Source organism: Magallana gigas, chromosome 10 (genome assembly GCF_963853765.1).
Source record: "Magallana gigas chromosome 10, xbMagGiga1.1, whole genome shotgun sequence".
Lineage (NCBI taxonomy): Eukaryota > Metazoa > Mollusca > Bivalvia > Ostreida > Ostreidae > Magallana > Magallana gigas.
The window spans coordinates 4,432,328-4,682,142 of NC_088862.1; the positions used below are offsets into that span (position 1 = coordinate 4,432,328).

A 249,815-nucleotide genomic window follows, 5' to 3' on the forward strand; every position below is an offset into this window, starting at 1 on the left:
ACTGTTAAGTAAATCAGTGAGTCTTCAGCTTGCTGTCGAAAGTGTTTGCAGTGATTGGGCAAGACGTACATGTACATGTACATGGCAATTGCTGAATCTAGTTGAACCTAATGTTTGTCATGTATGTCTTCCAAAGCATCGAAATTGGGAGCCTTCGTCCGGGACGAAGGGATGTCAAGGTAAAAACGAGAGGCTCTAAAGGATGCTTCGAAGGAGCTAAACATATTCGGTGGGACCACTGGTGCAATGACGTGCCCAGAGTAGATTATTTTTGTATAGTGGATCCCAAATTTCTTTGTCCGGCAAGTAAGAGAGCCTGTTATGAGTTACAAATGATTGTCAAAGGAGGGCTACCCATGGTTGGGGGTGAAAAGAAAAACTAGTAGACCTTGCAAGGCCATTGAAGTCTTCGAACGATGTTAGCAACTCCCTTTCCTCATCAGTAAAATCTGACGCAGCCTGTTGGATGTCTTCGACAAAAAGATGCTGTTCACCTTTTCATCATGTGTGTTCGTGCGATGCAAAAAACAATTTACAAGATTTACCTAGCGCCATCTGTCGGATTCATCAATTGGACACCTAAAGGATGATTTTCTGCGTCTGTGTGCTTTGTGCTGTGTACATTGCCAAAACGCAAACCAGGTGTAAGTATTTCCTATAAAGATTAACACAGTCTGAGAATATAAAGAAAAGGACAACAATGAATCATAACAGTGTGTGTATCTTACTTTGGTGAATGACTTCAGAGAGTAAAGAATCAGTACCTGCCTGGCACAATAGAACAAAACAAAATAAGCTTGAGGCTAAGTGTACTAAATGTAGTTCTGCAAACTTGCAGGATTTCTTTTCTTTCTGTCTGCTCTTGTGGAATCCAGCTATTCTTGTCCTGAAACGATTTCACCTTCAATAGCACCTTCTGTTGTTTTGTCATTGATTATGCAGAGATCATTTTTGTTCTCGTCTTCATCGTCAGTGGTGTCGTACTCACATTCTGCACAGTCAAATATGTTACCGTCAGATTTCTCACCAGATAGTTTATTTTTTTCGTCAGTTTTATGATGGTCTTCTTCCCGGGAAAAGAGAATTTTTCTAAGCTGCCTAATCAACAATGAAATTTCTTTGTCATTGCACTTTTTTCAATTGTCATAGTGTAGAGTAGATTGTCTCTCTATTTGGTCAACAACAGTGTAGAGAGGCGATGCGCACGAAATGACTAGATATGGAATTCCTCTAGGATGATTGCAACATGCGACTTTGTCCTTTTGTTGTTGCTTAAATTAGCAAATTAACTATGTCGCCTTTCGAATATGTATTCTTATTAAACTTCAAATTATAGAGCTGTTTCTGTATTCACTGTTCACTGTCTAGTTGTTTCCTAGGAATAGAGTAGGCCTTAGCCATGGCGTTATCCAAATGTTTCACACATTCATCTGGCTGGAAAGATACGCGGGTAGGTGCAAGCAACTCTGAGTTAATGATCGTCGATATCATGGTCAATTTAGATATTGTTTATTTTTTATGATAACAGTATTGAAAATTAATATCAAGTAAATGTGTTCACCAAGATATTAGATTTCTAATTCGGAGTCGAGTCAATCTTTGCAGCTGCCGTGCCATGTAATTAAAAATAAGTTAAAAATATGTAATTTTTACCTAAACAAAAAGTCCAAAAAGTGTAACACTACCCCGAAGTTATTTGTAGGAATGATACATCAATTCGATCGGCAATTAGTTTATCTTCATTAGTATTACTGCTAGAATCCTGTCGTTAATCACATAAAATAAATATCGTCATTATTTATCGGAAACCCTCTTAATTTCTTCAATTCTATGGGGGAAAAACTACGTATTTTTCAAGTACAACAACAAGGCAAACGGTTTTAGCAGAACGTATTTAAGGTCATATGCTTTTAATATTTGCCAAATTCATCTTTCATTATATTCGGGGTAGTGTTACATTTTTGCCTTTTTTGTACACACTAACAGAGGAAAGACCATTGTAATGACGAAAAGTGACCCCCATAGAATATTGACCCGGGGGTCAAATTTCTACGGCAAAAAACTGACCCAGGGTCAGTATTCTTTGACAAGTAGGGTCCCTTTTTTACAGTAGATAACCATTCCAGACCATTCCAGACCTGTAGATCTACGACCCCCCCCCCCCCAGTAGATTACCATTCCAGACCATTCCAGACCTGTAGATCTACGACCCCCCCCCCCCCACGTTGAAAACTGACCCCCATAGAATTTTGACCTCACTTATAAACTACATAGAAATTAACGGCGATACGCTTAGCATTCATGTTTGGTGAATGTCCGAAATGGGGGGGGGGGGGGGCAGCGAAAGCATATAAAAGATTAGAAAGAACAAAGTATGCGCTACCCGTTTTACCCTTTCACATATATAAAATCACTTTGAACAAAGCGATGTATGTGTTCATCTTGAAGTACTTGTCACCTTCCCTAGTGTAGCCCCTTCGGTAAGCCTTTTCAGGGTTAGCTCGCTTTGCTAAATATGCCCCATTATAGTAGTAGATAATTTTAAAGACACATCTTAACTTAATGACTAAGTATTGCATATCAAAAAGAAACAAGAGGCCCATGGGGCCACATCGCTCACCGGAGCAACAATGGGCGTTCAAAAGATATTGTGCCATATGGCCCTCGGTAGAATAACCAAAAAAAATATTGTAAAGTATTCGAATTTTACTCTTATTTTTGCATACACGAAATCTTTGATATTCTACCTTCATGAAATACTGTTTTTACACAGAATAAGAAAATCCTACGCAAGTAGAAAAAATAAAATTTTGGGAGGGGTACACTGTTATATAACTTCTAATTCCCTGTATTTTCGTTCTGCCCCCCCCCCCCCCTCCCCCACTTAATAAAGCGATCAAAATATATGAGAGCATATAGGTACATTTTCTTCCTCAAATACTTACTAGTTATTGTATTATTTTTTAAATATAATAGTTATTGTATTTTATCAAAAAAATCCTACATGTATATATGTGAAGAAGAAAACTGCACCTCTATAATAATTAATGCGCTCAATTTCTCAAATTAAAAATATTCAACAATTTAATTTGTCTTCTGCATTATACAAGTAATTAAATTAAAACGAGTTTACCTCGCGTAAACTCGTGACTTTTATAACATTACTCACATTGATTGATGAATACTCTGGAATGAAAAATGTTGTCATGTGACATGTTAAAGAGCTATAAAAATCAATGTTACCGTATTGACAGGCACATCACTCTAATTTACTATGGCCTATCCATCCATTATTTACATGTTTATTAAAAAAAAACAAATGGCTACAAACCAAGATAATTTTCCACTGTAATATTTTCTTAGAAATAGCGATAATTCTTTTATCCCCGCATCAGAAATTTGTCAGAACTGTGGAAACTGTTTTAACGATGTCGTTTTTATTTACTTACATTTCACATTATTCATTGTATAAAGAGGGGGCCCAGAAAGTAGTCATATACAGCATATCATTCTTTATTTTTATTTTTTTTGTGTACAAGTATTCAACATACTCTAATTCATATAGAATTTCTAATGATCAACCAAAAAGGTCAGCGTCAATCGAAGAATTATAAGCAAGATGAGCTCAAAATTTTGCTAGGTTTGAGTCATATTTTGTTCACATGAGTTTATTACATTCAGCTTAAGATTTTTAACTTGGTATTTCCTTTTCGGCCTTTAAAATGGAGAAAAATGAATGGCCTCAGATCTGTGTACAAGCATAGAATTCTGAGCAAATCTCTGTATCTTGCTTTAATTCGAAGCTTAACATTCAAATATGGTAAGTAAATAGAAATTGTAAACAATTAAACACAAGAAACATGCACTATAACAAATAAAGAACACAATTTTTTTTTTAAATGAATCATATACATGTATATACCTACATATTTCCGTCAGCGATATTAAACTCTATTTAAACTGAATAAACTCGAGAAAATGCCGAGCATCTCAATAAAACATATTGCGTTATTCTACCATTACGCAAAGGATGATACCGAATTAGCGATAGCCTGAATGAATTGCATTTTAGTCCTTTTTAATACATCAGATGTTGCTTAATTTGCGCAGGTAAACAGTAAACTGTTTGATTTACCGAAGTCTCTGTTTGATTTGATACGTAAAAATCAGGAAATACAAGCGACAGTTCCCAGGTTAACGCAAAGCATACATGAAAACGAAACGAAAATCACAACAAGCTAATACCACCGTCATATGTGAAAACTGTCAACGCATTGAAATATTTAGCCTCAATTTACTTCACAAAATCGGCACCAATGTATTTTGCATGTTTCAAAGATTCCCTTCGTACACGAACTGTTGCACAACAAACAAATTCATCATTGTCAGATCGACCCGTTTATCATATAGTGTCATGGCTGCTTTAAACAAAGAACCTCGTTTTAGAATTATGGAATACGAGTCTTGGTAAAATGGGTAAGCAAACCCGGGCCGGGGCAAAATAAAAGCCGGGGTAGATCGGCAATCTTCAATTCCAATTACGCATTATTTTGCAGCAATATTGACAGCGAATACAAATATACTGGTCAGTAAATATCTTGAAATTTTAATGAGATTGGCAGATTAATAACTGTCAATCTTTTGTTTTGCCCTTGCCCGGTCATGCCTACCCATTTCACCAAGACTCGTGGATGCTATAAATTGCTTGAAACATGCCTTTTCTTTCTTATTATTTTCGTAATAACTCAGATTTGAAACAGAATTAGCCCATAATTTTTGCAATTTATATTTTCCTTCCCATACGGATCATTCATGCTAAATTACGTTGAATTTGCCTCAGTAGTTCTTGAGAGGAAGATTTTTGAAAATGCACCCCCTTTTATTTTTACAGTTTTGAGGTTTTCTCCACTTTCGATGAACATTTTTCTTTCATTTCTGCAACTTATATTCATCTTTCCATATGAATGCTTTGAACCAAATTTGGTTGAATTTGGTTAAGTGGTTTTAGAGAAGAAGTTCAAAATGTGAAAAGTTTACAGACGGACAGACAGACGGACAGACAGAATGATGGACAGACGGACGACGGACAAAATGTGATCAGAATAGCTCACTTGAGCTTTCAGGTCAGTAGAGCTAAAAACCCAAAAGACAGATGTGAAATTTCGACAAATAAAGCGGATTTTTGTAGTATCTGTTCTATTTAGCTAAACTTAATGTCTGACAACCAAACAAAACATCGTTACACCAATAAATTTATATTATAGGTACAAATAGGACAACAACTCGCGTGTAAATTCGGAATTTTGGATTTATCACGATTGCGCTAATGTAATCGGAGCGTGAGTCGTCGAGACTGAAAATTTTTGTCGAAAGAGACGTCCGTCAAACATTTTCAGTCTCGAGGAATCTCGCTGAGATTAGCGCTAACGTTACATTAAATGTCTGATAGCTTTAACTTCATACTATGCATCGCTGCCATTAAATGCTCAATAAGGTTGTGCAAGTACAGGCGCGTAGCATCAGTTTTTTAAGGTAATAAGACAGATTAATCCGAAATCAGGACAAGCGAAAAAATGAAGAAAAGGAAAACATTTTTCGTCAGTTTATAAAATCTTAATGCTTGGGCGGGGGGGGGGATTCTAAAAAAATTGCCTCCAAAGAGGGGTTGGGCTCCTAATAAATTCGGTTTTTATCTCACCGAGACGAAGTCAGGGGGAGCTTATGCCATACTCCCGGCGTCGGCGTTCGGACCTGGTTAAATGTTTTGTTGCAGGTCCTGTATTTAAGTTACTACTTGTCCTATCTTCATTAAACTTGCATGGATGATGCATCTGGACCTACGTATGGACTTGAAAGACTTGGATACTGAATCTGGTCCTAAATTTCAGATGCTGGAGAAGGTTAAGATATTTGGAGCAGGTTAAAGTTTTTGTTGCAGGTGCCCTTTGATAGCAATATCTAAGTTACTGCTGGTCCTAACTTCACCAAACGTGCATGGATGGTGTGTCTTATGTGCTGCAACAGACAGGCTTAATGCTGAATCTGAGCTAATGGTTTCGGATGCTGGATGAGGTTACGGTTTTTAGAGCTTGTTAAAGTTTTTGGAGCATGTACCCTCTGATGATGATAAAGTTTTTACTTGTCCTAACTTCATTAAACTTGCATGGATGGTACATCTAATGATACTGATGAGCCTGGCAGGCTTAAGGTAACTCCGTACCTATAAAATCATGGGTTCAAAGTTAAAAACTTAACTTTCTTTAACTTATTGGACTTGAATTTCATCACAAAATATATAAAATATATATGTATCCATACCATTTAAGATGTAAGGTAATGAAAACCAAATGCTGAAATTATCATCTGAAAATCACACTTTTTTTGTTTAATTAAATATAAGTGGATGGATACTTGTTTGTCTATTTAAATTTTATTGCTTACTTTGCCAGAAAACTAAAATTAATTAAAAAAAAAAATTGTTTACATAAGAAAAATTATAGCATTTAGATATATCACTTAGAGAAAAGTAGAAAAGAGTTATTTCCCTTTGTCATTATTGAATTATGTCGAATATAAGGATGAAAAATGCTTATTAAATATCTCCAAGTAAACAATGATTTGAGTTTTTGATGTGCACCTATGATAACATAGAAATTACAAATCTACTTGCAAGAATTTTAATGAATTCATGGTTTATGTAAAATGTATGACGTCACAGGAGGGTGGATTTACTTTAAATGCTGAAACTGAGCAATAGGTTTCGGATGCTGGATAAAGTTAAGATTTTGGAACAGATCACATGTTTAAAAGATAATAGTACTATTTCAAACTTGCATAGTTGATTAAACTATAATATAATTGAATCGCAGAGGTAGCTTCAGATGCAGAGCTTGACATCCATTACCAATGATGTTAAAAAATATATTTTAGTTATTACTGGTCCTAACTTCACCAAACTTGAATGGATGGTGTGTCTTATGATACTGATGCACCTGACAGGCATGTATTTTGAATCTGAGCCATAGGTTTCGGATGCTGGAGGAGATAAATGTTTTAATACCTGATTATAGTTTTCGACACAGGTGCCCTCCGATGATGATATCTTAGTTATAAGTGGTCCTAACAAACTTGCATGGAAGATGCGTCTTATGATTCTGATGCATTTGGCAGGCTTGAATGCTGAATCTGAGCCATAAGTTTCGGATGCTGGATGAAGTTTAGTTTTTTGGAACAGGTCACATGTATTATAGATAATAGCTTGCATAGTTCATTTAACAATAATATAAAGGAAACACAGAGGTAGCTTCATATGCAGAGCCTGATCTCCATTATCAAGGATGCTTAAAAAATCTCAAACCTCACTCAAACCTGCTTAATACATAGATGTGTTTGTTGGTAAATAATATAACATGATTCCTATGATATAGTATTTTTTCATATGATACACTGTTGTTTAATATGATACAATGTAATACCAAATGTTATGTTGTAAAAAGTTGTATGATACGATATGATATTGTATCATTTTTTTGATATTTTATGATATGATATTGTATCATGATATTGTTATGTAAAGTATTGTATATTATGATGCAATATTGTATAATATGATATTGTATAATTAATTTATCATTTTATCACATGATTCTGTTTCATATGATATTGCAATATATATTGTTATTTTCAGTAGTATATTCTCACTATATAACTCTATATAGATGAATAGTCAATAATTGTAGTATTAGCTCGTCCGAAAAATATTGACCGGTCAATATTTTTTTATATTGACCGTCAATACAAATATATTGTGTTTGTATTGCAATATTATACAAATATTGACTGGGGTTGAGGGCAACATTGATTATATTAGCCCCCGAGGGACGAAATATTGCCCGACGCGAAGCGGAGGGCAATATTTTCGTCCCAAGGGGGCTAATATAATCAATGTTGCCCGAAAACACAGTCAACATTTGTTTTGTTATATGAAGAAACAAACCAAAATTTAAGAAAGTAATTGAAAACAGATCGCCGTAATTTTCTCAGCTCAGCAAAGAATTCACGAATTCAATTTTGTGCAAAGTTCATTTTCAAAATATCCTCCGCATTAAACGGTGACTGGTGATATTCCGCCGACCGTAAGAATTAACATTCAGATGTTCTACCTGATTTTCCTTAACAGTTATTCGCAAATCCTTATGTCCGTTATGATAGCAAACCGTCGCATTGCGCGTCCGTTGTTTACTTGCCTTGACTGACTGTCTATTATGACGTCACCTTGTTTTGGAATCGCAAAAAGGTTACTTACGTCATCGTTTACAAATCAACAAATCAGAGGCGATTATTTGAAATAGAGGGAATGTTCTCTAGATATTATTCCTAGCCGGTCAATATCAAAAAAATATTGACCGGTCAATATTTTTCGGACGAGCTAATATTACAATTATTGACTATTCGTCTATATAGAGTTATATACGGGGAATATACTACTGAATATAACAAATACTATTGTTATATTCAGTAGTATATTCTCATTATATAACTCTATATAGACGATTGCTCAATAATTGTAATATTTGCTTGTCCGAAAAAATTGACCGGTTAATATTTGTATAATATTGACCTGCTTGGAATAATATCTAGAGAATATTCCCTATATTTCGATCAATCGCTTTTGATTTGTTGATTTGTAAACGATGACGTAAATAACTCTTCGCGACTCCAAAACAAGGTGACGTCATAATATTATAGACAGTCAGTCAAGTTAAGTAAACAACGAACGCGCAATGCGACGGTTTGCTATCATAACGGATATAAGGATTTGCGAATGACTAATATAATCAATGTTGCCCTCAACCCCAGTCAATATTTGTATATTGTATCGTAAAATACGATAATGTATAACATATAACATTGTATCATACGTAATTGTATAAAATGATATTGTTTTCTATGAGATAGTATTATATCAAATGAAATTGTACTATATAATATTGTAGCATTATATAATATCGTATCATACAATATTGTTTAAAATGATATTAGTGTATATGATTTACTATCATATCATATAAGTTTGTTTTATCAGATATTGGAATATATAATATTGTATCATATGATACAATTTGTATTATATGATATTTTATTATAAAAAAAATTACTTTATCACATGATATTGAATCAATATATGATACAATGTTGTATCAAATTATATTGTATTATATGATAATATATCATATTTTGTATTAAAATATGATACTTTATCAAACAATTGAATATCATATCATTTGTTACAATATCATATCATATGTTACAATATTGTGATGTAACATGTGATATGATATTGTTTCATATGATACTATATTGTATCATACATAATATTATTTTGATTTTGTATTATGTGATCAAATATAATGATGTATTACATGATACGAAGTCATATCATATGTTACAATATCATATTGCATTATTACATATTACGGTATTTTATTGCATTATAGGATATATATTGTAAGTATGATAGGATGCAATATTGCATTTTATATTATTGTACTGATAAACATTGTATTTCATAATACCTGTATGAAATGAACATATGTATATCATACAATTTTTCAACAGATGATATACGATATTGTGTCATTACAGTATCCATGAATATCCAAGATCATAAAGTATGATTTCATATAATAAGATAAAGTTGTTCTCATAAAGGTGATGCCTCATAAAGGTGATGCCTCGTCTCGGTGAGCTTTGTTATCTGTGATTACGTATGTTTTTATTTGTAAACTTAAAATGTTACCATGAGAGGAATGGTTTAGAATTTAACTGCGTTGTTTTAACCATAAACGATCGAGTGGCCAGTTCGTTGAATTAAACGCTGGTAAACAAATAAACGAAAACAAAACAAACTTTTGGTCTCAAATTTGGCTTGGTCCCAAATTTTGGCCCGGCATCAAATTTAGCCTGTACAAAAATTGTTGGCCTCTTTTATATTTTTATATTTCATTTACATAGTTGATAATTTCGTTGAATTTTACTAATTTAAGTGCAATATAAATGAATCATCACACTAGATGGCTTTAAGTGTCTTATAGTGATAATTCTATTAAAACATATTTATGACTACAGGTACATGTATGAGCGATTGATTATTAAATTTGGCCGGTACAAAAATTGTTGGCCTCATTTTTTATTTTCATATTTCATTTACATAGTTGATTATTTAATTGAATTTTACTATTTAAATGCAATATACATGAATCATCACATTAGATTGCTTTAAGTGTCTTATAGTGATAATTCTATTGAAACATATTTATGACTACGGGTACATGTATGAGTGATTGATTCTAATAGATTTTGATCAAGTCTGCTTTTAAATTCGAAAGTTATTTAATAATGTAATACTGCCATTGCATTAGCATGGCATGGGTTTTTTTTTTTCAATGTACATTGCAATTTAACTGAGACTGCTCTCAGTATCGACCAATACATATATAAAATACTTGTTTGAGAAAAATAATTGCAGAGACCAATTTGTGTTTATTCAAACCAATAGTCAAGGTCACAAAACGTTTTGCGTTGTTCAATGTTCCGATATTGAAGTTCTTAAATTGTTTCCTAAATATACACATGCATGAAACTCTACTCTAAACAATGGCATCGTTGAATCAAGTTATTGAAATGTGCAATGTTGCAGTCAATCACAAATGACATTTTATTAGACCGAATGCTGTTTACCTGACAGATAGATACATTTTGCCTAAAATAAAATTTATAACTAATCAGATCTATAACGAACAGTCAAGTACATGTACATTGCAATGAATTAAAGGGTCTCCTTCCCAACTTTCTGTATGCAGTATGCAACACGTTGATGATGACTTCGTTTTTTTTACTCTTTTTTCTAATTGAATTTTCCACTTTCACAACATATACATGTACATATGTGACATATCTCGTACATAAGTTGATACAAACATTTTGGAAAATTTTGACTATTTGATATTGTACAGTCATTGTGTAGTAAAAGTAGAGTGTGTGTGTGTGTGTGTGTGTGTGTGTGTGTGTGTGTGTGTGTGTGTGTGTGTGTGTGTGTGTGTGTGTGTGTGTGTGTGTGTGTGTGTGTGTGTGTGTGTGTGTGTGTGTGTGTGTGTGTGTGTGTGTGTGTGTGTGTGTGTGTGTGTGTGTGTGTGTGTGTGTGTGTGTGTGTGTGTGTGTGTGTGTGAGAGAAAGAGAGGGAGGGAAGGGCGATGGAAAGGGGTATGGGCATCGTTTACATATGTAAACCATGTATACCATGTATTATATACATGTATAAACCATATTCACGGGAAAGTACCCTGTTCTACATGGATACTTGAAAAAGGATAAAGAAAAAAACCATTGCATTTCTAAACAAAATAGAAATCAAAGTACTGAGAGTGCTGAAAGACGGGGTCGCGAAAGTTTGAATTTGTAATTGTCCACGTTTTTTCTCGAATGTGCTTCCAAAATTTATGCGTTTGAATACGGTGTTTCAATCTATGTTAAAATTCGGCTTTTTGCGATCGCCTGATACTTTGTCAAAACTTTACTAAATCCCAGCCGGGACTGTCCTTCATAATTTTAGAAAGTTGACACAATGGTATTTTATGTAAAATAACTACCACTATCCGGAAAATCAAAACAAGTGTATGATATCTAATTTGTAAAACCATGCATCTATAAAACATATAATTTCATCCGTATTTACATCGTATTTGATTACCTTATTATTCTCTTACACTTATTCCTACTTCCTTTAATACAAAGTACAATATATTTTTATTGAGAAACTGAGAGTAAAAACTGGTTTTTCATAACTGATAACTGAACTCTCTCTCTCTCTCTCTCTCTCTCTCTCTCTCTCTCTCTCTCTTTCTCTCTCTCTCTCTCTCTCTCTTTGACTTCCATGTTGGAGAAGTGCCTAGTTTCATTTCATTTCCCAAAATAAGATCAGCCTCGATGCGGCAATGGTATCTTTGTTAAATAGGAAAGGACTTAATCAAATTGACACTTGTTTTGACTTTCATCTAATGATGATCTTTTGATTCAGTGGGGACCCAATATTAGAACCATTTTAACAAGAGCTTGGACTTTGGGTAGTTGTGTTAAACAGCAATGTGACGTCTATTTCATTGTCAACTACACAGACATTGCTCTCTGATATCAACAAGATTTGTCTGGCTTTAAGCTAAGACTACGCAATCAGTGCATATTTCGCTTAAAACCGCGTCATTAACTTGTTTTGACACAAGAATTAGATAGCTACGCACATGTACCACTGAAAGTCCAAGGTCTTGTTAAAATGGCTCTATAGTTCAGGAAATGGTCAGCCTCGCTGAAATACTGAATACAGATATTTAATATTCATATCGAGGAAGGACCTAATATTATGGCTCATGATCAAGAAAAGGTCCGCCTGTTGACATACCGAATGCAGAAAATTAATATCAATACATGTACTTGCTTTGATTTACCCTGATGATCTAATATAATGCTCAAGAAAAGGTCCACCCGTTGGAAAAAAAATGGTATAAAAACATGTAGTTAAACAAAGAATCAGGTACAAGTAGTTAATACATATTGGTCATATATTGATGTTCATCGATATCATTTTTTTTTATTCAGAGGGTAGGACACAATATCATAGTACACTTCAAATGTAATTGAAATCCTGAATGCAAAAAATGCACAGAATTGTAACCCGATGACCTTTAATTTCAGAGGTAGACCCCAATACAAAAATATAATAATAGAAAAGAAGGATCGAAAAACTTAACAATTTATAATGATTAGCATAACTTACACATAAACCCTAGTGCATATAAAAAAAATAGCAGCGCTTGCAGGTATCGTTATATTTGAATTGTAAAGAATATTTGATTTTAAAATGGGTAACGTTTTAAACGTGTATCATATTGGATGAATGTGCAAAAAGAGGACATTTGAAATGTCCATTGTTTACATGATAATTTCAAACGTCAAACACCTCAAGGTGTGAGCCCTTCACACCTGCAGGTTGGTGTGTGTATATAGCACCTGGTTCAAGCCATTGTTTAATTAGTGAGACCAATCAGTTTCATTTCCATACATGAAAATCAATGGTACAGGCATGATGAAGGGATAACAGATATAATTTAACCAAGAGAGCTAACTCTCTCAAATATAGTATCTAATAGTTTACAAATATTGGTAAGTTGGTTTATGTTTGTGACATTAAACAGTTTTTCAAATTTTACAACATTTGGATTTGTTATGAAATATTTTGGTAAACATCTAACCCTTGAATTGGATATATATACATCAGTACATTTGAAAAGGTAGTGAAATTCATCCCCAATTTCATTGCAGGTACATAGTTTTAAACCATCTACCTATCTCAATAGGTAATTTAGCATTACCAGTTCTAAAGTTACAATATTTCTTACATAATTGTGTTGGCAAAGTCAATAAATACTTTTTCAAAATCCAGTGACTTTTTAAAAATCCTATAATTTAAACCTTTTGGAGAATTATGTACCTCACTATACCATGATTGCTTAAATTGGTCTAATAAAATATTGTATACTTAAGATTTTAACCAGGGTATGTTTATTGTGTTTTGATACCATATACGAGATATGTCAATCCACATTGATTTAAAGTTTTCCGAAATGGCTTCGCACCATGGGTTATTAAAATTCTTCAATACATTAAAAAGTTTTGCTGACAATTTTGAGTTCTGGAAATTGACTAATTTAAACCAGAAGGAAATCATTCTAACTTTAACATTAATTGTTAAGGGGTATCTTCCAAGTTCCCCATATACCATAAAGTTTGGAGTTGAGGTTCTCAAGTTCAATATATGTTTACAAAATTTTAAATGTAATTTTTCAAGGAGATTAGTGTTATAAAAACCCCAAACTTCGCATCCATATAATAATATTGGTTTGATAAGTTTATCGAACATGTGTACTTTACAATCAATTGTTAGATTATGGGTTCTGCACTTCCCAATAACACCATACATTGCTTTAGTAGCTTTATCAAACAGTTCTTTAACATTAAGATTAAAAGAGTTGCTTTTACAAAAAGTAACACCCAGGTATTTAAAGTTGTTAACAATTTCTAATTGGGAACCTTCAAAAGAAAAACAGTTGGTTTGTTTACCTCTACCAAATATTACAACTTTGGTTTTTTTACTGTTAACCTTAAGACGCCACTCTTTACAATATCTAGAAAAATCATTGAGTGAGTGTTGAAAATCTTCTGGATTTTCTGACAATAAGATGGTATCATCTGCATACAATAAGACAAAAAGGATTATATAAAGATTAAGATCTTTCTTAATGTTATCACACAAGCGTGACAAACCTCTGACATTGTTTGTATAAAGATACTCCTCAAGATCATTTAAATATAGTGAAAATAAAAAAGGCGATAAATTTTCCCCTTGTCGTACTCCAACTGTACATTCAAAAAATTCCGAACTTAATCCATTAACCAGAACTTTTGACTTAATACCTTTGTACATATTAGTAATAATTTTAAAACATTTTCCATCAATATTGTTTGATAATACCTTGTTCCATAAACCAATGTGCCAAACAGAGTCAAATGCTTTCTCAAAATCTATAAACGCACAATATAATTTCATCTTATGCAATTTGAAGAGTTCGATAAGAGAATACAATGAAAAAATATGATCTATTGTACTATGACCCCTACGAAAACCTGCTTGGTTCTCTAAAATGAGTTGAACATTGTCAGCATATTTGTTTAACCTTTCATTAATGCTAGCAGTGAATAATTTTCCAAGAGCTCAAGAGTGTATTTGGTCTATAATTTTGGGGTTCTGTACTATCCCTTTTATTCCCTTTTTATATAGGATCGACCGGCAAAAGTAAAGTAGAAATGAAATCCAGTTTAAAATATAATAATTATTGTAATTTATTTGTGTTCACCAAGCTACATGTATATGTATTTTCATTTTTACTCTGTGGTGGATATTTATCTCACTTTAGGTAGGTACTCCTTTATAAGAATTACAAAAATAATACCACTTATTTTGTAACTTAATACTTAAAATTGAAAAAATGAAAATGAAAAATATAGTAACCCGGACCTTTTATGTTAGACAGACCTTAAATTATACGACACCTGACAACATAAACATTAACATTTAACTTAGTTCTTCAAGTGATAAGATTGTATATATTGTTTGATGTATTGGTCGCCCAATATGTAAAATCTATATAGATTTTGCTTGCAATGCATTGTTCAAAATTTAAATTCAGTTTTATTAACTAAAGAGCCAATGAACGAGGGGGCAAATTCAGACTTGTTTTTATTTTCTATGTACAAAATTCCTTTCGAGATAAACAGCTAGACTGGAAGCCAATAAAATACCTATTTAATATGTAAACATCTGTGTATAACCCGTCCAGATTTTAACCTCGACTCGCGCATGAAGTTCAGTAGTATTCAGGTGATAGATTGTTTAAATAAAATTCACAACTTTTCAAAAATGGCATATTGCGTTTGGAAACTTTACTTTCGATCCAACCTTCAACCTCTTCTATTGTTTATTGAGCTCCACCAACTGAATAATCAACGGCGTTGAACATTCAGTTACGTAATTCATTCTGCATATCGCTACATCTTTTGAATCAGAGCAAGAATATTTTGATCAATAAAACTAGTTTGTTATTTTCTTTATAGAATTTGGTTTATACATAGAGGACTTAAAAAGATTTAATGCGTGTTTTTATAATATATATTTACTGAAATGCATGAAAATTTTCTGAACTATTTTCTTACGCGTAGACGCAATTCATGTGTTCTATGCTTGCCTTCCGGTTTGAGAATTCGGCTGACAGTAAACTAAAAGACGGGGTCACGTGACCCTGTCTAAAACACACAATAAAGAAACAATTTAACCATATAAACTACAGTATTACAGCTTATCAAATATATACATCTATCAACAATATTTTATTAGCGTACATTTTGCGCTAAAAAGACGTTCTATTGTAACAGTTTTTATTCATGTATATTTGGATTTGCGTTACTTTTATATTTACAAGAAAAAAAATATTGCTTCACAATAAAAACTACCAAGCTAAAAAGTTTATAATTTTTTTAGGTTTCAATTTTTTTCTCAAAATTGATTATAAAAAAGATTGTTTATCAAATATTATTAACAAATCAAAATGTCTAAAAATCTATTCTTAAACACCAGTTATTAATTCTTTTACTAAAGTACATTCATAAAATAAACTAGATGATACCCCGCGCAAGCGCGGGAATTAACACTTAACACATTATTATGATATCATGCTTAATATGTTGAACCATATGTTTTGGTTCATTTTGTATATACTTTGTCCTATTTTTTTCCTTTTCTTATTATTGAAATAAAAAACAAACTGCATTGTTAGAGGAGATTTAGAGGAGGGAACAGGGATGAAAAATCTAAACTGAAATGGGTAATTTATACATGAACGTGGCCTAAATCCCGTTTGTTGCAGCTGACTGAAAAAGTAAACTTTTTTGTATATATTTCAAACCGGTGAATGGATATTTAGTGTATTTAGTGTAGATGAACTTTCAATATAATTTCTATTACTGTCGCAAATTAAAATTTCAGATAAAAGACTGTTTTGAAAAACAATCTGTAGGGGGAGGGGCATCCCCATTAAACTCGTACATCATTTATCCTTATAGGCGTAAAATACAATAATGTGTTCATTAGTGTTTACAAAATAATGTCTAAGGTTTACAACCAATCTGTCGTGGTATGAAAATGTATGAAATTAAAACACGCTAGGTTATTCATTATTATCTATTTGCATGCATATTTTTAACCAAAGTTGTCAGATTTTAAGTATCTGCCCGATGTATAGACCTACACTTTCCGCCATGAAGTCAATTACTCAACCCGGACACCCCGTTCTGGAAAGTTCTTTCCATTAATACAGAAATCGCATTAATTGTTCCATTTCATTTATATACTTTTTTGTATTAATCGAAGTTTGATCCAAGGTATCTGCCCGCGATGCATAATGAACTCGTCCACACTTTTCGTTAATTAGTCAATCTGCGTACTTAGTTACGCCATTCTGGAAAGTTTTATCCCATTCTCTCACCAGAGGTCGTGCTTCGCAAGCGACTGAGAATCAAAACTAAAATCGCCCTCTAAAGAAACGAATTGACTCATTTTATGTATTCGACCTTTGTCAAATCTTAACTTCTATGTATTCGTTAAATAGGCTCACGGTAAACATATTCACTCTATACGTAATCATTCAATTTTATTTAATTGCAAGTATGTATTTTGATCGATACTATCCCCGACTTGGATCCGCCAAAGCGTATCCACCACCTTACTCTCATTTTTTGCTATTTCGGGCTTGTTTATCGAAAATGAAAGTAGGTTTTTGATTAATTTCACAATAACTTATTAGTTAAAATTCAATTATATCTTACGGACATCATCTCACACGTGTTGAAATCCGAAAGGTGTAAGCAAGTTCTCTGGTGCAGGTACCTTAAATAACGGAAGGATTTTAATTTTCTACGATACATCCATTCTTTCATTTCAAGTTTTTTTTAAATATGAATTATAATTTCTGTTACATTCTGTAAACTACAGTAAAAATAACAATATATTAAAGAATATTTCTCAAATATTAAAACAATATACTAAAAAAATATAATCTATAAGGGGGTCATTATTCTACAGGGATCACTTTTCTTTTTTATGAAAATGACATTTATTCTTCAGGCAAAAGGGTCATTTTTGACGTAGAATAATGACCGGGGTCATTTTTCTGCGTAGAATAATGACCGGGGGTTATAAATGATTATTCTACGTTGAAAAAATGGCCCCGGTCATTATTCTATTGGGGTCATTATTCTACGTTACATCGGCATTTAGTAGTTTATTTGCCAAATGCCTTTATTTATAAGTATAGATGTTAAATACTCTCTTCATCTCTTTTACAGAAGATAATGCATACAGAAGAAGTGCTTTTTGGTTTTAAAAAAGATATAAAATTTTGTCGGAATTTCTATAAGAAATTTGGAATTGTAATCAATGTTATTTTTAGTCTTGTGTAAATTTAAAATGGAGTTCCAAAATGTTGTTCCATGTTTCTTGTGCATAGTTATGACCCTTCTTTTTCTTTCCATTTTGATTTAGATGTACATGTTTCTTTCTTTTTATCGAATAATATTAAGTTGTACATAAGTTTGCAGCCTTTACAATTACTAGTAGACAGTAGGATATGATTAGGGATAACAGGTCATATCCTTTTATGATTTTTAAGTGTGGTATGCATAAATCTTTGTGTACGCAATCTGGTCCTTACAGCAGTTCTTATACCTCGTTTTTACATATCAACAAATATATCTAAATAGATGTTATACTTTATTGATACTCAGTTAAGAGATCACTTTTTCGAGAAAGGTAACAAAAAGAAGCTGTTGTTTCTACCTTTAGAAACTGCTAAAAATGAGTATGATTGCCTGGGACACTTATATGGGAAATCCTTGTAAAGTTTAAAGTTATGTAAGAATATGCCCGTATTATTTACTAGATTCAAATGTCCTTTTTAAATACCACAGTTATCTTCAAATGTAGTCAATGCCAAAGCCCTTTTTAGTGTCATTGTTTGGGGGTTTTTTTGCAATTTGCTCTAACTGTTATATACCGAAGTTTGCAAGTACATTCTTAATGTCAATTTGATTACAACAGATTTCGATTTTAAATTCATGCAGAATCATTTGTAAAGTATTCTGTTTTTTGTGTTCAATTATAAATTCGAAGTTTTGGGACCGGATTGATGATGTTTATATGGTTTTAAAATCAAGCATTGTATTTTCAAATACAATCTCATTTCAATCTCATTTCAATAAAGAATTGATTGTGAAAAATATCCAAATAAATGATGCATACAATCAATCGCGGGTCTAATGGATGGGATATCAAGGTCACTTATTAAATTTACCGATGATAGGTCTTGACCCCCCTTCCTATAAATATCCACCCAACCCCCAACCCCCCACCAGATAAAATTTTCTAAATTCACGTATGTGATGAGATGATCATGTGCCTATTTCAGATCAATGGTTAATAATCAATTTCTCATTGTGAGAGAGTTCATGATGAATAACTTTCTCTTCCCCAGTAAATTTACTAGTTCCTGTTTACAATTTGTACGAGGTTTTTTTTTTCATGTAGATTGATGTCGTTCCTATTCAGTCATGGTTGAACTATGTACTTTAGTAAAAGAGATATATATCTTTTCTTTTTTATTTGAAAATTAAAAAAACAGAATGAAAAAATGATGATAGGCAATGACAAGTGATCTGAAGCTGTTTATTCGTACAAAGTATACGGGAAAAAATCTAAGTACCAAGCAGGCAGCGTAGTCCCCCATTACTCCAATCCCTGAATCCAGAAAAAGAAATGGACATAAAACAAGTAAACATAGAATATGTAATAAAATAATTTGGTCAATATTCTACGGGGTCATTTTTCTACAACCCACACGGAGAAATATGACCATATAGCTATAATTTCTACGATGTAATCCAAGTATTCCACCACTGAGTGGATCATTTTCCTACGTAGAAAAATGACCCTCAGTCAATATTCTACGGGGTTCACTTTTCGTCGTCACACCTGTCAAGCCATATAAATGTGTATCTACTTACATCGATGGTAAAACAAAATATCCATGCCTGTATAGTCCTGATTATAACCTAACTGACAATCATCTAAATCTTGGGTATCTATATAAAATAAATCTTATTTCGGCATTGTTTACACTGCATACAGATGATTTGTCTCCCTACATTTAACTTTTTTTTTATTAAACATATTCAGTGAGAAGTGTTTCCAGTGACATATTATGCCTGTAGTTTTTATAATTTAAACCAGAGATAGTTAAAATTGACAGATTTCTTGAGTAAAATATGACATCATGCTGCTCATTGTGACGTAATTTTTACTCAATTGATCACTGAGAGTTGCCTTATCATACCTGCGTATTCTGTCGCATGATGAGCTATGACTAATAGCGGTAGGTCAGTATCCCATTGTCGTACCTTTCCCTCAATAGAGCAGCGAATCATCTTGAGGAGCACTCGGTTATAGCGTTCAACTTGCCCATTTGAAGACGGGTGATATGGTGTAGGTCTAATCTTTGATATGTGAAGGGCACTACACAAGGCCTGGAACAAAACTTTATCAAAATTGCGACCTTGGTCGTATGGACAGAAATAGGGCTCAAAATGTCACAATGAAGTGCAGCAAAAATCCTTTGGGTATTCGTTTTGCAGTCTGGTTTGGTAATCCCGCACACTCTATTTACTTCGTTAACTGGTCTATCATGACAAGAACATAACATTTCTACGTTTATTGGGTGTAACGGCCCCAAGATATCATAATGTACAAATTTCATAGAAAAACCTGCATGATGGCGTTTTTGAGAGGCCTTTGGCTTGACAGACAACTTTTTATTCTTGTTACTGAACATGATTGAACATATTGTCAACAATCCTTAAACATTATATGCCACTATTTGTTGGGAATCATTAAGCCATGCATGAAAAAAACTCAACCTTTTAAGATGTTAAACAGCTTTCTGCAAATCCAGTAAGATTGCAAGGCTGCTCTGCTCAGGAGAAGGTCATGCTGATTTGGGTGATTCTCTAATTATAACCATTGGAACAGCACTCACGAATTCCCAACTCCATCTTTATGCTTAAGTCTGGATATTTCCTCCTTAGTTCTTGTTTCCGCTCAATTAATCTTGCTGTTGACATCACTGGCCTTAACAGAAGTTTTGGCATCAACAGCGAGTATGTTTGTAACTTTGTCGAAAAACAGGGTTTCTGTTTTTTAGGACTAGAGGATTTGCGTCGCCAGCATCATCGGAATTGTTTCCCACTGTTGAAGGCTCTGGACCAATAGCTGCATCTTCCACAGGAAGCAACTCTAGCTTGGTTCCTGCCTGATAACAGTTGCATTGTTTCATTTTATCCGGGATACAAGACAGACCGTCAGCATTAGAATGTTTGTTGCCATTAATATGAACGATCTGTATGTCTAACTGTGAAAGTTCCTCGATCCATAAAGTTGTCCCTCGGCATGTCGAAATCTAAACAGCGAGACCAAATTGTTGTGGTCTGTTTGTAAGGTAAAACGTCGTCCCAAAAGGTAATGACGAAAATGGCGGCAAAATTTGAGTAGAAGGCTTACATAGGCATTGCCTGCTACCTAATCCATTTAGTAAATGGGGGGAAACATATGTGCTAGATTAAGACTGATGAATCTCTGGAAACTGGACAAGTGCCATCATTTACTGCAAATCCTTTTCCGGGTTCCCCCGTTCTTGTCTTCGACCCCATGTAGCATGAGTAATACAAAGTGGAAGAGAGCATCAACTTATGTTGATAATTACAGCACTATAGACTCCCACAGCGCTCTAAGTCAACGAAATACCGAGATTGAAGCAGTGCTGGCCTATCAGGTGCAAAAGGATTAAGAGATTTACTCACACAGGCGACAAAAACTAAGGGCAAGTCAAGGAAAACTCCCATATGACCTAACTTGTAAGGCTTGAGAGAATTAAAAAAATGACAATAACAAACCGTGAACCATATCAAAAAATCATAAAACGAAATACAAATCAAAAGCAAAGCAACATGGACCTCTAAATAGATAGAGGTAGGATCAGGTGCCTAGGAGGAATGAGCATCCTCTGCTCACACCCGGTCACACCCGCCGTGTGCTCTTTATAGTATTCGGGGGGAAAACGGAAAAGTCCGCAGACAATTAGGTGATTAATTATGGTATAAAAATTAGTATGAAACACGTCAGTCAGCATGCGGCCCAATGTAAGATTGTGTTTGCTATACGATGGCGTTCGATATACCTGAATGTTGAGTTGAAGGCCATAGTCAACGATTTATTTTTTCACGTATTTTTTGAATAAATTCTGCTTCATAAGCATACAAAATTAGATCTGCTAACAATAGGGCACAATTTGTACCCATAAAAATTACAACAGATTGTTGGAAGACTTGATTTCAAAAAACTACATAGATGTTGTCCATCAGGAACTCAAGCATCTTTTTAATGTCAACTTTAATGTACCTTTTTTTCAGTTTGAGAGAAAAGTACGCATCATGGCTTGAGTGAACAAAAAGCCAAAAGGCGATGGAAATTTACTTGAAAGCCTACAAGACAAAACCCTTGATTTGGCTCGCAAACTTACAAGATGCAGTTACATGTATGCCGATCTGTTGAAATAGAGGATGGCAAGACAATTTAAAACACGAAGGCACCTATTTCTGCCACACGCCAATTACAGTTTGTTTGAGGAGGAAACTTTTGAGAAGTTCTCATTGAGAGTACCATTCGTTGGCGATGGAATGACTTCCAGAAGCCAATGACAGCACTGTCGATCAAAACAGTTGAGGCCTTTCTAAAAGGATGCAAAGAAAAAATGTTGCAAACTTAACCCTCACACTACCCCTGTTCATCAAAAAATCCGCAGATATCCGTTTTATGTTTGAGAAAGAGGAAAAGATGCTAGATGCTAAAGTTATACAGACTTCAACTTCAGAGTTGTCATCTGCAACAGTGATAGTAAGATGAAAAAGATGTATATGTTAGGTGGTGTATTGACTACCGCCATGTAAACCAAAAGATTGTCAAGGACTACTTACATTCGAACATCTACACTATCTGGCTCAATATCTTCAGCACATTAGACATGGAGTCTGGATACTACCATATGGAAATCGACTCAGCAGACAGGAAGGAGACAGCATTAATAACCAGAGTTGACTTGTTTGAGTTGGACAATATTTGAATTGGGTTTGACCTGTGCAACGCACCTGACACTTTTTAGAGGCTCATACAGTTGGTGTGACGAGGGTTGACCTGGAATGACGTTATTGCTTGTCTACAAGATGTTAGCGTTCTAGAGTGCCATTCGAAGATCACTTGAATAACCGGAGTGAAGTTCCAGGACATTTAAAGAAGTACAATCTGAAACTCAAACCTAAGTAATGCTTCTTGTGTCATATAGAATGTGAGTTTCTCGGAAAGAATATTAGTTGCACAGGCGTCAGCATTTCCCCAGCTAATTTAGATGCTGTCCAGACATGGTTTGTCCTTACAGATAAAAAGGAGGTTGAATCTTTTCTCATATATGGCAATTGTCATCGAGTGCATGTCCAAGGTTATGCTGAGCTTTCTTAAATTCTGTACGAGCTAATTGGATAGAAGGCCAAGCTATTTCAGCGGACCACTGAATATCAAACAGCATATGTGCTCCTAAAGAAAGCCTTGTCATCACCACCATGCATAGCGTACCCTACCCGTATGATGAATTTATCTTAAAAATCTCCAATGAAATATCAACAAATGACGATGTTTAAATTGAAGAATGTTTTAAAACATAACAAAATTACAACTTGTTCATTTTATACACTATTTATGGTGTGAAATCAGCTAGTACTTATTCGCGGGTGCACTAAAACATCGATATTTCTGACATACGGGCTCTTCGATCATTAACGGTGGTCCATCAATTTTAGAGAGAATAAGGTGAAACATTTCACATGCAGTACATTTTATATTAAGGTTATTAATACATTCTTTCAGTCTGCATTAGCGTTTATGCACTACACTTGATGTCAAATCGCTCATGCCGTAAATTTTTTTGCCTTATACATGGTATAGGTTTACGATATATTGTTATATATAATATGCTGATTAAAAAAAATGTAAAAATTATATATATATAACGGAGCAGTGTTCACGTGTCCATGTCCAGGACTCTATCTCTTTCAGATGTCTGTAATAACTTTTTCTGAATATAATGGCATCAGGATGTACAAAACATTTCCAAAACTTAACCTTTGCATTTTCTGGCGCTAGTTCCCAAGCAATGCGTCGATGTCTGCAGCCACGTGGTTAGAAATCGATGATGACCACATAATTCTTCATTTGATGTAGATTTGAACACTGTATATACTGGTGTCAAAATAGTTTGAAATTTCTTGAATTGCCTCTTTCATCGAAGTGAGAAATTTGTCCCTCTTTCACTGATATGTAAATAAAGCATGGTCACAATTCTCCCTTTTTGTTGCTGTTTTTCATGTTTTAATTAAACGCTAGATTAAAAGAATGATGAGAGTAAAATCTTATCTTTTATTACATACTTAGTAATAAATACAGGTTTTTTGCATATGCGATACAGATGACATCATAAAACTCGTATCGGCCTCCGGGGCTGATACAGGTTATCAGCCCTCTAAGGCTGATACGGATCCGCATCACACCCCTTGCGGAACTCCTCTGCCTTGTTTAGATACAGCGTTAAATTTTTTGCATGTTGTTACAATCGCCATTTTTAAATGCAGTTGAAAACTTCAAAAGCTAACCATTTCTTTGAGCAGTTAACTTTTAAAACCTGAGAAAATCCGGTTTTGTAGTCACGTGACTGTTTGTTAAAACAATTAGATCTCATATTTTTATTCAAAACATGTACAAAATACTTTCAAATAATATTCAAAATCAATTAGTTCAAGTTGGTGGTTTTTTGTTTAATTTTATTACTTAGTATTTAATAAATATAATGATAAATACCTTTTTCCATACCACAGCCTGTATCCGCCCTTGGCCCTCGAGCTGATATTGGAGTCTCGGGCTGATACTGGCTGTGATATGTAAAAGGGTATGTATTATTCTCTTATCAACATTTACAACGTGTGATTTCTGCGGGATAGTTTTTTTATACAATTAATTTTATGCTTATTTTTTAATGAATTTAAAGTTAATTTGCATGAAGAAATAAGTTTAACTCCCTTAAAAAATATTAATGCACATTTTTGTTTTACTTATAAATGTATAGTATGTCATGGACTGTCGTCAATCGCAACTTCTCGGGCCTTTCCGGCAGGCTCGGAAAAACACCTTGAATGTATTAACATCACCGGATGTTAGAATTTTATAACAAATGGAGTCGCTACCCATTAAAATAAGTATCGGCTAGACAGTCTTGTATGTTGCTTCTGTGTTATATTTTAGTGTATATTGTTTACTTTAATAAAGTATAGCTCACATCTCAACAGATCATGAAATGTGTTGTATTTATATCAAGTTCTATAATAAGGGGGGGTTGTCATGGACGCCTGGGTAATACATTCGATGTGTTTTTCCGAGCCTGCCGGTGTAATGAAGAATAGTGACCCCCGTAGAATAATGACAGGAGGTCATTTTTCGACGTAGAATAATGACCCCCCCTAGCTGAAGAATAATTGGATTTTTCCAGGGGTTATTTTTCTTCATGTTGAACGTGAAGAAAAATGACCCCCATAAAAAAACACCATAGATATATGTAAATGTAATTGTTAAAGGGGAATGGTCACAATTTTGGTCAAAATCTATTTTTCTGTTGTCATTATTTACAATGCTTTAGGAAGGCATTTCTACTGATCAAATAGAATTAAAGGATCAGTTGTAATGTTAGAAGCAAGATACAGGATTCACAGTTCTTTGTCATGTAAACAAGGCTCATGCCCTGTTGTTGTTTACATAGGTTCAATATACCAGTAAAAAGCTTTTTCAAGTTGATTTGTCGATAATCTTATTCATTTGAAGCATAAATAAACAGTTTCTTACGTTTAACACATTCGTTAGGTCTAAAATTGGAATTTTCACTTCAACAATCAAAATGTAAACAAAAGCTTTGTTTACATAGCAAATAATTGCAAGCTCTGTAACTTGCTTATACCTCAACGAATGACACTCAAATTTTGGTTGCCTATTAAAAATGCCTTACTGAAGCATTGTGAACATTAAAATCGGAAAAATAATTTTTGACTAAAATCGTGACCATGCCCCTTTAAGATGACAACCATTCCCCGATGCAATACGTCAATATCTAGTTATAACGGAAGGATTTTTATTTTCTATGATATAACCCTTCTTTCACTTTAAGTTTATTTGAATATGAATTATAATTTCTGTTACTTTCTGTAAACTGCAGCAGTAAAAATTACAATAGTGTAAAGACTATTTCACAAATAATAAAAAAAATTAAACTGAAAGACTTTAATCTACAAGGGGGTCATTATTCTACAGGGGTCACTTTTCTTCATGTGGAGTGTACTCATTATTATGAAAATGACACTTATTCTTCAGGTAAAAGGGTCATTTTTCTTCATGGAATAATGACCGGGGGTCATTTTTCTACGTCGAAAAATGACCCCCGGACATTATTCTACGGGGGTCATTATTCTTCATTACACCGGAAAGGCCCGAGAAGTTGCGATTGAGACTGTCGTGTTTGGTGCGTTAATCTATTCGGAATATTCGGAGTTTTTCATTGCATCAGGATCGGTATACGGGACATACTAAAGACCTGAAATACTAAAGACATTTTATATAAATTATATATATTTGATTCCTGAAATATCAATTATTTACGCAAAAATATGAAAGACCTGAAAATTTGAGCTGACCTGATTTTTAAAAATTATTTTTTACCCTTAAAATTGTGCAGTTTTTACCGGTTGAGCATATGATCTTACACGTACCTTTAAAATATATCATTTCCATTTCATTATGAAATCATATAAACTAATGCATTTAGTTTTAATTCAGTACAATGCAACAAAAAAATAGAAATGATTTGACATCTACAAGAGAATAATGATGAGTTGAACTTTGTTTTAGAATACATACAAATCAATGTGTTCTCCATTACTTCATACTATGGCAATGACCATACAATTACCGTTAGAAATGCTAACGAGCTCGATTCTTAATAATAATAGTAAAATGTTAAACTTCAAAACGTGTTGCTGAATATATGTTAAAATTTACCCTAAAAATTGGTAAACCAACTCGTTATTTTTTTTCTCTTTGGTGTGTTTTATACAGCAATTATATTTTTTGCGGCCCATTTGACGCTTGCATCAATATATTCTTTCTTATGTGACTTGAAAGAAAAAAGTAGCTGATGAGTATGCGTTTCCGAGGAGCGATTATCAGTGTCTAGATTAACAAGACTCTGTTGATGAAACGCAGCTTTGCTTAGGGAGAGTGTGTGTTGTTTGAAAATTATGTGATAGGAAAAAACATAATTCTTGAGTGAAAAAGTTTAATTTGTAAAAAAGTTGGGATTTGCAAACCTAGGATAATTTTTTTAATATTTTGTCTTTAGAACTAGGCTTTTTAAAAATTTTAAAGAATCATATAAAATTCTAGTCATACTGGACAAGTCAACAGCCTGAACCATTTTTCTGGCGACAAGGATATCGAGTATCAGAATATGATTTCTTTCCTAACTCAGATTCTTAGGTTTGTTACGCAATGCAAATTAACCTTTAAAAACCAAGTAAATGTCACAGGATGAAACTCTACCATCCAGGAACTAAATGCTAAAAGATAACATAATGGGGACTGAATGACATATCTCTGTCAATCACTTATCTTTCCAGACCTTACAGCTAACGTTCAGTTGTCTGAACGGCACAAAGTAATATTGTGTGTGATGATAAGCAAGGTGATCGACATTTAAACATACAGTAAATTAAACTTCAAAAGTTTTAACGATAGAGAACAACATTACTTGTAACTTTTGGTCGATAATAATTATTAATTGGTAGCAATGTCTTCCATCCAAAACAATTTTCTAAATGGTTGGACGACATAGTTTACAGTCAAAAATAGATTATATTTGCAGAATTGTCAGATCATACAAGTGCCAATAGGCAGTTACCATGCATTATCTTTCAATTTTTTAACAATATTACATTTGAATTATGAAACTATAACCCTGTTTCGTTTTTAATTTATTCACACAATCCATACATGTTATCTTTAAAACAACATAGGTAAATAAAATATGCTTATTTAGAAAATGTTAATCATTAGACGACTTTTATTTTATTTTTTAAAATTGATGTAATAGCACAACATTTAATTGAACTAAAAAGGACATACGCAAAAAAATAGGAATTAACACAACTCCTTTGTAAATAAATTATTTCTGTTCTTTTATATGAACTTTTCGATTTCAAACTTAAATATTAACACAATAACAAACACGTGAAAAACAAACAAAAAATTATAGAAGGGTGTTTAAAAGGTAAAAAGTAAGTGCAAAAACGTATTAACAAAAATAATTAAGAAGGAATTTATAGAAAAATTCAAAACAAACACGAATAAAAAAATATTCCTTTTTTTTTTTAATTAAACAAGCAATTACTCGGATTTGATATGATTGAGGAAAATGGCCATGACCATCAAAAGAGAAATTTAAAATCGATGTAATATTGCTTTTCTTTTTAAAAAAAAATATCTTATGTTCACGCATTGAACTAAAAAAAGATTAAAATGTTCTATTCATTCTTTTATATTCACTCATTTTAAGTTAGATTTTCTAACGATTGACTAAGGTTTGAGTCTTGCGTTTCGGGTGATTTACAAAGCTCATGGTTCTGTGTTAATGAAATACAACTCTTGCCATTTTAGAATTATTTTTATACATTGTAGAGTTATCCTACATGGGATATACGTTAATATTTCATTGCAACTTCTGTTTATTTGTGGTGGCTTCATGTTCATGAACCTCAATGAAACGACTTATCCACGAGTCGACATTTTTTCTTGCTTTGGCTTTCGTAGGGCAAAATGGAATTTTCTATCTGGAAAAGGGACAATCGACACATAAAAATTACATCTCCAAAAAACTCCATAAACCTTGAAAAGTTCGGTTATAAGATTGTAAACGAACGAATTCATATTGCTTAATCTAGAAATTTGTCTTTCTAATATACTCATGATTATTGTAGAATACCGCGGTACCACATGTGTACATTCATTCAAGAATTTTTACCATCATTTAATTCTTATGTCATGTTCAGATATATATTTTAAAAATAATTAAACATTATGATATGACTGAAAGAACACACAATTAAACTCTCTTAATGAAAAGTTACCCCAGAAGAAAAAAAGGCATATCTATAATATAAGGGGGGACTTTTTATTTGAAATTTTTTATATCAACTACAGGTTTATAACTTGAAAGTACACATATTGTAAAAATGTTACAGTGTTGGCTGCACTTTTGGTTACGATTACTAAAGTACATGACTAGTCTACATCTTAAACTAATTTAAAAGTACATATATTTTTATTCAAATTTTGGGATATTTATCTCACCTTAGCTAAAACGTCAAGTGAGCTTGTCTGATGTCCGGTGTCTGTCAGTGTGTCTTTTCGTCTATTCTTCTGTATGGCTGTTTGTCAATCCGTATATAAACTAACATTATTTTTTACTTCTCCATATTTGGAATATTCTTAACCAAACTTTACACAAAGCATCCTTAGGTATTGAAGACTCAAATGTGTTAAAATAAAAGACAATGCATTATCTAGGGGAAGATGATCAAGATTTTTAAAGAAGAAAACCTTCCCCTTAAACCTCATTTGGCCAGAAAAGCTGAAACTAATAGTGAAGCGTCCCCCGATAGCAAGATTGATGTTTGTTGAAAAAAAACATCCCCGGAGGCAAATATGAGAGGGGGATGAAATCAATAAACAAAAGCTGAAACCTGTATGAAAGCATCCTTAAATGTAGGTAGTGAAAAAATAGAAAAATTTTAAAATTCTTTTCTTAAAATGCTTTAGATGGAAAAGCTTTTTTAAATACGTGGAAGTATCCTCAGGAAGGTTAGATTCAAGTTCGTTAAAAGGTTACCTAGCCTGGGGTAGTGTTACAACAATGTGGTAGAATTTTTATAGAGGAAAATAAATTTTTGGAAAACTGACACAAAAAAGGGTCTTGATGTTTTACATACTTTACTTCATTGTCGATAAAATATTTTTTGTATTCGATACTATAGAGATGATTTTTTTAGTTATGGCTATTGTTGCTCAGTGTGTGATGTGGCTCCTAGGCTTCTTTTGGGCTTTTTGTGCATTCAGTAGGTTTTATTGTAAATATGTGCAAGCAAGTGACTCAAAAAATTAGGACTTTACTTACAAAATACATAAAAATGAACCAATAAAATCATGTACGTGTCATTGCAAAAATTTACTATTGCTGTTGCACGACAAATTTAAACTAATCAAATTTAAAATTCTCAACTTAATACATGAACCTTGACCTGTGATCAGAAGAGAAGGAACAACAACACTTGTATGTGTAAAGCTAACTCAAATCAAAGTACTGAAGTACTCTCGGGAGTTGATTTTATTGATTATTATCAATTTTAAAATCAACGATGTGTTATTTTGCCTGGCAAGTTGTTTCTAATCTGTATTTGAATTACGCACATTTTTATAATATGAATTCTAGAACTTTTCCGACAAGAATTTCGAGAAAACCCCATATGAATCATGTTGTGTAATATTTAAAGATAGAATTAATTCCATCAAACTGAGTATCAGTAATCGAAATGTGTCTAAAAATTGTACACGTCTAGATCCAAGCAATATTGAACTATAATCTCGTTCAACCAGACGCTCGGCTGTCTCCGTTTATCGCCGACTACCAAGATAGACACTCTGCTTGTCGGAGATTTACGGAGACAGCAGAACGTCTGGTTGAACGAGACTATATTGAACTCTGGCGTGGGAATACATACAACTACAAAAACAATTAAATTGTTCGTACTATATAAAATCTGACTATTTTCAAGGTATTTATAAATACGTTTCTTTTGAAAAACAATGGTACAGCATACAGTGCACCGAATTTATCTATTATCTTTAAGATCTTGTCTTGTCAGCGGTGATGATTTGTGCTTAGGTCCAAACACTGTTTCACTTTCGGTTTGCCAGAGACTGCATAGGAGAGTTGATTAAAATCAACTCCCAAAAATGCTTTTGTTATTCAAAACAAGATGGGCGAAATTACTTGTACATCTACAGAATGTCATATGAGTAAGAGCTGTTTCATATATTAATACATTTTGTTGGGGGTAAAAATGATAACTGCTTACATCTTTGTATTGATGAAACAGACGAGGAGGAATTCCGGTTTTCTAAAAATGGACCAATGCTCTTTTCCAATTTTAGTTTGCGAATTCAGCAACTCGAGAGTTGTTAAAAGACATACACAAAGATACTGGCAAGAACAAAAAAAATGTTGTAGTTAATTACAAGTTTATTAGTATGAATTATATGTACTCTACTAAACATACATTATATGTCTACAATGTTTAATATCACTACAAATTAAAATTCTTAAACTTGTGAATTATTAACAAAAATGATGATCACTCATTTTTTACAATATGACATACGAATTAGCAACTAAATAATGCAAAGGGGCTTAATCAGCGTTTATAAGGTCAATGTTAAGACATAAACTAAAGACTGTCGGCCAAAATAATACAAAGCGTATTTTCTAAATAAATTATACACTTGAAATTTGAATGTAATATTGCATTAAAACTCTTTTCTTTCAAACTATCCTTATCTGTACTATAATTTTAAGTATTTTCTTTTTCGTATTAGTTACAACTATCACCTTCTAAAAATATTAATGAGTATTACGTCACGTGGACGTCAATTAAGCATTAAACAGATACGAAATGAGATTTTTCCACAATATAGATATACGAAAGTGGCATCACTACATGTAACATCTCTCAAACAGACATACTAGTGTTTGCATAACCTATTGCACTAATTTATGATGATAGATTATAAGTAAGCACGATAAAGTCCAAAAATATTATCAGGGGGAAAAGCGTCTTCTCTGCTTTTGCGAAAACAGCATGCATGATATGTTGTTGCCTCCTTTCTCATTTGCTGCACTGTTTAACCTTTGGAAAAAAAAAAGATAAAGTAGATTGCAAGCAGCAAATATGAAAACCATTGGAAATCAAAATTCCTACCACAAAAGGGAATTTCTAAAGATTGGTTTTAAACATAACAAATAAATTCATTGAATAAGTTTATCATAAAAAGTCATTCATTAAATAATGAACCAAAATAGTATTTTTTTTTAAAATCTTTTTTATGCAATCTTTTGCTGAATAGAAGAAAAAATATTAAGTAGTCAAACATTTAGAAACTTTGCACTTTCTGCAGTACATGTTGTTTTTCCTCTAAAGTTCTGCAATGATCTATCATTTCATCCAATCATATATAGATATCCAGTTAAATCTAATCGTAAAACTGGAGCTCACTGGTTTCAATAGCTAGTCATATCAATTTAGCCGATTCAAACATAAATACATCCAAACCCTCCACACAAAATGTTGATAACAGTATGTACATCTTTTCAAGAAGATTGGAATAACAATGCCAGTTTGGTTTAGTGGTGTTATCTTACGTAACTTCTTCCTGCATTGATCGTACATGATTTATTATGTATCCAAAATAGCATCTAGGGAATCAAATCCTATATATTGTGTTTGTTCGATACACTTCTGTTGCGCGAATCAAGCTTAGCAAATTATATAACTGCCCCACGTTTACAAACTCCTGGCCCCGATCCAAAATTGCATAATTGGAATTCTTCGGCAAAGAACTTTCTTACGGGGTTAAAGGAACTACTGTTACATATTAAAAAAAATCTAAAAAAGTCATTGAACTAAGTAAGCTTTATGGTAATGTTAAGGTTGATTACATCTGTCCTATAAGAAGCCTAAAAGTGACGCTCCTAGATTAGACATTAATTTTTTCAAAGATGTTAAAATGTAAAAATCTGCTTACTTTATATAAAAAGTCGCAGACGAAAATTAAATATATCAGAATTATGCACAGGATTCCTTGAAAAGAGTTTCAAACTACCTTTGCCTGTTTATAGCAAAACCATACACTTTCTTGGCTTTTACTGCGGCCTATGAAACCATATTCTACTAACCCATACCTAACCGAACCAAACGCTCCCTCTTCCAAACATAAGGTAAAATCATTTTACAAAGATACTAGTAAATAAGAAAGGTTGATATACTGTGAATTTATCAGCAAATAAATTGAAGAAATAAACAAGTCCGATAACAGCAAATAAAGATGGTTTTAGTTCCCTAAATATTAAGTGATGCTGTAATGATATATGATATCGTCTTCAAATGTGACACTGCGACAACACCGTTAAACGTTGAGTGACTTCCGGTCATTTGGGAGGGCTGAATGGTCATGGCCATTTTTAAACTGTATTGATCTCCATTAGCAGGGAAGCTCTTTATAAAAAATATAGGAAAATACCGAAATTCAAAAGGTAATATATCCAATTTTTCTTAACTTAATCATAGTTTATAGCAAAACAACTGCTATCTTTAAAATTTTAGGCAAATTTGATGGTGAATGTGTTGACTATCCAGCCTCCTTAAAGGAAAAATGATAAATCCTTGAATCGATGAAAAGTCTAGCCTGTAATATGGTGGTTGAATTTATCAAAATGATAAATAACTTTCATATAAGTTTTGAAAATTGATTCAAAACTCTTCAGTTGGAAAATGTAAAACAGTAAAACACAACCTGCCATCTTTCGCAGCAAAAAAAGTGTTTGTGCGAAATATACATTGTATTTTCATTTAACCAGTTTTTCTGTAAAACTGTCTACATGCATGTTAAGAATGTATGTTATGAGTCCGTTATTGTTATTTGTACTCTACGTATTGGGCCAAAAAGAAAAAAAACAATGCTATGTTAATGAAACCAACGTGGAGCTACATGTACATGTGTATTTCATATATAAAGTAATCAAAAGAAAACTACAGGTATATGCACTTTCAGGTATGTGTATCAAAAATTATATTAAAGCGAAAACAATAATGTGTGTTTTACGTTTAGAGAAGAAAAACTGTAAGCAGTCACTTTCACAAAACATGAATAAAATCACTCATTAAAAGATTTAAAATAATGAATGCAATTTAATCTTCTCGCTTACCACACGTTTCATCAAAATAATCTTTGGCATATTTCATTAATTGTCATAACATGACTAAATTGTTTTTATAACGGATGAGATCAACCAAAATATCAAGTACATGTACGAACATACAAATTAAAAGAATATTTTAAAGCATTTTTGGGGCGTAAACGATCTGGTTCGTCACTTTGGAGAAAACAATGATTAACATTCTTCAACCTCATTTTCCCTAACTTATTTAATGAGAAAACGTTTATATCATTTATATAAAGGAACGACTCAAAAGTCTTTAAAAAAAGAGGAAAAAATGAAAAGATATAATAATTTACCGTACATCAGGTTATTTTCGATTGTCACAATTTTTTTAAAAAAAGATAAATCTGAAGCTTTTTTTTTATAATTGTGCAATTCAGATTTGCAGTTTTAAATATTTATAGAGATAAACAATAGACTAAGTTTTTTCGTATTTTTTTTTAACATGAAGGCGAAAATAAGATAATTGCAAAAATAACCGTGTGTATGGTAACTGAATGTATTGTTCACTCACTTCTAAAGCAGGGGTAGGGTACATAGCGTGACCCCGATCGTCGGACACAGATCCTAAGATGGCCCCGTTTGTCTGCGGGCCCCGCCTTCTCCTTGCTTTCCCCATTTTCGCCCTGATTGTCCAGAAATCCCTCATTTGCTTCTGAGGTCATGACCTCTGGGTTAACCTTTCCTTCCTCCACCAGCTGAAAAGTGATAAAAGAAGAGAACTCATATTAGTATCACAAGGGAACTTCTGTATCTTTTTGTTTGCATATACTTAATTATTTGATTTCAAAAGAAGAGACCGACCTTAAACGAAAAAAGACTTTCAGAGAAATAATAGAACATCAAGTTCCCTGATGAAGCTATATTATGGAATAGGAGATGCACTTTAAATAGATATAGGTTCCCCAATCCCATTTTGAGAACTAGATTAGTTACATATATAGTAATTAGTGTCAGGATTTTTCATCCCGTTTGGGCTTTTTCCATCTACATGCCTATCCTAGTAGAACGTTTCTCGTTTTGTTTATTCTCCAAATCGTGTGAAGTTGCAAAGTCTCGCGGGATGTCTTGTAGACTTACGAGAAACATGAATGTCTCAATTAGTTAATTAAATTTCTACCACAATCAGTCTAGGTTGAAAGGTGTTCGGGGATGTTCCGGTTTTATATGTTCTCTACTGGCAATATCATATAGCTGTTTCAATCGATTGCGGATGGCAGTTGTCTGTTCAAATATTTAAGAAAGTGACATTTTCATGCAGTTGCGGCTAGAATTTAATTCATCAAATGCAACATTTTTAACCTTGCAAATTAACCCAAATTGAAAACTTAATTTTGCTAAAATATTTATGAGACAGAAGTAAACAGTTTAGCCATCGTTTTATCATTCTGTAACAGAACTTGCGATCGCCTGTAAATTATTGGCATTCCTGCGCAATAGGGTTTTTTCAATGCAAAGTCTTGGGAATCTAATGCATTTGCTTCTTTTGATCACAGAGTCTGATGTTTTAAGCTAAATTGATTTTTATGATATCAATAGCTATTGTATGAAAAACACTTTACTTCTGTTTGCTCTGTTAATAAAACAAAACGCATAAATTCTATATCTGTACGAAGTGAATCCCACCATTATTTTTGTATCTTTGTACGATGTAGTCTCGCAATTGACCAGTAATGAACCAGTTTGCGTGGTGTGTTTCCGAACGTTTATCAAAATACAACTGATTTTTTATAAATCTGTTTCGCGTCGAGAAATATTCATTTTGATTAAAATCAGATCTTGGATCCGCTCCGACAATTTCGATGTCACTACTTAAATCATTACTTATTACGGTGCTTACTCGATCACACAATGCATCAAGCTAATTATATTATCATTATGATTGATTTTATCAACATTTTATTGATATTTTAATATCACTTGCACGTTTCCCTCCATACATGTACGCTAAAAAGATTATTATCTATAAAACTTTGGATGGACAGTTTCCATGTTGGGTTTCATGACTACGTGTAATTTAATATCAATAATGAAATAATCTGGAAAATACACTTTGCATTCATTCACCGTGTTCAATATCCTTGCCGTTGGTGTTTTATGTATATTTACAGAAACCACTGGTGTATTTTTTATAAATATATTTCAGGAAAACTCTTTTATGTATATTTACAGAAACCACTGGTGTACTTTTTTTAAATATATTTCAGGGAAACTCTTTTATGTATATTTACAGAAACCACTGGTGTATTTTTTTAAAATATATTTCAGGAAAACTCTTTTATGTATATTTACAGAAACCACTGGTGTATTTTTTTTTAAATATATTTCAGGGAAACTCTTTTATGTATATTTACAGAAACCACTGGTGTATTTTTTTTAAATATATTTCAGGAAAACTCTTTTATGTTTATTTACAGAAACCACTGGTGTATTTTTTTTTTATATATTTCAGGAAAACTCTTTTATGTATATTTACAGAAACCACTGGTGTATTTTTTTTAAATATATTTCAGGAAAACTCTTTTATGTATATTTACAGAAACCACTGGTGTATTTTTTTTTAAATATTTTTCAGGGAAACTCTATAGCTTTATAATTATGAATATCACACTTATCAATAATTCTACCATCTCCAACTTTTTTCTTTATTTATTCATGTTTAAAACGAAACACTGTAAACCAATAACGGCATTATTTTACATTACAATTACCATTTACAATATACCAAACAAATAATATAAAGATTGTATTGCAATTTGAATCGTTACTATTTTTGAACTGTTTGTTTTAAGATAAAAATTTATAGCACAAAAACACCTACAATTTATTAGAAAATTCACATTGCAATAACCTTGTACCGACGTCAAATGAAGGCCAACATACAACTTAATGAAAAATCTCCAAGGATTATAGCCAATAATCTAAACAATTCACACGGCATCAATAGACATTGGAACGAGAACCTGCCATTATGGAATGACAATAGAAGGTTTAATTATTTGCTATTTTCACCAGATGTGTCCCTTTAAAGTAGAATGGTACATTGGTCCTTACTTAGTGCTTCCATTTATAATGACTGACATTCTGTTTCAAGTAATTCCCCTATCAAACAAAATTGACTTGTTACAGAAGAACTTTCACAGACTACAAAGAGGTATCATGAAATATTTCAAGAATCCAACTGATGCAGTTTCAATTTTTGTTGTTGGTTTCAAAGACTCTTTAATGCAACATGGTGTTTTTTTTTCAATCCATGATATTGCATAAAGATCAAAGCCTGACGTCACAGACCAAGATTTAACATTTGTCTTTTAATTATTTTTAATGTGAGAAAAAAATTGCCAGTGTAAAAGTTATCTTAACAGAAGAGAGATAGAGGTGGGAATTTGGCTCTATTCAAGAAAATAAAAGTCCAATTGAAAACCAATATGACACTAAACTAAATTCGTTCTTTAACGAATACTAAAACGGCATAATGTTTCCCTAAAAGAGATTATTATTGCATAATATCATACTTTGTTACTCATCGTCCTGTTGATATTGACGCAACAATTTTCAGTTATTCATAAATTCGCAATGCTCCGAAAAATACATCAATTCTCTTTTCTTGTTCCGTTCAATCCATGAAGATTTATTATTTTTTTCCATTGTTGAGCAATATTCAACCAAAGCCCATTCTTTAAGTTACTTGCGTAATATTTGAATTCTTGAGTGATAAAACATTCATGTGCCGGTAATGGTTTAAATGTGAGGTTTAAAAACAATAAGGTATTTTTTTTTATAAATATGCTGCATAGATAGTACACAAAGTAATCTCATCCTAACGAGACACTGCCATGTAGTTCAAGAGAGGTCGGTTCATGATATTTACTGAGTTCCTCCCGATTGTCGATAACATCAACGCTCATAGTATGCCCTCCTTAATCGTAAATCAACAATGAAAAAAAAATTAAATGGGTTATATTTAGATAATTATAAAATAGATTGTTTCCATTGTTTTTATGGGTCGCCAATTCAAATAATTATAGGCCTTTCACTGCAACAAAGAATTTACAGAAACTGGATATATATTCCATGGATTTAAAAAATTAGAAAAAGGAAAGACAATTCCGATGATTTTTTTTTTAAATTCATATACTTTACAATTCTTTAAATACAAAATCGTTTTGTTATGTTTATTTGGATGGTTGGTTGCTTTGGCTTTTTTAATTGAGGAGGAAGTTTCTCGATATTTTTCACATATTTGTAATTTTAATTGTTTCCAACAGAAATGTATTCTGCACTTTTCCTTTATTTAAATAATCATAGTGATTCTTTTTGTTGTGACGACAACTACGTTGGTGTTTTTTTCTATTAAAAACATAAAATGTAATATCGATCTTGTGCCAACCTTTGCATTTACGTAAATTACATAACTGCTTGATGTAAAACGATATATAATGAAATATTTACATTTCATAACCAATGCCGTCAGACTATGAACAAAACAAGAAATAAGCTTTGGGGTTTTTTCCGCGCTTACAATTGTTATATTCAACGTCTTTATGTTTTCAATAAAATACGAGTTCACGTTACAGGATGGCAGTTCATTAATGTTGGACGATGTTTTATTAAACTGTTTTGTTGGATAAAAATATGTTTCCTTTTTAAAAATGCCTTATTGATTAAGCGATACTCCTATGTTCCTACAAAACATAATTTTTTACCAACGACTAACCCTTTGCATTTGAATTTTCTACTGATAAGCGCAAGCTATATCTGAAGCGACTCGAAGACAAGAAAGGGGTTACTATTTACCACTACCCTTATCGTTTTACGAAATTTAACTTTCATTGTGATTTATATATTAAAAGAGAACACACGAACAATTAAGAGATCTAAATCTTAATTTTATTATTACTTGTTTTTGCAGTTACATGAACTTTATCAGTATCATATAGTTTTGTCATTATCTTTTTTTTAAGATAAGCAGATTAGCAATGTTTTTGTGAGTCTTAATCAAAGTCTAATACTTTAAAATCGGTCAACGGTTTGCAGTATTTATATTTTAAAACATTTGGTTTGTCACTGTCATTTTAAAATCATTGCAACTAATGCCAACTACACGCCGACGAGAATGAGAAGGTTAATTGTTTGAAACACGACTTAAAAGAATAAAATATCATGTGTTTCGGATATCATTCTGAGCATATTTGTGTTTACATAAAGATTATTTGATTTCCTGTTAACCGTTTTATTTTTTATATATGCGAATTCTCAGCTGTATAATTTTCTCTACAGGAATGGTTTGTATTCGCACGGAAAACATTGGCTTGATGAAATATTCAATTCTGCTATACATTGACTACGGGTATGTTTCATATTGTGGGGATGAAAGTGTCCCTCTGTGACTGTATTTTAGTCAATAATTCACCACAAAAGATGAAGTTTCCATCGTGTGGCTCTAGCGACTGTTTGCAACGCTCATATTTAAATCCCTAGTAAATCTAAGTGACAACAGATGTTTTGTTGTACCTTAATGTTATGTGATATATTGAACTCTCCCTTTCTCTCTCTCTCTCTCATTATTTTTCTAGTATTACCCACCCCTTTAAGAGCTAGGTAAACAAGTTTTTCAAATGCGTCCAAATCCCTCGTGTCCATGTATTTTGGTCTCTTTTCTTCCAAGTGGTGATCAGTCTAAAATAAAAAAAATTAACATTTAACAACTTCTAAAATAATTCTTTTTAATTTTAATTAAACCAATTTAAGGGCTGGTTCATTTTGTGTCCGCATATCACATTAAATGAATATTACACCATCATATAGTTCAGAAATGACACAATTTTGGGGCAGTGATTTTAAATTTCATCACTTCATGAACTACATTTCACACATCAAAATCTGCAACTTGCTCCAAACCATAATACGGCTTGTATGGAACAAAGACTCTTAAACTGTAATTTCGAAAGTAGAAGTGAAAGTACAATCAATGTTGTCTACTTACTCATCGGACACATAGCAGTTTACGTGGCAATGTCTTAGCGCTAATCTATCCTCATATTACAATTGAAAGATCTATCATTACGAAACACATCTGTTATCTTCTATAAGGGTATTTCAAATCGAGTAGTTATCTGTTTATGAAATGGAACTTCTCTGTACAACATCAACTTGTTTTTTCAGCACTTTAAGTACTTTGATTATTTCTTCATTATCTAGCCTCGCCCCCACACGACGTTTTCATTAGCGGTATTGCAATCTGTATCATCAAGTCAATTATGGTGGGGTTTTTTTAATTCATATCAAGGCTGTCTCTGTTTTGTCCTCACTGACATTTTAAACAGTTCAGAGAGTGTAAGTATAAAATTCGTGAGATTAGTAGTTATGTATATCCTGCAGACAGTTAGTCTGTAGATTCACCAAAGAATGTTTTAAAATGTTACTCTATGGTAATAATAGACAAATATATAATATTGGTCCTATCTTTAATACTCATTGTGGTAAAATCGACAGAGAATGCTTCAAAATGTGAAATGTTTTGTTCCCATACAGCTGTCTGTCGAATTTACTGCTGCAATTGTGCACTTTAATTACACTTGAAAATTGTTCTATTTTGTCTGTACATTGCAGGCGTCAACAATTAACTTCACGAAGATGGTTAAAACAGTTGCTTCAAAAAGTTTAATACTTAATTGATTTTTGAAACTACCTTAGTTTGTTATGAATAGCTATTAAGACAAGTTTTCAAGTTTTTTATAATATTGTTTTCAGAAAATCATCAACTTCTACTATTTTTATTCGAAATTATTCGGTTAAAGGAAAATGTAAATTATGGTCATAAAGAGAAGTTTCTAGAATATCGTTTTGAAATAAAATAAAAATACTAAGACTGCTTAGCTGAATTGTCAAAAGATATATTATCTTTTTTAAAGTTGTTTCACTATAAATATAAAGATAAATGAGTGAATGATCACGACCATCTTAGACTATAGTATATGCAATTTATTTGTGATGGGCAGCTCTGTATAAGATATAGGAAACCTTCAAATTTTATTGTTAAGATTTTTGAAGTTTTTCTTCACTAAATTATATTTTATGACCAAACATATCATGCCTAATATCATAAGGCAGATCTGTTTGATAATGTGCTGACCCAAACTCCATTTTAACAGAATCGATCATTCAGTAATACACACAAATAATGATTCCGATGAGTGGTCAAAACAAATGAGATATCAGATATGTGCGTACAAAGGGTAAAACAACGTAATTGCTGGGAGGGTGAATTTTATAAATCTCATGGTGTTTGTTTTGTCTTTCAGATCGCAAAATTCTAATTATAAAATTAAGAATCTCATATAATAGAAATCGATTTTTGGACTTAGTCTCATTATGCATACTAGTCGTTTGATGCTTTCCAAATTTCACCATGAATGATTTCATTAAATTTTTACTAGATCTCTTGACAGTAAACGTTAATCTGCAAAAGACATAAAAGACAAAACATGGACTTGAAAATCGATTTTAGCCTCATACTTTATTACCCTATCTCTATGAATAATGAAGGACTAACTTCTTATACGTTGTGACAATGTGTGTTTCGGAAATGCAGCGAACCAGCGATGATGAGCTTAAGAATTTGCTCTTTTCAAAAAGTTTTTAATATTTCTTGTGATGTTCGCTGTATATTTATTTATTTATTTTACATTATTTATTTATTGGAGTGCAGAAAATGGGGAAAGCTAATAAAAGTACACGTAACAGTTCAAGTAAGGATTTTTTTTTATAACTAATTTGATACATACCTCGGTTTCCCTGGCAACGTCAATAGGTACACTACACACAGATGATATAAGAACCAAAACGAGGCTTGAACATAACAACATAGGCATACTGATCTCCATATTCTGTAAAAAATGAAATTTTAAAAAATGATAGATTAAATAAGATACTTTCAGCGAGTTAGAATTTCAAAGGTTACCCAAATCTACACTAGAAATATAAATCCAATATGTCGTGTTCAACTCTAGGAAATCCCTGTTGTCAACCTACCGTCCATCGACAAGCATGGAAAATTAACCCGTTCTGCCGGCATTGCAGCATAATTCAATGAAATAGTCAATTTCATGACTTATTTAAAATCTTCTTAACACATCATAAGTAATTTGATATGAGAATTTATTAATAATACACCAGTGTTTGATATTTGTTTCCCTGTCCTAAGTATCAAAACATAGTCTAGCACATCTTCGCTAGCCAAGTGTCTGATTTGTTTTTTTTTATCTCTAAGTCTGGCAAAGGTGAGTCTATCAAATCAGTTTTTATAACTTTCTTGACAAACATAAAAAACAATAAAATAAACACACACAGCACGTCATCATTATTAAACTTCCAAACAAAATACAATTGCGCACTTAATTGCTTACTTGAGCAATATATTTCATCTTCTAAGAATCAAGGTTTATATTTTAATTCTGCACAGCCATTTTGTTAAATGACGTACATATGTAGCTATACAAAACACGCATTAAGACGGGTATGGAAAGTGTACATCCTATTTGATAATCGTTAGAACATGTTGTTCATGGCGACATACCAATGGCTTCCTATAAAACCCAATCTAGATATCTCTGCAGTGGTCTTGTTACATTTAATGAATCATTTTCTCAATTTACCCGCCGAGGTGAACGGATACCCAGACCCATCAAATCGTTTACGCTGTCATCAAAAACAAATAACGGATAGTTCTGAGATCCAAATACACGTGTATAATTATGGTAGGGGTTTTCACTTAAACTCATTTTTATGACTATTTCCTTTTCAGTAACCTTACCCGTTTTATGATGATCAACGTTTTACCAATATAACCATTAAGGTGGGCCCCTACTCGAGTGAAGTCATCCCTGATAGTTCTGTTTACACTTTATTGAAATATGTATTTACCATTACTGATTAAGCAAAGAATTATTGCATAGACCTTGAATTAATATTTAATGTGTAATTATCTGCATCTTTAATAAGTTTTGATCTTTGTTTATTGTAGTGTATACGCTTCTAGTTGTGTATATGTACGCGCATTTCTGCATTTTCACACGGTATTTAAAAAAAAAATGTACAAATACAGGTCTTTCGCTTGAAAATGTAAATAAAGTAAACTATAACAGGCAGGCCGATTTAAAGCTTTTTATTTACTTCCACCTGGTAGAAAAAGGATAGATAGATAGATAGATAGATAGATAGATAGATAGATAGATAGATAGATAGATAGATAGATAGATAGATAGATAGATAGATAGATACATTAATTTTGTCCCACAGATACCGACTGCGGTTTCATTGATTCCAATTAAACCTTTCTGTTATCTTTATGCCAATTTTTGCGGGTTTTCAGTTGTCTTTTATGTGTGGCTTGCAATAAAAGTACAGAATGCCACCTGATGTCAAAGCCAATCACTATTGACCAAATGATGACTCTCTCTCTCTCTCTCTCTCTCTCTCTCTCTCTCTCTCTCTCTTTTTCAATTTTGCTAACCCCTTAACGGCCAAGTGCGCCTTTTGACGCATTTTATGCTCGCAAACACTCAAAAAAAATCAAATGTTCTGTCATTGGCCATTTTGTGTTGCCATGATTATTACATTGTGATACAGAGCATAATATGACCTCTGATAATATAGATATGAGTTATCTTTTCTTAAGTCTTTCAGAAAATGTTTTAATTTTCATTTTAAAATTGTTCGCTAACTTTTTGCGACTGTATTTATAAAAAGCACATCGAGAGTATTATACAGACAGAAACGCTTTTTAATTTTTTTTTTCATTTACATGCATTCATTTTTTCGTACAAAGCTGCTTTTTTCTAAAAAAAAAAAAAAAAAATTAAATACATGGATACCTAGAGCATACCTGAATGACTGTAGCTCCACGGAAATGTTTGCTGACGGACCGTAGAGCTGCCATTCTATCCATTCAATGAATTATATATTTATTGCGCATAATTCTAAAACCTTGTGCAACTGTATGGATGAAAATCTAGTTCTACTATCCGTCGTCTCGCATTTCCCGTGGAGCTACAGTTCTGCAGCTACGGGTTCGTGTTCTTGTAGTATGATTTACAAGTTTAAATATGCCTATATCCGTATGTAGCGTTTCTTATATAGAAACTGTTATGTTTACTAATACTTGACTTTTAAATGTTTGCATGCAATTCTTTTCATCGTCATTTACTTTTTCTGAGTTTTTATAGCTACAGGCGAAAATTAAATATTGCACGCGTAAGATATTTTTTTGGCTCACTGTCGTTTCAAGTAAACGTAAGTACATGTTTTTTATGCATGATTTTCACAAATAATTTTAAAGATTCCTATGATGTCTTTGTTTTTTCTTTAGGATTTTTTTTAATGGAAAAAAAAACAAGTTAACAAGTTAAGTCTATTACAAAACAAAAAATGTTTACGAAAATTTATGATTTTTTTCAATCAGTTGAATTAAAATTCCAACAAAGATATACCAGCTAAAAGAACACGTTTTCGAGCTATATTTGTTAATGATTTGTTAATGAAATTTTAATAACAGAGGAAATAAAGACATAAATTGTTCAATGACAAAAATGGTTAACGCGTGAAATGGAAAGGGCAGTTACCGACGTGTGAGAAGCATTGAACAAAAATAAAAGTTAAAGGGTACATACCAATTAACTGTTCTATTATCTGAAGTACGTTGCATTTTTAGTAATTCTGTGCTTTTAAGTGTAACAACAGGACATTTTCGATAGCAATCTATAAAATGCATTAGTTATTCCCTTTGACACCTGTATTTTAAAAGGGGAATCGATCCGCATGCATTGGGATTGGAGGTTAATATTTGATGAAATATTAAAATGTATAGAGTTTTCAGTAAACAATTTAAAACAGGGATCATGACAGGTGTAAATCTATTTTTGGACGCATTGATGATTCTCGTCTTAATTTGAAAATGTAAAAAAAATGTCTGTTTGAGCGTGATGCTTTGAAAAGACTAAAATTCTAGATTTATCTTTTTCCTGTCGGTAATTCTTCTATTTGTGTGGATTATATAACCGGAGCAATTTTGTGATGTATTCCTTTCGTGTTTGTGAACAATAAAAACTGTTCACAAAGGATATGTGAGCTAATTGAAACTCTGTATATGTTGTGTGGTAATTTGCAAGTGATAATAAAATTCGCAAAACACTTGATTAATCTTTAAATTTCATTAAATCTTTAATTAATTAATTTCACATGTTGGTTTAGACAAAATTAATCCCTTTATATCATATACATTATGGGAAGTTGACAAGAGTATTTTACTTACTTTATTTTACAATCGAAACCTCTACAATATAGTTAATTGTATGTATTCTTTATCTTAAGAATTTGTAAAAAGGTTCAAATTTTTGGAGCTTTTTTTGTTGTAATTCAAGCACGGTAGTATGCCGAATACTAGTATTCTGTATTACCTTTGTACTAAATGCAATATCTAAGAACATACAGTATTTATAGAATAACTTGCTTCGAGTTTTAGTAACCTTAAACTTGAAACTGTAACTGTCATTGAATCGACGAAAATTGATATCCTCGAATACTGATGAGACTACAGCATTCAACTGTGTGCTTGTAAGCTATGAATAAAGATAAAATATCATCTTCTCAAATGATGCAATATGCAAACTTGTTTACTCATAAGCTAGACTAACATATCCCATTAATGAAAGAGCATCTCTTTTCCTTTTTTACAGGATGATTCCACAATGTTAATAATTGATGTTGTGCTCACAATCAAATAAATGTCCGACGTGTACCTCTGAATGCTATAGATATATCATGGAGTGTCATTTTAATGCAACTCTATCTAATTCAAGTCCACGGGGAGACGGTAATGTAAAACCATGCACTGGTTCCATTCATAACTATTTATGAGTGAGAAAACCACGATCTTTTTTTTTTACTTTATGGAGTAGCATCATCGTTAAACATCTTCAACAGAATACTAGAACATGTTTTATGAAAGTTGAACTCGTGTCCTTACATATAAGCATGCATGCGAAGTAGTTCTCCATTTCCCCACCTGATCATTTATAAATTTTCTTGTCAATGTATTTGATAACTTACGTTTTACAAGATTGAGAAAAAATTGAAATATTCAAATTAATTGTTGAAATTTATACACATCATGTAAAGTCATGAAAGATACTGTTTTAAAGTGCATAAAATAATGAAGTCAATATAATAAATCACTTACATCTAACAGACATAATTTGATTTCTAGCGTTTGTGTGGATAAGGTCTTTAAACACAATAAAATCATTTTAAATACTATCATGTTCACGATAAATTCACTATAATTTTCTCGATGACTGTTAAGAAAAAGACAACCTTATACAACTAATGCTTAACATTCATTAAACTTGACACATTTCTATAAACTGCTTTTTAATATATATATTTTTTTTCAGGACAGTAATGAACTTTACAAGCATCAACATTACATTCAGATACATGTATTAATGTTCACTTGACTCTCACATTACCTATTTCGAAAAAACTTTGAAGATAATTTGATTGAGCCTTTTCTTAGTTGTAAAATATGAATTTTATTCCACAGAAAAATATCATTCTAAATGATTTTCTAATTTTAGAAAATTCATACACAATCCATGTAAATTTTGTGCTCTTTTTAAGAGTTTCTACTGGTAAAAAATAATGTTGATATTTATTACGATAACTCAGAGTAACATATCGTATCTTTACTAGACAAATGTTGATAGTTGTCTTCAGTTTTCGTAGAAATACATGTATAACTTAATCCCAAATATTATTTGAAATAAAGCTTATAAATCTTTTATTTAAAACAAATTACAGATTTGATTTGTCTTGGCGTTTTTAGATATCATATGAGATATTTGATCGTTAGTGATACTTTTTTCTTGGATACAAATGTTTTTTAAGCGTTTACATATACAATTATGATAAGTTTACGTTTAATTAATCATATTTTATGTATGCATACTCTTTTCGTTGCAAAGAGCAGGATTTCAGAGCTACTTACATTGAATTACTTTTTTTTAATTAATTGATAGATTTAACTTACTTAGTCGAACTATCTAAAACATTATAATCAGTTTTGTTTTACTTTTAATTGTATCAAATTAGAAAGAAATCTCGATCATTGTTGTTATAGTCCAAGTAATTCAAAACTATGATTTTGCAATTGTAACCGACATTGTGATTTTCATATCGAACCTATTACAAAAGGTCTTACCTTTAACCGTCGTTGATGCTGTGTGCTGCGTGGTCCAGGAGTCAATGAAACAGCCAAATGATTCGATTGGCTTTTTGTTGCGTCTCCGAAGCTTTTTAATAAATTATTAACTCGTTCGATGATTGGCTTTTTACGGGACGCCATCAACGCTGGCTTTAATGAATTATTAACCCGTACATGATTGCGTTTCAGAGAATAGATAAGTTGCACTCGTAACTAGGGACCGTTGATAACAAGGCTTCTACATTCAGAGCACAACGATCATTGATAATTCATCAGAAAATTTACGAGATGAGGGGAGAGATTTTTCCTGGGTTATTTTTCCCCCTCATTTAATTATGGGAAGAATTCCAGCAGTGTACATCGTTGCTGAGTGGGCGTAGAACGTTTACATGCAAAAGATGTAACTGTGGGGATTTGTGGTTTGTTGTAAAATGAATTTAGAACAAAGATAATCAGGAGTGTAAATTTTGTAACAAACTATCTGAGTATTTTCTCTACACAACCTGCTTCTTCGATATTTATGTTACACGAACTTTTATGATCAATAAGTCTGTAACAAAGCGTTGAGTTTAATGAAGATTTTTGTACTATCTGATGTTGATTAATTTGACCATGCAATGATTGGCATGACATACTTTGTACATGTATGCTTACATGTGTACTTGTGTATTTCATACACAAATACAATATTTTGAGTTCTTACAGCATAAAAAACAATCCAAATCAATATAAAGTGTTTGACACTTTTTATTAAGCTGCATTGACGTGATATTATAACTTTACGCATGCCATTTAGCCCTTTATCAATATGTTTGATTACCCTAAAAGTAAAGCTTGAAATTTTTATGTCAGAGAAAAGATTTGTGAGCTGTAAATATAAATTTTAAAATGAATACTCAAGAAGAATGAAAACTTAAAATTGTATTTCGTCTACAAAAAGCTAAATATAATAAATCATATTTTTCATTTTAATGATTGTTTTTTTTTAACATTAAACATCTAATCTTTTTCCACTCCATAGTTTTTTCTTATTTCTAAATATAAATGACTTTGAAAGTAATTTTTCAAACGTTGTAGAGTAAAAATGATTTGTTATATAAATATGTAATGTTTCTCTTTTGTTGCTTTTTATTTCCTATCCCCTTAAGGTCTATGTGTTGAAATTAATAAAAACTTGGAAACTTTGGAAGGAAGATTAATATTTCCATTAATGTTTCCATTACATTGGGAATTATCAATGAGAATTCAAGTATAATATCAGAGTCGTTACGGTTAATCTTTACCTAAAGCGAAATTTGTATTTGCAATAGAGTTATTCCTTCTTAAATGCCATGTTTTGAGAAATTTAATTTCTCCTGAGGTTGTGATCATGAGCTTCCAAAAACAAGTCGCATGACGTCTTCCTTTGCAAGTAATTATAAATGCATGTGCAAAATTTCTCTGTCTCTCTTTCCCTTTTTAGATGTTAATGTCCTATGTAAACGCACGGTTTTTGTTTGTCTGCTATTCGAAATACTTTTTAAATATATTTGATAAAAAAAAATAAACTCCAATTTTCCCATAGAATAATTCGGTCAACGTTGCGGTAAGTTTATTGATGATCACCCTTCTAATGGATTTTCTCTACATAACAAAAATCGTTCTACATCGAGAGATCCGATCGCATGATAAAAATTGTCATTTGGGAATGCAGTAATTGCTTATATAGTATTGTAACCTCCTTCTAAATGACAAATATACTTCCTGTGACGTCATATGTCATGTGACTTCACATACATCTGTTCTTTTGTATTCGTTGATGATTCTGTCTGAGTCTTTCTTTAAAACACTTGTGATCTGTTATCAGGAAATTAACTTAAATGAATTATTTATGTTTTAAGTTTTTTATTATTTCCCTTTTCTTCTTCCCGATTAATTATACATAGTCTTGGTTTAAATTCAGCATATTCTAGACTTTGATCTATTCTTAGGAACATTCCAACTATTCTTTTGAGATTGATTCGATATTTGGAAAGATAAACTGTCTGAATTTGAAAATATATTATTCCTCTATTATTTTATTTCTAAGAAACTACAGAAAAGGCTGACATTTTTTTATGCATTGTACAGTTTAATGTCAATATCATGAATACATAAATCTAAAACAACTATAAAGCCATTAAGCGGAACATGATTTCGAAGTATACAAGGACTCGCGCTCAAAAATATGAATATTAATGTAGAGAAATAGAAAGGTAAACAAAATACATCAAATAAATGAAGAGGAAGAATAGCTGTAATAACTGCTTGACTACCTCGTTGAAGTAAATTTGCCTTTGGGTCACTTCTAATTTATTTCAAACATACCTGCAATTGTTTACAACGGGTACTTGAAATAAGGTCAAACTAGGTCTCTATGTATTTTATCTGTGAACAACTTTGATTTTTTATTTTAAAAAATAGATAATTAAAACCTAGAACATTTCAAGTATACAATTTTATGGGGCATTCTGGTAACGACCTTTAAATGGTAGAAGGGGGTTTAAGTTCTCTCTTGGTATGAGTTTGATCACAACTGAATTAAACCAAATTAAAGTTTAATTTTTTGCACTTCACATGTATATCAAGTGGCTATTCACTCTAATTACTCGAAATAACCCCAGAAATGTTGTTAAGTGTACAGAGGTTCTTATTCTGATTAAGAGTTTATTATTATAATAATGGATGATATTCAACAATCTGCTTACCGTAGCCTAATAAATGTGATAATTTTGATAGGTTGTTAAGATAAGTTAATAACTGTATGCCGTTTCTTACCACTAGTTTACTTTTACACAGAAGGCAATATTAATATCAGATAAGAAATTTAACCAGTGGTTAACCTTCAAGGGTGTTTAAAGCAACCATGGATTGGGTTAACATTCTACATGTATCATATTAAAGAATTTCTACTTACTCTCCATATTAAACTCTCTTTGTAGTATGGATGGTCAATACTAATTGCTTTGTTGGGTCCTCTTCAGGTATGAGGGTTTTATCAGTTCTTTTACCCATCACCTATGAATTTCTCATCATTTGTCCTTCTGCCAAATATTTTGATCGCTGTAACTAACCACCGGAGCACAGGAGCTTAAGGATCATATTGTTGGATTGGCCAAGGAAAAGTTCAAGGCCATAAATGCTATAAGTAGCGTAAATTAAGGGTTACAAACTGAACTTTATTTTATCGTCGGAGATAATGGCCTAGTATTAACATTCGGTCATTTTTATATATTAAATAAAACGTTCAAACTTTACATAACCAGTTCGATTTAAACTTAAGAAAAATAATTGTTAAATCGTATCTATTCGATCTCAAAAAAGGAGTTTTCAGGAATTATTTCTTTAGTTGCATAGGACCACTAAATAACACATTTTATCACTGTTGCATTTATTATTCCTATCCCTAACAAAGGCATATGTAATGGCTTTAAAACGACGATACAAAAATATTTCATACAAATAAACATTTAAATAGATATAAATATAAACAAACACTAGGTGCACTGCCCGGTGTGTTATAGAACCGACGATATTCACCAATTAACATTAAATGCTTAGATAATTTTTGTAAAACCGTAGTGATTTTAAACAAAGAAAATATTGCTGTAAACATGGATAGATTTGCCGCGTTTTATTTTCGCCCCTTTCGGCCTCGTTGTCAGCGAGCGAATATAAGACTGGACGAATAATATTGTCTCAAGTAATCTTTATTTAATCCCAACTTTGTCTGGGCAAATTCAAGACGCCGGGGGGGGGGGGGGGGGCGTTTGCAAATGAAGGGCGAAAATAACACGGGGCGAAAATAACCCTGCCTACAACAATAATCAGAATCATCCTTGTATATTACATTTAGTTACAATAATATGTTAACTGAGGACCAATGTGTTCACAATGAAATAACTATGCAATGTTGCAAATGGATTATTCCTACAGGAAAAAAAAATTTCCCACACAAAAGTAATTTTCTTATCAGATGTTCAGAATTTTCTACTGGAATTAAAGAAATTCCTACATAAATTTAATTTCCGATAAGATTTGAACAATTCTTTCCATAGGACTTAATAATCAGATAGGAATTTCCTATAGGAAAATTACCTGTTTGAAGTTGTCCTGTGGGAAATACTTTCCTCCTGTAGAAAATATAATTCCTGTAAGATTTATCAATCCCTGTACAATTTTTTTGCAGGAAAATTATTTCTCCTGTTGGAATAATCATTTTCTCATGGGATTTTTATTTAAAAAAAAAAGGTAAATATCTCACCTATCAAGTGAGATACATTAAATACAAAATTGGTTGAATACTCCTTTGGCAAATGGTCTATCCTTTTTTGTATGGATGTTTTCAACAATGCATTTTAAGCGGGTGCAAAAAATAGCACCTTGGCACAATTATCCGGCACATTTTCGACTGACTCAGTGGTGATAGGAATACCATAGTAAAAATATGAGTGAAATATAGTGTGAAAGATAAAATGAATCGAATTTTTATTGTTTAAGATGGAAAATTCGTTGTAGATTATGATTCATTTTGTATACCTTGTTCAGATATTTTCTATCAAGATCAAAGGGGGTTCTGCATGTGAGAATAACTTATGCAGTGCATATACTTATGTATTTTCTCAATCTCCCTTTTTGAAAAAAAGTGAAAACTCAAGTGTGATCAAATCATGATCCCCTTATGTTACCCTTTTAAACTACTTTGCCACATTTCCTTTGATTTGATTCGATTCCTTAATTCATCACAACAGACATTGCTGAATCTAGAGCTATTATTGTCGAATCGGGATCGCCATTCAAAGAAAGCAAATGTCTGAAGAGGAAATGAGAGAGGACGTCAAATATCTCCTGGGATATGAACTGCTTCGAAACATGACCTGGATTCTTTATAAGGTTGAAAATACCGTGAGAAAATAGCAATAACACTGTCAAGAACTTTTTCTCTTGTTTCACTTACAAAAGGTAAATGTTTTCATACGGCAGTTATATTTATCGCCCTGAAAAAATTATATAACTAATTCTAAATTATAATTTCTATATTTTATGTCTTTTTATAATGATTTTAATGATTCAGAAAAATGTATTAATTTTAAGATTTAAACGACACTTTGAGAAAACATATCATTCCCTTTATGTAAATATCAAGTGATTTGGAAAGACATGTTTGAGTTGCAATGTGATATACTTTGTGAACACATAATTTTGAAAAACTTCAGGGGAAAGAAAACCACTCAACTTGTCACAATACGTTCGGTTGCAGACTTAAGATTAGCAGCTTAATCGAATCCTGTTCTCATGGGTGCTATTCCTTGGCCTTCATCGTCCAATTTCATCTTAGTTGAACTCAATGTCTTCATTCCTGATCCAATTCTCTTGGGCACCGTAACTCAGTTCACGATAGGCTGTGAAATCAAACGCAGAAATGATTCTTGTCTCTTAGTGGGATAAGCCGTGTATATAAAGCCAGTTTCTAATGAAATAGTGGGTGGTTGTCCTAGAGAAGTAAGCTGCAATTTTAATTAGAGATGAAGCGATGCATCTATTTTTGTTGATATGGATTATATATACATGCAGTTTTTAACTATCAAATATTCTATGTCCATTTAATAAAAGAAGAATTTAAATGATCAAAACAAGCACAGAAAAAGAATCTTAAATTACAAATATGATTTAAAAAAATAAAATTAAAAGATGACAATTACATTTGTCACTTTACATAAAGAATTTTAAGTTCGTTTATTTACCATTTTAACACTCCAGAGAATCGTTGTCGTCATAACAATTGATTTTTTGCCAATAAATGCATTTGCTATGCGCACCAACATATATTTTTGTTTTTACATTTTCATATATCTCTCTTCATATATAACGATTTTGATAGGATTCAATGTATGAGTATCAACAATGAACAGGGTGCATTCAGTAATTTTACAGGACTGTAGCAGGTTTTAATGTATTAAGAGTGGTACATGAATTGTAGCACACTCTCAACAATATGCTTAGTACGACATATAAATAGCCACCGGATTACTGATTTGTGGTTTGTATTGGATAATACGTACACTTGTTCCAAGTTTTAAGTTTAATACTGACCCCTATGGCAAGGTTCGTACATCATAGATTTGGCGCTAGGGTCTGGTTTAGATATATATATATACTTAAACAAGAGGCCCATGGGCCACATCGCTCACCTGAGGAACAATAGGTATGATAAAATCAGCTTAATGGATTCATAATACAAACTATCTGGACAATGTACAATAATACATGTAGATCCTGTATAAATAAAATTCGTTTTTCCCCCTGGATATTCTGATGTTTATAATCATTAGTCCCTTTTCTAACAGGATGATTTTATAGTCATATCACATGTTGAGTATTGCAGTTCTCAAAAAGATCCTTAACCATTGTTTATATATGGGATATAAAGCTACATCAAATTCTGAACCTTCTTGTGAGGCCGAAGAATTGTCCTGGAGCCAAAGTCTTAACAATTATAAAGAATCATCTGGCTGATTAGTTTCTGAGAAGAAGATTTTTTAAGATTTACTCTATATATTCCTATGTAAAACTTTAACACCAACACCCCTCCCCCCCCCCCCATGTGGCCCCACCCTACCTCAAGGGATCATGATTTTCACAACTTTGAATCTACACTACCTGAGGATGCTTCCACACAAGTTTCAGCTTTCCTGGTTGATTAATTTCTGTGAAGAAGATTTTTAAAGATTTACTCTATATATTTCTATGTAAATCTTTGACCCCCCATTTTGGCCCCACTCTAACCCCGGGGGTCATGATTTTTACAACTTTGAATCTACACTACCTGAGGGTGCTGCCACACAAGTTTCAGCTTTTCTGTCCTAATGGTTCTTGAGAAGAAGATTTTTGAAAATTTCTCAAAATTTTTCATTAATTTCTAATTATCTCCCCTTGAAAAAGGATGTGGCCCTTAATTTTCACAACTTTGAATCCCCTTTGCCTAAGAATGAGTTGTGCCAAGTTTGGTTGAAATTGGCCCAGTAGTTCTTGAGAAGATGTTGTAAATGTGAAAAGTTTACGGACAGACAGACAGAGGGACGACAGACAAAATGTGATCATAAAAACAGGTGAGCTAAAAACCTAAGCCAAATTAAGGAAATCTGGGATGTTTATTGTATTCAACTCAATTACATGTATCATAAATCTACACCTATTTCTGTTTTGTGTTAGGTACAGGAATATACATCATACATTGTACATCCAAAAACTCTGCAATTACAGGTCGAAAGATTACCAGTAAAGCCCTCAGTTGCAAAAGGAGGCATTCTTTATTGAATTGGGATCGGATCCATTCAACAACTTGTTTCAAAAGATACGATTGGTTATCAATTCAACAGGATGGTTTAACTACTTATTCGCATCGACCATGTGCTCGGTGAATATTGTATTTCTTAGGTAGCTAAATCGTTATATTTACGTTATGCAGTAATGATTGTATAAAATATAATATAAAAACAAGTTGTCAAGTATGTATAGGGCTATCTTCAACATAAATTTAATGGTTCAATTATCGAGTGGGACGTGGTTACTTCCAAAAATATGTAACGTTCTTCTAGACTGGGATAAACAAAAACAATTATTATGCTTGAAGTTTCTATTTATTTACAAATGTAAAGTAACCATTCATCTCTCTCTCTCTCTCTCTCCCTCTCTCTCTCTCTCTCTCTCTCTCTCTCTCTCTCTCTGTGACATCACACATCCACCGACTGATATATCCCGTAGCCGTCATTGTCGTCAGATAGCAGACTTCCGTCCGTATCTGATTTTTTGGACTCCGGTGACGGAGATCTACTGTCTCTGTCGGGAGTCTGACACAGTATGTACGTCTCCTCAGAGTCCTGTTTGCCTATAGACTGTAGTGTTTTATTCTTACTTTTATTCAAGTTCTTTTTCCCTGTGAATATTGATAATGTCGTGGATGGGAGCTGGCTAGGAACATACACGTTCTCAGTTCTTATTAAGTCGTCTGTTATTTCATGGTAAACGTTTTTATCGTTCATATCAGAATAAAGGTTCTCCACCGATTTTCTTTCAGTGGATAAAAGATTGGTACCGGGAAAACCGAACGGAAACCTTTCGGACGTTCTATCGGATGTTGAAGCTACGTCATTTGTTATTAAATTGTCTTCCACTTCCGCATAAGCGGGCGACCTCAGCTCGTCAGAGGGCGCTGTGTAAGGAATCTCGTCTGCTACGATGCTGTATCCATCTTCCAGACGAGCGTGACTATTGGCTGGATAACTATGACGTCGTGAGGCTGTAGTTGATGACGTAAGCGGAAGTGGGCGTAGCGCTGAGACTTCCAGCGACGAAGAACGACCACTCAGTAGCGAAGCGATGTCAATGCTGCCGCCATACTTTAATTGGCGCTGTCTCCTACAAAGGAAATATCCAATTAGCAGGTCTGTTGGGGTTATCTTATACCTTATTATGATAAATATTAAATGCTGTGACAATACAGGTGTTGTTTATTAATAAAGTGAGTCCTCTTTGTAATCCAGATTGCGTATGCTGACAATAATATTATGGTAGCTATGTTTACTTCATTCGTTTCTTTGTGCGTAGTTCTGTAGCTTCAATTCTGTGTATGTTTTTCGAAAATGTGTACAATAAGAAGTATTATGATAAACAGTAAAATCAATCCTACAATAGCGTATAGTCATGAAAGTCCAATACCAATTGGCAAACATTTTCAAAAGTAACGGTCCTTTATAATTGCATGTGCGAAAAAGAATTACAATTGTTAAAGTATGATGATGAACAATAGAAGCAAATCTTGATATGTTCAGCAGTGAAAGCTTCCTGTAAAATTTTATTTTGATATTTTGATGCATTTTGTTAAGATTCAAATTTAATACAGTCACATAATTATTCAGACATGTACTTGCATAAGAATTCTATTCGAGAGTACACAAGTTCCGTCTACTAAAAGTAAAGTTAAGCAATTTCGAAAAACAATCAAACATCACGTTCACGATTTATGATATTTAGAGTGTGTTGTAGTGTTGGTATATATGATGTTGACAGTTGATCAGATATCAAATACTGAAAATAACTATATAAGGAATTAATTCTTTGTTTCTGTACTCTTTACAATCTCAGCCACTATTGTACCACGTGCTCAATTACAGAAATATGTAGGCTCAACGTTCATATACTAGATTTTGACTTTAATTAAGGTGCGAAATGCAGCATTAACTTATACACAGACTAATTATTGCACACAGAGTGTTAATTGTCGCCACAAACCCACTCCGTGGCAGGTGTTTAAATGTCAAATTTTCGTGCTGAACGTCCCCTTCTTTCAAATTTTCATCGCATTTCTGAAATCTTTGCTTACTCCGGAGTCACGTTATCAAGTAATTTATTCGAGTACGTTTAGCAATGCAGAACACAATCAAAGCTGTAAAGGTGCGGTCAGACGATACGATTTTTCATCAGATTTTCTCATCCGATTCGCTTTCGACTAAAATCGTACCGTGTGACCACAGAAGTCGAAAGTCGAAAGCAAAGTCTGAAGTCGATTGAAAATCTGAAGTGCGTCCGATTTTCCATCGCATCTCTGGTGAGAATCGTTACGTAACAATGATTTTTTTTTCCGGAAACAAAAAAATTGAATAGGTTTAATTAATCGAAAATCGATTGTAAAATCGTATGCTGTGACCACCTCAGCAATCGACTCCAATCGACTTACCCGAGCAAGTCGATTGAAAATCTGATGGAAAATTGCATCGTGTGACCGCACCTTAAAGCTATGGAAAATACGTGAAACCATTCGAATACTACAATGTGAGCTGAATGTAAAATATTTTCCTAACGAACACGTACTTAAGTAGGCTGGGAGGTCAACAAATTTCCTATCAGATCTCCCTTAATCTTTTAAAAACGCTGTTTTTGAGCATTGAACAGTATACTTAGTAAAGAAAATCTTCATATATTTGGCTTTAATTTTTGCCTTTTTTATATTTTTATACAAAGTTTTTTGTCCAAAGGAAGTTGATGGAGCCTAAAAATGTCTATGATCATCTAGCCGTCTTAAACGCATTAGAAACACCATGTCATTAAATTTGCCCATTTGTTACAGTAACTTTTCATAGTCGACCCCCCAAAAAAATACTCAACCCACTTGAACAACCAAATCTCAACAGTGTAGTTAGTCCTCTAACCGATTTGTCAGTCATTCTGTCTTGACTTCGTTTTTGTTATAGAGTGGTGAATAGATTTGAAAGTCGCCATGTATAGTTAAAAAAACAAACAACAGTTTTACTAGATTAGAATCTTTCAATAGATGACAAAGAAATCAATGTTTTCGTTTTTGTTATAATTGGGATCGTCCTTCATCACATTTTCTCGAATTTTGTATATAACATAAAATGACAATTGGGGAGCCGATAGTTTGTATTGTTTGATATACACTACTCTCAGAAACCTTGTTTTTAAAAAACAGTTTCAATATCAGTGTATTTTGAACTGTGATTTTGATTGGGAAAAAAATGAAAATTATTTTTAATAATGTCTCGCATAAGTTGGATATCAGTCATTTATAAATTGTAAATTTTATATTTACTTGATGGGTGTCGTTACAAAATTTACGATATTACCCCGACCCAGTATATTTACAATATGACGTATCCTTCATTTATTATGTCTTCTTGAATTGCCTGCTTTTGTTTTATACGTACCTAATACATACTGCAGTGACCACAATGAGGCCTGTCAGACTGAGAGCCGCCACGATGAGCGCCACATAGAATACTGAAATAAAACAAAAAAATCATTGAAAAATCATGCATAAATACCGGGTAATTTGACCAGAAAACTGTTTTCTAGTTTAACAATAACATTCATACTTTTTTTTTACCAAAACAACTGTTATTTTCTACTTTTATCCTAAGCCTTCATACATTTGACCAAAACAACTGTTATTTTCTACTTTTATCCTGAGCCTTCATAAATTTGACCAAAGCATCTGTTATTTTCTTTTTTTATTCTGAGCCTTCATACATTTGACCAAAACAACTGTTCATTTCTACTTTTATCCTGAGCCTTCATACATTTGACCAAAACAAATGTTATTTTCTACTTTTATCCTGAGCCTTCATACATTTGACCAAAACAACTGTTATTTACTACTTTTTTCCTGAGCCTTCATACATTTGAACAAAACAAGTGTTATTTTCTGCAAAAAATGCTGCTATTTTTTACTTGTATTCTGAGACCTTCAGAACTATCAGTTGTTTTACTGTCTATCTTACTTGCTCTATTTATGACAGAACATCACAACACAGAGACTTGAATGTCTTGTGATTCGATGAATATTGTACATGTATATCAATGGTTATTAAAGCGCCTATCAGACTTACAGTCAGTCACAGAGATCCAGGTCGGAAATTTTAAACATAATGGTTGCAATATTTTGAAATTTAAATTTCTAAATCAAGAGTAGAATTATTGAATGTATTTACCACTTTCAAATTATTCACACGCAAGGATTCAAATATTTAAAGAATGCGTAAGCTCGATCTGATTTTTTAAATATTCCAAAAGTATTTTTATACATTTTCGATACATACATCTATACCATGGACGACAACTCAGAATGTGAACAAACATGTTGTTTGCTTCTTCGTCATTCTTTCTATAGAGTAATGGGTTTTTTTCGATATTCATCAGTAATCAAGCGCGTGAAATCTCCTTTTCACAAATTCCTTTCTATCTTATTTTACATTTTAGTCCACCCCTATTCCCTTTGATATGTCTATATGGCAATATTTCAAATAATACAATTTAATAATAATAATAAATTTATCACGTTAACCTTTAAAATTTGGCTATTGTTTTTCTCCGTGAACTACTGTATAACCATTACATGTGTTTTAAGTAAGAATGAAAAAATGACAATAACCAACTGTCAACCAACTCAAAAATCCATAAAACGAAATACAAATTCAAACCAGAGCAACATGGACTTCAAAAAAGATAGAGGTAGGATCAGGTGCCTAGGAGGAGTGAGCATCCTCTGCTGACCGGTCACATCCACTGTGTGCTCTTTGTCGTAATCGGGAAAAACGGAAAAGTCCGTAGACAATTAGCTGATTAATTATGGTCTAACAATTAGTATGAAAAACGAAATTCCCAATATTGTAACTTTTAAATCTTCATGTAATACCCCTTTCTTTATAGAGAACTCTTTTCCTATTGGAAATTAATATACAGTCTGAAATTACCATGACATTCAAACATTCGTAATTACTCTACAATTTTCATCACAATGCTTTTATCAAACGTTCCTAATACAAACAACGAGAATTGTTGTTTGTTGTACAGAATGATAGTGTACCTGCTCTTTCTGTGAAGTCCACGGACGAGGTCGCGTCCCCATTCAGAACAGTCACCAAGGTTTTAGTTTCGTTCATTCTTGGCTCTAAAATAGACAGAAAGCTGTTGGATTTGATTGTTCTTGACAAGTGCGCTAGGTACTTCATTCTACGCCGCCAGAGGCTGAATGAACAATAGAGTGTACGTGGATTTCACAAACATATTTATATATGTATATCGCGAAAAACATGTAGTTCTTAAGAGATGAACAACTTGCCTCTATTGTAATGAAATTATCGCCTCTCGACTCTAAAGTAATGAAATTCCCACCTTATCATGGATAATAACTGGGGGAGGATGTTAACAGCACGGAATGACGTAACGACGGGGATATTTAGGCCAGAGTGATTTGTTATTCATACCAAATTTGATGCTAAACCATGGATGCGGAGTGCTAATTAATGGAGAAACCTCTCTCTCTCTCTCTCTCTCTCTCTCTCTCTCTCTCTCTCTCTCTCTCTCTCTCTCTCTCTCTTCCCTCTCCAAAGTTTCATCTTTGTTTGAATATACATGTAGTTGTAATTGACTAAATAGCTAACTAAAATACTTTTATACAGAGCACCTCTCCTTAAGGATATCAATATCCAGTGGTCTAAAAATGGCCAGGACCTGTTAAGTGCATATATGTATCTATATTTTTCACTCCATCTCGCTCTTTAGTCCCTATCTTAGCAAACATTGTTCAATGCTTACAAATTTCAGAATTATTTCATATTTATAAGAAGAAGAAAACTACGTGCAAAGTAACTCGATCATTAAAATCAGGTTTGTAAGTACTACCGGGCGCTCATCTACAAAATACTTAACGTCGGGCTATTTTTGGACAAGTGTTTACGTAGTTGCACTGTATCACAGACACAGGATCTTTCGGGAATCTTTAACTTAAGGAATGCCAACCCTTTGACAAGAGAGATAACTCTTACATGCACCAAGTATGTACATTATCAAGATAAAAATGTCATCTTTGTTGAGTTGTAATAGTGAAGATAAAGAGTGTGCACTAAAGTAACAAATTTCTGGTATTGTCCCACTCATCCCTTTATGTCCCGAGAGCTCACTTATTTACAACTTCTGGGTTATTTTTGGATAATGGTTACCATTGTGTTTGTCCCTGGCGGACTCCGGATAGGACTCTATAGGGAAAGTCTCCACCTCCTTGTCTATTGAAGCGCCAGGAGGACAATGATTGGAAATCGGGTCCAAGTAGTTGTCACGTGGCATTTCACCTTTTGGTGTCACTAAAAAGAGAAAAAAAATATTTTAAAAAACTATATACATGTACAATGTATATATCCATGTTACCTTTATTTTCTATATTACATTGAAAGGCATAATAACATGAACTTCCTAAACAAAATCTAGAAATTGTAGACTGGAAATTTCGAATCAAATTTTCAAAAATTACGTACGTATGTGGGGGTTTCTTTAAAAAAAATTTAATGTACGGCCTAGTTATTGATTTTTATAGAATGTAATGCTGAAAGACATATGAAAAGAGATATGATATGATTTATAAGATATCGTACTGTGTGTCAGTACTAGTATCAATCATGCCGTTTGATGTTAAATAGAAAGAAAAACCACTGCAATTTTTAGATTTATAACCTATCAAATACACTGAACTGTAGAAGTTTTTTCTTATGAGATTTTTTTTGCACACTTGTTCCTTAAAAAGAACTAAAGTAATGTGAACTGAAAATATATACCTTTACTATCAATTGCGTTTTAATTTTCTAAAAGTGTAAAAATATTTTTTCCCTAATTGTATTTTTCGCAATTCATTTTACAATAACTGTAAAAAGGTCCTCGATATTATTGATATATATATTTTTTAAATAAACAACTGCAAGTCGCAAATAAAAATTCTATTCTAAAGTTCTCAAATGCAAACCATGTCTTAATACATTTGTACCTAAAATATTCTGTCTGCACTTTACCTATATATGAAATGTAAAACCGGAATCCCTCTTTGCTTGGAGTCATGTAGATTTCCACATCACCGCACGCTTGAAAAACCGTCATGTTTCCGCTAAAACTGCAGACAGTTTTCCGCGGGAAAGTTTCATCAAAATTACAAAACAGAGCTGTGCGCAAGCGCAGACCACCATCACACTCTTCACCGGAAGCCATCCGCTCCATGTCGTGAATGATGACGTTGATGTAGGCATCATCTGGGACTTTGACCCTGACTGTGCACTCTGACCTGTCGGTCGAGGGGTAGGCGAGGTTTTTAATCACCCCCTGGGTAGCATTAGTTGTGTGCTCTTCTTCCTCACATGTGATGTTGGAATCTGTAACGAGTATTGTTTTTCATTATGTTCTTAACTGGGCCCCAAGTTTAAAGAAATACAAAGGGGTTTTTCCTATGTCTATACAAGTTGGTATATAACTGCTGAGACTAAATTTCCATCAGGATAGGTACGTAGAATTGCTACAATGTATGAAGAGATACGTGCATTACATTACTGTATTCTATACTCTGTCCCTAGGTTTTCCTTCCATCACTTTTGGATTGATATTTCGTTCGATAACAATAGATAAGTTTGTACTACAACGCCCATCCACTACATGTAGTATGAAAAATGTCCAGATTATTTGTTATGAAACGAAATCTACCGCTTCAGGCTTCTGAACACAATCCAAACAAAAATTCTACGGGGATTTTGCATCGCATCAGCCAATAAATAGCCCGGATGATAACGTTGAAAGATTGTGTGAGGTTTTCCGAGTGGGTTCCGAATGGTAAAAAGATGTAAACATTTCCCATTATAAATCTCTGAAAGAAATGTGTTTTCTTTCCTGTGAACTTTTGTGTGAACAATGATAATGTTTCAATAAGATAATTTGGACAGTTTCCCTTTTATCGATTTCAACTGTATATCTGTCACATGTATGCGTATTTAAAGTGATGGAAGCAATAATTTGGGACAGGCTCCAATAGCTGAAAACTATAAAAGATGCGTAAAATATAATTTTGTTTCTAATGATGCTTCGGCAGTTGATTGATTGGTTGATTGATTTATCTATTGTCTGATTGATTGATTGATTGATTGATTGATTGATTGGTTGGTTGGTTGGTTGATTTATTGATTGATTGATTGATGGATTTATTGATTGATTGATTGATTGATTGATTGATTGATTGATTGATTGATTGATTGATTGATTGGTTGGTTGGTTGGTTGGTTGATTGATTGGTTGGTTGGTTGATTTATTGATTGATTGATTGATGGATTTATTGATTGATTGATTGATTGATTGATTGATTGATTGATTGATGGATTTATTGATAACCTGACGCTATCATGTACGAGTGATGGGTACATTTATCATGCCATACACTCGTCCTCAACATGTCGTGCCATAAATCACGCAATCACTTAAAACGGTGACACAAACCCGGTTCTTAGGTAATATTAGAAGGGAAAGTCCGTACTTTTTTCATGGCTTAAGGTTACTTCGCTCGACAATCTTCCCACAACGTGTCCCCATAAGGATATCCGCGGTGATAGATATTTTGAAAATGACAGAGCAGTTAGGAACATGAGGGTACTTAGACTTTACCTTCTATGCAGTGGTAGACCACGTGCAGACTAACACCACGTTGTCCACAGAACTTGGTCGTGGGACAGTCTGATTTGCCCATGCACATGCGCCGCAGGTTCTGAAACGCAAGAGCGTTTGGTTCATCTGAAACAAAATACGAAAACCACTTTAGAACTAGTGTACTTTTGTAAGTAGTGTTTCAGTAATGAATCGCACATAAATAGCATTTTGTTGATCTATCGTAGTCTTTCCTTATCAAATTTAACACTGATTTTGTATGGATTTTTTTTTTATTTATTTTATTCCTTTGACCTAAAGAAATAGTAACAACAAAGAAGGTACACATATAGTAAATAAGCAATAATCAAAGGCGCAAAAGAAAATAAAACATGACAATAAACATCGTATTTAATGAGTACCTAAATATGTTGGAAAGCGTCTAAAAATTAGTAATACATCTAAATTGAAAAGAAGCCGAGAAACGGTATATTCAATTTATAGACAAATTTAAAGTTTAAAATGGCAGAAATTCAACGAAAAATGATGGAATGGAAATTTCCCGGTAATATGCACATTGTGTCTGAAATGTTAATGCAGCGGTTTAAGAGGAGTTTTGTCTACCAAAAAAACCGGACTAACGGACTGCCTGACAGACGAATCAGTCAGAAACATACAATTTCGCAACTTCGTTGCATGGGGTACAAAAATGTGTATTTGAACACCAAACATGCATATGACCAAAGAAAACGTTTTTAAACAAGTAAACCATAAACATACTCCATTTGTTTACTAGTATAAGAAAAAAAAACATTATCATCTAGTGCAAGAAATATCGGAGATGGCATATGTGTACTTAACAAAGACAGCATCGTTTTAGACCAATTTTACAAAGTTAAAAGAGCTTTAAGCATCTTTCCTTTTCCCCAATATTTCCTTTCCAGGCAATAAACGTATCTCGAATTAAGAAACAATGCAATTCTCTAAAGGATTCACAATCAAATTCTTCTAAGAGCATCTTAAGTAAATTGCCACATAATGCATTCTTCTGATATATGGTGAGGAATTAAACAGGTGCCCGTGTGTTTTGGGGATTCTTTGTGATGTACACAAAATCTAAATGACCTTAGGCTACAGTTTTCAAGTTACTGATTTGACGAAGACAAGACGTCTTTTGCAAAAGGACAACCATTATATATATATAGTTTATGTCTATCTCTATTAAGCAAACAGGATGCATTGGTATTACTTTAACATGTAATACCCGGTGAATATCCTTTTTATCTTCACAATTAGTCTCGATCATCAATAAATCTGTAACAAACATCAATAATTTGTGTCGGCGAACTACGCGTACGGTATTTCTCGATGTTTAATTACAAACAGTTGATAACAAGAAAAAATTGAATTCCAGGATACTAATAATCATTTCATTAGCATTGATTGCTAATTATATAATTATTCCATCTAAGAAGGAAAATCCAGCTAGACACGATATCGTTGCGAGGAACGAGTGGGTCTTCCGTTTGATTATGAATAAATGATAGGATTAAATCAAAATGTTGACATTTGGTACGAGTTACTATATTAACTTCTTTTTAAACTAATTTTTGGACCTACACTGCAATATTGAGATTTCCGGAAAGGGTCATTTTAAAACTGCAATATCTCTGCAATGCGTTATCCGATATTAAAATGGTTTTTACCCGGGCTCTGCTGAAAGCAGGGTCCTGGCTGTAGGTAGACAAATAGCCAATGTTACTATAAATAGCACAATTTCAAAAGTACACAAAAAACCAAACAGCGTCAAAGTAAAAGCTTCCGCTATACCAAATAGTTACAGAAAGAGTCACATTTTGTCAAAAGTGTTGGCATCTTGTTGTTTTTTTTTAATTTCGAGAGAAATGTCTATCTTTTTTTAGTTTTCTTATTAATAACGTGTTTTAAAAACAAGACTATGCATTTTGGACACATACAATGCGCATGGATTTCCATGAACTACTTTGCTGCGCGTTGAAGAAATAGGGATTGTATATATAACGCTTGTTGCAGAAATTTAAGGCAGTCATTACTACACAATATGCTTAAAGACACACCAAAAGAGCCCGGCTTCAGTACTTCATTATTTTGATTAATTTTTTATTCAGAAATGAATAGATTAGAAGAAAACTATGAACAAAATATAGGTCTGATTAATGAAAAAAAAAAAGGAATTGGAAAATTTAAGAAATCATAGGCTTATAGGCAGTATGGTGAGATCTAGAGCTAAATGGGCAGTTGAAGGAGAAAAACCTACAAATTATTTTCTGAATTTAGAAAATCGACATTATACAAATAAAATAATACCAAAACTAATAATAGAGGAAGAGAATTTGAAAGAAATAACAAACCAAAGGGAAATTTTGAATGAAATTGAAAGTTTTTATAAGAATTTATATAATAAAAATGATGAAAACTTTGACTATAATCGAAATGAAATTTTAACAAACATTGAAATAAAAACACTTAATAATAAACAAAGAGACTCCTTAGAAGGTGAAATTTCCTTTAAAGAAGCTACAACAGTTGTGAAAAATATGGCAAATAATAAGAGTCCAGGTAGTGAAGGATTTACAACAGAATTCTATAAAGTTTTTTGGAACAAGATAGGACATTTCGTGGTTCGATCTCTAAATTATGGGTACAAAGTTCGGGAACTCTCAGTCACACAGAAACAAGGAATTATTACCTGTATCCCAAAAGATGGTAAAAGTAATTTTTTTTTAAAAAATTGGAGACCAATAACACTATTAAACGTTGCTTATAAAATAGGTTCTGGACGTATTGCTCAGAGAATTAAAAATATGCTTGATACTATTATTAGTCCCGATCAAACAGGTTTCATACCAGGGAGATATATTGGTGAAAATACTAGACTGATATATGATCTTATGCAATATACAGAGGAAAATGACATCCCTGGTGTATTGTTAATGATTGATTTTGAAAAAGCCTTTGATACTGTTTCCTGGAAATTTATTCACAAATGTTTAGATTTTTTAAACTTTGGAGTATCCATTCAATCTTGGATATCTACTTTTCAATGTAATATAGAATCATCGGTCACACAAGCTGGATATCTTTCAAAATTTTTCAAACCTAGCAGAGGATGTCGCCAAGGCGACCCGATCTCTCCTTATTTATTCCTACTGTGTGCAGAAATTTTGGCCTATAAGATAAAAAGTAATAAGAATATACAAGGAATAGTAATAGATGATACTGAATATCTTATATCTCAATATGCTGACGACACTGTACTAATTTTAAATGGCTCAGAAAAATCCCTCAAAACAACTATTGATGAATTGAATAATTTTAATACAATCTCTGGACTCAAGATTAATTTATCGAAAATACAATTAGTCTGGATAGGCAGCAAAAAATATTCTACTGAAAAATTATGTCATGAAATGAATTTTCATTGGACAACACAATTTAAATTACTAGGCATCCAATTTGACGTAGATCTAGCAAATATTCCAAAACTCAATTATGATAAAAAGTTAGTTAAAATTAAAGAAATCATCAATCAGTGGAACAAAAGACATACAACTCCTATTGGTAGGATTACTTTGATCAAATCTCTTATTATATCACAAATGAATCATTTGTTTATTTCACTTCCAACACCATCAAGTAAATTTATTAAAGACTTAAATGAAATATTGTTTAATTTTCTTTGGAAATCTAAGGTGGACAAAATAAAAAGAAAACAAATTACACAAGAATACTCAGATGGTGGTCTCAAAATGATTGAAATAAATAATTACATCCAAAGTCTAAAGTCATCCTGGATCAGAAGATTGATAAATAGCCCAAATTCAAAATGGAATATATTATTAAATAAATCAATTAATACGGACATAGTGCTGAAGACTGGGCCAGACTTCATATCCTGTATATTAACTAATTTAGTTAGAAACTCCTTTTGGAAGGATACATTTATTGCTTTCAAAAATATACAAGATAGAATGAAATTACTTACATGGCATGAATTTATTACACAACCCATATGGTACAATAAGAATATTACAATGGGGGGGAAATCAATTTTCTTTATTGATTGGTTCAATAAGAATATTGTTTATATCAATGATTTGCTGGATGAAAATGGGTCCTTTTTAAGTTTACAAGACCTTCAAAGTAAGTTTGATGTCAAGTCAAACTTCCTTACTTATCTTGGTTTACAAAAATCTATTTTAACTAGTTTACATTATCATGGAATCTCAAAAGAAGATGATAACCCAAGGCCTTTTATACCTTTCCACATTAAATTATTTTGCTCACCTCGAAAAGGATCTAAGATTATGTATAATATTCTAAACATGGAAAATGTCACATCTTTCAATAAATCAAAATGGGGATTATTTTTTATGTTGTCAGACTTACAGTGGAAAACCATATACCAGTTACCTTTTGTCAACATTAAAAGTACCAAATTACAATGGCTGCAATTTAGAATTAATCACCACATTCTAACAACTAATAAATATCTATTTAAAATAGGAAAGGAATGTAGTAAGTTGTGTAACTTTTGTAAACAACATGATGAGACAATTTTTCATGTACTATGGGAGTGTCCTAATGTTCAAGAACTCTTTCAGCAATTTTTTGAATTCTGTCAATCAAAGAGAATTACAATCCAAAGAGATCCTTCAATTTTTATATTCGGGCTACACTCTGACCCTATTTCTACAGACATTTATTCTATCTTCTTGGTTATGAAATCCTATATCTATAGGAAAAGATGTCTTAATGAAGCACTAACAATTCATGAATTACTTATAGATATTAAAACACATATATCAACTCTAAGATATATAGCTATCCGAAATTGCAGATTAGATGATTTTTATAAGAGATGGGAAACTTGGCTTTTTCTTCTTAATAGACTTCACTAAACAATTATAGCAGACTCTGACTATATAGAGATGATATAAAACTATAAATCAATTACTTACTCATGTTCAACAACCAATTCTCTCTCTCTCTCTCTCTCTCTCTCTCTCTCTCTCTCTCTCTCTCTCTCTCTCTCTCTCTCTTTCTCTCTCTCTCTCTCAAGAAAAAATTTTGTTTTGAAGTGATATTTTCTCAAAGCTGTTATCACTTTATTGTATACAAATGCATTTGATTGTTCAACTTCAAATAAAAAAAAAAAAAAAAAAAAAAAAAAAAAAAAAAAAAAATTTATTCAGTACAAAAATATCTACAAAACGTATATGCTTTAAAAATCAAATATCGAAATTTTGGAATCACCTTCGATGACGACCGGAAGTGACAGACGACCTGCTTTAGTTAGCATATTTGAGATATTTGAGTTTTAAGAAAAATGTTAAGAAAAAATAATAATAATAATTGTGAAAGATATAGAAAAAGAAACCGAAGAAAAACAATAGGGTCTTCCGTTGGAAACGGAAGACCCTAATAAAACTATCAGATATAGAGAGCGATTCTTGAAACATGTACACTCATGTGCCAAAAGTATGTCAATTTTCTTTCCATTTTTCCTTATTCATTTCCTTGAAAACTAGATTTGTTATAAAAAAAAAAAGAAATTCTGGCGTTTTCTTTTTCTCAGATCTAAAAAAGATTTATGATTCAATTTGCAATTTTTGACATAAATTTAAATACCGGTAACTTTTTGACAACGCATTTGTAAACTTTGATACTTTAACCACAACACTAAAATAATTTTTAAAAGTTGTACTATGTATCCTTTGCAATATGCGAGCCGAATCTTACTTTGGACTGTTGATACAAACCTCAGGAACAGGTTTTTTGGAAAATATTTCAAAAAGGAATTAGTTTTCATAGGCGGGGGTCATAACAATTTCTTGAACCTCCATACAATAATGAGGACGCCCACTTTTATACTGACTTCATACATAGTCAGTGCATGTTTGTCTATTGTTCTCCGTTTAACAGTAGTTGTATATTTGTCTAAGTTATGTCAAAGGAAGATTAATGGACAAACATGCGCTCATGATCTAAATGAGAAAAAAACTGCTTCTCCTTACTTTCGCTTTCTCTGTTGTAACCAAAGGTTGATAATATATGTTGAATATTATAATTCGCCGCGTGATTTAACACCTCAACGTCACAAGCACACCTCGGGTTTTGTGAATACCGAATTCTATCACGTGACGTATAAGGTAGCATGTTATGTGCTAACTAGGATAACGTTTTCGTACACGTTAAGTTGTCAAGCATTGATTTAAAGTCTTCTGTATTTACATGGGCGTTGTCTTATTGTTGAAACCATAGTAATAGTATATTTGTACCGTATAGAATAGAAAGGACTCTGGTGAAAGATTGATCACATAATTTTTATACATGGCATTGTTATTCGTGCTAGCCTAATTTTAGTACCATTCTGATAATGTAAGCTCCACCTCTCAATCACCTATCAATCTTATGTTCGGTCAAAGGCAGATAAGCGAAAATTTTCTTTTGTCGACAGTTGTAAGGAGAAAAACATTGAATGAGTTTATTGTGTCAAAGTCTAGAATCTAAATTTATGTTGGAAATTGACTAATAAAAAAACCGTGATATTAGGTTCAGAAATAAACGCAACAGAAGCGACCGAAAAAGATCTAAAACCCGGCGCTATGTGCAGTCATCCTTTACTTGACGTGATAATAAATACTGTATCGGGTTGAAAAATTATTGTACCATTAGTACTTTCATTTTTGAAAAAAAGACAGTCGAATTCAATTCCCTTTTTAAACAACATACTTGTGAATTTAAAAAACATACATCTTTAGAGGAACGATTAAATGAAAACAAAAAATGTCCCTCGCAAAGGTGATTGGAATATTTGAATACTGAAACAAATTCTTATTCGCGTGTGATAAATTTTCGCAGGAGCCTCGTCGGCGCGAATATATTTCTCTGAAATCAGTTATCAATTGGCTCTGGTATTTTGTTCTCAAGATAGTCTTCATAACGAAATCTAGTCGCCACGAACCAGTTAATAGAAAATAAATCGCAAAAACTGCCGTTGCGAAATGAAATTTGATTTACAGTACAATCTTTCTGACAGACTTATACGAACATAGAGAAAATACTGTATACATGGTTATTTTCGCTTCGTGAAATTTACGCCCTTCAACACTTGCGAACAGTTTCGCCCCGTCTTGAATTAGCAAAGACACAGTTGCGTTTTTTCCTGTATATGATAATGACTTCAAGGAACATTATAAAGAAACTGTTGATAGACCTGTAATTATATCTTATTTGTTTAATCATTTATCAACGAAAGTAAAAAAAATCTTTTGATTTACAATGGATGTGTTTTTGTTTTGTTCCCGATTTTTTTTCTTTTAAACTGTGCATAATGGAGAAAAACAGGTATGTATTTTTTCCCGAGAAGATTGATTGAAACATCACCGGCAATAACTCGTGAAATAAAACGAATTAGCGGCAAAGGCTGCTGTGTGGTTTATGCTTATATTCTAAATTCCTGTCGAAACATCTGTGAAAAATTCGGTAAAAGATCAATGGTAAAAATGCATTTACCAGATCACTCTAAAGCACTGAGGCATGTGAAAAGCTTGGAACCCGTGTCAATAAGTACAAATTTCCTCTCTGTACCTGCAGCTTTCATAGTTTGTGAGGCAATGTATAGGCTCTTCTCCGTTTCTCGTCTTTATTCAAAATATTTTCTCATTTCAAAATCATGTAATAATTTTTTTCTCCCATCATCCATTTTTGTTTTTCTCTTTTACTGAGTCAGATTTTTTTTAACCAATTCCAATTAATATTCTCTCTCTCTCTCTCTCTCTCTCAATTTTCTCTCTCTCTCTATCTCTCTCTCTCTCTCTCGCCCTCTCTCTGACCTCTGACCTTTGATGGTGTCCTTGACCTCGGTAATCAGGATTGACCCTGACTGGCAATGTAATGGAGACAGGTCCTCTTTCCCACGGTTACAGATCGTCACAGCACAGCGAGACACACTATCTATAAAGAGAAATACCGGTAATTCTAAAATTGGACAGTTAATACGTGGTTGTGATAGATAGCAAGCTGGATAATAAATATACAAGTCTAATAGACAAAAACAAAAGTATAATTTTTGATGAAAAATTATATTTTCAATTATTTGATTTAGAAATTTAGAAAATACCAGAGATAATTTCGCCCCAGATTTGAACCCAAGTTCGGTATTCACAATTTCTATACTTTCACTACCGAGCAAGCAAATCGGTTGATACAAACACCTTAACAAAACATTCATAAATATTGAGACGTAGTATCTTTAAAAGAATAAGTCGAGGTGTAGTGAGATATCTTGGTAGTCAATAGATCTCTATGGGAGTTGATATACATTTATTGCATGAATGTTCGGGAAATATGAAGATTTATTCCCCAAAGAAAAATCATATTTCCCGAGGGCTTTATTATTAAATGATTGATCAATTCCTAGCTCTCTGATTGGGTGATATCCGACAATCGAGATTATGGAACGTTATATTCGCCTGCATGTGACCTAGGATGTCAATATAAGATGTTATTTTTTTTATATTAGACTAAAAATAGATCGTTCAGTGAAAATTGCGTTTCTCAATTTGTTCGGCTATAGCTTCAAACTAAAATCTTCGCTTGATAACACTCAATTTGATATCTGTATCAATTCGTCGCTGAATCATATAATAAAATAATTACATGTATTGCTGTTTTTAAGGCCAGTACGATTATTTAGCTAATCATAAATACTAATTTTGTGGGTTTGTCTCCTGTAATTATCTGGGTTGTTGTTGTAATTGAAATTGCAATATAATTGCACTAATAACATATAAAAAAAATATGATTCATAATTTGTTATTCATAATTTTTTGAAGAGAAAGCGTTTTAAGGACTCTGATCAAAGTAAAATTTCAATACATATCGTTAATTCTGTACAAAGATTGACTGGCTAAAAATGTACATATTCGATAGTGCAGATATTTGTCCATGATGATTTGTATCAGTTTATTCTGACATCAGGTAATAATTTTTCGCGAAGAAATACCGGTATGCTCGAATGTTACTGCAGAAAACTAAGATCCTTGGTAATGCAGTCTAAGTTGCCTTCACATTCAATGCTGATTTGGCACCCTAACTAGATACTTTAGTGATAATAATTTTTCAAATGAAATTCAAAAAATTAATATTCCAATACAATTAACCCCACGCATTTTATACAGAAATCAGCCTTATAAAAAGCAATATTTATTAATTTATTTAAAACGAGAGTTGTCTCACCTTATCAGACGGTAAATGCACCTTAAAACGTTAATTAAATGAAAGTCTTTTATATCATTCAAAATTCCAGTGAAAACATTAAATTATTTTTAAAGCCCTTTAATAAGATCAGCCAGATATACACTTCCGTGCAAAGTTTCCAAACCTTCCACAAATTCTTCACGAATCGCTTGATGTTTTTTAACAATATTTATGTCCTCGTTATCTTTTAAGATTTTCGTCTTAACATATTTCTTCAGCCTAATTAGTGAAGTTCTTCTCGATCTCTCTGCATATATACCCCTCCCCTTCTCATCAAAGACTCTGGGTTCTTTTTGAAAAGTTATGCACAAACATAACAATCGAACATCTAAAATAATCAGACACCCCCATCCCTTCCTTTTGACAGACTTGCTTATCGGACAAATTAAGTGACCAAATGTCTAACTGGTATGAACCAAATTTTAATCCATGCTAATCTGGCTTTATAGCGTCAATTGGTAAATAAACAAGGTTTTTGCTAGACAGGTATGTAATTCTCACCGGGTTTCACTTACTCGTTCAGATTTGAATATGACGCCCACAGATTTAAACACAGCATAACTACGTCATATCTCTGGACTATCTATATTATATTACATAATCTATGTTTCTGTGTTGTTTTTGTTTTGTGTTGTTGATTTGGTTTTTATTTTTTATTTTTTTTCTTGTTGCCATCTCTTTTTTTAGGAAGATGGGTTTTCAACAAAATAACCATGCAGCAGATTTATCAAAAAAGTTATGATTTGATTAGCTATGAACTATCACTGAGTCTAGAAAAATTCTATTTTTAGCATTTAGATTTGAGATTATTCCTATATCTTTGAACAGAGCTCTTCTTCTAAAGGAGATTTAATAAGTCTAAAAATGGCCCCAACCATCCAGTCCTCTTAAAGGTAGTAAACTTCATTTGGAAATAATGACAATTAACATATAATCCGAATTTTGTTTATTTTATAAAGATAAGTATGTATCTTGCATGTTTAATAAATTGTAAAGAGTAGTAAAAATTGCAATTTGAAGAAAGTACTGTATATTTCGAAATATTGCAATTACAGCGAACACGCTTTTCCAATCGAACACACTCTCTCTCTCTCTCTCTGTAGGCCAGCAAGTGCTGTTTTATCATGCTTTATCAACAGAGCTTTCGAAGGTTAGACGTGTATAAATGTCTAAGTTTTTATTCCCATCATCCAGATAGTTTCTCGAAATGTTTAAACATTATATTGAATTTCTAGTTATTTGGATAATCTAACCTTTGCGACTTGCAATCACGATATGCCAATTAAAAATAGAGTAAGACTTTGAAACAGACCATGCTGGTCAAATGTTTTGTTTCTCTTTCCGTTTATCGAAGATCCGATCTTGTGTTTATTTCTTTGCTTTTACGACTACTTATCATTTTGATATGGAAAAATATCCCAGCCCTAATTTTTCAATTTTCAAAATCTCCTGAATTTCGACCACAGGTGCTTGTGGACAGGACCGTGCACTCCCCCCCCCCCCCCCCCGGGGGGGAAACGAGTGTCAATATAAAATGTCGTGATATTTCTGTTATTTTTCGAGTTGAGACATATATAAGGGGTTGTTAATGATATTAAATTTTTTAAAAAAATATATACAAAAAAAATGGAAAAGGGGGGGATAGTGCACGGTCCTGTCCATAAGCACCTGTGATTTTGACGTGAAGGTGAAAGTAGTGTTATATTGGAATATTACCTCGTCTGGTCTGTGTTTAGTGTGTTCTGCGCTCCGTTTTACTATACGGTAATAATAAAAAAAGAGGTACATGTAACAGAATCAGAGGGAAAATCCGAGAGAACCCGAAGGAAACGAAAATCGACCAAAATAAAAGCGTATGAAAAGCGAGCAAATCGTTTCGTGCGAGAATCCTTTCGTGTAAACCGTTCAGCGTTTCGTGTAAATCGCTTCAAAGCGTTTCGGACAAAGCGCGCAGCGTTTCGTGTAAACCGTTCAGCGTTTCGTGTGAACCGTTTAGCGAGCGTGTAGCGAGCGTGTTGTGTAGAAGTGCGTTTCAAAGTCTGTACCAAACATAAAACTAATATAAGAGCGTTGTTGTAAATATCATTAGTATTGTGTTAGGAGTTACTATCTGTTGGTCTATTGCCATTCTTCTAGATATCAGTTTAGATTCATTGGTATTGTTTATCAAAATTACAAATATTTGCCAGTTTCAAACAGTTTATTTAACGTTAACTAATTCAAAACCATGAAAAAACATTTATAAAACCTCATTGATTTTTTTTTATCTTTCTCTGGACATGAAAATATTTGAAGAACTTGAATTACATAAGGTATAATCTAATAATGGAATTCAGGTTCTTTTACTAGGAAAACATTTCATAATTTTGGTAAAATGATCGCATCGAACACCCATTCGTCTTATCTATGCTTCTTCAATTCTTTACTGGCATTTGATACACTGACATTATGATATGAGGTAAAATATGAACCACGAATTTGATTTTAGAGATTTATAGTTGAATACCCATGAGCATGAAGGAATTTGTTGATATAATCAAATTGTTTCCCTGATACTTTTTTTCAGTTGATGATTTAGTTACTTGCACTTGGAATAACATATTACCATTAAGCCCAAGTGGTTCCTTCATTACCAAATCATTACCAACGGCCTTCGATCGATATTGTTTTAAAAGGCACCAGCCTTTTTCGCTTCGATCTTGATAGAAATCTAGTTTCGTTTAAATTCTTGAGATATGCCTTAGAAGATTTCCTTCGTGAACTTTTTTTAACCAGACATGTTCAACTTTACATGCAATAACTTTTTTATCCGCTTATCTTTTCTTCCTCAGATTGAGATAAGCTAAGAGTTCTTTTGGCATGTTTAAAGAGCCATAAAATCTAAATCGTATTTTGATGTTAAAAAATATATATATATTGCACATTAAATCAAAGTTTAGTGTTACACTGCAATATTTGACATTTATTTTTAGTACATGTATAATTATCATATAAAATCTCTCATCAAGTATAAAGAATTTTGAAAATTTAAAGACAGATCTTTTTAAAAGTAAAAATTCTAAAAGCAATCATGATGGCATAAACTTATTTTCTGTTATCGTCTATAATAAACAAAGCAACCTTCATGCACGGATTTGGGGGGGGGGGGGTGCGGGGGTGTCCGGACCTACCCCCCCCCCCGGAAAATTTCAATTTTTTTAAATATAGATGGTAAAATTATCGAAAATATGCCTTGGACCTCACTTATAACTAACTAATATATGTACATGTACCTCCATTATATATTTCACCCTGTCCTACATGTACCTTAGACGTCAGTTTCGAGACTGGTAGTATTTTTTCTATATCACATTAACTCCCACAGAAACTCAATGGGAGGTTAAACCCAAAAGCTTTATAATATATCATTTTAAGAATGATAAGCTCTAAATAAAACCCTTCATCATTTTCCGGAAAAATACTTTGTCAAGTTTAATGCAGGGTTACTTGGAAGAAAAAAGTAAAAAATGTAAAATAGAAAATGTAATGTATATCTAAAGTCAAATTACTCTGTAAAAACTTTTATTAGTTTATGTACTAGATTTTTTTTTTAAATTTACAAACCATTTACAAGATTTAACGGTACAAGCACTGATTTAGTCAAATGTGTCATTTGAATCATAAAGGCGGAGAGAGAGAGAGAGAGAGAGAGAGAGAGAGAGAGAGAGAGAGAGAGAGAGAGAGAGAGAGAATACATCAGTGGGGAATCTTTCCAAAAACATAAAACCCTTTCTGTATAATTGTACAGAAGATGGGGGAAGCTAGAAAAGTTTAAATTGAAACAATTAGCAAAAAGTCGACTCGTGAAGCTAGCTACTGGCAGCGTTAATTTGTTGGAATGGCAACCATTCAAATCAAAGTGCGATCCCAATTAAATATTATTGTTTTAATTGGATTCAGGTTTCCCTGACTTGGGCTGCGATGTTTCTTTCAATTATTGCCCCCTTTTCACCTAGATTTCATTGATTATTGAGTACTTATAACAGCATGCTATATAACAAGAAATCATTTTTTTGTTATAATCTTGGCTTCACTTGGATTCAATAATACATCTCTACATTCTGTCGATATCTTATATGATAACCATTATGTACAGATATTATCATTACATTCCGGTGCATTTAATTTAAAACAGTCGAAAGCATCATCGCCATCTCTTCTTAAATTATGATGTTTATCAGTCTACATCTCTCTCTCTCTCTCTCTCTCTCTCTCTCTCTCTCTCTCTCTGTTTAAAATCTCAATATCTCTCTCTCTTTCTCTCTCTCTCTCTCTCTCTCTCTCTCTCTCTCTCTCTCTCTCTCTCTCAAATAATTCAGTCCTCATTTGTTTATCATTTCGTGTATTGTGTTTTACGTACTTGAAAACGATGCTTTTCTACTTAATAACCATCGGTGGGCGTCTATTATATAGCCTTGTAGATATTGTCAGCTTCATCTTAAGCTGTACATCTGATATGTATGGGTGTGTGCCAGTTTTGATTTTATTGAATAGACGGTGTAAACAACATAATCTCATACAATATACGTATGTGATCATCTGCTTGAACAGTCTATCTATACTGTTATAAGATTAAAAGGGAAGAAAATATCTACAACACGTACATAGAACCATTTTAACAAGAGCTTGGACTTTGGGTAGTTTTGTAAAATTGCATTGTGACGTAGGACTGTCTATTTCTTTGCTGGCCACTCAGCAATGGCTCTTTGAAATCAACACGACTTGTCTGGCTTTTGGGCTTAGAACATGCAATCTGTGTATATTTCCCTTGAAACCAGCGTCATTTTACACTTGTTTTGATGCAAGAAATAGAGAGTTACATCCTATCGAAAGTCCAAGGTCTTGTTAAATTGGTTCTAAACAAATCAATAGAATAGGCAATATAATACAAATCAGTCAGTCAATATACAAATTACAAGTACATCGAATACTCAATACATTTCTATCAATTTGCCAATGCCCTGGATGTTGACTAATCAATCGATCAGTCAAAATATCAACCAATCGGCCAATTTATAAACAAATTAGTTGATACAATAAATCCACTAATCAAAAAAATCGTTCTTATAAAATTGAAAACCAAATATCATTTTCATACTGATTTGAAACTAAATTTATTATCAGAAAACGGAGTCTGCATGCATTTTTGGGGGGTTTTTCCCCATTTTATTAGATCCGCCGAGTTGGTTTTTTACAGCTGCCGTATAATACGGCTCTCGTCTGTCGATACGTAAAGTACAGGGCTGATTTTATCATGTTTTATCAAACTTCCAATAGATACAAGCACCTGTTGCGTCCATCAGAATCTGTTTTATAAATAAAACTCCATCGCCATGGTTGAACTGAAGATTGATTATCTCTCTCTCTCTCTCTCTCTCTCTCTCTCTCTCTCTCTCTCTCTCTCTCTCTCTCTCTCTCTCTCTCTCTCTCTCTTTATGAAGATATAAGCTGACATTCATTCCTGCACTATCTCAAGATAGTGATAGCTTGCATTCTGGAAGATTCATTTGCCTAGCTAAATACAAGTGTCTTTCTTACGTATATTTAACAGCAAATCATATGCCATATCGTAGTTCTATAAGGTGTACCAAGCTGAAACAGAAAATTTAACCCAACCCTTAGACCCCACCCATTCAGATAGCGAAATATTTCATCTCTGTCACTGCAGTGACAACACAGAAAAACAAAGTGATCAAAATTTGCTATGGAAATACCCCTTAAAAAATTTCCTCATTTTTTTTAACTGACAGATAAACGTCACATAAAATTCAGAATACTTCTAAGTCTTCAAGTAAACAAACTATCAGCTACTTTTGTTCTGAATGTCATTATAGTATTTACCTTCTCCCATGCATACTGCAAAGTAAATATCCAACATAAATAAATAATGAATAATTCGCGGCATCTTTCTATTCTCTCCTTCCACTGGAACCCACAGAAGATAAACACAATTTTCCAATAAACACTTGTTGATGTTGATAATTTTTGGAGTTGCGTGCTTATATATTTTTTCGGCTTCTACTTGCAGACGTTATTTTCGCATCACGTGACTTTAGTGTGAGCGATGAAATATGCATGCTTTTTTCCCCCTCTTCTCTATTTTAGCGCTGATCTTTACATAATCAGTGGGTTTATCTCAATAACACTTGTGGGGTTTTTAAGATATGGGGGAAACATTTTAAAGCAATGAATCTGAAGAATTTTGTACTGTGAATTTTCAGACAGCAATGTCCGGTTTAATTTTGAATCACATCAGCTTGCGGTTTTATCGCCGTTTTGGTTTATTGTCCATTTCCGGAAATAGTTCTTGGGTGACAAAACTTTATTTTCTCATACAAGCCCCTAAATCCCGTCATGTCATGAAAGCATTCTCAGACAGTGTGACCATACACAATGTATTCATTTGAGCCTATTGTGCACGATAAAAAAATCGCCTTCAAATCCTGTTACATTTGATTCACAGGCACGTAGCATCGTTTTTGAAAGAGGGTAGGGGGCAGACTCATCCAAAAAATCTTGACAAGCAAAAAAAAAAGGGGGAAAAAAGGTTAGTTTACAAAATCCTGAAAATCCTAATCCGTGTGTGTGTGTGGGGGGGGGGGGGGTATACTTCAGCTAAAATTTATTTTACATGGTCCCAAAAAAGGGGGGGGGCAGCCCACCTGCCCCCTCCTCCTGATACTACAATAAAATGGGGAAAAATTATTCTGTGCATGAGCTAGCCTGGTTCCTGTGCGTAATGGGTAGCTCAGGGAACCAGGCTAGCACCTAAGTTCAAAGGCGCTGTAATATGTAACGTTGTAGGTAAACAGTACCAAAACAAAGAATTCCTTTTAAAGAAATGATCGGCATGTGATATGAACTATCAGTATTATGAAATAAGTTAATGTTACGCCGAAACTACAACAGGCATCAAATAGCATAATTTGCAATGTTTTAATGTTTTCCGAATACACAGTAGTCTGTCCTCCATGAGTTTCACTTTGTATAACTTTTCCTAACTCTATAACCTTTATATTTATTAAATGTTTAATGTTATTTTTGTCCTCATGTACCATGTGCTTGAAATGGTTTTGAGCGAATAAATGAACTTGAACTTGAACTTGGTAGCTTAACTTTACTTTAATAGTTGGCGAGGCTAGAGTACTTCCCCTGAAAATTTTTGAGCATTTAAGTATGATTGAATAATTATGTGACTGTATATAATATATGATTGAATAATTATGTCACTGTATAAAAGTTAAAATCTCAAGAACAATGCATCAAAGTGTGAAATTAATTTACACAAAGCTGTCACTGCATAGTTAAACAAACTAGTGCGAAGCGTAATGTGTGCGCAAATAGTAGAATTCGCCGAATGCCTGATACTATACATGCAATCTTCATTAATATAGATCATAGTATGAACCCTTTAAATTCTGAGATAAAATGTCAGGGCTATACATATACGTAATACAACGCACAAATTTAGTGGTTAAAAGCAGGGGGCTAGAGTCGGTGGAATCTCTTATAATCTTAAGGCTTTCACGTTTTGTTGGAAACACATGCATATGCATGGTCTACGTATTGCAGTCCTTTTCTAAAGGACAGCAACTTGTTTATAGATATGTCAGCAAAATAATGTAACGTTCAATGAAGACAATGAATAAATAATTTTTCAAAATCCCTAGTTCTTTGCATCGAACTTATTTCACTGGAAAAAAAACATATAATTGTAAAATTTGTATAGCCTGGAAATAAATACGTTGCGGAAACAGGGTTTATACAACCCGGGGTAAACCCCCGTACACTCTTGATTGGACCTGGATAACTAATAATATAAATAATATGTAATCTATTGACCGGCCCCAGATGACCAGGTAACGAATGATTAAATCAATATATGTTCCAAGTTTTTCGTTCTATCACATTTCATATGAATCGCATGAGAGAGAGAGAGAGAGAGAGAGATTGAATCAATATATAGCGAACATTCCAACTTTTCCTTTTTCACACTAGCTCTAACTTTTTCCTTCTATGCGGAAATATCAAGTTTACAGGAACGAAGAAAATATTACAGAATTTTGTAACGGGAAAATCTGACATCTTTTATCCTTTAGAAAATTCTCAGAACCCGACCCTCAACCATTTTTTAATCATCTGGGTACTTGTACTTTAAAACATGAATTTATAGAGTGGTCATCCACACACCTGGGATATGTTCTGAATACAAGCCATTCTTTTTAATTACTTTAATGCTATATATGGATTTATAGCTTATTTTCGACTTGAAAATACCCAAAGTAGTAAAAAGTCCAATATAAATTTGGAGGGGGGATAAATCAATTTTTCAAATACTGCACTTCATAAAAATAATAGTCTCTACACTATTAAAACCCGGTAGACCAAAGCTACACCCTTTGCGTTACAGATATAGACGCCGAACTTACATTGTAAGCGATGTAAACTGTTTCACAATGCGATAATACCGCCATGTTGTGACGCACTGTCGTAAAAATAGAAGTCACGGGGGGGGGGGGGGGGGTGGATCCTTAAAGCAGAACAAGAGCAGAACAAGAGAAAAACTGTCAATGTGACAGCAGACCGGGTTAAGATCGAGTATCCAAAATCCATTCGTGGACCCTAAATTGATAAACAATACCTACATTTATATATTCAGAGAAAAGGGGTTCTCTTTCTCCAACTATTTTGCATAAAAAAATGACGAAGTTCAACAGCTTGTATTTTTGGCATAAATTATCAAAAATCAAAATCCAAGTAATATGCACATCCCTGATATATGTACATGTACAATTGATCTGCACTGATCTGCAAAACAAAAATATTTTATCCTGAAAACTGTAGGAGGAGTTACCCGTACAATAGGGGTACCCTATATGCAATATTCTGTCCAAACAATGTCTAAGTTCAATAGTTATGTGAATATGCACACTCTCTTGAAAACGTTATACCGACAATTAGAGGTACCATATGTGCAATATTATTTTTTAAATTAAAAGGGGGAGGCTTTAATACGCCGGTTTCGAGATAGGAACTCTCTTGTTTAGGAGGCGCAAATAACACGCGAGTTGAAGCGGAGGTGGGACACATCGTCAACGTAAACAATAGAAACGCGGCGAAAAAAGCAATGTCTTTAAACGTAGATTTAATGTTAAAACCGCAACTTAAATTGTTTTTAATTGAACGAGGAATGACTGTCAGTGACTATAGCGTCCATCAACTTCGGGAATTGGCTAAGAAAGCGATAGATTTGAAATTACCGGTGTTAAAAGCTCCGGATGACACCAAAGAATTTCTGCGCCAGAGAAGTCGTATAATTATTGATGGAGAAGTTGTTGAATTTCCGTTTATAACATCCCCAGAACTCAATAAATGGACTGATGATTTGAGACACGTTCCCGTTTTCTGTCAGGCCGATTTATTTGTTTATTTATTATCAAAAGCGAACACCGGGTGGTCTCCTGCACGTCTACAAAATTACAAGTCCGAACGCGGTTATAGATTGTATCAGTCTAATCACATTCACTCTGTGAAGTGTCATGAGTTATCCCACAACTACATCTATGTAAAATCACTCTGTATTAGAGAAACCTCTCAATCTGCTGATCCATACAGGACCTGGTGCCTGCTAAATCGTGTTGATGGTAGTTGTACATCTGCTGGCTGTGAATGCACTGGGTAACTTGTGTTCAATTTTATAATTATGAATAATTCTCCACATAATTATAATAACCACTGATACTACAGAAGAAAGTAAACTTTATGTTCAGAATCATGATAACAATTTATTATTGCCACAATTTTATGACTGCTTAATACATATACACTACAAACATTGTAGCAAGTAATTATTTAAATGCAAAATAATTAAAAATACCACTGAAGGCTACATACATACATTAGAGGTAATATTAAAATTTTTAAAAAGTTATATGGCACCAGTTTTGAGCAGTCGGCAGAAACACATGTAAAATTTACTGAGACATTTTTAAAACATGAATACAAATGACAATGAAAAGTCAGGAAAATGTACTGTAAGATAAAATATTTGCATCATTGAGATACATGTATATCAATTTTATAATAATTTAATTGTAATCTTTTTATTAAGAGATGATGGTGGATGTAAACATGTTGTGGCCCTATTGTTCAGTTTGTCACTGTGGTCAGAGAGGCATATTGATAGGAACACTGAAACATGTACTGACAGAAAATGCATTTGGGATGTACCTCGTAAAGAATCAAAACCCAAACTGCTGGATGAAATTGAACAGTCAACTGAGCAAACCCGTATTCTTCCATTTGAACATTGTTTTGACCCTACCATCGTTAATCAAAATAATCCTGATATTGATGAAATGCTTTTAGATTTAGTGAAAGGGTTTGACACTCAAATTATTGAAGTTCTTGACATGAACATTGATAATAATAATGATCAAAATGTACCCAAAACTCTTCCACAATGTATTGCAAATTTTGATCCAAATGGAAACATATCAATTTTTGACTACCTATTAACATGCTTTGATGAATCAGATTGTACTGAAATCAACAGGCTTACTGACCAACAATCTGAGTCAGTTTATTGGTATGAATACAGATGTGGCAGAATTACATCTTCTGTCATGCACAATGTTTGTAACTATAAAGGAAATGACCCAAACAACTATATTGTAAAGCAAATATTGAGTAATGACTGTACATCATTTTCAACACCTGCCACTATCTATGGTAAGGAAAGAGAAGTTTTGGCAAGAAATTTATATGAGAAAAAGTATGTCTCTGAACACAAAAGTGGTAAAGTAAAAACCACAGGTCTTATTGTTAATCCTAATGTACCATTCCTAGGTGCTTCACCTGATGGAATTTTGCAGTGTAAGTGTTGTGGAACAGGAGTACTCGAGATAAAATGTCCATACAAATTTAGAAATTACACTTTAGATCAGATTTTCAATGAAAATTATCATATTCAATGTGATGAGAATGGGTGTATGAAATTGAAAGAGAACTCTAATTGGTACACACAAATACAAACACAGATGGCTGTGGCAAATGTACAGTGGTGTGATTTTGTAGTGTATTTGGAAGGTGGTGTCAAAATTGGAAAACATCAAATTTACAGTGAAAGAATATTTTTTGATCCATTACTTTGGAATTCATTGTTAAAAAAATCAAAGATATTTTTTGAGAATTTTGTACAACCAAAATTGCAAAAAAAGTAATTAGTGTGTATTGTTATGTTAGGATTAATGTGTAAAGTCTCTTAATCAGAGAGAAATTAGACTCATGTTGCAAATATTTTATGAACAATTATTAACTAGCAAAACACAATTATATCTGTATCATGATTGATAAAGTACTTTGATTAAGTACTTAAAAATGCTAATACTATGTTTTGATTATTTATCTAGTTGAAAAATATTTACTGCATGACTATATATATATAGATACATGTATATATATATATATATATATATATATATATATATATATATATATATATATATATATATATAAATGTTAAACATTGCAGGAAAAATTGAAATCAAAGTGCACAAATATTGGTGCATGCTTTTCCAATTAACAAGTCATTATATAACTCTAAATAAACTGATCCTTGAAAAAGAAGAACATAAGGACTTCTACTTTCTCACTAGAGTTGGCATTAAGTTACAAAGAAATGCTGAAACTTTAATCATTTGATTAATAATTGGTTTAAGTGACCATGGAATTACGTTTCCTATAAGCCTAAATAACTTAAGTCTCTGTATAGCCCTCTCTACGTGAATTCTAAGTTTGGCTATCTTGCGCGTCTGCTTTATTTCATTAACATTAAGGCGTTTCTTTTTCCCCCATGGACACTTTCTGGTAAAAGGAGGAATATTCAGGGTGGCTTTCTTATCAGTGAGCAGATCTCTTATTGTAAAACCTCGGTCAGCCATTATGTCATCACCCTCTTCCACAAAATTTAAAAACCCTGAATCTTCTGTAATAAATCTATCAGACACATTGCCACCATAAAGTTTTGATACAAAAGTAAAATTCCCTGCTGGTGAAATAGCTAGCAAACATTTTGCTGTGTTTTTAGACTTATATGTACTATATGTAGCTGCTTGAGCAGTTGGAGACCTAGGTCGTTGTAAAAAAAATTCAGTACAATCTATAATTGCACGTGTATTAGGGTACTGCTTTCTAAAGGACACTGGCATATACTTTTTTACTTGTCTCCGAGATGGCCATCTCAAAAAGTTTCCAAATGTATTTGACATAAAAGTTATCCAAGTAATAAAAATCTGGGATACCCTACTTTTAGATACACCAAACAGATCAGCAATACAAAACTCAAATAATCCTAAACGTAAGCGAACAAGTGAAAGAATAAATTCCTGATAAAAAGATAATTTTCTTGATGGACCAGGTTTTCCATGTCTGTTCCTCTGGTAATTTTTCTCCTGAGCACTGGGTGGACCTGACCAGTATTTTAATGCAGAACACTTGGCAGCTAAAATATTGAAAATACCCAATAGCATAGCAAGTGGCGGTAACCCTGTGTACAACTTAACATTCTCATCATTTTTGGTAACAGTCTCAATAAAACATTCTCTTAAAAGAGTGGTCTTGTCATCAAGTTTTGCTTTAAGTTGGTGGATTTGATCAGACATTATGTTGATATCATTCATGGTCGTGTCCGTTTGCACTGCTGTATCCTGGACGTTCACATCAGTAGAACCTGGTGATGTACCAGCAGCATAAACATGATCGAGGAAGGGAGGATTTGTAATACATTCCACTTTCTTCACATGCGTCACACCTGAAAATTTTTTATAATGAGATTAAATTAAATAAAGTGATACAGCGGGTTATAATCAATGAATGGTCACACTATTTCTAATTCTTTAAAACTTGAAGCTTAAATTTAGAGTTGAATAAATAATTATATCAAAAGTCAGATATGAAAATATGAAGTTTTTTCCTACTCATTTTTATTGCAATTTAAAAAATTAAACGACAGTTAAAATATGTATGATAACAGGCTAGAAAGCATGTTTTTGATTAATAAGTAATTACCCTCAGATCTATCATGACTGGTGTTGATTTCATATTCCTCAGCAACGTAGGGGATGTTGTCTTCTTCATAATGATGAAGAGGTATGTCACTATTGCTTTCTGTTGAAGTTTCTTCCTCATCACTGATATCATCTGGCATCTGGATAGAGTTGCTTGTTTTCCTGTTAAATCAATTTCATTTTAGAAAAGGGCTAGGTTTTTTAACAATCAAGAGTTAAATACATGTAATAGTGTTAAACATATTTTCACATTAACAAGCAAAAAAATCGTTAACATTTGACGCGAAAATAGCTGAATTTATATTCATGACACTCATCACATTCTATAGATAATCAATGAGCTTGAAAGAAATCATAAACTTTTATAGATGAAAAGAAAGAACTGTCGTCTGCTCATTAAGTTTGCCAATATTCAACAGTCAATATTATATTATTATGAGGCATTCATTAACAAATATACCTAGTATAAGACGATTTTTTGAAATTGTTGTATGGAAATAATGTCGGAGTATTTGAGCCGGGCTCAAAATGGCAAGAACAAATTCTTGTATATTTGTTTGGCACCCAAGACTTCTCCCGTCTGATGAGCCTTATCCACTGGTTTCTTCTCCTTTGGTCCGACTTTTTAGGCAATGAATAAAAAGTTACATCTTTCATGTGTGGATGTTTATCCAAATCTTGAAGTTTTCTTGTCGAAGATGTGCATTCTGGCACGCAGCAATGATAGACCGGCATAGTTGTCAATATAAACAAATCTGTCCCACCTTCCGGTTTACTCCGAGACAAAATTTACCTCCGCGCGCGAAGAGCTACGTCAAGGGAGGCTATCTCGAAACAGACGTATTCGAGTGCGCATGACTGTGCGTCTTTTTTTTTTTATTTTCGTGCACTCGTTGTTGCGAAGTTGCGTTTTTCTTTTGTACTGGGTTTTTATAAATCAACGAAAGAGAGATCCATGTGGCCAAAAAATTTTGGCGCTTTCCCGGCATGCAAATTCCAACTTTAAAAATTGATAAATTTTGAGACAACCCCCAATGGAATCGGGATGGTAATGAATGATTTTCTTATCCTAATCTAACTAGTTAATAAGATGAAATAAAACTTCGTGCAGGAAATGTCATCAAAATATCTAGGGTATAAAAAATAATATCTCGATCTCGTTTGACCAATATGAGTTTTATAATCCTGGAGACCATTCTCACTTCGCGCCTGGACGCATACTCACATCCCCCCCCCGGGGGGGGGGGGGGGGGGGGCAGCACCGCCTCTTGTGAAAAGGAGAACACTTGACGTTCCTGAGGAAGTGAATATGAGTTTTAGATAAATTAGGTTTTTAAAAAATTTGACTGCATGAGGAATCATAGATGACGTCATCATCACTGGACCTATATATAACCTTGTTCAACTTTTTTTTTAATTCAATGCGATAAAAAAAAATGCATAGTGGTGATAACTATACATGTCCAAATCATATTTTTACAGTAAAATCAAAACAGCTGCATATTCTTTTATGATTTGTGGAAAAGTAAATTTGAACCAAGATCAAATGAACTCCATTCTAGATAGTGTAGATTTCGAAATGTTCAATATACGTGGTACCCAATGATTTCGGTTTCGAATATGAATTAAGAAACTGGATTTTATTGTGTGTGGTTTTTTTTTTTTTTAAATATGCTTATTTTAAGATTACCATTACATTGTGAACTTGATAAAAAAAAATTTTGAAAAACTAATGTTTCTTACTGCTTCAATTGTTGATCGTTGATCGCTGTTTGTGAGAGACAATATCTGCGCAGCATTATTTGTCAGATATAAATTGCCATTATTGGAAAAGAATTAGCATCATGAATATAAGCCCTCAGTTTGTATAAATGTTCAAAAGTAAACGTATATACATGTATATAAACATCTCTGAAATATGACAAATATTTACAGATTTTGGCATCATCATTTTGCAAGAAATTTAAACGGGAGTGCTTTAATTACTCTACCTACACCTTACTCTCGTCATTATAATGTTATTATTGATTCTAACTAATGAGGTTCTATCTCTTATATATATATAAAGCTGGACCATGTTTGCAGCAGTCGGTCAACGGAGTGACGCAGGTAATCAAAAAATGAAGGATGAAAAATTACTGACATCTAATTTTATTCACATTGCACTTGTTCAAGAGTGAACACCTTTCATTACATTTAATCGTTCTGAAAGAGCATAACATTTGCTAGGTTTAATGATTAATTTTGAGGAAATTTGGAATTTGACATTGCAGAAATTAACAAAAATATATATAGGAGTGTTTTCTCTTAGTTTTTACGTATTATGTAAACGAGTTGTCGTTCGTAGAACACAACTCCTCCTGGGAAAAAAATCGTGTGTACCATTGGAACCCTGGACCCACGCATCTACTAAACAGAGAGAGAGAGAGAGAATATATATATGATCTAGTTTCGGTGTATTGGAAACGATGAAGAAGGAGGGGTGTGTGAAAAACCCAGGGAGTTCCTGATATAGTGCGCATTGAATTGATTGGTATGGAGTTTGGCCGGGAATGGTGTGATCTACTCGATGTGGCACTGATTTGCGACCTTGATATACATATGTACATGTATGTACATGCAGTTATATTCATATAAAATAAAATGTCAGCCAATCTTGGCCAAGATTTACCTCGGTTTGTATGTATTTTGATTGACACTTTCCACGTTTATTCAGCCGAGCCAATCCTTTTTCTTTTTTCTTTTACAACTTATAGAATGTAGATTTGTCAATTCTTTTATAACGGTGCATGTATATTCTGAATTTTATTTCGTTTTTCGTCTACTTTTTGTCAAACATCTTTTAACAAATTTTAATAGTTTATCTTTCAAAATTTCATTTGATTCGATGCCAATTTATAATTCGGCATATTCAATGCTACGAATGTAGCATTTCTCTCAGCTTCATTTTCTATTTCCATTTAAAAATAGACTCTTGAAGGAGTCACCCCCCCCCCCCCCCCCTCGCCAACTTTTTGGATCATTTAAAATAAAATTTACTGAAATTATCGACATTTACATAAGATTAAAGAGTTGGGAACTGAGTCCCCCCCCCCTTCTTCCCCACACATCTACACTCAACGAATTTGGATTTTAAAAATTGCCAATTATGGGGGGTGTTTTTTGATTTTCTCTTGGTCAAGATTTCGGATTAGTCTGCTCCTTTCGATCAAAAACGATGTCAAGTGCGCCTGCCGAAAGTTGCACAGCGCCGTCCATACATGTATATATCCGAAGACGCCTGGCCATACATCCAAAAAGGTCCACGACGCATTGGAGGAAAAAAAAAACACTCAACGATGCACCGTCACATCACGCCAACGCGCTAACACAACAACTGTGTATGCACACAACAAACCATTGCACAATGACAACATCACGCCGTTGTGCTGTTGACAATTCAACCTCGTACAACGCGCTATCGCGCAAACATAACTTTGCACAAAACGCCGACGGACTATCACACAACGCCTCACTTCTACTAGGCTTGCTTTCGCGCTGTCGCGCAGTTATACGCGTTTTCACAACGCGCCGTTGCCACAATACGTAATCGCGTTATAAAATACACAGCAACGACATGTTCGTTTTTTTTAAGACGACGGGCACAATTCAAGATTTTGCACCTTTGCGCAGAACTCCGTGCATATGCTATGAATATGACTGTCATAATTACGTACATCAGAATAAGAGAAAATAATAAAATTTTCATTCCACTTAACATAATTTGTGATGCCGAAATATTTTAAGAGGAGAAAATTTAAGAGAAAAGTCCGAATTTTCTCTGTTTGCGACAAGTCCGTTATATTTCCACGGTTAATAAATCCTAAAACGCCCAAAGGCAGTTTTATAGTGTTATTTATCTGGTAGATATTGAATTTATATCTTAACCTAACAATATTTATGTATATATAGCAGTAAGGCAATAAATAATTATGTCCTTTTCCAATGATATTTCTGAAGAAAAAATGAGAACCATGCAGCTTTGACACAACCCCTAAAAATTATTAGGTCGATTACCTACATTTTTTTCTGTTCATCGGTAAGCTAAGTGAGTTCTTAATATTGCAATTTAATTAGAGTAAAAAAAAACTACTGCAGAATCTTTTATACCACACCCCAGAAAATTCCCATTACAGTACTTTCTTTTATATCTGAGGATTTTCGTTCCCAAATTATTAAAAGCTCCCAGTAAAATAAGGAAGTCGATAATAATGTAATTTTTTTTAATTTTTACTCGCCATTAACTGATTTATATTATCTAAAAATTTGAATAAAAAATCCATTGTGGAAATAATTGGATCCGCCGTCCTTAAAAGAAGTTGTATTAGCGCGTTGGCGTGTTGTACGTGTCAAAAGAGCGATGGCGAGTTGTGTGCAGTTGTGTTAACGCAATAGCGAGTTATGTGATGTTAATTAAGTAGTGCTATATGGAAAGTTGTGCTAAGCTATGTCAGCGCAGTGGTGAGTTGTGTTAAATTATGTAAGCGTAGTGGCGTATTGTGTTAACTTTTGTTAATAAGTGCTGGGGCAGGTTGAGTGAAGTTGTGTAAGCGCAACGATGAGTAGGGTTTAAGCCAAATTAAGCCAATTAAGCTGTGTAAGTTAAATGGCGAGTTATGAACAGTTGAACAGTTTGAACAGTTTATTTTATCTCTTTGGTCGTAATTTACAACATAGAGAATATTACAAACATATATACACAACATACAATTTATGCGTGAGTAGAGAAAAAAATAAACGATTATAATATGGTTCTCTACAAAATATATATGAAGTATAAATGTACAATTTTTTTATGTATATAAATAAATAGGAATTTAATAACCAGGAGGTTTAGCCTTCTCGTTAACAATACTTATAAATTTACATAACTTGCTTTATAAGCTCACATTGTTTGAGGGGAAAAGCTCGTTAAGTTTAAAAATATTTGGTCTAAAAAGATAAAATTTTGGTATATACTTTTCTCTTTCGTTTTTCAACACAGTGCAACACAAAATATAGTGAAATTCATCTCCAATGTCTCTTTTACATAAATTACATAACCTGTTACTTCTTTCTGTGTCATTCCATCTACCAGTTTGAATAGGTAATCTATATATGGTTTGAAGTTCGAAATCTAGCTAAAACTTGTTTCATATAATTACTTAAATTACAATTAACATACGGTTGACATCTAGTGTGAAGTGGTGTTAGCTCAAGTTCAAGTTCAAGTTCAGTTTATTCGCTCAGACCAAATAATTTGGTACAAGAGGAACATATATATAATACATACAAATACAAATCGTCAGAAGTACAGACAAACAGGTACATTTTCATACAGGGAAAAAATATAAATAAAAAAGAACAGACAACACAATGGCGAGTTGTGTGAGGTTGTGTTATGATTAGCGCTATTTAAGTTGTGCTACATGTAATTAGCGCTATAGCGAGTTACGTGAAGTTTAAGCGCGTTGGCGTAATGTGTGCACATAAAAATTTAATGCAAATATGTTATTGTACCTCACATGTCATGTACCACTGTATGTTAATGGTTTGAGAGAATAAATTAAATTGAATTGTGAAGTTGTGTTAGCGCTATGGTGAGTTGTTTGAAGTATAAGTGCAATGGCAAGTTGTGTAAATTAGCTGTGTTAGCGCGATGGCGTGTTGTGTAACTAAATGACTACCTGTTTTGTGACAGGACTTTTTATTTCAACAGAATGCGCTGTTGGACTTCTGCATTTGTCCTATCCAGGAATCATAAGAAACCGGGTCTGCTGCATGTTCGCAGGTTCCCGACAATGTTTGCTGCAAGGTGCTAGTTATAGTCGAAGTCTAATATTGATACTATTTCAGGCTAGCACCGGTATACAATGCCTGCACGATCTGTCACTCTGGTCGGATTATTAAAATTAATTTCATGTAACAGTCTGCAATGTCCAATCAATTATCGCTTTGAAAAACGATACGTTTACAATATGATTAAACTACATCGGTAATATATCTGTACACGCAATCTGTCATTCGGTAGCTCAAATTACTCTCTTTTTCTCTCTCTCAATCACTTCGTTTAGTTAATCTCTCTCTCTCTCTCTCTCTCTTTTTCTCTCCCTCTCGTGAATGCTAAATGTGCTAAAGGTGCTGATAATTTATTTGCAAATGTGACCAAATGGATTCTACTTAATTTCAAATTGCTCTGTCTATCATTAAGGCAGAAATTGTAAAAAGATCGAGAGAACGAGGACAGGATGGGAGTGAAAGACGGGGAATGTTTTCTTACGTAATAAGAAAGTCGGCATTTTCTTAGACAATGAATATATCCAATGTTTATATTGGTTATGTAAAAGTTACTTCAGGGAATCGATTCTGTTGTTTATTAATTAGCCTAAAGAATTAAAATACCCAACCGTATTTTTGTTTTCAAATCTTGGCTACAAAGGGGTAACAAAGTGGTTTTTTAAGTGTTTGTGTAAGATTATTATATACATTTGTATGTACAGTGTAAAATAATATTTTTTTAAAAAATCGTAATCGAGAAATAATTATATATCTTTGTAGATAGTGTTTTTTAAGCATGTATTTATGTATGGTGGGACTCTTGTTAGAGGAACCCACATCATTTAGAAATCAAATTTTGCACGCGCTTGAGACAACGCGAGAGAGAGAGAACGAGAGAGAGAGAGAGAGAGAGAGAGAGAGAGAGAGGCTGTGGAGAGCAGCTCTATACATCGATCGGAAGTGGCTCTGTGTAGATCGATATCTCCCTTTACAAAACAAACCGCTGCTGTACAGGCGCGCTTCTATATGTAGCGACCTGGAAGTGATCAGACATTAAAATCATACGGCACCGACACCCACGGCTCTATCTCTCCCTCCCTCCCCCTCTGGCTCACCAGATGGAATAACGTGTCTCAATTCCCGCGAGAGAACCCCCGAGGGCGGTGAAAGCAGGGCCGATATTTGGAGGGAAAAAGTTGCAGTGGTGCATGCTTTGTATGGTTCGATTTTTTTCTTCCTCACATTTTTACATTTTGTAAACACGTTCGGATGATATTGTCAGCATCTTGACTTTCTTGTGAACGTGTGTGCGTGGGAGTGTGTACAAAAAACACGCGCGCTCTGGTCGTGATTTGTTAAAGAAGAAAAATATATATACATAATCCAAAATCTCGCTACCATGGGATAAAGAAAGACGTTCAACTGAGCTGCTGGATTCAGCGATTGCACCCTAGGAGCTTTCAGAATGCCTGTCAGGAGAGGGCATGTGGCCCCACCAAATATCTTCATTGACACCATAATCCGGAAATTTGACGGTCAAAGTAAGTGGGGTTTTGTCAAATAGAATAACACTTTCATTCATTCAATGCTAAAAGACGTATCCCATGTACATGTGCATTGAATGATTGATTTAAAGTCAAAGAAGAAACTATAGTGTATCAATTTGTTTTTGGGCAGAGCCAGGTAACTTAACAAATATTAGTTAAGGAAGAATTAAGGGAGTTTTTAGAGTATGGAAGGTTGTTAAGTGGCTATATATGGCACTCCTACCCCCCCCCCTCCCATTTCAAATAATCATTGAAGACATGTAACGTGAATTTTTTTCTGGTTAAACCCTTGACTTGAAAAAAGTATATAGATAACACATTGACCTGATATCAAGTTCAATTCAGTTGTCACCGATAAAATGACCTAATGCACGGTTCAAGAATTTTTTTTGGTGGGGGGGGGGGGGGTCACTTTACCAGAGGATGTCCGATGTCATTTATGGAAATCTTAATATGTAACTTTAAATCATTTATTTTTTTTGTGTGGTGGTGGGGGGGGGGGGGGGGCTTAGACCAACCCAACAATCTTTGATCCATGCATGTAGTGTCCATGTCTATGTCTATACCTGATACCAATTAAAACATGCTTTACTTCTTTGAGAAGAAGCCTGATGAACACTGAATGAATTTGCTGAGTCATTATTAGAAGGGACCGCTTTTAGATAGCTTGAAAAAATCCTTTTGATGATTAGCTGATTCTAATTATCCTCGTATAAGATTTTACCTTTTAATAAAATTTTCTTGTGCTTCAAAAAATCAAAATGATTGAAAATATGCTTTATAACGATAAATTGTCATGATTGATATTCGCCTGATTAAGATTCAAGGTATTTTATTGATTTATATACATGATTGTTCTTTAACTGTTTTTATTTTGGATGGGGGGTGATAATAAATTACTGGTAAAAAGTAATTTATAATTTACTGGTACAATCTTTTACACAAACTGTTAATATAATTGAAGATTGTGACTTTGTTTAGAAAGATTTAGGGGGATGAGCAGAATTTATTTAGATTAAGCTGTTTTCATGTATTACCATCTTCCAATGCAAGAACCATTGATTTGCAAACAACAAAGAAAATTCTTTACTTGATTTGTCTTTTTTATACCATTATAAACTTTGTTACATAAAAGACAATAAATTAACCTAATTATTTGAGATAGCTAATTCATACTTGCACTATAAGAAAATCTGCCTCTGAATGCCTTGAGTTGATCAAAGTTATTTATAAGCTGTCTTAATTTACTATCATGTCAACAAGAATACATGTATGAAATTAACTGATCTATAACGATTCTACATAATTAGGTGAATTACTGTAAAACAGCTTTTACTTGCCACAACTTCATTTCACCATCAACCCTAGACAAACTCACTATGGTTTGCAGTGACTAATTTTTGCAACCTTGCCACATATGTTTTGTCATTACAATCGTATTCTAAGGACTGGTTTGCAGCGAGAAATATTTGTGACGAATGAGACTCATGCGAACCTTGCAAATATTTCTTGCAAGCGAATAAAAGTTTATTTACAGTACTGTAAACCAACTTTTATTCATGTGTGAAAATTTTCGCTAGGTTTTTATGAGCCATTGTCACAAATATTTCTTGCCGCAAACCAGTTACTGTTGTATGGTTGAAATAACAAAATAGGTCTAAATAAGGCTGCAGGGTATCGAAAAATTGCCACCAGTTTATCTCTGTAAATCGTAAAATCAAGTCGGTTAATGGTAACTTAATTAAAAGGTTGGTTACTTTTTCCCTTTCAAATCAACTCTTTCAATTTGGATGCATTTTAGGCTGTTTGGATGGTTCTTTTGTTGTTAAAATTTAAACAAAAAAGTGTTAGCAGCCACGATTAAGGTTTTTGTGCTTTTATTACGAACATGCATAATACCCCGTAAAAAAAGAATTTCGAAGATAAAGAGATTTTATAGATCTATGTATTCTACCAAAAACCAAGAATTGAGGGAGAATTGTAAAATGTGGCAATAAGGTCAATTATAATAGCTATAGATATTATATTCCCTTGATTTGTTCATGCAGACACCAATTTTTCAGAGGATGTTTGATAAAGATGATATTTTTAACTGTTTCCCAGCATAACCCCTTTGTTGAGGAAGTTGCAAAGGTTAATTTGATAACGCCAGACTTTGGCATGAATCATACTCTATTACTTACGGGGCCTTTCTTGTCTTCTTTCATCCAATTTCTTCTCTTTATACTAATGTCATTGATGGTATCATACAAGTATATTGATCATATTTACCCCCCCCCCCCCTCCCCCCACCCCCTTTCTTTTGATATAAAATTTCACAAATATTAAACAGGATATTAAAAGCAATTAAAGTGAGCATTAGAATTTAGGGTTTAATTGCTTTAATTTTGAAATAGACAATTAAAAATATATGACCAAAATAAAAAAAAAAATGATAGAATTATATGTACAGCAATAAAGAGATCAAAATGTGAGAACATTCGGTAGTCTGTCATAATTGTACATGTAGCCACACCAGTCAGTAAAATGACTCATTAAAATCTTATGCAAATGTGTATTGGTTATAATTGTTTTAAACCAGTGAAATCTTTTTACTGTGGAAGCTATTTGAATCTTTGCAGTAATGCTATGTAAGGCCATCATAAATCAAAGATCTGAAGTACTGACGGGAGTTGATTTTATCAATTTTTATTTATGTTAAAATGAACAATATGTTATTTTGCAAAGCGTGTAGTTTCTAATCTGTATTTGAATCACGCATATTTTTATTATATGAATTCTCGGACTTTTCCGACAAAAATTTTGAAAAAAACCCATATGAATCATGTTGAGTAATATTTAGGGATAGAATTAATTCAATCTAACTATGTACCAGTAATCGAAATATTTCTGGAAAATTGTATGGATCCAAACAACATTGAACTCTAGTCTTCTTCAACCCGACGCTCGGCTGTTGCTGTAATCTCCGGCAACAAGAAAGACTCTCGATCTGCTTGCCGGAGATTCACGGAGACAGTCGAGCGTTGGGTTGAAGGAGACTTTATTAAACTCTGGGGTAGGAATGCATACAACTACAAAAAATATCTAAATTGTTCGTACCATTAAAAATCTGACTATTTTCTAGGTATTCATAAATATGTGTTCTTGAAAAACAATGATACAGCATACATTACATCAAATTTATCAATTATTTTCAAGTACGACGTCTTGTCAGCGGTGATGATTTGTGCTTAGGTCCGAACACAGTTTCATTTTGGTTTGCCAGTAACTGTATAAGAGAGTTGATTAAAATAAACTCCCAAAAATGTTTGTTTGGAACTGCCGCCTGGGGGTTTCTAAGACCAGAAGAAAGGGAGGGAATTTTTTTTCTAACTTGAATTTTAACTTATTAAAAACTGGTATAAAAATCTATTACTATATATAAAAAAAAGGGTTCATTATATTTTAATTGCTAATAAAAAAAATTTAGCGAGGTATTTCAGTGAGGTGGAAGGCTATTACAAACAAACAATATTTTTATTTTGGCCCTACTGTGGGAGTATTTGATTCTCTCCAGTAATGCTGAATAATCTGTCAAACTCTACAGTGTGACCTGAATAGCTTGACATCCCAATGTAATATGTCACTGCAGAGTAATCAATTCAACCTGAAATTCTATTCAGATACTGCTGCTTTATTTTGTATTGAATATGTATAGTAACACAGTATAATCTGTCTTACTCTGCAAAGAAATATCTGTCTATAATGTGGTAATATGTCATACTCCAATGAAATACTATAATCAGTCTAACTCTTATAACAGTGTGACCTGGATAAGTTGACACCTCAATATCTGTCAATGTAGAGTCACAATTTGGCTCTGTATATCTTTTGAGATATTGATAGTGTATGTGATATTCAATACATACTGTACATATTACAATAATTTGTCTCAGCTTTTCATTGAAATCTGTCAAACTTGACACCTGTTTAATGCAAAATTGAGAACAATCTAGATCTGACATTATCAGACATAAGTCTATTGAATTAGTCTCTCAGTTCAATTGATTATGCATGTCCGTTTTGTTGAAATTATGTTAGTACCAAAAACAAGGCATTGCATTGCCAATTGAGAAGTTGATTTGATAGAAATAAATACAGTGTAAATGATAAAGAATTAAGAATTAATAAACACCCCAAAAATGTTTATAACTAGCTGTTCCTGAGAATATGTGGATTTCATTTGATCAGAGCTTAGGGTTTGTAGATTATTACTGTGACGTGAACAACTTGTGTATTGTGTATGTGTATACTCAGGTTGTGAGCCCTAATTGGGTTGGTTTTTTATTTAAGCAAAGAAAAGGGATTCGATCTCTACAGTCATTTCAATTAATTCTTCAATGATCTTTCTAAATTTTTAAACATAGAAGAGCTGTGTGGTTGGATCTTTGTTTTAGAGCAGGCCTCTGAATCTGGGAGGTTGTGAGAAGTGTGTAACCTTTATCTGATCAGGGCGTGTAAGTAACATGGAATAGAAGTGTGTGACCTGATGTGACCTCAGGGAGGCATGTAAAGAGAGAGAGAGAGAGAGAGGGAGAGAGAGAGAGAGAGTGTAAGTAACATGTAATACGGTAGAAGTGTGTGACCTGATCTGACCTCAGAGAGGCATGTAGAGAGAGAGAGAGAGAGAGAGAGAGAGAGAGAGAGAGAGAGAGGGGGGGCATGTAAGTAACATGGAATAGAAGTGTGTGACCTGATGTGACCTCAGAGAGGCATGTAAAGAGAGAGAGAGAAAAAGAGAGAGAGTCAAAGAATTGGAAAAGAAAAAACCATTATTGGAAGATCAGGCCTAAGTATCACACCGTTGGAGAGAGAGATTAAGAGGAAGAGACAGAAAGAACAATCGATCATGAATAAGACAGATGGTCCAGCTACTAGGAATGGTATTTAATGAGATAGCTAGGTAGAAAAAGACAGAAAAAAATCTTCAAAGAGAGAAACGTACAGAGAAACATCGGAGAAAGGGGCTAGAACAACCAATAAAAAGATGCAATATGAGAGTCTTAGACTCCATTAAGAACTGGGAGATCATAGCTACATGAGATCATAGTTCTATGCTATTTGTGACGAGGATATTTTGCTGAATGGGAGATATATTCTGTTTATCATCCGATACACATTGGAATAGGAATTACCATGGTGTAATACCTCAATTAAAAAAAATAAGGTTCCTCTTCTGCTAATTATAGATGCATATCAAAGGGAGTTGGGCGTTTCAGATAATGGGGAGGTCATAATGACGATGTTACCTGGTGCGATACCACTAGATATTGCGGAGTTATAATATTGCGTAGCATTTGTAAAGATAATATATATTTTTTTTTTCTCTCAATCCCCAATTTTTTTCCCTCTTTGCTCTGAAAACATGATTACAGCTTCTTACAGAATTAACCTTGATGTTATCTTGTTTATCTTGACTGAGATTTTAAGAAACCGAATGTTGATCTGAGTTATAATGAAGAGACCCTGATATTATTATTTTCCATACACACATGTACAATTGCTATACATGTTAGTACTATATACAGGGAAATATTCACCCTCGTTTTATTTTCGCCCCTTTCGCCCTCGTTGTCAGTGGACGAATTTACGACCTGGTTAATTCCAATGTCTCCTATTCTCTCTCTTTTAACACAAATTGCCGGGCGAATTCAAGACTGAGCGAAACTGTTTGGAAGTGTAGAAAGTGGAAAATTACACAGGGTGAAAATAACCCTGTATACAGTATTCCAAAAAGAAAACTTAATTAAGGTATTTTGAAAATGTATTATGAGTGGCTCACCAGGGCTTATAATCTATAGATTGATTAAGAAATCTGCAGTCACAATAGTCATGTAATACTACTGATGATGAATAGAATTTCTTAATATGGATGTCTTCTGAAATCAGATATGGTTATATAAATCTTCATGGACATTAAATTATCAATATGTGAGTCAGTATAAGATTCTAAATCATAAAAACAGCCAACTGTGCATGATAAAAAAAAAATTAGCTGATTTTTTGACTTTGTATGAGAAAAATATCTCAATCTCTGACTGAGGTTTGATGTATTTGAAACAATTATCAGGAAAGGTTGAGTGAGAGATATTTTTATTTCTGAAAGTCACACACTGATATCTTTTCCTGTAGAAGGACAAATGACAGAGAGGGGCATTTCATACATTAAATGTAAAAATTTATTTGGAGATCATAGGTCAAGGTCCCGAATTGGAACATTGTAATGTATGATGTTATTTAATTAAGAATGATATTGCAGGCTTCCTTCAAGCTCTTTTCAATTTAGTGATGTTCTCAATCTTTAATTTAGATAAGATCCCTTTTGGTATTTTTGCTAAATGATCAAAGTCCAAGGTAAATAGTTCACACAAAATTCTATCAGATATTTTTTGGCAGTATTTAGTGCTTCATACTCAATGTTATCATTCTAGCTAGGTTTTTTTCTACCATGAGTTATGTTTTTTCAAAGTCTTCTGCACATTATTGTCCTTAATTTCAATAAATTACTTTGCTATCTATTCTATTGAGTGGAGCTCATGGCTGACAGTGGTGACATAATTAGGCATTTAGACAGCTTAGGTACTGTAAACCAACTTTTATTTGCATGCGAGAAATTTTCGCGACGTTAGCGAGAGCCTCCTCATCGCGAATATTTCTCGCCACGAACCAGTCTTTATCTGAAATGGTTGTTATAACGAAATAGGGTCTGGATAAGGCTTGGTCGCAAATATTAGTCGTCACGAACCAGTTTATTGGAAGTAAATCGCGAAATAATTTCGCTGCGAATAAATGTTGGTTTACAGTATCCAAAAGGTCCCTGGTTCAAACCCTGCTGTGTTCACTTGATTTGTGTGTTGTGCACTTAGTCAAGGCTTTTTTCTACTTTAATTGTCTCTGTCCATCAAGTTGAAATTGGGTATCAGCTAAATACACTGGGAGGTAACCTTCGATAGACTGCTACGTGTCCCATCCTGTGGGGGTATCAATGACTCTCATCCGCTTTAAGCACCACAGAAACTGGGAATGAGCTCTGGCCTTATACACCTTCATGACAGAGAAGGATTTAACTTATTCTATTAAAAGATGCGTTATTGGCAATAACATTATGATTCATACAAGTTTACAAACTAGTTTCTTCGGGAACTCGGTTATTGCACCAAAGTCTTCCAAGGTGCAACTTACTAACTGTGATTTCATTACAAAGTTGAAAAATGATGCGTGCGTTTCACAAAATATTTCCACAATGTGCTGCATGGGGTACTTGCACCATAATTCAATATCTGCACCTTTTTTCATCAGTATATTGCATTGCGTGGTGCATTTACAAGCATGGCCCTATCCAAGGCGCTTCTAATAACATTACCAAATAACACTGTTCAAAGATTTCAGTTTGAGAAAAGTTATAGAGGTACGACATATATATAAGCCCACCTAGTGAAGAATTAAAATTCAGCAGAGGATTTTCCAAGGACAAAATTAATTGCCTTGCATCTCCAGGTGTTGCTGATTGCTGTGAAAGCAATGAAAAGCAGCATAAAACCCAGCAACACACTTATAACCCAGTTGGAAAAAGCATTTACTCGGAATTTAAAAGAGCATGTTATGCACTTAATGTCCCTCTTTTACACCCACTCTAGAATTTGTCATCTGCATTTTGTTGGAAAGAGCTACTGGTTGGAAGATTGGGGTCTGGGGTGTTAGCATGCAGTAAGAAGGGTGGTGGAGAAATAATCCATTCACATACATACACTGTATATTATTCATGGCTTAACATTACCCATTCACGATATCAATATGACCAGTAGAATTTCTCTGTTTGAATATTAATCGAAAATATGATGCTTTTCTTGTAATATTTTCTCCAAAAGACAAATTACCAAGCAGTAATGATCATATTGTGCGTGATGCCTGCAAAATTGTTATTTTGTTTGGAACGGTTAATAGTTCTAATGGGGGAGGGGGAGAGGCAGGAACGATTTTAAGATGGGGAATGGAGAAAGGGGAGGATGCAAGGATTGTGGTATATGGGTGATGGAAATCAGATTTCAATGAAAAGTCCATGATGGTAAACACAAGTTGGTAATGTAGGAGTTATTTGCTCTGATAAGTGCAATGACCCGCAATAAAAGATTCTTTCGCATTATAAAGGATTGCTGTGGGCTTTCCCGTTCAGAGTTGAAGGTAACAAAATACATAGCACTGTTTACATTGAAACATCACAGTTGATGTATTTATCATCTTGTTTGGATTCTGCATAAAATCAGTCGGATTTGTAGATTCGACTCCTTGAAATTCGGAATCCTCAAACTCATGCCTGGTCATCTGCTTGCAGATTAGTTATTTTAGCTGATGGTAAATATACAGAGTATACAAAGGATTCTCATTTCTCTGAACCAGACTGGCTTTGAATTAGAAGGCATACTTGGCAGTTGTAATTAATACATGTACAGTTAAATTACTTACTCTCTCACTGTATATGTTAGATTTAAATGAAATCATGAATATACATGTAGGAATTAAAGTTCTATGGAATCCCCTAGTTATAAAATCCTTTGCCAATCTTTGCTTTATGGTAAATATTGCAAACTCCAACAGAATGAACTTATTGAAGTAACAAATTAATTTGATCTTTTCCTGTAGAACTTATATATATATATATATACAAGGTATAATGAAATTAACATACATGTATCTGAAAATTCTTTGATTATAACCATTTATGTTAATACTTCTAATTTGCATTTTACTATATTGATTTAATTTTGTTGGAATACTTTTTGCATTCCAAAGAAGGATTTGAAGTTGTCGATACATGGTTTAATATTTTATTTCATCAAATAGCTTATCACAATGAATTAGGGATATAACAAATGAACTTTATAAAGTACCAGTATAGAATAAATACTATAACCAATATATTTTTTTGAAAAATACTAAAAAAGTAAATTTTCTTGCTTTCTTTTGTTTTAATTTACAAAGCTCCGAAAATTTCAAATCTGTACAAAATACTTGAAATTACTTGTTTACCTTGGGTTTGTCTCATATGACAGACATTGTGCTGTAAACCTCTTAGCAGCTTTGGAAAAGGAGCCGTCAGAGTGTGATCATCCTGGGGGGATAGAGTATATAATAGCAACTTGCTCTATTGGACGTATGGAATGAAGCAATACTAATTGAAGTGCTAAAAAGACTGATCCTTGTCTGACCACGAGAGTATTTGTTTCTTAGTTTGTTTTGATCAGACAGTAAGGATTGGGAACCTTTGATATTAAAGAGAGATGTTAGTTTTAAAGTTTTAATATTACAATGGTGTCAGTTTAGTTTAAGTGTTAATTAATAGCTGGAATGAATCTCAGTTTAGCAAGTGGTAGGTGGAGAGAGAGGGTATCACAACTTTTAATATTTTTAACAAACTTCTGATCTATTAAGAAACTTAAAATCTCTGCAAAATATCATGTATCAATTAGTAAGTCATGAGGTCTTATTAATGTTGCATGGTCACTAAAATTTTCATTTAAAAAATGCAATTTTAATCCAAACATTAAAAAGGTGTTGTGTCTTAAATAATTAATAGATTGATTAAGAGACATATATGGTCTAACATGTTAAATAGCAAATGTTATGTGGTTCTGATTAATGTAAATGTATATTTGTTCTGTAATAATGCTGTAATTGTACCATGAATTTCAAAGGAAAAAACCACAATTTAATGTTACTTTTTTTGCATGCACCCTAATAGTAATGTAGGCCTTATTTTTCCTTAGTTAGCAAAAACTATAAATAAATCGGATGAACAATAAATAATTTCTCAATATAATTGCAGGCTCAAATTCCTAATTAGTCAAAAAAAGGTCTGGTTATTCAAAGAAAGAAGTGTACTTATATTACAGCCAATACTGTGTTCCTAAGTAATGCCACTCTATATATTTAAGACCTCCATATATAATTAAGGTATAAAGTACACACACAGAGAACTCAGAAAGTAAAGAGTGACTTTTTAACGTTATGAATATAAACACGCTCTATTCGCAGATTAATTTGCCGCACACAAAAGCAAAATAGACGAGTGCGTGTTTGTTTATTAGCTATGTAAACAGACTACGTAATTCTTTTTACTTTGTTAACTCTGTCATCTTTAAGTTTCCCAACACGCAAAACAGCTGTTGATTGCGATCCTAGTTCCCAAATAAAGATCTATTTTTATCTTTTCATAATTTGTTTTTTTTTCTTCGTTTAATAATTAAGAAAAATAAATCCATAGTTTGTATTGATTTTAGTTTTTTAAAGAAAAGAAATTTTGATGTACATTCAATGGTTTTTGTTGTTGAAATTTAAAAAACAAATTCATTGAGAAAATGCCAGTCAGCTTGATCGAGTTATTCTTGAAAGAATTTATTGACTTTTATTTTACATGTATATTGAAATGAAGTTTAATCATTATATATCAACTAGCTGTCTTCAATGAAATATTTATATTAAATGTATTCTTTAGAAATTATTTGAGAATGTTATTCTTATTAAATTTGTACATATTATAATGAAATATATATACACTGACCTTTCAAAAATGAAATCTTCTGCCTTTAAAAGATTTCATCTTATGATTAATTGAATGCATTTGTAAAAAAAATAATGCTTTGACATTTGATATTGATCAATTGATTCATCTGCTGCACAGTCATATTTGATCATTATTTTGTTTTTTAAATGCATGGTTTTTCATTTAAAAACTGCATGAATAGTAAATAACGAAATCATTGAGTATTTGCATGGTTTGACAGTCCATTCAGTTCATTGGCATTTTTTTTTTCTTTTCGGGAATGTGAAAATTGAGAAGCAAACTTATCAAATAAAATAAGTCAGATGAGTTGAATTCAGAGCATATTTAAATGCTAATTATGAATGAGAATGTCAAGTTGAGTCGAGTTTATTGAGATGGAGATTCATACTCTGATTGAGTGATTCTCATTCATAATTAATCGAATATAAATGTCAAATAGATTTAATGTGCAAGACCAAAACCTTGTCGGGGACTCACTAAATAGAGATGCAAAATGTAGTACATGTATGATTACATTTAAAATACAGTCAAACTTCGTTATCTCGAACTAGATAAGACTGCATGTTTAAAACCTTCAAGATTTCCGATTATTTGAGATATTTAGGGTAAAATACTTTAAAAATAAGTGGTTTAGACTTACAAATCACTTCGACTTATCTATTGTAATTGAGATATCAGTGTTCGAGATATCGAAGTTCAACTGTATCTGAAAATAAGATATAAATATATGGCATGGGTTAAATTAATTAGTAACATTCCAGTCTAACTGCTGCTGAAATAATAATTACCAAAAGGACCTTATGAGATTTTATTTTCATAGATTATATTGATGAATGAAACAAGGAATGAGATTGAGATATTTGAGGAAACTCAGAGATTAAGACTGTTTGCTCAATTAAGTTAACAATAGGGCATGTAATATTTGAGTCTAAGGAAGTATTAGATTGCTAGAGCTCTCTTATGCAGAAATTGAATAACTTGAGAGTGATAACAACATTGAGAAATAATTATTGGCATGCTCCCTTAAGGTAATATACATGCATATGATAATTACTGGATGTGGGGCTCGGGGATGAAGATATACTTTCTGAATATGCTGAATTATAATGTCTGCCCGGCTGTGAGTGATATTTGAAAGGTGCACATTGAACTAGAGCAGTGTGTGAGATTCTAGAAGCTAATTAGAAAATATGATATAAAATACTCACATAGAATAAAAGATTTAAGTAATATTATGATAAATGACAAAGATTACTAATGTAATGTTCCCTTCAGACCAATATTGTCTTAGAGATGGAGATTGTTAGCATACCATTTGAGTCCTTACACAGACAATAATGTAATACAAGGAGACTATTGTAGATCACGATGGTAATTTATGTACTGTTAAAACTCAATCAGCATCATCATTCAAGCAACTCTGGCCAAAGGAATGGATGGATGAGTTCATGCAGATTTAAAGTTTTTTGTTTAAGATTACATAGATGTAAAAGGGGTCTAATCCTTAAACACGGGGTATATGACATGTCTGAAATATACCGGTAATGCTATGCTAGTCAGAAGTCTTAATGATTGAATCCAGAGAGACCTGCATTGACAACTAAATATGCAATGGCAGGGCTAGAGACTGAATTTATCTTGCAAATTGAGGGCCACAAATTTTATACTGTACAGTCACCATTGGACAGGATTTGATTTTGTTTCGACCTTGTTAACTCTCTGGCCAAAATCCTGTAAAGCATTGAAGCTTGCACAGCATTCTAACACACTTTAAACAAACACTGCCATGGAAATTGGTTTCTATTAATATCCCCTAGATTTGGGAGTGGTTGCCATGGAAACTGATTGAATTTTGTGTGATTAATTATTGTTTGAATGCAGCAAGAGACCTCTATTTGGGAGGGAGCTTAAATTAATTTGCAACGGTCAGACGGGAAATTGGCAGGCGGAATCTTTGTTCATGGTTCAATGTAAATTTGTTTAACCTTCAGTCTTGAAGGTTAGAACTTGGCACTATTGGTGCAATAAGCCATTAATTATGATTACTAGATGTATCTCTGTGAATTTTCGTTTTGTTTTGTCTTTTAAAAACGGATAGTCAAGATTTGCTGATATGTGTAGCTCACAATGGATCGGTTTTAACATTTGTTTGTAATGTTGTGTTTCATAGGGTCTGATCACGTGGTTTTTATATATAGGGATGATTTATTATTGACAGTATTGAATATAGTTGAAAAGTGTGTTGCACATATGTTGCAGTGCAAATGTAAATTTGTTCCTAGCATGCTCATATATCCATGTTTTCTAGCACTTCATAGGAATCTGTGATAACATTGCACTGAAGCATCATGAAATTGTGTGCGTCCCTTTAAAGGGGCATGGACCGCATGGTCACTATTTTAGTCATTATTTCTGTTTTATTATTTACAGTGCTTGAGGAATACATTTCTAATGATTAAATAAAGTTTGAGAGTCAGTCATAGTCTGATTATAAGTAGAGTTTCTTTGTCATGTAAACAAGGCTCATGCCCTGTCTTTGTTTTCATTACAGGTTCAATAACACCAGTAAAAAAAAATTTTCAAGCTAATTTGTCTAACCTTCTTATTCATTTTAAAGGGGCATGGTCACGATTTTGGTCAAAAATTATTTTTCAAATTTTAATGTTTACAATGCTTTGGTAAGACATTTTTAATAAGCAACCAACATTTTAGTGTCATTTATTGAGTTATGAGCAAGTTACAGAGCTTACAATTCTCTGGAATGTAAACAAAACGTTTGTTTACATTTTGAATGTTAAAGTGAAAATTCCACATTTAGACCTTAAATGAATGTGTTAAACATTAAAAACTTTTTATTTATCCTAAAAATGAATAAGAAGATAGACAAATCAGCTTGAAAAAGATGTTTTACTTGTATTTTGATCCTATGTAAACAAAACAGCGCACGAGCCTTGTTTACATGACAAAGAATTGTAAGCTCTGTATCATGCTTATTATGTACAACTGACTCTGAAATTTCATTTGATCATTAAAAATGCATCCGTAAAGCATTGTAAATAATAAAAACAGAAAAATAGAATTTCATCAAAATCCTGACCATTTAAGCATATTGAATATTCAGTTCCTAATTTAACATTTAAAGCTTTCATTTAATTTAGCTCAAAACTGGAATTTTTGACTAGATTCAACATTCAAAATGCAAACAATTTATCGAAGACATTGTTTACATTGCGAAGGATTATAAGCTCTGTAACTCGCTTATAGCCCAACAGAATTTTGGTGGCATATTAAAACTGCCTTACTGAAGCATTGCAAACATTAAAACCGGCAAAATGATTTTTCATTTTAATCATGTATTACCATGCCCCTTTAAATGAAATAATAGAGTTATAAAGAAAATTGACTATTTTTGTTAACCTATAAACAAACACTTCAGTTCGATCTTTATTTGTTCTGGTGTTTCTACAGAAGGTATGCCTGTATTGATTCCAGTATACAGGAAAATATTCGCCCCTTTTTATTTTCACCCCTTTCACCCTTTCACCTGAATTTAAGACTGGGCGAATTCCAAGGTCTTAAATTATCTCTTTTTAAACAAGAAACCTATGTCTGGGCGAATTCAAGACAGGGCAAAATTTTGCAAGCGAAAATAAAACAGGGCGAAAATAACCCTGTATATATACTGTAGTAATTTTGTTTGTATTGTGAGACCCATATGATTGTATATCTATTACAAATAATTCAACTGCAATACTCCGTAGAGCAAATATATATTCAAAACTGAAGTATAGTCAGAATTCTATTGTTACAGTATAACAAGTTTTTTACTCAACTGAACTGTCAATCATTTAAAGGTTCAATGAGCTTTTCTGACTACCTGAAAGCGGCTTCTACCTGAACTTTTTCAGTACTTTTTTATAAGTTGGTAGGAGTTGAAAAGGTTACTTTTTAAATTATTAAGTTAAATAATGTCTTCGCCAATAGTAGAATAAGGTGATTTGATAAATAAATAGTTAGATCTAAACTATTAACTAACAGAATAAGGTGAATGTAAAATGTATAATGTTAGAAAAAAAAAAATCTCTGTTTTTTGGAGCATCTTAATGTATTGCTCAACATTTTCATTCATTTTACTGCGTACATCACCTGTGGCTAAAATAGTCTGTAGAATAATGTCATTGAGTGATCAGATCTATCTACTAATTAATGGGAATGTCTGTAAATCACCTGTCACTGAAAGAATGGAATCGTGTGTAAAAGTTATGTACATCATCGGCATGTCAAAAGACTTGTGTTGGAACCATTCATTCTCTATGCGTATTGATTGAATATAATATACCACCGTCCTAACGGGTGTTATTTTACAGAAATGTCTACGACATACCATTCAATGACCCTGCTATATACCAGTGAAGACCTGAATTGAACTGCTGTATAAGGACTTATTTTATGCGAGTACTGTTAAGATTCCTCATTAAACGCAAGGAATTAATATCTGCGTAAATAATGACAAGAAGCTTCCCTTGCAGTGATCTCAAAATCTCGCATTTATTTTCTTTTATAGCTGTATATACTGTATGGAATCATAACAAAAGTTCAGTGCTTAGAATTTTATGATATTGTTGATATTGTGATTCGATACAAGATTCAGGCTTGCAAAATTAACTATTCGCATAAAATTAGGAGTTATTTATAAATATATATAAATATATAATTGGTTTATATCAAATTGCAACATATAATAACTTAGCGAGCATAAAACTGTTGTGATTGCTATATATATCATAAAACATTAAATGTTTTTGAAGTTAAAATATATAATTTTTATACATAATTATATGTATGTACAAAATTGAAAAAGGCAGAGCAATTACATTTTTAGATAAAATAACAATTTTAAAAAATTAAGATATTTCATGCAGAAAATAAACTCTGTCGGTCAACTGATGCTACTAGCTACATGACTAAATAGCCTATAAATTATATTACTACTAGTACCCAAGAAGAAGAAAATATGAAAATATGATCATTTTTATGCATTCAAATGATGATAGATGAAAACGATGATTAAAATAATTATGATAATAAATGATTAATAAATGATAGTGACATAAAAAATTATGATAATTTCGAGATAGCAGACAACAATATTGATGATCATTGTGGTTGAATTATGTGAGATTATAGGTGTAAATTTTACACCCCTCTCTCTTTCTCTCTATCTCTCTCTCTCATGGAAAAAGCTATCATTGATCATATTGATTGTGGTAAAAAAAATTTAGTACATGGAAAATCTCTATTACACTCGCAGCAAAAAGTAAAAAGAAAATGAGGTTATTACTTTTTTCATGTATAAGTTTCTTGCCAGTTGATTCAATCAATACCGATGAGATGAATCAGTGCATGCTTCTCCAACATTTGAGTCAGTGTGCATTGAAGAAAATAGACAACATAAATGCAGATTTTCCACGGGAAAAAACCATTTACTTCTTAATAAATCTGCACGTTATTGGTCTGTAACGAGATGGGAAGTTAGTCTCAGGGAGACTTATGGCTTCTGTAATGGACCATTTTGCATCATGGTGTATTAAACGTTTGTTTCTGTAGTGGGCTGAAGTTGCAGTTTTTTTGACAGCACTCAAACACTTGAGTGAGACAGATTTACGGCAAATTGATGCTTCAGATATTATCAGTGTTGTATGAAGGTATTGATTAGATGTAACTTTATTATATGGTCTAGAAAAAAACTATCAACCCAAAACTCTCCGTCTTAAAAATGTTTTAGATTGTAGCTAGACTCTCCTGTATAAGTCGAGATTCAAATCATATATATGATTATTGATATGATTCATTTCTGTTGATGGGTTTCATTTTGCACTTAAAAGACTCCTAGTTTGTACAATTATGATCAATCAATTGATAAACTGTAAATCACCTTTTATTCATGCACAAGAAAATTTCATGAGATATACAGGAACCTATATATGTCATTGCAAATCTTTTGTATTTGTTATTTTTGCCGAAAAAAAAGCTCAACTGTGAAAAATATTTGCTACAAACATTTTTATAACCATTAAATAGCTAAATAAAGTTGCCTCAATAAAAATTTGATTAATTAAGTTGCGTGACAATTAAATAAAATCAAAGACAAAGTAAGATATTACCTTCAGTTGTTACCATGGTTACTCCAGGGAACTAGAAAAATTATTACACACTGATGATAATGAGGCCTGCAATCTATAGCTTGTATGGTCTGAACAATAAAATAAGTTTACATTAAAAATCTGTTAATTCCAGATTATTTCGAAGGCATGTTTCTCTGAACGTTGAATAAATGAGACCTTTGCTTCCTTGATATTGAAATAATTTAAGCTAACGAAAATAAAGCTTGACCATTTATGATTCTAAGAAGAAAAAAAATATGTGAAAAACTTTGCGTTCATTTTCCATTTAGAACAATTACTGGTTTTTCAGAGTTTTATGGATACCCTATAATTCAGACTTAAATCATTGTCTGGAACATGAACATTATTACAGTCTGCACAATTCTCACTTTCAGTACTTTGATTTTTAAAATTTTTTATATTTTACAGATCGGAATTTTGTGATTGCCAATGCTCAAATCGAGACATATCCCATCATCTTTTGTAATGATGGTTTCTGTGAGCTCACCGGATTTTCGCGGGCGGAAGTTATGCAGAAGTCGTGTTTGTGCGAGTTCCTCCATTGTTCATCTACCAGTACCTACTCAGTTCTACAAATTAAGGAGGCTCTGCAGGGGACGGAAGAAAAACAGGTGGAAATCATGTACAGTCGCAAAGATGGTAAGGGTTAGTTGTTGTTGAGTTTGCTATAACCTCATCTATTTGATCGATAGAATGCTTTATTTGGTGTTTTATAAGGGTATAGCTATGAAGGTAGAGAGCATATAATTAGCTTACAAAAAATATTTCACTTTTGTGATGAGGCTTATTTACATTTTTTTGGCTTTGATGGCTTCCTTCCATCTTTGCTAGCCAAGGGTGACAATCCATGGTGTTTCTCTATTTTATATGAATATTCACCGTGGATCATCATGCATCCTTGGCTACTGAAGATGGCTACCTTTCTTAAGTCTGCCTTACATGAAGTCTATTGTAATATCTATACCTTTCTCCTAATTTTTTTCAAATTATCTATAAGAATGAAGGAAAATACATTATTGTTTTGTTGATCAGCAGATAACACATATTGAACAGCCAATTCTTCCATTTGTGTAAAGGTTACCATGATGACTTCAAAGAGAGAAACATAAACAGTTGGGAAATGCTTTTTTTGGTCTTAATTTCTTAGTGGAGGTAGCAATCGATCAACAGTTCGATAAACAGTTTTGCTTTATTTTGAATCCTCAGATGTCCGTATGAAAAGGGTAAACTGTTCATTTTTTAACCAAGTTAATATTAGTATAAGTTGGTTAACTAGGGAATTTATTTCTTATAAATTAATTTTCTACCATTAATTGCAGGAAAAGGAAGGATTTTTCCTTTTAAAAATACAATGAATTGAAAATTAAGTTATATACATGTAATATGATATGTGGAATGAAATGTTTTTGATGAAAACCATTTTGTGATAATTTGTGACGATTTGGCAAAGGGTTTTATACAAATCAAACAATTATTTCAGCCAATCAAACAGTGTGATATGGGACAGAATTGAATTACTGTCTCTCAGAAAGCAAAAACTATTTGATCACTGTAAATGCAACTTGCGTGCTTTGAGTTTTGATAAATGATTGACAGCTTCCAAGTTAAAAAGAATCGGTTGAAAGCAATTCCATAATCAAATTTAAACTGCATGCAGTGTTATTTTATCAACCTGCGTAATAAAAGCAGATTGAAAAGTACACAAAAAAGATCTGATTCTGAATGCTGCATTTGAAAGCTTCATTATTAGACCCTGTGTTTTAGATTTGTCAATAATGAATATCTCAGCCACTGGGTTTTTAACGGCCCTTTTTGCTCACTTTAATTCAGAAGTAGAATACATGTATGTAAAATATGTGAAGGTCATAAGTTTGAGAAATTGCTTATAGCATAAGTTTGAGAAATTGCTTATAGAAAGACTCTTATTCTAAGCTTCTATTTATCTAACATTAAACACTGGTAATAAATTAAATCACACTAAATCTTGTGACTTATAATGGGCTATATAGATAATTTGATCTCTTTTTTTTTACATTGGTACAATTTCATAAGTTTGTGTTTTGCTCAGATGTGATATATTTTTCACAGTACTGATAATCACTTTAAAATGCAAGCAGTTTTGAGCACCAAGTGTTTTTTTCTATTATTTCCAATTGATTGATTTATTGTTGTTTCATCTCCTTTCAAGAATATTGCACTTTTAAAGATAAAGTCAAATATCTAGTTTTTTGGAGACCCTGGTTTGGAGGTTTTATTTGTCCTGGGCAAACCTTGATACTGTAGATTCTAAATTAAATGCGAGGAATTAATATCCGCAAAAAATTAAGAGAACCACCTTTCGCAGATTTTAAAGTCTCGCTATTATTTTTTGAGAGTTAATAATTATAAGAAATAAGTACAAAAGTTCCGTGTTCGCAATTTTATATTCTTGCGATTTGATACAAAACAGCGGGATCACAGAATTAAGTACTTGCGTATTATAAGGAATTTACAGTAATGGCACTAGTCAGTCACAGGCCTTAAAAGGAAATTTTAAAGACATGTAAATTTAAGAAACCAGTGACTGCATACTTGGTTGAAGAAAATTACTGCATGTAAACCAGGTTTTATTCACACGCAAAATATTATGTGCAAAATTTTTTCGCAAGATTCACAGTTTCGTCATGAGTATTTCTTGCTGCAAACCTGTCAATAGTGAAATAAAGTCACCATGAATAAAAATTAGTTTACAGTAGTATAAATTTCCATGGCAACAATGCTGCTGTGAGGGACCACTGCTTCAGTGTTGTATGGATATCAATCATATCATTAACCTTGACACAAGGTTGTTATTGTCTGTACCCTTCCTGACAGCCTGCACTGTGGTTTTCTTGATTTCATATCTATAAACTGTGCTGTGATTCTGATGTTACATGTTAATGCTCCACCTCGAATTCACATGCTGTGATTATTGTCTTGATACTGCACATCATCAGAAACTTTAATCAAAACTTCACATGCACGTTCTGTCGCAATATGAATTAAAGGATAAACCTGAGAAATCAAATCGGAACAGAACGAATTGAACAGATAGAACAGCGCAGCGTTTTATTTGTATCAGAGTGACATTTAGTGCTCTGTTCATCAGTCTTTAGGGCTATAATGGTTCCTGCTCTTTGGACAATGAATGGCGCAGTGAAGTGGCATTTACGATGCAGCATTCACAGCTCTTTGACAAGCTCTGGTAGATTACTCAACAGCACTGAAAGACATTCATTTCAAGAAGATGCATGGATTCTTTGATACAGATCAGCCTTTTACATGTTTAGGAGTTCCTTTTATTGGCTTAAGAAAGAAGAATGGGGTTTTGAATGTGCTGGGTTTTGAATGTGAGGTGTGGATTTTAATGTTTAGAATATAAAAATATTTCACTTCTATGGCTGATTAATGTTTTAATAGGAAAAGATAAAATTGTTTATTGTTAAGAGAGAGAGAGAGAGAGAGAGAGAGAGAGAGAGAGAGAGAGAGAGAGAGAGAGAGAGAGAGAGAGAGAGAATGAATGGACAGGATGGATAGACAGATGGGTGGATGGACACAAATATAAGTGATCAAAAATGAAAGAAGGAGGGTCATTGACACTACAAGTTTGGTTTTATGTGAAACATAGAAGCTGTTTCTTCTTCTTTGAGTGTTTTGGAGTGATTGACAATTAAGTCTGAGAGATCTCTATCGGCGGAAATATTGACGTGTTTACATTTTTCATAAAGAAGCCTCTATCAGATCATATTTTTGGTCGTAAAAAACAAAACTGTCATTTCTCATGCATAAAAATCTGGGTCTGGGAGACATTTTATCATACATGGGTTAGTTGATTTCATAAAGAGGATAATATTTTTTAACGTACAGTCTCGTCAGTTCAGTTCAGTTCTGTCGTCTGCTGCATGTCACAGAATTTGGTAACGATCTTATGACGTTACTGTAATCAAATAACCGTTAGTTAAAAATGAGGTTACAATATTAACATGTAAAGTTTTGCCCATTAAATGTCATAAGGTCACATACATTACAGCTGCATTGCAAGGTTTTCAAAAACTGATCTATGTAGGGGTCATAAATGTTTTTGACATTTACCATGAAGACAGACCTCATGCACTTATGATACAGATGATAGGAACCAGGTCCCTTAATTGCAAGACTTCAATCCTCAAATGTCATAGATTTCAATTATATAATTATAAATTTAAGATGCCAAATATACTCAGTTCATTCCAACAAACTTGCACATTTTGTCATATTTAATGAAAAAATTAATTGTGCAAATAAAACTCATGACCAAAAAAATTCAATATTGCATTATCTTAATGTTTATTTTGCTAGTTAAATTACATAAAACATAAATTCAGCTACTGAATATAATACAGTTAATTTAACACGCTGTTTAAGTCAATAGATTAATACTGGGTATATTTAAACAATAAATGCTTTCTTTGGTAATTCTTTCGGGATATGAAGGTGGCAACATTGCAGAAAAAATACATAATCTTAAATATGTTAGCTCTCCTGTGAGACTGAGTCTGACATCATCACGATTATTTCGTGCAGTCTGTGATTTTTCTTGGGTCACTGTAGGTTTCGACCAATCGATAGAGGGTCCGGCGTATCAATTTCAGTCCTGTTAGTTTCAGCCGCTGTAGATTTTGACCAATTGATAAACAGGGCGTGTAGATATCAGTCTGGCTGTTTCTATAGAGCTTTGTAATATGTTCTAGGCACAGCAAGAATTACACATACCTTGCATCATTGTCAACTTAGTTTTATTTAGTTATCAACAAAAGTCAAAGAAGTTTTAGAGAGAGAGAGAGAGAGAGAGAGAGAGAGAGAGAGAGAGAGAGAGAGAGAGAAGAGAGAGAGAGAGAGATTATTATATAATATTTCTAAGTTTAAAAAAAGATTCTTACAAAATACATAGACTTTCTTCCCCCTAAAACTGTTCATTACTTTTGGAGAGAATTGATCAGTCTGTAAAATAATTTCCTGTTTCATAATTTTATTTTATTTGTTTATTTTTTGCATTCTTATTACATAGATTAACGATGCCCCGATCCCTGTTTGCATTAAAGATCATGTGCGTAAATACTGCATAAAGTACTATTTATGATATGGGCCTAAAATGGCCCCCTAAAATGAACATTGTCATTTTACTGTAATTCTTTGTTTTCTTTGTACAGATATATATGTGATGTATTTACATTATGTTCATTTTGATTCAAGTGCCCACAATTTAGAAATATGATATCATATAGACAACCATTTCCTGCCGTTTTTGCATTTTTAGCATAAACAGCTTGTTTTCAAGCAGTTTTTCTGTCAGAAAACATAGAGCGCATGCTTGAACAAACAAAATATTTTAATCAGAGATGTAACTAGCCAAGACTAATAACTGACAAAAAAATTTTCCTTGTTCATGCATGCACTCCATTTCCCATTCGTAAAAAGATTTTAAAAATTTCGACTGATTTTGATTGAGTTATAGAAATAGCGTCACTTCTGACGTCATGTACTGCAAGTAAATGCAAATCAAATAGGTTTTACAGGATAATTAAAGCTTTGCCATTCAGTCAACTGAATGTGGACTGAAAGGTCTGGGAAGAGGGTCACTTAATGGAAGAGCTATGTCATTCATTTATCCTCCAGTTACCTTTCAGTCACATTTCAGTTTACTGAATGGCACAGTTTCATCCTGTGGTTGCATTTACCCTTGATATCTCGAATATTCGGATATCTCGAAGTTTTTTTAAACAGTCCCATCTAGTTTGAGATAACAAAGTTTGACTGTAGCATATGGTCCTTTATATAGTCTCAACAGGTAAAACTACAATTGAATTGGCATTTTATTGGCATGTTAATAATTTCTAGAAAGGATATGTATCAACACTTTGATTAAGTTTTGATTGATAAAGTCAATTTTTATGACTAGTACCGGTACGTACTAATTAATATCTATATTTATCACAGGTAATTTTGGTAGTTATTGTAGGTAAATGCATTTGGATCTCAGTTTAATATGATTATGATCTTTTTTTTCACAGGTAGCCGTTTCCTCTGTAGTGTGCTGTTTGCACCTGTAAAGAATGAGCAGGGAGAAATCATTATGTTCATTATTAACTACGAAGACATCACCGATGCTCCCCTTCGGAATGAACTGGCCAAAAATTTTAAAAATAGTAAGTATCATTAAACACATTCTGATTTAAACCACTCCCTTCTTCTTACACTTGTCAGGGTACGGAGATTCGGGAGAAGGGGGATGGTTTTTAATTAACTGATTCAAAAAAAACAAAAAAACAATGAAAATGATAGAACATACAAAAAAACCCCAATATACACAAATAAAAATGATAAAAAAACAACCTTGTGAACCATTTGTAGAAGAAATACAAATGAACTCAGTAACTCGGTCAAACCTGATGTTTTGTATCATCTATAAACATCTGGTGCAATTCATTCTTAACACCAAATGTTTCAAAATCCAAGTAAATCTTATGATCTGTTGCAATGTCTTCCTAACAGAACCAGGCAGCAAAATCCGGCTATATACCTATTTTATTCAGTTTATTCGAATCACTACGAAATGTTACAGATCGAATTATAGTAAATGTCACACATGAACACTATATAAGCTCCAATGTAAGAACCTTAAGAGAATTATACATGGCTTAGAACAATGCTAATTCCTCTCTCTCTCTCTCTCTCTCTCTCTCTCTCTCTCTCAATCAAAAAAGAGACTGAGCAGTCAGCATAAGTAAAAGTCAGAAAGGTTACATGCAGGGGTTAGTTTTCTCTCTCTCTCTCTCTCTCTCTCTCTCTCTCTCTCTCTCTCTCTCTTTCTCTCTCAGAATTTTAAGACTGAGCAGTCAGCATTAGTAAAAGTCAGAAAGGTTACATGCAGGGTTTAGTTTTCTTTGTATATAATAAAGATCTTGAGCGTCTGTTGCATTAAGTGTAGAATTAGACACAGCCATGGTGAGATTTGTGTATTACAGCTACGTGAGGCGATTGGCAGCCCAGACACCAGGGATAAATATTGTTAATGAAGTATGAACTGCAGGGATTGTGGTGTTTAGCAGGTGTTGATGGGTCTGTTAAATGGGTGTGAAGATTCTGGCCCAGTGTCAGTTTTATACTGTTACAGTCAGACAAACTCAAACACAGAAGGTTAATGTTTTATGTTTAAATGTTTTGGTGGGCAAATTGTTTGTGTTCAAGAAAATATGGTTTTGTTTTTTTGTTTTGAAAAAGACGGTAGTCTTGTGAAAACTACTGTATACAGGAAAATATTTGCCCCCGTTTTATTTTCACCCCTTTTAAGATTTTTTAATTTTAGACTGGGCGAATTCCAATGTCTCAAAACATTTCAAAAATTCAAGACAGGGCAAAACTGTTTGCATGTGTTGAAGGGCAAAAAATTACACAGGCGAAACTAACAAAGTATACTGTATATTTGTTACAGATAAACAATTATTGTTGTACTGTAACAGTTGTTTTCCATTTTTATATGTACATGTATGATGTAGACAAAATATTAACCTTTTGTGAACGGAGGATTTTTTTAGTGTTTGCATTTAGAATATTGGGGTTAAAATAATATCAAAGAATTAGTATTGATTTTATAAACATTTGTTACAGTAAATAAATGTTTGGAAACATTCAAAATTTATCCCTGATAAATAAGTGGTTACAATACTGAAACTGTCTTTACTCCAATACAGAAACTTTTTTCACTCCAATACAGAAACTGTTTTTACTCCAAAACAATAACTTCCAACAATGAATAGGCTTATAAGTAATGTTGCTATGATTCAGGTATGTAAGTAATAGTATGGGAACAGTGCTGAGAATCCTAATAATGAACTCAAAAAATTAAAGCAGATCGATTCTTTTACTCTTGAAACATGGACACCTTTGTCCACATTCAAACTGTGCAAAATAATGAAGCATTAAAAATATTTGTTCTGTCACTAAAATTTATGTGGAAAGAAAAGCATTTGAATTGTTGGCTGCAAGTAAGATCACTGTTCAACGATAACTTATCAATGCATTTTGCATTGCTGTACATGAAGGCATATGAGGCCAGTCCAGATTTTAGAACCCGCCGCTCTGTCTCTACGGATTATCGGTGGATTGGTGTCTGGTGCAGGGAATCAAATCCGAGTGAATCAGACGGTGTAATGTACTGTTTTATCAGATCCGCTGTTCAGGTGTTTAATAAAGGGGCCGGCAATGGCACATAACTCAACCAGTGATGAGATTTGACCTCTTGACATTATTTTGAACAAAAGGCTCTCTGAAATCAATTCTGTGTTAGATGTTTCCAAAAAAAATTAGAACTTATAATTTAGTATAATATATATAATCTTATCAAAAATTATATATGGTTAAGTGCAGTCTGCTAAAGGGACATTTTATTGTCTTAATTGTCTATGAATAAACTAAGTACATGTAATAAAATAAATAAAATGTAAATTTACGAGATAAAAATCCAAAGTATATAATTATAAAATCCCATTAAAGCAACCCTAGCTAATATCCTTTAATATATTCATATTACAGAATATGGATTTTTAAACAGATTGATTAAAAAAGAAAGGAGTTTATAAATTCCAATTTCTATGAAAACTATGGGCTGATCGAGTTTGATGTTAAATCTAGAATTAACTTTGGATAGCCTATTTGGTGAAGTAAAGATATTATGTTCATGCGCCATTGCTAATGCTAAAACTTTGCAATTGTATTTGATGATTTTCTTTTGTTAGTGAATTTTATGTATAGATAATTTAATATAATTTGAAAACATCCTTAGTTTTGTATGAATACAGTAAAACATGCTTATAACGAAGTCCCAGGGACAGGTAATTTTACTTCGTTATAAGCGTAATTCATTATATCTGTCAAGTTTACAACATGTAATAAAGTCACGGGGAATAAAATTCACTTCGCTGTAAGTATCAATTCATTATAAGCGTGTTCGCTATAACGGTGTTTTACTGTACATGTGACTTGTTTCAGATTGCTGTGCTGGATCATCGTCTGGTAATACTTCGTCAATAATTTCCCACACTTAGTTATTAATCTCTGCGTCTACCATATGTTTGCCTTTATTCACAATGATCAAATTTTTAATATTTGCAATCATTTTAATATCACCCCCCAAAAAAGAGAAATTTTGTTGCTTATTGTGTTCTATATTAAGATTTTCAAATAAAACAAATTACTTGTGCGAACAATAAAATGACAATTTTTCTAAACTTAAGCTTCATTTGAATAAAAAAAACAACAAGCAGGATGCTGTATTAAAGCTTGTCTCTAAATCCTGTCTTTGTGACAGCTTTAGTCTCAATTTACCTTTGCGCTATGCGACTAAAGTTTACAGGTCAAATTCATTCATAAGAGTTTATTGCTAGTATTTCAATTAGCATCCCCATCAAAAGCTGATGATCGAATTAAGAAGATATTCAAATTGAATGTTTTTCACTTTTATCATGCTATCATTGGAGATGAGAAAAAGGGGGAAAACTCTTGCTGAATAAGTTGCCTTTGTCTAAAATATAAGTGACTGCAGTGAGTTTTAGTATTTAAGAGTCTCTTAATTAATTACCGGAAAATATATACAAATTGTTATAATCATCAAGATATGCTTAGTTTGTTACCTGTACAAATGTACATGAAGATATTTCCATAGAGCAAAAACAGAAGGCAGAGTATACTGAAGTAAAGCGGTGTGTTTATGTCTAGCGATTGATCATGGCAGACGTGAGAGTTTTATTGCCCTGACTGGGATTGTTATTGCCCTGACTGGGATTGTTATTGCCCTGACTGGGATTGTTACTGCAGCGTTAACACAGTGGTACAATGTCAGTGTGTCAGCTCTGTTCAGTGTGGGGAACCATTAATGTTTCTTAATGAAATAGTACAGTTTAAGGTCCCTCACTAAATGAAATAGTACAGTTTAAGGTCCCTCACCAAATGAAATAGTACAGTTTAAGGTCCCTCACTAAAAAATCATCCATTATGTACATCTGTTTGTAAGATAGTCCTCACTAATAATTGTCTGTTAATGCATTTACTAGTATATGTGAGTAAGACAGTATAATTTCACTAAAATCCTCACAGTCTTTCCTAATAGATCTTCATTAATGCTGTAAACAAGCTGTATTTAGTGCGACATACGATATTTGGCAGAAATTGATTCTTCAATAGTTATATTTAGTACGCATGGATTTGATTTAGTGTATTTCTGAATGTACCTATTTTTAAACATATATTTATGACCTTTAGCAATGTAGCTGATATAGCAGAAGTTGCTTAATTAATTCCGACCAAAAACACTTAATAGCATACACAGCCAAATGTAATACATTTACAATTACAGTAGTCCCCACATCTGACTATGAATCAATTCTCTACTATTTGTCTGCATTTTTCAGGTCGACATCGCAGCTTCAAGCTCCGCCTGCCCTCCATTCGCCGCGACATCACGTGTAGAAATAAGTGTATCAATGGCAAGGATCCAGAGGATCCCAGGGAAAGGGAAGACCACTCAGGCTCCCAGCAGCCGACTCCAAGGAGCTCCCTACCCCCAAACTCACCCCTCACCTCAGCCCGGACTGGGGAGGGTCAGAAAGAAATGGGTATCCCCCGACGGGCCTCATCCATGGAGGCCCTGGATAAACAAGGGGTGGGGAAATCTGAGTCGCAGAACTCTGTGGGTAAGTATTAGAGGCTGTGTCATCTATCTACTGTGTGTGAGTTAGTCAAATACTGTAAATTCCTTATTTTACGCAAGTACTTAATTCTGTGATTCCACTTTTGTATCAAGTCGCAAGAAGATAAAATTGCGAGCAACAATTTTTTGTCATAATTTACTATAGTTCAAAACTGCCTAAAAATGAAAGCGAGAATTTAAAATCTGCAACTTGGGTTGCTCCTCGTGATTTTACGCAAATATTAATTCCTCACATGAATCTACAGTAGTTTTCATACTTTTATAGGTTATATTGTTTACTGATCAGTTGGCCTGGAATGAGTAAATTATTTGGATAGATATCCCAGAAATCTTGTAGGAATACATCCAAGAATAGATATCCCAGTAATCTTGTTATATAATATCTGAGGATGGATATCCTAGAAATTTTTTAGTGAGACATCAAAGGATAGATATCCCTTATATAAATAATCAAGAACTCTTCTTTAAAGTGTCTCAAAACTTTGCAGTTACATTTTAGAACAATTCCAGAAAGACTGGGACACCATATATTAAGTACATATAATTCCACAATGCTAAAAGTAGTCCAGAATTTTATAATAGGGGGCTCACAAATTGTAAAGAGGTGTCCAGTTGTCACTGGGTAAGAACTGCAAAAATATGATAGATTAAGGATTCAACATAACAATAATGATGTCTGATTCAAATGCTTTAAATTTGAATTATGATCAAATTACAAAAATAATTTTGCTCATATTTATTAAAAGTACATGTAGGTTATGTGCATGAAATTAGATGCTGCTTTCTTTGGAGTCTTAGATAAGGCTTTTAGTGATAGCAAAGCTACAGTAGAATAGATTATGTAGGATTGGAAACTCTCCTAGTCTAAATATTTCCAGTTTCTATACTAACAATGTTACTGGACTGTAGGATTAAACTGGTTCTGGGCTGGCTTTTTGACTGGTTCCTCTTTCTGAATATTTATATAGTCCTTCAAAGAAGTATTTTGAGTTAAAGCAGTTAAAATTAAAAAAAAAAAAATTTCATTCTTTTATACTATATGTACCTAATTAGCATTTATGCAGTAGCCGTTAGAAAAACCTCAACAGGATATTTAACAACAAATCACCAATCAATTTCTGAATGAAGTCAATATTGCTGGTCAACTTTGCAGATGGACTTAGTATTGATTGAAAACCAGCAACCAAAACATTCAGGAACCAACTCCATTTCATTGCAGACACTTATGAAACCTAGTTGGGTTTTTTTTTTTTATAAATTCTATATATGAAGTTTAAACTTTTGGTACATTTGATAGGATTGTGAGTGAAGATGAGGTTGCTATGTTGATTTGGTTCTTGGTTCTAAACATGAATAAGGACTTTGTACAATGTCTAGGAACCTTAACTTATATGAAAGTTTTGTAGAAAACAGCTGTGCAATTGTCCTGAAATTAGCATCAGAAGTATATATATAGTTTGCAGGCCTTTTGGAGTTAGATTCCATAAATTGTTGGGACAAGAAAGATCTACACAATGGCAGCATCCTTCAGTAGGAAAGTATAGAGCTGTATTTGCATCAGTTGACATCTTGCTGACTTAAGAAGGCTGGATAGTCAACAAATTAACCATCAGATCTTCCTATCATTTCAAGATAATGATTTGTTTAGCTATAAACTATTACTTAGTGAAGAAACAATCCATATATTTTACCTTTTAAATTTGGGTATTTTAGTATATGTTTAGCTCTTCTTCTAGGGAGATCAATAGAGTCTAAAAATGGCCACAACCATCAAACCCTCTTAATGAATGTATCTTTTTCAAGGAAATGATTGAATTTGAAAACCTAAAACTGATAGACATAATTCTGGATGGTCAGTAGTTTTTTGGTATAATTAGTTTGCAGTGTGTGATGTTAAAACAGGTTCAGAGTCTGAGACATGAAGTAAAGGAAATGTCCATTCTAAGGAATTAGCAAACCATAATTTGGCTGCTTTTTTTGTCAAAATAAACATGTTTTTTTGCAGATGGTAGTCGCCGAAAACTTCGCCGCCCTAGAGCTAATACAATTTGTTCATGTGAGTAAGGACAGACCCCCCCCCCCCCCCCCCCCCACCCGTACCCTCACCCAACATGTTGCCCCCCTAAAACCTAACTCCAGTGTTACACATTGCAGACACAGCCTGTTTTTTGACTCCTAGTTAAAAGAGTACCTGTATTATAGAGAGTGCAAGGAGATTTGCAAAGAGTATTGAATATTATGAAGATTAAAGAATGATAACTCTTGTTCAGCATATTTGTGAGTACACTAAATTCAGAGTTATATTCCTTGTTTAAAATATGAATAATTTACATAAATTACTGTTGGTTTTAATGATAATATTATTCTTTAAAATGTAAATTAAAAACAAAACAATCTCATTTTACTTCTTATTTTTAAAAGATAAAAATTTGTATTTTATATTTCTTTGTATTTCTCCTAAATTATGCATTTTGATGCATCCGTTGAATGTACATGCACAACTATATTACACTAATATACATTGTTACAGTATTATCTTAAAACAAATTACTAGTTAAGACTAATTCCGACAGCAGTACAGGTTAATTGACCGTGGTTTCTATATCAACCAGGTGTATTTAACTTTTACAGTTTGGTTTTCATGTTTTCTCTATAGCAATCAACAAAGTATGTATGCAAAATCTGATCTTGAGTGATTATATATATCAGATGAGGAAAATATTGCTATTTTGTGCATAATGTTCTAATACTACTCATATAGTTCTGTTTCATGGTGCATGGATGCATTTGATTTACTGGCACTTGCATTAATTAATATATATGTAAGTAGTTTTACTTATACTTAACAACTTATTTTTCCATGCCTTGAATTTTTCCCCCAACACATGTTTAAAGTGAGGTAACTCTTGTAGGAAAAATTTATATTTTATATTCAAACAAAAAAACAAACAAGAATTTTCTCAAGTTTGATATCGTTCCATCCCTATTTTCTATTGTCCATGCAACCAAGAAGGTTGACTTCTATACAGTACCAGCAACATAATGCAAGATTTAAACAATAGGATATGATTCACTCACAAAAGGATAATTAAGCTTAATTAAGGATTAATGCACAATATATAACAGGATAATTAATGCATAATGCCATAGGATTGAATAATGATATGAAAGAACAAAATAATTTTCAGGATAAATGTAACTTTACCGGTAATTCCTTTTACATGATACACACAACAAAAATTGCCCCCCCCTCCCCCCCCCCATTTTTTGTAGTTCCCCCCCCCCCCCCCAAAATCCTAGCTACTCTGAAGACCCACCAAATGGATGACTTCTATATCTCATTTTCCACAATATCCAAAAATTGTGGACTTCTTTATTCCCCCTCCAAAAAAAAAACCCTATGACTCAATCACAGTGCATCTTCTTTCAGATCATTTAGTCGAAATGTTATCCCTTACCAAAGTAAAATTATTGCTGCAACAATGCCGCAATATTGCTGCAATATTGCAGCAACACATTTTTGTTACCAGAAACCAGATTTTGAGACTAGTGAAATGTTGCCGCTAGCTGCAACAACTTCTGGTAACATTTTGGCAATACTGCTGGAGTGTTGCCGCTAGCGGCAATAACTTCTGGCAACATTCTGGCAATACTATTAGAGTTATTTCTGTAAAAAATTATATTAACATGCACCTAGAATATTGCCACTAGCTGCAACGACTTCTGGTAATATTCTGGCTACACTCAGTATCATACTGCCAGAAATAATTTTCTGGTAACATCTACATGTATTTGATCATTTAAATCATGAACTAATTTATACATAATATAATCAATCTGGCAATACTGCTAGGCATCATATTTGGTTTCTGCTTTAATTAAAATTTAAGGAGAACCCGAGCAGTGGAGGGGGGTTAAAAAATTGTCAATTATTTAGATATGATTTCAGTTATAACACTTCAAAATTTGCCAGAAGTTTACCACAAACTTTTCTTTTTTCCTCTGATTTATAATGCTTACCGAGCTTGCAAAAGCTTTAGCAGAATTTAGACTTATAAAATTTTACACAATCAGCACAAGTCTAAATCTGTCAATTATAACTGCATGAATTGCTTTTGTATACATGTTTTTCCCCCAAAATATAATAATAAGTCGAAAAAATTAAATCTAATAAATATTTTATGATTAAAGTCTTATTCTAAGAAAGTCTCAATTAAAAAAATCCAGTGATATTCTCTTCAATCGAATCAATGGCATATAACTGTTATGCATGGTTAATTACGATTTTTCACTATAAAAGACAGTTTGAATCCCCCCCCCCCCCCCCCCCAAACTCATGTTTTACGTAAATACCGACCTGTCTGTTCTTTTGTAACGGTATATTCTTTTTCATTAAGTTAAAATATCAGTCTACTTAGATTTGAGTATCTAAACTGCTCGATGCATGTTGAATTAAGAATTTTCGTATGCTGTTTGTTTCCACTTTTACTTTCGTTTCAATGTTAAGTTTCGCGCGCGCTGATTGGTCGATCAAATCGCTAGCCGCCAATTTTCACATTCGAAGCTGCCATGTTGTCTGCCATCGAGCCTCCTGCCATCACAGTGATCAGTGGAGATGGTGAAATGAATGAAATACGGGAATTATCTGTAAACAAGGTTTAAAAAAACCCACTATTAATGGAGTGTTTATCTGTAAAAAAAAAAATCAACGGCTGAACCGAGGACGAATCTGAGTGAACGAATCGAGTGTTGACATCCCCTGCACCATCTGCATGAGCACGTTTTTTAAAAGGTAAGTTTAGCAATAAAAATATATTCATTGAATGGCAGTTTAAACATGTTTGTTATAAGAAAATAAACCGAAAGACTGCGCCAATGGGTTCAACACTGTTTAAGAACCATGTGCGGATCTAGAATTTTATTGGGGGGGGGGGGGGTCCGACGGTTATTTGAGTTTGCCAGGGGAAGGGTCCGAGGCATATTTTTGGTAATTTTATAATGTAATTTTAAAAAATTTGAAGGGGGAGGGGGTCTGGACCCCTCTGACCTCCCTTGAAACTGCTTAAAATATGAAAACAATTGCCAATGTGCTTATATGAAATCCATTTATCTTCCCAGTGGGTCTGCCCTAGGTTACACAGACCTGAAGAAAACCATGAAAAAAGCTGTCACCTTACTGATTAAATGAATGGTGCAACTGGCAACCAAAAAAGAATGATGACATAATTTGTTTAAGATTATGGAGAGGAACATATACACAACAGTGCTGAATTCCAAAGTGGATATTGTTGTGATATTCTGATAGCTGTTTTTGTGATTGTTTATGTGTGAAATCAGAATACCCACGAGGCTGTCAAAAAAAGGACATTTGGAATGCCTAGGACGAATGCCTTGATCAATCGTAATACAGCAAGTGGTTGTGCAGGACTTGTGAACTACCGGTACATGGTTTGAGCTTTGCTTATGGTAAACAGTGAACTTTTGTCCATATCCGTCTGTGCGCGTTGTGTCAATCCGTCTGTGCGCGTTGTGTCAATCAAACTGCAATACATGTTATTCTGCAGCAATAAATTGTCACTGATTGGCTGAGTACTTTTAGTCAAGTTTCATCATGATTTATTCATCATATTTGTGTTTATTGTATTTATAAAATGTGTTAAATTTAAAGATTATTAATTTTAACTGGTTTCCTTTATAAGCATGTTGAAATTCCAGTTTCAGGTCTCTAATATTATTATATAATACATTATATTTTTAATTCAATACTTATTTTGTGCATGTTACATTGAATAAAATATTTTTTTTACTTCTTTAATATTGTGTAATCACAAACTATTTTTTATATTTGAAAAGTCCAAATTTATTGTAATGCAAAATGTTAGTCTTGTTGTAACCTTTTTGCATCTTTTAAAAAATAAAACTGTAATGGCAATTAAAGATTTTTTTTCATTTTGGTTGTAGATTAATATAATATACATGACTGATTTACTGTATACATTTATTATTTATAAATATTGCATATATTGTACCATTGATGCCAGAGCACAGAAAATGCATTTAACCAATATTTCTGCAATGTCGTTTTTCTTATGCAAATGTATTGCCAGAAACGTGTTGTCGCAACAGTGTGTTGCAGCAAAACTTTTGCGGCAACATCTTTCTGGCAATATTGCCGCAATCTCATTTGCATACGAAAAACGCTACTGCAGCAACATTGCCGCAATGTATTGCCAGAAAGGTGTTGTTGCGGCAACATCTTTCTGGCAATATTGCCGCAATCTCATTTGCATACGAAAAACGCTACTGCAGCAATATTGCTGCAATGTATTGCCAGAAAGGTGTTGTCGCAACAATATGTTGCGGCAAAACTTTTGCGGCAACATCTCTCTGGCAATATTGCCGCAATCTCATTTGCATACGAAAAACGCTACTGCAGCAACATTGCCGCAATGTGTTGCCAGAATGTTGCTGCAGTATTGCTGCAATAATGCCAGAATGTGTTGCCAGAAGGTCAATATTTTGGTAAGGGATGCCATCCTAAAAAAAAAATGTTTGTTTGCCATTCTAGACCAACCCATGAAAATTTACCCATCACAAGATATTTTCATTTTTAAAAGATCTAAATCAAATTATTTGCATGCAGTACTAATTAATTTTCGTTCATTTTTGTCAAACTGAATAGCAATTACACTATACCTACCAACCTATAAACTTTAAACAGGAAGGCAAACAAACAATTTTTTTTCGAAAGGTTGAATTTCTAGCTTCCAGAATTAATATGTGTTCTCTATTTCCTTTATGAGACTTTTCCTCTGTCCCAGGGTTTTCTTTTGAAATTAGGTGACTGAATTCTACACGCATTATTGCAGCATTGAACTAATTCTGTGGTTTATGGATATATATATATACGTAATATACATGTACATTTAAATTCTCTTCTTCAGGCTTTTAAATTGCATTTTGTATATCTTTCTGATTTTGCATATTGCAATTAATTAATCCTTATTTGACAAATTTTTATTCCATAACATAACTTAAGGTTTATGAAGTTATTATTTGAAATGAACTCTCAGTATCGTGAAAATTATAACTATATCTATTGTATATTGAATAGGGAAAATTATAATATAGATAAGGGACATGCAATTTAATTGAATCTCATGCTACTCAATGCTAAAAAAAATCTTTTAAATTGCAAAAGTATAACTCATATTTCTTTACATTGAATTGCTTTATTTTGGCAAAATTTGCAATGCTAATAAATGCCTGTATGTAAGTATGATTATATATATATTATTAATTAGATATATTGAATGTACTCGGGGCAAAGTATAAGGATATTCTGAATACTTAGAGACTATGTATGGGCATAATTTTGTTCATACTGTAAAAGTGATTGTTTATGATGGTGGCTACATGTATGTACTCATTTTCTATGGTCCAACGCATGGGTATTAAATATTATAAAATACACTGATGTGTGATTTACCACACTAAAGTTTTGAGATTTTTACCATACACGTGGGGGTATTTTATGTGATTCTAAGCTAATCACTTAATTAGCATAAATTTCTTTCACACGTAAATGACCACTTTTACAGTAATAGGATATAACAATATTTTATGTACTGGTATGACTGTATTTGGGGCAAAGTATTAAGGATAAATAGAATTCTTGGAGACTAAATATGGGTAATTTTGTTACAGAGGGAGCAGGAAGATTGTGTGGGTTACTGTATTCAGGGTTATTTTTGCCCTGTGTTATTTTCGCCTCTTTTCACTAGCAAATGGTTTCGCCTTATCTTGAATTTGCCAAAACAAAGTTGTGTTTATAATGATAGATTTTTTGAGACATTTCACCTAATCTTAAATTTGCCTGCTGACAACAAGAGCGAAAGGTGCAAAAATAAAACGGGGGTGAATATTTTTCTGTATACAGTATTACATGTGTATTTTAGACTATAGGCATTAAATCTCATTACAGGGGGCGTGGGGCACCTGTTCCGTGCCAATGTCATCAACCAAGCATCCAGTGACTCCCAGCTCGCCAAAAACCGCACCAAGTTCTCGGACAGCCTGAACGACATGGACTGGGAACCAGGCAATGACAGAGACGGACCAGCCAAGGATAACCGTGGACCCATCTTTCTGCCCAACGTGGCGAATATGAAACACAACGTGTCGGAGAAAGTGGCCCAGGTAAAATAGATCAATAGTTTTGAGAGTCTGTCTATTCTGGTATTTCACTTGCGTTATGTATAAAAGATACGTATGACGGTGGCATTTTGGATCTCTGTTTTATGAGGAAAGGGAATAAATTTTGAGAGCCTTGGTTTATCAGAAGTTATTCCCCCTTTAATAACATATTGAAACTGAATGCAAATTTTTTTTTATCTATATATTAATAATCTTTGCATGAACATGTAAACTGTAGACAATGAAATGCAATCAAAAGCATTGTCTGATAATATTGAATGTATGTGAATGCATTTCCACTTTGATGGAAGATTAATATCATATCCCTTGTATTATGTATCTGTATCTTTTTGAAATTTTTTACTTATTAAATTCCAGGAGCAGGTAAAATAAGAAAGAATTTTGCATGATTAAAAAAACTTCTCTCTTGTACAAAAACATTTGATAAGTGATATAGCTTCTTTAAAGATCTGAAATCTCTCAGTGAATACACATGAATCTGAAGGCTGAAACGGAGACAAGATCATTCAGATAATGTTTACAGAAAGTACTTAACGCTAGCTGAAATGAACGAAAACAACTAGCAGTTAACTAATTATGATTGTTGAACATATTTGTGTATGAAATTATCCAGCTGCTCAGCTTTATGGGTTTACCTCAAGGACAATATAGTCAATTTGACTATTTAAATTCATTTGCATAAAATGGATAATCGAGTTAATTAATACATGTACTCGTGTATAAATTCAGTGCATCAAATTTTGATTAAAGGCATCCTATTGATATAACTTACCGGTACATAAAAATTATTAGTAAAATCTTAAGATTTTCATAACAACATTTGATTTTGGAGAAGCGTATTTAATGAAAAGGTGAAAAGATGAAAAAAGATGGGTGCATGCGTACTTTAATGTATAGATGATCCAGAGACCCCAACAGGGAATGTTTATTTTCTCTCTGTGTGAAGTTACTGAAATTTTTTCAAGATTTGATTTTAACAAGCTGCTGATGTGCTGCAAAGGAGGTTCTTAAAAAGATAATGTATGAATCTTGTGTCTGATTGCCCGACCACTCCAAGAAGACATTGGAAAGAATCATCATTTATTTCTATAACTCAGGGAGAGAAAGGAGAATTATAATGGGAATTTGAGTGCCTTTCTGTGAGACTTCCCTTCTACAGAGAATTTGAGTTCAAGGCTCACTGTTGTGTTTTGATGAATTTGAATTGCTTTCTCTGTATTGTTTTATGTGATTATGTGGTAGATGTTTGTCTCATAGACAAAACTTAACGTGCAACATGCAGAAACACTAGATTACTAATGGAATAGATCTATGGTACATTTAATTATACTTTATTTCTGATTATACTGTGTTATCTGAGGATATAAATGGACCAAAAATTAAGTGATTCCTTTGAAGGAGAGGACAAAATAAATGCTATGATATTCTGTAAAATGTCAGCAAAGAAAATGGTATGTAATCTTTATTTAAATGAACAAAAATGAATTTGCAAATCTGACACTTTAATGAAAAAAAAATCAATTTTGCAACAGGTACTTTTTTTGAGGTCTTTAATGAGAATACTTGAACTTATTATTTAATCTTTTTAAATTTTTTAGACTGCAACATTAATTTTTGCAAAAATTTTGCAGCAAAAATGCTTTGAATTCTCATGCAAAATTCGGTTTTGTAGTCATGCACAGTTTCTAATAATGAACTCGGTAATTGAGTTTGGAGGTTTTATGTCTTAGCTGAAGCTTGCCTCAATAACAGAATGTGCAAGATATAAATTAGTTTGATCGTAGAATGGAGGAGATTGCAGCAGCGCTTATTAATGGAATATTAAAGCTCAGATCAGCATGGAAATTCATTGATATCGGGCAATCAAGATGAGATGGGGATGAACACGAAAAAAGCATTAATATGGTGAACATAATGTGCCCTATATATTTATGTATTGTAAATAAGACAGAGTCTAGGATACTCTCGGTGGGGCAGAAAAATAAATGACGTATATTAACATGTTGTTATATTATCATGTAGATTTGATAAGATTATAATAATTAGGTACATTGAAATAGAATGAATTTATTTAACTGAATGGTTTTTAATGTGCTAGATTTATGAGATATTGTTTTATGGGAGGCTGATCTTTAGACAGATCAAGTTAATGGTTTATTTATTACCCCGTCTAAATGTTCTAGGCATCATTCAATTGTGTTCGGTTCGTTTTATTGTTTTTCTCTATCTATATCTTTAACCACATGAACTGGAAATTTATAGCACAGGAAAATGTCTTAAATTGTTAAGAGCAGATGGACAGGATTGAGAACTATAGAATTATTTTGGAATGGTTTTGTAATGAGCAATTTCAGTTATTGTTTAGAAAAAGTTATTAAGGTAAGGTTTGCAGTTACAGGGAGATAACTCACACATTTTCATTGTGACGTAACACCAACTACCCTTTATTTTAGTTATGACGTCAAAATTTATATGACTTCAAAATTGATTCCAGTTTTTTTTATTTCGCAGGGTTTTTTAGTTTCAATGAAAAAATAAGAGGACACAAGCATTTTATCAATTTCCACGAAAACGAAATCCGCATCATATGGTTTTGAATAGTGTTTTAGAAACATCAGATTACACATATTCTAAGAAATGTTTTTCCTGAAATCGGTGGACTTGGAAAGGTTTCAAATAAGATGTTTTTGTTTACATAATAGTAGTCCAAAATTAAGACTTTTGTTGCATTTTATTCTAATTTTAGATAGTTCATCAGAAATTAATAAAAGTGAATCATGATATTAATAGTGATATTATTTTCGAACATTTTAAGCATAAATAACCCCCATATTAGTCACATATAAAATGTACATATTTTCACGAAATTGTTTACATTTCATCAAAATGAACATTGGAAATCATGAACTTTGACCTTTTGTATTTATAAAACGGGATGGGCAAAATTCATTTGAATTTCATGAGAAAAAAGACTTTAGTATAGTAAACAAAATGGTATGTAACTTTGGTACAACCTCTAAAAAATGCAACCCGCAAACCTTACCTTAAATTTATGTAAGTTACCGGTACAGTAAAACTTACTAATAATGATATACCTCAGGTACAAAAAAATATGATATATCTAGTAAGTTTATGAAAGTACATTTTAAAACTAGAGTAATGAAACTAACATGTATATAACTTCACTGTATGAGTGAATTCATTTTAAGCCTGTTTGCTGTAGCTGTGTCATGCTGTAGTAAAGCAGTTTGTATTGAATGGGTCATATTTTGCATGCATATTTCAATTGAAATAGGATTTAGGAAGCCTTGAAGTTTTTTCTGCGGAAAAGGGACCCCTGCAGCCACCACTTGAAGGTGGAGTTTATCCAGAGGGTGGAGATTTAAATGCAGGGATCGGAATGACTCCGGATGACAAATTTAGTCTTGTCCGCAAATTAAGCGACAATCCAGTCAAAATAATGAACGAAGCTATGACATTTTTGCGTGGACGTAAACCTACGGTATAATTCATCCATGTGTGAAGAGTCTCTCTAGATGTGCCGAGATTTTCTTGTAGCTGATTTTTCATATTTTTCCTACAAAATTCATCGAAGTGTGGCGAGTAACTTCGCTGACTCTCTAGAAGTTATCCTGATTTCATGTTCTGGGTTTTTATTCAATACATGCATAAATGTATATAATTCATTAAAAATCACAAGTTTACTTTATAGTTTAACTATCACAAAATGCAGAGGTTTTCTCATAGTTTTTTTCTTTTGTAACAAGCGGACAATATTTATTATTGGATCATTTATATTTTATCTTATTATGACAACTCATAGCCTTGCCATGTAGATTTTTTCATCTATTAGTTTTTGTAGCTAGATTTATCTATATTTATTATATCTCTGGGAATATTTTCTATATAAAATTATAGCAAATAAACATGCTTTTATATCTAATCGTGAAATAGTTTCTATGCTATCTGCCCATGGTGAACAGTCATCAAAACTATTCACCGGCAGCATTCCATTACCCTCTTTTTTTTTTTTTTTACTCTGAACACCTCTGACATTATCCAATCACTATATTATATATTCTGCATCGCTGACAAATAAAGTGTTCTTAAGTATTCTTCAGTATAATAAAAAAACCTATTTTAATTACTGACTACTCAGGCGATAACAATTTTATTGCCCCCCCCCCCCGACAGCAACTATTTGTTGTGTACGATATATGGCGGAAATTAGTTTTTGAACAAGTTGGCATGGATTTGAATTAACGTATTCCTGAATGTGACTATTCTTATACATTTGTGCATGGCAATAGGCAATCTACTTGATTTAACGGAAGCCGCATTCCGCAAAATGCGCTAAATGAAATACACAGCCAAATGTAGTAACCTGGGTACAGTAGTTGCTGTCTTGGGGGACAATAAATTTGCTATCGTCCTCATAGCCAGTAAATAATTATATATAATACATTATTTTTATCAAAAATAAAAATTGCAGAGTACTGTTGAGTATGACAATTATTGTTTCCGTTTGCTTACACTTAGGGTATATAAAAATGAGTACATTGTAGTTATGATGGAGTGATTAACTCAGATTCCTGTAATTTAAACTGATAGAAATGTTACATAAAGTATTTATGTACAGAAATTTTAAAGAGTTTTTAGCTCACCTGAACCGAAGGTTCAAGTGAGCTTTTCTGATCACTCGTTGTCCGTCGTCCGTCCGTCCGTCCGTCTGTCCGTCCGTCCGTCTGTAAACTTTTCACATTTTTTACTTCTTCTCAAAAACCTCTAGGCCAAATTTAACCAAACTTGGTGCAAAGCATCCTTATGAAAAGGGGATTCTAAATTTTTAAAATAAAGCGTACAACCCTTTTTAAAGGGGAGATAATTACGAGACAGTGATAATAGGGTGCATGTCTTAAAAAATCTTCTTCTCAAGAACCACTGCACCAGAAATGCCAATATTTACACAAAAGCTTGTATATATAGTGAAGATTCTAAATTGTAAAAATCGTGACCCCCGGACCAAAACTGGGGCCGCAGGCGGGGTTCAAAATCTAACATGGAAATACATTGGAAAAATGTTTAAAAATCTTCTTCTCAAGAACCACTGCACCAGAAATGCCAATATTTACACAAAAGCTTGTATATATAGTGAAAATTCTGAATTGTAAAAATCGCGACCCCCGGACCAAAACTGGGGCCCCAGGCGGGGTTCAAAGTTTAACATTGAAATGCATTGGAAAATGTTTAAAAATCTTCTTCTCAAGAACCACTGCACCAGAAATGCCAACATTTACACAAAAGCTTGTATATATAGTGAAGATTCTAAATTGTAAAAATCGTGACCCCCGGACCAAGCTGGGGCCCCAGGCGGGGTTCAAAATTTAACATGGAAATACGTAGGAAAAATGTTTAAAAATCATCTTCTCAAGACCCACTGCCATAGAAATGCCAACATTTACACAAAAGCTTGTATATATAGTGAAGATATTAAATTATAAAAATCGTGACTCCCAGACCAAAACTGGGGCCCCAGGCGGGGTTCAAAGTTTAACATAGAAATAAATAGGATAAATGTTTTAAAATCTTCTTCTCAAGAACCACTGCACCAGAAAAGCCAATATTTATATATATTAAGCTTGTATGTATAGTGAAGATTCTAAATTGTTAAAATTGTGACCCCCGGGCAAAAACTGGGCCCCCAGGCGGGGTTCAAAGTTTAACATATGCAAGAAAAATGTTTAAAAATCTTCTTCTTAAGAACTACAATGCAACAGTTTGGGATATCACTATGCATACATCCTTGGTAATTGTAGATTCTAATGTGTTAAAATCATGACCCTCGGACTAACACTTGGGGCATCAAGAGGGTTTCAAAGTTTAACATAGAAATATATAGGCAACATGTTAAAAAAAAATCTTTTCGAGAACTACAATGTCATACTTTGTGAGATTACTTTACTTACTTTCTAAATTGGGGAAGCCGTGACCCCCAGACTAATATTGGGGCCCTAGTAGGGGTTCAAAATTAACATAGAAATATATAGGGAACATGTTTAAAAATCTTCTTCTCAAGAACTACAGTGCAACAGTTTGTGAGATTACTTTGCAAGCATCATTGGCTATTGTAGATTCTAAATTGGTAAAATCGTGACCCCCGGACTAATACTGGGGCCCCAAGACCCCCAGACCAATACTGAGGCCCCAAGTGGGGTTCAAAGTTTAACATAGAAATATATATGGAAAATGTTTAAAAATTTTCTTCTTGAGAACTACAATGCTACAGTTTGTGAGATTACAATGCAAGGATCCTCAAATAGTGTAGTTGTTAAAGCCAACCATAAACCCCGGACCAATACTGGGGCCCCAGAAAGGGGTTCAAAGTTTAAAATAGAAATAACATATGCTATGAAATAGAATGTTACAATGAACTGTTGTTCAGGTGAGCGATGTGGCCCATGGGCCTCTTGTGTTAATAAAGTGAGCACAAGTTGAAATTTTAGAAGTTTTTTTATAAGACTTTCCAATCTGTTAGTTAATTTTGTTTTTCACTTATTGAGTACCTTGATCTAGTAGACAGATTTACAAATGGAAACTGAGCCAAACTTTCTGCTTAATATTTATGCCATTTTAATATTGGGTTCTAATTAATTTTGCTTTTATTTAATCTTTATTCCGTGTGTAAATTATAATATATAAGACTTTAAATCATTATGGTTATTAAGTTATTGAAGTATATATTGAATCAGATGTACTTTAATTTGTACAAGATTTTATAATCTATTAAATATGAAATATGGTCCAGACTGAATATTCATTCTTACAAATTACATTCATTCAAATTTGTACAAGATTTTGATATGTTAAATATGAAATATGGTCCAGACTGAATGTTCATCTTACTATGAAATAGTGATATAGTTAAATCTTAATACTTCTGTCTTTAAAGATGGCAGTACTTTCAGTCCTCTGATTCTAATTTTGTAGGTTCTCTCCCTTGGAGCTGATGTCCTGCCGGAGTATAAGCTGCAGTCTCCCAGGATACACAAGTTCACCATTCTACATTACTCTCCTTTCAAGGTACATATTAAATATTAAACAAGTGCTAATTTGATTCCATCATTATTTATCCCATCTTGTTGTGACATTTAGTGCCGAGACGGGCAATCCCTGAGTAGAGATTAATTCTAGGGGCCCAGGTTCAAATCCAGTTCTGGTCCATCATTATTTCTCCTAGCTGTTACATTTGTTTTTTCTATTATTTGTTTCTAAGCTAGGTTATAGTTTTTTCTCTTTTCTAACTAAAGGCTGTCTGGGATTGGATAATTCTGCTACTGGTGATCTACACGGCCATTTTCACCCCGTACTCTGCCGCGTTTGTCCTAAGCGAGGAGAAGAAAAAACCGTCCAATCAGAGCATCCAGAGCCGCTACAGCGACCCCCTGACAGTCATCGACCTTATTGTGGATATCATGTTCATCGTCGACATCCTGATTAATTTCCGCACGACCTACGTAAATAAGAACGATGAGGTGGTCAGTGACCCTGGGAAGATAATGGTCCACTACTTCAAGGGGTGGTTCCTCATTGATGTGGTGGCTGCCATTCCATTTGATCTTTTACTTTTTGGATCAGAAACTGATGAGGTCAGTTTAGATCAAAATTTTTATTCAATTTTGTAGAATTGTCACGTTTTATTTTCTTACTTGTCTCAAAATGACAAGATTTTTTATTCACTTACATATTTTAACATATAAAGGTGGAAAATGTGTAGATTTTGTGGGTATACCCTTTACACACAAGTTCTATTTCCAAATTAATGTTTTGTTATAGTGGAATAGTTTTTGTGGTAATTTATTGAAGATTCTTAATGGTTAATAGTTTATGGTAATTTTTTCAAGAAAACCTGTCCCCGAAAAACCATTTACAGTAAAACATTTTAAGAATCTTGTATTGGCCTGTAACTTTTGAGCCCCACTCAGCAGTGTCAATGAAACAATATACAGTACTGAAGTCGTTTACATTACATAATTATAACTATCTATTTTCAGACCACAACTCTTATTGGACTTCTAAAAACTGCTCGCCTTTTGAGATTGGTCAGGGTTGCTAGGAAGCTTGACCGCTACTCGGAGTATGGAGCAGCCGTTCTGATGCTTCTGATGCTGGTCTTTGCTCTCATCGCCCATTGGCTGGCTTGTATCTGGTACGCCATAGGGAACATGGAACGGCCCATGCTAGGGGATCTGAAGATCGGCTGGCTGGACGAACTGGCTGAACAGACTCACCAGAAATACGTCAACGGAACGGGAGGACCCACGATAAAGTCCAAATACGTCACTGCACTGTATTTCACATTTAGCAGTTTAACCAGCGTGGGTTTTGGGAACGTCTCGCCAAATACAAACTCGGAGAAGATTTTCTCCATTCTCATCATGTTAATTGGATGTAAGTAGGGGGTTAGTCTATGGGAGGGGCAAATTGTATAGGTTTATTGTATGAAATTGTAATATGATATTGGTATTAAACTCATGGCAAAAAATCTGTCAAAGATTCCTTGCTTACTTGTATCTAATATGAAGATTTATTAGAATTGAAAGATTAATGGGTGAACTTGATGGAGAAAAATTTAGGGCAACTTTTTGAGATTGCATCAATTATTTGATCATGAATACTATTCCTAGAGTCTCCTTTTGTTTTCTAGCCTTGATGTATGCCAGTATCTTTGGTAACGTTTCTGCCATCATCCAGCGCCTGTACTCTGGGACCTCAAGGTATCATGTCCACATGCTGCGGATTAAGGAGTTTATCCGATTCCACCAGATTCCCAATCCGCTGCGACAGAGACTGGAGGAGTACTTCCAACATTCCTGGTCCTATACGAACGGCATTGATATGAACATGGCAAGTTATTATATAGACTACCTGCTTAAACCAGAAACCTCATCCGAATCATTGTCCTTGATCTGACTGGCTTTAATTTTGTGTTCCAATTTAGATTTTTATTTGTTTTTGAAATTCAACGTTTTTTTATCTTCTACAAAACTCCATCCTTGTTAGTCATCTTGGTTTATGATATTCAGGTTTCATTGTATGAGGTTTTATTGCATGCATTTAATCTCGCAAAATTATTTTTAGGACATCTATTTGCTTTTTCCATTAACATGACAAGACACGTCTTAGCTTCTCAGACATCTGTTACATAAGATACAGCTTATATTTGAAATGTTTAATAGATGTCTAAGATACCAAATGATGATATCTTCTGCCATGGTGATTGAAGCTTTTGCACATGTTGGCCTCCTAACTTATCCTTTGTATATACAGTAGATAAGACAAGATATTTTTTTTAACTCTAATTCAGCATTTTTTTTTTCATTTACCATGAACTGACAAAAAATAAAAATGTGAGCAGTACGGGTGATGACAACTGATTCTTATATCAGCAAGTTAAACTGTTTATAAGAGTTTTTTGAAATGAGTTATCTTTTTCTTCCTTCAGGTGTTGAAGAGTTTCCCTGAATGTTTACAGGCAGATATCTGTTTACATCTGAATAAAAACCTCATCAATAATTGTCCTGCCTTTACAGGTGAAATATCAAATCCATGTTGCTTTTTATAATGATGTACCTTTGTCAGTCATATGACATTGTATTAGATTGCCTCAGATATCTTAAAGTGTATGGAGACAGTTTATAAGTACGATAGTCCATTTCCTGAATGTCATTTCTTAAATTAAGATTTATTTGTTAGTGCATGGAAACTATCAATTATTTTAAATTTGATTACAATTAATCCATCAAGTTGTGCTGTAAAATTCAAAGCGTTTTTGTCTGTCCTAAAATATTTATAGTAAAAGTTACTGTTAAAAGATTTACATACTTATCATGATTGAAAGCATGCAAAATTATATTTTTTAAAATTTGCATGTAATTATTTGTAATTTACTTTTTTCAGGGGCCAGTCCTGGATGCCTCCGGGCTTTGTCGATGAAATTCAAGACGACACACGTTCCTCCTGGGGACACTTTGGTCCATCGGGGGGATGTACTAACGGCACTGTACTTCATATCTCGGGGGTCAATAGAAATCCTAAGAGATGACATAGTCGTGGCAATATTAGGTAATACTCCAGAATTGATACAGTTCTCTAGGGTTTGAAATAACTTAAGTTTATATTAACCTATAATTTTCTGTGGTTTTACATGTATTAGATTTTAGCCAGTAACAATTTAACAATTATAATAACAAGTGTGAAAATAACCTTGCATGTAGAATTTCTTGTAAAGATAACAAATGCGTGTATTTATATAATTGTACTTACAAAATTAGTGCCAAATTGTTAAATCTATCAGTGTATGTGTTGTATTATTTTGCATTATAAATAAAAATTTCACTCATTAGTATTAACAATCCTAACAATTTATATGTATTGCATGTTGGTCATTTCTCATACAGCCTGTTTTGTTTTTTTTGTGCTTACTATGTTGCAGGGAAGGATGATATATTTGGAGAGAACTTGTGTCGCTACGAGACTGTGGGAAAGTCAAGCTGTAATGTACGAGCTTTGACCTACTGCGACCTTCACAAGATTCACCGTGATGACCTCCTGGAGATCCTTGACATGTATCCAGAGTTCGCGGAACACTTTGTCAAAAATCTAGAAGTGACCTTTGACCTTCGTGATGTAAGTGACCTTGAAAATTATGTTTGTGCTGTTAGGTATAGAATTGAGTCAGAATTTAGCCTAACAGTGTTTTTACTTTAATTGAATAAATTTTTGATTGAAATAATTTTGATTTTTCTCCTATTGTATGTTATTAATTATGCCATATTCAAGTACCAGATCAATATGGTTTTTGCATGAATAAGCAATTCTAGAAAAGTTTGAATTTGTTGGTTTTCTTTACAAGGATAACTAAGTTACTATTATATGCTTGCATAGAAAAGCTGACCTAAGTTTTGTCATAAGTATATAAATAAGTATTTCTCTATGAAAGGTTGACTTGGATGGTCGTCAAGATGAGAGCTCCAATGCTCGGGCAAACGCTTTCTGGAAGAGGAAGAACATCCGATCCTATCATTCTGATTCTGCTAGTCTAGGTATTTAATGGTCTCCAAGTTTTCCAATCTTAAAGGAGTGATATTTAAATGCTATCAATTCTGACTTCCAAATTTAAAAAAAAGAGTTAAAATCTTATTTGTTTAAAAACCATCTTATCCAACAATTTTCCAATTCTGACACAAATCTTTGATCCCAATGCATTCTGATTTAAGTACAATGTATATGTAACCAGTGAGAAGAAGAATTAATTCAGCTCAAGAATTGTCAATTTGTTAATTTAGGGCGAGATGAGCAGCCCCATGAGTTTAATTTCCAGCCATCTCGGGCTCGTCGCCTACGTCGAGATAGACTTGCAGAGGATGGTCCAACTGTGTCAATGTCTTTTGACGACTCTTCAGACGAGGAGATTCGAGAAAGTGGGGCAGGGATCCTGGAGTTTTCCCCAGCCAAGGCAGGACTTGACGTCACTCCGGCAAAGTTTTCCGAGTTTAAAAGAAAAGAGGAAAGGAGACAACCATCAGGGTTTTCATCTTTTGCAGGTACATACACTGGTATACAAGCATGCATGTTTAAGTTTTCATTAAAAATAAGTTGGCTGAAAGTATTGGGCAAGTCATAAAATCAAGGAAAATTGAGCAAGTACCACAATGCTAGTACATGTATAAATAATTATACGAAAGTATGATACAAAAAAATATTTTCATATGATACTTAAAAGATAACTTTTGTCACATTTAATACTTTTGCATCCAACATACGACCATTTTTGTGAACGGGAATAATTTTAAGACTGGGTTATAATACAGAGAGAACTATCAACAAAGCAACCATCTCTGCAAAACAATGAAATGAGAAAATCTCTAATGCTAGTATTCTTCTACAATAGTTTATGAATATGATTTACAGATAAAAAAACATTTCCTATAGAATTAATTAGTGTCACAGATCAAGCATTAATTGACTGTTTGGTTATAGGAGCTTTTGCCAATGTCAACAACTTGGTCAGTGCTGTCACTGGTCGCTGTGATGCGGGAAAGTCCAGTGACCCGGATATGACCCCCCTCTTGGAGGACCACAAAGTTCAGGTAATGTTTAACGATATGAACACAGCTTGTACAACAGGTAGTAAAAACTACGAACTAATCATTTAGAGTCATCTTATTTATTTAAAAAAATTATAATCATCCTAGTAAATATCCATGTTAAATGTAAGTGGATATAAATTGGCCTAAAAAGTTGATTTTAATTTTCTTTTATATGTTTTATATGTGCATTATATATTTTTCTAAAAGAATCCCTAATGCTTCAGCCTAAGACACAGTCCAATGCTGCAGTGGTGCCAGAGTAATAAAGCAATAACTCAATTAAGTAATGATTTTTTACATGTGTATAATGTAATGTTTCAGCCTAAAACACAGTCCAGTTCCAGTGTGCCAAAGTCGACCTCCTCCATGACGATTCCCATTTCCAGCCCCTCCCCCCTCTCTGATGACCTCCCCCACCCCGGGGGCGACCACAGACCCCTCATTCCACGACCGTCTTTCACCCAATCAGAACATTCACAGCACTCCCAGGAAATGGAGAGGCGACTGGAGGATTTGACAAGGTGACTGGCTGTAATACTGAAGATTTCTAATTAAATGCATGAATTAATATCCACTTAAAATTGAAAGAAGCATCCATCGTGGATTTTAAAATCTTGCCATTATTTTCTAATTGTGTTGAGAACCATAGGAAATAGAGAAAAAAGTTTCATATTCGGGATTTTATAATCTTGTAATTTGGTACAAACCAGTGGGGTAGCGGAATTAAGTACTCGCATAATGTAAGAAATTTACAGTAATGGGCAGGAAAGAAGGTATAACTAAGCAGTGAGCAGCAAACGGGGGATTATAGCCAAGACTGAGACCGAATGATATAAAAGACACACCCGATGTTCCTCAGTTTTAGATAATTTTCCTCGATATAATATTTCTACATTATTTGCATTAAAACCTGTTTATGCTGAAAAACTTAGGATGCATAACCAGGGTATTTTCAGAGTCAGAATATTTCCAAATTGGAATTTTTCTTTTAATTGCATACAAAATGCAATTGAATGCTTATTAATAAATTCATAGTATATATTTTCAATTGAAACTATTTAATATGAAATTGCAAATACCACACTTCTAACATTGTTCATAACAGTTCATGAAGATTTTTTGTTTGTTGACAGACAACTGACTCGCCTGGAGAACAAGATGAACTCTGACATCTCCATGATTCTCCACATCCTACAATCCCACAATGCCGGCCGCGGTTACCATGGTGATGGAGCTACCACACCTATGTCTGACCACCCACCCCCAAACTACAGCCATGTCAACAGTCCCTCGGACTCGGAGGAGAAATTCTCACACAGCCAGTCTCTCCACAGACAAGACAGGGTTGTAAGTATTCAACTTTGTTAGATAGTCATTTATCGGAGTTTTACATTTGCAGTCTTCTGTAAACATGTGTTAGATAAATATTTGCAAGTTTCGCAGCCTTCTGCTTATGAATCAGTATTTTTGGCACCATGATGGGCTAATTAATGCACATCAGAAAATAATCAAAATGCTAAATCCTTCTGGATCAGTATTTAGCTGACCATCTGGAAACTAAAATTGACATGTTGAATTTCAGTATAATTTTGTATGGTAAGTTTTGTAAACAGAAAGTTTCAGGTACATGTATTACATACCGGTATATGTTTTTTGAATTAAGCAAGTCACATAATGATGTCCATTATTCATAGAATTATATAGAATAAATTTGAACACATGAAAAACCAGTAATGGACTATCTAAATTCATTTTTAGCAAGAAGCAACTGATGAGTCACCATGGGAACAGCGCAGAGTGGCAAACCTACCGTTAACAGCTGGTCAGGTGACCTTATCCGAGAGGTCAAAGTCTGCCAGTTCTTCCCCAAATAAGGACAGTGTCGCAGACAATCAGCCAAATTTGGAGCGACTCCTTCCATCCCCTGACACAAACTTGGAGCAAAGTCCCAGCAGGGAGGTCAAAGCTCCTTTGGTGGAAGAAGAACTTTCACTCTTGGGGCCAGAGTTGTCTGTCCCTGTTGTGGAGGAAGAGTTATCCTCCTTGGCTCAGGAGAGGACGGAATGTGGAGGAGGTGATAGAAACAATGAAGCTGCATGTGATATGGAAAAGAGTGAGGTCAAAAGTTCAGGGGTCATGGAGTCAGGGATTACACAATCAGGGGGAGAAAATTCAGTAGACAATCAAACCAAGGACTCAAAACAGTCAGCCTCGGCTAAACCATCAGGAATCACAGCCAGTGGTCAGCTGTATTCTGACCTTTCACCTCAAACCAGAAGGAGGCTGGGGATTCCCCTGGAGCTTGATCACAAGCAGACTTTTGTGTGAACTGAATCCATTATCAGAGTGTATTAAACAGTGGCCAAAATTTTTATTTGTCTTTTGTTGAAAGCTAGTATAAATATGGGTATTTTGTATACTGATTTCATACTTTTTCTGTGAACTGTTATTATCTTATTAAGTTTGAATTATGGGGAAAATGTTGATATGAACTAGCAATTAAAAAAAATCTCTCTGTTGCACTGCTTAACTATGTGTGGCTATAGAAAAAAATAATGATATGCAGGAACTAGGTAAATCTCTGTATGAGAATAACAACATTAACAATGGTAACATGTATATGAGGCTATGAATGTTGCATCCTGTATTTTGAAGTGTTAGATTTTTTAGTAGACCAAGAAAAAATAAAGCGAAATAAACCTCAATGATTTATGTTTATGTTCCTGAAACTAAAGAAAGGAGGACAGTGTCTCTATTTCTGCTTGTATCTGTCTGCTTGCGAGTTTACATGTATCAAAGAGAAGACATAATATCCAATTCAATATCAGTGAAGGATCAAGGTCACTGCTTTGAGGCTCATAGAAGCATAACAGCACATCCAGATGTCAGCTTGAACTTCCCGATTCATAGCTTTTAAAATAGAACAACTCCAATAAAATGCATCTTCTAATTATCAGAAATATAGTATAACCATCGACGTTACAAGTATTCAAAGCAGTACAGGAACAGTTAGTTTCCTCTGACCATCACAGAATGTTAATGAAGTTCCATCAGAAAAGACAATTTCAAATTTACGTTGGCTTTCACGAACACATGACGTAACATGTTCCTAGGAACAAAAAATGTTTTATTGACATCAAATCGGTGAAAGAGAAGGCCTAAACAAACAGTGTATGCTTCGTTAATGTGTGGTCTTTGCATGCCTCTTTGAATACCCACGGTCATTCTCGCTTAGTGCCTTTCCGCCAACTCAATGGTTTTGTCTAATTTTTATGAATATCGTTTTAAAAATTTAATCCATGCACCGATTTAAAAGCGTTTTTTTTTCAGTATGAAAACTAAGATCATGTTTTGAAAACACACTATTCATGTATTTGCATTCGTAGGCAATGACGTGATTGGTTAGATTTCCTTTATAACAATGTGGAGGAGCCAATCAGATCGGATATGAATTATTTACTTAAAATAGGGAGGATTCAGCGAGTTTACCCACGCTTAAATATCCGAAATTATTTGCAGAGATAGAATATTTTACCGCGCATTCTAATCAAGCATGCGTGTCGCGCATAACGTTTGCACCCCATTACATACCTAGGTAATACTGTCATACATGTGATAAGAAGGCAATATCGATCTTGCAAATAATTTCATTTCTCAAAGCGCTATCTTTGTTTTAATTACCCACAGTTTAGGACGGCTGATCTTTTGTTTGTTTGTTTGTTTGTTGTTTTTAACCCGTCTATTTCATGTAGCATAAGCCAAATATCTGTCTGTCAAAAAATAAACCCCAAAAATGACCTACATATGCTACTGTGTGTTAATAGGTTATTGAATTCCAGGCCAATTACATTTAAAAACACGTTATTAGTACCGATCACTTTGAGTAAGTCGATTGCACTTACTAAAGGCAAGTTTATACGAAGGTAAATATATGAATATTCCATTTGTTTATGATTCTCTCTCTCTCTCTCTCTCTCTCTCTCTCTCTCTCTCTCTCTCTCTCTCTCTCTCTCTCTCTCTCTCTCTGTTTTCACCCACTAAAACGTTTTTTATTTTAAAGAATCCTCAGTCCATATTAGAAAATAAACAGGAAAGTTTAAATCATTCAGCAAAATTACGGATAAGATTTCTATATTTGTTATTGAGAATAGGTGTATATTTGGATTTATTAGTAAATCTTCTATTAAAATTTAGTTTGAAAATGTGTGTGCGGCATGTTCTGAACGTATACATGACCGTATATACGTGTTCCTCGAAGAAAACATTTAATCCTAGCTATCATAATAGGATTAAAACTAAAATGATCCGACACAATTATTTCAATGACTTTAGCCTGTATGTTTTGACAATTTAATCGGTGTACTTTGTATTTTCTGGTTGTACGCGGGTGGTGGGGGTCTAGTGCATATATACATGTACTTTAGTCCAATGTACATAACTCCCAGTGACTCGACAACAAAAAAAAAAGGGGGGGGGGGGGGGTGCCAAGATTACATTTTGAGGCAATATCCCTTTATTTTCATATAGACTAGGTAATGAAATAAAAGTTAAACATTTCCTAATACACTTTGTGTTAATAAGTAATTATAATATATAATGTCAGACTGTATATTTAGGTGAGACTGTTAATTTAGACAAATTTGATCAGCGTATTTCTAGTTTCACTTTTACAAAGTGCTGTATTTGAAATGACGTACCAATATCTTTTTCAAAACATTGACGTTATGTTAGGTAATATAACGATAAAGTTCGAAATATCTTGGTCCGCGCTACTATATTTTCAACATAGCTGAGATTGAATTCTTCCTATACAAAATATACTATAAGTCTCTGAATATTTTAACTATTATTCACTCTTTTTATTATTTTAGAGAGTAAAGCCCTTTTCTCGTTTGAGATAGTAAAGATTCGTAAAAGCGCTTTGAAGTGAGTAATATACATGTTCGTATCATGTGACCAGGGGCGACAATGAAATTTCCCCGTCGATTGGCCTCCCTCACCCTCCTAATTATGGGAGGGTTATACTTTCTGATTAACTCGCAGTGTCTGAGTAAGAAACGCAAGATTCTGGAAGGTGATGAAGTCTTTGGTAAAGTATTGACGAACGAGAATGGTGTTTGGTATGACGAGGAGGAAATCTGCAATTCACGTTACAATTTTGTGCGCACGCAACTCAAGATGGAGAATTCCCTAGATATTTTCGTTTATCCTACATCAATTGACAAATGGGTTTCGGGGAGGATCATTAGGGAAGGAAAGTGGGAGGAAGACCATATCCAGAATATATACCGAATCCTGAAGTCCGATCCTTCTATTATTTTTCTGGACATTGGAGCAAATGTGGGCGTGTTCGCCTTGACAATGGCCAAGTTGGGTAACCAAGTGGTGGCGATAGATGCATTAGGTGATAATGTGGGACGAATCTGTGCTTCCATGAAAACCAATAACCTCAAAGACAGAATGTCAATCATTCATAATGCGCTGTCATATACTCGTGAAAAAGTGTCCCTTGGGAAATTTCATCTCAACGTGGGCGGGACCTTTATCAAACAGATGGGCGTGTCAGCAAACAGTGACGTCATCGTGATTGACACCATATTGCTGGACGACCTCTTAGATTTGTACAAGTTCAAAGGTCGTCGTGTCGTCATCAAAATGGACGTGGAGACGTTTGAGGCGAATGTTTTAAAAGGCGCGTTCGAATTCTTTAACAATGTTCGCGTGGAATTCGTGTTAATGGAATTCATGGCCCATAAAGGAAAGGAAAGTGGGGACTTCATTGTGCAATATTTAAAGGATTTTGGACTGGAGCCCGATGTGTCAAATAGCAACCACAGTACGTGGCCTATGGACGTTATGTTCAGAAAATCAAGTGCTGTCCACAGTAAACGTTAAGAGAACTGGATTGTTGTGCATGGCCATTTTTATACAATACACAGGGGGTCCGCCCCCTCCCCTTTTGTAGATTAAAATTTTAAAAATATGTACAGGACCTATATATATATATATATATATATATATATATATATATATATATATATATATATATATATATATATATATATATATATATATATATATATATATATAGAAAAAGAATGTCAAATCTGTTTTTGTTGTTATTTATCATTCTTATAATATTTCAAGTCTTACTACTAGAATAGCTCACAAAGGTGTCTTTAAACACCTTATATTTACATTCTACTGTGTTTTTCCATTAAATTCCGTGATGTTTAAATGCCTCTAAATGCAACACCTATTCACTGCGTATGAATTTACATGTAATTTACATAAGTAGTTCTCAAACAGTGATTTCTATGTTATCGGTTAAAAAATGTATTTCATAAATGTTGTCAAAACACCATGTTTTATAATTATTCAACAAAACAGTTGCTATATTGTTAAAAGCAACATTTCAATAGTTATTTTTCATGGATTATATTTTCATGCTCGTCGATCTCATCTCAACGGTCTCTGTGAAAACCAGTTTAAACCGGTATTGCAAATCAGCTGTTCTTGCTGTTACTAATTTACTCCCTCCGTGGTCTTCACTTTATATCGATTTATTTCAGTAAACAATTGATTTCTTCAGTAAGGGAATGTAAATATAAGCATTAAATGATTTATTTTTGACGTCGTCGTGTCAATAACTGCCGTCAGGTGAGCAGACAAATTATCATAACGCGCTAACGCGCGTTATTCAATTTGGCTGCTCACCTGACGGCAGTTATTGACACGACGACGTCAAAAATAAATCATTCAATGCTATAAAAAAACTTTGGGGGCTTCCGGGGGCTTCGTCTCTGTGCTCCTACAGGGGGTCTCAAGTCAGCCCCCAGACCCTCAGTCGTTTCCGACCCCCTTTCAACATATCATGGATGCGCCATTGCAATATTAACCTCCTTAAGACGAAGATTTCTATATAAAGATAAAGGAAAACATTCAATTTTAGTATAAAATATTTGAATTTTTCCTACTCTAAATAGTTATACATGTAGTTTTATAGTCAAAAATGTATTTAAATTTTCCAAGCAGATCTGATTGGCAATTTGTTGACCATCCAGCATCCTTTACGTATAACATTTAACTGTGCATTATTTATAAAACGTTTAGTGGCGGGAAGTAACCCCATGCAGTTAAAATCTACTAATATAGTATAGTACGTCGATTTGAATTTTCTTGAAAAATACAACCATAAGTGAATAAAACTTTCTTTGGTTGCAAGATACAGGATTTTTTAAACAAAAAAAACGTGTGGTTTTTTTTTTAATTTGGGTCTAATTGATGCGGGTAAGCTAGCAAAGATAGAAAAATGCATTTTTGCTGAGCTTAATATATTTCATGTAAACTGAGAAGTGCGTAAATTGTTTATTGTCGATCAGCACATTGCATAAAAGGAACGGTCAATTATTCCATATAAATCAGATTCCATTATAGAGTCACCCCCTTCATACCTGCAGGAATTATTTGATATTTTAGGTTTGGCCACTTCAGGTTCCCCTTTTCAAAAACGATGCTTCATGCCTGGAACATACATGCAATATGAATGTTACCAAAACTATACTAGATAGTCCCATATCAAGCCATGCAGTCGGTGGAGTCACTGTAAACCAAATTTTATTTGCGACGACTTGAAAAACTGGTTCGCAGCAATTAATTTTCGCCACCAAGCTGTATCTACAATTGTGTTGTCTTTATGCCCATACATCAAGGACTAGATTGCGACGAGAAATACTAGCGACGATGGGGCTCTCGCGAACCTCGCGAATAATTTCTCGCACGCGAATAAAAGTTGGTTTAAGTAAATATTTGATCACCAGGTAATTTCACAGACACCCCAAAACTTTTTTTAAAAAACATTTATTTAATGAACTCTACTGTAGTCGGATTTGAGTTTTATTTACATATGTGCGTATTAAATATCACTATCAAGTTATAAAACACATTATGATGAACTCTAGTCAAATCGATTTGAACTTTTATTACGTGTACATATGTTGGTGCTAAAGATCACCACCATCAACATGATCGATCAAGTTATCTTCTAAGAGCGTTATTAAATCATCTATGAGATGTCTGAGAATTTTCGCACCCAGCTTCCTTACTAATAACTTATGTATCATTCATTGACAAGGGAAATTTGCAAAACTTTGATAACGTAACCTTCGTCAGAACGCACACAGTGCACTGGTAATAAACAATAAGTTGTACACAGGTTTGGTTTGTATCTAAGAATACAGTAGGATTTATAACAAATAAACAACATAATAAAAAAATTACATAATACACACATGTACATGTATTCTTCTGTTTATGTACAAAATAATTTCCAATTGATCATACAATCAAAACAATACAGTTGTACATGTATAAGAATATTATGATAGAGGGAATTGGAGGCAATTTGGTAAAAACGATACTGAAAACATAACAATAAATCAAAATCTATAGTAACTGTAATACAGCTCTTGTAATTATGTAGCTGTTTTAAAAATATTAAACAGTTATTTATTGGGAAGATGAATGGAACCTAGCCCATTCACGAATATATTCTGTAAAGTTTGTATCGTATAGTGTGGTGGTCCATTGAAAGAGAATGCAAGACAGGTGCCCGAGGTTATCAGGATTATAGCAAAGTCCGTGCACTGGTTACATGCACGTGTTTTCACGTACGTTCGAATTCGGATTAAACATGTCAGCTCTCAACGGTAAATTTACTTGCACGCGATATTGAAATGCAAAAATTTTCTTTAAATTTATTATCTACCTGTGTTAATAAATTAATTACCGTTTGGATTTTGGAATTACTGTATTTTTAACATATTTATTGCATAGTATAACATATAATATGTAAGATACACAAATATTTCAACAGAAGTTCTAACAAGTGGTTTTCACCTTCAAAATATACAAAATGATTATAACTTTTACAATTAGATTTTGTATGTTGATATTTGCAGTCCATAAGATTTAGGGAAATTTAGGGAGAAATGTACATATTTATATAAATTTTTAAAAGTACAGATGTCAAACTAGTCGTTTTATTGATTTTTAAACAGCAGCAACTTAAAGATGCTGCTTTTCATATCATATATGTTATGACTGAATTAAATTAACGTCAAATGGCCGAGACCCACAAATGTAATACATACATACATGTATTAGTAATGTAAATGTCTAACTCAATCATTTATAATATGCACGAGTTGTTTTATAAAAGCATTTATGGGAACTTCTATTATTACCGATATCTATGTTTATTTTATATGTATATTTCACTTGTTTTGAATATAAAATCCTTTAGTTATTTTGGAATAAAAAATAAATATTGTTAGTACATGTACCGGTTCCAGGGGTTATCTTATCATGACTGTTGGGGTAAAAAAGTTACGTTGATGAATATATTTGCACGAAAATGCAAATGCCTGTAATAAAATGCATGCAAAATGATTAAAATATATAATTTAAGCTTTCCTGTAATCTACCGGTACACACGTATTATTACAACCGTCACAAAAACAAGTAAATTTTTAACAAACTCAAAACAATTTCTACATTGTCCTGTTCTTGGGCAGGAAATGCAGTGACTTTGTGAGGGTGGAGGTGGTGTGGGGGACAGAGTAGCTCTGGCTGGGGCGTATCCCCTGCTCCTCCAGCTTACCCAGGTACAGCCGATTCACGTGGAAGATGACGTCGAAGATTTCCCCCGACCTTCGACCGTCTCGTAAGGGGTTATACAAGTGTTTCTGTAACGCCTCTTTCAGGCCTTCGATGTACCAGGATAAAGCACTGTTATCTTCATACCAGCCATATATGCCTATATAAATTTTTTAAAAAATGAGAAATTAAAAACAGTTAATAGGAAAATGAAGTACAGTACACATAGCTACTGGCTAGATTTTAGAAACTGTATCTACCATATTTTAAGCTCAAGTAGATTTGCATTACTTGACTTGTATATGGTTATGATTTTTGGGCTAATATAGGATTTCTATCTTTTTATACCAATATCTTTTCATTCAACATTAGACAGAAGAATTGCCTTATCAAATTAAAACAGACACTACAAATATGTGTTAAACAAGAATGCATGTTAAAGATTTCTGGATTCAAGATATGATTTATAACAATACATAATATGTAAAACTTTGATGATTATAATATGTGAAAAAGTTATACATATATTAATTAGAAGTTCTATTAGTTAACTTTTGGGATAAAAAAATACACCCCACATACCAGGGATTGTAGAAACTTGACAGAGAATATCCGCCTCTGTGGGGATACTCTGTATTTCTGGCTGTAATCGGGATGAGGATGAACCAGTGTCTTTTACACAGTCAGCAATGTTGTAGGTAAAGGCTGGACACAGCTGTAATTACAACATAAATAGGTCAAGGTTACGTACTTGCATCAAAATTCATATAGCTAATGAAGTCCTTGGGAACATAGACTACAAGTATACACTTGTATGGTAAAACCTATCAAATAAAACAGTCTCAATAATATCATAACAGTCACAAAATTAATAAAAACATGTTTCTCTCTCTCTCTTTCTCTCTCTCCAAAAGTTTATTGTTATGTTCATACCTGCATAAAGAAAAGCTTTGGTTTCATGGCAAGTGAGGGGCATTTGTCAGCTTGGAACTGACTGATAATCTGTTCCACTGGAATCAGTTTGTCCGTCTCTCCTTCACAACACATGACAGCGCCATCTATCCCGTAACTAAGGATGACCATCACAAAGCAGTCACAATCACTGTAGTCATTCAGAGCCGGATCCCTGGCTGCAAAGTATTCATAGTAAATATAGCACATTCAGCAAAATTAATGATCAAGAAAGTTGATATATAAAAGTTAAACACACTTGAAGATACAAATGTACGAGCCCCACTTCCTCAAAAGGTTACTGGAAGATATTGAGATTTGTAATAGTGCTACCTTGTCTATCAATACCATATGCCTGTAATAATGTCCAATAATAGCCTTCCTAACATGAAAAAAGATGCTGAATCATGGCTAGCCAGATCAACTTCTGTATAAGATATAATGCTAAATTTCTTTATGGGTTTGAAATAAAGTTTTAGTTTCAAAGAATAGCAATAACCTCTTCCATCCTTGATACAATGTAATAACAGAGACCCCTACCATCCTTGATGATATCCATCAGCTGTGATGACGAGACGTCATTGATCAGAATCTCTTTCTGACCCCCTGACCTCCGGGTCACAGGTTCAAACGACAGAGTTTCCAGCAGGTTAGTCATGGCCGATGCATCCTTGATGGAGTCTTCTCTCTCTGGCCGCTGCCGTCTGTCCGCGTAACGCATGTTGTTAATCACTAGTGCTCTCCCTATTTTTCTGTGGTCCATTTTATATTCGGTTCCAAAGAAGACGGATTTAGCCATTGATATTGGTGCTGACACTTTTTCTCTGAAAAATCAGAAAACACATGTATGTTAGATATTAATTGGGATTCAGAAAGTTTTATATGAACTGTAAATAACGTTGTTCCACATTGTTATGATTGGATATGAAACATAGAAGACCCTGACCCAGAAGTTTGTATTCATGTGCATTGAAAAATATGCTTAAAAGACAAATAAAATATATTTTCAAATCCTTGATCCCTCGTACAACATTTCAGGGCAGCATTATACAAATGTTGTGAGGTTTTCCCTGTTTCTTTTAAACATGCAAAAAATTTTCATTCCAAATAATTTCTACCTCTGTTTAATTGTACAATTTTTATGGCATAATAAAGTGAAAACATTTTGTAGCTGATGAATAATAAAAATTGATAAATTGTTCTAGGTTTACAAGTTGCTCATAGGTCATAAGTTCCTTTGTAAAATGCAGCTCAGGCCATGGTAGCTGGTATAGTATCAGTACAACATAGAACTCAAAACTAGTTGTTTACCGGTTTGTACTTGAAGGATAGATGGCTTTGGTTCCTGACTGGTGCACAGCATCTTGTTTTTCTGGTTCCTGTGTCCTACTTGAGGAAGCTTTGATCCCCGAGAGAATTTCAGAGTGATCGTCAGAGACCATATCAATGTCATTGCTATCGTTATCCACAAACATATATGGAATTTGGAACTGATTCCTTGGGAGATGCTCTGTCTCCCCAAACGGTGACACCAAACTGGCATCAACCTTGGAAAAGGATTTCTTCCTCCCATCAAAAGGACCTATCAATCAAAATATACTAGACTAAGTCTCATTACAATATAAATCACAAATTTGAGCTTTAAGAAAAATTGCAAATGCATAGAGAACACACATATTTTCTCTGCTGCATTATGAAAACACTAAACACGGTAATAACTTATTAAGAAAACAAATATTGTGGGTTTTTTAACATTACCTTAATATATATATTTCTACATTATAAAAATTGAAAAAAAATTCAACATAATAAATTCATATATCCCTTGACAGTCTCATGCTGCTTGCAGCTATCAGAAATATACATGTATACTATTAGAGAGTAACCAAGTCGGTGACAGTTGTAAATGTATAAATTTATTTTAAAACCATAATAGTTTAAAAAAAGAAAATTCTCAGTGCATCCGAAAAACAAATGAGTGAGCACTAATTAAACTCTTTTTTTCTATCATAATTTTCCATAGTCCTCTGTGGGTCCGCACATTCCGGTTCAAGTCTACATGACCTATTGACCCCTTCCCCGGCCCTTTAAGTTACATTTGCGAGGTTTGGAAGTTTGCATTTTCTACATGACAATTTTCCAGAGGTTGGGTCCTGGTACCAATTGACCCCCCCCCCCCTTTAACTTTAAGTTACACTGGTTACTGGTTAATTTTGGGGGAATCAAGTGAAGTCATACCCAAAATGACTCGTTTCGGACTCGTACCCAAACAAACTTGTATCGACCAATCCACACTTTAAAAAAGTTATGTCCCTTGGCCGATCCATTTCAGATGTGTAATTTGATTGCCCCAGGATATGGCAACCCACACATTGAAGAAATAAATTAAATTCAAGAGATTTTATCACAGATCGCTCAAATATTTGGTAGCATAAAGAAGAATAAAGATTGGTTTTTCCCTTTTGACCTTTCCGTTGACCCTGCAAAGGGAAACAACTTTTGCAAAGTGTGGATTGGACTATTCAAGTGGTCCTGTCCTACCAAAAACTGTGTGGGTAATGTTAATAAAGGAAAAACTGATTAAATATCTGCCTAAGCCAGTTATTAAGCCGACAGCTGTTTGGTGAATTGAAGATCTTAAATTAAATTTTAACATTTAAGAATTAAGTCACAAAATATGAAAAAAGTATCTTAATATAAAATTTACAAAAATATTAAAACAACTTACTATTTGATCGTCCGAAGTTAGTGTATCTTGTAGTTGTACAACTACACGGGAGATTTGGACAGTCAACTTCTATGTCACCCATGATTAATAGCGATGAAATATTCGATAAATTCTGATGTACGGTTCTTTAGTTCAGATAATATTAATATATATTCAATACAAGAAACTGGCCAATGATTACATTTGAAAACAATTTTAGCATAGAAATTTTCAAAAACGTAACCAGGTAACGTTTGAAAGCGAAAGTAGAATTACAATATACATATACAATACGGCCCAACAACCCAATAGTTTCCCCCTTTAGTAGTTAAAACAGATCCACCTGAAGATTTTACATTATATTGATCAAAAACTTATCCAAATGCCCCTAAACAGACATACGTAGTTTCGTTTAATTTCGACATACGGAAGTTGTTCACGTCGGTACCAAGGCGTTTCGGCGCTAATACGTTTCGCCGCCCGCATCTTGATACGTAAACAACCGACGATGCGACAATCATACTTTTTTGAACGACTCTGTTCATTTGTTTATTTATACAAAATTCAAAACTTAAAAATACAGTCTGCGTTTAAATATTATATGAAGGGACTCCGGGCCGAGTAATTATATAAGATAAAAAATATTCAGAAATGAAAAGTAATTAATCAATCACGGATGAAAATCATTAGAGAATCATTGAGAATATCAAACTTCTATCATGGAGTGAAATTTGAGTTACTGTTATGTGTTCATAAATGTTCCTTTTCCTTTGTACAAGACACTGATTCACTTCAGTAATTATTTTATTAAATCTTACTCCTCACCTTTGATTTAATTGACCCACTCATATTGAAATTTTACTCTCGTGGTTAAGTGCTAATTTCCATTGTTTTCAATTCTTATTTATATTTTGTTACACGCCATTGTCGGGAGAGAGGAATTAGGTTTCAGATTGTTCGGGTGTAGTTTTAGGATTCCCAGAAATCTCCCGTAACCGACCTAAAGTTTAAATAAAGCGTCATTTTACCAACTAGAGCATTTAGTCTTATTGTCGCCGGATATACAGAAACACCTTTTTTTTCGGTGATACTTCTTCCCAACCTTAGTTTTAAATATATCAAAGTTAATTAATTAATTCAATTCAATTCATTTATTGACAATTGCCTTGTCGGCATACAGTCATAAATACATGTACGAGTTACATAAAACAAAAACATTAAACATAGCATGCAAAAGTTAAACATTAACTAACAAATCCACACTACAAATCTACAATGGACAAAACATTGGGTGAACAAAACTAGGTTTGTGCGAAGACTATTATTGGTATTCATGAAATTGTATAAGTGTTTGAACATTGTTGACTTTTCTTTCTAGCGTTGAAGCAGTTTTTTTTTTGTTTTTTTTAGAAAACAACATATCCTTCTAGCAGCTGTAATGCTTTTCGGATTGACAAGTTCCTTAATGGAATTGACATTTGTATATGTGTTCATATTTTAAAAAACATCATTATAATTCAATCTACATTGGTAATATTTTGAACAATACAATACGAAGTGTTTCTCATCTTTAATAAACAATTTGCAAAAATTACACAGACACTTTTCTCTTGGAATAGGAGGTATAAAATATCTAACAGTTTCAATAAATAATGAATGAGCACTGATTCTTAGTTTTGTTAGATTTCTCTTCTCTTTTTATTAGGTTTCAACACTTCTTTTAGAAACTACCAGTAAAAAAAATTGAAATAAGCTTTCACTGACTAGCTGTAAGCTGCACAATAACAAAACCGTGGACAGTGGATTTAGGATTTGAGGGGAAAATTTTAAAAAAAATCCTTTTTTAAAGATTTATATCTACATCTACTAAAAGTAAGTAATAAATAAAAAAATAAGTAATGTAGCACAAAATAAATCCACCCCAAAACAACTAAGAACATGTCTTCAAAATATAATTTTAAAAATGACCTTAATTCATATATCCTACAATTAAATTACATGCAGGCGCGAATCAAGGAATTAATGTAGGGGGCGGCTGGGGTTTAAGATACCCCCTTTTAGGAAAAGTTCATCTTGAAATAAATGTACAAGTTAATTGATGAGCCATCCACTTTAAAAGATTTTTTTTTAAACAATCGTAAAGAATGATTTTGAAGGTCGATAATTATTATGATAGATACACGACCACGGATCGATGTCCCTCTTCCCTTTACTCGGGTTTAGGAATATTGAGGTTTGTCAGAGATGATTATTCATCAGAAGATTTTGAATTGAGGTAATAGATCTAGAAGGACTGTATGAAAAAAAAATTAATTTCATGCCCTTTAGAAGAAAAAAAGTGCCGAGATTTTTATGAAATCATGATATAAACTTCGGATGGTCTTGCTTTTTCTTGTTCCCTTTTCTAGTAATAAAAACAGGAGTGTGTGTATTTTTACATTCATGCTTAGGAGTTACAACACCGTATATGGATGTTACTCAAAAGTTACAACACCATTTATAGAAGTTATTTAAGAGTTACAACACCGTATATATATGTTATTTAGGAGTTACAACGCCGTATATAGATGTTATTAAGGAGTTACAACGCTGTTTAATAGATGTTATTTATGTCTCTGATCCGCACATAGTAAACCGGAAAAATACGTAATATTCAAACGCTTTCATTAAAATCAATGTGAGTAATAGACAGGTTTTAAAAAATCCATCGAATACCAAAGTATGTTTTATTACACGAAAAAAACCTTGTTAGATCTATATTACTTTTGTAGCAGAAAGAGCAACAGTCGGTAGAAAATGCTCAATGTATGCACTGGTCGAGGTATTTAATTGTACCGTGAAACAATTGTCACAAAAATAGATATATCCTATAAACTTTAAAATGATAACACTTAAGTCCATAGAGTATCTGTAAATCAACAGTAAAAATAGTGGAACAGGTTTGCTTGCCAATTCCTCTCCACAGTCTAGAAAGAAAAAAAAAACACCTGATACTTCAAGTACAGTTAAAAAATCTATAAAGATGCCGAAACATATCGGTGCTGAAAAGCCATGGTACCGAAACGGCCTTTGTTCTGAAGGCACACGGTAAATATAGTTTACATATGTTTACTTACGCCTACCCCCTCCCCCCATTTTATAATGATCAAATATTTATCCAGAAAATTCTCTATATTTGATTATACTTGCATTTATTTTGAGACTTGTTTTTTACATGCTTTAAAGGTTTTAACAGAATATTTATTACTGTAGAGAGACTCGAGTTCTTATAGTTAAATACTAAATTTACCCTACCTCAGTCAATTTCCGGCAAGTTAATTCCCTTGTGCTGGTGACTTGCAAGAAAAGTTCACATCAAACATGGTATTTGATTATACATATATATTTTCATAGATTATTTAACAAGAACTTCATCGGTTGTTAGGCAATCACTTTGATTAATTCTTGTACTTTTGATGTTTAAATCTTGTTTTTAAACTTGAATTTCGTGCAAGCCATCATGTATATTTTACCGGCCTCTCTCTCTCTCTCTCTCTCTCTCTCTCTCTCTCTCTCTATGTTAGTTTAGCTTGTGGTTTTGATAAAAGTTGAATACAAACAAAGCAGGGGAGAAACACACAAACCATTTTTAACATGATGATGAAGTCAAGAAATTATATTTATTTGAACGTCAACTTTTGTTTTACTAGAAATTGCCTATATTTCAATATGAAATTTTATCTTTTTCCAGTCTATATTAGAGTACAACGGTGCTGCCATCATAGCCATGAAAGGCCGTGATTGTGTGGCGATTGCCTCTGATCGTAGGTTTGGAATACAAGCACAGACTGTCAGTACTAATTTCCAGAAGATTTTTGAAATGGGACCTCGTCTCTACATTGGTTTGCCTGGTCTGGCTACAGACGTTCAGACAGTGTAAGTATAATTATAAGTCATTGCTGGGTCGACAGTCACACTGTCACTGCAGATTTCTATTGAAAGTAGTTGTTCTAATCACATCTTAAGATTTGGGTATATCAAAGTTTTCTGACACATTTTTTTACCTCACAACTGAATTATTTCACTTACTTTGCACTCCATCTTGTTTCCATCAATTCAGGTTTTTGAACAATGAGGACAACAACAAAATCATGTGACCCATGAAATGATTAAGATTTGCAAAAAACAAAAAAATAACAAAATCCAGATGCTATTTATTATCCAATTTTGAATAAAATACATGAGTTAAAACTGCGAATGTAAACTGACTGCCACATGTGCCATTTTGTACGAATATATGTTGCATCATACTGTATATATCATATTTTTCCTTTTTGTTGCAGACATCAGCGGTTACAATTCAGACTTAATCTCTATGAATTACGGGAAAATAGGAGAATAAAACCTAAGACATTTTTGAGTATGGTGTCCAATTTACTTTATGAAAGAAGGTTTGATATTTATTTTCTCCTGTATTAGTCTTCTTTGTAAACATTTATCACCTACATTACTATTTTTAAATGTGAAAAATTAATTTTGAGTTCATATGATTTGATTGCTAGGGAATGTCAGTTAATTTAGTAAATGGCTAATTGTATGCATTATTTAGATAGTCTTCATATGTGACAGGTTTGGTCCTTACTTTGTGGAACCAGTTATAGCTGGCCTTGACCCTAAGACCTTTGAACCCTTCATAGCTTCAATGGATCTGATTGGTTGCCCTATGGTCACCGATGACTTTGTTGTTAGTGGCACCTGTTCAGAACAAATGTATGGCATGTGTGAGTCAGTATGGGAACCCAACATGGTAAGTATATATAAGAAACATGTTGTGCAGCAATTGTGTCAGATAGTTAAATGTCATGTTGAAGAACCAAAGGTTTAGGATACATCTTTCCAAAATGCCATATCATGTAAATGTTTCAAACATGTATGAAATAAAGTCAGGGCTTAAAGTTTTGTGGCCAAAATGGGTCCAACGCTTAAATTTTGAATGCTGATGATTTCAATTGATCCCATGGCACATCATTCTGTTTAAACATGTTAACCGTACCTAATTATAGGGATGGGAGAATCCACCGATGCACCGGTGCATCGCGGTATTTGTTTTGACGATATTTGGATCGATACATTTACCATTAATACAACGATACTTTACTGAACTTTTTTTATTTTTCAAAAATATCCGAGCTTCATATATCGGCTATTTTTAGTCCGCGCGCCTAATATGAAAGTACAAAGATGGCGGAAAACCTCGTAAAGTTGTCAAAACTGTTAGGAAGCTAAATATGGAGTGTGGAAAACTTTTGGAGTACTTGTTTATGCAAAACTAGTGTACACGAGACTAAAGTAATTTGTAAATTGTGCAACGCTCATTATGAATATAACAAAATAACTTTGGACATGCGGTAATACATCGGCAGGTTGAATAAATTTTAAACTTTTATTCATGTTTTCATTTAATTGCAATGTATCGTGATATGTATCGTATCGCATCTCATGTATCGTGATATGTACCGAATCGGCTCAGTACAGTATCGTCCCAGCCCTACCTAATTACTGATGTGAAATTTGTGAAGTGAAGGATAATATCAGTGATTTTGATCAAATAATTTGTTTCAAATACTGTGTATTTACTGTAGATTCCTATTTAAACACAAGGTACTAATAACTGCGAAACATTGCTAGAAGCACATTTCGCAAATTTTAAAATCTCGCTTTTATTTTTAAGACATATGAAAACTACTTGGTATATGAAACTGATAAAAATTCGGCATTTGCCATTTCATGGAAAACGGCTGAATCGCAGAATTAAGTACTTGCATTAAATAAGGAATCTACAATATGTTAAAAAGTAATGTACATTTGTATGTATACCATTGTCTTGTTGTACATTTGTATGTATACCATTGTCTTGTTGTACATTTGTATGTATACCATTGTCTTGTTGTACATTTGTATGTATACCATTGTCTTGTTGTACATTTGTATGTATACCATTGTCTTGTTGTACAGGATCCCCAGGAATTGTTTGAGTCGATATCTCAGGCGTTACTGAATGCAGTGGACCGTGACGCTGTATCGGGTTGGGGAGGAATCGTCCATATCATGTAAGTGTAGCACAATATTAATTACCAATTTAACAACTGTAACCTACAATGATCACTATGATATTTTGACAAACATTGTAATGTACATGACATTTATCTACTAGTATCTACTTTATTTTATACAACGCTATTCAAACAAGAGCACTGCCAAGCAATTAAGGCATTTCCTCATGACAGGAAATGCTTTTTTTTTTAAAAGTCAAGTGAACTTGTTTATTTTTCTTGGTGCTATATCAATTAAGGTTAACTTGCACATTCAAGATGAAATTACACAAAGGTACATTGTCTTGATCTAATCATGAGGTGAAAGTGTTCAGGTTTTATTTTTTCCATTGCTGATGATAATATATTGCTTCATTATATATTAGTGGGGGTAGTTCATTAGGCGGGAGGCAATTACAAACAAACAATTATTTTATTTTTGCTCAACTTTAGTCCTTGGGCAGCATTATTTGTTAGCTGCAGGTCCGTAGCTCTCTAACTGAAAAAATTTGGATGGATGAGCTGGGAGCTGCAGTGCCTCACATAGTTAAAAAACTGCTATTTACGGTGCCCAAAAATTGCGTTAGTTTTTGACTGATTTACTTTTTTCCGAACATATTCTATACAAATATTTGATTCCAAAAAATACTTTGGACATTTGACTACAGGTTCATTTATCATCACTATACTTGCCTCTGATATTCTTTCAAACACCATCACCAGCTAAAGTGAAGTAGTGCTATTTGTGTACATGTAAAAATGATGACTATCAATCTCAACATGAATTTAACATACTCCAATTTCCAAGGTCGGTTAGTAGGTTTGAGAGAAAGTTTGAGGCAAGTAAAGTACCGATACAAGTTGTAAATTGATTGAAGAATTTAATGGCACTAATCTTTTCCACAGAATTTGTGTGAAAATAACTCAGATTAACAAGTCCAAAACTAATGCAATTTTTGTTCACAATAAAATGCAGTTTTTGTTACAATCATATTAGGAGGCACTGTAGCTCCCAGGTCATTCATCAAAAATTTTCAAGACTGTGAGCTACATTTTTAGCTCACCTGAGCTGAAAGCTCAAGTGAGCTATTCTGATCACATTTTGTCTGTCGTCCGTCTGTCTGTCCGTCCGTCTGTCTGTCTGTCTGTAAACTTTTCACATTTTCAACATCTTCTCAAGAACTACTGGGCCAATTTCAACCAAACTTGGCGCAAATCATCCTTAGGCAAAGGGGATTCAAAGTTGTGAAAATTAAGGGTCACACTCGTTTTCAAGGGGAGATAATTAGATATTAATGAAAAATTTCGAGAAATTTTCAAAAATCTTCTTCTCAAGAACCAGAAAGCCATGAAAGCTGAAACTTGTGTGGAAGCATCCTCAGGTAGTGTAGATTAAAAGTTGTGAAATTCATGACCCCCAGGGGTAGGGTGGGGCACCAATGGGGGGGTCAAAGTTTTACATAGGAATATATAGAGTAAATCTTTAAAAATCTTCTTCTCAGAAACTAATCAGCCAGGAAAGCTGAAACTTGTGTGGAAGCATCCTCAGGTAGTGTAGATTCAAAGTTGTGAAATTAATGATCCCTAGGGGTAGGGTGGGGCCATAATGGGGGGTCGAAGTTTCCCATAGCATTTATAGAGTAAATCTTTTAAAATCTCTTAGAAACTAATCAGCCAGGAAAGCTGAAACTTGTGTGGAAGCATCCTCAGGTAGTGTAGATTCAAAGTTGTGAAATTCATGATCCCTGGGGGTAGGGTGGGGCCATAATGGGGGGGGGGGTCAAAGTTTTCCATAGCATTTATAGAGTAAATCTTTTAAAATCTTCTTCTCAGAAACTAATCAGCCAGGAAAGCTGAAACTTGTGTGGAAGCATCCTCAGGTAGTGTAGATTCAAAGTTGTGAAATTCATGATCCCTGGGGGTAGGGTGGGGCCACAATTGGGGGTCAAAGTTTTACATAGGAATATATTGAGTAAATCTTTAAAAATCTTCTTCTCAGAAACTAATCAGCCAGGAAAGCTGAAACTTGTTTGGAAGCATCCTCAGGTAGTGTAGATTCAAAGTTGTGAAAATCATGACCCCCAGGGGTAGGGTGGGGCCACAATGGGGGGTTGAAGTTTTACATAGGAATTTATATATATAGAGTAAATCTTGAAAATCTTCTTCTCAAAAACTAATCAGCCAGGAAAGCTGAAACTTATGTGGAAGCATCCTCAGGTAGTGCAGATTCAAAGTTGTGAAAATCATGATCCCTGGGGTAGGGTGGGGCACAATGGAGTGTCAAAGTTTTACATAGGAATATATTGAGTAAATCTTTAAAAATCTTCTTCTCAGAAACTAATCAGCCAGGAAAGCTGAAAGTTGTGTGGAAGCATCCTCAGGTAGTGTAGATTCAAAGTTGTGAAAATCATGACCCCCGGAGGTAGGGTGGGGCCACAATGGGGTGGTCGAAGTTTTACATTGGAATATATAGAGTAAATGTTTAAAAATCTTCTTCTCAGAAACTAATCAGCCAGGAAAGCTGAAACTTGTGTGGAAGCATCCTCAGGTAGTGTAGATTCAAAGTTGTGAAAATCATGACCCCCAGGGGTAGGGTGGGGCCACAATGGGGGTTGAAGTTTTACATAGGAATTTATATATATAGAGTAAATCTTTAAAATCTTCTTCTCAGAAACTAATCATCCAGGAAAGCTGAAACTTATTTGGAAGCATCCTCAGGTAGTGCAGATTCAAAGTTGTGAAAATCATGACCCCTGGGGGTAGGGTGAGGCCACATTGGGGGGGGGGTGTTAAAGTTTTACATTGGAATATATAGTAAATCTTTAAAAAACTTCTTCTCAGAAACTAATCAGCCAGGAAAGCTGAAACTTGTGTGGAAGCATCCTCAGGTAGTGTAGATTCAAAGTTGTGAAATTAATGATCCCTGGGGGTAGGGTGGGGCCATAATGGGGGGTCGAAGTTTTCCATAGCATTTATAGAGTAAATCTTTTAAAATCTTCTTCTCAGAAACTAATCAGCCAGGAAAGCTGAAACTTGTGTGGAAGCATCCTCAGGTAGTGTAGATTAAAAGTTGTGAAATTCATGACCCCCAGGGGTAGGGTGGGGCACCAATGGGTGGTCGAAGTTTTACATTGGAATATATAGTAAATCTTTAAAAAACTTCTTCTCAGAAACTAATCAGCCAGGAAAGCTGAAACTTGTGTGGAAGCATCCTCAGGTAGTGTAGATTCAAAGTTGTGAAATTAATGATCCCTGGGGGTAGGGTGGGGCCACAATGGGGGGTCGAAGTTTTCCATAGCATTTATAGAGTAAATCTTTTAAAATCTTCTTCTCAGAAACTAATCAGCCAGGAAAGCTGAAACTTGTGTGGAAGCATCCTCAGGTAGTGTAGATTAAAAGTTGTGAAATTCATGACCCCCAGGGGTAGGGTGGGGCACCAATGGGGGGTCAAAGTTTTACATAGGAATATATAGAGTAAATCTTTAAAAATCTTCTTCTCAGAAACTAATCAGCCAGGAAAGCTGAAACTTGTGTGGAAGCATCCTCAGGTAGTGTAGATTCAAAGTTGTGAAATTAATGATCCCTGGGGGTAGGGTGGGGCCATAATGGGGGGTCGAAGTTTCCCATAGCATTTATAGAGTAAATCTTTTAAAATCTTCTTAGAAACTAATCAGCCAGGAAAGCTGAAACTTGTGTGGAAGCATCCTCAGGTAGTGTAGATTCAAAGTTGTGAAATTCATGATCCCTGGGGGTAGGGTGGGGCCATAATGGGGGGGGGTCAAAGTTTTCCATAGCATTTATAGAGTAAATCTTTTAAAATCTTCTTCTCAGAAACTAATCAGCCAGGAAAGCTGAAACTTGTGTGGAAGCATCCTCAGGTAGTGTAGATTCAAAGTTGTGAAATTCATGATCCCTGGGGGTAGGGTGGGGCCACAATTGGGGGTCAAAGTTTTACATAGGAATATATTGAGTAAATCTTTAAAAATCTTCTTCTCAGAAACTAATCAGCCAGGAAAGCTGAAACTTGTTTGGAAGCATCCTCAGGTAGTGTAGATTCAAAGTTGTGAAAATCATGACCCCCAGGGGTAGGGTGGGGCCACAATGGGGGGTTGAAGTTTTACATAGGAATTTATATATATAGAGTAAATCTTGAAAATCTTCTTCTCAAAAACTAATCAGCCAGGAAAGCTGAAACTTATGTGGAAGCATCCTCAGGTAGTGCAGATTCAAAGTTGTGAAAATCATGATCCCTGGGGTAGGGTGGGGCACAATGGAGTGTCAAAGTTTTACATAGGAATATATTGAGTAAATCTTTAAAAATCTTCTTCTCAGAAACTAATCAGCCAGGAAAGCTGAAAGTTGTGTGGAAGCATCCTCAGGTAGTGTAGATTCAAAGTTGTGAAAATCATGACCCCCGGAGGTAGGGTGGGGCCACAATGGGGTGGTCATAGTTTTACATTGGAATATATAGAGTAAATGTTTAAAAATCTTCTTCTCAGAAACTAATCAGCCATGAAAGCTGAAACTTGTGTGGAAGTATCCTCAGGTAGTGTAGATTCAAAGTTGTGAAAATCATGACCCCCAGGGGTAGGGTGGGGCCACAATGGGGTGGTCGAAGTTTTACATTGGAATATATAGAGTAAATGTTTAAAAATCTTCTTCTCAGAAACTAATCAGCCAGGAAAGCTGAAACTTGTGTGGAAGCATCCTCAGGTAGTGTAGATTCAAAGTTGTGAAAATCATGACCCCCAGGGGTAGGGTGGGGCCACAATGGGGGTTGAAGTTTTACATAGGAATATATTGAGTAAATCTTTAAAATCTTCTTCTCAGAAACTAATCAGCCAGGAAAGCTGAAACTTGTTTGGAAGCATCCTCAGGTAGTGTAGATTCAAAGTTGTGAAAATCATGACCCCCAGGGGTAGGGTGGGGCCACAATGGGGGGTTGAAGTTTTACATAGGAATTTATATATATAGAGTAAATCTTGAAAATCTTCTTCTCAAAAACTAATCAGCCAGGAAAGCTGAAACTTATGTGGAAGCATCCTCAGGTAGTGCAGATTCAAAGTTGTGAAAATCATGATCCCTGGGGTAGGGTGGGGCACAATGGAGTGTCAAAGTTTTACATAGGAATATATTGAGTAAATCTTTAAAAATCTTCTTCTCAGAAACTAATCAGCCAGGAAAGCTGAAAGTTGTGTGGAAGCATCCTCAGGTAGTGTAGATTCAAAGTTGTGAAAATCATGACCCCCGGAGGTAGGGTGGGGCCACAATGGGGTGGTCATAGTTTTACATTGGAATATATAGAGTAAATGTTTAAAAATCTTCTTCTCAGAAACTAATCAGCCAGGAAAGCTGAAAGTTGTGTGGAAGCATCCTCAGGTAGTGTAGATTCAAAGTTGTGAAAATCATGACCCCCGGAGGTAGGGTGGGGCCACAATGGGGTGGTCATAGTTTTACATTGGAATATATAGAGTAAATGTTTAAAAATCTTCTTCTCAGAAACTAATCAGCCATGAAAGCTGAAACTTGTGTGGAAGTATCCTCAGGTAGTGTAGATTCAAAGTTGTGAAAATCATGACCCCCGGGGGTAGGGTGGGGCCACAATGGGGTGGTCGAAGTTTTACATTGGAATATATAGAGTAAATGTTTAAAAATCTTCTTCTCAGAAACTAATCAGCCAGGAAAGCTGAAACTTGTGTGGAAGCATCCTCAGGTAGTGTAGATTCAAAGTTGTGAAAATCATGACCCCCAGGGGTAGGGTGGGGCCACAATGGGGGGTTGAAGTTTTACATAGGAATTTATATATATAGAGTAAATCTTGAAAATCTTCTTCTCAAAAACTAATCAGCCAGGAAAGCTGAAACTTATGTGGAAGCATCCTCAGGTAGTGCAGATTCAAAGTTGTGAAAATCATGATCCCTGGGGTAGGGTGGGGCACAATGGAGTGTCAAAGTTTTACATAGGAATATATTGAGTAAATCTTTAAAAATCTTCTTCTCAGAAACTAATCAGCCAGGAAAGCTGAAAGTTGTGTGGAAGCATCCTCAGGTAGTGTAGATTCAAAGTTGTGAAAATCATGACCCCCGGAGGTAGGGTGGGGCCACAATGGGGTGGTCATAGTTTTACATTGGAATATATAGAGTAAATGTTTAAAAATCTTCTTCTCAGAAACTAATCAGCCATGAAAGCTGAAACTTGTGTGGAAGTATCCTCAGGTAGTGTAGATTCAAAGTTGTGAAAATCATGACCCCCAGGGGTAGGGTGGGGCCACAATGGGGTGGTCGAAGTTTTACATTGGAATATATAGAGTAAATGTTTAAAAATCTTCTTCTCAGAAACTAATCAGCCAGGAAAGCTGAAACTTGTGTGGAAGCATCCTCAGGTAGTGTAGATTCAAAGTTGTGAAAATCATGACCCCCAGGGGTAGGGTGGGGCCACAATGGGGGTTGAAGTTTTACATAGGAATATATTGAGTAAATCTTTAAAATCTTCTTCTCAGAAACTAATCAGCCAGGAAAGCTGAAACTTGTTTGGAAGCATCCTCAGGTAGTGTAGATTCAAAGTTGTGAAAATCATGACCCCCAGGGGTAGGGTGGGGCCACAATGGGGGGTTGAAGTTTTACATAGGAATTTATATATATAGAGTAAATCTTGAAAATCTTCTTCTCAAAAACTAATCAGCCAGGAAAGCTGAAACTTATGTGGAAGCATCCTCAGGTAGTGCAGATTCAAAGTTGTGAAAATCATGATCCCTGGGGTAGGGTGGGGCACAATGGAGTGTCAAAGTTTTACATAGGAATATATTGAGTAAATCTTTAAAAATCTTCTTCTCAGAAACTAATCAGCCAGGAAAGCTGAAAGTTGTGTGGAAGCATCCTCAGGTAGTGTAGATTCAAAGTTGTGAAAATCATGACCCCCGGAGGTAGGGTGGGGCCACAATGGGGTGGTCATAGTTTTACATTGGAATATATAGAGTAAATGTTTAAAAATCTTCTTCTCAGAAACTAATCAGCCAGGAAAGCTGAAAGTTGTGTGGAAGCATCCTCAGGTAGTGTAGATTCAAAGTTGTGAAAATCATGACCCCCGGAGGTAGGGTGGGGCCACAATGGGGTGGTCATAGTTTTACATTGGAATATATAGAGTAAATGTTTAAAAATCTTCTTCTCAGAAACTAATCAGCCATGAAAGCTGAAACTTGTGTGGAAGTATCCTCAGGTAGTGTAGATTCAAAGTTGTGAAAATCATGACCCCCGGGGGTAGGGTGGGGCCACAATCGGGTGGTCGAAGTTTTACATTGGAATATATAGAGTAAATGTTTAAAAATCTTCTTCTCAGAAACTAATCAGCCAGGAAAGCTGAAACTTGTGTGGAAGCATCCTCAGGTAGTGTAGATTCAAAGTTGTGAAAATCATGACCCCCAGGGGTAGGGTGGGGCCACAATGGGGGTTGAAGTTTTACATAGGAATTTATATATATAGAGTAAATCTTTAAAATCTTCTTCTCAGAAACTAATCATCCAGGAAAGCTGAAACTTATTTGGAAGCATCCTCAGGTAGTGCAGATTCAAAGTTGTGAAAATCATGACCCCTGGGGGTAGGGTGAGGCCACATTGGGGGGGGGTGTTAAAGTTTTACATTGGAATATATAGTAAATCTTTAAAAAACTTCTTCTCAGAAACTAATCAGCCAGGAAAGCTGAAACTTGTGTGGAAGCATCCTCAGGTAGTGTAGATTCAAAGTTGTGAAATTAATGATCCCTGGGGGTAGGGTGGGGCCATAATGGGGGGTCGAAGTTTTCCATAGCATTTATAGAGTAAATCTTTTAAAATCTTCTTCTCAGAAACTAATCAGCCAGGAAAGCTGAAACTTGTGTGGAAGCATCCTCAGGTAGTGTAGATTCAAAGTTGTGAAATTCATGATCCCTGGGGGTAGGGTGGGGCCATAATGGGGGGTCGAAGTTTTCCATAGCATTTATAGAGTAAATCTTTTAAAATCTTCTTCTCAGAAACTAATCAGCCAGGAAAGCTGAAACTTGTGTGGAAGCATCCTCAGGTAGTGTAGATTCAAAGTTGTGAAATTCATGATCCCTGGGGGTAGGGTGGGGCCATAATGGGGGGTCGAAGTTTTCCATAGCATTTATAGAGTAAATCTTTTAAAATCTTCTTCTCAGAAACTAATCAGCCAGGAAAGCTGAAACTTGTGTGGAAGCATCCTCAGGTAGTGTAGATTCAAAGTTGTGAAATTCATGATCCCTGGGGGTAGGGTGGGGCCACAATTGGGGGTCAAAGTTTTACATAGGAATATATTGAGTAAATCCTTAAAAATCTTCTTCTCAGAAACTAATCAGCCAGGAAAGCTGAAACTTGTGTGGAAGCATCCTCAGGTAGTGTAGATTCAAAGTTGTGAAAATCATGACCCCCAGGGGTAGGGTGGGGCCACAATGGGGGGTTGAAGTTTTACATAGGAATTTATATATATAGAGTAAATCTTGAAAATCTTCTTCTCAAAAACTAATCAGCCAGGAAAGCTGAAACTTATGTGGAAGCATCCTCAGGTAGTGCAGATTCAAAGTTGTGAAAATCATGATCCCTGGGGGTAGGGTGGGGCACAATGGAGTGTCAAAGTTTTACATAGGAATATATTGAGTAAATCTTTAAAAATCTTCTTCTCAGAAACTAATCAGCCAGGAAAGCTGAAACTTGTTTGGAAGCATCCTCAGGTAGTGTAGATTCAAAGTTGTGAAAATCATGACCCCCAGGGGTAGGGTGGGGCCACAATGGGGGGTTGAAGTTTTACATAGGAATTTATATATATAGAGTAAATCTTGAAAATCTTCTTCTCAAAAACTAATCAGCCAGGAAAGCTGAAACTTATGTGGAAGCATCCTCAGGTAGTGCAGATTCAAAGTTGTGAAAATCATGATCCCTGGGGTAGGGTGGGGCACAATGGAGTGTCAAAGTTTTACATAGGAATATATTGAGTAAATCTTTAAAAATCTTCTTCTCAGAAACTAATCAGCCAGGAAAGCTGAAAGTTGTGTGGAAGCATCCTCAGGTAGTGTAGATTCAAAGTTGTGAAAATCATGACCCCCGGAGGTAGGGTGGGGCCACAATGGGGTGGTCATAGTTTTACATTGGAATATATAGAGTAAATGTTTAAAAATCTTCTTCTCAGAAACTAATCAGCCATGAAAGCTGAAACTTGTGTGGAAGTATCCTCAGGTAGTGTAGATTCAAAGTTGTGAAAATCATGACCCCCGGGGGTAGGGTGGGGCCACAATGGGGTGGTCGAAGTTTTACATTGGAATATATAGAGTAAATGTTTAAAAATCTTCTTCTCAGAAACTAATCAGCCAGGAAAGCTGAAACTTGTGTGGAAGCATCCTCAGGTAGTGTAGATTCAAAGTTGTGAAAATCATGACCCCCAGGGGTAGGGTGGGGCCACAATGGGGGTTGAAGTTTTACATAGGAATTTATATATATAGAGTAAATCTTTAAAATCTTCTTCTCAGAAACTAATCATCCAGGAAAGCTGAAACTTATTTGGAAGCATCCTCAGGTAGTGCAGATTCAAAGTTGTGAAAATCATGACCCCTGGGGGTAGGGTGAGGCCACATTGGGGGGGGGGTGTTAAAGTTTTACATTGGAATATATAGTAAATCTTTAAAAAACTTCTTCTCAGAAACTAATCAGCCAGGAAAGCTGAAACTTGTGTGGAAGCATCCTCAGGTAGTGTAGATTCAAAGTTGTGAAATTAATGATCCCTGGGGGTAGGGTGGGGCCATAATGGGGGGTCGAAGTTTTCCATAGCATTTATAGAGTAAATCTTTTAAAATCTTCTTCTCAGAAACTAATCAGCCAGGAAAGCTGAAACTTGTGTGGAAGCATCCTCAGGTAGTGTAGATTAAAAGTTGTGAAATTCATGACCCCCAGGGGTAGGGTGGGGCACCAATGGGGGGTCAAAGTTTTACATAGGAATATATAGAGTAAATCTTTAAAAATCTTCTTCTCAGAAACTAATCAGCCAGGAAAGCTGAAACTTGTGTGGAAGCATCCTCAGGTAGTGTAGATTCAAAGTTGTGAAATTAATGATCCCTGGGGGTAGGGTGGGGCCATAATGGGGGGTCGAAGTTTCCCATAGCATTTATAGAGTAAATCTTTTAAAATCTTCTTAGAAACTAATCAGCCAGGAAAGCTGAAACTTGTGTGGAAGCATCCTCAGGTAGTGTAGATTCAAAGTTGTGAAATTCATGATCCCTGGGGGTAGGGTGGGGCCATAATGGGGGGGGGGTCAAAGTTTTCCATAGCATTTATAGAGTAAATCTTTTAAAATCTTCTTCTCAGAAACTAATCAGCCAGGAAAGCTGAAACTTGTGTGGAAGCATCCTCAGGTAGTGTAGATTCAAAGTTGTGAAATTCATGATCCCTGGGGGTAGGGTGGGGCCACAATTGGGGGTCAAAGTTTTACATAGGAATATATTGAGTAAATCTTCTTCTCAGAAACTAATCAGCCAGGAAAGCTGAAACTTATTTGGAAGCATCCTCAGGTAGTGCAGATTCAAAGTTGTGAAAATCATGACCCCTGGGGGTAGGGTGAGGCCACATTGGGGGGGGGGTGTTAAAGTTTTACATTGGAATATATAGTAAATCTTTAAAAAACTTCTTCTCAGAAACTAATCAGCCAGGAAAGCTGAAACTTGTGTGGAAGCATCCTCAGGTAGTGTAGATTCAAAGTTGTGAAATTAATGATCCCTGGGGGTAGGGTGGGGCCATAATGGGGGGTCGAAGTTTTCCATAGCATTTATAGAGTAAATCTTTAAAAATCTTCTTCTCAGAAACTAATCAGCCAGAAAAGCTGAAACTTGTGTGGAAGCATCCTCAGGTAGTGTAGAGTAAAAGTTGTGAAATTCATGACCCCCAGGGGTAGGGTGGGGCACCAATGGGGGGTCAAAGTTTTACATAGGAATATATAGAGTAAATCTTTAAAAATCTTCTTCTCAGAAACTAATCAGCCAGGAAAGCTGAAACTTGTGTGGAAGCATCCTCAGGTAGTGTAGATTCAAAGTTGTGAAATTCATGATCCCTGGGGGTAGGGTGGGGCCATAATGGGGGGTCGAAGTTTTCCATAGCATTTATAGAGTAAATCTTTTAAAATCTTCTTCTCAGAAACTAATCAGCCAGGAAAGCTGAAACTTGTGTGGAAGCATCCTCAGGTAGTGTAGATTCAAAGTTGTGAAATTCATGATCCCTGGGGGTAGGGTGGGGCCACAATTGGGGGTCAAAGTTTTACATAGGAATATATTGAGTAAATCTTTAAAAATCTTCTTCTCAGAAACTAATCAGCCAGGAAAGCTGAAACTTGTGTGGAAGCATCCTCAGGTAGTGTAGATTCAAAGTTGTGAAAATCATGACCCCCAGGGGTAGGGTGGGGCCACAATGGGGGGTTGAAGTTTTACATAGGAATTTATATATATAGAGTAAATCTTGAAAATCTTCTTCTCAAAAACTAATCAGCCAGGAAAGCTGAAACTTATGTGGAAGCATCCTCAGGTAGTGCAGATTCAAAGTTGTGAAAATCATGATCCCTGGGGTAGGGTGGGGCACAATGGAGTGTCAAAGTTTTACATAGGAATATATTGAGTAAATCTTTAAAAATCTTCTTCTCAGAAACTAATCAGCCATGAAAGCTGAAACTTGTGTGGAAGTATCCTCAGGTAGTGTAGATTCAAAGTTGTGAAAATCATGACCCCCAGAGGTAGGGTGGGGCCACAATGGGGGGGGGGGGGGTCAAAGTTTAACATAGGAATACTCAGTGTATAGAGTAAATCTTTGAAAATCTTATTCTCAGAAACTAATCAGCCAGGAAAGCTGAAACTTGTGTGGAAGCATCCTCAGGCAGTGTAGATTCAAAGTTGTGAAAATCATGATCCATTGGGGTAGGGTGGGGCACAATGGGGGGTCGAAGTTTTACATAGGAATATATAGAGTAAATATTTAAAAATCTTCTTCTCAGAAACTATTCAGCCAGGAAAGCTGAAACTTGTGTGGAAGTATCCTCAGGTAGTGTAGATTCAAAGTTGTGAAAACATGATCCCTGGGGGTAGGGTGAGCCCACATTGGAGGGGGGGGGGGGGTGTTAAAGTTTTACATAGGAATATATAGTAAATCTTTTAAAATCTTCTTCTCAGGAACTAATCAGCCAGATGATTCTTTATAATTGTTAAGACTTTGGCTCCAGGACAATTCTTTGGCCTCACAAGAAGGCTCAGAGTTTGATGTAGCTTAATATCCCATATATAAACAATTGTAAGGGATCTTTTTGAGGACTGCAATACTTAACATGTGATATGACTATAAAATCATCCTGTTAGAAAAGGGACTAATGATTATAAACATCAGAATATCCAGGGGGAAAAATGGATTTTATTTATACAGGATCTACATGTATTATTGTACATTGTCCAGATTGTTTGTATTATGACTCCATTAAGCTGATTTTATCATACCGATTGTTCCTCAGGTGAGCGATGTGGCCCATGGGCCTCTTGTTTTGTCTGTTATCTTTTACTGAAGAAAATCGAACAACTGTGTGTATAGCAAACTGTTAATTAATGTGAAACTTGTTTATTTTACAGTGAGAAAGACCAAGTCACAACTACAGAACTCAAAGGAAGAATGGATTGATGCCCCATTAACCTAGCTACATTAGTGCTTCAAACTCTGTTCTGGGTCATGACAGTCAGAATTTCCTCTGACTTCAGGGCTAGTGCTGAAAACTTTTCTCAGTGTCATCATAATTTTTTGTCTACTTCATGTTTATGTGCAGTTTTGAATAAACAACTTAAAATATACAACACAATATACCATTCCTTGTATTTTCACGTGAAAGAAGTCTGCAGAAGAAGCTTTTAATATATTGAAACCATGCAGGCGTGTTCGACTTCATCCACCCTTATATAAGCTGTAATTTGAGATATGGCAGTGAGCAGACGAGATGTTTTTCCAGTTAATCATTACATCCACATTTTAATATCTCAGTGGTCCTTTCCTCATAAATGAGATCTCAGAGTGGTAATAAAATGGTGACCAATTTAAAGGGGCCTGCCTAAATAACAATTGGATGAAAAACACGTCAGAGGAATTTGCTTTATCTTATGACTTAAAAATTTTCCCATTGGCATAGAACTTTAATTGAAGCTAATTCCTACTTCCTGATAGGCATTCTTTTAGTTTAATCTGAGCAAGATTAAGCCAATGGAAAATAAATTATATTCTAAAACTAGATTCTAAAGAGATCTGCCATAACCTTCACTTTTGACCACGAAACTTGGTCACTGCATTTCCTATTTATTGTTAAGTATGAGCCAGATAATATGTACGGGAGTAGAGTATATGCGGTAAAAGATTTTAAGGTGGTCTAATATGACCTTGACCTTTAAACTTCATTTAAGGTCACTGCACATCAATTGACTAAAGGCTGTGGAATAGGTATGAACTAGATTTGGCCAAAGGAAGAAAATATATAATTGAACAAGGTGTTTTCATATAATTCTGTTACAACCTCAAACTTACACCTACAAACTTGGTTCAAGGTCACTGCATAGTCTTTAGTAAAGACACTCTTTCGATGAAAAAAGAGCCAGATTGGATTAGGGGGAGTGAAGATATGCTCTAAGCAAGTGATCTTGGGTGGACAGATGGACTAACAGATGGACAGACAGACTTCACAATAGGCTGCAGAGCAAGGCCCTAATGAACATCAATTCACTCAATACAAGGCATTTCAAATTTATTAAATAAAATAATTCTGTACATGTAAAAAAAATCAATAAACATCATTGAGAGAGTTTGAGAACTACTGCTCTAAAAGACAATGGAATTAGAGTTTCTCCATCAGTGCAATAGATATATATACGTAATTATTCACATTCTAAAACATGGTCATCAAATCACTTGCTTTGTCATGAACATACGAGCCTCATTTTTCTTTTCGATAATTGTCCGTTTCTGAATATATTGGCACACACCTTCTTCTTTCTCCTTGTTATGGAAAAAATATATTATACATCTTGTAAACATGATTTCTCATCAACACTTGACCACTGATGGACTAAAACATCAATAGCAACATAAAGCCAAGGCATAAAAAGCAGACAATTAATTCTCACTTGTACATGCATTCATACTGCTTGGACAATTTTCACGTCAAATTGTACATCTCCCTTACCCAGTTATAACAATCTATGAATTGGTACTCAACAAAACTCAGCTGAATGGATTATCATATTAATTGGTTCTCAACGGAACTCAGCTGAATGGATTATCATATATTAGTTGGGCAAGTAAAAATTCAGGTGGTGTCTGCACTTCTCTAGCAACAGAGATTGGAAAGTATGTATATTGTACAATGCATCAAACAAACAGCTGAAAAAAACCCAATAAATACTTTTTAGCTATAAATAATAATACTATCAAAGTAACACCAGGACTTTGTATATAAATTTTAGCCCAACCCATGGGATAAAGTTTCCTTGCCAAAAAATATTCTTTTTATCATATGTACATGTATTAAAAATAACAATTCTACAATGTGCACACATTGAATAATCTCTTTACTTCGATTAGCTGGTGTCAAAAACTGATTTTTACAATCAATCACAACTTTTTCAGCCTTTCAGACAAGCGGAAAACGACCTCGAATGTATAATAAGGCATGCATGATAATAACCCCCCCCCCTTTTTTTAAGAAATAACCTGATATACAGTACATATATTGTATTATCTGTTGAAGTTTGAGCAAAACTTCATCAAATTCAATGATAAAGCCTAAATTAATCACAGAAGAGACATACAAATATCGGGATATGTCTAGTTCATACTTAATTAAATGGTTGGGATGTGACTCCGTTTTGGCTAAATTATAACATCCTAGAATGTAAATACATTAAAGGTGTCTTTCAAGCTCTGCCTGAAAGGCCCAAAAAGTTGCAATGATTTATTTCCTGAAAAAAGATTTTCCACAAGTCTCTTTGAGCTACATTTGATATATGAATAGAAAGACTTTATGTAAAATTTCTCCTTTGAAGCAGTGCTTGCTTATTTTGAAGCAAAACTGAGACTTTAAATAGCAGTGTCCTTGACCTCTTAATTGAAATATATGTAGAACATACCAATCATGGTTTTTCTAATGACTTACAGCTAAAAACAAATATGTACTGTAAAACAAACCAGTCACGATCTGCTTAATAGTTGAAATAAGCTACCAATATTTACTGAACATTTGCAAGAAACTCCAAATTGGACCTAAACACATGAATCTTCCAATTTTGTTGGCAGTTAGATCATGTTCACATAAATGCATGTACTGGTACATGTACTATATATATGAGTGTTTAAGAGACAAAAATTCAATACCAGTTTCACAGTTTCTGTCATTATTTTGAAGTAAAATTGTGTTTTCCAACTCAGTAAATCATCAAAATATTTCTTTCATAATCATCCTGAATCGTACAGATATATCTGTATTATATATTGTCTTTCTAATAAAAAAGACTGCATTAGCAAACTCTTTTATCTCTCTCATTTTCTTTCAACATTTTAATAAACTGTTACAATCTTTTTAACAGCAATAATAAAAAAGAACTGTGCTTTTGCTCTACTAGCTGGATATCACTCAATCAGTATCAATATTCCATCTTTCACTCATTCTTTTTCTCTCTATCAGTAATCTCTTTGTATTACTCTTCAATATTTTGCAATGTCATTAACAGTTATATTTCATTGTTTCCAGTTTTTGTTTTGCTTACATCATTTTTTATGGGACATGAAATAATACAGCACTATCACATAATAATGAAATGACTCCTTTGTCAAAACCTTCCAACGATTCACACTTGCTGAATCAGTCAGTTTCAATGTTCCCATGGAAACAGAAATTGTCACCAGATCATCAGCTACAACTTACTATAGTTGGGAAAAAAGAAGAATGACCTTTTTTTAAGACTTAACTTGTCTGAAGAAAATAATTATGTCTTGATCTGGATTTCACCACTTGTTAATGTTGAAGATCCGCACACCGTGTAACTGAGGCAGTTTGGGTATAACGCTAAAACCGAGCGCGATCAGGTTTATACAGAAATGTGTTGTATCATACTTTGTGTAAAAACTCGCCAGGAAAAATCTGAAAGGGAAATAAAAATAAATGTTTGATTTAAAGATTTTTTATGTAAATAAAAAATGTATATTAAGGATATGGACTATAGCTAATATATAATTAAAGACCCATATTATATAACAACAGTCTGATTAAAATCAAACATTCCACTAGCTCCCTTTGATGGTCCCAAATTTGAATGTGGCCACACTTGAGTACCTCTTCGAAACTTTTAAAACTGAGAGATATTGCATAAATGCTTCTGCCTGCAAAATTTCGTAGAGGTACTCAAGTGTAGCCAAAATAAAGGAGCTAGTGGAATTAATGTTTGAATTTAATCAGACTGATATAACAAAAACAAAACTTAGCTATAGTTCATTACAACTTTTTTGGTACTATAAAGATATATAGCAAATTCATAGACATATATACTCACGGCAAAGTTCTTTAATGGTCTCAAAAGCATTTATTATAATTCCTTACCATAATCTATGGTTTTAACCAACTGGGATGTAATTCTGATGTTCCATGCAAAGGTTTAAATCATTTTCAGTTATGCTATTTATTTTACATGTTTTAGTTATCTTTTTTAATAACAAAATTTTGAAAGTTCAAATTATAAAATGTAACTAATTAACATAATAAATTCAAAATAATTAGGCTTTTTATTTAAATTGGGTGATCTTCCGGTTGCATATAAGTAAGTAAAAGACAATTAGAAATATTTTCACAAGAAAAGTTGATTGATCCTAAAAATTCTTTGTCACAACAAAAAATGTTCAAAATGACATTACCAGTAAATAGCATATGAATATTTAGAGTTAAAATATTTTTCTGAACCATCTGTCGGAGGCAGCTAGAGGCCAACTTTATTAGCAAAACCTGAATCTTCATTGACTTGAGATTGCCCACGAGTTTTGTGTCCATTCTATTTCCACAAATGCACACAAAACCTGTGGCTTGCAACGATGACCACACTAAAGTAAAAGAAGTCCTGCTTACATTGCTACAGGTACGACAGTTAAAAATTTCTTGGTAGGAGTGAATTGTTGTCCAAAGTCGATTTGTTCCCATTGAGTTTGGGTCCTGGCTTTTCCCTGCTCAGGTGTTCCCCAAGGTGTTCCCTTGGTAACATGTAGCATGAAGTATGTAATCTAAAACCAAATTTTATAACATCAGAACAAGTAGAATTTTTAGAACAAGAGTATTTACTCTCTGATTTCAAATCAATGCAAATTTTGGTTTCACAAACAGAGGTATTTCACCAACATACCTGGTGAGTTGGTTGCCATCATCCAGGCAATCAAAGAACTAAATATGATAAGAGTTAAATTTGGCCCCCATAATTCGCCCTTTTTTAAGTGCTTCGGGTACAATAAAATGTTAACTAATTTTTCAGAAGAGTTGATATAAAATATATTTTTCATCTATTTATTTGCACTCACTGGCAGTATATGACGTCAGAAGTGACGCCATTTATATAATTCAATCAAAATCAGCCAAAAAATGGCATTTTTCTTATCTATTTACGAATGGGAAATATAGAGCGCATGCTTGAACAAGGAAAATTTTGTTGTCACTTATTAGTCTTGGCTAGATACATCTCTGATTAAAATATTTTATTTGTTCAAGAATGCGCTCTATGTTTTCGGAAGGAAAAACTGCTTGAAAATCAGCTGTTTTATGCTAAAAATGCAAAAATGGCGGGAAAAGGTTGTCTTTACAATGTCATATTTCTAAACTGTGGGCACTTGAACCAAAATGAATATTATGTAAACACATCACATACATATCTGTACTAAAAAAACAAAGAATGATAGTAAAATGATAATGTTCATTTTAGGGGGCCATTTTAGGCCCTTTTCATATATAGTCCTTTATAGTGTTTCATCCATGTATAAAAATAATACAAGCATTGAGCTAGTTTGATAATATTTCATATATTAAATCAAAAATTACAACTGTAAAAATTGAATGATTTTTAGATACATGTACACTGTAAAGTTTTTGTGTTTAGAATGCACTTGTGTATTACATGTATACACACCCTCCACAGTTGGGTACGAAATGTATAATATGCACCCAGAAATGTAGAATTTTTAAAAAATCACCAATGTGCATATTTCTTGAATAACATTTACAGATCTAACCAAAAAAAACAACAAAAGTAATGTCTTAATTAATATTAAGTCCAATATTCTTTGATAACTGTAAAATGGAAGACCAGCAGACAAAAAAACCCACGGATCCCTAACCAAATCCCAACTAAAACGCCCCCAACCTACTCTGCATTGTACATACCACACAATGGACGACATTAGTTAGGGTCCAAGCAACAGCTACCGAGAAAAACGGAATTGTCAGAAGCATAAAGTGTGTAATTAGTAAAATTAACACATATGTGATCCAGATCCCTCTTGAGCCCAGGTATGAATGGGTTGGATTTTCTTCACTCGTCGCAGTACCTATATTCATTGTGATCTGTAAAAATCAATAAAAAAAATTTAAATATTGGTATTAAACATAAGTGACCACTAATAATTGTTTTAAAAGGTAGTGTTGTATCTTAATTTTTAAAACATGTTATATATCCTATTCTCTATTGTGAAGTGGACAGGTATAACCTTGTTTTGCCTGTCCCTTTTCTCAAAAGAGGAATATTCCTTGATAAATGCACAAGCAAGAAACCTATTATACATGGATCAAGGTTTTTATAATATATATATATATATATATATATATATATATATATATATATATATATATATATATATATATATATATATATATATATATATATAAATGAAGTGAAACCTTGGCTCAATGGTGTCCGAGTTTCTGAGTAGTGGATACATATATAAATAGCACACCTTAAGTATATACATCTATCACCTAATATACCTTGTGTATTTATATGTATATTTGGTATCATGCATATGCATATATAGAGACCCAAGCACCTGTTTTGACCTAATTGACCAGGCCAGGTTCTTTAGCACTGACCTACCTCGCCTGTCGGTACCATATTTTACAGCTATTACTACACCAAAACAGATGAAATTCGATAAAAATCTGCAGATTTTCATTTAAAGTTAAAATTATGAAGTTTTAAAACAGCTCTATGCCAACAACTTCAGACATATATGCAGACCTACAGTCAAATACATGGGGAATGTCAGATTATTTGCAATTCATTCACAGAGATTTTCGTGCATTTCCTTCTATATTACTCTTTGACATAAAGATTAAGATACAGACAATGCTGACGAAATTTCATGTATCATACTAAAATAATGTACACACCAAGGTATGGGAACTCTCAATAATACAAAAACGGAAATTCGTAATCAATGATAATGGCTTCTATCAATGACGTTGCAAATTTAAAACCAATACGGACAAACTATGACACCCCGAATTTATAGACACCATAGGTCTAACCAATAATGAAAAAAAAAATAACACAATGATTAATTTGTTTCTGTTCTCAAAGCCTCTCGTTCTTTTATTTTAAGTCAGAGCTCAAACAAGATAAAATAATTCGGATTTATCTAGCCTGCTAAATATATCTTTCTTTAGTTGGGTACGGGATTTTTCGCACCCCACCTAAACATGTTTCTAGTTTAGGATGCGAAAGTAAATTCCGGTGAAAATAAAACAGGTGACCTTAACCAAAATCTCATCACAATTTACTATATTTTAGCAAGAAACGCCTTAAAGTTGGCCAGATAAGACACAAAATAATCGAATGGATACGTTTGCTGATGGCCTACACAAGCAGTTATGAGAAAGAAGCTACCTAACCCTTTCCCGTATTACCTGAAGCGAGCATTAATGGTGGCAGCTGTGCCTTACTTCATTTACTCTAACTACAAAATATACGAAGCGTATACCGTTGTTCAACAGAGGAAAATTGATAAAAAGAAAAGCATTGAAAGTGGTAAGTAAAATGATTGTTATTGTTCCAAAGCTTATTGCGATATAATAAAAATACATGTCATTTATGAACTTCACGAACAGAGCGCATATTTGTTTTGATTTTGTGTCCTTTTCATTATTCTACAGAAGCTAGACATATTTGATGTGCAGAATTTTATGTTGATTAATGATGTAACATTAATCACTCTAAAAAAGTTGCTTAGCAAAGTCAAGCATAGATCCAGAATTTTTTTCCAGGGGTGGTCTGATGGTTATTTGAGTTTGTCAGCGGCATATTTTTGTTTTTTTTCTAATGCAATTTAAAGAAATTTGAATTTTGTATTGGGGTCTGGACCTTCCTGACTCCCCCCCCCACCCCCCCCCCCCCCTACATGTAGATCCTTAGATGAAAGTACACAAAATTATATCTAAATTAAAATCAAACACACAGTGACTACACTAGAATTTAAATTGTTGGAGTAAACTTAATTACTAGTATGTAAATGATGAAGTACATGTTTAACCTGCAGAATTGATTTGGGTGAAAATGGTTGGCAACTTGCTGAAGAAGCATAGATATCCTAATAGACACACCATGACACGTGCCTACAGTTTGGGTCAAACTTCTATACTCTGTCCCAAGATATCCTTGATTCAGTTTTTGCTAAGTTACTTGATACCGTAATTTATAAATACCCCAGGGTTCATTGATATTCATCCAAAGTATGTTTGTTCAACAGTATGAAAATTTTCTAAGATTCCTTTAATTGAAACAACCTTTCTCCATTTAGCTTATCAGGTTTAAATACATGGCTAAAAAAAAGGTTTTGCATTGCAACAGACCCAGATGATTTTGTTGAGAAATTGTGCGAGGTAGCCATATTCTGAGTGACTTCCGAATAAAGAATATATGTCAGCTTTTCCCATTATAATTAAATACCCATAAGAAATCTGTTTTTGTCCATGTTAATTTTTCTGTGTGAAAAATGATAATGGCTCAAAACTGTCAATGCAGTTATCTTTGATATATTTTTCCTTTCATCTGTTTTGATTGCACTTCTTTCAATGGTATGCGTATTTTTATTAAATATCACTCAGGTGTGTTTCATGAATATCTTAGGGCAGACTATAGACATAAAAAGAAATGACTGTCCTAATTAAGTTTTAGTAATGGCTTTAGTCAAAATATCAAGTCAAGTCAAATCATAGCAGAGGCAATCTACCTAAAAGCCTGTGTGATTAAATCATCTGAAGGGGAAGGGGAACATATACATGTATAATCTTTGTGAATGGTTTAATTGATATTCATTCTAGGCCCAGTCAATACTTTTTTTTACAACTAAAATTCTCTTAAATGTTTTTAGAAAAGAAAACAGCAACAGAGAATGAAGAAAAGAGCAGTGAGTATTTTGCATTTGAGAAATTATTTAATATTTTAAAGCATTCATTAAAGCTTGAGCATTTTTTTTGTCTTCAGATTTTAACATCCATTTTTTTTTTACCTGTAGTTTTTTTTTTAAAAAAAATCGGAGAGGACTACATTATTGCAGCTAGGTATAGGTTACAAGTGCCTACAGGGAATAGTGGTGCACATCTGTATTAACACAATTTGTCAGGTTGTTTTTTTTATTTCTATTTATAGGAACAGGCAGCATCACAACCCCTGGCAGTCCAACAGCTGGAAAAAGCAGTAAGTTTTATCAAATTTTTTGTTAAGGCCATTGAAAAATTGAGAAACATCATACATAAATACATTCCTCTGTTTGGTCCCAGAATTAATCTTAAGATTTTCAGCCCAGAAGTTTGAAAAATAAAATCTGACAATCAATGATTTTATTTTACTTGTATTTTTATTGCAAGATTTAAAAAAGGAATATAACTCAATTATCAATTTTTTTTTAGCTTATAAATGATTTTTTTCTTCATTTTATTGAGTCATTTCATGTAAATTTCAATACATGTATATGGAAATAAAATAAGAAATGCTGCAGCATTTGACATATTGTAACAGTGTAGTAGTAACTTCTAAAATTAAACATTACTATTTTCATTGGCCCATAGCTTTCAACATTTAGGGATATTTTTGAATCTAATATTTTATCACTCATGTTAATCATACACTCGTTTTGTTTAACTTTCAGTTGAAATTTGAACTAAAAAACCGTGCAGTGCTACATACATGTATAATATTATCTACAGAAGAGACACATAGAATTTGAAACCAAAAAGTACACACTTAATTGACTAAAACAACAAAACAATTGATGGCTAACAAAAATATGTTGCTTCCCGTATATTTTACTCCTTTGCCTCTTTGGCTATTTGTCATCGGATAAAATGCAATCTAATTAAAATTAGATCTTTGATCTGCTCCTAATAGATAGCTACACAAAGATCTAATTTTAATTAGATTGGATAAAATGTGTCACATGATTACCTTCTAAATCTCTGTAGACAACACGGGACAACATGGCACTGTATTCTTAGTTACTCACCTTCAATGGACTTAAAAAAAAATTGTTGGCATTAAGGTGACTCGACACACCAATGCATTATTTGATGGATCGATGAAGAATTCTCTTTGAGAAATGATTATTCAAAAATGACACCTATATCGGCCACTGATTATTTTATATGAATTTTTTTGTATTTTTTTATAGAAACCGGAAACATCGTTTTAGCTGCGAACAAGATATATTAGAGCTAAAAATTTGTTATCAATTAATGCACAAAACAATTATCTATAAATACATATCAAAAACGGCCAGATAAACTTTGAAATATTTTTGTAAAAAAAATATTTATGAAAATGAAAAAAAAGGATTGTAGATATTTTTTAAATCTATGGATAAAGACTGCAGATAAACTGTTTCTCGCATTTAACAATTGCTGTACAATCATATTTCAACAAGAAATTGAAACCAAATAGTGAAATTAAAGTATAAATGGAAAATTTTAAAATCGAACCGATCCCGATTGTAATTAAACTGATCCCGAACGAAATCACATAAAGTTAGAATGAATCAGAATTTTGCAAAAATTTCAGGTTGTTTAGCTGTAAAATGGTTTCGTTATTTACTAACTTTATAATTTATATCAATTACTTAGAAAAAAAACTGCAGTTTATTTGTAAAATTTCAAGTTTAAAATAATTCTGATCGTGATCAGTTTTTTTTCAATCGGGATCGGTTCAAATTTGATAAATAGAAATTTTTCCAAAATTTCGCATTTTCATTTCAATTTCTTTGTAAAATATCATTGTTTAGTAAATAGTTTATGTGACTATATGTTATTTTTAAAATTTTATCCATAGATTAAAAAGATATTAAAGAATTACAATTTTGATTTTCAGAAATATTTTTTTAATTAAAAAATTAAACACTTGACCAAACGATCTTTGGGATGAATTTATTTATAATTATATTACACATTAATTGACAACAAGTTTTAAGCTCTAATATATTCTGTTTGTCTGCAAAACAGTTTTTCCTATTTCACTGAAAAAATACAAAAAAATTCGTATAAAATAACTGAAAGCCGATATTGATCTCTGTTTTGTGGAATCTTGTTTCAAAAAAGATTCTCTATCGATCCATAAAATAAAATTTTGGTGTGTCGAGGAACCTTAAGGATATGCTGATTAATGATTATGTCCCTGTAAAGGTTTTTTTTTAAAATGTATGATATATCACGATCAATGCCAAATGGGATTTTGAATCAGTTGATTATTTAATGAGTTGTTCATATATTTGTTAGTTGAATTTATGTGGTAAAAGTTTATTTATTTTAAATTCATTTACATTTAGGTTCAGCAGCAGAAAATATTAGAGTCAGAGTTAGTCAGCTTGAAGAAAGAAGCAGTATGTATATGTTCTTTGAAAGTTATAACTGATTGATACAGTTTACATAATTAATATGAAAAGTAAAAAAAAAAAAGAAAGAAAATTTTAAAAATCCCACATAAATTTTTTTGAATGTAACATTGATTGGATCTGGAATTTAGGGAGAGGGCTTAATAAGCTTTATAACTTGTGCCCATGCAATCCCATTGTAATCATATTACAATAAGATAAGTTCAAACCAGTCAGGTACCAAAATATCAATTATCATTGAATAGTTTAAAAAATATATAAATGGGAAGAACAAAGATTACTTATGCAAAAAGATGACTGATTAGAATTTAATGTTATTTCATCATTTTTTTCAGAGAGTTTACCAGCAACAACAAAACAGTAATGTTTTCTTCCAATCAAAGAAAGAGGACATTCTGAGAGAATGTCAAGGTATGTAAATTCAGTAACACCCAGTACCACTGATAATGTATCAGGGGGACATTTGCCTGCATGTCTAGGAGTGATTGGAATTAATAATGGTATATACAGGGAAATAATCAACCCATATAATTCTGTCCGTTTTGCCCTTCTTGTGTCACAAAAACGATCTTAAATTACTGTTTTAATTGGAAGTTGAAAGTATATATCATATAAGCCAATGTTTGGGTGAATTCAAGCACAAAAGGATGAAACACAGGGGCCAAGCCCGTTTTAGCATTAATTTCAATGTAACCATAAATAAATAAAGGTCTTTATTTATGGTTACATTGAAATTAATGTTAAAACGGGCTTGGCCCCTGTGGAATGAAAATAAAACGGGGCGAAAATAACTCCATACGTAGTAGTTATTGATTAGTTTAATTTTTGTTGCTTTTGCTGTTAAAGAAAAATGACAATATTAAAAAAATTATGATATATGCATCTGAAAAAAAAGTACCGAAGATAACGCCATCTTGATAAAACCTAAACTAGCAAAACATCAAATGTATAATTTCCTATTTCTTTTGCAGAAACATTAAAGAGCTTATGTAAGGAATATAGCTCTTTAGAAAAGACTGAAACTGAAAAGACAACAGATGACACTCAATAATTGAACAGGAAGTTGCCAAAAAGTCTCGGCAGAACTATGTTGTGTGACCAAATAGCCGAAAATTGTACCACATTATAAGTAGGACACTCACTGAAAGTGAAAGAAGTGGTATTTTTGTGTCTAATGTTGTGGAACTGTTAAAGTGTGTTATTTTAAATTCTAGACCTGGTTAGGTCAATAAAAGGGAACTGTGGTTTTTTAAAAAGAATTATGCTGAGATACTTTACAATTTTCACTATATTATGACTGAATTTTAAAATTATTGAAATATGAGAAGTTTAGATTTGTTTTTTGTTGAATATTGTGAGTGTATAAGAATCTAAATTATTTTAGATTCATGCATCAGAAAAGTAATTAAATATATTTTGATAGAAATGGGTTTGTTGCACATATTTTGTAATCTTATGTACTGTGAAAGTCAAATTTTTATTTTTGAGATTTGACTATCGCTGTATATTAAGAATTGCACAATTGACAACGACCCATTTTAATATTAAAATACATTTATTATCTTTTTGATACACTGTAAGACATTTGTTAACAATTCTCTTTGGAAAGAAATCAAAATTATGATCGTAATGCAAACATGGACAGCGTTTGAAGGAAATTGTGATAAAATTTTATATTAAATAAAATTGTTAGTTAAATTTGTTAGAGTCAAGTTTATCATCAGGTTGACAAATATTTTCATTCACTTATCCTTATCAACCTCTTCTATTCCTAAAAAATAAGGGTAAAAAGAATAATTTAACCATCATTTGTAACTGGCATGTAATATAATAGGTTAATGCATGGCTATATAAGAAAAGTTTGGTTTGCTTTAGAATTTTAAATTATCAGAGGTAAAATTGTATCTAGTGTGATCATTAACACAGCCACTGATTAAATCGTTGACAATCAGAAACCTATTACATTTGCTGTAAGGCCATCATTAAAAATATCTTTGTTTCCCCTAACCTGACTCTAAATTTTGAAGTTAGGTAGGTAGTTGGGTAGATAATTTTTTCCGCCAGGGCATAATTGAAAATACACCATAAATTAAAAATGAAAAAAAAATCAATCAATTCTTTAATTAAATACAAAACTGAAAAAAAAATGACCAGTTCAAATGTAAAATGTTTATGATCAATATCTCATACATTAAAAGGCAAAGATTTTATTCATATGGCACACTTGTTTTTATACGATCATATACATGTTTATGTATCAAATGATATTAAATTATTTTTGTTGGTTATTCTTTCATCACTGCAAAAAATGAATATAAATATTTTTTTTTATTTAACCAACACATAACATATTCTTGTGTGTAGTATAACGTAATGTTTTTGGACAAAATATAATGCATAATATACATGTATATTAGATATTTCATTCTATTGTGAGGGCCAAACTATTCAGAAACTATGAATGATTCAAAAAGGCATAATTTAATGAGAGGTAAAGGAAGTCAAATAATAAAACTTTACACAAATAGTTCAATCGTAGGATGTCTCCTGCTATGATTCTACATAATCTACCTATAAATTTTGTCCCCCAAAATTTTCCTCAGGGCTTCTCTAAGTTCCTCAATATTCCTTTGCTTTTTATCGTTTTTCTCCCTTCTCTCCTTAAGTTCATCCTCAAGATCTTCATCCAGGTTTTCATCAGTGACATCGTTTGTTTCCTTTTCCTCCACATTCTCTTCTTCTTCGTCGTCGTCGTCGCCACCCGCCATCTTGTGCTTCGTTTCGCTTTTCCCGCTATCTTTTTCTAATTCTCGTCTTCTAGAAGACCAAGTGCAAATTTTGAGATCCGCATTGAAGACGAGATTCCCGGGGCATGACATCAGATGGGCTGTCCCATAAACGCAGTCGTAGTATTTTCCAGGGTCCGTCGAATGGGGAACTGTAATGATCTTCTCGGGCGGGCAGACGGTATTACTGGTACAGATTTGTCGGGGTGCATTGAATTCTGTTCCTGGAGCACAAGGCATGACTGTAGACCCTCCATACTCGTCACATTGAATGTACTTTGCTTTGTCCTCTGGGTAAGGTATATGGTATACGTGGCCCTTGGGTACACACACCGAGGACGCCGATGTCCCAGATGCATCTGGAACCGATGGAGTTGGGTTTTCAGGAGTTTGGCTTCCAGAGTTTTCACTGCCGGAATTTGCTCCTAGAGAATGAAAGAAATAAACATGCTCAGAAACGTGACGCGCACTTATTTGTTGATGTTCATCGTTTACTGATAAGAGAGTTCATTCTCGATGAAAATAAATTTATTCCAATTATTATTTTTTTTTTTTGTGAAAACTGGAATATAGTTAAACTAAAATGTTAAATGAGAGAGCAGAGAGAAATTCAATGAAAAAAAGAAGAACTGTATTTACCTGTACAGAGATGATCTGCAAACCCCGTTTTCTGTAGGTCTTCAATGGTGCACTCCTTTTCCACAGATCCTATCCGACACATGACTAGGGTAGCCTCTGTTAATATATGAAAATTAACTCCTTCACAATTCAAATTTGGTATTAAAAAAAAAAAAAACTAATAACATTTTTTTTTCTATTTTCTAAAAGTATGAATCGATTAATCAATTTTGGAGAAAAAATTAAACCTAGTATGATATTTACAAGTGTCTAGATACGTGAACTACATGTATATCCATTGATTATTCAAATTTGGAGATGAAATTGAATGCATGAACTGTATTAGAACACTGGTAGGTCTTACCACTTTCGCAATTCTTCCCTGTATATCCGTTCTGGCAGTCACAGGAGTAGCCACTGACAGAGTTGACACAGGTCCCAGCGTTCCGACAAGGGGATGTCTGACAGTGGTCAATTATGACTTCACATTCTTTCCCAGTATAACCACTCGAGCACGAGCACCGGAAGTCATTCACGAGATCGCCACACGAGCCGCCATTTTTACATGGGTTTGGGGAACAGTCATCAATATCGACGTTGCACGTTTTTCCGCTAAAACCAGGCATGCATTGACAGGTGAAATCGTTGACCAGGTCCTTGCACAAGCCCCCATTTAAGCACACCGACGACAAACAATCGTCGATGTTAATTTCACAGGACTTCCCTCGAAATCCCTGACTACAACTGCAAACGAAATCGTTGTTGACATTTGAGCAAGAGCCTCCATTCTGGCATGGCGAACTCGCGCACTTGTTCATGTTGATTTCACAGGAACTTCCGGAGTATCCCGAGACACACACGCACATGTATCCGTTGACCATGTCCACGCAGCTTCCGCCGTTTGCGCACGGATTATTTTGGCATTCGTCAATGTTGTTTTGACATCTGTTTCCATCGAATCCTGTTATACAGTGACAGGTAAACCCCGTCAACTGATCCACACACGTGCCTCCGTTTTCACAAGGACTGCTTTTACATGAATCTGTAATAATTATTTTTAAAGATGAATATGGCGATTTTTATTTTTATTAAAAAAATGTTTCTTTATTTACTAACTTCTCGAAAGATATACATTGCCTTTAATGTTTTAGATATTCAACTATTATTTTTTTTTACTATCAATGAAATTCCAGATAATCAAAGCAGAACGATACAAGATAATTTGTAGAGTTTATAAAAATTGTTAACAATTTTTTGTTTGGTGTACATAATACATATTTAACTATGTAATATTCTATGGATATAAAATACCATTTAATGCAACTTATTTTTAAGTACACTAAACACAAAATTATCACTTCTCATAGAAATATAATGTCCTGATTTTTATCAAAGGCCTATTAGTTAAAAAGTTAATCTAAGACTAAACGTAAAACTCAATTACGCTTGGATAGGGATATATTTTTAATGTATATTGTATGCCCATTCATATACCATTTAAAAGAATTGTTACAAGTACAAGCAAATGTACGCAGATTTTATACTAGCTTTCTGCAGTATACTAAATGTTTGTGAAATTATATTTAAACTTTCAATACTTTATTCGCCTACTAAAAGTTTGATAATTTGAAAAACTGTAAAATTATCAACAAACATGTACATGTATGTATATCTGAAAACAGTTTTCTTTTATCTGTACATTCAAATGTTTACTTTAAATACGTTTGTTCCTATAATATGTTCTTGAACGTGAAACGCATACATCATCAGAATGAATTTAGACTTTACATCTATAAAAGAAAGAACCGAAAACATACTGACACATAATGCTAAAAAGGGACTCGATACATTTATTCGAAGTCGTCCTATTATTAAAACGTATTTTTGTCTACATGTTTCCATAAAAGTCACGTGTATCTCATTTGACTGAAACTTTTTTGAACTAAAATTCACCCACTCGAATGTAAATAATTCCACAGTAGTTTAAACTAACAAATACCATTATGTTTGGAAATTGTATCTAACAGACTCGACGGAAAAATACGCAATAATGACAAAAAGCAACCAAACAGTACCTGAAGCTTGAGTAAAACTGATGCTAAATGTCTTGTTTCTATTTCTGCAGTCTTCTGTTACGGATACAATCTTTCCTTTGTAGTACACGTAGACAGTTTGACCACCATTTTGAATTGAAAAAGAGGCTGGTTGATGGTCACGTGCTAGCCCTTTAACTTCATACAAAGCCTCACTTGGGGAGGTTGTTGTAGAAGATGCAAAAAGCTCAACTTCTCCACAAACGACCTCTGTCTGTAGGTAAAATACATGGACTAGTTTTGAATTCTTTGAATTACAAATTAAATATAAATTTGAAACATCCATTAAATTTTCATCAAAAGACTGTCAAAACAAGTACGTAGCTGACAGAAAAAAATAATTTGGAATACAGTGTTGGATAACTGTCATATACATGTATGTAAGACTTTAGAGGCAATTTGCACGTCCTCTGAGGTACAAATTTGAAAATTCCAAATATATGTCATAAACACAAGAGAAAGGGAGGAGAGATATTTAGTTACAGTGATTTTAGTTGATGGAGTCTTTGAGTCTATCTCCACTGTGTCCTCAACCGTTCTGTTCGGCAATAATTCCCCAACCACTTTTGCCTCTTCCTCGTTAACTATTTCTACTTTTGTTGGTGCTGCATTAAAGACAACGCAAAGAAACATTGAAATGATCATATCAAAAAAACATGTACACATATATATCCATATACAACTGCCCCCAAAAAAGAGTTGATTTTGTATCACTAAAATGTCAGAAGTACGTGACGATTTCAAGGACGATTTTAGCAAAAGCTCAATTATTTTCAATATATATGTAGCTTTATTACGACAAATAGATAAATACAATGTCGGTTATTGTGATTATTTTTAAATGGTATGGTACACCTGTCGGTATCAATGTGAATAAAAGTCAATAAATTTTACAATATTTTACCAAAAGTTTTTTTTGAGGGATAAAAATCATAAACGCTTCAATGGGATTTGATTTCACGACGTTCAGATTTATAGTAAACGGTCTTTAGACTAACCAACTGCGCTACAAAATTAGGTAACAGTTTTGGGAAAGAAAAAATATAAAATTATACATGCATGACTTTATGGTTTATTTCGATAGTTCGTCACGATATGAATGTATCACATACCACCTTAATATAATAAGATCCATTTTAACAAGATCTTGGATTTCGGGAGGTTGTGTCAAACAGCAATGTGACGTAGGGCCGTCTATTTCATTGCTGGCCACTCAGATTTGGCACTTTGAAATGAACAAGGTTTGTTTGACTTTTAAGCAAAGACTACGAAATCAATGGATATTTTACTCGGAACCAGCGTAATTTTTTACTTGTTTTGATGCCAGATGTAGATAATTACGTTATTCCGAAAGTCTTGTTAAAATAGTTCTAGATTAATCAATTACATGACTGTACCTTTACAAGACCGTCTTCTGACTTCATACAGGATGTTGTCAATACTTGAGAATTGCTGCAACAGGAAGACGTGAACACACGTTGGTTGGGACGCAGTAGAGGTTATCTCTTGCGGATCAACATTTCCGATACCGATAACGAAAATAGTCATGCCTTCCGCCCTGACAAAAATGGAGACCGTATCAGAGACAACTTCTGTTATAAAGGTACGTGAAATTGAGAACAAATGTACTTTGATTCACAATACTTTTTAATAAAAGTTCAGTCATTGTGGAAATAGTTTAATTTACTTTGCCCTTTGGGCCTCCCGGGCCGTTTCTGTTCTATCCGAGGAACGTCCATCTGTCAACAATATCATTACCTTAGTAGAATTTCTCCTATATTAAAATAACAAGAAAAGTAAAATTTTTAGCAAGTATTATAACTTAACAGACAGTTTATATATATATATATATATATATATATATATATATATATATATATATATATATATATATATATATATATATATATATATATAGCGACAAATGGTGTTTTTCTTATGACATGTAATTATGTGTTTTAAAAACAAGACTATGCAGTTTGGACACATTTAACTTGCGCGTGAATTTCAAAGTTTACAAAGCATTTTTATTTGGGTGCACATCGAGGAGACGGGGACTTGATTGATTAACGCTTGTTTTAAAATTTGAATGTTCACTTGATTTTTTTTATACTTAACATATATTTTCGTTAAATGCCGATAAAGAAATTTAGTCGCTCTCTTACACTTTGCCGATATTAAAAGTGTGTGTGTGTGTGTTTGTGTGTGTGTGTGTGTGTGTGTGTGTGTGAGAGAGAGAGAGAGAGATAGAGAGAGAGAGAGAGAGAGAGAGAGAGAGAAAGAGAGAGAGAGATGGCCTCTTTACTACACAATATATACATAATGACACACCGAAAGAGCCCGGCTTTCAATACTTTAGTGTACAAGTACTTTTGAAGCTGTTTATGATAACATTGGTGATTTGGCTACCTAATGCCGTCCAGCAAATCCGGAGTAAATATCAGTACTTATTTTAATTTTTTACCCATCAACATAAAAAAGTCATCAAATTAATTGACGCATTAAAATATATGAATTCGATAAACATTGTATGAATCATATATATATGCTTGTACATTCAATTTCGACATTGCTTTTTATGCGGGTTTCACCCCTTATAAAAAATCCTGCGAAATTTTCTAGTTTTTAATATCAAATTTATGTATAACGTACAGACATGACAATTCCAAAAACAAACCTTGAACTACTGGCGAACAAGGTACTTCCGGTCCTTATCCCAGCAGCGATTCGTGTACTCCCCTTATTATAGGTCATGCTTTTAATAGCGGACTGAAAATTCAGATGTTTTTAAGATACATTTTTTCAAGTGTTCATATACATCAAAGTGTTTGCTAAATATCAAGCGTTTCATCGTAAAGTTCATTAATATTCACACCGTAACAAAAATCATAACTATTTTTATAGACTCTCCAAGGTTACTGTTTCCGTCACATTTTGAAGAATTTTAACAAGAATACACATGCCTGATTGCAAAGTAGTAGAATTGAAATCTATATAATGAAAAATAAATATAAGAATTCTTTATTGACACCTTATCTATTTTAACCCAGAAAAACTAACAAGAACGAGAACATATTTCATATGGCAATTTTTAATGGAAAGTTTTTACATTTTTCTCAGCTTGGAAGTACTCGGGACACATCGCACTGTTTTTTGACACTCTTATCCTAGTACTTTTAACCGGGTTATCTAACGGAAAATCCGCTTATTAAAATGGTGAAAATGGCGGGCGGGCGGCTGTCAAAAGGGTACCCTCATTGTACGGATAACTCCTCCTACAGTTTTCAAGATAGGAAGTTGTTGTTCTTTTGCATATCAATTGTACATGTATCAGAGGTGTGCATATTGCTAGGATTTTGATTTCTGATAATTTATGAAAAAAATACTAGCTTTTGAACTTAATTATTTTTTGACAAAATATTGCATATAGGGTCCCTTATTGTACGGATAACTCCTCCTACAGTTTGTTGTTCTTTTGCAGATCAATTGTAAATATATCAGAGGTGTGCATATTGCTAGGATTTTGATTTCGGATAATTTATGAAAATAATACCAGCTTTTGAACTTAGTCATTTTTTGACAAAATATTGCATATAGGGTTCACTCATTGTACAGATAACTCCTCCTACAGTTTTCAAGATCAGAAGTTGTACATATGTCTTTTATTAATTTTCAATCTAAAGTTGAGAATGATTGCATGACAAGGGTAATTTGTCATGTAGTCATTTTCAACTTTAGATTGAAAATTAATAAAAGACATATATATTGGAGGTGTGCATATTGTTAGGATTTTGATTTCTGATAATTTATGAAAAAAAATACCAGCTTTTGAACTTCGTCATTTTTTGGCAAAATATTGCATATAGGGTACTCAATTTCACTGGATACGGTTAGTAGTGTTTATCAATTCAGGGTTGACATGGATTATGGATACAGTTCAAATAAAAGAAAACCCGGTTTGCTGTCACATTGACAGCTTTTCACTTGTTCATGTCTCTTGCAATGCGAACTCCCCTTAAACTTTTTATTTTGTGTTGTGTATTGAAACCTAAAGCGGTAGAGAGTACGCTTCAAAAAAGAAAATGTAGACTTATTTTTGATTTAGTATTTGAATGTATAGTTTGGGCACAACAGTATATAAAATTATCGAGATGTTGAGCAAAAAGTGGTGGAAGAAGACACTTGGGACAGACAATAATAAATAATCAAGATCTGAATAAAATTTGAGCATATATTATATATCAATTCTGATATTGGCCGATTATGAATAATATATATTAGAATATTCTAGCAAATGCAGTGTAATGCATTTGATTTTGTCATCATCGTACCAATCAAATGGCAAGTCTCGCCTATGCTGACTGACTGTGGGTCATCTTGCAGAATTTTTCCCGTTCTTATGAATAAATAACGTAATGTCAATAAAACACTAAGGCCGGAAATCACTTACATACACACTAACGAGTAATATTTTATCACAAATATCGATTGCGCGAAATATAAGCGGGTAAGTATCACCAAAACAAGAAGGGCAAAGGGCAAATGAGACTATAAACTAGGTTTGGATAATGTTTGACCAATATTTATTGCGTTCCGTTTCATAAATCAAGCAATCTTTCACAGAATTATAACAACACGCGTACGTTGAAATTGCAGGAATTTAACTATTCCAATACCATTACCTTTATATAATATTTTTGACTGTATTGGTCCAGATGGAATTCCGTTATTGCCCTTTTGTTGAATTTGACCAGCCCTACATGGAAGGCGGTGCTCGTTATGGTCAGCTGATCAACCAAGTCGCTCAGGAAATCTTTAATTCGGTCGAAATTTGAGCTTCCTATACTTCCAGACTCGTCCACAACAAACACAAGATCCACAGCTTTCATATCACAAGATACTGCAAACAGTGCAATAGGGGTAATTTAGATTTATATTACTTTTGAATTCGAAGATTAAACGTGTAAATAGTATTCTGTATCACTTAAAGCATGAACTTTTTCTAACTTTTAAATTTAAAAAAAAAATCAAATCATAAATCCACACCTGGTTTCTTTTCTTTTGCATTGGGTTAGAATGGAGATTGCTTGTTTCAATAGTCACAAAAACATTTTAATCTTAATGGCCTTTTAAATGAGACAACATCACCAGAGAGGCACTAGACTGAAACCCAACAAGGGAGACTACTGCACAGTTGGAAAAGAACAAAATTTAGAGAACTTGAAAATATTGGGAAGACGTGGAATGAGGCAACAAAAAGAGCGACTGTAGTAGCCTTTATGCTCCACAAGGAATGAAGAGGACTAAGTTAGTAATGTTTAAATGAGTTAACACTATGATTGTAATGTAGGCATTCAACAACAATATGACACATTAATTTATTAAAAATATGATAAAGATCCTGACCACTGTCATAAAGAATTATTTCCATGAATTACTCTCTTTTATAAATGATGTTTTCGATGATAAAAACCAACTAAATTAGCAACCTCGAGCTCGTTAGCTGCTTTATGTATACCTTCTTGTAAATTCTGCACCGCTAAAAAGTCGTTGAGCTGACCGTTGAATCGATCTACCCAGAATTTGGCCTGGGCGTTGATGGAGGTTGGTATAGTCGTGGCGTACATTCGTTCTATGTACTGCAAGTACAGCGCAGCCGCAATGCCTGAGTACAGCGGCTTCCGGAGATCAGACCACGTGACGCTGGACCAGTCAATGCTAAAATTCCCCTGGATTCCCCTCCGTTGATTTCCAAGAACTTTGGAAGTCTGGGTGATGGTAAACTTCTGTTTGTCAATCTAAGGCAGATAAAAGTCAATATATCAAAGAACTAGAGTCATAGTTACGATTTTAGCTGATTTTTTCTTATCTTCTTTTTTTTCTTTTTCTTTCTTTTTTGATGTACAGAATGCTTTTTAAGTACTTTCAATCAACCATTATTTTCAAACGTCGATGCAGAATCGAGAAACAGAACCTTCGACACATATTTATGCAAACAAAGCTCTCACCATGTTGTTGTTTACAAATGGAATGCTGAATAGAATAAACGAGGTTTTCAAATTTAATTTAAACGTGAAAAACACTATTAACATTTTATTGTGTGTGGTTATTATAAATTAGTAAAGAGAAAAATAATCTGATTGAAACAAAAAAATTCTACTAGTAAAACAAAATCAAGCAAGAGGCTACAATTAACAACTAATTGTGAGCTCTGTACCTTGCATATATCACTCTAAAACCAACATTTTAGCTGACAATTATTTAGCAATAACTCAAAGAATTATAATACAGTAAAGATAAACAAAATTGAAAACATAAGATCTGAAAATCTTTAGCTCAAATTGTGACCATGTCCCTTTAAATCATCAATACCAATAAAATATATCATAATAAATATTCACTAAATAATAGAATATTGTTTTAAATGGTTCTACTGAAATATTGAAACGTCGATTTCATTATTAGCAATTCATTATTTTTTCTTTTCTCTAATCTTGGAATATTTATTAATTCTAATTATACATAAATTAGATCATCAGAAAGTTATCTCATTTGTTCCGAACAGCATTTTAAAGCAATGAAACAACTGTAGATTTTCACACCATGTATTTTCTACTAATCAAAAAGGAGAGGAAGTGCACAACCCGTAGACTGTTAAGTATAATTTAACTCTGTATATACATGTATATAGTCTTCCGAGGAATACGGTAGTTATTTTATTTCCTCAAATTTTATTTCCCAAATAAATAGTCATGTACTTGATATCATTGGATAAAATGAAATTCAGTAAAAATATATTACAAGGCAAAAGTTATACCAATAACCACTGTTAAACAATTTCATTTTTTTTTTGGTATTTAAATATGATCTTGATGTCTTATACAAGTTACTTTGGCATTAAAGAAAATGGCAGCATATAGAGACGTATTAATTTTCATTTAAGAATCTTCTGTCTAACCGCGATCTCATAACGAAGGTTCAATAATCTTACTAAAGGTAATAACAAAATTGTGTAAAGCGATATACTGTGGCGTCGTCATTATTCGTTGAATGAATGTTTATTTCGTTCAAACCATATCAATAGTTCATAAGGTACAAAAAAAAATATTTACATATGTCAAGTTAGGAAGAGTACAGAGTAAAACAAATCGAGCTAATGTTTTTAGCTCACCTGAGCTGAAAGTTCAAATGAGCTACTCTGATCACATTTTGTCCGTCGTCCGTCCGCCCGTCCGTCCGTCCGTCTGTCCGTCTGTAAACTTTTTACATTTTGAACTTTTTCTCTAAAACTGCTTGGCCAATTTCAACTAAATTTGGAACAAAGCATCCTTATGGAAAGGCAAATATAAATTGCAAAAATGAAAAACAGATCTATATTCAAAGCGGAGAAAACCTCGAAACTGTAGAAAAAAGGTGTGTCTCAGACAGAGACAGGCTATTTGAAAAACGATGTTTAATACTTTTAATCCTGATATTACAGTTAGTTGATAAGCTGTTAATACTAGTAGTAGTTTATAATTCGGCAATAAATGTTAAAAAATTATTATGAAAATGTTTGTCTAAACAGATCCTCTACAAAACTGTAGTAAGTGGGTCAGAGGGTTGGACTAACACCCCAAATACACAGAAGTACAGAGACTGATTTTTATAAATATAGTCATTCAGCTTACACAATAAAAAACTTATTATTTGTAAATTGTATAAATACAAAAATATATTAAATTTTACATTAATACAAATAAGATAACTTTTTTGAAATTCCGATAAACTGCTTCATTTTTTCTTTGCCATTTGACATTTATAGTAATTACACAAAAACCTTTTGGGAAATTTTACATCTTCATTAAGAAACTTGTATCACACTCTATGAATTAACTGTTTTCCTTCTCATCATAATACTCACGTTCCCAGTTTTAAAAATAATTTTAAAAAGAATATTAATTTTTAAAAAATCCTATCAGTATACCGGTACCCTAGTTCAGGGGACTGTACGTATAAAGTAGGAAACAAAATTCCCAATTTTTATCAAAACGTCGCATTTTTCCCAATGCATTGGCCCCGGCCCCAGTACCAAAAATGGGTGTGAGAGGCCTGCTGAGTTCGTTTATATTTTAAATTCAGTTATGCTGAATAGGAAATACCAAGTTTAAAAATCTCAAGTCGAATGTAATAAACTCATGTGAAAAAAACATGACTCAAACCAAGCTATGCATATTGCTTATAATTCTATGATTGACGCTGAAATGTTGGTTGATCAATAGAAATGTCTTGCTAAAAGGATGATATGCTGTAACTACTTTCTGGTGTTCCTTCTTAAACGATGAATTGCATAAAATCTAAACAAATTTTTGATAGTTTTTAGAACACAAATAAAAATGACGTCTCTTAAACAGTTTTCATAGTCCTGATACAATATTATAATGAGGATGAAAGCATAAGCGTTGTTCGACGGAAAATCATCTTTGTAAACATCTGTTGTTTTTTAATAAAGATGAAAATAATGGATGGACCTTGGTACAATAGAGCGACATGCCTGCCAATACATTGATTTAAATTATAGCTCTTTAACATATGTAACAACATATTTCAGTTATGTCTATTCATCAGTCAAGTAAGTAAGGATATGAAATGTCATACGAAATGAATTAATGCCTGTAACCGACAATCCTTTATAATGGAGAAGGCCAATGGAATTTTTAAATGTTTTTAGTTATTTATATTGCATATAATCTTCTTTTCGGTTAAAATGGTATTCAATAAAGGTCAAGGATAAAGTATATGCAAAAAAAAATGTAAAATTCAGATATTCATTTTTAGTTAATCTACCGAGGGGCCATATGGCTCTATATCCTTTGAACGCCCATATAAGGCCGGTGTTGCTCAGGTGAGCGATGTGGCCCATTAGGCCTCTTGTTTTAATAAATATGGACAATTTTTTAAATGATTCGATGTCACTAAGGTTCCCAAAGTTATAAGCATCTTTTGCCTGTCTTTCAATCTTGTCATTTCATTTCAGGCATTTTAGGCAATATTTGTTATTAATTTATCTTTTGGGCCATTTTGTGTATTTTATATTTCATCTAAAAATGTTTATTATGATTGCCTATCTTTCAGTCTTGTTATTTCATTTCAGGCATTTTAGGCAATATTTGTTATTAATTTATCTTTTGGGCCATTTTGTGTATTTAATATATCATCTAAAAAAATGTTTATTATGATTACCTGCCAGATTCCCCCGTCGAATCCTTTCCTAAAGGTGTCACTTTTTTCGCCATCTCTGCTGGCTGCATAGGCCATCCTTCTGAGAAAGAAATTATCGTCCGACACTGTACATCTAGCCCTAAGTAAATTCACCACCGCCTCCACAACTGTAGATCCGCTCGCCTCATTTTCGATAGTTTTGTCCACAGCAGATGTCGACGAAATAAGGAGGAGAGTGGTCAAGAAGAAGGAGCAAGCTCCAAGTTTATCCATTACTGAAATTCTTTTATCAGCCGTAAGGTGTAATTTTTCCGTCCGTTTGACATTAAATTAAAACTTTTTATAATGAACAAGGAATGTTAAAGTGTTGTTGGAACTGCTTCTGCTTGCTCATCTTGCATTGTGATTCAAACGTTTAGCTGCCACCAAGCAATTGAGAATTTAAATCTTTGGAACATTACGCAAGCTCATTGTGATTCAAACAATAAGTTACCACCAAGCAGTTGGGAATTTAAATCTTTGGAACATCACGCAAGCTGACACATAAAAGTTTTATCTGATTTTATAAATCAGACATAAGGATGAACGGCTTCATTTATAGGAATTAGAGCTCAAACAATGCACGTTTTTGTGAAAAAATTAGGTAGGGTAGAAAAAAGATTGAATTTCAACTTCCTGCTTCTATTTAAACCATTTGTTTTGCAGACCAACGCGACCAAAAGATTATTATACAAAAAGACAAAGCGTAGTTGATGTCAAAAATAATATGAATTTGTGAACTGCGTTAACACTTCAATAAGTATTCGACCCTCGAGATGTTTATCTTTATCAATTTGTCAAGTTTTAAATGGCTTAAATAGAAAGATTGAGATTATTTACGTGTACGTATACTTGTGCTTTGAAGTACATATGTACAAGTAAATGTGAGATGCAAATGCGGTGAAGATTTATATTAGAGAAATTGAAATATTTTACGGGTATCTAAACTCGTGTTATATAGTTAGAAGTACACGTACACATAAGACCAAAAACTGATTGATAATTATAATACATGTAGCGCGTGACATGTACATTTAACTTTAGAATTAAAAGAATAATGAAGTGGTTCTGTGAAAGGCATGTCAGAAAGGTGTGGGTTTTACGTTTCCAGTTTTAGCTTTATAAATCACCAATATATATATATATATATATATATATATATATATATATATATATATATATATATATATATATATATATATATATATATACATTTCCAGTGACTTTGCCTGTGATAACACTACGTATCGATTTTGTACTAAATAACCCATAATACAAATGATGCCAAATCGAGGCTCCAGCGGGGTTTGCTTATTAATATTTAAATGTATAATCGTACGATGGCTAAAAATTATATAAATATAAGTAATAAGGAATCATTCTTTGAATATTATGAGATGTTAATTTCGGTCGGGGTGTGATCAAATCTATCATAAAGCCCTTCGCCCCGACCGAAATTATCACCTCATAATACTCAAAGAATGATTCCTTATTCCTTACATAATATATATATATATATATATATATATATATATATATATATATATATATATATATATATATATATATATATATATATATATATATATATATATATATATACGATAAACGATATAAATATCCGACATTTAAATCACCAATTCATACTGAAATCACAACCCAAATCATCACCTCCTTTGCCTCCTTTGTTCATTGGTTTTACCCTAAAGTGCTTACTGTGAAACATTGGACATCGCGGGCAGAAACCTTGGAGCAGACATTTTTTGGTTAATAAAAAAAGGTTAATTAATAAAATGGAACAGTTAAATGCCATTTTATTTTAATGGAAAAAGCTTTCCAAAACAGAATGCCTTTGAACGCGGGTTTACGATTACAAATGTATAATAATTGATATTATGACGGGAAGTGTCCAAGTATGTACATCACCAGATACTTTGGATTTGACAACTTTGGTTGAAAATATGCATGCACTAGCGCTTTGTTTTTAAGTTTCATTTTATCATATCAATGTGTTAAGTGTTAATTCCCGCGCTTTCCAGTGATATCATCAAGTTCAGTCATAAATATAAAAACAAATTAGATCTGCATACCAAAGATATATGTATAATTGATCTGCAAGGAACAATTACTTCGTATCTTGAAAACTGTATGAGGTGTTATCGGTACAATAAGGGTACTTTTTGGCAGCCACTCGCCCGCCCGCCATTTTCACTATTTCAATAATCGGAAAACCCGGTTAAAAATTCTCTTTCAAAATTCCTAGAATTCAGAGGCAATGGAGTTTCAGACTGTACATGGGACCTCACGGATGTCTCCGAACCCCATGCCGCCAAAAATATATTTACCCCCTAAGGAAATTTCTTGATCCGTCTCATTTCTAGAAAAGAGTACTCATTAACTTATATTCCAGTTTAAATTACATGTCAAATTATTTTAGAGAAATATGATATTTGGCATTTCTTTTTAACCCTTATCGTATAAAACCATGAGAATTATTAAGGTCTTCCGTTTCCAACGGAAGACCTTTCTATTATTGTGCGAGAAAAAAATTAAGATTATTAGGGTTTTCCGTTTTCAACGGAAAACCCTTCTGTTATTCTACGGTTTCTTTTTAGTTGGAAACGGAAGACCCTCTTGTTATTCTTCGGTTTCTTTTTAGGGTCTTCCGTTTCCAACGGAAGACCCTTTTGTTTTTGTTAGGTTTCTTTTTCTCTATTTTTCACTATTATTATTCTTTTTTTTCTTAACATTTTTCTTAAAACTCAAATATCTCAAATATGCTACAACGGATTTTTATGAAAATTTCACGAATAATACAAAATATCAAGGTCTTTTATCATGTACATTTTTGTTGATGACGTCACTTCGGGTCGGCCGTTATATTCGTTTTTCTTTTTGTAAAAAGTGGTCTTGTCCTCCCTTTTTCGCAAAAACTATTAAAGATAGAAAATTAAAAGTTTCAGGAATGATAGATTTTTGAATTTCTAGGGCCGATCAGGTAAAACTACGATCGCCCGTCACTTCCGGTCCGCTCAAACAGCATTTTTGGAAAATTGTGTTTTAAAATTTTTTTAAATCAAATTATCTACAATTTTTTTCCATCAGAATAGGTTTTAAACTTATCAAATTTTAATATGAGCAGGTCGTCCGTCACTTCCGGTCGTCACCGGAAGTGATTCTAATATTTCGATTTTTGGAATTTTAAAGCATATACGTTTTGTTGACATTTTTGTACTGAATGCAAAACTAAAAACCGTTTTAAAATCGGACAACGCATTGCGGAGATATTGAAGTTTAAAAATGACGTTTTCCGGAAATGTGCATTTCGCAGTGTAGGTTGAAAAATGAGTTTAAAAGGAAGTTAATATGATAGTAAATCGTACCAAATGTCAACAGTTTAATTGAACCCTATCAATTCAAAATCAAACGAAAGACCCACTTGTTGCTCGCAACAAGGTGCTTTCAGGTAATTCAGGCATTCTCGAGAAATTAAGCGTCAAAATTCTGAAGCGAGAGTCTGAGTAGCTCAGTCGATAGAGTCGTGGACATGGCCCAGGTGACCCAGGTTCAAGCCCCGAATGCCGCAATTTTTTTTTTTACTATTTTTCGCTTAGATCTACGATTTTATCTTTGAAGTGATAAGTTTAATCTAATCTATTCAAAAATCGGACGGAAGACCCATTCGTTGCTCGCAACGAGATCGTGTCTAGTTAGGGTTTTCCGTTTTTCAACGGAAAACCCTTCTGTTATTCTACTGTTTCTTATTATTATTTTTTTTTTTTTCCCGCAAATTTTGTGCACGAGATTTCTCGAAGATTTTTTGTCTGATTGCTATGAAACTTTCAGGGTATGTAGATGATATTAATATCTCTAGACGTTTTTTTCAAATTTTTAAAATTTACTTCCGGTTATGAGTTATTGCCCTTTAATTGAAAATTGGGGGGTCTTTTGTCCAGAGTTGATCTCGGGAACTACAGATGATAGATGCATGAAATTTGGCGAAATTGTCGGTAACATTTTATAATTTTGCTGGCATGAAAATTTTGGTAATTTCTTTGTTAGTTTTTGAGCTATTTGTCGCCAAAGTTTAAGATTTTTTCGGGGCTGAAATTTTGTTGCTTTTTGTATTATAACCTTTAAACTAAAAATATTTTGTTAATACATATAGAACAAAAGTTGTTTAGAATAACGAGAGCTTTCATTTAAAATTAAGAAAAAAGGGCTGGCCCCTATAATTAGGGGTCAGCAGCTCATACACGTATTTTTCTGATAGCAAAAATCGTTATCATTTTATGAAAAAAAATTAATTTAGTTATTGTTAATATATTAAATAATGTCATTTGGTATCAAATTAAACAAGTTCTGTCCTATTTTTTTTTTTAAATTTCATAAAACAAATATGTGAGAATCGTACATGAACGAGTTAATATGTCGACATAGACACACAAGCGAACAAATGCCACATTAAGGCCCAGGCATTTACTGCATTACGTTGTGTTGCGTCTTGTTGTGATTCAATTTCATTTTTTTCATCTATATCATTTATGAATTCAATGAACACACATTATTTAAACGTTCTATGTGCAACTATTTGTCGGGGCGCCCCTGTTTGTGACCCCCGCGCGCATATATGGCAAGAAATTAGGACTTTGTTTTGAGGTGATACTTTTGTACCCTAGGGTACACCTCCTATATTATATAGAAGAAAGGGTGTTACAAAAAGGGTACAGTACAAAACCATAGGAAAATGAAAGTAGAAAATTACCCAGGATACTCTAGGGTCACGTGATACAGAGGGTACAATGGTTACACAATAATCGATTCTCATTGGCTAATGGAAAGTCAAGTACACTCCCACTAGATACCTCACCTGTCAATAACCTCATCTAGCCTACCTGTCACTTTGTCTTAGGTGATAGTTCCTACTGAATGCTACCTGTTGTTTTAAGCTGCTAACTGTTGTTTATATTGTGATTTAACTGGATTTGTATCAGAATGGGTAAGTTTGCTTAGATATGAGTTTGCTAGCCATTTCAATTTAATTTATTTAATTGATTTATTGTGTTGAAGCTTGCTGGAGGTTTATAACAGTTGCAGTTTAAAGACTATTGAACAAATAGCAATATTAAAGTATAATTCATATTGTTAATTTTAAAATCAATATGAACTGTATTTTTTAGACTGTTATCTTGCTGCAAAATATGCTAAGTCTCAGAGCAGCAAATAAGACTTGAAACATTCATAAATTTTTGTCAGAAAAAAATTAGATTTCTTTTCTCAGCATTGATCAAAATGATTTGATTAGTTTGAAAAAAGATTTTTTGATAAAAATAAATAGTGCTTAATTATGGAAATCGTTAATTTTATCCTTATATACATGTTGTAATTATTTTTCCAACAAAATAGAAATTATTTATAAAAATAACCCTTTCTAGTTTTTATTACTAATTCTACAAGCAATTAATAATCAAAAAATTGATTTTTGTGGAAACAAGCAATTAATAATCAAAATTTGATTTTAGGGGAAAGATGAAATTATGCTGTACAAACTAAGTTTAACCTTATAATGCTTGTGTACTTTGTTTTAGTTATGACCAGGGACGTATATACGTCCATGTTATGACCATATTATATTTAGATTTGTAAGGTTTTGTATAGATCAATTTAATTCAAAAAATAGTGTACTGAAACTTAAAGCAATATATAAGCTGTATTCTCTAGAAATTTATTTTGCTGCAAAAACCACTAGTATGTTTAGTCTGTATGTAATTTATACTTGTATGATAAATAAGATTTGAAAAAAATCATTAATTTTTGTCTGAAGAATGATTAATCTTCTAAGGAATTTATAGCAGTTAAATTTTTGTACAGGACAACAATAATTCAATTATGCTTCAAGTAAGGCTTCTTAACGGCTTTTCCCACAAACGCTAACAGAAACTTAAAATCCGGCCATGATATTTTTGTCATTTCAGTAGAAATTTTTGTAAAAAAAAAAATTCAGCCTGAAAATTGCAGCTCATATTGCTTTAAATGAATTAAAGGTAACAGAACTGCAACTCTCCTAAATTAAGTATTAAACATTTGGTTTCTAATTAAATTCATACCCCATTCATCAAAGATATCCTGGTACCCTATTATCAGGAGTGCCTGACACCTGCTGACCAAGAGGTCATCGGAGCTGAAAACTTGACCTTGGAGGATTCAGCTTTTGCAGACATCCTCAGAGTGTGCAACTTGCCAGTATGTGATTTCAAACAAAGACAATTTCTTTAAAAAGTTCAAACTTTATATGGAAATGATATAACTTAGTTATAATTATATACTATAATACATATATACCTTTTAGTGTAAACAAAAAGCAGAAATATTTTCTTAGTGTTTAATGTTTTTGTTATTTAATTTTAGCACGAGGATCAGGTTGCAACAATCGTGTCCAACTCGTTTGTTGCCGTCAGGGCAGACCAGGTGAAAGCAAAGAAAGTGAGGGAGCAAGTGGTGAAAGTCGGGGGGAAAACAAACCACAGCGTTCGTCTGCGCGGAAAGCCAAAGAAGTGCCTATACCTGCCGAAGAAAATCCTCTCAAGTGAGCAGTGGGAGACCTTGGCATCAGCCATATTAAAAGAAGGTAGGAAAATAACAATTTATTTTAATTGTCTTTGAATGAGCTTGTACCTAAGCCAATGGGGAAAATAATAAGCTAAATGTTAAAGATATAATCAGCATTGTCACCAAGATATGAACATTGTTAATACTTTTTGACAATTAAAGTAGTACTAGTATATTTTTCATGAGTATGGATTTCTCATTAATTGATTCAAATATTGAATAGTTTTTAAGTATTAAACATGTTAATTAACATGTATTAATTTGATTAAATCATTACAGCACCAACTGCTCATCCAGCTCCCCTGGCAGAGGAACAGATGGAAGAGGGTCCCCAGCTTGCAACTCCTGCAACCTCATCAAAGCCCACTGCAGGTAAAGTCCCTGTAATCATCAATGTTACTGGAAAACTTTGTTGTAATGGAAGAAATAAGATTGGATACAAACATCTGTCAACCTTGCATCAACCCCATAGTAAACAGAGATAGCTTAAACCATTGTCACATGTTAAATTTATTAACATAGTTGATCAAAACATTACAGCACCAACTACTCATCCAGCTCCCCCGGCAGATGATCAGATGGAAGAGGGTCCCCAGCTTGCAACTCCTGCAACCTCACTAAAGCCCACTGCAGGTAAAAGTCCCTGTAATCATCAATGTTACTGGAAAACTTTGTTGTAATGGAAGAAATAAGATTGGATACAAACATCTGTCAACCTTGCATCATCCCCATAGTAAACAGAGATAGCTTAAACCATTGTCACATGTTAAATTTATTAACATAGTTGATCAAATCATTACAGCACCAACTACTCATCCAGCTCCCCCGGCAGAGGATCAGATGGAAGAGGGTCCTCGGCTTGCAACTCTTGCAACTTCACTAAAGCCTACTGCAGGTACCATGCAATTTCAAAACCCTAAATCATCAACTTTGATTTTAGGCTCATTATTGAATAATATTATAGGATAAAATAATTTAGAAACATTTGCACTCAACAGTTTATATAGAGATAGCTTTAAACATGGACTAATTCATTTCAGCCTTCATTCCACCCACACCACAGACTGATGAGGAGATGGAGGTATCTACCCCGTCTGTGCCAGACACATCTGCAGGTACATACTACATTTCTATTTCCTTAGCAATTATTATGCAGATCTCTATATCATTTACTTAGATAAAAAAAACACATAAAAAATCTATTTCAGACCTCTCTAATTTAAACACATAAAAATCTATTTCAGACCTCTCTAATTTAAACACATAAAAATCTATTTCAGACCTCCCTAATCCATCATCTGTACCCGAGATAGAGGGAGAAGAAACCCCCCCAGCTGTTCCAACAGCTTGTGATGGTATAACATTATTGATAAAATTATTAAGAAAAAATATCTATGGTGTGCTCTAAAACATATGCTATAAAATAGTCTTCACATAAGCATAAAATTGTACATGTATACATGTATTTGCATTTCATATTGCAAATTTATTTCTCAAAATAGTTAAACTAGCATAAAATAACTATATTATCATATTTTACAGGTGTCCCAACGTGCAGTGCCAAGGCGTCTCCATGCCTACCATTTCCTGTTAGGAAATCCAATTCAGAGGTAACATATATATAAAATTGTAAACCATGGCCAATCTGGCCCCGCCATCACCAAAATTTTCAAATCACTCTAGTCGGTCCTAAACTCAAATCCTTATAGGAAAAGTGCATTAATTTGAGGTAAAAACTCAGACTTGGGGCTGAATATTGACTTCAGGAAAGTTGGTGATGGTGGGGCCTGGAGTATTAAACAGTTTGTTTTAAAAATCTCTTCATATTTTGATTTTGATACAAGGTGTGCCATAATTGCTTTGATTTGAACAACATTTTTACTTCCAGACTGAAACATGCTTCAAATGCAAGAGGGTTGGTAGTAAATACTTGCATTGGATTGGGTGTGATTCCTGCGGGAAATGGTATCACCGGAAATGTACCAACATGACCAACAAAGAGTATGTGTCACTGAATGGGGACTCTACCTGGCACTGTGTCGTGTGCAAACCTGACAGCTAAGTATATACCCCGGTATGTAGTGTAGGAAGTGTAAATAGAAAATGATGTTAGAATATTTAGTCTCAATTCTTTATGTTGTTAATTTGCATGCGTATACCTGTTCAATTACTTTTATATTTCATACACATTAATTCAAGCCAAGCTATTTATAAGGTAGAATTTTAGGAATCTTATGAATTTTTTATTTTAATTGTTGGATTTGTGTCATTGTGTCGTTCACATTTCAGTTTTCTTTTCAGGATTGAAAAAAAAACAACCTAAAATCCTCCAAAAAAACCCCTAACTTATTTGTTTTTCATAGTTTTTTGAAAATGTTTTCATTTTAACTGATTCTCCATTTTCATTCTTTTCTATATTTATTTATCTTCAATAATCATATTTTTACATCTTATAAATTCAGTATCACAAGTGACAAAACTTTTTTATCAGTTTTTTTTCCTATCATATTTGTAGGTAGCTGAAATAATCCAGCCCTCTCCCGATTTTTTTTTTTGGCAATGATGTAGCCCTCTCCTGATTTTTTTTGGGGGGAAGGGCTTCAACTCCATAGGATCTCGGTAATGGTGCAAGTGTCGGAGTGATTCACTCCCGCAACAATTTCGTCTCAAATCGTTAATAAATGACAATAACATTTGCATTTCTTACTTGAACTCAAACGTTGTAATTGTCTATGTACATAAATTAATCCAAAAATAATAAGTATAGTCCATATATCGGTTGTTTTTTGTGAATGTCAACAACAAAAGTTGAATTTGTCCGCCATGTTTACTTTTGTTAGATTTAATATAGTGCTGGTTTTAGTAATTTTAAGTATGATTGTACGAGAAACTGAGTCTGGGCCCTGGTAGGGCGTCGGGTTTCACAAAACTCGATAAGAACAGTTTTCTCATTTCAATTATATTTTCTTTTACTTGTAGTTGCTTTTGTTAGATTAGTGCTGGTTTTAGTAATTTTAAGTATGATTGTAAATTGTGATACTTGGCTTCATATCATTAGTGCATGTTCAGTTTGGTCTTAAGTAAGATAATTTGTGTATATACATAACGTGATATATATTAGTTAAGTTAATTTAATTAGTTTATTCAACATATGATTCAACTGTTATCTATTTTGGCAAAATGCGTTAGCAAATAATGAATATTTAATTTAATTGTTTTTCCATTTAAACACTTATTTTAATTTTGGCCTTAGCGGTTGTTTTATTTTTATATAATATATTTATATTATTTGAATATAATTACATACATTATAAACTTTTACAAATCGAGATAAAATGCTCATCTTTATTTTTCAAAAACAATTTTTAAAGATATACTGAAATAATTTTGATTATTGTTTTGGACCTTCGGCTTTTATTTTTCCAAATTTCCCTAAATTATGGCTCTTTATTGGGGTGGCCTCCTCGTGGCAAGAGCTGGGCAACGTTATTAAATAGACAAGTTATTCATGATTCATTTTTAACTTGTCTGAATAACGGCTAACAACCCCATGAAATGACTAAACTAGTAATAAAATTAGTATTGAGGATTTTATCATAATTGTTTACCGCTTGATTCGCTATTTGGGTCACCATTTGTCTGAATAACGGCTAACAACCCCAAGAAATGAATATAACAATTTTAAAATTTAGTAATAAGGATTTTATTATAATTGTTTTCCACTTTAATCGCCATTTGGGTCGCCATTTAGGTCCATTTGGGTAAATCAACGCACCCACCTTGACCGGTTTTATTTTGGGACAGCCATTGAGAATTCAGTAGCGGAACTGATATAGGAATTCCCCTATTTTAAATATAATCAACGCGGTATATATGAATTTTCCATTATATACCTTTCCTTAAATGATGTTTTAGTGATAGTAATAACAAGGATATATCGATTATTTACACTGACATTCACATTATCAAGCCCATCAAAACTCCAAGCGTACATCCCATAAAATCACGCGAGAACTGTCATGGGTGCAGACGACTGGTATTTTATCTCATTTTGATTTATATACGGTTAATTTGTTCAACCTGAATTCAAAAATCATTTTATCTAAAGGAAGTCAAATATGAAATCGATATTTTCAGACTGAAGTCAGCCACATTAAACAATTAATTTTGCACCATTACGGAGATTCTGTGGAATATTGTAGCCTAGCCCTCTCCAGATAACATCAGATATAAAAAATCGGAGAGGGCTACATTATTGCAGCTAATTTGTAGGCTCTTTGGGTTTAAATTTTTAATTCAAAATTTTGGCTCTTGATGAGAAGGCCTCCCCGTGGCAAGAGCTGGGCAACAGTATCAAAATTTTCATTGATATTTATTTTTTTTTAATAAAATTATATAACGATAGCGGCAAACATTCTCAAAATAAAGATAAGCTTCGTAACCCTTGTATCACTTTCTCATAGAGTTGTTACTTACCCTGTATCCAAGTGTACCCACTGTACCCTTTCCTTTAGATAGAATGTTCTATCCTTGAAATGACAGATGTCCTACGGACCAGTACCCGGTCCTTTAACGATAGAATTCGTCCCATGTATAATCCCTTCCGTATCTCAGACCAGTGCCACACAAAGTGATTCGGGAAAATTTGCCCCAACTTCGGCCGATTGTTACGATAGAAATACGCTGAATTAAATCAACTGCCCGCTTCAACATTTTACCTTGAATATCCTTTTAACTCCCTATCAATATAAAATGCTAGCTTGCTAGTTGCTACCGTTAAAAGATTTATATCCCACAATAATTTTCATTTCCACACTCATTTACACCTCCAATGCTGAAGAGTTCCAGTCAAGGTCATAAATAGACTGTTTCAAAATATGTCGTATTCGTAGTTTTACATAGAAAACTATAATAGGGCAAACAGAAACTTAATAGATGCATTTAGGTGTCAAGTTATTTGCCAAAAAAAATAAAATATGGAATTTATAATAAATGAAAGGGAAATATCCGGTATTTATAACTAAACCTTTTAATTTTATAATGTAATATTCATAAAATGATAAGGTTGAAATCTTTGAGTACGACATATCCTGAAACAGGCTATTTGTGACCTTGACTGGAACTCTTCAGCATTGGAGATGTGAATGAGTGTGGAAATGAATTAAAAAATAAACAAGTTCATATTTTGTGGGATAAATCTTTTAACGGTAGGAAGCTAACATTTTGTGTTGATAGGGAGTTAAAGGGATGTTCAAAGTAAAAAGTTGAAGCGAGCAGATGATTTAATTCAGCGTATTTCTATCATAACAACCGGCCGAAGTTTGGGGCAAATTTTCCCGAATCACTTTGTGTGGCACTATTCGGAAGAGACGTCCGTCAAAAAATTTTCAGTCTCGACGAATCTCGCTGAGATTGAGTTGTAACCTATCCTGTATCCAAGTGTACCCTTTGTACCCACTGTACCCTTTCCATCAGCTCATATATTTGATTTTTTAACTTAGACTAAAATATAGACTTTTAGTATCACTTTCTAATAGAGTTGTAACCTACCCGTATCCAAGTGTACCCTTTGTACCCACTGTACCCTTTCCATCAGCTCATACATTTGATTTTTTAACTTAGACTAAAATATAGACTTCTTAACCCTTGTATCACTTTCTAATAGAGTTGTAACCTACCCGTATCCAAGTGTACCCTTTGTACCCACTGTACCCTTTCCATCAGCTCATACATTTGATTTTTTAACTTAGACTAAAATATAGACTTCTTAACCCTTGTATCACTTTCTAATAGAGTTGTAACCTACCCGTATCCAAGTGTACCCTTTGTACCCACTGTACCCTTTCCATCAGCTCATACATTTGATTTTTTAACTTAGACTAAAATATAGACTTCTTAACCCTTGTATCACTTTCTAATAGTGTTGTAACCTACCCGTATCCAAGTGTACCCTTTGTACCCACTGTACCCTTTCCATCAGCTCATATATTTGATTTTTTAACTTAGACTAAAATATAGACTTCTTAACCCTTGTATCACTTTCTAATAGTGTTGTAACCTACCCATATCCAAGTGTACCCTTTGTACCCACTGTACCCTTTCCATCAGCTCATATATTTGATTTTTTAACTTAGACTAAAATATAGACTTCTTAACCCTTGTATCACTTTCTAATAGTGTTGTAACCTACCCGTATCCAAGTGTACCCTTTGTACCCACTGTACCCTTTCCATCAGCTCATATATTTGATTTTTTAACTTAGACTAAAATATAGACTTCTAGTATCACTTTCTAATAGAGTTGTAACCTACCCGTATGCAAGTGTACCCTTTGTACCCACTGTACCCTTTCCATCAGCTCATATATTTGATTTTTTAACTTAGACTAAAATATAGTCTTTTAGTATCACTTTCTAATAGAGTTGTAACCTACCCGTATCCAAGTGTACCCTTTGTACCCACTGTACCCTTTCCATCAGCTCATACATTTGATTTTTTAACTTAGACTAAAATATAGACTTCTTAACCCTCGTATCACTTTCTAATAGAGTTGTAACCTACCCGTATGCAAGTGTACCCTTTGTACCCACTGTACCCTTTCCATCAGCTCATGTATTTGATTTTTTAACTTAGACTAAAATATAGACTTTTAGTATCACTTTCTAATAGAGTTGTAACCTATCCTGTATCCAAGTGTACCCTTTGTACCCACTGTACCATTTCCATCAGCTCATATATTTGATTTTTTAACTTAGACTAAAATATAGACTTTTAGTATCACTTTCTAATAGAGTTGTAACCTACCCGTATCCAAGTGTACCCTTTGTACCCACTGTACCCTTTCCATCAGCTCATACATTTGATTTTTTAACTTAGACTAAAATATAGACTTCTTAACCCTTGTATCACTTTCTAATAGTGTTGTAACCTACCCGTATCCAAGTGTACCCTTTGTACCCACTGTACCCTTTCCATCAGCTCATATATTTGATTTTTTAACTTAGACTAAAATATAGACTTTTAGTATCACTTTCTAATAGAGTTGTAACCTACCCGTATCCAAGTGTACCCTTTGTACCCACTGTACCCTTTCCATCAGCTCATACATTTGATTTTTTAACTTAGACTAAAATATAGACTTCTTAACCCTCGTATCACTTTCTAATAGAGTTGTAACCTACCCGTATGCAAGTGTACCCTTTGTACCCACTGTACCCTTTCCATCAGCTCATGTATTTGATTTTTTAACTTAGACTAAAATATAGACTTTTAGTATCACTTTCTAATAGAGTTGTAACCTATCCTGTATCCAAGTGTACCCTTTGTACCCACTGTACCATTTCCATCAGCTCATATATTTGATTTTTTAACTTAGACTAAAATATAGACTTTTAGTATCACTTTCTAATAGAGTTGTAACCTACCCGTATCCAAGTGTACCCTTTGTACCCACTGTACCCTTTCCATCAGCTCATACATTTGATTTTTTAACTTAGACTAAAATATAGACTTCTTAACCCTTGTATCACTTTCTAATAGTGTTGTAACCTACCCGTATCCAAGTGTACCCTTTGTACCCACTGTACCCTTTCCATCAGCTCATATATTTGATTTTTTAACTTAGACTAAAATATAGACTTTTAGTATCACTTTCTAATAGAGTTGTAACCTACCCGTATCCAAGTGTACCCTTTGTACCCACTGTACCCTTTCCATCAGCTCATATATTTGATTTTTTAACTTAGACTAAAATATAGACTTCTAGTATCACTTTCTAATAGAGTTGTAACCTACCCGTATCCAAGTGTACCCTTTGTACCCACTGTACCCTTTCCATCAGCTCATATATTTGATTTTTTAACTTAGACTAAAATATAGACTTCTAAACCCTTGTATCACTTTCTAATAGAGTTGTAACCTTTTCTATAGCTATTTAAAGTTGATTCTCTAAAATCCTTCCCGACTCCCCTACTTTCAGTTTTAGTAGAAATATATAGTGTACCCTGTTTGTAACTTTTAACACATGTTTTATATAGTGGTGTACCCTTGGGTACAAAACTACTACCTTAAAACGCAGTCCTAATTTCTTGCCATATCTACCCGCGCGCGCGCGCCGAATGTAAACAGTAACGAACGGCATTGTAGAAAAGAGAGAGCCGTAATGCAGAAGAGAAGTTGTGTATTCTTTCGATGTACAAATGCATTTTCAATTTGCTGTGAAACATATGAACATGCACAGGGAACAATACTACATATTTGTTTAAGGAGGATATTTTTCTCGTGTGAATCGTTTACGAGGAAATTCTGACAGCCACACTTCTGTCGACGATCAGCCGTTGATAAGCTACGAGTAATAAAGGAGAAAAGATGGACATTAAAGAGTGTGATTTATGTGGATGTTACTGAAGAAGGTGAGGCTTTTACTCCTTTTAAAGTTTCTTGTTAACTGGTTAAAATTTAGTATATAGTATAGATGTACATGTAAGTACGTGCACACTGTTAGATGTTTTTGTTATGGTGTGGGTGTTTGTTTACTAACGTGTAATTTTTACATGTTTCATGGGTGTTTAGAATCGCTCGAGGTTCATGGGGGACTGGAAAGGGTAACTGAATTTATCTATTTAAAAAAATAACAGATTGTGAATTTTCAACTCAAAATTCAAAGCAGGGTCTAATTATAGAAACATATCATATATTCTTGTGCAGAGGACTCCAAATGTAGTCATGAATACCCTGTAGACATAACTTCAAGTAAATAAATTGTATACTTCAGACTTCAGAGTTAAAACATGACTTTAATATCTTTATGATGCCGATCATTGTATCATTAAAGAGGTATAGCAGACCAACGGGTACCCGGTACATGTACTTGTACATGTAGGTTACAAGTTAGAACTATGCCTACCATTCTACCAGTTCACATAATTTTTCTTGTTTAGCAGTTATGATGTGTACTTAAATTGTCCTTGTTAATGTTTTAAATAAAAATTTTTATTCTCTTTTTTTAATCTGACTACTGGCAGTACTGGCGTGCGAGCAGTTCTCGCCGAGGACCATTTCTCGCTGGTGCACTGTTATATCATATTTTCGTATATAATTTTATGTGTTGATAAAATGACGTTACAATGCACTGGTGAGAAATGGTACTCGGCGAGAACTGATCGCACGCCAATATTGATTAATTACAGACAAAAACTGAAGGTTGCGAGTGTTATTTTTAATTGAACAACATTGTTTAAAATAATTCTTTATATATGTGACGATCAGACCGGTTTGAATACCAGTGCCAGATAGCTCAGTTGGTAGAGCACTTGACTAGAGATTCAGGGGGCCCAGGTTCAAATCCCTTCATTATTTCTTCCATCCTGTTACAATATTGGTGTTGTGACCAACCCCTGGAACTAACAGGTTAACTCGATCCTGCCAGGGATGATCTTCGAGGGTGAAGATCATTTAAGGGGGAGGAATGTGACGGTCAGACTGGTTTGAATACCGGTGCCAGATACATGTAGCTCAGTTGGTAGAGCACTTGACTAGAGATTCAGAAGGCCAGGTTCGAATCCCACTTTGTTCCGTCGTTATTTCTCCCATCTTTTACATATACATGTATATCAGATATATGACAGATGATTAAGGTCATCACATGTTTTGCAAGATGCAATAAGTGTTAAAAACCTTTACTTTACAACAGAATACATTTAAGTGAATATTTATGTTTCTTGTTATTATTTGGTGTGGTTTTCTTGACAGTGTCGCATAAACAATTTACCCGCTCCTAAAACACAAACTTTCTTTTTGTGGATTCAGCTTACCGCTGATTGGCTGCTGTTGCAGCAGACAAATAAGATATGCACGCACAAAACACAATGAACTTATCAGAGAATGAGTTGAGTTTATTTAAACTGTTGGAATTTGGGTATTTTTTTTTAAAATGTATACTTGTGACAAAACATATATGTGGTACATACAGCTGTAGCTTTATGAAGAAAATTTTGGTTAGACCATATATACCTATCATGCAAGTAAATGATATTTACAAAAAACTTGCAATTTATGGCGCACGAAATATACGCTAGTTTTATAAAGATTGACATACATGTAATGTACGACCACATTCTTTGAAAAATAATCTATTAAAAATTCTTCATTAAGTTTACTCATACATGTTTTATGCTTATTACACGTAGTATTGTTTTTAAAACATGTAATTTATAAGAAAATAAACAAAAACCCTCGCTAAATTTATTTGCAAACAAAAAATACACAGTAGAATTGATAAAAAATGGTATACCAGAAGCTAATACCAGTACATGTACTTTGACGCTGTTCGGTGGGTAATATTCGTTTGTAATTTACGAATTGAAATATTGACTGTTGCACTACAAGTATGGTAATAAACTCTCTCTCTCTCAAACTCTCTCTCTTTCTCAATTTGATAAGTGTTTATACCTATGAAAATTTTTTAATATTATATTATGACTTGATATGCAAATTTTTGATCTTGAACTGCCTAAATGTTATGTCATGTATTGGGATATGTCATACTTATTACACTGCATGGTCAGTGTATTTTTTACAGAAATACTATGCATATGTTAATGTAAACACAGCTATTACTAGTACATGTATGTAAACACAGCTAATTATTTTTTTTATTTATTTCAGCTCAAAACAGACTCTTGTTACCACATGGCTTTTACCGGTACCTGTTGATTCTTGTGGGTCAGCTCCTGAGATTAACCTGTCACCTCTATCCACATGCATATTCCTTGTGTTCTACAGACTATTTACTGGTAATTCAAATTAAATCCCATAATGCATGAACAATAATGGAACTTGAAGAAAGCATCATGCCATGTTAATTATGAAAACAAAATTAAGGCTGTTTAAAGAAATTCATAATTGCTGTGAAAATTTGTTTTTCAATAAAAGTATACAATTATGTTTCCTTTATTTTTTATTTCATAAAGATATTTAGATGTGTTTACATAATTGAAAACCCCCCCCCCCCTTCTATTTAATTGTCTGCATTAAGATTACATGTAGGATATGTAAATGTACATTTGACTTTGAAATAACATCTGCTATGATAATTACTTTTGAAATGAACAAGAAACAACCTATTTCTACCTTTCTAAGGTATATATGCATAAAAAAGTAGTAAAACATGTCAAATTTGAACATTTTTCATTGAAATCAACTCTGTCTCCAGCTACCTGGGTGTGTTTGAATTTAATTCTAATTTAAGGCAGATGTCTAACTTGTAGGTTGTAACTTACTGTTTTAGCATGGTTAGAAGAAGACTAGAAATCAGAATAGATTAGATATTCACTAAATATGATTGTTAGCTTACTTTTTTCATGAAAACAAGAAATCACAAGCAGGACAGCTGTCTATTTGTTAATTAAAATGGTACAAATCATACAATAAACAAATAAAGATCACATTTTAGAATCATTGATGATTGTTTTCAAATATGTGTGAGAAATGACTCAAGGAAATTGCCACATGTTTCATAAAATTAGGTAAAACATTTCAAACCATGACTTTTTATGAAAATCAAAAGATTGGGGGGTGGGGGGTATACATGTAAGGGTATTTCTAAGTGATGTGAAGCTTTTATCATGATTATATCATGTAGGCATATGTTGTATTGAATAAGGTTTCTTTTTAAAGGTGGTTGAACAAAAGTTGACCTCTAAAAGGTCAGATAAAGATGTTTTACTATGGAGAACCCTGTAAATCTGTGTTTACTAAAGGAAATTGGAAATGGTGGGTTCACTTAAATGGCCATATTTTTATTAAACCTCAATGGAATTGGCAATATGTGGTATTCTTTTTCTCAGAATTGCATTAGCTTTCTTATTCTAAGACAAACCGTCTTTTCATAAAAATGTTAGTGTACTAAGTTAAAGATACAAGGAACAGTCTCGGATAAAGTACCGTCAATATTTTTGTAAAATTGAGAGTGACTGTACTTGAAGGTTTATCATTGTTGCGTAGATTCATGAAATGAATTTTAATGATTACCAATAGTTAGAGGGATGTCTCTTGTTGGAATTGGTAAGCAATATTAAAGCCCCTAATTTTAAGTACATGAGAAGCAGAAATAAATTGTGAAACTTGCGGCTATGACAGATATGTTGACTTTACAGTGAAATTGAAGGTTACAAACGGGAGGTTATATAACATGAAATGTAGGTGGATGGGATATTATATGCCTATTTAGTATTTACTGGGTATGAGGACAATAGCAAGTTTATTGTCCCTCAAGACAGCAAATATTTAATGAGGCAAAGCCAAGGGAAATAGTAGCTGTGGAATGGGACAATAAACTTGCTATTGTCCGAATAGTCAGTTAATTGGTATTTCATTATACAGAAGAAAACTTTATTTGTCAGCGATGCAGAATTTCTTGATGATAAACAAATTAGAGTTAAATCAAACTTTGTATTTAATGCGGCGATCTTATTAGGTCAGAGGTGTTCCGAGTTTAAGGTGATATGGGACACTTCCATGTTGTGACGTATTGTTTATCGAAATAAACAATAAAATAAAGTGTAATTATATAAGTACATGTAGTTTCTTCTCAAAAATGGTCACCTAACTCCTTAGCACAGTGGGTTAGAGGGTTTACTAGGAACCTGTAAGTCATAAGTTCGAATCCCGCTGTGGTTTTTACAATTTTTACCTTTTCAAATATTTTTAAAAGCTATTTTTTGGTTAAATATTGTAAAATTTGAAAATTCTAAACCGGTGAAAAGTTTTCAATTATATAGTACATGTACTTTAATCCACATTAATATCGACAGATGTCCAATACAACCTTAAAAAGGAGGGAAATCAAATTCTGCTAATGAATGGTTTTGATGACTATTCACCATGGGCAGATAGCATGGATACTATTTTAGATAAAAAGGCATGTTTATGCGGGCGCCTTCTAGTGATCAATTTGTCAGTCTGTCCATCCGAGATTGCTTGACAGGAGCATAGCTTCTCTCCCCTTGGCCAAATCTGGCTCATACCTCATCCACAGGGTTCCTTTGGTTGAAGGATGTGCAGTGACCTTGAACCATGTTTTTTGGTATAAGGTTAAGGTCATAGCAGAATTATATATATAAAATCCTTGTCTGGGGCATATCTTTTTTCCCTTTGGTCCAATCTGGCTAATACTCACAGAGTGTCTCTATGGTTAAACGATGTGCAGTGACCTTGCATGAAATTTCTAGGTAACGGGTGAAGATCATATCGGATCATGCAAAAATCCTTTTTTGAGAGCATATATAATTTCTACTAACCCCTATTTGGCTCAGACTTCACATAAGCAGAGCTTTTGAGTAAAGGGTGAAAGGGTGTGTAGTGACCTTGAACCTATTTTCAGTGAAAAGAAACTGTGAAGGTCATATCATAATTATATTTTTAAAAATCCTTGTCCGGAGTATATCTTCTCTCCCTTTGCTCCATTCAGCCTCATACTTTACCCACATGATGCCTTTGTTCAAAATATATGCAATGACCTCGAATGATATTTGTAGATGAAGAGTCAAGGTCATATCAGATCACACAAAAATCCATATTTTAAGAGCATAGATATACTCTCCTTTTAGCCCCTATTTGGCTAATATTTTACCTTTACAGAGTTTATTGGTTAATGGCGTGCAGTGACCTTGAACCAAGTCTGTCAATGTGAAGGTCATAGCAGATCTTTTTAAAATTAGTTTTAAATAGTAGATTATTTTCCAAATATGCTTAATCTTGGTCAGATTGAACAAAAATGCATCTATGTTAGGGGGAATGAAATTGAATTAAAAGTTCTATGCCAGCTGGAAAAATTTCATGTTATAGGTCAAGGTCAAAGCAGAATTCTCTGAAATAACATAAGCGGGGCCCTTTGAAATGTTCACCATTTCAATGTTGTCTGGTTCATAGTAATTTTACATAGAAAATATTCACAGAAGTACAGTAAAGTAAACTTAACATCGATAAGTTTCTGACAATTAATGACGCAACGAGCACACAGTACGAAAGGTCAACCTTTTGAAAAGCAGTGAAGAGGAAAAGTTGCTCAGAATTATGTTTTAAACAAAATTGATTTTTTACATAAATTTTAATTTTGCATTCTGGGTTAAGAAAAAAGATGTTAGTTCAAGGTAAAGTAAACTTGTACCTAAAATGAAGACAAATTTGTTAAGTCGTACTTAAACACATTGGTTTTTTTGGTTAAGTCGTTCTTGAAATGGTTAAGGGTTTTTGGTTAAGTCGTACTTAAAAACATTCGGATCATGTTAAGTTGTACCAAGAATCATTCGATTTTTTTTTATCTTTTTTTACTTAGGTTTCTTTGTTACTAGATTAAGAACTCTGCTTCTTAGACGTACTTCTAGCGTTGCTTTCGACATTAGCGGAAAACCCACTCGTTGCTTTGCAACGAGCTTTGCTCTAGTTATTATTATTTTTTTAGGGTCTTCCGTTTTCAACGGAAGACCCTCTTGTTATTCTTCGGTTTCTTTTTATTATTATTAGGGTCTTCCGTTTCCAACGGAAGACCCTCTTGTTATTCTTCGGTTTCTTTTTATTAGGGTCTCCAACGGAAGACCCTCTTGTTATTCTACGGTTTCTTTTTATTATTATTCTATATTTTTCCTCTGACATTTTTCGAGAGCTATAACTCTAAAACTATTTGGTCGATTTTCACCAAATTTACAGGACAGATAGAACATACAACGTGCTTGCGAATATTAAATTTTGAGCTGATGACGTCATTTCCGGTTTGAGATTTTGAAGATTTTGTGATTTTTTAAGGACCATTTTGTCCACGTAACTCCTCCGAAACTACAGGGTATAGAAAAGTGAAACTTTCAGGAATATGTAGATGAATGTCTGTAGATGATCTTCTGTATTTGACATTGTGGAAAATGCGCACGGCGCTGAAGCTCGCCCGAGGTCAAAAATTGGCAACAAAATTTTTTGCAAAATTTTAACACGTTTTGCAAAATATCTTTTAACCTGTAGATAATTTGTTAAAACATGTAAAGCAAAAGTTGTTAAGATTACCACGAGCTTTTGTTTTGTTTTAATAAAAAGGGGCTGGCCCCTTTAATTAGGGGCCAGAAGGGCTCTAAAGTCTTTTAATTTTAACTCTTTACTGAGCAATACTTTGTCATTAATTATAGAAGCAAAAATGTTCATTGTACAGCTGTTTATCTACACAGTACCTTACTTTAAACATTTGTTACGTAATTAGGGGTTTCAAGGGGCCAGAAGACCAAAACTTTGATCATTAATATCTTGAAAAGGAGAAATATTTTGAAAGGCAATGTTGAACAAAAGTTCCTTAAAATAATGTTCTTTAGAACATGGTACCTTAAAATTTATGGTTTGTGGCCCCAGTAAGGAGTTTAAGGTTCGGCCCCTAAAACACTGCTGTTCAGATATCTCCAAATCGGTCAACAATTTCTGAACACTTTAAACAAAATATGTTTATATTTATAAGATCTTTTATTTAATATTAAGAAAAAGGGACTGGCCCCTCAAATTAGGGGCCAAGAGCGCTCTAAAGTCTCTTTATAATAACTCTATACTGAAAAATAATTTGTTATTAATTATAGAAGCAAAAATGTTCATTTTACAGCTGTTCATCTATACTGGACCATACTCAAGTCATATGTTACATAATTAGGGGTTTCAAGGGGCCAGAAGTCCAAAACTTTGATCAATATTTTCTTGAAAAGGAGAAATATTTTGAAAAATATTGTATAACAAAAGTTGCTGAAAATAATGTTGTTAACAATGTGATACCTAAAAAATTTTCGTTGGTGGCCCCAGTAAGGAGTTGAAGGGTCGGCCCCTAAAACACAGTTGTTCCGATATCTCTATAACGGTTAACAATTCGTGAACACTTGTTGAACAAAATATGTTTATTTTTGCGAGATCTTTAATTTGTTATCAAGAGAAAGGACTGACCCCTCAAATTAGGGGCCAGGAGGGCTACAAAGTCTTTTTATAGTAACCTTTTTTAGAGCGATAATTTGTTATAAATCATAAAAGCCAAAATAAAAGCTTAATAAGTTTAGTGTAAAACTGAAATCCGTTTTAAAAACGGCCGATGCATTACAAAGATATAGGTGTTTGAAAATTGACTTTTCTGGAAATTTTGATTTCACATTCTTGGTAAAGAAAATAGTGTTATGTTCATAGTTTAATTAACTCGTACCTAAACTATTTCGATAATTGTTAAATCGTACTTAAACACATTCGAATTTGTATTTGCTAAGTCGTTCTTGAAATTGATAATGTTATTGCTAATTCGTACCTAGAATCATTTTGTGAACTTGTACCAAAAATTATTCGATTTTTTTCTTTTTGTTTTATTTACTTATGTTTATTGGTTTAAGAACTCTGCTTCTTAGAGCAAGTTTTAGCTTTACCTTCGACATTATCGGAAGATCCACTCGTTGCTTTGCAACGAGCTTTGCTCTAGTTATTATTATTATTAGGGTCTTCCGTTTTCAACGGAAGACCCTCTTGTTATTCTATTTTTTCTTTCTATTATTAGGGTCTTCCGTTGTCAACGGAAGACCCTCTTGTTATTCTTCGGTTTCTTTATTATTATTATACTTTTTCTTTTTTTTCTGACTCCTTTTTTGCCTCATAACTCAAAAAGTTTTAAACCGATTTCAATGAAACTTTCAGAGATATTAGCACGTTGGCGTCCCTCAAAGATGTTAAAGTTTTAAAGACAACGTCACTTCCGTTTTGACGTTACGTCATTTATAAAATTTTAAAAAAGTCATTTTGTCCGGGACTTTTCTCAAAAATGCTTGAAGATACGGGCTTGAAATTTTTAACGATTTTACATTTGTCATTTTACTTATGTAATAGGGCCGAGAAATAAAAATCTGTTTCTTCCAGTGGAAACCGGAAGTGATTCAAATTTTTCGAAAAATTAAATTTTTTGATCAAATGAAAAAAATGTATGTATTTTGTAGAGCTTAATAATCTGAATCTAACACTGAAATCTGTTTGAAAATCAGACGATGCATTACAGAGTTATTGGGGTTTAAAAATTGATTTTTCCCGAAATTTTGATTCCGCGTCCTTGGTTTAAAAAATAGGGTAATGTCTAAAGTAAAATTAATTCGTACCAAAAATAATTGCTAAGTCGTACTTAAACAGATTCGGATTTTTTTTGTTAAGTCGTTCTTGAAATCGGAAAGGTTTTTGTTAAGTCGCACTTAAAATCATTCGTATTTTGTTAAGTCGTACCAGGAATAATTCGATTTTTTCATCTTTTTATTTTAGTTACATTTTTTATTGGTTTAAGAGCTCTGCTTCTTACAGGAACTTCCAGCTTTACTTCCGACATTAACGGAAGACCCACTCGTTGCTTTGCAACGAGCTTTGCTCTAGTTATTATTATTATTCTTTTTCTTTTCTTCTGACTCCTTTTTTGCTTCATAACTCAAAAGGTTTTTAACTGATTTTGATGAAATTTTCAGAGATCATTGCACGTTAGCGTCCCTCAAAAATGTTAAAGTTTTAAAGAGAACGTCACCTCCGTTTTGACGTGACGTCATTTTTAAAAAATTTAAAAAGTCATTTTGTCCCGGACTTTTCTCGAAAACGCTTTAAGATAGAGGCTTGAAATTTTCAATGGTTATGATTTGGTCGATTTACCTCTGTAATAAGGCTCGAAATGAAAATCTGTCACTTCCGGTCGAAACCGGAAGTGAAACAATTTTTTTGAAAAAATGAATTTTCGGATCGAATCAAAAATGAATATGTGTTTTGTAGACCTTATTAAGCTGAATCTAACACTGAAAGTCGTTTGAAAATCGGACAATGCATTACAGAGATATCGGTTGTAAACTTTTTGAGTTATAAAGCCGAAAAGGAGTCAGAAAAAAAAATAAAAAGAATAATAATAACTAGAGCAAAGCTCGTTGCAAAGCAACGAGTGGGTCTTCCGTTCATGTCGGAAGTAAAGCTGGAAGTTCCTGTAAGAAGCAGAGCTCTTAAACCAATAACAAGAGAAACTAAAATAAAAAGATGAAAAAATCGAATCATTCCTGGTACGACTTAACAAAATCCGAATGATTTTAAGTACGACTTAACAAAAACCTTTTCGATTTCAAGAACGACTTAACAAAAAAAAAATCCGAATGTGTTACAGTGCAATTTAACTATTAATTTTTAGGTACAAGTTAATTTAACCAAGAACTTGATACTACTAAAAGCGGAATCAAAATTTCCGGAAAAATCAATTTTTAAACCCCGATATCTCTGTAATGCATCGTCCGATTTTAAAACGGCTTTCAGTGTTAGATTCAGCTTAATAAGCTCTACAAAACACATATACATTTTTGATTAAATCAGAAAATTCATTTTTTCGAAAAATTTGTTTTCCTTCCGGTTTCGACCGGAAGTGATAGATTTTCATGTCCAGCCTTATTACAGAGGTAAATCGATCAAATCATATCCATTCAAAATTTCAAGCCTCTATTTTAAAGCGTTTTTGAGAAAAGTCCGGGACAAAATGACTTTTTGAAATTTTTAAAAATGACGTCACGTCAAAACAGAGGTGACATTCTCTTTCAGACTTTAACATTTTTGAGGGACGCCAAATTGCAAAAATCTCCGAAAATTTCATCAAAATCGGTTAAAAACCTTTTGAGTTATGAGGCAAAAAAGGAGTCAGAAGAAAAGAATAATAACTAGAGCAAAGCTCGTTGCAAAGCAACGAGTGGGTCTTCCGTTAATGTCGGAAGTATAGCTGGAAGTTCCTGTAAGAAGCAGAGCTCTTAAACCAATAACAAGAGTACCTTAAATAAAAAATTGAAAAAATCGAATTATTCCTGGTACGACTTAACAAAATCCCAATGATTTTACGTACGACTTAACAAAAACCTTTCCGATTTCAAGAACGACTTAACAAAAAAAATCCGAATGTGTTACAGTACGACTTAACAATTAATTTTTAGGTACAAGTTAATCTAACCAAGAACTTGATACTAATTTCTTAACCAAAACGTGGAATCAAAATTTCCGGAAAAATCAATTTTTAAACCCCGATATCTCTGTAATGCATCGTCCGATTTTAAAAACGGCTTTCAGTGTTAGATTCAGCTTAATAAGCTCTATAAAACACATATACATTTTTGATTCGATCAGAAAATTCATTTTTTCGAAAAATTTGTTTTACTTCCGGTTTCGACCAGAAGTGACAGATTTTAATTTCGAGCCTTATTACAGAGGTAAATCGACCAACTCATAACCATTGAAAATTTCAAGCCTCTATCTTAACGCGTTTTTGAGAAAAGTCCGGGACAAAATGACTTTTTGAAATTTTTAAAAATGACGTCACTTCAAAACAGAGGTGACGTTCTCTTTAAAACTTTTACAATTTTGAGGGACGCCAACTTGCAAAAATCTCTGAAAATTTCATCAAAATCGGTTAAAAACCTTTTGAGTTATGAAGCAGTCAGAAGAAAAAGAAAAAGAATAATAACTAGAGCAAAGCTCGTTGCAAAGCAACGAGTGGGTCTTCCGTTAATGTCGAAAGTAAAGGTGGAAGTTCCTGTAAGAGGCAGAGCTCTTAAACCAACAACAAGAGTAACTAAAATAAAAAGATGAAAAAAATCGAATTATTCCTGGTACGACTTAACAAAATCCGAATTATTTCAAGTACGACTTAACAAAAATCTTTCCAATTTCAAGAACGACTTAACAAAAAAATCCGAATGTGTTACAGTACGATTTAACAATTGTTTTTCGTACGAATTAATTTTACTTTGATTATTACGCTATTTTTCAAACCAAGGACGCGGAATCAAAATTTCCGGAAAAATCAATTTTTAAACCCCAATATCTCTGTAATGCATCGTCTGATTTTTGTAAGTTGGCGTCCCTCAAAAATATTAAAGTTTCAAAGATAACGTCGCTCCCGTTTTGACGTGACGTCATTTTTAAAAATTTCAAAAAGTCATTTTGTCCCGGACTTTTCTCAAAAACGCTTTAAGATAGAGGCTTGAAATTTTGAATGGTTATGATTTGATCGATTTACCTCTGTAATAAGGCTGGAAATGAAAATCTATCACTTCCGGTCGAAACCAGAAGTAAAACAAAATTTTCGAAAAAATGAATTTTCTGATTTAATCAAAAATGTATATGTGTTTTGTAGAGCTTATTAAGCTGAATCTAACACTGAAAGCCGTTTTAAAATCGGACGATGCATTGCAGAGATATCGGGGTTTAAAAATTGATTTTTCCGGAAATTTTGATTCTGCGTCCTTGGTTTAAAAAATAGCGTAATGTTCAAAGTAATATTAACTCGTACCAAAAATAATTGTTAAGTCGTACTTGGACATATTCGGATTTTTTTGTTAAGTCGTTCTTGAAATCAGAAAGGTTTTTGTTAAGTCGTACTTAAAATCATTCGGATTTTGTTAAGTCGTACCAGGAATAATTCGATTTTTCATCTTTTTATTTTAGTTACTCTTGTTATTGGTTTAAGAGCTCTGCTTCTTACAGGAACTTCCAGCTTTACTTCCGACATAAACGGAAGACCCACTCGTTGCTTTGCAACGAGCTTTGCTCTAGTTATTATTATTAAACTTTTTCTTTTTTTTTCTGACTCCTTCTCGGCTTTATAACTCAAAAAGTTTCCAACCGATTTTAATGAAATTTTCAGAGATAATGTGTAACTATTATCCCTCAAAGATGTTAAAGTTTTCTTTACAACGTCACTTCCGTTTTGACGTAACGTCATTTTTAAAATTTTCAAAAAGTCATTTTGTCCGCGGCGTTTCTCAAAAACGCTTAAAGATAGAGGCTTGAAATTTTCAATGGCTATGATTTGGTCGATTTTCCTCTGTAATAAGGCTTGATATAAAAATCTGTCACTTCCGGTCGGAACCGGAAGTGAAACAAATTTTTCGAAAAAATGAATTTTCTGATCAAATCAAAAATGAATATGTGATTTATAAAGCTTATCAAGCTGAATCTAACACTGAAATCCGTTTTAAAATCGGACAATGCAATAAAGATATATCAGGGTTTAAAAATTGATTTTTCCGGAAATTTTGTTTCCGCGTCCTTGGTTTAAAAAATAGCGTAATGTTCAAAGTAAAGTTAACTCGTACCAAAAATAATTGTTAAGTCGTACTTGAACACATTCGGATTTTTTTTTGTTAATTCGTTCTTTAAATCAGGAAGGTTTTTGTTAAGTCGTACTTAAAATCATTCAGATTTTGTTAAGTGGTACCAGAAATAATTCGATTTTTTCATCTTTTTATTTTAGTTACTCTTGTTATTGGTTCAAGAGCTCTGCTTCTTACAGGAACTTCCAGCTTTACTTCCGACATTAACGGAAGACCCACTCGTTGCTTTGCAACGAGCTTTGCTCTAGTTCTTTATTATTAGGGTTTTCCGTTTTTCAACGGAAAACCCTTCTGTTATTCTACTGTTTCTTATTATTAGGGTTTTCCGTTTTTCAACGGAAAACCCTTCTGTTATTCTACTGTTTCTTATTATTATTTTTTTTTTTTTCCCGCAAATTTTGTGCACGAGATTTCTCGAAAATTTTTTGTCTGATTGCTATGAAACTTTCAGGGTATGTAGATGATATTAATATCTCTAGACGTTTTTTTCAAATTTTTAAAATTTACTTCCGGTTATGAGTTATTGCCCTTTAATTGAAAATTGGGGGGTCTTTTGTCCAGAGTTGATCTCGGGAACTACAGATGATAGATGCATGAAATTTGGCGAAATTGTCGGTAACACTTTATAGTTTTGCTGGCATGAAAATTTTGGTAATTTCTTTGTTAGTTTTTGAGCTATTTGTCGCCAAAGTTTAAGATTTTTTCGGGGCTGAAATTTTGTTGCTTTTTGTATTATAACTTTTAAACTAAAAATATTTTGTTAATACATATAGAACAAAAGTTGTTTAGAATAACGAGAGCTTTCATTTAAAATTAAGAAAAAAGGGCTGGCCCCTATAATTAGGGGTCAGCAGCTCATACACGTATTTTTCTGATAGCAAAAATCGTTATCATTTTATGAAAAAAAATTAATTTAGTTATTGTTAATATATTAAATAATGTCATTTGGTATCAAATTAAACAAGTTCTGTCCTATATTTTTCTTTAAATTTCATAAAACAAATATGTGAGAATCGTACATGAACGAGTTAATATGTCTACATAGACACACAAGCGAACAAATGCCACATTAAGGCCCAGGCATTTACTGCATTACGTTGTGTTGCGTCTTAGATAAATTGTTGTGATTCAATTTCATTTTTTTCATCTATATCATTTATGAATTCAATGAACACACATTATTTAAACGTTCTATGTGCAACTATTTGTCGGGGCGCCCCTGTTTGTGACCCCCGCGCGCGCGCGCCGAATGTAAACAGTAACGAACGGCATTGTAGAAAAGAGAGAGCCGTAATGCAGAAGAGAAGTTGTGTATTCTTTCGGTGTACACATGCATTTTCAATTTGCTGTGAAACATATGAACATGCACAGGGAACAATACTACATATTTGTTTAAGGAGGATATTTTTCTCGTGTGAATCGTTTACGAGGAAATTCTGACAGCCACACTTCTGTCGACGATCAGCCGTTGATAAGCTACGAGTAATAAAGGAGAAAAGATGGACATTAAAGTGTGTGATTTATGTGGATGTTACTGAAGAAGGTGAGGCTTTTACTCCTTTTAAAGTTTCTTGTTAACTGGTTAAAATTTAGTATATAGTATAGATGTACATGTAAGTACGTGCACACTGTTAGATGTTTTTGTTATGGTGTGGGTGTTTGTTTACTAACGTGTAATTTTTACATGTTTCATGGGTGTTTAGACTCGCTCGAGGTTCATGGGGGACTGGAAAGGGTAACTGAATTTATCTATTGAAAAAAAATAACAGATTGTGAATTTTCAACTCAAAATTCAAAGCAGGGTCTAATTAGAAACATATCATATATTCTTGTGCAGAGGCATGAATACCCTGTAGACATAACTTCAAGTAAATAAAATTGTATACTTCAGACTTCAGAGTTAAAACATGACTTTAATATCTTTATGATGTCGATCATTGTATCATTAAAGAGGTATAGCAGACCAACGGGTACCCGGTACATGTACTTGTACATGTAGGTTACAAGTTAGAACTATGCCTACCATTCTACCAGTTCACATAATTTTTCTTGTTTAGCAGTTATGATGTGTACTTAAATTGTCCTTGTTAATGTTTTAAATGTTATTTTTTATTCTCTTTTTTTAATCTGACTACTGGCAGTACTGGCGTGCGAGCAGTTCTCGCCGAGGACCATTTCTCGCTGGTGCACTGTTACATCATATTTTCGTATATAATTTTATATGTTGATAAAATGACGTAACAATGCACTGGTGAGAAATGGTACTCGGCGAGAACTGATGGCACGCCAATATTGATTAATTACAGAAAAAAACTGAAGGTTGTGAGTGTTATTTTTAATTGAACAACATTGTTTAAAATAATTCTTTATATATGTGACGATCAGACCGGTTTGAATACCAGTGCCAGATAGCTCAGTTGGTAGAGCACCTGACTAGAGATTCAGGGGGCCCAGGTTCAAATCCCTTCATTATTTCTCCCATCCTGTTACAATATTGGTGTTGTGACCAACCCCTGGAACTAACAGGTTAACTCGATCCTGCCAGGGATGATCTTCGAGGGTGAAGATCATTTAAGGGGGAGGAATGTGACGGTCAGACTGGTTTGAATACCGGTGCCAGATACATGTAGCTCAGTTGGTAGAGCACTTGACTAGAGATTCAGAGGGCCAGGTTCGAATCCCACTTTGTTCCGTCGTTATTTCTCCCATCTTTTACATATACATGTATATCAGATATATGACAGATGATTAAGGTCATCACATGTTTTGCAAGATGCAATAAGTGTTAAAAACCTTTACTTTACAACAGAATACATTTAAGTGAATATTTATGTTTCTTGTTATTATTTGGTGTGGTTTTCTTGACAGTGTCGCATAAACAATTTACCCGCTCCTAAAACACAAACTTTCTTTTTGTGGATTCAGCTTACCGCTGATTGGCTGCTGTTGCAGCAGACAAATAAGATATGCACGCACAAAACACAATGAACTTATCAGAGAATGAGTTGAGTTTATTTAAACTGTTGGAATTTGGGTATTTTTTTTTTAAATGTATACTTGTGACAAAACATATATGTGGTACATACAGCTGTAGCTTTATGAAGAAAATTTTGGTTAGACCTTATATACCTATCATGCAAGTAAATGATATTTACAAAAAACTTGCAATTTATGGCACACGAAATATACGCTAGTTTTATAAAGATTGACATACATGTAATGTACCACATTCTTTGAAAAATAATCTATTAAAAATTCTTCATTAAGTTTACTCATACATGTTTTATGCTTATTACACGTAGTATTGTTTTTAAAACATGTAATTTATAAGAAAATAAACAAAAACCCTCGCTAAATTTATTTGCAAACAAATAATACACAGTAGAATTGATAAAAAATGGTATATCAGAAGCTAATACCAGTACATGTACTTTGACGCTGTTCGGTGGGTAATATTCGTTTGTAATTTACGAATTGAAATATTGACTGTTGCACTACAAGTATGGTAATAAACTCTCTCTCTCTCAAACTCTCTCTCTTTCTCAATTTGATAAGTGTTTATACCTATGAAATTTTTTTAATATTATATTATGACTTGATATGCAAATTTTTGATCTTGTACTGCCTAAATGTTATGTCATGAATTGGGATATGTCATACTTATTACACTGCATGGTCAGTGTATTTTTTACAGAAATACTATGCATATGTTAATGTAAACACAGCTATTACTAGTACATGTATGTAGACACAGCTAATTATTTTTTTTATTTATTTCAGCTCAAAACAGACTCTTGTTACCACATGGCTTTTACCGGTACCTGTTGATTCTTGTGGGTCAGCTCCTGAGATTAACCTGTCACCTCTATCCACATGCGTATTCCTTGTGTTCTACAGACTATTTACTGGTAATTCAAATTAAATCCGATAATGCATGAACAATAATGGAACTTGAAGAAAGCATCATGCCATGTTGTGGTTTGTGTTTGATAAGAAATTATGAAAACAAAATTAAGGCTGTTTAAAGAAATTCATAATTGCTGTGAAAATTTGTTTTTCAATAAAAGTATACAATTATGTTTCCTTTATTTTTTATTTCATAAAGATATTTAGATGTGTTTTATAATACATAATTGAAACCCCCCCCCCCCCTCTATTTAATTGTCTGCATTAAGATTACATGTAGGATATGTAAATGTACATTTGACTTTGAAATAACATCTGCTATGATAATTACTTTTGAAATGAACAAGAAACAACCTATTTCTACCTTTCTAAGGTATATATGCATAAAAAAGTAGAAAAACATGTCAAATTTGAAAATTTTTCATTGAAATCAACTCTGTCTCCAGCTACCTGGGTGTGTTTGAATTTAATTCTAATTTAAGGCAGATGTCTAACTTGTAGGTTGTAACTTACTGTTTTAGCATGGTTAGAAGAAGACTAGAAATCAGAATAGATTAGATATTCACTAAATATGATTGTTAGCTTACTTTTTTCATGAAAACAAGAAATCACAAGCAGGACAGCTGTCTATTTGTTAATTAAAATGGTACAAATCATACAATAAACAAATAAAGATCACATTTTAGAATCATTGATGATTGTTTTCAAATATGTGTGAGAAATGACTCAAGGAAATTGCCACATGTTTCATAAAATTAGGTAAAACATTTCAAACCATGACTTTTTATGAAAATCAAAAGATTGGGGGGTGGGGGGTATACATGTAAGGGTATTTCTAAGTGATGTGAAGCTTTTATCATGATTATATCATGTAGGCATATGTTGTATTGAATAAGGTTTCTTTTTAAAGGTGGTTGAACAAAAGTTGACCTCTAAAAGGTCAGATAAAGATGTTTTACTATGGAGAACCCTGTAAATCTGTGTTTACTTAAGGAAATTGGAAATGGTGGGTTCACTTAAATGGCCATATTTTTATTAAACCTCAATGGAATTGGCAATATGTGGTATTTTTTTTCTCAGAATTGCATTAGCTTTCTTATTCTAAGACAAACCGTCTTTTCATAAAAATGTTAGTGTACTAAGTTAAAGATACAAGGAACAGTCTCGGATAAAGTACCGTCAATATTTTTGTAAAATTGAGAGTGACTGTACTTGAAGGTTTATCATTGTTGCGTAGATTCATGAAATGAATTTTAATGATTACCAATAGTTAGAGGGATGTCTCTTGTTGGAATTGGTAAGCAATATTAAGGCCCCTAATTTTAAGTACATGAGAAGCAGAAATAAATTGTGAAACTTGCGGCTATGACAGATATGTTGACTTTACAGTGAAATTGAAGGTTACAAACGGGAGGTTATATAACATGAAATGTAGGTGGATGGGATATTATATGCCTATTTAGTATTTACTGGGTATGAGGACAATAGCAAGTTTATTGTCCCCCAAGACAGCAAATATTTAATGAGGCAAAGCCAAGGGAAATAGTAGCTGTGGAATGGGACAATAAACTTGCTATTGTCCGAATAGTCAGTTAACTGGTATTTCATTATACAGAAGAAAACTTTATTTGTCAGCGATGCAGAATTTCTTGATGATAAACAAATTAGAGTTAAATCAAACTTTGTATTTAATGCGGCGATCTTATTAGGTCAGAGGTGTTCCGAGTTTAAGGTGATATGGGACACTTCCATGTTGTGACGTATTGTTTATCGAAATAAACAATAAAATAAAGTGTAATTATATAAGTACATGTAGTTTCTTCTCAAAAATGGTCACCTAACTCCTTAGCACAGTGGGTTAGAGGGTTTACTAGGAACCTGTAAGTCATGAGTTCGAATCCCGCTGGGGTTTTTACAATTTTTACCTTTTCAAATATTTTTAAAAGCTATTTTTTGGTTAAATATTGTAAAATTTGAAAATTCTAAACCGGTGAAAAGTTTTCAATTATATAGTACTTTAATCCACATTAATATCGACAGATGTCCCATACCACCTTAAAAAGGAGGGAAATCAAATTCTGCTAATGAATGGTTTTGATGACTATTCACCATGGGCAGATAGCATGGATACTATTTTAGATAAAAAGGCATGTTTATGCGGGCGCCTTCTAGTGATCAATTTGTCGGTCTGTCCATCCGAGATGGCTTGACAGGAGCATAGCTTCTCTCCCCTTGGCCCAATCTGGCTCATACCTCATCCACAGGGTTCCTTTGGTTGAAGGATGTGCAGTGACCTTGAACCATGTTTTTAGGTATAAGGTTAAGGTCATAGCAGAATTATATACATAAAATCCTTGTCTGGGGCATATCTTTTTTCCCTTTGGTCCAATCTGGCTAATACTCACAGAGTGTCTCTATGGTTAAACGATGTGCAGTGACCTTGCATGAAATTTCTAGGTAACAGGTGAAGATCATATTGGATCATGCAAAAATCCTTTTTTGAGAGCATATATAATTTCTACTAACCCCTATTTGGCTCAGACTTCACATAAGCAGAGCTTTTGAGTAAAGGGTGAAAGGGTGTGTAGTGACCTTGAACCTATTTTCAGTGAAAAGAAACTGTGAAGGTCATATCAGAATTATATTTTTAAAAATCCTTGTCCGGAGTATATCTTCTCTCCCTTTGCTCCATTCAGCCTCATACTTTACCCACATGATGCCTTTGTTCAAAATATATGCAATGACCTCGAATGATATTTGTAGATGAAGAGTCAAGGTCATATCAGATCACACAAAAATCCATATTTTAAGAGCATAGATATACTCTCCTTTTAGCCCCTATTTGGCTAATATTTTACCTTTACAGAGTTTATTGGTTAATGGCGTGCAGTGACCTTGAACCAAGTCTGTCAATGTGAAGGTCATAGCAGATCTTTTTAAAATTAGTTTTAAATAGTAGATTATTTTCCAAATATGCTTAATCTTGGTCAGATTGAACAAAAATGCATGTATGTTAGGGGGAATGAAATTGAATTAAAAGTTCTATGCCAGCTGGAAAAATTTCAAGTTATAGGTCAAGGTCAAAGCAGAATTCTCTAAAATAACATAAGCGGGGCCCTTTGAAATGTTCACCATTTCAATGTTGTCTGGTTCATAGTCATTTTACATAGAAAATATTCACAGAAGTACAGTAAAGTAAACTTAACATCGATAAGTTTCTGACAATTAATGACGCAACGAGCACACAGTACGAAAGGTCAACCTTTTGAAAAGCAGTGAAGAGGAAAAGTTGCTCAGAATTATGTTTTAAACAAAATTGATTTTTTACATAAATTTTAATTTTGCATTCTGGGTTACGAAAAAAGATGTTAGTTCAAGGTAAAGTAAACTTGTACCTAAAATGAAGTCAAATTTGTTAAGTTGTACTTAAACACGTTGGTTTTTTTGTTAAGTCGTTCTTGAAATGGTTAAGGGTTTTTGTTTAAGTCGTACTTAAAAACATTCGGATCATGTTAAGTTGTACCAAGAATCATTCGATTTTTTTTTATCTTTTTGTACTTAAGTTTCTTTGTTACTAGATTAAGAACTCTGCTTCTTAGACGTACTTCTAGCGTTGCTTTCGACATTAGCGGAAAACCCACTCGTTGCTTTGCAACGAGCTTTGCTCTAGTTATTTTTTTTTTTTATCCGCAAATTTTGTGTAGGCCATTTCTCGTACATTTGTTGTCTGATTGTTATGAAACTTTCAGGGTATATAGACAATGTTAATATCTCGGGACGTTTTTTTCAAATTTTTTAAATTCACTTCCGGTTATGAGTTATTGCCCTTTAATTGAAAATTGGGGGGTCTTTTGTCCAGAGTTGATCTCGGGAACTACAAAAGATAATTGCATGAAATTTAGCAGGATTGTTGGTAACATTTTATAGTTTTGCTGGCATGAAAATTTTGGCAAAATGTTTTTTAGTTTTTAAGCTATTTGCCGGTAAAAGTTTAAGGTTTTTGGGGGTCTGAAATTTTGTTGCTTTTTGTATAATAACCTTTAAACTAAAAATAATTTGTTAATACATATAGAACAAAAGTTGTTTAGAATAATGAGAGCTTTCATTTAAAATTAAGAAAAAAGGGCTGGCCCCTGTAATTAGGGGTCAGCAGCTCATACACGTATTTTTCTAATAGCAAAAATCGTTATCATTTTATGAAAAAAAAATTAATTCAGTTATTGTTAATATATTAAATAATGTCATTTGGTATCAAATTTAAAAAGTTCTGTGCCCTATTTTTTTCAAATTTCATAAAACAAATATGTGTGAATCGTAACGTTACATGAACGAGTTAATTTGTCTACATAGAAATGCCACTTTAAGGCCCAGGCATTTACTGCATTACGTTGTGTTGCGTCTTAGATAAATTGTTGTGATTCAATTTCATTTGTTTCATCTATATCATTTATGAATTCAATGAACACACATTATTTTAACGTTCTATGTGCAACTATTTGTCGGGGCGCCCCTGTTTGTAACCCCCGCGCGCGCGCCGAATGTAAACAGTAACGAACGGCATTGTAGAAAAGAGAGAGCCGTAATGCAGAAGAGAAGTTGTGTATTCTTTCGATGTACAAATGCATTTTCAATTTACTGTGAAACATATGAACATGCACAGGGAACAATACTACATATTTGTTTAAGGAGGATATTTTTCTCGTGTGAATCGTTTACGAGGAAATTCTGACAGCCACACTTCTGTCGACGATCAGCCGTTGATAAGCTACGAGTAATAAAGGAGAAAAGATGGACATTAAAGTGTGTGATTTATGTGGATGTTACTGAAGAAGGTGAGGCTTTTACTCCTTTTAAAGTTTAAAAAAGTTAAAGTTAAAATTTAGTATATAGTATAGATGTACATGTAAGTACGTGCACACTGTTTGTTTTTGTTATGGTGTGGGTGTTTGTTTACTAACGTGTAATTTTTACATGTTTCATGGATGTTTAGACTCGCTCGAGGTTCATGGGGGACTGGAAAGGGTAACTGAATTTATCTATTTAAAAAAATAACAGATTGTGAATTTTCAACTCAAAATTCAAAGCAGGGTCTAATTAGAAACATATCATATATTCTTGTGCAGAAGACTCCAAATGTAGTCATGAATATCCTGTAGACATAACTTCAAGTAAATAAAATTGTATACTTCAGACTTCAGAGTTAAAACATGACTTTAATATCTTTATGATGCCAATCATTGTATCATTAGAAAGGTTTAGCAGACCAACGGGTACCGGGTAAATGTACTTGTACATGTAGGTTACAAGTTAGAACTATGCGTACTATTCTACCAGTTCACATAATTTTTCTTGTTTAGCAGTTATGATGTGTACTTAAATTGTCCTTGTTAATGTTTTAAATGTAATTTTTTATTCTCTTTTTTTAATCTGACTACTGGCAGTACTGGCCTGCGAGCAGTTCTCGCCGAGGACCATTTCTCGCTGGTGCACTGTTACATCATATTTTCGTATATAATTTTATGTGTTGATAAAATGACGTAACAATGCAGTGAATGCACTGGTGAGAAATGGTACTGGCGAGAACTGATCGCACGCCAATATTGATTAATTACAGACAAAAACTGAAGGTTGCGCGTGTTATTTTTTATTGAACAACATTGTTTAAAATAATTCTTTATATATGTGATGATCAGACCGGTTTGAATACCAGTGCCAGATAGCTCAGTTGGTAGAGCACCTGACTAGAGATTCAGGGCATGCGCGGATCTAGAGGGGGGGTCGGGGGGGTCCCGACCCCCCCTGGAAAATGAAAATTTATTAAATTTACATAGTAAAATTATCGCGAAAATATGCCTTGGACCCCCCCTGGCAAACACAATTATCCTTTGGACCCCCCCTGGAAAAATTTTCTGGATCCGCGCATGCAGGGGGCCCAGGTTCAAATCCCGGTTTGGTCCTTCATTATTTCTCCCATCCTGTTACAATATTGGTGTTGTGACCAACCCCTGGAACTAACAGGTTAACTCCTGCCAGGGGTGATCTTCGAGGGTGAAGATCATTTAAGGGGGAAGGAATGTGACGGTCAGACTGGTTTGAATACCGGTGCCAGATACATGTAGCTCAGTTGGTAGAGCACTTGACTAGAGATTCAGAGGGCCAGGTTCGAATCCCAGTTTGTTCCGTCGTTATTTCTCCCATCTTTTACATAATATACATGTATATCAGATATATGACAGATGATTAAGGGTCATCACATGTTTTGCAAGATGCAATAAGTGTTAAAAACCTTTACTTTACAACACAATACATATAAGTGAATATTTATGTTTCTTGTTATTATTTGGTGTGGTTTTCTTGACAGTGTCGCATAAACAATTTACCCGCTCCTAAAACACAAACTTTCTTTTTGTGGATTCAGCTTACCGCTGATTGGCTGCTGTTGCAGCAGACAAATAAGATATGCACGCACAAAACACAATGAACTTATCAGAGAATGAGTTGAGTTTATTATACCCGCACTTTCTAAAGAAAGTTCGGGTATATTGTTGTTACCCTGTTCCGTCCGTCCGTCCGTCTGTCCGTCCGTCCGTCCGTCCGTCTGTCACGTTTTACTTTCTCAAACTGCTCTTACATCTTATAAACCAGCAAACTGAACTCTTGGAGTTTGATTTGGGGTATCATGTTGTTTTGTAAAAAAGTTTCAAAAATTCTCTGTTAGTCCTGGGGGTCAAATAATTGGTAAAAAATGACGTTTTTTCACAAAAAACCTTCTTCCTCGAACTCCTCCTACATTTTCAAAAGTAGACAAATCATCTTTTGGAATATGTTTTAGGGTATCCTATAGATGCGCAATAAGGTTTCGGAATTTTCAATTTTGTCCTGGGGGTCATTTAATGGCTAAAAAATGACGTTTTTTTACAAAAAAACTGGTTTAAAAAACGTCATTTTTTTTAAGCAGTAGCCAAATGATCTTCTAGAATATGATTGGGGGTGTCATATTGAGGCATGATCAGGTTCCAGAATTTTTTTTTTAATTAAGGGGATCAGTGGGCAACAAAAAATGACGTTTTTTGGCAAAAAAAATATGGTTCCCAGAACTCCTCTTACAACTTTTGGAGTAGCTACATCATCTCTTGGGATATAATTGGGGCTGTCCTATAGATGTGCAATAAGGTTTTAAAAATTTAAATTTCATCCTGGGAGTCAAATAGTAGCAGAAAATTGACGTTTATCACTAAAAAATCAAACATTGATCCAAGAGCTCCTCTTATGATTTAATGGATAGACAATCATATCTTGGGATATGATAGGGACTGTTCTATAGATGTGCAGTAAGGTTTTCAAAATTTAAATTTCATCCAGGGAGTCAAAATGTAGCAGAAAATTGACGTTTATCACTTAAAAAAAAACATAGATCCTAGAACTCCTTTTATGATTTAATGGATAGACACATCATATCTTGGGATATGAAAGGAACTGTTCCATAGATGTGCATTACGGTTTTGAAAAATTAAATTTAACCCTGAGGCCCATTACCTACCGGTACATACCTTTTGATGCCCTTTAAGGATCAAGAATATATATGGTTAAGGGGTGGGGATCTCAACCGTTTTCGAGATATTCGTGCACTTCCTGTTCAAGGGGGGTCATGACAACCCCCGGGGCCCATGACCTACATACCGTTTGATGCCCCTTGACACAAGGTACAACAATATATATGGTTTAAGGGTGGGGATCTCAACTGTTTTGAAGATATTAAGGGACTTGCTGTTTGAGGGCGTCAGGACCACCCACAGGGCCCATGACCTACATAACATTTGATGCCCCTTGACATCAGAAACATAAATATATATGGTTTAGGGGTCATGATTATAACAGTTTCTGAGATATATGGTAATTTCAAATTCCTGGGGGGTGGGGATGACCCCAGGGGTCAGATCTAATAAACCCTATATATTGCCAGTAACAGCCAATATATGATTATGAAAACCCTATATTATTATCTTTGTCCGTTTTCAAGTTACCATTTACAATAGAGTCTATGATTCTTTCTACAAGGTTCAATGTTAGACCCCACACCCTTTGGACACCCCCCTCCCCCCCCCCCCCCCCCCCCCCCGAAAAGTGGTTGTCTAACCCAAAATGAGAAAAATCAAACCAGGGTGCACAACTAGATTTGCAGGCCTATCATATCCTAGAGTTTTGTACAATTATGTTCAGCCATCTCTGAGAAACAAGTTCAGAGGGGGAAAGAAGAAAAAGAAGATGAAGAATATATACATGTATTAAGAACCGTACAAAAACAGTAAGTCTCCAAACTTCATTCAGGAGACTTAATAATTAATAAAGATTAAATAGAGATATAATCATCAAACATCAATAATTTAAAGATAATTGACAATTTCTGATTCTAAGGGGGTCAGGATGACCCCTTAGGGTCATGACTTACATGCCATAATGATCTGATGCGCCTGCATGACCTAAGGAGGAATAATATCTTTGGATTAAGGTGGGGATCTCAATGGTTTTCATGATATTTGATAATTTCAGGAAGAGCACTTGGGATCATGACCTACATACCATCTTAAATGCCTTGAACAAAGAAACAATAATATAATATGTACATGTATGATATATACATGTATGATTCAATTTAAGAACCCAGATATAGATCAATCATCTGTTTTGTAATACTTCCTATGTATATATACATGTACATGTATTAGTTTGTGTTTTGTTCTATACTATTCATGTTCATGACTGTAGTATGGCTTAGTCTTATTTTAAATTACATTAAAAAATTGTCAAATATATGACTTGGAACCCCCACTCCCAAACAAACTCAAATATAAACTGTTCTCTCCCCCCCCCCCCCCCCCCCCCTTCCTTGTCGAATAATCTATTAAAATCAAAATATAATTTGGGTGTCTAAAAACTTTTATAAACTGGTAAAAAATGTTATTCTTAAAAAAAATTACATTACACCTTGCATAATTGACAAATGATCTATTGAGATACGATCAGAGGTCATATTTCTACCTTGGGATCAATAAGTAGAATTCATTGACAAGTTAAAATTAATTAATAACAATAAATGATTCAAATTATAAATGTTTATACTCCACATTCATCCCCCCCCCCCCCCCCCCAATCTAACCTGCTTATAAAGATTCAGTCTTCTTAATACATTCTTACATGTGTACAGTAGCAAATTTTAAATCATTTCTTGATTGCATGCTTTTTCTCTCGTGATTCACATTAACATTTTGGAAATTGCTTAATTCAATTTTTAATATTTATAAACAAAATGTTATATGCATCACTGCCATGTGTATTCACCTATTTGGGGCAATTGTAAAGTCTCCTAAACAAAGCAGTGACATCATTAGGCTAGGAATTACCCACATGGATCAAACACTACTGTATAACATATGAATAAGATAAAATACATTATTATTTCTAGTTCTAAAATGTCAGGGTGTCTCCAAGGGGGCATAATCTTACAATACAATTTTACGCGCAATGACACAAAGAGCAAAAATAAATTAAACGGTTTAGGGATGAGGATCTCAGATCTCAGAAGTTAACAAAATATACATGCAGTGTAACATATCATATCATTTCCTATTTCATAAAGGCGGGGGGATGGGGGGGGGGGGGGGTTAAAGACAACACCTGGGGGTCATTAATGTACTTTACACCAGTTGATGCATCATAATGACTTTAGAAGATATTTTGTATTTTCCTGTTTCGTGGGGTCAGAACAGTCCCATAAGGTCATGACCTACATTGTATTTGATGCATTATAATACATTAAGAAAGAAATACTCCTTCCTTCCTATTATTACTCATATAAAAAATATAAGTGTCTACACTTACTTACATATGAAATACACAAATTTAATAAGAAATTGTTTATACAGGGTCAATATGGGGTCAACTCAACAGTGCATGCAGTCTGACAAATGAAAAAAATAACTTTTGCAACTAAAATGACAGAAACTTTACAAATGCGATAGGATAGGTAACGATGATAAGCTTATTTAAATATTAAAAGATGATGATACAGTATGCTGTCAGAGGGAGATTACATTTAGAAAGTGAAAGTAGAACTTATATACATGTGTATGTATGCTGGCAGGAATCCCATGCTGGCATCTTATTATATTGTGCCACTGCTACTACATGTATTATGCTTACCTAAATTGGTCAACATCATAATGATAATCCAATTAAAACACAATAATGAATTCCTTTAGCTGATCTTAACTACCGTAATCCTTTTCTGCATACGGAAAACACAGACATGTATGTATGGGTGTTGCTAAAACGCGGAACGGAAAACGGAACGGAATGGAAAATATCATCACGTTTATCGCTTAAAAAGGGTATAGACTGGTATTTTTAGCAATGCAATTTTGTTTACTTTTGCATTACAAAGCATGCAGTTGTTTATTCCAGCAGCTATATACATATGATCCGAATAGAGAGCTCTAGACGTTGCCTGGTTTGATTTTCCGATTATATATTGGGACTATAGTCTGTCGATCCCAAAATATTCATGCAGCACATTTGGACGATTTATAATGGAAAATGTTGACATCTTTTCTCCATTTGGAAGTCACTCAGAAGACCTTGCACAATTTTTCAACACCATCATCCGGGTCTGTTAAAATGCAAAACCCCGTAGACTTCTTTATTTTTAGCCGTGTATTTATACCAGCTGATAAGCTAGAGAGGACGTTTTAAAGAAAGAATAATGAGAATGTTTAATGCTTCTAAAAGAGAATCGCTTGAACCCTGAGGTATATATAAATATACAGCAAAAAGTGAATCGAGGATATTTTGGGACAGAATATAGTGGTCAATGCATGTACTGTTAATTTTGAGGAAATAAATATTCTTGAATAAATAATCTAATATTGCTATTAATCTTTCAAAAAAATTTAAAAAGGTACATAAAGTATATCGTTTTAGCATACTTAACAAATCTATGAGGTAAATAACATTAGATAAGATTTTCCGTTTTCCTTCCGTTCCGTTTTCTGTTCCGCGTTTTAGCAACACCCATGTATGTATACACGTGAACCCATCTAATCGAAGAGCTGGGTAAAACTAGTACCCGCTAATGAAACATGCAAACCTGTGTTGTGTACGTAACTTCAGACAAAGGTCAGTCATTTGTAACATGCATGTATTTTTATGACCTATTCTTCAAATCCACTTGCACTATTTTATTAGGTAAATAACAGCTTTAAGGTGGTGCAGGACACCTGCATATTGTGATGTACATGTATACTTCCTATTGAGATAAACAATAAAGTATGTTGACTATTGATTAAATATTTACCCCCCAAATAATGTTACCTAACATTGAAGCGCAATGGGTTAGAGCGTTTACATGTCTGTAAGAGCATTGGGGTCCAAGGTGTATTTTTGGTAATTTACGAATTTTCATGGGGAGGGGGGGGTCTGGACCCCTCACTCCCACCCCTTCTCTAAATCTGTGCACACGATGATGTTCATGTAGGCACACAGAAGCAAATCTAAAACCGGCAACCGCCACGGGGAGGGGGCATAATTTAATTTTTAATTTTGTTTGTAATAATTATATAGACCATTATACTTCCTATGACATAAAATGTTAAGATTATTGATTAACTGAAAATTCACTGCAAACAGTTCTACCCCAAATTGCACATAAAGTGCTGCTCATGTCACGATGTGTATTATCATATGGGCAAGGATCTCATCCTTCAGTTATGAAAATTATAATTTTTAAATGTATTACCGGAGTTTGCATGTAGCCTTCATTTTTAATTAAACTGGTATAAAACAGTGTTATTTAGGGGCAAACACATGGTGCGGGTATTACTGTCTAATGACAGCATCTAGTTTCAACTGTTGGAATTTGGGTTTTTTTTTTTAAATGTATACTTGTGACAAAACATATATGTGGTACATACAGCTGTAGCTTTATGAAGAAAATTTTGGTTAGACCATATATACCTATCATGCAAGTAAATGATATTTACAAAAAACTTGCAATTTATGGCGCACGAAATATACGCTAGTTTTATAAAGATTGACATACATGTAATGTACCACATTCTGTGAAAAATAATCTATTAAAAATTCTTCATTAAGTTTACTCATACATGTTTTATGCTTATTACACATAGTATTGTTTTTAAAACATGTGATTTATAAGAAAATAAGCAAAAACCCTCGCTAAATTTATTTGCAAAAAAAAAAAAAACACAGTAGAATTGATAAAAAATGGTATACCAGAAGCTAATACCAGTACATGTACTTTGACGCTGTTTGGTGGGTAATATTCGTTTGTAATTTACGAATTGAAATATTGACTGTTGCACTACAAGTATGGTAATAAACTCTCTCTCTCTCAATTTGATAAGTGTTTATACCTATGAAAATTTTTTAATAATATATTATGACTTGATATGCAAATTTTTGATCTTGTACTGCCTAAATGTTATGTCATGTATTGGGATATGTCATACCTATTACACTGCATGGTCAGTGTATTTTTTCCAGATATACTATGCATATGTTAATGTAAACACAGCTATTACTAGTACATGTATGTAAACACAGCTAATTATTTTTTTTTTATTTCAGCTCAAAACAGACTCTTGTTACCACATGGCTTTTACCGGTACCTGTTGATTCTTGTGGGTCAGCTCCTGAGATTAACCTGTCACCTCTATCCACATGCATATTCCTTGTGTTCTACAGACTATTTACCGGTAATTCAAATTAAATCCAATAATGCATGAACAATAATGGAACTTGAAGAAAGCATCATGCCATGTTGTGGTTTGTGTTTGATAAGAAATTATCAAAACAAAATTAAGGCTGTTTATAAAGAAATTCATAATTGCTGTGAAAATTTGTTTTTCAATAAAAGTATGCAATTATGTTTCCTTTATTTTTTATTTCATAAAGATATTTAGATGTGTTTACATAATTGAAAAATCCCCCCCCCCTCTATTTAATTGTCTGCATTAAGATTACATGTAGGATATGTAAATGTACATTTGACTTTGAAATAACATCTGCTATGATAATTACTTTTGAAATGAACAAGAAACAACCTATTTCTACCTTTCTAAGGTATATATGCATAAAAAAAGTAGAAAAACATGTCAAACTTGAAAATTTTTCATGGAAATCAACTCGATCTGTCTCCAGCTACCTGGGTGTGTTTGAATTTAATTCTAATTTAAGGCAGATGTCTAACTTGTAGGTTGTAACTTACTATTTTAGCATGGTTAGAAGGAGACTAGAAATCAGAATAGATTAGATATTCACTAACTATGATTGTTTGCTTACCTTTTTCATGAAAACAAGAAATCACAAGCAGGACAGCTGTCTATTTGTTAATTAAAATGGTACAAATCATACAATAAACAAATAAAGATCAAATTTTAGAATCATTGATGATTGTTTTCAAATATGTGTGAGAAATGACTCAAGGAAATTGCCACAAGTTTCATAGAATTAGGTAAAACATTTTTAACCATGACTTTTTATGAAAATCAAAAGATTTGGGGGGGGGGGGGGGGGGGGGGGGTATATATGTAAGGATATTTCTAAGTGATGTGAAGCTTTTATCATGATTATATCATGTAGACGTATGTTGTATTGAATAAGGTTTCTTTTTAAAGGTGGTTGAACAACAGTTGACCTCTTAAGGGTCAGGTAAAGATGTTTTACTATGGAGAACCCTGTAAATCTGTGTACTAAAGGAAATTGGAAATGGTGGGTTCACTTAAATGGCCATATTTTTATTAAACCTCAATGGAATTGGCAATATGTGGTATTCTTTTTCTCAGAATTGCATTAGCTTTCTTATTCTAAGACAAACCGTCTTTTCATATAAATGTTAGTGTACTAAGTTAAAGGTACAATGAACAGTTTCGGATAAAGTACCGTCAATATTTTTGTAAAATTGAGAGTGACTGTACTTGAAAATTTATCATTGTTGCGTAGATTCATGAAATGAATTTTAATGATTACCAATAGTTAGAGGGATGTCTCTTGTTGGAATTGGTAAGCAATATTAAGGCCCCCTAATTTTAAGTACATGAGAAGCAGAAATAAATTGTGAAACTTGCGGCTATGACAGATGTTTTGACTTTACAGTGAAATTGAAGGTTACAAACGGGAGGTTATATAACATGAAATGTAGGTGGATGGGATATTATATGCCTATTTAGTATTTACTGGGTATGAGGACAATATCAAGTTTATTGTCCCCCAAGACAGCAACTATTTAATGAGGCAAAGCCAAGGGAAATAGTTGCTGTGGAGTGGGACAATAAACTTGCTATTGTCCGAATAGTCAGTTAATTGGTATTTCATTATACAGAAGAAAACTTTATTTGTCAGCGATGCAGAATTTCTTGATGATAAACAAATTAGAGTTAAATCAAACTTTGTATTTAATGCGGCGATCTTATTAGGTCAGAGGTGTTCCGAGTTTAAGGTGATATGGGACACTTCCATGTTGTGACGTATTGTTTATCGAAATAAACAATAAAATAAAGTGTTATTATATAAGTACATGTAGTTTCTTTTCAAAAATGGTCACCTAACTCCTTAGCGCAGTGGGTTAGAGGGTTTACTAGGAACCTGTAAGTCATGAGTTCGAATCCCACTGGGGTTTTTACAATTTTTACCTTTCAAATATTTTTAAAAGCTATATTTTGGTTAAATATTGTAAAATTTGAAAATTCTAAACAGGTGAAAATTTTTCAATTATATAGTACTTTCATCCACATTAATATCGACAGATGTCCCATACCACCTTAAAAAGGAGGGAAATCAAATTCTGCTGATGAATGGTTTTGATGACTATTCACCATGGGCAGATAGCATGGATACTATTTTAAATTAGATAAAAAGGCATGTTTATGCGGGCGCCTTCTAGTTATCAATTTGTCCGTCTGTCCATCCGAGATGGCTTGACAGGAGCATAGCTTCTCTCCCCTTGGCCCAATCTGGCTCATACCTCATCCACAGGGTTCCTTTGGTTGAAGGATGTGCAGTGACCTTGAACCATGTTTTTAGGTATAAGGTTAAGGTAATAGCAGAATTATATATATAAAATCCTTGTCTGGGGCATATCTTTTCTCCCTTTGGTCCAATCTGGCTAATACTCACAGAGTGTCTCTATGGTTAAACGATGTGCAGTGACCTTGCATGAAATTTCTAGGTAACGAGTGAAGATCATATCGGATCATGCAAAAATCCTTTTTTCAGAGCATATCTAATTTCTGCTAACCCCTATTTGGCTGAGACTTCACATAAGCAGAGCTTTTGAGTAAAGGGTGAAAGGGTGTGTAGTGACCTTGAACCTATTTTCAGTGAAAAGAAACTGTGAAGGTCATAGCAGAATTATATTTTTAAAAATCCTTGTCCGGAGTATATCTTCTCTCCCTTTGCTCCATTCAGCCTCATACTTCACCCACAATATGCCTTTGATCAAAATATATGCAATGACCTCGATTGATATTTGTAGATGAAGAGTCAAGGTCATATCAGATCACACAAAAATCCATATTTTAAGAGCATAGATATACTCTCCTTTTAGCCTCTATTTGGCTAATATTTTACCTTTACAGAGTTTATTGGTTGATGGCGTGCAGTGACCTTGAACCAAGTCTGTCAATGTGAAGGTCATAGCAGATCTTTTTAAAATTAGTTTTAGACAGTAGATTATTTTCCAAATATGCTTAATCTTGGTCAGATTGAACAAAAATGCATCTATGTTAGGGGGAATGAAATTGAATTAAAATTTCTATGCCAGCTGGAAAAATTTCAAGTTATAGGTCAAGGTCAAAGCAGAATTCTTTGAAATAACATAAGCGGGGCCCTTTGAAATGTTCACCGTTTCAATGTTGTCTGGTTCATAGTAATTTTACATAGAAAATATTCACAGAGGTACAGTAAAGTAAACTTTACATCGATAAGTTTCTGACAATTAATGACGCAACGAGCACACAGTACGAAAGGTCAACCCTTTGAAAAGCAGTGAAAAGGAAAAGTTGCTCAGAATTATGTTTTAAACAAAATTGATTTTTTACGTAAATTTTAATTTTGCATTCTGGGTTAAGAAAAAAGATGTAAGTTCAAGGTAAAGTAAACTAGTACCTAAAATGAAGTCAAATTTGTTAAGTCGTACTTAAACACATTGGTTTTTTTGTTAAGTCGTTCTTGAAATGGTTAAGGGTTTTTGGTTAAGTCGTACTTAAAACCATTTGGGTTATGTTAAGTTGTACCAAGAATCATTCGATTTTTTTTTATCTTTTTGTACTTAGGATTCTTTGTTACTAGATTAAGAACTCTTCTTCTTAGACGTACTTCTAGCGTTGCTTTCGACATTAGCGGAAAACCCACTCGTTGCTTTGCAACGAGCTTTGCTCTAGTTATACTTTTTTTTCTTTTTCTGACTTTTTTGGAGCGTTATTTCTCAGAAACTATTCAACCGATTAACACCAAATTTTTAGGAGTTATAAAACATCAATGTCGCTACTGATTATTAAAATTTCAAATGATTACGTCACTTCCGGTTTCAGATATGGACGATTTTGTAAATTTTTAAGGGTCATTTTGTCCACGCATCTCCTCTGAAACTAATCATGATAGAAGCTTGAAATTTGCAGGGATTGTAGATGAATGTCTGTAGATTTCCCTCCATGCTTCCAATTGCGAAAAATGCGCAAGGCCTTGAAGCTCGCCTGAACCTTAAAATTAGCACCAAATTTTTTCATCAAATTTTCGCACATTTTCTGTAATATCTTTTGACGTATAAATATTTTGTTAAGACATGTAATGCAAAAGCTGTTTCAATTTGCACGGGCTTTTATTTGATATCATGAAAAAGGGGCTGGCCCCTCAAATTAGGGGCCAAGAGGGCTCTAAAGTCTAATTGCAATAACTTTTTAGTGAACAATATTTTGTTATCAATTATAGAAGCAAAAATGTTCATTGTTGGGCTGTTTATCTATACAGTACCATACTTAAGTCATATATTACATAATAAGGGGTTTCACGGGGCCAGAAGTTCAAAACTTTGATCATTCATATCTGAAAAGGGAGAAATATTTTGAAAAGCAATGTAGAACAAAAGTTGTTCAAAATAATGTTTTTTACAATATGCTACCTTAAATGTTTTTTTTATGACCCCATTTAGGAGTTAAAGGGTCGGCCCCTAAAACACATTTGTACAGATATCTCAAGAACGGTAAACATTTTGTGAACACTTGTAAAACAAAATATGTTTATATTTACAACACCTTTCATTTAATGTCAAGAAAAAAGGGGCTGGCCTCTCAAATTAGGGGCCAAGAGGGCTCTATTGTCTTCTTACAATAACTCTTTACTGAACAATATTTTGTTATTAATTATAGAAGCAAAAATGTTCATTGTACAGCTGTTCATCTATACAGTACCATACCTAAGTCATATATTACGTAATTAGGGGTTTCAAGGGGCCAGAACTCAAAACTCCGATTATTAATATCTAAAAAAGGAGAAATATTTTTAAAAGCAATGTAGAACAAAAATTCTTCAAAATAATGTTCTTAACAATATGATACCAAACATTTTGTTGTTAGTGGCCGCTGTAAGGGGTTAAATGCTCGGCCCCTAAAACGCATTTGTACAGATATCTCGAGAACGGTTTACAATTCATGAACACTTGTAGAACAAAATATGTTTAAATTAGCTAGACCTTTTATTTGATATCAAAAACAGGGGTTGACCCCTCAAATTAGGGGCCAGAAGGGCTACAAAGTCTTTTCATAATAACTCTTTTCTGACCAATAATTTGATATTAATCATAAAGCAGCAAAGAAGCTTTTATTAAGCTTAATTAAAAACTGAAACCCGTTTTAAATCGGACGATGAATTCCAGAGAAATTTGGGTTTAAAAATTGAGTTTTCCGGAAATTTTGATGCCGCGCACTTGGTTTGAAAAATAGTGCAAAATTCACACTGAAAGTAACTTCAACGGAAAATGATTCGTACTGATCATAAAACTTGATAAGAAAACATAAAATTATATGCATATGGTAGAGTTTGCAACGCTTAATACGAAAATGTAATCCGTTTGAAAATCGGACGATGCATTACAGTGATATCGCGGTTTAAATATTGATTTTCCGGAAATTTTGCTTCCGCGTCCTTGGTTTTAAAAATAGAGTAATGTTCAAAGTAAAATTAACTCGTACCCAAAAAATTGTGAAGACGTACGTGAACACATTCGGATTTTTTTTGTTAAGTCGTTCTTGAAATCAAAAAATATTTGTTAATTCGTACTTAAAATCATTCGGGATTTGTTAAGTCGTACCAGGAATAATTCGATTTTTCATCTTTTTTTTTTAGTTACTATTGTTATTGGTTTAAGAGCTCTGCTTCTTACAGGAACTTCCAGCTTTAATTCCGACATTAACGGAAGACCCACTCGTTGCTTTGCAACGAGCTTTGCTCTAGTTCTTATTTTTCTTTTTTTTTTTGTTTCCTAGACGCGAACTTCGAGGCTTCATATCTTGCTCATTTCTAAACGGTTTTTGCTCAAATTTTCAGGGCTAATGTACTTTACAAAACACTATCTTAAGCAATTCATAAAATGTAGAATTCCCTTTCCGTTAAAGAGTTATTCCCCTTTTAATTTTTTTTAGGGCCTTTTGTTTCCAGACAAAGGCTCCGAGACTATGATAGCAGGGAATGGGAATCCAACGAATTTGAATAACAGAGACATTGTAGTTGTGCTCATCTGTTTATGTTTTTAGATTACGTTTTTTATTTAGGAAAAGGTAGGGGGTCAAAAAACAGGATTCAAAAAAGTGCAAAAATTTAGACATGTTTTCCTTTACATCTTTTGAACGAAAAAAATTTTGTAAAGACATGTAGAATAAAAGTTGTGCAAAATAACAAGGGCTTTCATTTGACACCAATAAAAAGGGGCTGGCCCCTTAAATTAAGGGCCAATGGCCCCTAAAAAATTTTGCTTAATAACTCAAAAACGGTTAGGATTTTGATATGGCTGTCGCTGGAAAAGTTGTTTGTTGGGATCTCATGAAGGTCGTTTCAATGTTATTTTGTAAGTGGTTTGTGTAGTATGAGTGTAAAAAGCTTTACATGTTAGCATGTACCTGTTTTTATTTGACAAGTTAACGAA

General features: G+C 33.5%; 10 protein-coding genes and 1 long non-coding RNA gene across 17 annotated transcripts; 5 read left to right on the forward strand and 6 right to left on the reverse strand.

Annotated features, from left to right (window-relative positions):
- Window positions 1-31,390: 31,390 nt before the first annotated feature.
- LOC105328903 (uncharacterized) lies at window positions 31,391-47,379 on the reverse strand. Its single transcript, XM_011429942.4, has 5 exons — window positions 47,221-47,379; window positions 41,750-41,851; window positions 39,549-39,641; window positions 34,477-34,660; window positions 31,391-31,872 (listed from the first exon to the last, which is right to left on the reverse strand). The coding sequence occupies exons 1-5, from the start codon at window positions 47,362-47,364 to the stop codon at window positions 31,868-31,870; spliced, it is 528 nt and encodes a 175-aa protein (XP_011428244.3). The 5' UTR covers window positions 47,365-47,379; the 3' UTR covers window positions 31,391-31,867.
- A 7,483-nt stretch (window positions 47,380-54,862) lies between these two features.
- LOC105328902 (uncharacterized) lies at window positions 54,863-78,700 on the reverse strand. The gene is made up of 8 exons (XM_011429940.4): window positions 78,388-78,700; window positions 71,089-71,202; window positions 63,226-63,351; window positions 61,599-61,952; window positions 60,759-60,899; window positions 59,624-59,707; window positions 57,966-58,038; window positions 54,863-55,659 (listed from the first exon to the last, which is right to left on the reverse strand). The coding sequence occupies exons 1-8, from the start codon at window positions 78,449-78,451 to the stop codon at window positions 54,975-54,977; spliced, it is 1,641 nt and encodes a 546-aa protein (XP_011428242.3). The 5' UTR covers window positions 78,452-78,700; the 3' UTR covers window positions 54,863-54,974.
- Window positions 78,701-84,095: 5,395 nt separating this feature from the next.
- Window positions 84,096-86,455, reverse strand: LOC136272491 (uncharacterized). Its single transcript, XM_066074119.1, has 3 exons — window positions 86,074-86,455; window positions 85,615-85,775; window positions 84,096-85,357 (listed from the first exon to the last, which is right to left on the reverse strand). Exons 1-3 carry the CDS (start codon window positions 86,346-86,348, stop codon window positions 84,189-84,191), a joined length of 1,605 nt encoding a protein of 534 aa, XP_065930191.1. The 5' UTR covers window positions 86,349-86,455; the 3' UTR covers window positions 84,096-84,188.
- Window positions 86,456-92,402: 5,947 nt separating this feature from the next.
- LOC105328901 (potassium voltage-gated channel subfamily H member 6) lies at window positions 92,403-143,574 on the forward strand. 7 transcript variants are annotated; one of them, XM_034454317.2, is made up of 21 exons: window positions 92,403-92,950; window positions 110,150-110,380; window positions 115,810-115,944; window positions 118,787-118,810; window positions 120,205-120,486; window positions 122,509-122,559; window positions 128,488-128,702; window positions 132,016-132,222; window positions 135,708-135,800; window positions 136,028-136,366; window positions 136,772-137,168; window positions 137,425-137,624; window positions 138,223-138,310; window positions 138,678-138,842; window positions 139,213-139,406; window positions 139,720-139,822; window positions 140,066-140,323; window positions 140,760-140,869; window positions 141,191-141,390; window positions 142,003-142,216; window positions 142,628-143,574. In XM_034454317.2, the coding sequence occupies exons 1-21, from the start codon at window positions 92,875-92,877 to the stop codon at window positions 143,195-143,197; spliced, it is 4,152 nt and encodes a 1,383-aa protein (XP_034310208.2). In that variant the 5' UTR covers window positions 92,403-92,874; the 3' UTR covers window positions 143,198-143,574. The 7 variants fall into 7 exon arrangements, with proteins under 7 accessions (XP_034310208.2, XP_065930363.1, XP_065930366.1 ...); XM_066074291.1 differs by having other exon boundaries at window positions 138,678-138,841; window positions 139,206-139,406; XM_066074295.1 differs by lacking the exon at window positions 92,403-92,950 and adding an exon at window positions 92,995-93,092 and having other exon boundaries at window positions 138,678-138,841; window positions 139,206-139,406.
- Window positions 124,849-126,440, forward strand: LOC117681007 (uncharacterized). Its single transcript, XR_010710542.1, has 2 exons — window positions 124,849-125,295; window positions 125,622-126,440. It is a non-coding gene; the product is annotated as an uncharacterized lncRNA (long non-coding RNA).
- Window positions 143,575-144,684: 1,110 nt separating the features above from the next.
- On the forward strand, window positions 144,685-146,854 carry LOC105328900 (hypothetical protein). The gene is made up of 2 exons (XM_011429935.4): window positions 144,685-144,792; window positions 145,741-146,854. The coding sequence occupies exon 2, from the start codon at window positions 145,838-145,840 to the stop codon at window positions 146,762-146,764; it is 927 nt and encodes a 308-aa protein (XP_011428237.3). The 5' UTR covers window positions 144,685-144,792; window positions 145,741-145,837; the 3' UTR covers window positions 146,765-146,854.
- Window positions 146,855-150,407: 3,553 nt separating this feature from the next.
- On the reverse strand, window positions 150,408-154,630 carry LOC105328899 (caspase-7). Its single transcript, XM_066074297.1, has 6 exons — window positions 154,206-154,630; window positions 152,789-153,059; window positions 152,018-152,301; window positions 151,460-151,656; window positions 151,109-151,241; window positions 150,408-150,686 (listed from the first exon to the last, which is right to left on the reverse strand). The coding sequence occupies exons 1-6, from the start codon at window positions 154,285-154,287 to the stop codon at window positions 150,421-150,423; spliced, it is 1,233 nt and encodes a 410-aa protein (XP_065930369.1). The 5' UTR covers window positions 154,288-154,630; the 3' UTR covers window positions 150,408-150,420.
- Window positions 154,631-157,419: 2,789 nt separating this feature from the next.
- Window positions 157,420-173,112, forward strand: LOC105328897 (proteasome subunit beta type-3). The gene is made up of 6 exons (XM_011429932.4): window positions 157,420-157,547; window positions 157,915-158,099; window positions 158,507-158,614; window positions 158,793-158,970; window positions 160,179-160,273; window positions 172,889-173,112. The coding sequence occupies exons 1-6, from the start codon at window positions 157,545-157,547 to the stop codon at window positions 172,935-172,937; spliced, it is 618 nt and encodes a 205-aa protein (XP_011428234.1). The 5' UTR covers window positions 157,420-157,544; the 3' UTR covers window positions 172,938-173,112.
- A 915-nt stretch (window positions 173,113-174,027) lies between these two features.
- On the reverse strand, window positions 174,028-179,821 carry LOC105328896 (ORM1-like protein 1). The gene is made up of 4 exons (XM_034454312.2): window positions 179,710-179,821; window positions 178,708-178,887; window positions 177,409-177,560; window positions 174,028-176,433 (listed from the first exon to the last, which is right to left on the reverse strand). Exons 2-4 carry the CDS (start codon window positions 178,879-178,881, stop codon window positions 176,298-176,300), a joined length of 462 nt encoding a protein of 153 aa, XP_034310203.1. The 5' UTR covers window positions 178,882-178,887; window positions 179,710-179,821; the 3' UTR covers window positions 174,028-176,297.
- Window positions 179,822-180,023: 202 nt separating this feature from the next.
- LOC105328895 (uncharacterized) lies at window positions 180,024-186,285 on the forward strand. The gene is made up of 6 exons (XM_034454311.2): window positions 180,024-180,346; window positions 181,689-181,724; window positions 181,967-182,014; window positions 184,131-184,184; window positions 184,532-184,607; window positions 185,168-186,285. The coding sequence occupies exons 1-5, from the start codon at window positions 180,190-180,192 to the stop codon at window positions 184,558-184,560; spliced, it is 324 nt and encodes a 107-aa protein (XP_034310202.2). The 5' UTR covers window positions 180,024-180,189; the 3' UTR covers window positions 184,561-184,607; window positions 185,168-186,285.
- A 13-nt stretch (window positions 186,286-186,298) lies between these two features.
- On the reverse strand, window positions 186,299-199,351 carry LOC105328894 (uncharacterized). Its single transcript, XM_066074075.1, has 11 exons — window positions 198,916-199,351; window positions 195,212-195,491; window positions 194,376-194,593; window positions 192,371-192,462; window positions 191,381-191,467; window positions 191,091-191,251; window positions 190,177-190,298; window positions 189,676-189,907; window positions 187,965-188,642; window positions 187,622-187,717; window positions 186,299-187,407 (listed from the first exon to the last, which is right to left on the reverse strand). Exons 1-11 carry the CDS (start codon window positions 199,165-199,167, stop codon window positions 186,764-186,766), a joined length of 2,862 nt encoding a protein of 953 aa, XP_065930147.1. The 5' UTR covers window positions 199,168-199,351; the 3' UTR covers window positions 186,299-186,763.
- Window positions 199,352-249,815: the final 50,464 nt, after the last annotated feature.

Bases quoted from the DNA above. Each gene is read 5' to 3' on its own strand.
- LOC105328902 (XM_011429940.4), bottom strand. From the start codon at position 78,451: ATGCCGCGAATTATTCATTATTTATTTATGTTGGATATTTACTTTGCA. The intron at 71,203-78,387 runs GTAAATACTATA...TTCTCTTTATAG, and splicing joins TGCAGTATGCATGGGAGAAG to ATAGTGTGTCTCGCTGTGCT. The intron at 58,039-59,623 runs GTACACTATCAT...GTTTTATTTCAG, and splicing joins GGACTTCACAGAAAGAGCAG to TATTCTATGTGGCGCTCATC.
- LOC105328903 (XM_011429942.4), bottom strand. From the start codon at position 47,364: ATGGCGTCCCGTAAAAAGCCAATCATCGAACGAGTTAATAATTTATTA. The intron at 41,852-47,220 runs GTAAGACCTTTT...CATTTTTTACAG, and splicing joins AGCATCAACGACGGTTAAAG to AATATGGAGATCAGTATGCC. The intron at 34,661-39,548 runs GTGGGTAATACT...ATCACTTTTCAG, and splicing joins TTTACCTAGCTCTTAAAGGG to CTGGTGGAGGAAGGAAAGGT.
- LOC105328895 (XM_034454311.2), top strand. From the start codon at position 180,190: ATGAGAAAGAAGCTACCTAACCCTTTCCCGTATTACCTGAAGCGAGCA. The intron at 182,015-184,130 runs GTAAGTTTTATC...ATTTACATTTAG, and splicing joins TCCAACAGCTGGAAAAAGCA to GTTCAGCAGCAGAAAATATT. The intron at 184,185-184,531 runs GTATGTATATGT...CATTTTTTTCAG, and splicing joins TCAGCTTGAAGAAAGAAGCA to AGAGTTTACCAGCAACAACA.
- LOC105328899 (XM_066074297.1), bottom strand. From the start codon at position 154,287: ATGGGTGACATAGAAGTTGACTGTCCAAATCTCCCGTGTAGTTGTACA. The intron at 151,657-152,017 runs GTAGGGGTCTCT...AATACTTTGCAG, and splicing joins GATGGATATCATCAAGGATG to CCAGGGATCCGGCTCTGAAT. The intron at 150,687-151,108 runs GTATGTGGGGTG...AAATTTATATAG, and splicing joins TCAAGTTTCTACAATCCCTG to GCATATATGGCTGGTATGAA.
- LOC105328900 (XM_011429935.4), top strand. From the start codon at position 145,838: ATGAAATTTCCCCGTCGATTGGCCTCCCTCACCCTCCTAATTATGGGA.
- LOC105328897 (XM_011429932.4), top strand. The intron at 158,100-158,506 runs GTAAGTATAATT...TTTTTGTTGCAG, and splicing joins GCTACAGACGTTCAGACAGT to ACATCAGCGGTTACAATTCA. The intron at 160,274-172,888 runs GTAAGTGTAGCA...TTTATTTTACAG, and splicing joins GGAGGAATCGTCCATATCAT to TGAGAAAGACCAAGTCACAA.
- LOC105328894 (XM_066074075.1), bottom strand. From the start codon at position 199,167: ATGGATAAACTTGGAGCTTGCTCCTTCTTCTTGACCACTCTCCTCCTT. The intron at 194,594-195,211 runs GTATACATAAAG...CACTGTTTGCAG, and splicing joins GGTGCAGAATTTACAAGAAG to TATCTTGTGATATGAAAGCT. The intron at 187,718-187,964 runs GTAAGACCTACC...ATATATTAACAG, and splicing joins AGGGAAGAATTGCGAAAGTG to AGGCTACCCTAGTCATGTGT.
- LOC105328896 (XM_034454312.2), bottom strand. From the start codon at position 178,881: ATGAATATAGGTACTGCGACGAGTGAAGAAAATCCAACCCATTCATAC. The intron at 177,561-178,707 runs GTATGTACAATG...ATTTGGTTTTAG, and splicing joins CTAATGTCGTCCATTGTGTG to ATTACATACTTCATGCTACA. The intron at 176,434-177,408 runs GTAAGCAGGACT...TTTCCCTTTCAG, and splicing joins ACTGTCGTACCTGTAGCAAT to ATTTTTCCTGGCGAGTTTTT.
- LOC136272491 (XM_066074119.1), bottom strand. From the start codon at position 86,348: ATGCCGGTCTATCATTGCTGCGTGCCAGAATGCACATCTTCGACAAGA. The intron at 85,776-86,073 runs GTATATTTGTTA...TTGATTTAACAG, and splicing joins AAAAAATCGTCTTATACTAG to GAAAACAAGCAACTCTATCC. The intron at 85,358-85,614 runs GTAATTACTTAT...AAAAATTTTCAG, and splicing joins CAGTCATGATAGATCTGAGG to GTGTGACGCATGTGAAGAAA.
- LOC105328901 (XM_066074291.1), top strand. From the start codon at position 92,875: ATGCCTGTCAGGAGAGGGCATGTGGCCCCACCAAATATCTTCATTGAC. The intron at 92,951-110,149 runs GTAAGTGGGGTT...TATATTTTACAG, and splicing joins CCGGAAATTTGACGGTCAAA to ATCGGAATTTTGTGATTGCC. The intron at 135,801-136,027 runs GTACATATTAAA...TTCTAACTAAAG, and splicing joins TACATTACTCTCCTTTCAAG to GCTGTCTGGGATTGGATAAT.